The 288,358-nt window shown below is 44.2% G+C and overlaps 1 protein-coding gene, 1 non-coding gene and 1 pseudogene across 2 annotated transcripts; 2 read left to right on the forward strand and 1 right to left on the reverse strand.

Annotated features, from left to right (window-relative positions):
- The first annotated feature begins 4,842 nt into the window (after positions 1 to 4,842).
- Positions 4,843 to 132,744, forward strand: aacs (acetoacetyl-CoA synthetase). The gene is made up of 18 exons (XM_033043183.1): positions 4,843 to 5,455; positions 7,404 to 7,507; positions 14,997 to 15,117; positions 17,304 to 17,417; positions 45,894 to 45,991; positions 52,317 to 52,431; positions 60,269 to 60,350; positions 63,950 to 64,100; positions 73,493 to 73,573; positions 74,317 to 74,441; positions 83,114 to 83,178; positions 88,998 to 89,120; positions 108,347 to 108,460; positions 110,573 to 110,698; positions 118,853 to 118,922; positions 127,026 to 127,084; positions 129,213 to 129,415; positions 129,928 to 132,744. The coding sequence occupies exons 1-18, from the start codon at positions 5,326 to 5,328 to the stop codon at positions 130,063 to 130,065; spliced, it is 2,019 nt and encodes a 672-aa protein (XP_032899074.1). The 5' UTR covers positions 4,843 to 5,325; the 3' UTR covers positions 130,066 to 132,744.
- Positions 132,745 to 257,743: 124,999 nt separating this feature from the next.
- On the reverse strand, positions 257,744 to 257,854 carry LOC116987691 (annotated as a pseudogene).
- Positions 257,855 to 273,699: 15,845 nt separating this feature from the next.
- trnaa-ugc lies at positions 273,700 to 273,771 on the forward strand. Its single transcript has one exon. It is a non-coding gene; the product is annotated as a tRNA-Ala (tRNA).
- Positions 273,772 to 288,358: the final 14,587 nt, after the last annotated feature.

Consider the following 288,358-nt stretch of genomic DNA (forward strand, 5'->3'; position numbering starts at 1 on the left):
GCTTAAGGATAAGGGGGAAATCCTTTAAAACCGAGATGAGAAGAACTTTTTTCACACAGAGAGTGGTGAATCTCTGGAACTCTCTGCCACAGAGGGTAGTCGAGGCCAGTTAATTGGCTATATTTAAGAGGGAGTTAGATGTGGCCCTTGTGGCTAAGGGGATCGGAGGGTATGGAGAGAAGGCAGGTACGGGATACTGAGTTGGATGATCAGCCATGATCATATTGAATGGCAGTGCAGGCTCGAAGGGCCGAATGGCCTACTCCTGCACCTAATTTCTATGTTTCTATGTTTCTATGTGCCAAGATAAACTATTTTCCTCCACATAATCCATATCCTTTCATTATCTGCATATCCATGCGCCTATCTAAAAGCCACTTAAATCCCACTATCGTATATGTGCCTCCACTACCACCCCTGGCAGCGCTAACTGAGACACTCACCAACCTCTGTGTAAAACACTTGCCTTGCACATCTCTTCAAATGTGCTCCTCTCATCTGAAAGTGAGAGGGGCAAATCCCCGTTAGTCTTTGATATTTCTCAATCCCCTTTCTTAATCTTTATTAATCTCAATCCCCTTTAGTCTTTGATATTTCACTCTGGGACAAAGATTCTTCCAACTGTTTCTCTTCAAATAAACAGTTATTTAAAATGATATGATTTATTTCTTCTGATGTTTTTCCCTCATGGATATTACAAGATTCTTAAAAATGATTCAGGCTTTACAAGAGGCAATAATTTTAAAGAACCAACAGTGTATCTAAAATATGAAAATTCGAATTATGCAAGATACAAATATCTGATAAAAAAGATTAGCACCAATCTGTTTCTTATTGAAGGTGGTCACGTGTTAAGATTCTGTGTGTAAATATTTGGTCTACTCACTTTATTTAAACCTGTTCAACTAAGGTGCTCTATCTTGTTTAGGGTTTGAAATGCATACTTACTCAAGGACAAGTCCCTCTCTCTCTCTCTCTCTTTGTATTCTACTTTTTTTAAATTGAGTTTATTTCAAAGACAATTATAAATTACGAATAAAGTGATGCAGCTGGTCGAGTCACAGTCTCATAGCACCAGAGTCCCGGGTTCAATCCTACCCTTGAGTGCTGCCTGTGTGGAGTTTGCAAGTTCTTTCCGTGACCACATGGCTTTCCTTCGGGTGCTCTGGTTTCCTCCCACATTCCAATGACGTGCGGGTTTGTAGGTTATAGATAATAGACAATAGGTGCAGGAGTAGGCCATTCGGCCCTTCGAGCCAGCACCGCCATTCACTGTGACCATAGCTGATAATCCACAATCAGAGAATTCCACAGGTTCACAACTCTCTGGGTGAAAAACGTTTTCCTCATCTCCGTTCTAAATGGCCTACACCTTATTCTTAAACTGTGGTCCCTGGTTCTGGACTCCCACAACATCGGGAACATGTTTCCTGTCTCTAGTGTGTCCAATCCCTTAATAATCTTTTTTGTTTCAATAACATTCCCTCTCATCCTAAATTCCAAATTGGGTTGATTGGCCTCTGTAAATTGCCCCTGATGTGTAGGGTGTTGATGAAAAAATGGGATAACGTAGAACTAGTGTGAACAGGTAATCGATGGGTGGGCCGAAAAGCCTGTTTCCATGCTGTATCTCTGAACAAAACTAAACTGAACTGAGGTACGATCCTGAAGGTATTTAAGAATAAGTTTCTTAAGTTCAAGCTCAATGAAGATGGGTGGATGGGAATTGGTAGAGGATAAGGCCAATCAATAGTTTTGGATGAGCATAATCCATGAACAAGGAGGTTCAGGATCTACTAAGGGCACGCAACAACGCCTTTAAATCCAGGGACACTACTGCTTACAGTGCGGCCAGGGCGAACCTGAACAGAGGCATAAAAAAGGCCAAAGTCATCCACAGGCAAAGGGTAGAAGACCACTTCAATACCGTGGACACCAGAAGCATGTGGCAGGGTGTCAGGGACATCACTGACTACAAGAGCAGCCCCGCCTGCCCCCATGGTGATATCACACTGGCCAACGAACTAAACACCTTCTTTGCCCGGTTCGATACTGGCAACACCACCAGGGGTGGAATAACCCCGGCCATAGCGGAGGGACAGGCCTTAACACTGAGCACTCAGGAGGTACAGTGCGCTCTGCGTAGGATCAATCCACGCAAGGCTGCAGGCCCGGATGGTGTACAGGGAAGAGTATTAAAGGACTGTGCTGGACAGCTGGCGGAGGTATTCACGAGAATCTTCAATCTCTCTCTATCTCTGGCAACGGTCCCCAAGTGCCTGAAAACAGCCACCATAGTGCCGGTGCCGAAAAAGTCCAAAATCACCAACCTCAACGACTACCGGCCGGTTGCCCTGACTCCAATCCCCATGAAGTGCTTCGAAAGGCTGGTCCTCTCCCATATTAAATCCAGCATCCCTGCCTCACTGGACTCCCATCAATTTGCATACAGGGCAAATAGATCGACAGAGGATGCCATCTCTCTGGCCCTTCACACTGTCCTGACTCACCTGGACAGACAGGGCACATATGTGAGGATGCTCTTCATTGACTATAGCTCTGCATTCAATACGGTCATCCCCACCAAGCTCACCACCAAACTCCACCAGCTAGGCCTCAGCTCACCGATATGCGCTTGGATCCTGAACTTTCTCACGGAGCGACCGCAGGCAGTGAGACTGGGCCCGCACCTGTCCTCCACCATCACCCTGAGCACCGGCACACCACAGGGTTGTGTACTAAGCCCCATGCTCTACTCCCTCTTCACTCACGACTGTGTCCCTGCATTCGACACCAACACCATCGTGAAGTTTGCAGACGACACAACAGTGATTGGGCTGATCACCAACGGTGATGAAACAAAATACAGAGCGGAGGTGCAGAACCTGGCGGACTGGTGCGCCAATAACAACTTGGCACTAAACACCTCCAAGACCAAGGAGCTGATTATTGACTTCAGGAGGTCCCATTCTGGAGAATACGCCCCAATCTCCATTTATGGGGAAAGTGTGGAGAGAGTGTCCAGCTTTAAGTTTCTGGGCACTCACATTTCAGAAGACCTCACATGGTCCACAAACACCGCCGCGCTGGTCAAGAAGGCACAGCAACGACTGTTCTTCCTGAGGACATTAAAAAGACTGGTCTGCCCCAACAGCTGCTGACAACGTTCTACCGCTGCACCACAGAGAGCATACTAACGTATGGCATCTCTGTGTGGTATCTCAGCTGCACGGAGGCGGAGAGGAGAGCTCTTCAGCGCGTCGTCAACAGAGCGCAGAGGATCATCGGGACAGAGCTACCAGCCTTGGAGGGCATCTACCACACGCGGTGCCTCAAGAAGGCCCTCAGCATCCATAAGGACTCATCACACCCCTGCCACGGTCTGTTTCAACTACTTCCCTCCGGCAGACGTTACAAGGCCTTCTACGCCCGAACCTCCAGACTCAGGAACAGTTTCATCCCAAGAGCTATAGTGGCTCTGAACCGGCCCTAATGAGTGCCCCCACACCCACCCCCTTTGGACAGTCTCCCTCAGATGGTCACGTCAATCAATTCAGCTTGTTTATTTATGTATTGTATTTATTTACCTTTCTTGTACATCAGTAGAGATGCACACTAAATCTCGTTGCACTGACGTGCAATGACAATAAAAGATATATTATTATTATTATTATTATATTAAGATGAGAGTCCAACCAAAGCAGCATTGGATTCAAGTGCAGACTTAACAAATGGATAATGATTTCACAAGCAGATAATTGAGAGAGGGCAAGTGACAGATGAGATTTATGGAGGTCGACGTGAAAGGTTGTGATGATGGAATGGAGACACAAAGTGCTGGAGTAACTCAGCAAGTCAGGCAGCATCTCTGGAGAACATGGATGGCTGATGTTTCAGGTTGGGTCCCAAACTGAAACGTCATCTATTCATGTTCTCCAGAGATGCTGCCTGACCTGCTGAGTTACTCTAGCACTTGGTGTCTGTTTTTTTTTTAACCCAGCATCTGCAGTTCCTTGTGTCTATCTAATGGAATGGAAATGCTTTGGAATATTAATTTAAATAGATGAGAATGGTTCATAAATAGTGAAATAGAGACTGGATGGAGTGGATGTGAAGAGGACGTTTCTACTAGTGGGAGAGTCTAGGACCAGAGGCCATAGACTCAAAATAAAAGGACCTACCTTTAGAAAGGGGATGGAGGAATTTCTTTAGTCAGAGGATGGTGAATCTGTGGATTTTCTTGCCACAGACGGCTGTAGAGGCCAAGTCAATGGATATTTTAAAGGTGGGGATTAACAGATTTTTGATTAGTACGGGCATCAGGGGTTATGGGGAGATGTCAGGAGAATGGGATTGAGAAGGGAGAGATATAGATCAGTCATGATTGAATTGCAGAGTTGACGATGGGCCGAATGGCCTAATTCTGCTGCTAGAAATTATGGAATTGCAAATTTACAATGGGTAAAGCTGCTAATGATTGCAGCAGAGGGAATATAATCTAGATTGTCCAGGTTTTCTTTGCACTGGGGGAGTTTAGCTGCAATGAAGCAGTGGCAGGTTTGGTGGCAGGAGCAGCTGAGTGAGTGAGGAGCGGTGGGAGGGGCCCAATGGCCAGGAGGGCGGGGCGGGGGTTTGTCCCAGCGCCGGGCCCCGATTGGCCAGCCCCGCCTGACCTGCTGACTCGTCCTATTGGCCGGCACGACGACAGGCCAGAGGCGGCGCGTTCTGATTGGTCGGATGCGCTCGTCACAGCTCGGCCCATCCAATGACGCCAGGGCGGGGCGGCCAGCGGCGGCTAATGGGAGGAGGGGGGGGGGGGCGGGGCACGTAGAGCGGCGTGTGTGTGTGTGGAGAGAGTGAGTGTGAGAGAGAGGAAAGGAGAGCAGAGAGAGAGAGAGAGGAGAGGAAAGGAAAGGGGGGACGAAAAAGGGAGGGAAGGAGGAAAGGAGAGGAAAGGGGGGGGGGGGGGGACGGGGACAGAGAGAGAAAGAAAGAGAGAAGGAGGGAGAGAAGGAGGGAGAGAAAAAGAAAGGAGAAAGATAGAAAGGGAAGGAAAGACGGGGAAGCAGAGAAAGAGAGAAGGAGCTGGGGAAGGAGAGAAGGAGTGGAGCTAGAACAAGGGGGGCGGGGGTTGCGTCTCTCACGGCCGCTGCCCGGTCTCCAGCCCGGCTCTGCACCGCTGGCATTTGCCGGGGAGGGTTGGGTTGGTGTTGGTGTTGGCTGCTCGCCGCTCGCCCAGTGTAAGCGCCGATCCACAAAGCGGCAGCGGCAGCGACAGCAACAGCCCCACCGGCTACGGGGCACAGTCACACAGTAGCGGCCGAGATGTCGAAGGAGGACGTGGTGTGCGAGGAGATCGTGGAGTCCAAAGTGATGTGGTACCCCGACTCCAAGAGGAACACACGCATGGACCAGTTCAGGAAGCTGACCAGTGACAAGTTTGGCCTGCCCCTCGGTAAGTGCCACGGTTGCCTGGCGCAAGGTGTCGGTACTGTCGCTCTTGGCTTTATTATTGTCACGTGTATCGAGATAGCCTTCCAGTCAATTCACACACGAGTTCAAAACCAAGCCATTCATGTAGTGCAAAGAGAAAAATACAATCATTGAACACTGCTCACTCACCACGACTGTGTGTGAGCACCAGCACTATGTACTCTTATTATCATCCCACACCATCCTCGCCCTCTTGATCCAAATATGATCTGATCACCATTTTGTTCCATCTCCCTGCTTTCTCGGGCCTTTTCGCTTGTCTGCCTGATCTTCAGTGACTGACTGGCTGTAGCTACGCCCAGTTAATCGGATTGCTGTCTTTAAATATTAGTGATTATTTGAATTCCTGAATACTTAAGATTTCGGATAGCTCTCTTTAAATATTCATGATCATTTTTGTAATCCTGAACGCTTAAAATTTCGGATAGCTCTCTTCATTCATCATTATTTGAAGTCCTGAACATTTAAGATCTCGGTGTTTAAAAAAAAAAAAAATTGAGGATGAGACGGCTGTTTATAATTGCTAGACCAAAATAGCTGCCCCTCTAATATTTGTCAAGATAGAACTGTGTTTCTTCATGCAACTACTGTCGGTTAAAACCCCCAACCTCGCCCACAGGTTGTTTGGCCTATTGACACTGTTTGCTTTTCACCCCAGCTGCAAAATTGGTGTCACAGGTTTCAACCCATTTTTGATTTGTACCTTGACATGTGTCATTTTTCGATACCAGCTTTCTGACCAATTAATTGAACATTTCTCCGATCAGCCTGTGACCACCTGTGCTGAAATAACATTAAAGCCACCATCATTGTGCATAATTGCTATCCCTCCCTGTCATATTTTCCCCTCTGGCATTTGTCAGTATGGATTGTGCATTTTGACCAAATAATGAAGTCTTTAACTTCTCTAACGTCAAGTTACCCTTGCTTTCCATCTCTCTCCATCTCTCCCCCTTCCCAGTTCTCCGACCAGTCTGATTGTCCCCGGTTACATTTTACCTCTGTTTGCTTAGTTGTCAGCTTCTCCTAGCTAACAATGATCTATTCTAATGATCAATGATATAAACAATGGCCTGTTTCCATTATCATAGTTACTTTTTGCATATCTTTCATTCATTGTTCTATATCTCTCTACATCATCATCTATATCTCTTGTTTTCCTTTCCCATGACTTTCAGTCTGAGAAGGGTCTCGACCTGAAACGTCACCCATTCCTTCTCTCCAGAGATGCTGCCTGTCCCACTGAGTTACTCCAGTATTTTGTGTCTATCTTCGGTGTACACCAGCATCTGCAGTTCCTTCTTACACAAATTAAGTCACTATCCTGTTACTGTAGACAACATGGTTTGGATGTTGCTTATTTGCACACATTGAACTCCGACAGACATAGTTTAAAATGTATTATATAACTAATTCTTGCTTTTGTCTTGCATATTGTAAAGTAAATCCATTCTGTGATTGGGGATTGAATGTGCCGAGAGAATGCAAGGAGTCACATTTTTACGACCCTTGAATTTCCAGTGCTTCCTCTTGTAAGATTGATATTTTATAGTTGAGTGCTACATTGGCTTTCTGAAGAAATATACTGTACTTTTAAAACACCTCTGATCATTTACCAAAAGTTGGAATACGATTGGATGATTGTAAGGCTTGTGGCTGTAGTGATTACAAATTAAAAGTCACTATATTTTTAGATAAATTATGGTTTTAAAAATCATCAGATTGATAGCTGCTATTTCAAACTAAACATTGAATGGTTGAAAGTGTTGGAGCCTTTTGGTATAATGATAATAAGATATGTTAACATGTTCTTCCTAACCCACTTGTAATTCCCACCCATTAATACTGCAGGAATGGTCTTATAAAATTAACGTTCAGTCATAAAACACTTTTTAAAAATTTGTTCACAGCTAATTATAATGAACTATATCAGTGGTCGGTGGACAATTACCCTGAGTTTTGGGCAGAATTTTGGAAATTTAGTGGATTGGTTTATTCCCACCATTACAGCGAGGTAAGATGATTTATTAATTTTAAGCCAGTGGGCGTAGTTTTGATTTTCCCTATTGCTAAAGTGTATTGAGGAAAGTGTGCCAAAATAAAGAAATGTGCCTCAAGCGGGTAGGAAAGTGAATGCAAAGCAGAATATATATATTATGTAAAATAGTCAAAGCTGGTGGTAGGTTTTGAAGTATTGAGCAAAATGTGTCTTCTGTGATGCTAGCTCACTACAGCCCTGGGAGTGGGGAAATGCAGTAATATAATTATGTGACTGGATTGCGAGTTGACATTCATATCTGAAGCTTGGTTCAATTAAAGTCAATATTTTTACTCTATCCTATATTATTGCATACAACTTTCCATCTTTGTGTGTTCCTAAATCAAAGTAGCCCATGTCTAAGTCACTCAGGTAATGCCTGGCCACTACATTGCAAAGTTGGGGTCTTTTTGCTACCTCCAGTGTGTGGAGGCTTTCTGTCTTATGTTGGATCATCTTAATAATTAAGAGATTTATGCAAACTATTAGTTAGAGCGAGGACATTCACTGAGATAAATCCATTTGCCAAATAGTCAAGTGAAAACATTTAGATGGACACAAAGTGCTGGAGTAACTCAGAGAAACAGGCAGCATCTCTGGAGAAAAAAGATGGGTGACGATTCGGGTTGGAGTCCTTCTTCAGATGGGCTATAAAAATGTGTCTGAAAAAGGGTCCCGACTGAAATGTCACCCATCCGATTTCTCCAGAAATTGCTGCCTGACCCGCTGAGTTACTCCAGGACTTTGTGTTTATTTTTGGTGTACACTGGCATCTGCAGTTCTTTGTTTCTACTAAGTGAATACATTTGTTGCTTTAGAGATATTAAAGACCTCAAGAAGTTGGGATCAGTGGGCCGGCAAGCAAGGCGTTGGAACAGGAAAAGTATCACTAGAAACTTGGTTAATAGTGGTTTAGCACAAGTAGTGACCTTTATTACCAAATGACTATTCAGAAATGACTCTTGAGCACTGATTGCAACTTCTGTTGTATTGGCCTAGATTTTCTGGTCAGCAGTGGAGGAATAGGATTTGATGTTGCACATGAATATATGAAAGGGAAACAAGAAAGGTGTATCTGTTGACTTGCACCTTCTCTGCAGTTCAATAAGATAATGGCTGTTCTTTTAGAAACGAGGAACTATAGATGGTGGTTTACGAAAAAGACACAACATGCTGTAGTAACTCAGTGAGTCAGGCAGCATCTCTGGTGAACGTGGATATGTGACCTTTCGAGAGAAGATCCTTACCCGAAAGATCACCTATCCATGTTCTCCAGAGATGTTGCCTGACTCACTGAGTTATTCCAGCACCTTGTGTCTTTGGCTGACCGTTTACTTCAGTGCTACTGCCCCGCACTAATCCCGTAACCTTCTATTCCATTCATATCCAGACATGTTTTTGATCTGTGCTTTGAAGGTGCTTAGCAACGGAATCTCCAAAGCCTTCAAGGAAGGAAAATTCACTGCCTTTGGAATGAAGTAATTTCTTCTCCTGTTTCTTTTGAACCCTAATATTGAGACTGGCCTCTGGTTTGTGACAATCCAGCCAGTGAAGGCAAGGTCTCTGCATCATTCCTGCCAATACCCACAGGAGTTGTGTGTGTTTCACTGAGGCCACCAATCAGTCATATAAACTCTCGCAAGCATGGGTCCACCACGCTCAATCTTATAGGACAGGCAACCCATTTCAAGAAACAATCTGGTAAAGTTAATTCCATTCTCTTTATCGTAATACCCTTCATTGGGTAATGAGTCCAAACCTGTATGCAACATCCCGATGGGGCCCTGTAAAAATTTAGTTCGATAACCTTTCTCTAGTATTCAAATGTATCTTTGCCTTTTTACTTGCTTGATCTACCTGCGTTAACTTTCAATAATTTGGATATGAGGATACCCAAGCAAATCTGAACACCAATATCTTTCAGTCTCTCCCCATTTATAGAGTACACTTTTTAAACTTTTCCTGTCAAAGTGGATGACATTGCGTTTTTCCGTATTATGCTCCATTTGCCAGGCTCTCGCCCATCATCTTAGCCTTTCAATATCTCCTTGAGGCCTCTCTGAACCCTCCTTCCAATTCACATTGACATCCAGCTTTGTGTCATCAGTAAACCTGGATACATTCCACTAGGTTTCCACTACCCGAATCATCAGTAACAAGAGTAAATATTTTGAGCATCAGTGGTGATCCCTGAGGCCCCATAGTACTCTCTGTTTCCCAAACTGAAAATTATGCTTTTATTTTGATTTTTTGTCGGTCTTTTTTTTCTTTAGTTTCTTGTCACATGTACTGAGGTACAGTGAAAAGCTTTTTGTTGCATGCTATCCAGTCAGTGGAAAGACGATAGATGATTATGATCGAGCCGTCTACAGTGTACATATACATGATGATGATGATGTTTTATTGTCATTTGTACCCAGCTAGGTATCCCAATATGTTTTTGCATTCACAGTATACAAGAGAGTCGCCACAAAGTTACAGAAAGTACTAATCCCTTCTTCATCTCCCCCCCATGCCACATCCCCCTTTGTTCTCTGTGATGTGGGTCATCCACCCTGGTTCAACCCCATCCTCAGCCAGTCTTGACTCCAAAGCTCTGTCCTCGACCCAAATTGACCTCATCCTCAGCCCAAATTGACCTCGGGGCCTTTGGGCTCTGACCCAACCACCTGCCTCCCTCTACGCCGACTTTTCTGTAGCCCGCGGTGGGCCAGGAGTGCGTGGGCCCGCTGCTCGCCGGGTGATAAAGGGAATAATGTTTAGTGCAAAATAAAGTTCAGTACAGTCCGATTAAAGATAGTACAAGGATCTTCAATGAGGTAGATAGTAGTTCAGGACCTCTCTCTAGTTGTTGATAGAATTATTCAGTTGCCTGATAACTGCTGGGAAGAAACTGTCCCTGAATCTGGAGGTGTACGTTTTCACATTTCTATACCTCTTGCCTGATGAGAGGGGAGAAGAAGGAGTCTCTGGGGTGAGATCCATCCTTGATTATGTTGCTGGCCTTGCCGAGGCAGTGTGAGTTTTAGATAGAGTCAATGGAAGGGAGGTTGGTTTGTGTGATGGCCTGGGCCGCTTCCACAATTCTCTGCAATTTCTCGCGGCCTTGGATGAAGCTGTTCCCAAACCATGCTGTGATGCATCCCAATACAATGCTCTGTGGAACTTGGTGAGATTTGTTGGGAACGTGTTGCATTTTCTAATCCGCCCCAATTAACCATTCTTCAATCCATCTGACAATGTTATTCCCAATAATGTTCACTGGGGCTCCCTTATTGATTCTGCTAACTTCAACTTTTAACAGATTTGTTCAACATGACTTTCCTTTGATGGATTACTGTTGTCTCTGCCCAATCCGGTTATTGTTTTTTTTTGTGCCCTTTAGTTTAGAGATACAGCGTGGAAACAGGCCCACCGGGTCCGCGCAGACTAGCGATTCCCGCACATTAACACTACCCTACACTCACTAGGGACAATTTTTGTACATTTACTAAGCCATTTAACCTGCAAACCTGTACGTCTTTGGAGTATGGGAGGAAACCGAAGATCTCGGAGAAAACCCAACGCGGGTCACGGGTAGAACGTACAAACTCCGTACAGACAGCACCTGTAGTGGGGATTGACTAGGAGTTGACTAGGACTCCGGCGCTGCATTCGCTGTAAGGCAGCAACTCTATCGCTGCGCCACCATGACCGCCCTGATACTAATTTCTTCATAACAGGTTGCTGCACTTTCCCTACGGCTAATGCCAGGGTGCATTCCTTTGCACTCCCATCACTTTAAAATAGGCTGGTATATCAAAAGGGATGGGTGAAGCAAGATGGGAAAGCATTAAATGCTAACACAAAGCATGCAAACCTGTTTCTGTGTTCTAATTTCACATTGTGTAAATGGTAATTAACCTTTGCTTTGTTACACGTTATGTTAATTTTGGCGAGGAGTTTTAATATTCACGGCTGGAAATTTGATAAGTGGGTTGGGTTGATGGGGGAAGGGATTCAGGGATTTTGTATTAACTATTGATCTTTTTATGCCTGTGACTGGCTTTGTTATTCAGCAAATTGCACGGAGTAGAACGGTGGTGCAGCCGTACATTGCCTGAGACCTGCGCTCTATCCTGACTACAGGCGCTGTGCGTACGGAGTTAGTACATTCTCCCTATGACCACGTAGCCTTTTCCCCATTTCCTCTGGTTTCCTCCCACATTCTTAAGACAGTTAATTGGCTTTGGTAAAGATTGTAAATTGTTCCTAGTGTGTAGGATAGTGCTAGCGTACGGGGAATCGCTAGTCGGTGTGGACTCGGTGAGCCGAAGGGCCTGCTTCCATGCTGTGTCTCTTTAAAAAAAAGAATTAGATATCACAAAATTAGATTATCTTGAAAATCCCTTTTTAAGTCTTCACTTCCTTTCTCCCTCCATTTTTCTCCTTCCTCATTTTTTGGGGATCTGGAGGAAAGCTGATCAATAAATGTGTTCTTCACTTTGTGAGGAATAAGAATTTCAATTGAGTAGGCTGGGTTTAACAGGCCTTCTGACATCCTGATGGCGTGGTTACATTTTTTTTCTTTTGTAACACGGCCAAATTCTTACGGCATCAAGCAACTTGGCCCGCAATTTTTTTTTCTGAATGTCTACAGTAACTCTTTGTCACTGTTGGTCTGCAATTTATACTTGGCTTTATAATTTCTCCTGAGATAAATTACAAGGAAGGGGGGAAAAAACAGCAAGATGGTGATGGCTGAGTCAAAGGATAGAGTCGTGTTCTACTTTAAGTTTAGTTTTTTCAGTTTTAGAGATACAGCACGGAAACTGGCCCTTTGGCCCATCGAGTCCGCACTGACCAGTGATCCCCGCACACTAACACCATCCTACACATACCAAGTACCAATTAGCCTACAAACCTGTATGTCTTTTGAGTGCCTGTCCCTCTATTTATATTTATATTTGCAATTGATCAGAACTTGAGTATTTGTTTGCGGAATACTATACCAGCTGTAGGGACAGTTATATTTCTAGAGCTTTTAGGAGCAGAGTTGATATTCACAATTTAATATTTTGCAACAGATTACTGGTTCAAGGGAGGGCCAAAATAAAGATGGCTGCCCTCATGCAGAGTGAAGGAGGGGCACAGACAAGTCAGTGTGAGCTCCTCAGCAATATTTGTTTTGCAGCTTATGAAAGGCCGCTATGTTTAATGTCAGTCATTGCAACCCCTCTGTGAATTGCAAAGATTTCTGAAGGTGTTTTATAAGTGTTGAACTGGGCTGCTGATTTGTATCTAATATGGCAATCTGTTTCTCCTCATGTGGATTGGTTAAGAAAGATAAACTCCATATAGATTGATTGAAAGATACAGCATGGAAACTTCCCACCAAGTCTAAGCCGACCATGAGTCACTTTAGCCACAAAATGCTGGAGTAACTCAGCGGGACAGTCAGCATCTCTGGAGTGAAGGAATGTGTGACGTTTCGGGTCGAGACCCTTCAGATTCTGAAGACTTCTGAAGAAGGGTCTCGACACGAAACGTCATCCATTTCTTCTCTCCAGAGATGCTGCCTGTCCAGCTGAGTTACTCCAGCATTTTGTGTCTATCTTCGATTTAAACCAACAACTGCAGTTCTTTCCTACACATGAATCACTTTATTTTAGTTTAGGGATACAGCGTGAAAACAGGCCCTTCGGCCCACTGAGTCCATGCTGTCCAACGATCACCTGTACACTTGTTCTATCTTACACACTAGGGACAATTTACATGCCAATTAACCAACAAACATGCACGTCTTTGGAATGTGGGGAAAAAGACAGAACCTCCTACAAAAGCCACAAGATCACAGGGAGAACGTAAAACTCTGTACAGACAACACCTGCAGTCAGGATTGAACCCAGGTCTTTGGCAGCTCTACCACTGAGCCATTGTGCTAGTTCACGCTAGTTCTATGTTATCCCACTTTCTCATCCATTCCCTATACATTAGGGGCAATTTATAGAGGCCCATTAACCTGCAAACTTTCACGTCTTTGGGATATAGGAGGAACCCGGAGCATCCGGAGGAAACCCATGCTATCACAGGAAGAACGTGCAAACTCCACACGGACAGCAACCGAGGTCAGGATCGAGCCCGGGTCTCTGATGCTGTGAGGCAACGGCTCTACCAGTTGCGTCCCTGTGCCACCCGTAAAAATTGTTTGATCAGTTTGGTTTAGTGATGAGGTTGAAATTATTTACAATATATGAAAGTAAATGGTGACAAGGTGTGAAGATGGGGGAAATGATATTCTGCTGCAGCTTCATGGTTTATTAATTTTCACTACGGGTACTGTCTATATGCAGTTTGTATGTTCTGTCTGTGGCCTTCGGTTTTCTCCAAGGGCTCTGGTTTTATGTTATATAAATAAATGGTGTGTACCACCAGGGGCGTTGCACGATTGGCAGCCCCGCCAACAGTTAAAAAATTTTTTTAGTGTGTGTTAAAAGTCTGTGTAAATGTGGGGGGAGGGGAAACTTTTTTTTCAGTTTCTTACCTTACCGGAGATGCGATTAATTTTTGGATCGCATTCTCCGGTAGCTCTGCGGCCTACCATCGATGGAGCTGGAGGCCTCCTCGGACATATTGGGTGGCCAACTTTTTTTTGTTCTTACTTTCATCTTGCAGATTAGTTCTGAATAATTGTGGTTACCCTAATAAAGTGGCTTGGAAATTAAGGGGCCCTCTGCATCTGAGTTAGAAGGTTGTGAAATTAAGTCTCAAGTCCCATCTGAAGGGCTATTCTGGCACAAACATGCATCTGGGTGGGAAAGATGACCCATCAGCAAGTGTATAATCCAGAATAAATTAGGAAAAACCCATGTCATTTTGATTAATGATTTTGCAGATACTGAAGTGATACTGCACATGGACATAGGAGACACCAGCTTGGCCCTCTAAAAGCAGATGCCTTTAAATCACGTGAATTTTAGAACGTAGTTCATGTTGTAAATTCATTAAAGATGGGTTACTGTTTCAATAATGTCTTTTATTGTTGCATTTGTTTGAACTTTATTGTTTTTAAGATGTTGATAACAGATTTACTATGACTTTAAGGTCCACGTGTGACTGAATTCTTAGTAACAGCAAAGTCAAGTTTAAGCTGGTGGTTTTCCAGAAATTGTGTCTATATTTTAAAATATTTTTTAATGTTTGCAATTAAGTTGCTCACTTGTAAATCGTCAACATGCTTGAATGTTAATCGAGTGAAAAGCACAAAGTTTACGTAAATTCTTAAAAGGACAAAGGCGATAATGCTAAGGCCTTGATCAAATAATGTGCTTTTGGTGATTTTGTATTTAAATCTTCATCTGTTTCACATTCATTTGTTGAAATGTTAGTTAAAACTGCAATTTACGATATAGTATAAAGAAGTTATGTAACTGGGTCTATTTTAGAAATATGCAACAAACATTCCTGTTGTTGGTGTTGCCCACAGGTAATAGACAGGACAAAAGAAATTGCAGATGCTCCTGAATGGTTCAAAGGGAGTAGATTAAACTATGCAGAGAATCTACTGAAGCATAAAGATGACGACAAAGTGGCCCTTTATGCAGCATGTAAGTGTTTTGTCATTTTGTTGGCATGTGGGGTGAAACTGCTTTAGAAAACTCCTTTAAATGAACAAACCTTGTCTTTTTTACTTATCAGAACACAATCAAAAATGCCTCCTGGCTTTGCTTTAGAAATATGGAACTTGCAAACAATTCTTCTCGCCTTATCATTTTTCAAATCTCAATTTAACTCCACACACCCAACCAGTTGCTTGAGAAGTAATCTCTGAGTTAAAGGGCCTGTCACACTTGGCGATTTTTTTTCAGTGACTGCCGGCATAATTGACTGATGTATCATGTCACCGAAAAATACGCGGCGTGATGGCGTATGACGCGCAGTGTTTTTTCAAGTGTCGCAACCACTTTTATGTCGCCGCTGGATTTTGAAATGCTCAAAATCTTTTGGCGACACTGATATGACACCGGCAAAATCGCCAAGTGGGACAGGCCCTTAAAGCTCTTCAATTCTCTGATAGTAGAGTCATACAGTGTGGGAACAAGCCCTTCAGCTCAACCTACCCACACTGACCAACATGTCTCATCTGCACTAGTCCCACTTGCCTGCATTTGGCCCATATCCATCTAAATCTGTCTTATCCACATACCTGTTTAATTGCTTCTAAAAACATTGCAATAATCCCTGCCTCAACTTCCTCCTCCGGCAGCTTGTTCCATACACCCACCAACCTTTGTGTGAAAGTTATCCCTCAGATTCCTATAGAATCTTTCCCCGTTCATTCTTAACCTATGTCTTCTGGTTCTCGATTCCCCTACTCTGGGCAAGAAACTCTGACGTTCTACCCAATCTATTCCTCTCTTGATCCAGCCATCCGGTAAATTTCTGGAACAGAAAACCTATAATTTTCCAGACCTGCTAGAAATCGTAATAACTTTACTGTTACATTTTAGTAGTTTGGTAGCTCAAACTACAGCTGTCGTGGAATTCCTGTTTCCATTGAAGGGTTTAGCAAAAAGCTTCTGGATGGCACAGTGTTGAAGCAGAGGAGCTGCTGCCTCACATTGTTAGTTAGAGGCCTGGGTTTGATCCTGACTGCACGTGCTGTCCGTGTTGAGTTTGCATGTTCTCCCAGTGACCGCGTGGGTTTTCGCCGGGTGCGCTGTTTCTGCGCTGTAGCTCTAAACTAAACAAAATAATTATTCAAAAACATCTTTCAAAATTAGATGGTCCACCTGAATAAATTCATGATCTGGAAATAAATGCTCACATCCTTCACTGAAAGTAATGGTCAATAATATAGTAACAAAAAAGCTTAGTTGCCACACTTTGAGCACACTTGTAGAAGTATGCATTATGTTGAGAAGTTTCTAATAGGCCAACATTAGAGTATTACATCACTGTGTTTGGTCATTTTTGTTGTTATTTAGGTTTAGTTTTACAGTGTGGAAACGAGCCGACCTGTACACTAATTCAATCCTACGCACTAGGGACAATTTATAGAAGCCAATTAACGTACAAACCTGCACGTCTTTGGAGTGTGGGAGGAAACTGGAGCACCGGGAAAAAACCCAGACAGTCACAGGGAGAATGTACAAACTCCGTACAGACAGCATCCTTAGTCAGGATCTAACCCAGGTCTCTTGCGCTGTAAGGCAGCAACTCTTCTGTTGTGCATCTGTGAATGTGCACTGGTACAGTGTGTTATTCTGTTCAGATATGTGGAAGTTAAATTATCTGGCTAATTTATCATTTTGGTTGTCCAACATGTTGATGTGATCGTAATATGAAGTTGACTTCTGGGAGAAATCTTATTTCCTTGCATTTTGCCAAACACTATATTAAACAGCTACACTTCCACTTATTGTTTGGGATCCATTATAGTATTTAATTATTTATACATACAACTAACTACTTATCTCACTAACTCTGCAGAGGATCTTTGTCTCACCTCATTTGATTTTTATCTTTCTGATGAAAAGGGCTGTAGTAGGCGATCCTGCAAATGGTTCCGATGCCAAGATAATTAATATTTTCGATCAAACTTTAACTTGGCGTCTTATCATTTTTATTGAAGTTTCAAAAGTAATGAAAATTGCCTTTTGTGATGTTGGATTGTTCAATTGCAAAAGTGTGCCTTCATTCTGCTTGTCTAATGCACCTGAGATGATAGAGTCATCAGGTGTGACGTGCCATGGTCCTGTTGTCCATTTTTTATCTGTGTTTTGCCTTACAGCGGAGGGCAAGGAGGAGATCGAGAAGGTGACATTTGGAGAACTAAAGAGAGATGTAGCTTTGTACGCTGCAGCACTCCGAAAGATGGGGCTGAAGATAGGTGATAGAGTTGTTGGTAGGTATCCTTTCAATTTCCAAACCAAAAAAAAAGATTTTTAATGTTAGGTTTTTTATTCAAAAAACAAATGGCTTGAAACAACTTATTTTTCCAATATCAAACATTTTTCAATGTGTTTAAATGGAAAGTGAATATTGGTGTATTGAGGAGAGATTGTGCTGGTGGCCTACCTACAAAAAAATTGTCCATCAATTGATGCATTGTTTTGATTGATCGATTGAAAGAAACAGCGTGGAAACAGGTCCTTTGGTCTACCGAGACCACGCCGACCAGCTCACACTAGTCTTACATTATCCCACTTTCACATCCACTCCCTCCCTGCACACGAGCGGCAATTTACAGAGACCAATTATCCTACAAACCTGCACATCTTTGCGATGTGGGAGGAAACCGGAGCACCCGGAGGAAACTCACAGGGACAACATGCAAACTTCCCACAGACAGCACCCGAAGTCGGGATCAAATCTGAGGCAGCACCTCTACCAGCCGCACCACTCTAAATTGTATTGTATTTGAATATTGTTCCAATGAAGGATAACCTATTCTATTTCCCTTTCAATGCCTGACTGCAGTGTACTGGTCTGTATGTTGTGTGTATCTCTGCTGTAAACTTCACACACATCCTTCACACACATTTAGCCCTACTTGTTTTAGTTTTGTTTCGAGATACAGAGTGGAAACCGGCTCTTTGGCCCTGCGAGTCCACGCCAACAAACGATCAACTGTACGCTGTGTAGTTCTATCCTACACTCTGGGGAGAGTTTGTACGCTCTCCCTGTGACTGTGTGATTTTTCTCCAGGCGCTCTGGTTTCCTTCCACGTTCCAAAGATGTACAGGTTTGTAGGTTAATCAGCTTCTGCAAAATCCTCCCCTAGGACAGAACTAGTGTACAGGCGACTGCTGGTCAGTTTGGTTTCCCCAAAGGCCCTGTTTCCACGCTGTGCGTCTAAACTAAACTATAAACTAACCTATAAACTAAACTAAGATGGGGAAGGAACCTGAAGAAGGGTCTCGACCCAAAATGTCACCTATTCCTTCTATCAAGAGATGCTGCCTGTTCGGCTGAGTTACTCCAGCATTTTGTGTCTATCTTCAATGTAAGCCAGCATCTGCAGTTCCTGCCTAAGCTAAGATGGTGGTGGAAACAGTGCTACTGTTGACCCATAGTGCCTCATGAATGCTCAATTAGACTTACTCTGAATCTATCCCATTTAGCTTTGTAGGTTAATTATCCTTTATTATCCTTGGTAAAGAATTGTCCCTGGTGTGTAGGATAGTGCTAGTGTGCGGGATCGCTGGTTGGCACATAGTTGGTGGGCTGAAGGGCCTGTTTCCAGGCTGTATCTCTAAACTAAACTAATTTAGCATCATACAGCACAGAGACAGGTCCTTTGGCCCAACTCGTCCATGCTGACCAATATGCCCCATCCAAGGTAGTCTCATTTGCCTATGTACGGCCCTTGTACCTATCCTAGGTACTATTAAATGCTGTTGCTGTATCTACCACCTGTGGCTGTTGTAAATTTAATCTCTTAAAAAAATCTGTCTGAAGGTTTTGGGACATCTTTTAAGGTAGTAAGCAAAAATAAAGCTGGTTTTAATATGGTTCGGTAAACTGATGCATCAATTTACTGAACAATCATAAATGATCTAAAATACTGAATAACTTTCTTTTAGATAGCTGAATTATTGAGTAGAAATCTATGTTTTTTCCTCTTCAATCAATACCTAGCGATGTCCATTTGATATTACAGATCAGAAGGAAACATTTTGAACAGTTGTATCACAGTATTATTCTCTGTAGGAATATTTTTTTTGCATTTCCAGCCAGAATTGCCAATGTGAAATTTGATACTGTATCACATTTGTATCAAAGGAACATGCAACAGCCTTTACAAGGACTTCAAACACAAGCAATTCAGTGGAAATCTAGTTTTATTTGTGTGTAGGAAGGAACTTCAGATGCTGGTTTAAACCGATGATAGACACAAAAAGCTGGAGTAGCTCAGAGAGACAGGCAGCATCTCTGGAGATAAGGAATGGGTGACTTTTCGGGTTGAGATCCTTCTTCAGACTGGAGTCTGCAGAAGGGTCTCGACCCGAAACGTCGCCCATTCCTTCTCTCCAGAGAGGCTGCCTGTCTCGCTGAGTTACTCCAGCTTATTTTGTCTGTCTTCTAGTTTTAATTCATCGCTGATTATGTGAAGTGAAATCTTAAACATTCCTTTTGCAAGTTTGCCTTGTTTTGTTTGGGTAGTCAAGGGGCGGAACAGTGTCGCAGCTGGCAGAGCTGCTGCCTCACAGCGCCAGAGGCCCAAGTTCAATCCTGACCTCGGGCGCTGTCCTCGTGGAGGTTGCATATTCTCCCTGTGAACGCTGGCTTTCCTCCAGGTGTTCCAGTTTAACAAAGTTTAGCTTTTGCTGCAGAGGATTTTTGATTAATTTAAGGGAATTAGCTAATAAATCCTAACGATGATTCTGGACTGGGATACCTCCACAAAATAAGGAAGGTACAAAAAGGGTTAACAGGAATGTACAACACAAAATTATCGACCAATATCTCAACAACTAACCTTAAACAGATTGTATGTCCTCGCAATGTGTGTGAAGATTGTATTGCTCTCTATTTGACTATCATTAGGCACCTGTTAGCTGCGTTTGTCTTGTGGGAAGAAGAGACTGTATCTTTCAAATCTTTCACTTAATTTCTATTTCCTCATCTAGGCCTATAATCAACAAAGAAATAGCCAGTCTTTAGGGAGGCTTAAGAAGCTTAACCAAGCCAATGTGCTGTGAAATTTAAATACTGTTTATCAACTTTGCAGAGTTGGGAGGTGGGGGACCTGTCGTGTGTGTGGATTTTTAGAAAACATTTGTCAAGGTGATACTTAAAAGGCTGGTATAGAAAATAAGAGCATATGTTATTTGAGGGGGTGGATTAACATGGATTGAAGATTGGTTATTATATAGAAGGCTGTCAGGACAATATAGAGGACAGGGTAACAATTAACTGGTCTTATTCAGCCGTAAGGAAACAGCGCATTGAAAAGTCCCCAAGGATCAGGTCTTTGTTAGTCTGTTATTTACATTAACAATCTGGAGGAGAGGGAAGAGTGTGTGGTGTCTAAATTTGCTAATGACACAAATAGGTGGGAGATAGACCCAAAATGCTGGAGTAAGCGGCCTGCCCCACTTAGACTATTTTTTAGGCGACTACAGGTGACTAGGCTGTCGCCACGTGGTTGCCGGGGTGTCGCCTGTATGGTCGTGAGTAGTCACCTCAGTCGCCCAAAGAGTCGTAGCGTCTTTCTGGTTGCCGCTGGATTTTCAACATGTTCAAACATTTTCGGTGTCAGTCGGCGACAGTGGTGTCGTAGGTTGTCACCAGGTGACGTTGGTTGTCGCCGGTGGTGACTTCGATGAATTCCATTGGCGACTACCTACGTCAACCGGCGACGGGTACTGGCGACTGAATTGTCTTCAGTTGTGGCCAACAATATCGTAGCTTGTCACGGTGGACGTAGGTTAACTTCGGTTGTCGTAGGTTATAGCAAGTGTGTTCGTAGGTTGTCGTAGGTGGACGTCCTAATGGGTCCCCGGTTGTCGGTAGCTTGCCATAGCTTGACGTCAACTAGGTGGTAGGTTGTTGTAGCTTGTCGTAGACATTGTCGTGGGGTAGTCGCCTAAAAAATCGCCTAAGTGGGACAGGCTCTTAACTCAGCGGGACTGGCAGCATCTCTGGAGCAAGGAATTGGTGACGTTTTGGGTCAAGACCCTTCTTCAGTCTGAAGCAGGGTCTCGACCCGAAACGTCACCCATTATTCTCTCCATAGATGCTGCCTGTCCCACTGAGTTACTCCAGCGTTTTGTGTCACCAGCATCTGCAGTTCCTTCCTACGCAACATGAGGGGAGGGTATGTTGGGATCTGGATATTAGGACTGCAACTCTAGGTTGAGTGAGTGGGGGAAGAACTTGATTATTGCAGTGTAATGTGGGGAAAGTGTAACGTGATTCCCATCAGTAAGGGGATTCCAAAGCCAGACTCTTAGCCAAGTGGAGAAAGGTACAGAGGATCCTCTGTGTTCTTGTGCATGAATCAAAAAAAGGTTAGCAGGCAGGTGCACGTGGTTAGGAAGGCTCACAACGCACTTGACGTTATTGCAAGTGGGTTGGATACGGGGAGATATTGGTACAATTGCACAGGCTATTGGTGAGTCCTGTGCATATTTTTAGTCCCCTTATTTTAGAAGGTATATTCTGACATTGGAGGCAGTACAAATGTGTTTACTTGGCCAATGGCAGGGAGGAGGGAGTTGTCCTTACAGAGAAATGTAATTGATATTACATTATATCACGGACACAATAGATTTGGTCGAGTTTAGAGATACAACGTGGGAACAGGCCCTTTGGCCCACCGAGTCCGCGCCGACTAGTGATCACCCTGTACTCCAACACTACCCTATACAGACTAAGTTACAATTTTACCAAGCCAATTAGCCTACAAACCTGTTCATCTTTGGAATGTGGGAGGAAACTGGAGCACCTGGAGAAGACCCACGCAGGTCACGGGGGAGAACTTACAAACTCCACACAGCTCGCACCCCTAGTTAGGATCGAACCTGGGTCTCTGGCGCGGTAAGGCAGCAACTCTACCGCTGCGCCACTGTGCTGCCCAAAGATAGATATTGAGATGTTTCCAGGATTGAGAGAATCTTAACAGGAGGATGTAGTTACTAAATTGGAGATATCATTTGAAAGTGACATACATGGGAGCTACTTCACGCAGAAGGGGGATGTTGTGGGAGCTTGATCAATTGTAGGCATTTAAAGTAGAAGATCGGGGAGTGGTGGGCGATGGGAACTGGCACAGAAGAGGAGATGAGTTCCTTCAGCAGATCAGCCATAACCACATTGAATGGCAGGGCAGGCTTGAAGTGCTGCTGATGTCTACCATGTCCTAGTTAATGTTCGTGAAGTGCAGTAGATACTCAAAAACAAAAATAACCAGGCAAATGTCATGGCTATGAGAGAGAGTGAGAAATTGGATCAACAGAGAAACAAGAAACTGCATATGTTGGCAAACAAATGAACACAGAGGTTCTGGAGTGGGTCAGGCAGCGTCTCTAGAGGGCATGGATAGGTGACATTTCGGGTCAGGGCCCTTCTTCGGATTGATTTTTATAGGGGTGGGAGACGGCTGGAAGAGAAGTGGGGGCAGGACAAAGCCTGGCAAGTGATAGGTGGATACAGGTGAGGGGGGGAGGTGAATGGTAGATGAGTCGACAAAAGTTAAAGATGCAAAGGAGGCAAAAGGGTGTCAGTTGAAGAGAGAAGAAGAGAGAAATGTAAAGCAAAAGGAAAGGAAGCTGGTGGAGAGAGAGGAAGGGGGCTGGGATAGTGGGAGAAATGGGTGCACTCCCAGGTGGGACATAGAAGAGAGAGGGGAAAAGATGGGTGGTGGGAAGGAGGTGTTTGTTGATTAGTTACTTAATATTGGAGAATTTAGTGTTCATACCATTGGGTTGTAAGCTACCCAAGCGGAATATGAGGTGCTATTCCTCCAGTTAGTGTGTGGTCTCATTCTGGCAGTGGAGGAGGCCCAGGACAGAAAGGTTGTATGGGAAGGAGAGTCGATTTGATATTCTCCAGTGAGATGTTCTCTGTCTGAGACTTTAAAATGTTTCCATCACCTGCAGCGCGTGGTGTGTGCAGTGTGGTGGAATACTTTCCACTTGTTTGGATGGAGCAGCTCCTCTAGTACAGTACACTATTCAGGAGCAAGCATTGCTGCTATGCATTCTATTCACCACATTAAACAATATTTCCTTCCACCATCTGCTCCCCAGGATGGTCGTCAGCGCGAGCAAATCTCTTAAAGCTTTTTTTGCTGGTGTCCCTGCATTGTCATGTTCATTCAGCATCTAGAATGACCAATCGTGCAGTATTGTAGGATTGCCTTCACCGTGCTGTCTGCAGTGGTTGAAGACGTCCACTGCCACTTGCTCAGTACAGCCAGGTGTGGACATTAACTGCAAAGCTTTCCTCTACACAGTTCTCCCCGCAAAAAAATATTTTTGTAAAGCAATCTCCTTTTGAGCAAACCTTGATTACGTTCAACATGCTCTGTTGCATATAGACTTCTCATAGCACCTTGGACTTAATGAAAATCAAAAGCATTCGAATGTTCTTTGTGATTAAAACCAGGAATCCTATTAACTTTGTTTATGGCCAAAACTATTTTGGTGCCCTGACAGAATCCCTTTAGCCGTCCACCTTACACAAAGCAATGGGCTACTCAGTACTCATTGACTATTTTGTGTTTCACTAAAATTCATTGACTGGATTGAGGGAGCAAACCTGGGAGAACAGGGTCGTTTGTTCTGGTGGCAAAGTGGTCCACGTGATGGCATGTCACAAGGCAGTTCTGGTTGCCATTTATTCATGGAATGCTTCATTACAGGTTTGAACACTGATTTTTAAGACTGACACACATTATTTTCTTCCCTCCTCATCCCACAGTGAACTAGTTCTGGTTGACAGTACCCTGCTATACTCCTGCCTTTTTATTCTTTTTATTCTTTTATCTATCCATAACTAAACCTCATCTACAGCGCATGAGTACAATTTCAATAAAAGATGATCCAACCAGCGAGTAAGAGTTACAGAATCAGGCCCTTCAGCCCACAACCCTGAACATCCACCTCCCAATTTTGTACTGATTCTATCATAACCTATTTTATTCTCCCAATGTTCCCATCATCTCTCCTTGCCTCACACACGTCTACCACTTTCCTAAACACTAGGGGCAATTTTACAGTGGCCAACTAACCTAGCAATCCCCACATTTCTGCAGGAAACCAGAGCCCCTGGGGAAACGCCAATGCCGTCATAGAGAGAACGTGCAAACTCCACCTAGAAAGCAACCTGAGTGGTTCTGGACTGTACAGCCGTGCATCTGTGCCATCCTAAGATTAGGTCGCGATATTGTTTTGTATCGCTGGGGAATGGTTTAGCATGGGCTGGACTCTTGTTAGATTGTATTTCACATTCCCAGGTCTGTTGCGTTGGAGTTATTCCAGCAGTATCCGAGAAAACTAGAACTTATTACAGATTAAGCCGTGCACAGAATGAAAAGTGTAAGAACACGCATGTACATTAAAGCAAAGTTAAAGGCAATGAAATATGCAAACTGCTAGACAAGCAGCGATACAATGTACAGCAGTGTTTGGTCATAGAAACACAGCAACATTTAAATGTATGCTGAAGCATGTGCAAATGTAAATACAGGTGCACAACCTTTTATCCGAAAGCCTTGGGACCAGACACTTTTCGTAATTCAGAATTTGTCGGTCTTCGGAATGGAAATTTTTTAGCGTAGATTTTAATGGCTGGCTCAGTGGTAGAGTGCTCTGCTCATATCCGCAAGGTCGCGAGTTTGCGCCTTGATCCTGGCAGTTACTCGATCGCGAGTTTGAGTCTTCAATGTCGTTTTTTCTTGCAGAATAAATGTTTGTATGAAATGCAGTGTAGGAGAGGTGTACTGACTGTGTGGGCAGAACTTTGGAAGTGATTGCCCACCAGTCTAAGAAGCCGCTGTGTCTCCCTGTCCCTGGGATAGCAGGGGGCGATCAAACAGCACAATACCCCCTCCCCCTCCAACTCCAGAGGAATCCGCTCCCCGATGGGCCGCTACCAAAGATCATAGAGGAGCTCCTCTATGATCTTTGGCCGCTACAGTGACAAGTGGCAGTTCGCCCACAGCCCGAGCTGCGCCCCCTCATCCGCCACTCCAAGAACAAGACGTACCTTGCACACCATCAGCTTCTGCCCCTACGTGTTCCTCTGGAGTTGGAGCGGGGCTGGGCTGGAGTTGCTGCTGGCTGTGGGTCTCTGGGATCTCCGTGCTTGCAGTGGGCCTGGGGGTCGGTGGGCGGCGGTGGGAGCTGTGGACCTACGGACCTACCTCCGTGGAGCTAGCCAGCTTCGGAGCGTGGAGAGCTGCGGGGGCGAGCTGCTGCGACCCGACTCCGGTGGATGGTGACACCGGGAGCTCGCGGGTCCCCGGTGGGAGACTGCTTTGCGGGGCACCGGCAGCGGCGACTTCGCCCGCCCGAATTACGGGGTTGAGAGTGACCTGGAGGGGGGCCTTACAACGCCCGGCGCGGCTGTAAATTGCCGCGGACTTGCTAGCGCCCGCCGGGGGCTCCAACATCAAGACCGGGGCAGGGCCCTACATCGCCCGGCGTGGCTTTGAGTGGCCGCTCATCGATGGGCCCCTACGAAGCCCCGAGCTGCGCCCCATCATCCGCAACCCAGGTTCCTCTGTAGTTGGAGTGGGTATCTGGGATCTCCGTGCTTGCGGTGGGCCTGGTGGTCGGTGTCCAATTGGTCCTGACGTCGCCGGTGACTGGCATGGTCCTGCTGCAATCGCCGCCGTGAAGACAGTGCAAAGCCCCCGCGCCGGTGCAATGGGCGGGGAGCTGGAGAGGGGAGGGAAGGGGTCACACACATGGCCAGGAAGCAGAGGGGCGTAGGTGGGGTGAAACTGAAGGGAGCGACAATCTGCACTGTGTATCGTGAGTCTACCGTGGGAACTTTTTAACTCAGCGGGCAGGCAGCAGCATATTGTCAATTATTAACCCTCCCGCGCAATATACCCTCATCTTCTCTTTTATGAATGGGGATTTAGTTCCCCTTTCTTCGAGGACCGACCGGAGGTTCCGCTGTCACCTCTGCGGGCCGCCCTCGGTGAACGTTTTCAAGGACCTTTCTTCAAGGACCGAAAAAATGGCCGCTATTCGGAGGTTTTCGTTATTTGGATCTTCGGATAAAAGGTTGTGCACCTGTATTAGCACATTAAATACACACACTACAACAATGTAGCGACCTATGTAACGCATAGCAATGTGTGGAGATTGCAAATTACAAATGTTTTCTGAATTTACATTATTCAGGCGCACACACACACACATGCACACACATATATAATATACATACACACACACATATACAATACACACACACACACACACACACACACACACACATATATAATATACACACACACACTCACACATGCACACACATATAATACATACACACACACATATATAATATACACACACACACACACGCACACACATATATAATATACACACACACATGCACACACACATATATAATATACATACACACATGCACACACATATAAAATATACATACACACACACACATATAATATACATACACACACACATATATAATATACATACACACACACACACACATGCACACACATATATAATATACACACACACACATGCACACACACATATATAATATACATACACACATGCACACACATATAAAATATACATACACACACACACATATAATATACATACACACACACACATATATAATATACATACACACACACACACATGCACACACATATATAATATACACACACACACACATCTGTAGCAAATTTATAAACAGATGAGTACGGAACAGGCTCTTTGGAGTGCCATGTCTATGTCGACCACGATGTCAGTCTAAACTAACCCTATCTGCGTGCACATGGCCTGCATCCCTCTCTAATCCCTGCCTGTTCGGGTGTCTGTTTAACTGCCACATTGCTATGGTATTGGTTTTTACCACCTCCCCTGGCAGTGTAATCCAGGCACCTATCACTTTTTGTGCGCAAAGAAATACTTGCCTCACTCATCAGCTTTAAACGTGTGCCCTTAAATGTGCATCTTCTAGAATTTGATATTTCCACCCTGAGATAATAATTCTATGTACCCTATCCATGTGCCTCATAATTTGATATACTTCTGTCAGATTGTCCCTCAGCCTACGACACTCCAGAGAGAACAATCCACGTTTGCCCCAACTTTGCTTTATAACTAATACTCTTTGTTTTTGGCGGAGGCGTCGGCAGGTGTAGCGAGGAAGGCGTTGGCAATCTGGCCTGCCGGTGAAGTTCGGTAGATCTGTCCACTATATCCGAAATCCATTGTAAAGAGGTCCGTAAAAGCGAGGGTTTACTGTATTTTCCTTTTGTATTTGACCTAGCAAAATGCATCATCTCACACTTAAACTCCATCTGAACTAAACTCATTTGCCATTTCTGTGCCTAAATTTCCAGCTGATTTATATTCTGTCGTATCTTTTGACAACTGTCCTTTCTACGTACGACTCCACCAATATTCATCAGCCTGTCATCTGCAGACTTACTAACGAGACTACCTGCATTTACATCTAAGTTATTAATATATATTACAACTGACAGGGCCGGCCTTAGGAGGTGCGGGGCCCAATTGGGAACAATTTTGCTGAGCCCCAGGTTCCCAGCCAAGGTCTGTCAGCCCTGTTATTTTGTATATATTATGAAATTGTACACATAAGGTGCTATGGATTATACACTGTCTTAATCTCTCCTGCTCTCGTCTGACTGTGAGTACCTCCGCTGGCTTCCAACCTTTACTGTAGTTACTAATTACCATTAAACTGCATTATGTGATTGGACACAATGCCCTTGGAGACAGTGGCTGATTGGACGGGAGGTTTGTTGATTGGGCGGGAATTTTAAGGGAAGCTGGTCGGTGATTGGACGCAACCCTCTTCGAGACAGCGGTTGATTGGCCGCCAAATAATCAGGCACAAAAAATTGACAAATAGGAAAACAAAAAAATCGGAATTCCGATTTAAATCTGATATAAGGTGTATATCGATTAATTCCAGACAACAGATTTAAAAAAAAAATCTAACCCCATTAATTCACTCAAGGTGCATTATGATGTGTTCTACAGTATGAAGTGTACAGAAAAACTTGCACTTTCAGAGTGGTCTATCGTGTTGTTTCTTCAACGGACCATGGATTTATTTTAAGAGCAAAACATAAATTGCTGGAGAACTCAGCAGGTCAAAATGTCACCTGTTCCTTCTCTCCAGAGATGCTGCCTGACCCACTGAGTTACTCCAGCATTTTGTGTCTATCTATGAAAGAAATGGCTAGGCGACGTTTAGGGTCGGGCCCCTTCAGGCATTTTTTAAGGGGTTGGGAAAGATCGAGAAATTCACGTATTTAAATATGTTGTTACGAATATAACTAGTAGTGTGGCAGAAAATTCCATGAGCCATAATTGCCACATACATACCCAAAAGTAGAAATGTAGAAAGTTACATTGTGTAAAAAAATAGATATTATGAGCTTTGTAGTCTCCTTGTACCAATCAAATGCCAAATTCAAAATTCTATATTTTGAAAATGGGCAAAGCAAAAAGTAGCATGTTCTCTAGAAATATCCTAAAAAAATTGATTGGAAGGGTGTGATTTTCAGTCAGGACGTCTGTATCATTCAGTCAGTGAGTTCGTGGTCCGAAGCCCTTCTCTATTACCCCTCTACATAAAAACAAAGTGTCAATGCCTCTTCAAGGTCTACTAATCCACCCGTAGCTTCAGTTGCAGGTACAGCTGAAGGGATTTGGCGCTTGGGCAACGCTATGAATTTATATGAATTTAAAAATTCCGATACGTTTAAATCGTTCAAAAGCTACAACCACAACGTGATAAATAACACTAAATAAAATGGAAGCAAATAAAGGAAAACCTTGAAGGAGAGAAAAAAACATGCATAAACTTATTTAAAAAAAATTCATATAACATCCTAAATGATGGGTACAAATTACTAAATAACGTGGATGAACAAAAATGCTTGAGAAACTCAGCGGGTGAGATGCTGCCTCACCCGCTGAGTTTCTCCAGCATTTTTGTCTACCTTTGATTGTTCCAGCATTTGCAGTTCCTACTTAAAATAACGTGGGTGAATGACTGTACCTGCACCGAAGAAGCCCGTGCTCATGGTCTGGAGCCCTTAATGACAGTAAGTTTTAATAAATTCTGGCGTGAATTTTATTCAAAGGAACGCGGCATCATTAATACTTGGTCAAAACACAATTATATTGACTGAGGAATGCAGATCGATGTATTGGTGATACGTTGTATAACTACGTGTTAACTACTGGCTGTTAACAAGTGATAACAGTGGCAGTTAACAAACCGTTTTGGTCTCAATTGAATCAAGTAATAAACGACTCCAATCTTTCTGCACTACTCATTAAACCCGAGCTGGACACTGAAAAGTAGGGGAACGCCGTCCCCCTGCGTACCCCCCCATTTCCATCACTGGTGCCGGTGACAGTATTGAGAGTTAACCGCAGGGCTGTGTTGTTGTCGGTGAGAAATTTCACCTCCTGGAGTCGCTGCTGAGGGGATAGAGTGTGTTGCCCACCAGCCTGGCGCGGGGCCCCCTTTGGCGCGGGGCCCAATAGATCCTCACAGAATAACACTTATTACAGATATCCAGTCAGAAAACATCTACCAGTACCCTCTATCCTCTATGGCCAACACATTTTTGGATCCAATTCACCATCTCATTGTGGATTCCGTGTGACTTAATCTACTAGACCAGCTTATTATAAGAGACCTTGTGAAAGGCTTTACTAAAGTTCATGTAGACAACATTCACTGCCCTACTCTCATCAATCATCTCCATCACTTCCTCCAAATCTCAGTCAAGTTTGTGTAACAATGGACAACCTGACTTTCCCTCATTGTTCAAAGGTACACAAAAATGCTGGAGAAACTCAGCGGGTGAGGCAGCATCGATGGAGAGAAGGAATAGGTGACGTTTCGGGAAGGGTCCAGAATGGTCTCAACCCGAAACGTCGCCTAGTCCTCTTCATAGATGCTGCCTCGCCCACTGAGTTTCTCCAGAATTTGTTGTCCACCTTTGATTTTTCCAGCATCTGCAGTTCTTTCTTAAACATTCTCTAATAGTTCCATGCTTTTCCAAATTCGGATCCGGGACTCTTCCTGAGAGAAATAATTACCATTTAAGTGCAGGGACCCTTGGATGACGTTGCTTGCATGCGATTTACTTCAGAGCAGCTTTTGTTAATCTCTAATGAGCGTGCTTTTGGAAATGTAAGCTGCCGCCACTGTGGTTGTGGTGATGCTTAAGTTTACCGGGATCTTGCACATTAAGCTTCTAATCAGGCCACAGTAGCGTAATGCAGATTTACTTCTGTGATGATGGTAATTGAGTGCAAGATACATTCCCTTTGATTGTTGGCCAGAAATGCGCTACGACAGAGCTTGTCCTGAGAAAACAAATTTAAAGCCATTTACTTCTACCCACCTCATTCCGCGCGCAGAGGAATTTAAATTTAATCACTGAACAAATATTGGTTATGCATTCTGACTAGCCCATTTATAAATCTACTTGAAATATGCCATTCCGATAAGCAATAGTAGTAGCAAAAATGTATTTGAAATGGATGCTTGTATTCCAAACTACCAAAAGCCGTTCAAACAATTTTTTGGAAAAATGGTAGGTTATATCTTCTGGTTAGATTAATAATTGGTTAAATAAATAATTGGTTAAATAAATGCAATTACATTAGTCACCAATGCATCATACCAGATCTGCCATTTATGTGTTTAAAGTAACTGGAATACTTGCCAGCAATACACAATGGTAATCTCTCTCAAAGAGGCTTAGAAGCCAATTTTAAATCCGTATGTCATGGAGTTAAATGGAGCACAAAATTGTTTGGATGCCAGTGCATTTTAACACAAAAACAAAGGCACTGCGTCTTATTGTTTGATCAGCGTTTGATGATTCAAGGTCCACTGCAGATGGATAAGCTGTTTGTCTTTGAATACATTGGCACCGTCCCAAACAGGACCATTTGAACAGGATATGATATGTGCATTCTGTTCTATTGAACCGGGTGTCTTTTGCAAATGTGTTTTATGTTGCAGCAAAACTTTCTTTACATTTTAACCTGTTTGGGGAAGGAAAGAGTCTGGGAACAGCAAGACGTATCTTGCTTCTTGAAAAGTTTGCATCATTTGGGTAACAGGTCTCAATTTTGTCAGGAATTTTGAACTTTCAAACTTTTTAATGAAACACTGTCTCTTACACAATGTGTTGGCCCATCACCAGTGATATTCTAATAGTTAAAGGAAAATCTCATTAAAATCAGCATCGGTTGCGAAATTGTGTTGGGAAGCGTGATAAGAATGTAATTAATGCAAACCAATAGCATAAGATTAACCTCACTTTTCCACAAATTGTGAATCGTACTCAAGTTGTCTTTTGGTTATTGGCCTCAGATTAGTGAAAGCATTGTTAGCACTGGGTAAAAATTGTTGTCTTAAGTACAACGACAAAAGTTTGAGTATTATTGCGGACTGGAGACGCAAGGAACTGCAGATGCTGGAATCTTATGTGTAGTACAAAGCGCTGGAGTAACTCGGTGGGCCAGGCGGCATCTCTGGAGGACATGGATAAGTGATGTTTTGTGTTGGGATCCTTCTTCAGTTGCAGAAGAGGTAAACAGATGCCCTTTCTGCTCTTTCGAGTGACCGTGAAGAAAAAGCCAAGCAATATCATCTCAACCCTAAAATAGATGATCGAGTTATCACCATATTGTTGAAGTGACACTTGACTGTGGATGCATTATAAATAAACTGCCAAAGTAACAAATTGACTAAGTGTTTTGGACATTCTGAAGTTGAGAAAGGTACCTGGATCTTTATGATGCTTGATTGATGCTTTATTCTGCTTAGAAATAGTTCATATGTGTATGAAGGAACTGCAGATGTTGGTTTAAACCAAAGAAAGGCACAAAATGCTGGAGTGACTCAGCGGGACAGGCAGCATCTCTGGAAAGAAGCATCTCCAGAGATGCTGCCTATCCCGCTGAGTTACTCCAGCATTTTGTGTCTATCTTTATAAATAGTCCATTGTTGAATCGCGCTGCTGCAAGAAACAATAATCAGAATACAATTTGTTGGGCTAGTGTCAACCAAGATGTTGGATTTGCCAAAGGTGCATAATGGCACGTTGAATTCACCAAATCCTCCTTGCTTACATTTGGGATAAAATTGATTAATAATTGAAACACATTGGTGGAATCAAAACTTTTAACCAACACCCCAGGCACTTCTACTTCCCCTGGTTGGTACCAATTAGAAGGCAGAGCAATGGTATAGATGAATGCATTAGAGAAAAGGGTCTTGGATCCCTTGAAGTCACATAGCATCAAATCAAACATAAGCAAGGTACTCTTCTGCTGATTAGCACCATTATTCTATTTAGAGATCCTCTATTTAGAGGATCAATCCTGATAATGGGTGCGGTTGGTGTGGAGTTTGTATGTTCTCCCTGTGACTGTGTGGGTTTTCTCCCACACCCCAAAGATGTACAGGTCTGTAGGTTAATGGCTTTGGTAAAAATTGTAAAGTCTTGAAATTGTGGGATAGTGCTGGTGTATGGGGTGATCACTGGTTGACATGGCAAAGAGCCTATTTCCGTGCTGAATCTCTAAATTAAATGTCATCTGATGAATTAATGCCCTTGGATGTTGAATGGCATTTGGAAGAAGCACTGAGATAATACTGATGGAATGCTCTTGGGGTTGGAGACTTTTCAGCCATTTTCCATGATGGATATAGGAGTTTCATTACTGACCAAATTTTGGCTTGCTATCAGTGCGTGTTTCCAGTAACCATTCGGTGAATCAAAGTGAGAAAAAATCACATAAGATTGGCCCTCAATAATCTGACAGGAATGACCAGTAGACAAGAAGAACACAAGGAGAGAGAAACAGTCTTCACATTTTGGAGTATTAGAATTGTTGAAAAAGAAGAATGAACAAATTTCAAATTGCTGACAAGGCAGGAAGGGACACGGTGGGAAAAGAGAACGTATGTAATGAAAATAGAAGATGCTGGGAATAATTAGCCCATGAGGCAGCTGTGACAGGCGAGTGGAGGCTTGTGGCAATGGTTGTTGATGAAAGATGTTCTACAAAGTGGTTAGTTAATCTGTGTTTCAGTTCCTCAATGGAGAGGCCGCATCCTGAGCAATCTGGTAAATTAGATAATATATAGGTAGGTACAGGTCCACCACCAAAATTCTACCTCCATTGGGTTCCAGAGCCTTGCCGTATTATCCCTTTTGCGGGACCAACAGAGGTCACGGCCTCGCGGGGCTGAGACACCGACCTGCAAAGTCGGCCACGGACGTCGGCTATGGGAACGAACCTGCCAGCTCTGGCTGAGCCCCACCTGACCTCAACCTTAAGTACCGATGAGGTTGAGATCGGCCGCCTCACCCGGCCTAGGTGCCATGTTTTCGGTGGGACTTCCATGGGGGATTGCAAGTGCCCTCTTGTAATTTTGCCTGGATTAAAGGAAGTGCCGGACCACCAGTTGCCGGAAAATTGGTGGTGGACCTGTAATTGTTTCCAGTTGAAGCACCAAGTGAGAATTGTCATCATAAATTTTCACTCCTTCCACTACGTGCACAGTGCAATCAATGTGTACCATGTACAAAATGCACAGCATTAACAGCCTACAACCATACTCAGTTGCCTCACGGAAACATTGGCATTACTACGTTCTGCTCCAAAATACACAGAATCTTCATCTGGGTACATCCGTGTTCCTTAATCATTGCATTGGAAATAGAACCTGGAACAAAGAAAAGTACAGCTTTTAAATATTGTGTTGCAATGAACTTACACCTTTGAATAAGCAAACAAAATGATTAGACCACTAGAAATTAAAACTTGACAAGCAATTACTTAGAATAGTACAGGGCAGGAACAACCCCTTTGGCTCACAGTGTCTATGCTGAACGTGATGCTAAAATAAACTAATCTCATCTGCCTGCATATGATCCATATCTTTACATCCCCTGCATATCCATGGGCCTATCTAAAAGTCTCATCACCACTATCGTATTTGCCTCTACTACCTACCCAGGACAGCGTGTTCCAGGTACACCTCGCCCTCTGTGTTGCACAAAAACTTGCCCCACACAGCTTTAAAGTTTGCCTCTATTACCTCAAAGCTATGCTCACTAGTCTTTGTCATTTCCATCATGGGGGGGAGGGGGGGGGGGGAGATTCTGACTGTCTCTTCAATCTGTGCCTCTCATAATTTCATATACTTCTCCCAGTCCTCCTCAATGCCCCATCATCATCTTGTCTACGCCATTTGTGCAGAGATGGGGAATAAATGCTCCCTCTTCTGCCCTTTTTAATCTGCTGATCGGACAGGATGCACCCAGAGATTGTACTTGTGGAATGCAGACACTGTAGCTGAATGTTCATGTAGGTAGTTCCCTGAGCAGTCAATGGAGCATCTCTGGAACCTTGAACACCAGTCAACATAAATTGAGCCAAAGATTTCAAAATTGATTCATCTTGTGTGGACCAACCACAATACTTGGGCCTACCACAATAGTTTCATCTGCATTTTGCAGAGGTGATTTTACATTTTTAGTGATCTTTAGTAAGAGCAAATCCCATTTTGAAAGTTTCCCTTTTGTGAAAGTCACTCTCTTGTGTTCAGAAATAACCAGATTTATTGAAATTAATATAATTTTCTATGATGATTTCTGATTAAAAACCTTGTGGGTTGTTGGTCTCGTAGCATAACCGTGGCCGCTAGTTGATTACCCACCACTGTGATGTCTTATCGTCATATAGTATTTTTAGGTTAATGTAAAAATAAAAAATATTTTCCTTTTGCATTGTGACTTTTCAATGTAAACTAATATTAAAATGGCTGCTTGAGCATATGGTCTTCTTCACACACTGGCTTGATGTTATCAGTAATTATTTATTTGCAAAAGGCTGAGTCCCACTTGCATTAACAGCTTACCTCCACTTTAGATATGTTACTGGCGTGATGTGTTTACAGTGGCATACAGATGTTGTTGGAAGATATAGTGCAGGAGGAGGTTATTCTGATTATCACACCATTGTCAGCACTTATGTAGAAATATCCCATTGCCCCCTTTCCAACAGCCCTGAAAATAATTTCCTTCCAAATTATTTTTTTTAACCATTTTTTAAACAAATAACAATGGAATAAAAAACATTACTCCTGACTTCCTTCATCCCACTGGGTATAGCGTTCCATATCGCAAAGACTTGCTGCAGCAAAGAGCTTGTGGTAGGTTGGCCAACCATTGATATGGTGTTTCAACTAACGTACCTTTCTCCTGATGGAAAAGGTTCCTCGTTATTTATTCTGTGAAGTCATTCATGCTTTTGAACAGTATTGGATGCTTCAAGGGTGTGTTGAAAAGTTACAACTGCAAGATCAGCTGCATACTTGTGCCACAGTAAATCATGGAAAACTATGCAGACTTGGTCAATTATGCGCTTCTGGGGTCTTCCCAGTGTTACACCTTGTGTATGGAGATGAGCCCAGAATGAAAACTTTGGCTTTGCTATCCGTGCAGTTAGTCTTCGTGCTTTCTGCTTTCATTATCATTTTTAGATGGATTGGGCAGTTTTAGTTTAGATTAGATAGCCTTTATTGTCATTCAGACCGAAGTCTGAACGAAATTGCAGCAGTCAAACATACAATACAATACAATAAAAACCAACAATAAACACATATTAACATCCACCACAGTGAGTCCACCCAGCATCTCCTCACTGTGATGGAGGCAAAAGTCTTACGGCTGCAGTCTCTTCCCTCCTCTTCTCCCTCTGCGCTGAGGCGATACCCCACCGGGCGATGTTAAAAACTGTCCCGCGGCTCAATCACCGCGCCCCGGGGTGGTCGAAGCTGCCGCCCACCAGTTCTGCTAACGCAGCCGCTGGCCCGCGGCCGAACCCCGGACTCAGGCCACCACCGCCAGAACACCGTCCCAGCCACCGGAGCACCGTTCCAGCCCCGAGCCGGGGCAGTGCACAGAGACAAAGTGCACTGGGACATTAGACAATGCCATCTAATATCCAGCCATTTATCTGGCAAACATTCCTTGGTGTCAGTACTATAATGACTCAATACCACATAAACTTTGTCTTAAAGGTAATTTCCCCCTGAGAGGATAGACTTAGAGATGTGCGTATTACCTCACTTTCTGAAGTCTCAAACTCTATTGTGACCTGAATCTAAATTTGGGTGGTTTGTTTCATCATCATGAATTAAAGTTTGTCCACCTTTTGCCATTTCCACATTTTTGTACATTTGTGCATCACCCATCGGTAAAAATAGACGGGGTGAAAAAGTGAGGTTATTATCTGCCAATAATGAAAGTAGAATATTTAAAGCACATAGTGCAGACAAATCATTGTTTTGACATCTATTACATGAACCTGTAAAGATTTTAATCACTCGGTGTGCCCAAGATAAACATTTTTTAGTGATTCCAAATGATGCTGGCTGCTAACCAAAAAATGTCAGGAATTTATTTGAATTACGGAGAAAACCTTGTGTGTTTGTGGAATGATTTAACCCTTTGAAGCAAGACATACTGGAGAAGAGCAATTGCTTGTCATAGAACAGAGAGATCCAGGAATGTACATAGTTTCCTGAAAATGACTTCACCGGTAGATGGGGTGGTCAAGAAGGCTTTTGGTTGATTAGCCTTCCTCAGTCAGGGTATTGAGTACAGAAATTGGGATGTTATGTTACATTTGTACAAGACATTGGTGAGGCTGCACTTAAGAGTATTGTGTTCAGTTTTAATCACCCTGCTACAGGAAGGATGATGTTAAGATGGAAAGAGCGCAGAGAAGATTTACGAGGGTGTTACCAGGACTTGAGGGCCATGGACCTAACGGGAGAAAGTGGGACTAGCGTAGATGGGTATCTTGATTGGCATGGGCAAGTTGGGCCGAATAGCCTTGTTTCCTTACTGTATGACCCTACAACTACTTTTCAACTTGAATTCAGCTTTTGGAAGGTATATACATTTCTGATATTTCCTAAGGCATGGAAAGGCGAGGTTCTTCCGAAGAAGGGTCCCGACCCGAAATGGCATCTATCCATGTTCTCCAGAGATGCTGCCTGACCCGCCGAGTTACTTTGTGTCCTTTTTTTTTAACACGGCATCTGCAGTTTACTTTCGACTTTAGAGATACAGCACGAAAACAGGCCCTTGGGTTCACCGAGTCCGTGCCGGCGAGCAAGGTGAACAAAGGAAGAAAAAAAATAGATGACTGTGTGGCTAGAAGGATCTCACGTGACCACAAGGAAAATGTCAGTAGCAGAGGTCAGGATCACTACAATGGTTCAATGGTACTTTATTGTCACATGTACAGAGGTACGGTGCAATTCATTTTTGTACACAGCTGAGTGCAAGTATCACTATACATAAGCACTTTCTTAGATAAGCATCCCCGATACAGTACATGTTATAATAGTAGTATACTGAGACACTGTACAGAGTTGCCAAATTGGCACCATTTTGTGGTAAGTGCAGTGTTCTTGACCTGACCATGAAGGCCCGTTGTCCTGGCGACACTGAAGCGTCAACCTGGCCAAGTTACGGTGGTCACCACAGTTGTGTGAGACTGCACCACCAGGTTTTGTTATAATATCAATTAATAACATTACAAGCACTGCTGCGTCTTTAATATCTGTTTTGAGATGTTTCTACCGAAAAATGAATTCAGCAAAAATTTATTTGAGTACCAATTGTAAATGTGGTGGTTCAGCTATTTGAAAATAAGTCCTTTAAGGTGCTTTAAGTAGCGCCTTGTTCTCATTTTAAACTGAGTGGATTATCTGTGGGGAAATCAACCAGATAGTATTGCTAACAGTTCTGTACAGGTGTTTGAATATGACTTGACATGGATGAATAATTCAGGAGGAGTGGTATTGCATTTCAATACTGTGACTCTACCAGTTTAAGGCCTAGCATCTGCATGACATCTATTAATCAGGTTCCTCATTCAATAGATATCAAATCTTTTGTAAAAGGCAAAGTAGAGTGATCACCCTCCAACCTTGAAATGGTGTTCAGGTAATGAAACTTCTCAGGCAGAGGCGATAACAATGATCCCTTTACATTCAGTTCCCTGTAAGGAGAGGTCAAGATTTTCATGTTGTGGAAGTGATTATAATTAGCGGGGACATTTAATCCTCTGGGTAGGAAAGAACTGAAGATGCTGGTTTAAATCGTAGGTAGACACAAAATGCTGGAGTAACTCTGCGGGACAGGCAGCATCTCTGGAGAGAAGGAATGGGTGACGTTTCGGGTCGTGATTCTTCTTCAGTCTCTGTAGTGTACAGTCCTTTAGAACACTGAACAATCCAGCACAGGAACAGGCCCTTCAACCCACAATGTCGAACATGTGAAACTAACTTTCCTTGATCATTGGAGCTGGCTTTGATTTATTATTTTCATACCTTTCATTCATTTGTACTTTGTACCTTTTCATACCTCTAGTTTCCCTCTCTCCTGACTCCCAGCCTGAAGAAGGGTCTCAACCCAAAATGTCACCTATTCCCTTGCTGCCTGACCCGCTGAGTTGCTCCAGCATTTTGTGTCTATCTTCCGTGTAAACCAGCATCTGCATACACTTCCTACAGGTTAAACTAACATCATCTGGCTGCATGTGATCCATATCCCTCCATTCCCTGCATATCCAAGGGGTCACAGCTTAAGGATAAGGGGGAAATCCTTTAAAACCGAGATGAGAAGAACTTTTTTCACACAGAGAGTGGTGAATCTCTGGAACTCTCTGCCACAGAGGGTAGTCGAGGCCAGTTCATTGGCTATATTTAAGAGGGAGTTAGATGTGGCCCTTGTGGCTAAGGGGATCAGAGGGTATGGAGAGAAGGCAGGTACGGGATACTGAGTTGGATGATCAGCCATGATCATATTGAATGGCGGTGCAGGCTCGAAGGGCCGAATGGCCTACTCCTGCACCTAATTTCTATGTTTCTATGTTTCTATCCATGTGCCTAGCTAAAAGCTCCTGAAGTACATTTCAGACACCCGCCTCATCTTGTGTTTAAAAAAAATTGGCACGCACATCTCCCTCTAGTCCTTAGGCCTCTGACCCTAAAGCTATGCCCACTAGTCAGAACCTTTTCCCTGTGGTGGAAATGCCAAAGACTAGAGGGCTTGACTTTGCGGTGAGGGGGGGCAAAGCTTAAAGGAGATGTTTGGGGCAAGTTTTTTCTTCCAGTGCCTGGAATGTGCAGTCAGGGGTGGTGCTGAAGGCAGATACAATAGTGGCATTTAAGCGGCTTTTGGATTGGCACATGCTTAGGCAGTGAATGGGCTAGCAGAGATTAATTTAACTTGGCATCATGTTCGGCACGGACATTATGGGCCGAATGACCAGTTCATCTGCTGTGCTGTCCTATGTAATTCCTTGATGAGTTTTAATTTCCCTTGATCTCATAATTTTGTATTCTTATTAAAATGTGAGTGCATGGCAACACAATATCTTAAAATCTACATAAATCTGTCAATTATAACCCATTTTATCAACCTGTTTGCATGTTTAGAATAACCCCAGACAATTGTCTGTAAGATTTGCCCTTTCCCACTGATATTGAATATTAAGATAGGCAGGGCTGCCAACATTGGGTGAGAGTTGAGAGTGAGAAATTGCGAGGGAGCGTAGCGACCGAGGGGGGGGGGAGGGTGTGTTCCTCCTCCCATAGTAGGCTCCGGAGGCGGCACCAACCTCCCCCACTCACCCGGTCCGCTCCTGGCTCCGGGCCGGGGTTAAAACTCCATGGGGTGCGGACAGAGCGGTCGACGGACATAGAGCCGCCGGAGGTGAGGGTGGGAGGTGTGTGCCTTGCCTCAGGGAGGATGGGGGAGGGAGATTGGTGCTGGTAGTTTGATAGCCCTGCTTTAAACCAATCCCCTCTAGTGCTTGAATCACATATCCTGGGAAAACGACGATGCATTCACCTGATATTCCCCTCATGGTTTTTACTCACCTCCAAAACAATTTTTGGTTTATTTTGAACTTTCAGCACCCGCAGATATTTGAGCGTGAGAAATTTTGTGATCAACGTGAGAGCATGAGAATTTTGTGAAATGCGTGAGTCTCACGCTCAATGCAGTCCTGCTAATAATGAAAACATTTTATGCAAGTTCCAATTGTTTGGACAAAAGTCACTTATGACTGCTTTATAACAGTTAAGTTACTTTAAGACGTTTTCAGAAATGATGACACTCAACAAACAATCAACTAACAAATTAAAGCAAACTAAAAAGAAATAACATGTTCCCTTTCCTGACTCGACCTCATAAGTACTTTAACGCTGTTAACAGAGCAAAGGGATATTAATCTCAAGAATCAAAATGGGGAAAGTGGGGACAATTTTGCTTAAATGGTCATTCTAAGCCCATTCAGATCTTCATAGAGTCAGAGTTCTGCAACATGTACATGGCTGGCCCAATTTGTCCATAATGATCAAGTTGGCATTCTGCGTGCCCAGGGACTGGCTGCCGTTCCCAGATCAGCTCGCGTCCCAGGGACTGGCTGCAGTTCTCAGGTCGGCTCGCCTGCCCCGACCCTGCGAAAACGAATTGAAAAAAAATGTGGTTTTTCGGATTACGGGCCGGATACAGCCCGTGTGCCGTAGGTTGCTGAACCCTGTCCTAGATGTTTGGCCTCTTTGTGGTCCTCCCCATGTTTTACAACCGATTCACCTGGTTAGTTTTATCTCCGGCTGCTTCATGTTGTCGGCGGCTGCACATCCAACCAAGAAAGAAGAGAAGAGAAGAGATGCGACGTCACTCACAGCCGCCAACTGATGCACTTCCCCAGACTGCACAGATCGTTGTGATATGGCGCAAAAAGACAAACTGTGCAGGGACTGAAGACAGCATGAGAATTCTGTCATCAGTGTGAGAATTGGCTGAAATGCGTGACTCTCACGCTCAAAGCGTGAGAGTTGGCAGCCCTGTCTAAGGCCAGGATGTGACAACAGACACACAGGGAGACAGACACACACACCCACACACAGGGAGACAGACACACACACACACGCACAGGGAGACAGACACACACACACACACACACGCACAGGGAGACAGACAGACACACACACACAGGGAGACAGACACACACACCCACACACAGGGAGACAGACACACACACACACACACGCACAGGGTGACAGACAGACACACACACACAGGGAGACAGACAGACACACACACGGGGAGACACACACACGGGGAGACACGCACACACACACACACAGGGATACATACACACACACGCACACACACACACACACAGGGAGACACAGACAGACACACACAGACACACACACACACACACACACACACACACACACAGACACACACAGACACACACAGACACACAAACACACAGGGAGACACACACACACACACAAGGAGACACACACAGGGAAACAGACACACACACACCTTCCCCCCCCCCATCCTCCCCCTCCCTCCCCTTCCTCCCTCTTTCCTCCCCCCCATCCATCCCTCTTCCCTCCCCTCCCTCTCTTTCCTCCCCTCCCTCTCTTTCTTCACCCTCCCTCTTTTTCCTCACGCTTCCTCTTTCTCCCCTTTCTCCTTCCCTTCCTTCCCTTACTACATTCCCTCCCCCAGTCTCTCTTTGCCTCCATCCCTCCCTTTTTTTCCTCTCTCTCTCTCTCTCTCTTTCTCCCCTCCCTCTCTTTCCCCGGCATCCCAATGGGGAGTCTGGCGGGCACGGTGTATCGTGGATTGGCGGCGTTGGTGCTGCCGTGTGAGTTGAAGGGCGGGAGGGAGGGAGGGAGTGAGGTTGCCGCGGCAGCCCAAAGCGCAGTGCTCGCAGACGGCGCACAAAAGTGCTGACACCCGCTGCCTGGGACCGAAGCGCTTCCCCAATCCGTGCAGATCGCTGTCATGTGGCGCAAAGAGACAAACTATGCAGCAAAGATCCTATAGCTCCGCTATAGGATTTTTGCTGTGTAGGGACTGAAGACAGCGTGATAATTCTGTCTTCAGCGTGAGGGCCTGAGAATTGGCTGAAATGCGTGAGTGTCACGCTCAAAGCGTGAGAGTTGGCAGCCCTGAGATAGGTGACATTATACATACTCAAATGTGTAATCTGTTTACAGTTAATTCCATCTCACAGCATTTGCAAATGTATACACTTCAATATGTTGGCACTTGGCTTTGACATGATAATCTTTAAAAAGGAAGCCTTTTAAAAAATGTCAACATGGCCTATTCATTTTTCAACTTTGTTGGCCTTGATCGCTGTTTTTTTTCATCTTGCTATTAATAAACTTTCACCCCTTATGTAGAGAGAAGCTGGCTGTAAGAGGCTTTTTGTTCATTTAATGCAACATCTTACGAAGTCTTTGCCAATGTATTAATCTGTGCAAAATGGTATTTGAATAACAATTGGTTGATGGGGGAAAAAAATTGCTTATTAACAAATTGACTTTTCTAATCTTTATGGAGAGAAACTGATATGATTTTCCATATAAAGCCAACTCCGGAAAAATATATCGGGCATAATTGTTAAGTAGGATTTACCTTGGATCTTTACTGCAGCAAGAAATACATCTATCCCTAGTTTCCCTCAATTATGCAAATGTTAAGTTTAAATAGACAAATTTAATCTTCATACAACGAGAGTAGCATTGATTACAAGACCTGTGAAATGAGATGGTAGTCATTCAAATTCATATTTCTTGTACAGGGAAAAATGATACTACTTAGAATTTTTAAGTCAGAAATTGATAGTTTCTTGATTAGTGCGGGTGTCAGAGGTTATGGGGAGAAGGCAGGAGAATGGGGTTAAGAGGGAAAGATAGATCTGCCATGATTGAATGGCGGAGTAGGTTTGATGCGCCGAATGGCCTAATTATGCTCCTATCACTTATGAACATGACCAATTATAGAAATTTAACATTAACTTCCTTATCTCCAAAGACATCTCTTATTGCCAACCCTTTCCAACTTCTGAAGTACATGTGCTAAAAATTACCACTACTGTTCTAGTGTGGTCGGGAAGAAGGGTCCCGACCAGAAAACTCACCAATCCATGTTTCTCCAGAGATGTTTCCTGAGTTACTCCAGCATTTTGTGCTACTCGTGCTTCATACATACTGATTAATACATTATCACGTACATATTGAAATCTGCATCTGCTGTGGCTTGAAGACGGCTATTATCCATGTTGATGATGGGCTAATTGAAGCCCAATTTCTTTAGTGTGTGTTAAGCATGCAATGCTTAGAAACTACCCTGCATATTTGCTCTTTCACCTTGTTCTCACTTTGTGGAGACCTATTACAAACTCCAACAATGTGAATGTCCTCCACTCACCTGCCCATAATCTAACTGTAATGTTTTTGGCATAATTTCCCAATACAAAAGTTGCAGCTGCTGATTTGAGTATAAGAGCAGGGAGGTTCTACTGCAGTTGTACAGGGTCTTGGTGAGACCACACCTGGAGTATTCGTACAGTTTTGGTATCCTAATCTGAGGAAAGACATTCTTGCCATAGAGGGAGTACAGAGAAGGTTCACCAGACTGATTCCTGGGATGTCAGGACTTTCATATGAAGAAAGACTGGATAGACTCGGCTTGTACTCGGTAGAATTTAGAAGATTGAGGGGGGATCTTATAGAAACTTACAAAATTCTTAAGGGGTTGGACAGGCAAGATGCAGGAAGATTATTCCCGATGTTGGGGAAGTCCAGAACAAGGGGTCACAGTTTAAGGATAAGGGGGAAGTCTTTTAGGACCGAGATGAGAAAAACATTTTTTACACAGAGAGTGGTGAATCTGTGGATATCTCTGCCACAGAAGGGAGTTGAGGCCAGTTCATTGGCTATATTTAAGAGGCAGTTAGATGTGCCCTTGTGGCCAAAGGGATGTATGGAGAGAAGGCAGGTACATGATACTGAGTTGGATGATCAGCCATGATCATATTGAATGGCGGTGCAGGCTCGAAGGGCCGAATGGCCTACTCCTGCACCTATTTTCTATGTTTCTATGTTTTTTTAGTTAAACCAATTTTACTAACCTCCTTCCTTTCTAGGGTTATTATTATGTGTGCAGTGAACAGCTTTTGTTTCTATGCTGTATCTCTAAACTCAAGTCAGCTAGATAAGGCTGACATTAAAATGTACAATCCTGAAGAAATACTGCTTTTCTGAAGTGATTGATGCTTGGACAGAGTGTAAACCAGTCGGTTCCTGCAGCACTGCAGTAGCTGGTTGAGAGACACAAAATATCGGAGTAACTCAGCGGGACAGGCAGCATCTCTGGAGAGAAGGAATCAGTGACGTCCCGGGTCGAGACCCTTCTTCTGTCACATTTGACATTTTCATTACACATTTAGTCTGGGTTCTTGTGTGGATTTGGCAAGGTTTGAAGAAGAGCAGGAACAGCAGTCCACGAGACAAATCCCAAGAGGAAATATAAGTGACAGCAGATGCTGGAAACTGGAGCAAAAAAAACAAACCGCTGGAAGAACTCGGCGATCCGAGCAGGATCTGCAGCAAAGGGGTGTTGGGGGCGGGGGGGGAGGAAGTAATATCATAAAAATGTAATAAAAGGGAATGGCAGATACTAGTTTATACCAAGGATAGACACAAAATACTGGAGTAACCCAGCGGGTCAGGCAGCATCTCTGGAGAAAATGGGGAGGTGACACTTCGGATAGGGAAATAAGTAATTGTCAACGTTTTGGGTTGAGACCCTGCATCAGGGCCACTCCAGCTATTAATTTTTTGATACAGATCTCAATCGAAGCAATTTATCTGCCGTTGTATAATAATAATAATAATAATAAATTTTATTTATTGGGCGCCTTTCAGACATCTCAAGGACACCTTACATAGGTTAACAGGAAATATAAACATATAATCAGAATAAAATAAATAATAAAGACATCACAGAAACACAAATTAAAAACAGAATTCAGTCCAAAAACAAAAATCAAAAACACAATGTGAAGAGAGAGCAGCGGCAGCGGCAGCTAAAGCGCGCCAGCGTCCACTCTCTCTTCACGGCAGCCATCTTGGACAAAGACTAACAGGATTACGTACAGACAAAAAATCATCCCCCCATAATGGACACCACTGTGGGGGAAGGCACAATGTCCAGTCCCTATCCCAAGTTCACCCCAAAGTCAGGCCTATTGAGGCCACCGCAATTGCCTCTACGGAGGCCCGATGTTCCTGGCCGTTCTCACCGGGTGGTCTTGCCCCGGCGTCGGGAGAGTCCTCTCAGCGGCTGAGCCACCTGGAACGGCCGCTATCTAGCTGGAGACCGCGGCTTCCGAAGCCGACAAGGCCGCGCCGGTTTGGAGCTCCCAGGCTCCCGATGTTGAAATCGGCGCCGCCCACTCCGCTCCGCAGACCCGCAGCCCGGAGGTGTTGAACACGGCGGTCTCAGCTCACCAGATGTATGTCGATGATTCCTTTCTTTGCAGGAACTGATGGCAGTGTTTGCTTAACTAATCCTGATAATATTTCAGAAGAAATGCATTGATTGCAAAACACAATGGAATACCTAAAGCTGTGAAAGCAACTAAACAGTTTTTAAAATGGGATTAATAGTTTAATAATTAATATTAATATTAATTAATAGTTAAAAGCCATTTGTCTCAATATTTTTGCTTCATTGCAGGTTATCTTCCAAACTGTATTCAAGCAGTCGAAGCCATGTTAGCGACCGCGAGCATTGGTGCCATTTGGAGTTCAACGGCGCCGGACTTTGGTGTAAATGTAAGTACTTTAAATATTGTGAAATATTAATAATTGGCTGCAGATATTTGATTATTGACTTCAACATATTAATATTTTGCTCTTGTGAATTGTGTTATGTGATAATGCATGCTCTGAATCTATTGGTGAAGGGGACTAACGGACTGAATTTCCTTTCACACCATTCTATATGACTCTGTTAGACATTTTAGAGATACAGTGCAGAAACAGGTCCTTCGGCTCACCGTTCACTTCGACCAGCAATCAACCTGTACACTAGCACTATCATACACACTAGGAACAATTTACAATTTTTCTGAAACCAATTAACCTACATATTTGTACGTCTTTGGAGTGCGTGAGGAAACCGGAGCATCGGGAGAGAACCCATGCGGTCACGGGGAGAATGTACAAACTCCGTATAGACAGCACACGTGGTCAGGATTGAACCCGGGTCATTGACACTGCATGGCAGCCACTCTACTGCTGTGCTACTGCGCCAGCTTATTGCAAGATCATAAATGTCAAGGTACCTCCTTCAAGCCACCAGTTAATGAGCTGAATATGAAGATGCACAGAATGTAAAAAAAACACAAAGTGCTGTAGTAAATCTCGTTGCACTGATGTGCAATGACAATAAAATATATTATTATTATTATTATTATTATTATTATTATTATTATTATTATTATTATTATTATTATTATTAACAGAAGGGATTTGACCCAAAAGGCCATCTATCCATGTCCTTCAGCGATGCTGCCTGATCTGCTTGACCGTTTTGTCAAACACTTACTCGCACTCCTCCAAGGCCTACTGGTTCTCCCGGTTGCTAACCATTTTAACTCCCCTTCCCATTTCCATGCTGACTTTTCTGCCTTCATCCTAGTAATAGCTGAGCCTGCAGTCAAGCTGTTCCAGTACAGATACAACATCCACTCAGCAGTGTAGAAAATTGCACAGAGTATGTTCTGGTCAAAGAAAGTTGGACAAACCCAATCCAGCAAGTAACCAATAAGTTCGTTCTCAATCATCAGCAAAGCAAAGATAGACACAAAAAGCAGGAGTAACTCAGTGGGTCGGATGGCATTGCTGGAGAAAATACGTGACATTTCGCGTAGAGACCCTTCTTGACACATCACCTATTCCTCTCCTCAGAGTTGCAGTCTGACCCGCTGAGTTACTCCAGCTTTTTGTGTCTATCTTCGGTTTAAACCAGCATCTGCAGTTCCTTCCAACACATCCTGCCGTGCCTTCTTCGACACATTACAAATAAATACTGGGGTACTTCAGCAAAGCAATGTGGGATAATGTAAATCTGTCCATTTTGGCACGGAGATTACCTACTTGTTATGAGCAAATGCAGACCGCTGGTAGATAGAAGGACCAGGGTAGTGACAGAAAAAAAAAAGCTGAAATGGGCATAAACAGTTGGAAAAAAAATATTACATGTAATATCCCTGCAGCAATCAGACACCATAGTCTCTAAGAACACAGCTTCTAGTTTTATCACGAGAGGCCATTGAAATGGACTATTATTGACTTAGATGCTGCCTGACCTGTTGGATACTTTCAGCATTTTCTGTTTTTGATTATGACAATTGTGTAGAAGTTCATAGTTGAGGTTACAAAGGAATCATCCAGGATTTTATTATGCACTAGTAAAGGCCTGAGGGGCTGAATGGCCCAATCCTGCTCCCGATTGGCATGTTCTTATCACCGTAGCCTTGATACTTCCCAGTTTACAACCCTGCCTTATCTCACTCTAATTTATTTCCCGACATGATATCCTGGTTATAGTTTTGAGCATTTTCAATCAATGGTTTGGTGCTGTTTGACTTCCATTGGTTGATTCTGAAATATCTTTGTGTCTCATGATTTGACAGTAGTTTAGCAAAGCCACAGAATATCAATGAGGATTGAGATCCAGAATTGCCTGTGTACGAAGGAACTGTAGTGGCTGGTTTACAAAAAAAGCTGGAGTAACTCAGCGGGCCAGGCAGCATCTCTGGAGAAAAGGAATAGGTGACCTTTCTGGTGGAGATCCTTCATCAGACCTCTAATCAGGGTCTGATGAATGGTCTTGACCCGAAACATCACCTATTCCTATTCTCCAGAGATACTACCTGACCTGCTGAGTTACTCCAGCATTTTGTGTCTATCTCCAGAATTGCATAATAGCTTCTAGTCCTTTTCCCTGCCAACGTCATTAACTGACTGTCCATATGCAGTTTTATTTTAAATTCTGAGACATCAGTTGATCATTCATTTTCATCACAGAGATCAAAGGTTCACCACAGTTCCTGGTGACTGATGAAAATTAGTGCAACTTGGCCATTCTTTGGGATTTGCATCATGAGCTTTTAATTAAATGTCCAGATTGGAGACATTAATCCCCAACTTCAGTCATGTTCTTGATGATGATAGCGGTGAAATAATCTTACATTAACTGAACAGACAATTGAAAATACCCAGGTTTTCACGTTGGATCTGCCCCTTTATAGCATTAATAAATGGTTATGGTTGCCGCTAGTCTTTATGTTTCCCGAGCCAATCAATAGTTTCTCTCTCCTTTGATCACCTCGTAATTATCTGTCTTTGAATCTCTGAATGTTTTTGTGACCTTCTTTGTTGTAGCTCATTTTTCAAATGATTTGATTGAATTTTAGCGGTTTGTCTACGCTAACTGCACCAACCTGCCAGTACTTTCTTTGCTGTGTGTAGATTTAATTGAAATCGGAATCAATTTATAATGTTGCCCTGATGTTTTTCTGTGAACCAGCAGATGTATTTGTGTGTGCTTTGATTATTTAATTGTGAATGTCAGTGTATTTTGGATAATTTTACTCTGCTGTTAAACAACGACATTTAAACTATCAATCTGTACGAAGATGCTGTTAGGAATTAAAACAAATCAGAATGATCACCGCTCTTGTGTGAACCACAAAGCGCTGGAGTAACTCGGCAGATCAGGCAGTATTCGTGGAGCGAGTGGACAGGTGATGTTTCGGATCAGGACCCTTCTTCAGACTCATTGTAATCGGAGAGGGGGGAGGGGGAGAAAGCTGCTTAAGAGGTTGGGGGCTGGACAAAGCCTGGCAAGACCGCACCTGGAGTATTTTGTGCAATTTTGGTCTCCTAATTTGAGGAAGGACATTATTGCTATTGAGGGAGTGCAGCATAGGCTAACCAGGTTAATTCCCGGGATGGCGGGACTGACATATGATGAAAGAATGGGTCGATTGGGCTAGTATTCACTGGAATTTAGGACGAGAGGGGATCTTATAGAAACATATAAAATTCTTAAAAGGATTGGACAGGCTAGATGCAGGAAAAATATTTCCGATGTTGGGGGAGTCCAGAACCAGGGGTCACAGTATAAGAATAAGGGGTAGGCCATCTAAGACTGAGATAAGGAAAATCTTTTTCACCCAGAGAGTTGTGAATCTGTGGAATGCTCTGCCACAGAAGGCAGTGGAGGCCAATTCACTGGACGTTTTCAAGAGAGAGTTAGATTTAGCTCTTAGGGCTAATGGAATCGAGGGATATGGGGAAAAAGCAGGAATGGGGTACTGATTTTGGATGATCAATCATGATCATATTGAATGGCGGTGCTGGCTCGAAGCACAGAATGGCCTAATCCTGCACCTATTTTATCTATGTTTTCTAAGTGATAGGCAGATGGGTAGACAAAGGCTCGAGATGACAAGGAGACAAAAGGGTGTCAGATGAGCAGAGGTGTGAAACGTAAACCCAGAGGTAGGCGTATAGCTGGAAGGGGGAGGGTGGCGGGATGAGATAGTGGGATAAATGGATGTATACCGGGGTGGGGGGGCACAATAAATAGAGGGGAGATAAAAGGAGAGTATTACTTAAAATTGTAGAATTCAGTCATCATATTCAGTTGCATGTTAGCCAAGTGGATTATGAGGTACTGTTACGATGCATTTAAATATGATAGTTCTTAATGCCAGGGTGGTAAAAGGATTTATTTATTCTTTCCCTTTTATAGTTGTTTGTTATTATGCTGCTGAAGTCAGTGTAGGAATGCGGGTGGAAACTGGTATATCTGCAAATTGAACAAGGCTTTTCTCCAGTGTTGGAATCAATCCAATCTAATTTCCATGTCCATAGGTTGTAGGAGCAGAATTAGGCCATTTGGCCCATCAATTGTATCTGCCATTCAATTATGATTGATCTATCATTCCCTCTCAACCCTATTTTCTTGCCTTCGCCCCATAACCCCTGATACCAGTACTAATCAAGAATCTGTCAAACTCCGCCTTATAAATATCCATTGACTTGGCCTCCACAGCCTTCTGTGGCAATGAATTCCACAGATTCATCCTCTGAATTTATGAATTCCTTCATATCTCCTTTCTAAGTGTACGTCCTTTTATTCTGCTATGGCCTCTGGTCCTAGACGTCCCCACTAGTGGAAACACCATCTCCATATTCACTCTATCCAGGCCTTTCACTTTTTGGTAAGGTTCACACCCCCCCCCCCCCCCCCATCCTTCTAAACTCCAGCAAGTACAGGCCCCATGCCCTCAAACGTTCATCATTTGATCAAAAATTGATTCCTTTGGATTGGAACAATGACTTGGTATGCTGCATGCATTTGTCCATTAAGTCTTGATTTAAACACATAGCCAAGTGCCATCACCTTCGCTGCCTTGTGCTGAGGGAGCAGGGCGAAGGCAGCAGACGCCAATAGTATTAACAAACTCATCAGGAAGGCTGGTTCCGTCCTGGGGACAGTTGGATTCATGGGAGGTGGTCTTGGAGGGGAGGATGCTCCTCAAACTGCAGAGCATCCTGGACAATGCAGCTCACCCCCTCCATGACACACCGAGCGACCTGAGCAGCACCTTCAGCACCAGACTGGTTCCACCAGGATGTAGGACAGAACGCCACAGGAGATCCTTCTTCCCTGTGGCTATCAAACTGTACAACCCCTCTCCCTTCTGTCCTGGGCTAGACTGAGACTGACTCCCTGCCCCCTCCATCCCCCCCTCTCCAATCTTTGCACATCCCCAATCCTTTCCACTCGTCACTTTAATTTCATGTTTCATCTATATTGTGATTTTAAGATTGTTGGCAGATCAATTTCCCTCCTGGGATAAATAAAGTTGTATCGTATCGTGTAATTTTACATCTGCTGCTGGCTTTCCCATCAAACACAAGCATCAAGTTACACTTGCATTAAGTGTGATGTCTATGTTGCACATCACGTAGACACATTGACCTCTTTGGCCAATTTACTGGGATATTCTATCTTTTCTGCCAATTCAATGATGAGGGGAAGATATTTTCCTAAAAATCTGAACATATTCTTGGGTTGATAAGTAAAAAATAAATTGCTTCATCGTAATCTGGGAGGCAATGAAAGTGCGAATCTTTGTGCATGAAGGCCATGCAAGTTTTGTGTACTTGTTGTTTATGTGTGTGCTAAAGGTGGAGCAGTGGTAGAGCTACAGCCTTACAGCGCCAGAGACCCGGGTTCGATCCTGACTACAGGTGCTATATGTAAGGAGTCTACAGTCTCCCTGTGACTGCGTGGGTTTTCTCCAGGAGCTCCTGTTTCTTCCCACATTCCAAAGACATTTAGGTTTGTAGGGTTAATTGGCATCCGTAAATTGTTCCTAGTGCGTGTAGGATAGTGTTAGTGTACAGGGTTTTCGTTTTTTTTTTAGTCTTAGATATACAGCGCGGAAACAGGCCCGTCAGCCCACTGAGTCCACACCGACCAGCGATCCCCACTAGGGATACACACTAGGGACAAGTTTACATTCACATCAAGCCAATTAACCCTACAAATTTGTACGTCTTCACAGTGTGGGAGGAAACCGAAGATCTTTGCCTTCCATCACAGTGGGTTCACTGTGATGGATGTTTCTGTAAATTGAATTGTGTGTATGTCTGTAGGAAATTGTCTTTGTTTGTATGGCTGTGGAAACGGAGTTTCGTTTGAGCCTCACTGAGGTTCAAATGACATGTAATAAATATTGAATATTGAATATTGAATTGAATATTGAATTAAAACCCACGCAGGTCACGGGGAGAATGTTTAAACTCCACAAGCACCAGTAGTCAGGATTGAACCTGGGACTCTGGCGCTGTAAGGCAGTAGCCCTACTGCTGCGCCATCGTGCAGCCCTGGTTAATCGCTGGTTGGCGTGGACTCTGTGGGCCGAAGGGCCTGTTTCGGCTCTGTATCTCTAAAGTTAAACTAAACTAAACTTGTAAATGATGCCTTAATTTCATCCTACATACAGGTTAGTTTTGTTATTGATTAACATAACAACATGCTCTGTATGATTTACCATTATCAATTTTTCCACAGGGCGTATTAGACAGGATTTCTCAAATCCAACCAAAGTTACTAATTTCAGTAGAAGCAGTTATTTACAATGGCAAAGAACATGATCACATGGAGAAGCTGCAGAATGTAGTCAAAGGTAATTAGATTTCATTATGTGTTTCTCATTTATTTAAAGTGCCTTTGTGAACTGCCAATGTACACTGGAATTCACATGAATAGTGAAAGGCTTGGATAGAGTGGATACGGAGAGGATGTTTCCACTAGTGGGAGAGTCTAGCACCAAAGGTCATAGCCTTAGAATTAAAGGGTGTTCTTTTCAGAAGATGAGAAGGAATTTCTTTAGTTAGAGGATGGTGAATCTGTGGAATTCTTTGCCAGAGAAGGCTGTGGAGTCCAAATCAATGGATATTTTTAAGGCAGAGATTAATAGATTCTTGATTAGTATTGGTGTCAAAGGAGAAGGCAGGAGAATGGGGTTGAGTGGGAAAGATAGATCAGCCATGATTGAATGGCATAATTCGGCTCCTCTCTCATGACCTTATGAGAATTGCATAACATACAGTATGGAAATGGAGGTGCTGGTCTGTGTTTATTTAGGCTGTGTCAGACTGTCGTTAGTTTAGTTTATTATTATTGTCACGTACCAAGACAGTGAAAACCATTTGTGTTGCCTGCTCTCCAGCCAGCAGAAAGATTATACATGATTACAATCAAGCCGTGCACAATGTACAGATACTGGGTAATGGGATTAACGCTTAGTGCAAGATAAACTCCAGTGAGGTCTGATTAAAGATAGTCCAAAGGTCTCTAATGAGGTAGATGATAGATTAGGGGCGCTCTCTAGTTGGTGATAGGTTGGTTCATTTGCTTGATGACATCTGGGAAGAAACTGTCCCTGAACCTGGAGGTGTCCATTTTCACACTTTGTTACCTGTCTCAGCTCATTTCACCTAACCCTGGCAACGCCCTTCTTTTCTTTGTGCCAGGCACTGATCAAACTTCCCCTTCAATCCACCACAAGGCACTGCAGATGCTGCAATCTTATTTAGAACACAAAGTGGTGGAGTAACTCAACAGGTTGCTGAGGGGTCTCAACCCGAAACGTCACCTATCCATGTCCTCCAGAGATGCTGCCTGATCTACTGAGTTACTCCAGCACGTTGTGTTCTTTTCCATTAAAACAATGCTGTTCTCTTCAGCTTCTCCTTCTAGTTACCATTTCCAGATTCTAACCACAAAGTTTCTCCTGAATTAGCTTTGAATTTATGAGTGACCATCTTGCATTAATCCTCTCCCTAGATATGTCAGTATGCTCTTCAATGCGACCCTCTTCAAACCCATCGTAATATTCATGGTCATTCAGAGTCTTCTCTTTCAAGAGGAATAAATGGTCTAAAAAAAACTATTGGCATAATTGATTTTTTTTGAAGAGTGCAGAAAAATACAGTTTTACTTCCTTGTACAAGAACTACTTCTCGACTTGAGTGCCAACCTACATATATTGGCTATGATTAGATAAAACAATACCTACCGTTGCTTTACTGATTGCTTTAACTTATTTCTACTCACAAGCGTTTCTTGATGTCCTCTGAGGGAGCGCTGTATGTGTGTATTTATGTATGCATTGTTAGATCTGTGTACCACTGTTTGTAGCACGTTAGTACCTGCACTGATGTAAAGCACTTTGGTCAACGAGCACTTCAACTCCCCCTCCCATTCCCAATCCGACCTCTCTGTCCTGGGTCTCCTCCATTGCCAGAGTGAGCAACACCGGAAATTGGAGGAACAGCACCTCATATTCCGCCTGGGTAACTTGCGTCCGGATGGCATGAACATTGAATTCTCCCAATTTTGCTAGCCCTTGCTGTCTCCTCCCCTTCCTTAACCCTCGAGCTGTCTCCTCCCATCCCCCCGCCCTCGGGCTCCTCCTCCTCCCTTTTTCCTTCCTTCTCCCCCCCACCCCCCATCAGTCTGAAGAAGGGTTTCGGCCCGAAACGTCACCTATTTCCTTCGCTCCATAGATGCTGCTGCACCCGCTGAGTTTCTTCAGCATTTTTGTGTATCTTTGGTCAACGAGAGTTGTTTTAAATGTGCTATAGAAATAGAATTGACTTGACTTGAATTGACTAATACATCACCTTATCAGATCAAACCCTCCAAGAGTAAATAATGTTTGTTTTCCATTTGGCACTCGAGCTACATCGTTCAAATATGGGCCCAGTGAGTTCAATATAAGCAAATATAATAACGTGAACAACTTAAACTGAAGTATTCAGTGGTCAATTTCTTTCCCAAAGGTATTGGCTTTGGGGAGAGTGGGCAAGACTTGCTAGGTACTAGACTGTGACCTCTGGAGCGTGGATGCATTCCATCTTTGGCCTCATGCACTGCTCCAACAAAGCCCAAACAAAGCTCTTTTTGTTTTCAATCGGTGGGTTTGCAGCACTTGGAACAGAACATTGAATTCTACACTTTTAGATAACCAGCCATTCCTCTTTTTTCTTCTGTTTTTCTTTCCTCTCCCTTTTACATTTCCTCCAGATAAATCAGCAGCGATGTAGAAGCCTTCACCACCCTCTCTTAGTCAGTACTATTGCCAATTGTGTCAATCCTTCTACCTATTTATAGACCATTCTCCCAAGCTCACCTCCCACTTTCCCCTGGGAAGTCACAAAATGTTGGGGTGACCCAGCGGGTCAGGCAGCATCCCTGGAGAACATGGATGTTTCGGGTCAGAACCCCTTGAAGGGTACAAACTCGAAACGTCACCCATCCGTGTTCTCCAGAGATGCTGCCAGACCCGCTAAGTTACTCCAGCACTCTGTGTCTTTCCTTGGTCAACCAGCATCTGCAGTTCCTTGTTTGTCCACCTTCCCCCCCCCCCCCCTTACCCTGCAATCTAAAAACATCATCTGTTGTTAACTTTTCCTAGTTTTGTTGAAAAGTCATTGATGTGAAATATTAACTTTGTTTCTTGCTTGACCTGATTGCTTCCAGTAACATGTGTTTTAAAATTTTTTAGATTTCTAGTATGTGTAGATTTTGCTTCTCATTTTGAATATTTATGGTAGAGAACTTAAGCATTGAAAGTGTTTACTATTTGCAGGATCACCATACAAGATATTGAGCGCAACTCCTCAAGAGTGGCTCTGTAGAGTGATTTATATCCAAGGATTAAATCTTAGCTTGAAAAGCGGATAAAATCTCTCTTGCAGCAGGAGTGTATGACAATTTAAATTGCAACATTTCATATCTGACGTTTAATCTGTGGGTGTAAGTCACATGTTACACGTTGTTCTGCAATTGAGGAAATAGTTGGACCAATGTTGAAGCAACATTTTGAACTTAGGCACTGGAACTAATGGCATCTGAAATAAATTATCTTGCCAACTTTTTATTGGAGACGCATTTCCGAGTTAGTTGAGTCGTTGACACAGCACTTGCAGGTGAAATAATTCCAAAAACATGTTTTAATATTCATTTGATATTATATTAAAAAAACATAATTTAAAATCATCGCCACAAACATCTAATACTCTCAGCTGCTGCACCGTGCAAATATTAAAGTAATTCCAATTTAACTTGGCTGGGAGAAAATGATCCATTTGCATTGCGAAATATTGGAATGCCAAACATCAAACAAAACAAAACTTTATTACTTTTGTGGGCATGAAAACCCACATTTAATTTAATTTTATATTATTCTCCAAATAATATGTATGACATGAGGCGAAATGTTCACATCTACACCTGGATATTAAAACATTTACATTTAATTGCATGGGAATATTACCAGTTACAGTTGATTTGATATTGCTTGGGTTAAATTATTTTAAAAACATTTCTACATGACTTGTATTACTTGCATTGCTGAACTTAAATCATTGTTAATCATTGGAAATTTGTAGGTTAATTGGCTTTGGTACATAAACTAGGTTCCATAATGACAAACCCCACTCACCCACTCCATGCCCTGAAGGTGATCAAGAGCAGCATCTTCAGCCAGAGGCTGATTGCACCAATGTGCAAAACGGAGAGATACAGGAAGTCCTGTTTACCAGCTGCTATGACTTTACAATGAGCATAAATAACTGCACTTTTTTTAAATTAATTGTATTTTAACCTGTATTTTAACGTATTTTAACTTGTTATGTATGAAAGCGTGGTGTTATGTTTGTCTTGAAGCTGTCGTGGCACTGTAATTTCCTGAAAAGGATTATTAAAGGAATAATCAATCAATCAATGTAAATTGTTCCTAGTGTGTGGGATAACGCTACTGTATGGGGATCGCTGGTCAGCACGGACTCAGTGGGCTGAAGGGTCTGTTTCCACATTGTATCTTTAAACGAAACAAAACTAAACTATACATTGTGCGTATCAAATATGTTTGGTCAAAAAGGTGATTGGACTTTTCCAGTCTAGGATGACTTGGATGAAAATTCCTTGTCTTAACAAAAGACAATGACGGTCTTCAAGAGACTTGAATTAGATATGCCAGACGTACATAACTTAACAATGATCTTGGAGGAATTAGAAGTATTATAATGTTTACTATCCTTTTGCCTAATAAATTAGGAAACCCAAAATGAAAACAGACGAGGAAACATCTTAGCTTTAGTTTCAGAGATACAACGTGGAAACAGACCCTTTGGCACCGACCAGCAATCACCCAGTCCACTAACATAATCTTACACAATTTTTAGCGTAGCCAATTAAACTACAAACCTGTATATCTGTGGAAGAAGTGATAACGAAGGGATCTATGGATGCGAACAGTGGAACTGGCAGGATGACTTGGGTCGGGGAGGGGCAGAGAGAGGGAATGCAAAGGTTACTTGAAATTAGAGATATCAATATTCATACTGCTGGGGTGTAAGCTGCCCAAGTGAAATATGAGGTGCTGTTTCTGCAATTTGTTTGTGGCCTCACTCTGGCAATGGAGGAGTCCCAGGACAGAAAAGTCTGTATGGGAATGGGAAAGGAAGTTAAAATCAAGACTGGGATCACAAACCATTTTCGGCACACTGGGCGGCACACTGGTGCAGCAGTAGAGTTGCTCCAGAGACCTGGGTTTGATCATGACTACGGATGCTGTGCGTACTGAGTTTGTATGTTCTCCCTGGGACAGTGTGGGTTTTCTCCGGGTGCTCCGGTTTCCTCCCATGTTCCAAGGACATGCAGGTTTATAGGTTAATTGGCTTGTAATTAAATGTAAATTGTCCCTGGTGTGTGTAGGATCGTGTTAATGTGCGAGGATCGCTGGTCGGTGCGGATGCGGTGGGCCGTAGGGCCTGTTTCCGCGCCATATCACTGACACTAAAAATCTAATAACTAAAATTACAGGTGGCACAATTGTGCAGCTGCCTCGGGTCCAACAAATTTGGCTTCAATCCAGATGCCTGGTTGTGTCTATGTGGAGTTTGCATGTTCACTCCTGCATCCATGTGGGATTCCACGGGGTGCTCCAGTTTCTTCCCAACGTTGCTGGGAATGGGGAGGGAGAATACAGTGGGATTAGTGTAAATGAGTGTTTGATGGTCAACCTGCACTTGGTGGGCTGAAGTGCCTGTTTCTGCTCCTGATCAAATCTATAGATAGACAAAAAAAGCTGGAGTAACTCAGCGGGACAGGCAGCGGGGCAGGCAGCATCTCTGGAGAGAAGGAATGGGTGATGTTTCGGGTCGAGACCCTTCTGAAGCTTTTTGTGTCTATGGTTTAAACCAGAATCCTGACAAAACTTCTTCAGCGTGTGTGTGTGAACGGAAAGAGCTCCAATTGGCATCCAGTGTTGAGTGGTACACCTCAGGGCACAGTACTTGGCCCACACCTATTTTTGCTTTACATAAATGACATCCATGAAAAAGTTGCAAGTACGACCAGACTTTTCGCTGATGATTGTTTGCTGTACCGTCCAATTAAGTCAGCTGATGATGAAGATGCTCTCCAAAAGGATCTCGATACTATGGTTGAGTGGTCACAACAATGGGGCATGCAGTTCAACCCTTCCAAATGTGAAACTATGCGTGTCATCAGAAAGGAATCCAGGCAAAACATCTTACAATATACTTGGTGCCACCCTTGAAGAATCCAAACAAACCAAGTATCTTGGCATCAAATTGCAGAATGATCTGCGTTGGAATGGTCAGACTCATCATGCAACGGTGAAAGCAACAGGTGTCCTAAACTTTCTGAGGCGCAACTTTCATCATTGTTCAACTTCTGTCAGGGAGAAGCTATACTTCACCCTCGTTAGACCTCATTTGGACTACGCAGTTGCAGCATGGGACCCATACACAAATAAAAAAATTTCTTCCATCGAACGTGTCCAAAGACAGGCAGCTCGATTTGTTACTAACACCTATGAGAGAGAAGCGAGTGTCACCAAACTTCTTAATTCTCTGGGGTGGAACCCTCTCCAAGATAGACGTGAAGCTCACCGTTTGACCTGTTTTTACAAAATGTTAAATGGTCAGCTCGACATAGACTACAAGACCTACACCAAACCCAAACCAATTAGGAGCAGACGAGGGCATTCGATCCAATTTGTGATCCCAGCTACAAAGACAGATGTATACAGCAATTCGTTCTTCCCCCGCACAATTAAAGCATGGAATAATCTCCACCCAACTATGGTTACCCAACCAGATGCAACTAAATTTAAAGTAGCTCTTTCTCCCCAATAACCCTTTCTGGCTTAAGCCCTCACTTCACCACCTCCAGTTTAAATTCCATTTGGAATATTTTGGAGGACCAAGAAACCAAGAAACCAAGAAACCAAGAACCAAGAATCTGCAGTTCCTTCCTACACACTGATCAATGCTATGACATAACAAGACCTTTTATTGAAGTAGAGGAGAACAAAATAATCATGCTCCTCATTAAAATACTGATAAAAATATTAATAAATATTAAATAAATAAAATAAACAAATAATTATAATAAATAAAATAAATAATGAATGATGATAAATGGATAACTAAATAAATAATGTCAGACGAATAATAATAAATAAAATAAATAATGAACATTCCAATGATAAATAATAAATCACGGTCCTGAATAATAAATAATCATGCTGTTAAATAATAAATCATCATGCTTCTAAATAAAATAATAATATTAAAAAATAATAATAAATAATCCCATTCTATAATAATCATGCAAATAAATAATTATGCTCCTATGCATCTCTTGCACGGTATGAATAAGATTCACGTTTATAGTCGGTTCAGTTTAGTTTATTGCCACATGTACCGAGGTATAGTGTGAAGTGCATCGATCATAGAAAATTCACATTCTAGAAGTACTGCTGCCAGCACCATTGAAGGAGAAATTTCTCCATTTTTTGTTTTTGTTTTTGGAAATAAAGTCAAGTCAGCGCCGACCAGCGACCACCCCATACACTGACACTGTCCTACACACACTGGGGACAATTTTACAATTACCGATTTGCCGAAGCCGATTTAACTTAGAAACCTGCACATCTTTGGAGTGTGGGAGGAAACCGGAGCAGCCAGAGAAAACCCAAGCAATCACAGGAAGAATGTACAAACTCTACAGACAGTACCCGAGGACAGGATCGAACCTGGGTCTCTGGCGCTGTAAGGCAGCAACTCACTGCGCCACTGTGCTGCCCTGTGGCCAAAATGTGATATCATTGTACTTGGTCATGCTTGGTGTGATTGGCCTCTCGTGTTGATCCCTCTGCTGCAACCTTGGTGACAATGGACACCTCGCTGTCGTGGCTGCTGTACAGAGCAGAAAAGTCTGCAAGTGGCTGTTTGACAGCTTGCATTTGGCCTCCAGCTCTTGTCTGACTTGCGTTCTGAGCACGGATGTCAGAATGCATTGACTTGCACCTTGCAGGTAGTCGATGACTTTCCATGGAAGCATTGGTGGATGACTTGAATTTTGTGCTATCTCAATTGTACTGTTCAAATAGATCAGAGTGACTTTCTTATTTGCTCCTGCAGGTTTGCCCGACTTGGAGAAGGTGGTAATAATGCCGTATGTCAAAGCACAAGAGGCCGTGGACTTGTCCAGGATACCAAACAGGTGAAAACCTCTGAATAATGCACTTGACTATACATGATTATGATCAAGCCGTCCACAGTGTACAGATGCTGTATCAGCCTCAACCACTTCATTCCACATGCCCACCGTTCTCTGCATGGAAATAGTTTCCCTCAGGTTCTTAATAAATCTTTTTCCTTCCACCTTAAACCTCGGCCTCTAGTTCTTGATTCCCCTACGCCAGGAAAAAGACCATGTATATTCACCCTGTGTCTATTAAGCACCTCATAATTTAAACTACCTCTAAGATCACCCCACAGCTTCCTGTGCCGCAAGGAATAGTCCCATACTGCCTAATCTCACCATAGCTCAGTCCCTCAAGTCCTGGCAACAATACTCTTACATATTTTATGCACAGTTTCCAACTTAATGGCATCATTCCTATATCCATTATGCCAATGTGAAGGTGCCACAGACATCTTTCTTGACAGCAGTTCCCCCTTTCCTTTCCTGAGAAAGTCCTAACCACAATTGCTGCACGAGGGGAATAATGCCCTTCCTATTCAACCATGCCTGCGCCATTCCAGGTTCTCAACCCAAGTGACACATTGGCAATTGCTGTCTTAAGGTGACAGGAGGTGGAGGAGACAGGTGCACACTTTGATCATCTTTTGGCCTTAAACTGCCTAGTTTTAGTTTATTATTATTTTATTACTGTCACGTGTATCGAGGTTCAGTGAAACACTTTTTTAACACTCACTATCCAGTTAGCGAAAAGACTATGCATGTTTACAATTAAGCCATCCACAGTGTACTGCTACACGATAAAGAGTACAACGTTTAGTGCAAGATAAAGTCCAGTAAAATATGATTAAAGATAGTTTGAAGGTCTCCAGTGAAATAAATGGGAAGTCAGTACCGCTCTCTAGTTGGCGGGAAGATGGTTCAGTTGCCTGATAACAGCTGTGACGAAACTGTCCCTGAATATGGAGGTGTGCGTTTTCACGCTTCTGTACCTCTTGCCTGATGGGAGAGGGGAGAAGAGGGAGTGACCCATCCTTGACTATGCTGCTGGCTTTGCCGAGGCAGCGTGACGTGTAGATGGACTCAATGGAAGGGAGGTTGGTTTGTGTGATGGTCAGGGCTGTGTCCACAACTCTCTCCAATTTCTTGTGGTCTTGGGTGGAGCTGTTCCCAAACCATGCTGCCTGCGAGGCATCCTGATGCCTATTTTATGTGCCACAGCTCCAACAAGGCCCTGTTGTAATGGGCACACTGGTGCTTAGTAGTGCAGACCAAACTTAGAACAAACTTGTGCAGGTGCCCACACAGCATCAACTCAATAGGCTGACGAATGTCAAGTCTTCCTAACACCTCCATGGATCATAGATCATTTGTTTGCTACTGCTTTCAAAGTTTTCCAGTTAATGTTTTGCCAGAACATTGATAGCTCATTAGAAATGAGTTCACCTGTATAGCCAAACTGGAGATGACTAGATTCCTACTGCAATGCCTGAACTACTTTGGTTGCCGGAAGCTGCAAGGGTTTCAGCAGAAGGGACAAATGTTAATTTATTGCAAATGTTTGTTTAATGTAATTCAAAAAATATTTGCAGAATGCTTGTACTGGCTTGTATCACAATTAAAATTCAGTAATACATCTTGTAATTTTATATTGTATTATTTTACCTGTATAAAAAAAAGTTATAACATCTTGGATGAGAGAGAAACCCTTGATTAAACATACACATAGACATTGCTTATAAATTATTAAATTGAACATTTAAATTCCCAATTCTGCCATAAAAAATGACCTGGTTTCTAGGTCCAAGTATTAACATTTTTTTTATTAGTGTGGCTGTCCATATTGCAAACCAAAATTGTAAGTGCACACATTTTAAAGATCTATTATTCTGCACACTCAGCAATTTAGTTGATATGTTATTTGAAAATTAATAAAAACACTGTAGGATGTATGAGGTGGAATTTGTACTGGTTTAATCAAATCTTTCTCAGTATTTTTTCCTTTCCCCAAATTCATTTGTTTACTACCCAAGAATAGCGATTTAAAAAAACTAAAAAGCTTTCTCCCCATCCCAACACTATCAGTCTAAAGAAGGGTCCCGATCCAAAATATCACTAATTCATGTTCTCCAGAGATGCTGCCTGACTCACTGAGTTACTCCAGCACTCTAGGTCTTGTTCATTATTGAGGCATAATTCCATGGTGACAAAAGCACCCTACATGTTGCTATTGTATGAAGAAGGCACATAACTAATATGGATCATGATGCAGGACACAAAGGAAACCTGAACGGAAACCTCTGGAGACTTTGCGCCCCACCCAAGGTTTCCGTGCGATTCCCGGAGGTTGCAGGTGGTTGCAGAGGGTTGCAGGTAGTGGAAGCAGGTAGGGAGACTGACAAAAACCTCCAGAAACCGCACGGAAACCTTGGGTGGGGCACAAAGTCTCCAGAGGTTTCTGTTCAGGTTTCCTAAGTGGGGCAGGGGCATAACTCAGCAGGTCAGGCTGCATCCCTGGAGAACATGGATAGGGTCTGGACCATAATGTATCTAGTTTTAATAACAGGTTAGAGGAAGGGTTAGATTCTAGGTTAGATTAGAAGGGTTAAACTTTTTTTTTAAAGCAAGGTCTAAGTGTTACTCGAGACTCTGTTCGAAAAGCTGTTATTCTGGGTCATCTTTCCTCTGGCTTGCTGTGCATTATCCTCGTACTCTGACCGAGGACCAGCAGGTCACAGCAACTCCCTGGGATAACTTTGGTGAGGTGACAAGAGCAGCCTTCCCAGCCGATGTCTTGATTCTGCTGTGTCCAGGATATACTTATTAATGCACCACCCAGTGCTGCCACCCAGTGGATGTGCCACGTCCTTTCCTGAAGTGATTTCACTCGTGTGCCGACATAGCACTATTCATCTATCACTCACCCTCCTCTCCCCCCTCCCATCACAATCAGTCTGATAATGGGTTCAAACCCCAAACCACACTAATATATCTTCTCCAAAGATGCTGCCTGACCTTCGTTGAGTTTACTTTTTGTAAACAGCATTTGTAGTTCCTCGTGTCTCCATTTTATTGCACAGCCTTGCCTCAGCACTAATCTACTATGGACTTTGAATTAGTTACACTAGCTCATACTATTATGGTCTGATAACTTTTTTATAGATTATTGTCTATTTGTTGTGTAGTGTGTAATGTGGCTTTATACCTACAGCACGTAAGAATTTCTTTGTGTAGCAGGTAACTGCAGATGTTGGTTTACACCATAGGTAGACACAAAATGCTGGAGTAACTCAGCTGGTTAGGCAGCATCTCTGGAGAAAAGGAATAAATGACGTTTTGGGTCAAGTCCTCAGACATAACTGAGAGAAAAAGGGTCACGACTTGAAACAGCAAGGAAGGGGACCCATCCTTGTCCCCTTCCTGGTACATATGACAATTAAACACTCTTGACTTGAAATCTCCATGAGTAAAATATTCATAGTAACATCGACAATCTTGCCCATGTAAATGTTTTGATCATTCGATCATTTATTTTGATCAGGTTTTTATTTGAGACTTTTTGATGCATTGGCTTTCTCACTTTGTGCCTGTGTGTGTGTGTGTGTGTGTTTTTACAGCATGTTTCTGGATGAGTTCCTTGCCACAGGGAAGGAGGGAGACCACGGGCCACAGCTTGAGTTTGAGCAGCTGCCGTTTAATCATCCGCTTTTCATTATGTACTCCTCTGGCACAACTGGGGCCCCAAAATGCATGGTGCATTCAGCTGGGGTAGGTACCCACTGTGACAAATGCTTTGAGAACGGTTTAATTTTATTAATCTAAAGTGTTTAGTTTAGTTTTTGTTTAGATTAGGGATACAACGTGGCAACACGGAGTCCACGCTGACCAGCGATCGCCCATACACCAGTTCTATTCTACACACTAGGGACAATTTACAGAAGCCAATTAACCTAGAAAACCACGCTTCTTTGGGATGTGGGAGGAAAGCAGAGCACCTGCACGGTCACAGGGCGAACATGCAAACTCCAAACAGACAGCAACCGGAGTCAGGATCGAACCCGGATCTCTGGCGCTGTAAGGCATCAACTCTACCATTGCGCCACCGTGCTGCCCTGAAGTGGTTAAGACGGGAACACGGTATGCCTGCATTTATTGATCGGAGCATTGAGGATAAGAGTCATATTGCAGCTTTATGAGACTTTGGTTAGAACGCATTTGGAGTATTGCAAGCAGTTCTGGTTACTCCATTACAGGAAGGATATGAATACTCTGGAGAGGGTGAAGAAGAGGTTTACCAGATGCTACCTGGAATAGAGGGAAGGCACAAAACGCTGGAGTAACTCAGCGGGTCAGGCATCATCTCTGGAGAACATGGATAGGTGAAGCTTTGGGTCGGGACCTTTCTTCGGACTCTTGATGAGAGGGTATTAGCTACAGGGAGAGGTTGGACAGACTTGGATTGTTTTCTCAGGCATGCCAGAGGTTGCGGGGAGACCTGCTAGAAGTATACAGAATTATGAGGCATGCATAGGGTAGACGGTTAGAATCTTTTTCCTGGGATGGATCTGTGAAAGAAAAGAAGATAGCTTCAAGGTAATTGGGGCAAAGTTTAAAGGGGATATGTGGAGCAAGCTTTTGTTTCACGCTGATGGTGGAGGATGCATGGAACACACTGCCAGCGGTGGTGGTGAAGGCTGGTACGATAGTGGTGTTTAAGAAACTTTTAGATAGGCTCATGAATATGCAGGAAATGGAGAGATATGTTTCACTTGCAGGCAGAGGAGATTAGTTTGGCATCATGTTCTGCATAGACATTGTAGATCAAATGTAGGATGTAGATCAAATGTAGGATTCGGTCAGTGGGGGCGCTGTGATGCGGCTGCCCTGCCAGCAGCGTATTCGTCATTTTTACTTTTTTTGTTTTTTTTAGTATGTCCAAATGTGTGTTTTAATGTCTCTTGGTGTGTCTTGTGTGTGGGGTGGTGGGTGGGGGGGGGGAGGAAGGGGGGGACAGCTTTCGGTCGCCTCCTCCACGTAGAGGCGACCTTTTCCATGTCGCCTCCCTCGCGGCCTAACACCATGGATTGGCGTGGCCTTTCCTGGAGTAGGACCCGGAGCTTCAGCAGCGGGCGCAGAGTGGACTTTTTTCATCGCGGAGCGGGGCGAATCCATGCCGGGGTCACCAGAAGGTAGTGTTCCGATCGCTGTCCCGTGGACTAGTACAGCCTGAAGCTGCGGTCTGCGGAGCGTCTAGCCGCGGGCGCGGCGTCTGGAGCCTGGGATCCCTCGTTGGGGATCCCGGGGGAGAAGAGCTCCGACCGCTGGCCCACGGCCTTCAACATCTTGAAGACGCAGTCTCCAAAGCTTCTAGCCACGGGCGCTGCGTCCGGAGCCTGGGATCCCTTGTTGGGGATCCCCGGGGGAGAAGAGCTCCGACCGCTGGCCCGCGGCCTACAACATCTTGAAGCAGCGGTCTGCGGAGCTTCTAGCAACGGGCGCGCCGTGGACTTACCATCCGGAGCGGGATCCCTGGAGAAGAGCTTCAACCGCCGGCCTGTGGCCTACAACATCCTGAAGCCTCGGTCTCCAGTAGGGAAGTACCGATTCCGGACTTACCTTTCAGACGAGAGGGCCTGTACATCTGGCCGCCCGCAGCGGCGACTGCGGAGGTTTATGGCTCCGACCACGCAGGAACAATGGAGGAGGACTGACGGTACTTTGTACCTTCCACCACAGTGAAGAATGCTGAGGTGGATGTTTATGTTAAATTTTTATTGTTTATTGTGTGTTCTTTTTGATTGTACCGCTGCTGGCAAGTTTATTTCTCTGCACTATAAATCTGATTGATTGATTGAAATGGGCCTGTTCCTGTACTGTACTGTCTTGATGCTGCCTTTCGAGTTACTCCAGCATTTTGAGTCTATCTTTGGTTTAAACCAGCATCTGCAGTTCCTTCTACACTACTGTTGCATTTTTTTTGTGGTTATTATGTTGCCTTGAGCTTGCATTCAGTAAGGTTTTAAAAACTGGATTTATTTTTTATTTCCCTGCTGATTCTATACTGGGCATTATAATTCCTCCTTCCACTCAATAGGTTTTAAATCACCTTTTATTGCCTATTTAAAGGTGTGTTCTCAAACATTGGTTAACAACTGAACATCACAGCTGCTCCCAACCTGAAGTTACCCACAGGAAGTGCCGTGGGACATCTGTTAGTAACAACTAACGCAACTGTTTTTAAAACATAAGCAAGCTCATTAAAAATGCCCAGCTAATGAAGCTCATCATAAAAAAAGGTGCAAAAGAATAATTAAAACTCTATAATGAAATTGCCCTTTTCCTGCAAGAATTCCTGTCAAAAGTTAATTGATGTTTCAATTATTTAATTTTAGATGCAAAATCTTAAATGCTTTCATTGGGAATGCAAAATATAAAATAAACAGTGATTACAGGATTGATAATCCAGCCACATTCTATTCATTTGTGATGCATAGTTCAATCAAATCAACATTATTCAAAAGGATTTTTGCATACTATGTTTATTGGAGCTACTAATTCAGTTATCAATTTTTTTGAACTAAAAAACATAATTGTTTACCATTAGATATGTTCATAAATTCATGTGACAGGAGCAGAATTAGGCCATTTGGCCCATCAAGTCTGCACCGCCATTCAATCATGGTTGATCCATCTTTCCCTATCTTAACCCCATTCTCCTGCCTTCACTCCTGACACCTGTACTAAAATATCACGCTATAGACTTTTACTATTGCTAGTTTTAAAAGATTGTTTGAAATATACATGATGGAAACAGGTCCTTTGGCCCACCAAGTCCATGCCAACCATCGCATACCCATTCACAAGTTCTATGTTATCTCACTTTCGCATCCACTCCCTACACACTAGGGGCAATTTACAGAGGCCAATAAACCTACAAACCTACACGTCTTTGAGATATGGGGGGGAAACTGGAGGAAACCCATGCGGTCACAGGGAGAACGTGCAAACCCCACATATACAGCACCTGAGGTCAGGATGGGACCCGGGTCTTTGGCTCTGTGAGGCAGTTCTACCTGCAGCTTTTAAATATAATGGAGCACATTTGTTTTTAGGTCTACCTGATTCATGGTGCCACTATGATTGTAAAAAGCAGTTCAGAAATTTAACTTTGACTTTAAAGTATTGTTGTTTTAAATTATAATTTATTTGCATTTATAATTTCTTAGTCTTTTGAGCAATAAACGGAGAAACAGATTTGACAAACTTCATCATAATTCCATATGCTCTGAGTAATGTGCAGTAAATGTTCTGATTAGATAATTATCTTAAAATATCGGGATGTAATTAGAACTAATTCTTCATACTGCAAGGAAAAGCTAGATAATTAAATTATTATGTTATGCCAAACATCAGCACTTAAATCTTTACCAGCAGAAATGTTATTCACTAGAAACAGAAGATTTATTTTGTATTGACTGATAATGGTAGTGATAATGTGTATTGAAGTCCCCCAAAAATCTGTGTTTTTTGAGAAATATTTTTATTATTTACAAACCTTATTATTTATAATTTTTACTTGACTTGAGAAACAATATTGGGAGAAATGAATTGTCTGGACCTGATTATCATGGTCGATTGCATGGATTCAGAGTTGTTGGGGGAGTCTTTGTGTTTAGTTTAGAGATACAGCGGTGGACACAGGCTCTTCAGCCCATTGAGTCCGTGACGACCTATGATCACCCAAACTAGGGACAATTTACAGAAGCCAATTAACCTGCAAATCCACACGTGTTTGGAATGTGGGAGGAAACCGGAGCGCCCGAAGAAAACCCACACGGTCAGCTGGTCCCTTCACACTTAAGGGGCTGTCCCACTTGGGCAACCTAATTGGCGAGTTTAGAAGAGTTTGAAAAAATGACATGTTGAAGACGTCCTTCGACTATGTTGAAAACCTGCTTTGACTAGCTACGACTAACTTCGGGGAAAATTGGACACCGAATAGTGGAGAGTGAAGATGACCTCCTTCGACCTCCCTTCGACTATGATGAAGACTATCTACGACTACCTTCGACTACGTTTGACTACCCTCGATTACCTGCGACTAACATGCTGACCTACTACGACCTACTATAACTAAACCTACGAGTAAAAAAGTATCTATTTTTTCCATGGCGACCTCTTTTTACTCGCGGGCATTTTTTAACATATTGAAAAAAATGCAGCGACCTAGCTGAGGCCTCGAGTACGCTGAGCCCACTCTCGAGGTCGCCCAAGTGGGACAAGCCCTTAACATCTGATATACTTCACACGATCTTCACCACTTCAATCACTCCCAATTCCGTGGCCCCCACCACTCACCTTTGCCATGGATGTCCAGTCCCGTTCCCATGCACCCACTGCCATGGTGAGGCCACGCACATACTTCAAGATCTGCACCTCGTATTCCAATTGTGTAGCCTGCAACCAAATGGCACGAACATTTAATTCTCCATTTGTAGTTAAACAACCCTACCCCCCTCTTCTCATTTACCCAGCTTTCCCCCAACCCACTTCCCACTCACACACATCTTTCTCCCCTTGTCCCTGCCACTCTGCCCTTTACCTTCTCCATTTGCTCATGTCTAAATCTTCTCCACTCTGGGTCTTCCATTTCCCCCAACCCCCTCCCCCCACCTTCACCATCCACTACCTCTCTCTGGTTCACCTTCCTTTCTTATCAAATTCCATCATTTGCACCATTTTGTTTTCTCCACTTATCACCTGCAGTCTTGGCCACTATCTCCACCCCCCACCCCCCCCCCCTTTCCTGCCCCCACCTTTTAATCAGTTAGTTCAGTTTAGTTTATTGTCACGTGTACCAAGGTACGGTGAAAAGTGTTTGTTGCATGCTAACCAGTCAGCTGATAAGACAATACATGATTACAATCGAGCCATCCACAGTGTACAGATAAATGGAATAACGTTTAAAGTAATAAATATTGCTGTTGGAGCAGAGGTTTAAAAGAGTGGGGCGATTGCAATGCGTGATTGCAGATCCGCCTCTGGGATCAGCACGCAGAGGGTCACCTGGCCGGGCGCCATCTTGCAGGATATCCCCGACTTGTCTGTTAATCAACCAGCCGTACCTGGATCCACCTATCACTCGGCAGCTCTTTGACACAACCCTCACCTCTTACCACACTTCCAACAATCTGAAGAAGGGTCTCAACCCACAAAATGTTTAAGAAAGAACTGCAGATGTAGGAAAAATCGAAGGTGGACAAAAATGCTGGAGAAACTCAGCGGGTGAGGCAGCATAGATGCCTGGCAAGTGATAGGTGGCCACTTACACAGATGCTGCCTGACCCCGCTTAGTTCCTCCGGCACTTTGTTTTTTGTTCAAGTTTCCAGCATCTGCAGTCTCCATTGTCTCCTTTTAGTTCTCCTCAGTAAGCTTGCTGGCTCAAAGTGGGGGGCAGCAGCCCCCACACTGCGCATCTCAGCACTAGCCCTTGCATTTTCTTCAGCCGAATATTGTGCCCCTGTTTGGTCCAGGTCATCCCACACACACCATGTGGACACCCAATTGAACTCAACAATGAGGATCATCACAGGAACAATCTGCTCAACACCACTCCCCTGGCTCCCTGTCCTATCCAACATAGCCCCTCCACACATCCGGCGAGTAGTCCTCACTCAAAGGATGCTCCAAAAGACCAAAAATTCCCCTCACCTGCCAATTCACATGGACATCTTCAACCCACCCACTGCTCGACTTCCATCTAGACGACCAATTTGGAAGAACCCACCACCAGCTGATTTCACCATCCAATCAGCTTGGAAAAGGGAATGGGAGTCCAAGGACGTCCCAAATAAACATCTGGTGTCAGACCCCACCCTACCGGTCCCTGGCACCAATCTCCCAAGGAAGCAGTGGACGACGCTGAATAGATTCAGGACTGGACATGGCCCCTGCTTGGCCAGCCTTCACAAATGGGGCAGCAGCCCAACCCCACGGTGTGCTTGTGGAGAGCAGCAAACAATGCAACACATCATTGAAGCATGCCCTCAACAAAGACTCAAAGGAGGACTTGTCACCCTTCATACAGCAGATCAAGAGGCAACTGCTTGGCTAAAGGACTTTGCATTCGCTAAATAAATAAAGTTCAGTGTCGTGTTACAGCGGGGAAACAGGCCCTTCCGCCAACCGAGTCCACGCCGACCAGTGATCGCCGCACATTAACACTATCCTACGTACGCAAGGGAGAATTTACGATTTTATCAAGCCAATTAATCTACAAACTTGTACATCTTTAGTGTGTGGGAGGAAACCTGAGCTCCCGGAGAAAACCCACGCGGTCACGGGGAGAATGTACAAACTCGTAGAGACAGCACTCGTAGTCAGGATTGAACCCGTGTCTCTGGCGCCGTAAGGCAGCAACTCTACTGCTGTGCCACTGTGCCGCCCAAACATATCTACGGCAATGTAATGTTTCTGTATCTTACTGTTTTAACTGAGTTTCTATATCACTAATGGATTATCAGCAGAAAGCTTGTCTCCATTCGTTGTAAGTACATTTTCTTTGAGTAGCAATTTTGAGATTTACTTTTCATAAGCAGCCTCAAAATGTCTATTCGAGCAACTCAAGGTCTATCTAATAATAATTGAACTGTGTGGTTTTTTTAATTCTGTTTTCCTCAGTCTTTTGAGCTGAGGATTCCTAGAAATCTGGTGATCAATGCATGGTGGAAAGTACAAGGGCATTCAATGTAGAGTTAATATTCTGCTGCCATATGTTTGCTTTGTTAAATTAATCTCATTTAATCATCATCATTGAAGCAGCAGCGGAATTGGGAACAAGAATATGGAAGGAAGGAGTGAGTGGTTTGATGACAGGCTGGTGGAGTCCTTGAGATGCTGGCCACTGCGGTTTTTCATTTAAATTTATTAGACGACTGATCTTATTTTGGAAAGTGCTTCTGTTTTCATCCATAAATTCCATGTCCTGAAAGGCAGCCTGCGATTATTCCTCTGTTTAGTTTACATTACCTTTAGCAGCACATCTCTGTTGTTGTCGCCAGTTAGTTAAATCATTGATTACATTTGGGCAAAGAGACTGGGTCAACGTCGGAATTAGTCATTAGCTGCAACCTTGCTGAGGAGGTGTGCCGTTTATCATTATTACCAGTTCTCAGAATGCGGGCTGCTGCTTTAAAGGATGTCGGGACTTGTAGTAAAGACCTAGGCCACTAGGTGGCACACGTGTGTTGCATTTCCATCCCATCCCAATTGCACATGAACACAAACAATCACGACAGATTGTCACTGTCTAATCTGGAAACATTCATAAATGAAGCTGCCTTTGGTTTGCAACAGTAGACTTTTCTCATATTCCATTCAATCTGTTCAAACACTGATATACCCAGAGTAACTTAATTGGAGACAAGCAGAATAAAACCATATACATCAGTAGAAACAAAGAACTGCAGATGCTGGTTTATACCAAAGATAAACACAAAGTGCTGAAGTAACTCGGCAGGTCTTTGGAGAAAAAGGGATTGATGATGTTTTGGGTCAATTTGAAGAAGGGCCCGACGCGAAACATCACTTATCCTTTTTCTCCAGAGATGCTGCCTGACTCACTGAGTTACTCCAGCACTTTGTGTCTATCGCTTGGAACACCTGTTTCCACCTATCACTTGCCAGGTTTTGTTCTTCTTTCCTGCAAGCCTCTTCCAGCTTTCAACCGCCAACTGCAATCAGTCTGAAGAAGGGTCCTGACATGAAATGAGGTTTATCCATATTATCGAGATGCTGCCTGACACGCTGAGTTACTCCAGCACTTTGTGCCTTTTTTGTAAACCTGCAAATGCAGTTCCTTGTATGTACATAGGTTGTTTAGCTTAGTTTGGATATACAGCAAGGAAACAAGCCCTTCAGTCCACTGAGTCCACGCCGACCATTGATCACCCATTCACACCAGTTGTGATATTCCACTTTCTCACCTTTCCCTCCACATTAAGCGCAATTTTACAATGAACCTACAAGCCTTCACGTCCTTGGGATGTGGGAGGAAACTGCAACACCCGGAGAAATCCCACGCTGTCACAGGGATGACGTGCAAACTCCAACTAGGCAGCACCCGAGGTCAGGATCGATCCTGGGTCGCTGGAGCAGCGAGGCACCCTCTGTACCACTACTTCACTGTGACACCCCATGACCTCCTGACTCTTGAGGGAATCTGTTGCTCTGACATGGTCTGGCCAACGTGACTCCAGTCTAACGCAATGGTTTGACTCTTGACCCCTGCGCACGGGGATGCTTTCCCTCATTTGGACCGAGACAAGGATTCAGAACGGCTCTGATCTGATTGTCGCATTGGGTGGGGTAAGATGTGGGGGACTTGTGGCACTTGAGTGAGACGACGGGGTTGGACCCTCAGTCTACCCATCTTTTTTTTAACATTAATTTAGCGATACAGCGTGCAAACAGGCACTTCCGCCCACCGAGTCCACGCCGAGCAGCGATCCACACACACTAACACTATCCTACACACTTGGGACAATTTCCAATTATACCAAGCCAATTAGCCTACAAACCTGTACGTCTTTGGAGTGTGGGAGCACCCGGAGAAAACCTACACAGGTCATGGGGAGAATGAGCAAAGTCTGTATAGGCAGCACCAGTAGTCAGGATCAAACCCAGGTCTCTGGCACTAAGGCAGCAACTGTACCGCTGCGTCACTGTGCTGCCTTGTCTGCGGACCATTCAAATTCTGGCCCAATTAAAAGATGACATCGGTTTCTGCACATTAAATTTTAATTACTTGATATTTGATGCAGCATTGTTTAATCTTGGAAGGGCCCAAGCAGTTATTGGCTGCTATTTTGCTGTGTTCGGGATTGCAATGAAATAACATGTGAAATTTGAGATAAGTGCTGGAGTAACTCAGCAGGTCAGACAACATCTCTGGAGAACATGGATAGGAGACCTTTCGGGTCGGGACCTTTCTTCAGACTGGCGTAACTATCTGGATGTTGCATCCGATAATTGTAGAGTGGATTAGAGTTTTCTTTTAGCAGGAGAGTAGAGTGACTAATCTGTGCACACTGTAAAGCAGTGGCAATCCAGCAGCAAGTCCCGGTTAAACGAAGGTTCACAAAGTATTATCTCTTCACAGGGCACACTCATCCAGCACCTGAAGGAGCACATTCTCCATGGCAACATGAGCAGCAGTGATGTCATTATCTACTACTCTTCAGTAAGTGCAGATTGTTGCGCACATGAATAATGTACAGAACAGGAAGATTTATCATCTTCCCATTGTTGAAAAACAAATATATCCCTGCGGTTGTCAACGTGAGTTATTTAATTTGCATAACCCAGAGCAGCTCAGTCCTTCCTGTAAAACAGGAATGATTGTACTTAAATTTGTTTTCATGTCATGGGGGAATAAATCAAACTGACCATGAAATTGAAAGGGTGGGGTGTCTTGAGTGTGATGGAGCTGGTTTGGTGATATTATAACTTGGTCACAGTGAGCGTTCTCTCACATCAACGCTGTAGGAATTGTGGTGCTGTAATTTATTTTCAAAATTTGTTTAGTTTACAGATACAGCGAGGAAATAGGCCCTTCGGCCCACCTAGTCTTGTGTGCTATCCAGAAAGACAATACATGATTACAATCGAGCCATTTACAGTGTATAGATACATGATAAGGGAATAACGTTTAGTGCAAGGTAAAGCCAGCAAAGTCTGATCAAGGATAGTCCGAGGGTCACCAAAGCAGTAGAGTAGTTCAGAACTGCTCACTGGTTGTGGTAGGATGGTTCAGTTGCCTGATAACAGCTGGGAAGAAACTGTCCCTGAATCTGGAGGTGTGCGTTTTCACACTTCTATACCTATTGCCTGATTGGAGAGTGGAGAGGAGTTGTGCTTTTTAATACTGCTTACTAATATTTGAGTAAAAGTTGCACATCATCTCTTGCTTCTTTTGTTCTCCAGACCGGCTGGATGATGTGGAACTGGCTCGTCTCAGCTCTTGCCACAGGAGCCTCGGTTGTCTTGTACGATGGGTCTCCTCTGATCCCCTCCCCAAATGTGCTGTGGGACTTGGTGGACAAGCTGGGGTAAGACATTGCCCATGAAGTTCTTGGACCGCATGAACATGGATGAAATAGATTATGTAGGACGGATCTGCAGATGATGACTTGCACTGAATGCAGACACAAAATGCTGGAGTAGCTCAGCAGATGCAGACTGCATCTCTGGATAGAACGAATGGGTGATGTTTCTGGTCGAGACCCTTCTTCAGACTGAAAGTTAGGGGAGATTAATTCAGTTTCTAAAGCAAGAGGGAAAAATTATTTTAAAAAAGTGAAATAGAAGAAATAAAGGCGAACTAGGGTGGGGGTGGGGGTGGGTTGTGAAGAGGGTGAAGGGAGGTAATGCAGGAGTTACTTGAAATTAGTGAAAATTCACACCGCTGGGTTGTAAGCTGTCCAAGCGAAATATGAAATAGACCAATTACATTCTTACTTGTAAGCACCGTACTCAATAGATAACATCATAAACATACAAAAAAAGTTTTGTTAATAAAAAAAAACTTTTTAGTGTAATTACACATAGATTCGTCAGCATTAGTAAATGGTGAAAATAATGATGGTTGAACTGAAAACTACAAAGGGCATAGTTTGAATTATACCCCGATTCTAAATATTGGCATGTAAATGTTGTCCACAGTATCTGCAGATTTGCAAAGCACTTTGTTGCTTTGGGGGCGAGACATAACACGTGTTTGGTGCTGGCTTCTGACATCTCACCATTGCTTTTGCATTTACAAAAGCATTCTCTGTAAAAGTAAAATGAAGCATATTACCTTAAGGCAGATTGATTTTTAACCTTCTTGGGTTGAGAAACATTTTTCAAAGTTACAGATCTAACTGGAGCTTGATACTTCAAGGCAAACATGATCAAGTGGTGGCAAAGATGTGGCAAAGATTTCCACTTGTCTCTTTCTGCTGACGTTTTTCTTTCTTCAGTGGCAAAAAGTAAAGTATAAAGGAATGAAGATTGGCTTTGCATACGATAAAATATGCTTAAGAAGCGTTTAAAAGCTGTCTTTGGATAAAATGACAATAACACTGCGTTAAAATGTCTACTTTGTGTACAGATCTGTATTTTCTTCATGCTTCAAGTTACTGCACAAATTTGATCAGTGGAAGAGATGCACGAGGGGGCAGTTGCTGGAATGTGGAGTTGAAGGCACAGTGCAAGAGGAAGGCAAACCCTTGCATCAGGACAGGACTGATGCGGGGACATTGCCCGCAAATATCCCTTTGCCTTCCCAGATGCTGCTTGACCTGCTAAGTCCCTCCAGCAGATAGACATAAAATGCTCGTGTAACAAGGACCAGAGGTTTAAGGTGAAGGGGAAAAGATTTAATTGGAATCTGATGGGTGGTGGGTAACTTTTTCACACAAAGGGTGGTGGGTGTACGGAACAAGCTGCCAGAGGAGGCAGTTGAGGCTGGGACTATCCCAACATTTAAGAAACAGTAAGACAGGTACATGGATATGACGGGTTTGGAGGGATATGGGCCAAACGCGGGCAGGTGGGACTAGTGTAGCTGGGACATGTTGGCTGGTGTGGGCAAGTTGGACCGAAGGGTCTGTTTCCACACTGTATCACTCTATGAACTCAGCGGGACAAGTAGAATCCCTGGATAGAAGGAGTGAGTGACGTTTCAGGTCCAGACCCTTCCTCAGTTCCCCCAGCAGTTTGTCTCTTTGATCAGTAGATGGCAAGATAATTCCATTTACCAGCTGAACATTTCAGTCCTGTTAAAAATATCAGGACTTCGAGGCATCTTGACACTTTAAAAGGGTTCTAATCTAAAAAACCATTCCACCCACATTTACTGGAGTCGGAAATTACTGAGAGAGGGCGGGGGTGGCGGAGAGTTTCTGTGAGCTTTAATCATCTAACCCTTGACCATACGCTGGGGGAAATGAGAATGAAAAGTTAGTCAATTTAACCTGAACCCTGCTGAGAAATTCTGGATTTTATTGCGCAGCTTGTAGTAAAAGTACCAGCAATGTTTGAAACTGGAACTAAATGCAGGAAAGAAATGGTGCAACAGGGAGGGAGCAGGCTGCCATGGGCACACATTGTTTTTCATGTTTTGGTAAGATAGAAAATATTTTGTTCCAACAAGCCAGTACAGTTTGAGAAACTTGAAGTGATTTTGCGTGGAATATCACTTTTAATCTGACAAATAATGAATGAATGAATGCTTTATTATCACATGTGACAAGTCACAATTAAATTCTTTGCTTTCATACCCAAGGAATGCAAATAGTCGCCCCATGAAGGGCGGTGACAAAGTTACAAAAGTATCCCGCCCAGCTTCCCCTCCCCCTCCCCCTCCCCCTCTCACAGTGGTCCCCCCACGCCGGGTCCTCCATTGTTCCTGCCCCCGGCAGCGGCGTCCTCACTTCCCCTGGTCCATCCTCGTCCGTTGATTGTCGCCCTCATCGACCGTCGCACCGGCCTATCAACTATCGCGCCGGGCCCCTTCCTGACGCCTCTGTGGCACCAATCCGGGTCCCAGCCGCGGGCTCCGTCTGATGAAGTTTTAAATAATACCGTTTAGGACTTTCCAATTATTTGGTTTTGGGTGTAGCCTGAGTGAGGCAGTAGTCTCAATAATGATTGTAAGTACTTTATGAATGAATGAACCTTCATGTGACAGGTCGCAGTAATATTCTTTATTTTGCAAACCATGCACAAAGTGTGCAGAGTCACCACTTGTCGGGCACTTACAAAGTGTTCAATATAGTTTCAATGGCCCCTCTTTGGTCCCCCCCCCCCCCCTCTCCCGACCTCCTCGTCCGACCTCCGGCACCCACCGTGAGCCATAACTGTCGTGACTGGAAACAGATCTTAAAGCTGGGTATCCGATTCATCCAATTTACAGAAGCCAATTAACCTACAAACCTGTACGTTTTAGGATTGTGGGAGGTAACCGAAGCACCGGGAGATAATCTACGCGGTCACGGGGAGAACATACAAATTCCATCCAGACAGTACCCGTAGTCAGAATCAAACCCGGGTCTCGGGCGCTGTCAGGCAGCAACTCTTACCGCTACTCCACTGTGCCACCTGATGTGCTCGGGTACGACGATTGTATATATGTATAGTATTATCTGATCTGATTATACTGCATGTATAACACAGTTTTCCACTGTACCTCAGCGCACGTGATCATAATAAACCTCAGCCTAATAAGCATACAAAATTATTGGACCAATGGAAATTTAAACTTGATGAGCAATTACAGAGAACCGTACACAGTATGAAGGTAGACAAAAATGCTGGAGAAACTCAGCGGGTGCAGCAGCATCTATGGAGCGAAGGAAATAGGCAACGTTTCGGGCCGAAACCCTTCTTCAGACGTACAGAGTGTGAAAGTGATTATCATGCAAAACAAAGCTTTTCACTGTACCTCAGTACACATGACAATAATAAACCTAAATCTTATCAGAAAAGCAAACACAAAGTGCTGGAGTAACTCAGCAGGTCAGGCAGATCTATGAAGGACAGATTTCAGGTCGAGGCCCTTCTTCAGACTGAAGAAAAGTCCCAACCAGAAATGTGGCCTATCCGTGTCCTTCAGAGATGCTGCCTGACCCACTGAGTTACTCCAGCACTTTCTGATTTTTACTTACTATTCCAGCATCTACAGTTCCTTGTGTCTACATTTGAAAACTGAAGTGGTTGGAATTGATCCCAGAAACACTCATTGAGAGAAGTCTGGATGTGTGAATGAATTCATTAAATTGCATATTCTAACACTTCAACATCCCAAAGTGGGTTGAAGTCAATGAAGGACCGTGGATGTGTAGACCATGTCATAGGATGTCAACATACAAACATACACACCGTTTGTTCCTATAAATCACACATAATCATATAAGACAAATCAGTCGATTTGGATAAAAAGTAGAAAATGCTGGAAACACTTAATGAGACATTATCTGTGGAATGAGAAAAAACATTAACATTTTGAGTCGGAGACCTTTCTTTGAAACTGAGAAATATTTAAAAAAGTAGCCAGTTTTGATGAAGTGTTCAGAAACGGTAACTTTTTATTGCCCACAGATGTTGCTCGATCTGTGGTGACCAGCATTTTGTGTTTTTATTTCAGATATCCAGCATTTGCTGTTTTTTGATTATCACTTTTTTTTTGCGGCTGGCTGACCTGAGATGCCTCGGGAAATGTTCAAACCGTAGTCGTCATTCATCAAAAAGTTAACAATTAATTTCCCACGGGTTTAGCTTTCCTGACAGAGTTGACTCCCAAGTTAAAGCCACTCTTTCTGGTTTTAACTGCGACTGACTTTAACGCCACTAATGAGGCATGTCTCACGGAAACAACAGGGCAGTTGGAACTAGAAAAGGTCACATCAGTTAATCATTCATTTTCCATTCCTGTCAGAGTGAAGTGACGGTATTCTCTGTTACTCGAGGAACGTTGTTATCTTAGAGCATGGTCTTGTTTGTGGCCTGGTATTGGGATGTGGTCATTTTTGTGTCATTAGCAAATATGACTAGCAGGTGACAATTTGTGGGATCCAGGTTGTCAATGTAGAGTAATCCTCAAATCCCTCGGGTTTCAAATCATTCTGAATCTCTGTTTAACATTTATCCTTCAATATATTTCACAAATGTTCAGTCTCTGGCTGTACCCTACAGCTTTAAATTAATTGGACAAACTTTTTCCGAAAGTATTTCTAAGCCCCAAGTCAGTGAATGAAGTGCCGCAGTATTTACTTGTAATGTGTCGAAGAATTGATTTTGAATTAGATTTGAATTTGATTCCTTTATTGTCATTCAGACCTTTCGGTCTGAACGAAATTACGTTGCCTGCAGTCATACACTGTAACAATAAATAACAAAACATACAATAAACACAAATTAACATCCACCACAGTGAGTTCACCAAGCACCTCCTCACTGTGATGGAGGCAAAAGTCTTAGTCTCTGTCTCTTCCCTCCTTGTTCGAGAAGTCGAGATAGACTGCATAGGAAGGAAGTGCAGGTGCTGGCGGACTGAGCGTAGGTGTCAGCTAAACGATCGCTCAGTCTGCTCTTGGTCTCGCTAATATAGAGGAGCCCATACCGAGAGCTACTGATACAGTTGGATGATGAAGATGGGTGAGGGACGGAGAGAGCGGGAATGCAAGAGTTTGTTGAAATTAGAGAAATCCCAGCAAACAACCCTTCTAGAGTTGATTGCTGGAATTTGATTGATTGATTTACTAAATGGTAGAGCATGAAAACGGCCCACCCAACCCACGTCAACCATCGGTCGCCCTTTCAAACTCGTTAGATGCTATCTCAATTTCTCATCTAATCCTTACAGAGCTGGGGCAATTTACAGAGGCTAGTTAATGTGCAAAGCCGCACGTCATTGGGATGTGGGAGGAAACCAGAGCACCTGGAGGAAACCCACACGGTCTCAAGGAGAACATGCAAACTCCACATAGACAGCATCAGAGGATAGAATTGAACCAGGGTCTCTGGCACTGTGATGCAGCACTTTACTATTTAGAGGAGAGGCATTGCTCTCGCCTGCCCTGACAAATAGAATCCACTAAATAGTGACACAAGAGACTGCAGATGCTGGAATCTTGAGTAAAAACCAAACTGCTGGAGGAACTCAGCGGGTCAGGCAGCATCTTCGGAGTGAGATGGTCTGATGATGTTTTGGGTTGAGACCCTGCATCATAGGTCTGTACAACTTCTCTGAAGAAGAGTCCCAACCCGAAACATCACTGCCATCTCCTTCTGCACTTGCTGCCTGACCTGCTGAGATCCTCCAGTAGTTTGTTATTTTACTCTACTATTTTATTCGATGAACCACTCATTTTTTGTTGTTGCCATTTTTGTAAAAGTAAGCACTAGGGTTTGTTCTCAGTCCTCTAGATCACCTAGTGGCCAAGGATACAATATTTTGGGCAGCATATCCCAGATTCCCTCCTGCTCTCTTTCTTCAGATCCCAACAGAAGATATGTAGAAGATAGTAGTGTTGAAGAGGCTTTTAGATAACCAGGTAGATGTGATGGTATATGGATTATGTACCGGCAGATGAGAGTTGGTCTTGGCCTCATGCTCGGCACAGATATTGTGGGCCGAAGGGCCTGTTCATGTGCTGTACTGCTCAATAACCTATCTCTCTGCAGTGGCTAACACGTATTGACATTTTGGAGAACCATGTCCAAACTTGAGGTAATAGGAAAAAGTATGTGGCTGCTCCATTTGAACTTACGATGCCCTTTCCAATGCTGACAATTGTCAGACGTTATCCAGCACTCTGTTAATCTTGCTGCACACTTAGCTTTGAAAGTGGAAAAGCACAAAAACTAAATACAGCCCTCATCTATCTCTGGACTCGAGGCTAAGCCTAGATTACTTACTTAAATTTCTTAACGGTGTCTGGGTCTTGCATCCAAAACCTTCTGATTCTAAGGCAAGTGGGGCATCAGTCAAGTCGACAGGTGAAATGAACTCCAATTGTACCTCTTTCTGTTTTAAATTAAGCAAGTTACTTTGGTTTGCTATATTCTATTACAAATAAATGCTTTTCACTTTGCATATTTTCTGGCAGTCCAGTTAAATGTTCACGCTGTTTTGTAATCTGCAAATCGCACAGCTAGAACATAGGTCAGTACAGCACATGAACAGGCCCTTCGGCCCACAATATCTGTGCCGAGCATGAGGCCAAGACCAACTCTCATCTGCCGGTACATAATTCATATACCATCACATCTACCAGGCTATCTAAAAGCCTCTTCAACACGACTATCTTCTACATATCTTCTGTTGGGATTTAACTTTCGTGGAGTTAAAGTTGGTTAAGAACTATAGATGTCTCTTTTCAGAGTACCCAGACTAAATCAGGTCATTGATTCTCATTTTAATTTATTTTGGCCTTGTTGCACAGAGGCGACCTACATAACAACTCACTTGAATTGTTTGTTTGTCAGAATTCAGCAATGGTGTACAAAATGTAGAACAATATCAGATAGCTGAAGATGTGCTGCTTGGCCACACGGTTTGAATATCCTCTTCCCTGTGAGTACATTTGCATTCCCCGTGTGCTTTGGGACAGGGAACCGAAAGCTCTTGGTTATACACAGCAGTATGATCGCCAGTTTGAAATGATTGATGCATTGCGTCTTCAGCCAATATAAAGGAATAGCTTGACTGAGCAATCAGTTCATGTTGCAATATCCAAGGCATCAGTTTAAAAGAGAAGCCGCATTACCAATTCATATTTTAAATAATTTATTCACAGTGTAATTTCTTGGGTTATAAATTTTAAACTGCATCCTGGTGAAGTTCAGGGAAAAGATTGTGAGAAAGATTAATCTGTGCTTCAGCTCAGTTTCTGACTGTGACATCCCGTACCCTCCAAAAAAGATATCTGCCGCCTTAGATGAAAATGTGGCCACTTTGATTAAAGGATTGAATTTATCACTTAATTCACTCGTATAGTTTCCTTGAACTTATAATGCAATTGAGTAAATGTTTTCAGACTTGAAAGGTAATTATATGCAAAGTTGGAGCAATAATAACCTGTTTTTCCATATTAATAAAGTTCTCATCCCAGTCATTGAAAAGAGTCCTTACTTTTCCACTGTGAGTTTCATGGTTTCGCCTGTTTGCTTTTTAATTTAATATTAGATTTGTCTCCTTGGTCGATGCGGTGCCTGGAGATGATTATGAATACTGTTATTTTTTTCTTGATTTTCCACATCATTGGGTTAGCTAGGGTGCCAAATGTCACCAGTTGAATTTGTAAGGGGAATCTTAACTATCCTATACTCTGAGGGATTCTGTAGAAAATAAGTTATTTCACCTCATTCTCTTGAGGAAAGAGTCTACCACACGGCATTTGATGAATTCGCAATCCATATAGTTAGAACATAGCACAGTACAGCACAGGAAAAGGCTCTTTGGCCCACAATGTCCATGCTGATCATGATGTCAAGATAAACTAATCTTCTCTGCCTGCACTTGATCCATATCCCTCCATTCCCTGCATATCCATGTCCCAATCTATAAAATGCCACTATCGTATCTGCACCCACCAGGTAGTGCATTCCAGGCACCCACTAGTATCTGTGTACAAAATAAAATCACGTTCAGCAGACAGCATAAAGAACTTGTGGTGCAGCATATGTTCTATGGATCCTAGAATTAAGATCCTTTCTGCTAAAGTGGGAAACCTTAATAACAAGGGCGGCATGGTGGCATAGCGGTAGAGTTGCTGCCTCACAGCGCCAGAGACCCGGGATCATTCCTGACAACGGGTGCTGTCTGTATGGAGTTTGTATGTTCTACCAGTGACCTGCGTGGGTTTTCTCCGAGATCTTTGGTTTCCTCTCAGACTCTAAAGATGTACAGGTTTGTAGGTTAATTGGCTTGGTATCGTTGTAATTTGTCCCTATTGTGTGTAGGATGGTGTTAATGTGCGGGGATCGCTGGTCGGTGCGGACTCGATGGGTCAAAGGGGTTGTTTCAGCGCTGTATCTCTAAACTGATCTAAACTAAAAACATCCGATCTTTATTTGGTATCTGAAGCAGTTGGTGATATTCTACAGCAGCAACTCAGAATGTACTTTGAGCTTTAGTAAAAATGCCAAAGTAAGTACCGCAGTCCAGTAGCCAGAATCCATGAGGGCCATTCGTAAGTTGATATTCATTATTTTTCTTTTATCTCATCTTCTTCAGAATTACCATACTTGGAACTGGCGCAAAATGGCTGGCTGTTCTGGAAGAAAAGAATCTGAAACCAGGTAATACTTATTAATGTTTTTATCCAAGAAATAAAATATTCAACCTTTTTTAAACAACGTTGATTATGCATTCTTCATAGAGCTTGCTTTATTTTTAACAAGCATTCACAATTTAGAGTCATAGAGCCATACAGCATGGAAATAAGGCCTTTGGCCCAAATCGTCCAATCCGACTAACTTAGTCCTATTTGTTCGCATTTGGACCATATTTCTCTAAACCTTTTCCATCCATGTACCTGTCCAGCTGTCTTTAAAATGCTGTTAAAGTACCTGCCTTCACTACCTCCTCTGGCACCTTGTTTCACCCTTTGAGTGAAGAACTTGGTGTCCTAATTTTTGAATTTGAGTTTTGTTATCGAATTATAACGTACAAAGATGTGGCCCCAGCATGCTGTGGACCATTTAGGGATGTGTCATCCCTGCATGTAGGTCACCAATGATTTCTTAACAAAGAGTCCATGTGTAGTGAAGAGAATTGCAGTGAATTATGTAGTATTATGTTGCCAGGAAAGTGAAAGGCATTTGATCCACTGTACCAACATCAACCCTTCAGCAGAATTATCTGGTACTCCCACTCTTCTCCTTTCTCACAACCTTAGACATTTCCTAATAGTTCTCCTTTGAAAGTGATTGTTCAAACTTTTTCAACTACACTTTCAGACTGCGTTTCAAATTTGCCTGGATTTAATTTGACATGAAGTGTCACAATAATCGTAACATTATTTTTAATAAATTTGCTGTCAGCTATCAAACTAATGAATAGCAACTATTTGAAAGTTTTCTTGGAATGGATTGTTATCCCAATATACAGCGCTGTTTTTCACACAGAGAGTGGTGAATCTCTGGAACTCCCTGCCACAGAGGGTAGTCGAGGCCAGTTCATTGGCTATATTTAAGAGGGAGTTAGATGTGGCCCTTGTGGCTAAGGGGATCAGAGGGTATGGAGAGAAGGCAGGTACGGGATACTGAGTTGGATGATCAGCCATGATCATATTGAATGGCGGTGCAGGCTCGAAGGGCCGAATGGCCTACTCCTGCACCTAATTTCTATGTTTCTATGTCCACAGCTGTTGTATGGATCATTCCAAAAATCTTTCCCCATGCAATCACTGCGATTCTATCTTACGTCTTCTGCACATTATTGCACAGAAATTGTATGTTTTTAGTTTAATTTAGTTACAGTAGATCACACTAGTACATATATTATCCCACTTTCCCTACACATTGGCGACCATTTACAGAGGTCAATTAACCTACAAAACTGCATGTTTAGTTTAGAGATACTGCGTTGAAACTGGCCCTTCGGCCCACTGAGTCCGCACCGACCAGTGATCAGACAATTAACAGTTTTACCATGCCAATTAACCTACAAACTTGTATGTCTTTGGAGTGTAGAAGGTCATAGGGAGAACGTGCAAACTCCATAGAGACAGCACCCATAGTCAGGATTGAACCCGGGTCACTGGTGCTGTAAGGCAGCAACTCAACCGCCGCGCCACCGGGTCGCCTAGTCTTACCAGTGTAGGTCAATTAACCTACAAACCGGCATGCTTACTTTAGTTTAAAGAAACAGTGCGTAAACAGGCCCTTTGGCTCACCAAGTCTGCACTGAACAGCGATATCCGCTTACTAACACTATCCTACATACTAGGGACTTTTTGTAATAAAAAAAAAATCTACAAACCTGTGCGTGCGAGGAAACTGGAGCAGCTGGAGAAAACCAACTCAGTCACAAGGAGAACATACAAATTTCACACAGACGGTCCCCATGGTCAGGATCGAAGCAGAGTCCCTGGAGCTATGAGGCAGCAGCTGCGTTAATGTGCCGCCCCAATTCCCTTCCCTCAACACAGACTTTTTGTGTATCTCTTTATGTGCAATTTGTGCATAAAAGCTGTTTTATGCATTTTAGATTGCACAGACTGATAATTTCCCAGTCGGGTAGCAACCATTAGGAGATTGTCCAGTTGGCATTCACCTTGACACTGTGTATTGCATGTAACTACAATTTTATTCAAGACCCGTATGAAATCAGGAGTTGGCACAACACAGTTGAAATAGGAGCTTTTGATGGAACCCTATTAATCGAAGAAAATGAGTCCATTACATGTTATTGTTACATGTACCAATTGGTACATTGTTTGTACTCGATTGGTAAGTGCGTCAAGGGTTATGGGGAGACGGCAGAAGAATGGGGTTAAAAAAAGGGAGGATGGATCAGTCATGATTGAATGGCGGAGTAGACTCGATTTCATGTTCATAAGCCGTAGAAGCAGAAATAGGCCATTCGGCCCAAAAGTCTACTCTGCCATTCAATCAATGCTGATCAATCTTTCCCTCTCAATCTTTCCCTCACAATCCCATTCTCCTGCCTTCTCCCCATAACACCTGACATCCGTACTAATCAAGAATCTATCAAACTCCACCTTAAAAGTATCTATTGACTTGACCTCCACAGCCTACTGTGGCAATGGATTCCACAGAATGGCCTACTTCTGCTCCCATGACTTATGAACCTAAGAACATGTGGTGAAGGAATGAGACAGCAGTTCAAGGATCTGTCACTGCCACATCAAAATCTTGCACACAGCAACTCCGAGCTTCACTTTTCAATATGTGTAGGAAGGAATGGCCTCCTCCTGCACCTATTTTCTATGTTTCTATGTAACTGTAGATGCTAGTTTAAACTGCAGTTCGCTGGAATGCTCTTCACTGGTCATGAATGTTTTTGTTTAAGAAATTGCTTGTGGCTTGCATGCAGGGATCACGGTTTAGCCCACACCTTGGAGTTGCCAGGGGTCACTTGTAGCGCAGAGGGAAGTCGGGCTGAAGCTTCACATGCACGTGGCATGTTGAGGACAGTACCACCACCTCCAGCCCCGTCCCCACACTTCCAAGGCAGCTCCGTAAATCGTGGCGCCGCAGCTGGGTTGCTTCCCAGCGCGTAGCACGGCAAGGACAAGGCACTCGCAAGTCCGCAGGCATCTGTTGTTGGGAAACGTGCAGATACAATCTCTGTCACCCACTTGGACATCAGTACTACATGCGGCGTGCCATAAAAGGGTGAACTTCACTCTCACAGCAGATAGCTTCACTCGCCTTTTAGCAAACACTTCACCACAGATCTCGAAGCTACTTCTGTTGAAAATCAAAAAGCATGAGAGCTTTTATTCCGCCAGCTCTTGGAACATTTGAGAGTCCTTTTAAATAGTTTGCTTTCAAAGATCAGTGGTTAGCCTATCAATTTTTTTGACTGTAAAGAATTGGGAGTGCAGGAAAGCCTATTTCAAAGCAGGAGAAATATTGCAAACAAAAAAGGCCTTGATGTTCAAACAAGACTAATTTTTTTTAAAGATAGAACTATTTTGTTTGATTAATAATAAAAGACCCACGTGTTAATCATGAAACATGACACTTTCAATATTGCCCCCAAGCAATTAGTGTTAATTTGGAAAGAAAATTGGCCAAGATTGCCATGGCCAAAATATGAGAGCGAGGGCAGAGAGAGAAGGGGCAGAGACACAGAGAGAGGGGCAAGAGGGATAGGGGGGTGGAGAGGAGAATAAGAGGGAGGGTGGGTGAGGGGGGAAAGGTGGGGGAGGAGAGAGGGAGGGTGAGAGTGAGGGGGAGAGAGAGGGGGGGTGCTGAGAGGGGGGTGAGGGGGAGAGGTGGGGGAGCAGGGAGGGGGAGGGAGGGTGGAGGGAAGAGGGTAGGGGGTGTGGAGGTGAGGGGGAGGGAGGGGAGGGGATGGAGGGGAGGAGGGGAGAGAGAGAGGGGGAGGGAGGGAAGAGGGTAGAGGTGTGTGGAGGGGAGGGGGGTTTAGGGGAGGGACGGTGGGGGAGGGGATGGAGGGCAGGAGGGGGAGAAAAAGAGGTGAGAGAGAGAGGGGGGGAGGAGGAAGAGGAGAGGGGGGGAGGAGAGGGGGGAAGAGGAGAGGAGAGGGGGAGAGGAGAGGAGGGGGAGAGGAGAGGGGGAGATAGGAGGGGGGGAGAGAGGAGGGGGGGGGGGAAGAGAGGAAAGGGGGGGAGGAGAGGGGGGAGAAAGAGAGAGAGAGAGAGAGAGAGAGTGCCTTTTTACTTCAACCCAAACAACCATTTGCAGGCAGTGCTTTTTTACTTCATCAAACTAACTATATTTTCATTTTCAAACCAAATTAAGGGTACTCACAGTGCTGTAGACATTTGTTCAGTGTCATTCAGAGCTCAGAGTGACAGAGACTAATTGACAGAGCTCCAGCTTGCAGAGATTAATTGAGGCACACCACTTCCTGGTTTTATGGTCCCTTCCCCTGCCTCCAGCGGGGGCAGCAGAGAGAATGGGGAATTTTGTAAAAACATTAATATCTCTGTCATTTTTCATCGACGGGAAAAGTCCTCGGCACACATACGGCGGAAGGGGGCTCTGAGCTAGGTGGCCAAAAATGACGGCCGTAGGTGGCGGCGTTCTCTCGGAAATCGCAGCACAGATGGCCAAAACCGGTCAAGAACAGACTTTTAGTAATACAGATAGATAGATGAGATGTTATAATGTTCAATAGATGTCGGTATAGCTGCATGCATCTTGCTTAGAATTCATTAATTACCACAATTCTTCTCTCTAAAGTGTGATTAAATACTTTGTGAACCTTTTATTTCCAGATGGCTTCATTGTAAATGGATCTCAACTCTGAGGCTGCAGGCCATTGATGCGTCACTTAAGATTGTTATGTTAAGGATGCAAAATGACCAGCAGCATAGTGGTAGAGCGGCTGCCTCACAGTGCCAGAGACCCAGGTTCGATCCTGCTTTCGGGTGCTCTGCCTGTGTGGAGTTTGCACGTTCTTCCTGTGACCACGTTGGTTTCTTCCGGGTGCTCCGGTTTCCTCCCACTTCCCAAAGACGAGTGGATTTGTAGGTTAATTGAACTCTGTAAATTGTCCCTGGTGTGTCGGGAGTGGATGGGAAAAGTGGTATAGCGTAGAACATAAAGCAGTGGTCAGCATGGTCTCGGCGAGTCGAAGTGCTCTATCTCCAAACTAAACAAACCTGAATGACTTATGTTATAGGAAATTGGTGAAATTATCCCACCAACCTACCAATCCTACCAACAACTAGAGAGCAGAACTGAACTACTATTTACCTCACTGGAGACCGTCGGACTATCTTTGATCGGACTTTACTGACTTTACCTTGCACTAAACGTTATTCACATTATTTCCTTTATCATGTATCTGTACACTGTGGATGGCTCGATTGTAATCAGTCTTTCTGCTGACTGGTTAGCACACAACAAAAGCTTTTCACTGTACCTCAGTGAACTTGACATTAAATTAAACTCAATAAATTAAACTCAAATTATGTTATCAGTAAGAGAAAAGAAATTGCTTATTTAGTTTTAGTTTAGTTTAGAGATACAGTGTGGAAACAGGCCCTTCAGTCCACCAAGTTCGCACCAACCAGTCATCCCCTGTGCATTAACACTCGGGACAATAATATCAAGCCAATTAACCAACAAACTTGTATGTCTTTGGGGATGCGGGAGGAAACCGGAGCATCCTGAGAAAACCCAAGCAGTCACAGGAAGATCGTACAAACTACATACAGACAGCACCCGCAGCCAGGATCGAACCAGGGTCTCTGGCGCTGTAAGGCAGCAACTCTACCACTTTGTCACGTGCCGCCCCTCATGAAATTGAAACATTTCAGCAAAAATGATAAAATCTTACACTTGTACATTAACTAATGTCATGTAAGTATATAACATTTGTAAGTGTAACTTTTGTGTGAATGTTAATAGTCCTATCCAAAATTAACATTGACGTCTAAATTTCCTTCTTTGAGGTGAGACTCACAGTCTGCAGACACTACACACGATACTGTCTACGGGATCTCCACTCAAACCGCGGACGTATGATTATGTATACAAGCACATCAAAAGCAACATCCTGTTGGGCTCAATCACAGGTGAGATTTTATGTCATATTTACATGAGTCCATTTGCAACCATGCTCTTTTATCTGATACAGCTCAATGTAGGATGTGTTCATAAGTTTTAGGAGCAGAATTAGGTCATTTGGCCCATCAAGTCTACTCCACCATTCAATCATGGCTGATCTATCCATCCCTCTCAACCCCATTCACCTGCCTTCTCCTCATAACCCCATGACACCCGTAGTAATCACGAATCTATCAATTTCCACCTTAAAAATATCCATTGATTTGGACTCCACAGCCGTCTGCGGCAATGAATTCCACAGATTCACCACCCTCTGACTAAAGAAATTCCTCCTCATCTCAAAATATATTTCATCTTTGAAAAAACATCCTTGTCAAGCCAACAACACCGATAAAGAAGTTAATGTGTAGAATACTAATATTACGTGGCATTCTATCACGTGTAGCAGTGTTTAACAAGGCAGAGACACACATTGCTGTCCTAGCCCCACCTCTGAATAAGGTTGTAAAATAAGCCACACAGTCGAAGAGGCACATTAACTGGAAATCAAGGGACATCTTAGCATCAAGACTTTTTCCATAAAAACTAGAAAGATTTGTGTTTCTTTTGGAGAAAGGAGGAAACAAAATCTGTAAAAGCAAATTACATTAACATATTCCCTACTTAGTCCGACAGCATGGAAACAGGCCCTTCGGCCCAACTTGCCCATTCTGACCTAGGAGCTCCATCTACGCTAGTCCCACCTACCTACGTTTGGCCCATATCTCTCCAAACTTGGTGGGTTTTTCTGTAGAGTTAGAATATTTATTGTAGGACATCACCTTTCTTTTAGTTGGTTAATACTTTCGAAATAGACACTTCAGTTAAAATGTTGTAATATTAAAATTTGTAATCATATTGGTAGTTTTTATCATAAATCTCATGACCATCCACATTTGGGCTTCCCTTGATTAAGATGACTTGTTTGAAAGCGGAAAAGTGAACTGCCTTTTGAAAGGAAACCTTTTATATGGTTTTAGAAAATACTATACGATACGATAGAACTTTATTTATCCCAGGATCTGCCAACAGTCATAAAACACAAAATACATGAAACATGAAATAATACATGAAACATGAAATTGAAAATAGGTTCCTCTTGATTAGATGGTGGATGATTTAATCATATACATTTGCTTCAATACTTGATTTGAGGAAATTACTTTCTGGATATGGGTAGGGAGAGGGGGGGGAAAGTGAAATATTGCATGTTGTGATTTTGTTTGCGTGAATGATCAATGCATGGATTTATGGGAGGTGGTCTTGGAGGGGAGGATGCTCCTCAAACTGTGGGGCATCCTGGACAATACAGCTCACCCTCTCCATGACACTGGTCAATCTGAGGAGCACCTTCACCAACAGACTGGTTCTACCAAGATGCTGGACAGAACGCCGGCAGGACAGGAGATCCTTCTTCCCTGTGGCTATCAAACTGTACAACTCCTACCCCTTCTGTCGTGGAGTAGACTGACTCCCCTCTCCCCCCCCCCCCCACATCCCCAATCCTACTGCTCGTCAATTTAATTTCATGTTTCATGTATGTTGTGTTTTATGACTGTTGGCAGACCAATTTCCCTACTGGGATGAATAAAGTTCTATAGTATTGTAGGATGTACTGAATCCCACGACAGAAAGCAAAGAACAAACGACACTTAGCTGAGCCAGACAACTTGTCTCACGTTTATTCCAGAAGCCCCTTTTACCTACATTCTCACCAACCATAACCCGTGTGCAGATGAGGGCTATTAGTGCGTCTGACCTTGGAGATATTATTGGGCTCTTGCGGCTGGACCTCCTCGTGAGGCTGCTGGTGAGTCGCCAACGGTGACAGGCTGTATGCAAAACCAACGTGGGCTTGAAGGCGCCACAGTATCATTCGAAGAAGAAAAAATTGAAAATTAACGCACTAAATAGTTCCAAACCAAATCGTCACCTGTCCATTCCCTCCCCAGATGCTGCTTGGCGCGCTGCGTTCCTCCTGCACTGTATGTTTTACTCATTTCCAACAACTGCAATCTTTTGTGTCTGCACTATTGACCTGGCAGGATCACATCTATATGTTGTGATTTTCTTTCGTGCGTTTTACACAGATTATAGTTTAAAAGACATGAGGAGACTTTGTAATTTAACTAATTACTGGGCTTTATCTTGCACTCTACATTATTCCCTTTATGTCTGTACACTGTGGACGGCTCGATTGTAATCGTATATCGTCTTTTCGTGAACTGGACTGCACGCAACAAAAGGCATTTCACTGTACCTCAGTACACATGACAATAAATCAAACTAAACTAAATTATACTAAGCTAAATTATTGCTTTTTAGTTTAGTTTAGAGATACAGCGTGGAAACAGGCCATTCGGCCCACCGAGTCCGCACTGACCAGCAATACTCGCACATTAACACGATCCAACACACACCAGGGACAATTTACACTTGTACCAAGCCAAATAACCTACAAACCTGTACGTTTTTGGAGTGTGTGAGGAAACCGAAGATATCTGAGAAAACCCACGCGGGTCACGGGGAGAACGTACAAACTCTGTACAGACAGCACCTGTAGTCAGGATCGAACCCGGGTCTTCGGCGCTGCAAGCTCTGTAAGGCAGCAACTCTACTGCAGAGCCAACATGCCACAAATGTTAAATGTCTATTAGCTTCATTTCACCGTTCTCATTTTTTAACTTCATCCTGAGGTTACTAATTGAAAGATCATGTTAAGATTCCACTACTTTTGCAGGCAAATATATTTGCACAGATTTAAAGGGAAACAAATTGATTCGATGGTTCAATGGCACGTTATTGTCACATGTACCCAAATGCAGTGACATTTTTTTGCTTTGCATACAGTTCAGTAAAATCATATTATACATAAGCACAATCATAAATGAGTACAAATGTACAACAATTGTAGTGTACGAATAGTAGACGTCACCGAGGCAATATACAAAGATTGTCCACATTTCCACTGGGTCGGTGTTGTAGGCATCAGCCTGGCCTGGCGATGCTGTTGGTGTCCTACGCCGCTCTGTGCTGCCACAGGTCACGTCCGGTCTGTCGGCTTGGCTTTGCTTACTGCCCAACAGGCCCTGATATCTACAGTGGAGGAGCAGTCAGGACCCTAAGACTTTGCCAGTTAGGTCCCAGATCCACATGGGAAAGGCAGACAGCAAGGACCAGCTCGTTAGATTCATTCGTCACCTTCTCCATCTTGGACACCATCTCCATATCTTGTCAATATATCGCTGGATTTCTATAAATGGGAACTAAATATTCCTTATGTTATATTTCATATTTAACGTTTTCCCTTTTTAATGAGTCAAACTTTCAGAGAAGATAAACATTATTTGCTTGTGGCTCTAAGCCATTTCTCGTAGTTCTTCATCCTTGTTAGGATGAAGAGAGATATACAAAGTGGGATATCTTAGAACTGGTGTGAACGGGTGATCGATGGTCAGCATGGACTCGGTGCGCCAGGTGGCTTGTTTTCTTGCTGTATCTCTAAACTAAACAACCTATGTATATACAAGGAACTGCAGATGCTGGAATCTTGCGCAGGGGCGGCAGGGTGGCGCAGCAGTAGAATTGCTGTCTTACAGCGACAGAGACCCGGGTTCAATCCTGATTACGGGTGCTGTCTGTACGGAGTTTGTACGTTCTCCCTGTGCCTGCTTGGGTTTTCCTCGAGTGCTCTGGTTTCCTCCCAAACTCCAAAGACATACAGGTTTGTATGTTAATTTGGCTTTGGTAAAAATTGTAAATGGTTCCTAGTCTGTAGGACAGTGACAGTGTATGGGGATCGCTGGTCGGCGTGGACTCGGTGGGCTGAAGGCCCTGCTTCCGCGCTGTATCTTTAAACTAAAACTAAACTAAACACAAAACGCTGGAGCAGCTCAGCAGATCAGGCAGCATCTCTGGAAAACAAGCATAGGTGACGTTTCAGGATGAGACCGTTCTTCCAGAATGTACAATGGCTTGTCCTGAAATGGAAACCTTTAGATGTTCATGTTCAACTGATGCTGTGCTGAAACTCAGTAAGAGTTGGAAAGAAGACCTGACATTGTATCAACGAAAGTACTTTGAAGCGAATGGCATATGTTCTTTTGTATTGAAGTTGCTTCAACTGCATCTGTCAGAAATAAGGTTCATGTCACTGTTTCATGCAAGATTAAAAATGAACGAAGTATCAGATAACATTTCAAGTAATATTGATCGAACTTCAGTAGAATGCCATGCAATCGATGCACCTTTTTTAATTAGGGCCTTAAACTTTTTTGCACTGACTATTAACTGTCTGCTCGCGTTGTGATGTTGCATGTTTGTACCTTGTACCTAAATTAGTTTACAACGATCCCGGCAGAGGAATGAACTCCCACATTGTTCTTACTAAAATAATAATCTGTACAGAAATATCCTCTTAATTGGGAAGCTCCAGCTTTCAATCTGTGGAAGAACTTGAGATGCTCAGATTGCTTTCTGAAGTTCAGGTTCAAACCTCCTTAGTCACAGGGGAAAACTAAGTGGACACAAAGTGCTGGGGAAACATAGCGGCACAATGGCGTGGCAGTAGAGTGGCTGCCTCGCAGCGCCAGAGACCCGGGTTCGATCCTGACCACGGGTACAGCTTGTATGGTTTTGTACGTTCTCCCTGTGACCGCGTGGGTTTTCTCCGGGTGCTCCGGTTTCCTCCCACATTCCAAAGACGTACAGGTTTGTAGGCTAACTAGCTTCTGCAAATTGCCCCTAGTGTGTAGGATGCGTAACTGTGAGGAGATATAACTTGTGTACGGGTGATCGGCAAATGTATATTCAAAGAGGAGGGAGAGAGGGTAAGCAGGGACCTATACACCATTTAGCTGTACATCTGTCATTGGGAAAATGTTAAAGAAGCTATTACTAAAGATGATACCGAAAGCTGCTTCAAAAAATTCAAGGTACCAAGGCAAGGCCAACTTGGTTTGTGAAAGGGAGATCATGTGTGGCCAATGTATTAGAGCACTTTAATGAAGTAACGTAACATGGATTAAGGGATACCTGTGGATGAAGAGCATTTAGATTTCCAAAACATATTTGATAAGATGCTGCATCAAAGCTCATTTCAGAAAATATACCTTCTCGAACTTGAGATTTCTTTGGAAAATTGAAATTGACCATCTCACCCAAGGATAGATTGGACCAGAATCTTCAACCAGAGACCAGAGTGGGTGGCACGGTGGCACAGTGGTGGAGTTGCTGCCTTACAGCCAGAGACCCGGGTTCAATCCCAACTATGGGTGCTCTCTGTACGGAGTTTGTACGTTCTCCCCGTGACCTCCAAGGTTTTCCCTGAGTCCTTCAGTTTAGTGTATGGGGGTCTTTAGTGTGCTCCCACACTCCAAAAGACCTACAGGTTTGTAGGTTAATTGGCATGGTATAAATATAAAATTACCCACAGTGTGTGTAGGATAGCGTTAATGTGCTGGGATTGCTGGTCAGTGTGGACTCGGTGGGCCGAAGGGCCTGCTTCTGTGCTGTATCTGTAAAACTAAAACTAAAAGACATGTTAACTACTGCCCCGCAATTCATCAAGTACCACTCCGCTGGTGATTGTAATTTTACTGAATTTCATGGTGTAGGAGGTATTATATATTGGCAAGATTGGCTCCTAAATTGGAAATGGGGAATAGGCATGGATGAGTCTTAATACCGTTGGCACAGGGACTGATCTAGGACCTCAGCTTTTTGCACTTCATATAGTCGACTTGGATGGCGGCACCAAAATTATGAATGCTAAATTTGATGATGAACAAGGATTGATAGGAAAGTAAGATGTGGAAAAGGAAATTAGGAGTAGACAGAGTAATATTGATACTACAGGTTAAGTGAGTAGGCAAAGCAGTTCATTGAATATATGTGGGAAAGCATGAAATTGTGCATCTTGGCAGGAAAAAAAGAAGTAAATGATCTAAATGGTAAGATATTGCTTAGCTCTGAATTGCAGGGGATCTGTGTGTTCTAATGGTTCATAAACTGTAAATATATGAGCGCAGTGAGTAGGTATGTTGCAAAGCCTACCTGAAGCGTCGTTGAAAATCTGCCGCTGCGGTGTGCGCGATTTTGGCGCCGTTTAGAGGGGGCGGGTTTAAAACGCGATTTTCTCTAAGCTGTTCCAATCGAAAATGTTCAGCCTAGTTAATTATTAACGAGAAATCGCTGGAAGACCCCGTCGCAAAAGCTATTATTAGTTTTAAAGGCCTTGAATAATAGTTATAGTAGTTTAAAAATCAATCTTTAAACCCGCGACAGCCAGCAACCGCAGGGTCCCATAAAGCAAACCACAGAAGTTAGGTTGTATATTTTTACATTAAAAAGGGCTTTTAAAGAACCCTTTATACAAAGTTTAATATTGCGAGTAGCTCAATTTGGCCCCATTATATCCCGCAGTATTTTTCTCGGCATTTGGGGCACAAATCTACCGCAATGTGAACGTTCTAAACCAGCGCGTTCCACAGGGACCCACTGGAAAGCTGATTTAAAATGGACTTTAATTTGCAGCAATTGAACACTAAATTCCTTCCATTTGGCCTATAAATTAATGTAAATGAGATTTAAAAATCATGTTTTATTGTGAATTATTTGTGAATATTATTTGGACATTTAGGCTATTTAAAAATGTTAATCATTTATTAAGAAATGGATAGATGTTTAGATCTAGTAATTGAAGTCTGAAATTAGCTACAATTAGGTAACTAACTAATTATATGCTTTAATTTCAGGTCATCCAAGTAAGATTATTTTATGTTTGTTTCAGAATGCTTCAATCTATGATAACTGAAAATTTCATTCAGTTCTCTTAATTTTTAAGAAAGTTATGGGCTTTTGACTGTTCACGATCACAGCTTTTTTGTTATGTCCATAGAAAATCAATAGGGAACAAGATGCTCATTTCCCAGTATGAAAATGGCCATAACTTTTTAAATACTTGAGATATGAAAGTGAATTAGGTGTCAAATTAAACTTATTTTTATGCTTTATCTGATGGGATAAATTACAGACTTGATTTTTTAAATCTCAAAATTTTGTAACATTGCTACAGTGAGTAATTAGGAGAGCTAATAAAATGTTATTGTAGGAACTGCACACAAAGACAGGGAGGTTTTGTTTCAATAATATACGACATTGGTGAGACCATATTGAGAATACTGTATACAATACTGGTTTCCTTATGTTAAAGTGTTAAAAGCAGTTAAGAGAAGATTTATTAGATTAATACTACTAGTTTAGAGATACGGCATGGATACAGGCCCTTTGGCCCACCAAGTCCGTGCCGACCAGCAACCCCCGTACACTAGCGCCATCCAACACACTAATAATAATAATAATAATAATAAATTTTATTTTCGGGCACCTTTCAAAGTCTCAAGGACACCTTACAAAAGTTAACAGAAGAGAAAAAAAACATATAGTCAGAGAAAAATAAATAATAAGGACATCATCAATAAACAAATTAAAGATAGAAATCGTTCCAAAGACACAAAATCAAAAAAATCAAAAAACACAATGTGAAGAGAGAGCAGCGGCAGCTAAAGCGCGCCAGCGTCCACTCTCCCTTCCGATAGCCATCTTGGACACAGACTAACATGTTAACTTACACACAAAAAATCATCCCCCCACAGTGGATACCACTGTAGGGGAAGGCACAAAGTCCAGTCCCCAACCCCAGTTCATCCAAAGTCAGGCCTATTGAGGCCCGATGTTCCTGGCCGTTCTGGCCGGGTGGTGTTGCCCCGGCGTCGGGAGAGTCCTCACAGCGGCTGGGCCATCTGGAACGGCCGCTTCCTAGCAGGGGGTCGTCGGCTTCCGAAGCCGACAGGGCCGCGCCGGGTTGGAGCTCCCAGGCTCCCGATGTTAAGGTCAGCGCCGCCCGCTCCGCTCCGCAGACCCGCAGCCCGGAGGTGTTGATCTCGGCGGTCACATCTCACCGGAGCTCCAGCGCGTCGATCCAGCGCGGCGACCCAGGCAAGGCATCGCCCGCTCCGCTCCGCGATAGCGCTCCAGCGCTGTGCCGCCACCGAAGCCGAGGTGCTGGGCGGTCCCCGCCAGGAAACGGCGCTCCACGCCCGCTGGTAGGCCACGAGGACGGGTCGACGGGCAGCCCGGAGAAAAAAGCTGCCTCACCGACCAGGTAGGGACCTAGAAGTATAATTGCCCCCTACCCCCCACATTAAGAAGTCCATTTCTCCAACAAGACTCACTAAAAACTTTAAAAAAAAAATAATTAAACGGACGGCTGCTGGATAGCAGCCGTTCCCCAAGATGGCTCCTCCTCCATCCCATCACACTCTAGGGACAATTAACAATCTTCACCAAAGCCAATTAACCTACAAGCCTGTACGTCTTTGGAGTGTAGGAGGAAACTGGAGCACCCGGGGAAAACCCACGAAGTCACGAGAAAAGCATACCAACTCCATACAGACAGCACCTGTGGTCAGTTTCGAACCCGGTTCTCTGGCACTATGAGGCAGTAACTCTGCCACCGTGCTGCTCACTAAGAATGAGTGTCAAATGAAGATAGGTTGAGGACGTCTGACTTGTTTCTGCTGGAGATTAGAAGAGTGCAAGAAGATTTGACTGAGATTTATAAACCCGAGAGGAATCTTGACATGGGTGGATGTGTTTCCCTTTTGGAGAAGCAGGGACCATGTTCACTACTTAACAGTGTGGTTGTCCATTTAAGGCAGATCAAGTGCCAAGTCACGAGTCTAGAGCGTATTATTGTCATATGTACTGGAACGGGACAATTAAAGTCCTGTTGTAGCAGTAACAAACTTTATTTCAGCCATATTAGTGCAATTCTGGTCGTCATACTCAAGGAAGGATGTGGAAGCTTTGGAGAGGGTGCAGAAGAGATTCTCCAACATGTTGCCTGGATTGGAGTGTATTGGCTATAAGGAGAGGTTGGACATAGGTGTATGGTTTTCGCTGGAGTGTCAGACTGAAGGGTGACTTGATAAAATATATACATTTATGAGAGGCATAGATAAGGTAGACAGTCAGAACCTTTTTTCCCCAGGGTGGAAAAGTCAAATACTAGTTGGCATAGCTGTTTGAGGAGAGGATGTGCGAGACAGGTTTTGTACAGAAAATGGTTTATAACTAGAACACAAAGCGCTGGAGTAACTCACCGAGTCAGGCAGCATCGCAGGAGAACATGGATAGGTGACTTTTTGGGTTGGAACCTTTCTTCAGACTGATTCAAGTATAGGTGATGTTTCTGGTCGAGATCTGGGGAAATGGTAGAAGCAGATAGGTGACATTGATTCCATTGGTACTGTGATCAGTACAGACCGAGTGGGCAAAGGGGCTTGTTCTTGTGCAACTGCAATTACTTAATAATACTTTTATAAAGCCTCCTCTCAGTCTCTGATGCTCCAAAGAAAGCCATCCACGTTTGACCAATTACTGTAGCATAGTGTGTGTACAGGATGCGATCCATCAGACCTCTACTGTGCGTTGACCTTTTTGACTGTGCTGTGCTGCTCTTTAAATTGTTCAAAGGTCTTCTGACAACTACTGTCTAGCCTGTCAGGTCGTAATCAAAACCGCAACTGAATTCTTATCACTTTGTGTTAAGTGGGAGTTCTCTGAGGTTGAGTTCCCCAAGGATAACTTGATTAATGGCAACAATTTGGAGCAAAAACCTCCTTTACCATTGGTGCTTTATTGTCACGTGTGCATGGCGCAGTGAAATTATTTTTGTGCTGCTCACACATGCACGAGTCGCCACATCTTGACGCCATTAACAGAAAGTCCATAATCTGGTCCACGTGCGAGATGTACAAGAGCAGCTCCTGATCCAGCTGAGCCCCAGGCTGCTGCAGGGCCTCCTCCATCTCCCTTGATCGGCTCCACCCGCAGCTCAACCAACGTCCCCCTCCTCTCCTCGCCCGACCGCCTTTGTGTCCTGGGGGCAGCTCCTCCAGCCGACCTTGAGGCGCTGGAGGCAATACCCTGGTCCTGCTCCCATCGACCCACTCCTCATGTCCGTCGTCACCAGCGGCTCCTTCCTCCTCGGCTTTGGGGCCGAGCGCGTAGTTGTCGAGCATCTCCCCCTGCAGGCCGCGACCGGTCGGGTCTTTCTATGATGGTCACAACTGGCGGAAATGTTATTGTGGCTCTGAGCTGCTGAATAATGTGCCTCTTCTGTATGTCCCGCAGTCTTAGGTTTGGGAAAACCACTGGCGTTGTGAGTGAGTTCTAATACAACCGTATGAAAATCATTATGCTTCATTTGTCGTTAATATGAGGATTGCAAATACTTAATCAAACCATCCCAAAACTTTGCCAGATAATCAGTGTTCATTGAACCTTGCAAAATCACAACTGAAGGCTGATTTACTCTCTTCTATTTACTGTTTAACAGCATAGATACCAGCTTCCATTTTGTATTAGTAGAAAATTATCCGTAACCCAGTTATGGCGTATTATTTGTGTAATTTGTATGCGTATTTTATGTTTTATTGGAATTTTCCGATGAATAGTCCTTTTCGAAAGTATACATTTCTTTTTAACCCCTTTGAAAGTAAAAATAGGCATCCTAAGGAGCTTGAGACATGCTCAGTCTAAATATAGACACTGTGAAGATTAATATAGGAAGGAACTGCAGATGCTGGTTTAAATCGAAGATAGACACAAAATGCTGGAGTAACGCAGCGGGACAGGCAGCATCTCTATAGAGAAGGACTGTGTGATGTTTTGTGTCTGATGTTTCAGTCTGAAGAAGGGTCTCGACCCGAAACACCACCCATTCCTTCTTTTCAGAGGTGCTGCCTGCCCTGCTGAATTACTCCAGCATTCTGTGTATACAGTATCTTCTCTGTTGAAGATTATTGCTCTCCACATCTTCTAACTCCTCTCTAATGTTCCTCTTTTTATTCCCTCTTTTTCTGGTCTTGCTCCCTTCTCCCTGATAATAAAATGCTGTTACTTTTATCCTCACTATCGCTCTTCTTGCACGTTTTGAAGATGACCCTCTCCCTGCCTCTCTTTGGTGTTTTCTCTGTCTTCATTTCTCCTCTGATATAAGTTATATGTGTCCTGCAGACTTTCCCCTTTTAAAGTATCCCTGATGCTTTTCTGTAGCATAATGTTTCTAGTTGGTTAATCCTGGAGTCATTCAATAGTCATAGAGTCATACAGTGTGGAAACTTGCCAACACCAACCAACATGCTCCGTCTACACTGGTCCCTCCTGCCTGCGCTTGGCTCATATCCCTCTAAACCTGTCCTGTCCATGTACCTGTCTCAATGTTTCTTAAACATTATTGTAGTACCCCCCCCCCCCCCATTACAAGCTTTGTAAGGTATTGTGTCCTGTCCTATATTATGTTGTTCAGCATGATGTCCAGTGTTTTTAAAATCTGTGGTACAGACCTGCACTAGTTGATTCATTCTAACAGTAACGGCCCCGTAGTAGAAGCATCCATGTCGCGGAGCTGGAAACGGGAAGAATCCTGAGCTAATTACCGTCCACAGGGCCCACGGCTGAAGCCTCCGAAGCCTCGCATGTGTGTGTGTGTGTGTGTGTGTGTGAGTGTGTGCATGCGCGCGCGGCCACTAAGAAATTGTGTTCCTCTATCCAAAGATGCTGCCTGTCCCGCTGAGTTACTCCAGCATTTTGTGTCGATTTTAAGAAGTCTTTGTCAGTGCACAAGAGAGCACACTTCTATCAGATTAGGATCATAGTGGTTTAAATTCCACTCTTGAGTTGACTAAGCAATGCAAGTGATGGCAGTGGGATGGCTGCACAGGTGCGAGCACTGTTTTTCAGGTGAAAGCCAAAGCCGATCTGCCGTGGGTAACTGTAGAAGAATCCATGACACTACTGCAACCGCAGCCCAGTATTTTTGTTTCTGTCTCCTGAAGCAAGCTTATATCTCAGCCAATGTCAGCTTGTCCTGGCCATTCACTCACTACATTTGAGATAGCTTGCTGTGTTCATATTACTGGCCAATGTTGCATATAATGAGACAGTGAATACACTTCAGAAGTGTTTGAGTGAAGGCAAATGCAGACCTTGAGGCTGTGAAAGAAGAGGTTATTGCAATTCCTTGACATGTAAAGAACCCTTCGAATGACAACGGACACAGTCTTAGAATGGTTTTGATCTTGCTGGATTTAACTAAATAATGTTGTTTTTGTGCAGTTGGCAAAGGAAGAGTTTGTGTGAAACTCTTCATCTTCCTGGCAATACATAACCAAAATCGAAGATCATTGCTATGTGATTTAATTTACAGAACACTCAGGCTGAATGTGGCCAGAGGAAGCAGCCAAGATTGGGACCCACGGTTGTTCTTGGATTAATCAATAACAAACAATGTTCAATACAGACAAACATAAAACTGTGTCCACTGCTGCCTGCTTTAAAAGGAACTGCAGATGCTGGTTTACAAAAAAAGAAGCAAAGTGCTGGAGTAATGCAGCACATCAGACAGCATGGATAAATATTAATCTTCAACAGCGAAGATGACACAGAATGCTGGAGTAACTCAGCGGTTCAGGCAGCATTTCTGGAGAGCATAGATGGGTGATGTTTCGGGATGGGAACCCTTCTTCAGACTGATTGCGGGGGGGGGGTGGGGACAGAAAGCTGGAAGAGAAGAGGGGCAGTACAAAGCCTGGCTGGCGATAGATTGATACCGGTTTAGTTCAGAGATACAGTGTGGAAACAGGCCCTTTGGCCCACCGAGCACACCTACCAGCGATCACCCTGTACACCAACACTACCCTACGCACAATTTAAATTTTTACTGAAGCCAATTAACTTACAAATCTGCACATCTTTGGAGTGTGGGAAGAAACCGGAGCACCCGGATAAATCCAATGGAGGTCACAGGGAGAACGTACAAACCCCATACAGACAGCACTAATGATCAGGATCGACCCGGGTCTCTGGTGCTATAAGGCAGGGAACTCTATCGCTGCACCACCGTGCTGTGGTGAGGGGAGGTTTGTGTTAGGCAGATGCTGCATGCTTTTGACCGACTTGGTGGGAAGGAAAGGTAGGAATTTAATAGTGGTGTGTGCTGTCATCGTGAGTGTTGCAGAAATCATTCCCTCAATGTAAGTGGGCTTTCGTGTTGCAGAAAAGAGCAATGACAATACAGGGGGGGAAAAAACCTGTGAGCATTTCAACAAAGTCGACGCATCAATTTCCGAAAGAACGAGGGAGGCACAAGAGATTGTCGATGCTTAACTTTAGTATCTCTGCAAATCTTTAGTTCAAGCTGCAACTGCATCGCTTGGGAGGCATGTTACAGGAGTGGTCATTTCCCTCCACATTGTGAAACCGTTTATTTTGAAGGCTTATTAAAATTCACAAAGTCCAACCCATATCTTTGGATTTTTTTTGCTCCATAACAGAGCAGCTTAATATAAATATTAATGTTAAGGGTAGCAAAACCAAGCCAGAAGCAGTACTTTTGAACTGAGAAACAAGGTTCCAAGCTTCAGACTGTAGAGATACAGCGTGGAAACAGGCCCTTTGCCCCACCGAGTCCACGCCGACCAGTGATCACCCCGTACACTAGCACTATCCTACACACAATTTACAATTTTACCAAAATCAATTAACCTACCAACCTGTATGTTTTTGGTGTGTGGGAGGAAAGCGGAGCACCCATCATAGGGTCACAGGAAGAAGGTACAAACTCCGTTCAGGCAGCACCCGCAGTCAGTATCGAACCCGTGTCTCTGCGGCTGTAAGGCAGCAACACTACCGCTGCGCTATTGTGCAGCCCCTAGTTTTATACCTTGGTGATTAACTTTATATGGCGGTGCAGAGAAAATAATTTAAAATCAAATTTAGCTCGTGCTTTGTTGCAAGAACTGAGAGCGTTCATTTAACATTCCAGCTGAGACATTAGGTCAACTGCAATGGTAGAACCCGAGACTTGATTTTTGTCAATGAAAGGAGTGAAAGATTTTTGTGTCATTGAAGCTGGGGTGGAAGGTTAATTCCCTCTGCGGCAGGCAATCCAATCTGCTAGGATATATGGGACGGGCTTTGTGAATGTTAACAAGGCTGCAAAATGGACTGCTGCGCTGTGGAGAAAATCTCCGCTCCTGTAACATGTTTGCCCTGTCATGGAGTTGAGCCCTGAACTGAAGATCTGCCGAGACACTAAAGTCCACTTAATCTTGTCGTCAAAAATAGGGATATGTTGAAGAATGGGAAAACGGAGGGGTGAAGGATTTGAATTGAACAAAATAGGATCTTTTATCGGTTACAAGGGGCTTACTTAACAGCTCAGACAGCTACGTTTCTCAAAGCCACAAGATGAATCAACTGGTACATGGCGAAATCTCCTAAAAAACTCATTTCATTTTCTGCTGTTAGCTTTAATCACCTTCTGTCATGGCTGATCTCCACCTCTTGGTAATAGGTTGGTCCCTATAAATTCAGAGCAGTAAATTACATTGCTAAATCTTTTTTCAGGCCTAAATGATTTATGATATTACGTGACAATGTTCTATAATTAAATGAATGCAAAGCAGCTAGTAGTACTGGGGGATTGCTTTATGTGATTTTTTTTGAGGCAAATTAAATTAATCATATAGGCCATTTGGACAGTGTTACTTGAATTGCTGTTCAGAGGCAAGACCCTTCTAGAAAAAGTTAGATAGTGAAGTCCTTTCTGGAGTAATTAATGGCATTTTCAATACACGGATAAATAATGGGTTTCATGGCGTTTTTCCATTCCTTTTTATAATTTGTATTAATCATTGTTGCAATGATTTAGTTCCTGCGGAGCAATAATTGTTTCCGCGGGGGCCACGAGATCATTACATAAACCATCACTGCAGGACTCTTTCTCCATATTAGGAAATGGATGTAGAATCAATATTGGAAATTGAATGGAAGGCGGGGACGGGGAGCGGGGAAGAGGATGGAAATTTATTTCCCTTCCTTATTCAGGTTTGTGAAACGTAATTCACCTGATGGTGTATTTTGAAGGCCAGAGGCACTTTGGTCGTGTTTCAATCATTTTCATGTGCTTTGAAATTATACCGATTTTTACATAAGCCATTTGGCTTGTGCTGTCCAGGATGCTACTGGGGAACCAACAAGGTTAATTAAGTCAATTTTGCCGAGGGGAAATAATAGGTCTGCTTCTGAAAAGTGCTAGTCGGACTTCTTGAGGCGCGACATTGACCATAAAAAGAGTGTCGTTAAGCTGGAAAGAGTGCGGAGATGATTCACAAGGATGTTGCCAGAACTCGAGGGCTTGAGCTATAGGGAGAGGTTTACTATTGTCATATGTACTGAGGTGCAGGAAAAAAGCTTTGTTTTGTATGCTATCCAAAGGTTTAAATGGACCATACATAAATGCAATCAAGTCAAACTCAAGTATGGGGTGGGAGATTGCAACCTTCACGTGGTCCGCCCTGTTTCAACTAATGCAGTCAACCCGGCGTGCACAATCAAATAAGATCAAATAGAACATGTTGTCCTACAACTTTAGGCTGTGTACACCATACGCAAGAAGAGGAAACTCAAGTACAATGGATAGAGCAAAGGGGGAAGATACAAAGTCAGAACATCGTTCTCAGAATTGAAGCGCATCAATTTGATGGGGAGAGATTGGACAAACTAGGACTTTATTCCTTGGCGTGCAAGAAACAGAGGGATGATTTTATAGAGGTGCAAAAAAGCATGATGGGAATGAATAGGGTGAATGCACAGAGTTTATTACCCAAGGCAGGCGAATCAAGAATCAGAAGACATGGGTTTAAGATGAGAGGGGAAAGATTTAATTGGAATCTGAGGGGCAACATTTTCACTCGGAGGGTGTTGGGTATATGGAGCGAGCTGCCAGGGAAGGTAGTTGAGGCAGTTACTATAACAACGTTAAAGAAACATTAAAGAAAGGTACGTGGATAGGAGAGGTTTTCAAGGGTTATGGGCCCAATGCTGGCAAATGGGACCAGCATAGATGGGCACAATGGTCAGCTTGGAGGAGTTGGTCTAATAGGCCTGTTTCAGTTCTGCATGACTGCGATTGTCTCAACCTGGGGTAACAATGCGCAGACAAAATGATACTCCATGGAACTAAGCTGATGAAAAGCCCCTCAGTCCCATTTCTAACACAATGTAAATTGTATTCTATTAAAATTGATGCACTTTCTGTCAATGCAAATGTTTGAATGGCTGCGTCGCTTTGAAAAAGAATAGGTTGGCGAAACCAAACCGTATCTTATTTATTTGCTTAAGTTTTTCTCGTGATGGGTAGCAGAGCATTTGATGTTTTTCTTGCTGGTGATGGATAGTCCAGTGGATCCTTTGATTATAACATCCTTCCATCTTCCTCCCTTCAATGAGAAGATTTAAAAGGATGAAGGATGTACAGGCTAAATTGTAATGTGCTCTTATATTTACGTCTTCAGCTGAATATAGTGGGAGTGAACAGATTTTGATTGTTAATAAATATAAAGCCTAGTTCTCAAAAGGTACACAAATATACAAAACCCAAACGGCTGATCATTGGTGCTGCGGTAGAGTTGCTGCCTTACAGCTCCAGACACCCAGGGTCCAATCCTGACTACAGGTGCTGTCTGTATGGAGTTTGTACGTTCTCCCTGTGACCATGTGGCCTTTCTCCAGGTGCTCCAGTTTCCTCGCACATTCTGAAGGCCTGCAGGTTTGTAGGTAAATTGGCTTCTATAAATTCTCCCAAGTGTGTATGATAGAACTGGTGTAAGGTGATTGTTGCTGGCGCGGACTCGGTGGGCCGAAGGGCCTGTTTCCACACTGTATCTCTATAGTAATTATGCACAGCCCACATGTTTGGGCAAGTCAATTCCGCAAATCATTGGTGGCATCCAGCTGTCATATCTTCTCTTCTTAATTTTGAGTTTGGAGATATATTGCAGTTTGCATTGAGGGTGATGACTATAGTTTAGCTGTTTTCAATAAAGTGCAAATTCTATTGCGCTCACACTGAGTCTCGAGATGGATTTTTTCTTGTAACCTTCCCACAGAGTCTATCAGTAACTCTTGTGAAGTGTGTGGAAGGGAATGAAGATGCTTGTGGCACAGAGGCTGCAGTTGGGGGCCGCTGTGTGGTGCCATTGCACTCGATGTTCTCTTTGTTCATCGACAGTCCCGCAAATGCTCGCAGTTGTACGGGTGATTTAATGAAACGCTCAAGGGCAGTGGTATTGATTACCAAGATAAAATTAAATTTTCTTTTTATAGCCCTGCACATACCTAATATTGTCAGAGACATTTTGGGGAAGGCACGTTGATTTCTATCTGTACCACATCCATACCTTGTTTTGTTTTTGCTACTTCCTGAATTTCTCCCTTCATTTGTTCTTTTCCTGGAGTTATACAGCAGGGAAACAGGCCCTTCAGCCCAACTTGTCCATGCCGACCAAGATGCCCCATCTACACGATTCTCACCTGCCTGCGTTAGGCCTGTATGCTTCTAAACCTTTCCTATCCATGTACCTGTCCAAATGTTGTGATGGTACCTGCCTCAACTACATCCTCTGGCAGCTCATTCCATATATGCTTCTCAGGTTCCCATTAAGACTTTCCCTTCTCATCTTAAAACTATGTCTTGTGGTTCTTTATTTCCCTATTCCGGGTAAACAAATTCTGTGATTTTATCCTATCTATTTCCCTCATGATTATATACATCGCCATAGCATCACCCTCATCTTCCTGCGCTCCAAGGAATAACATCCTAGCCTGCTCAATCTCCCTATAGCTCAGGCCCTTGAGTCCTGGCAAACCTTCCCTGCCTCTTTTCCAGCTGAACACCATCTTTCCTATAACATGGTGACCAAAACTGAACACAATTTTCCAAATGTGGCCTCACCAGTGTCTTGTACAACTGTAACATGACCTCTCAACTTCTATACTCACTACTCTGGCTGAAAAGGGCCAATGTGCCCAAAGCCTTCTTGACCACCCTATCTACCTGTGATGCCACTTTCAAGGAACTATGTGCGTGCACTCCTAGATCCCTCTGCTCCATGACAGGACCTTGCCATTCACTGCCTTGGTTTGACTTCCCAAAAAGCAACAACTCACACATATCTGTGTTGGAACTCAATCAACCGTTCTTTAGTCCACCTGCCCAACTGATCAAGATATGATTCTTTAGATCAGTGGATCAGGGGTCAGATATAATATTGGAGCACATCCTTAACCTTTATATGTAATCCTTGTATATATTAGAATTTGTGGGAAAGTTACCCTTGGACGAGCCAAGCACTGCTGTTTGTTCATAAACACTAAACACATTTCTAATCAGGGGCTCCATTCTTAATTTGTTTTCATTTTTCCCTCATCAGACTTTTTAAATTGGCAATGCTGTGATCCGTTAGACTAATGCCAAGTCAATGCAACTAACTATGAGAGAGACCTTTATAGCAATTAGTGATTCTTAGCAGTAAGTATGTTTAGAAGTGGTTGAAATAAAATCTATTCCGAAAAGATTCTTTCAAAATTTCAGTTCAGTTGTTTGCATTTCATCTGAACAGTTTTTATGAGTTGAGTAGCCGGATGCAATATGCATGCTATGACTAGCTAGAGTCTTGCATCTCATGTGCATCAAGTACATCTGTGTATAGGTGGTCCAGTGGAAAATTGATTACCTTTCTTTGTAGATCTCACATGCAGCATTTTTATAATGAACAATATTTATGGCCACATCCCAAAAAGATATTAAGATTTGATATATTTTCAATACTTGATTCCAAATACATATGCATGCAGAATGGACAAGAAGATGCAATTGAGATGTATTACTTAGTTGCTATCTTAAGGAAAGTAGTATGAATGTTTACATCTGTTTAGAGTTTATTTTAGACTTTAGAGATACAGTGCAGAAACAGGCCCTATTTTGGCACACCGAGTTCACGCTGACCAGTGATCACCCTGGACACTGGCACTACCCTACACACTGGGGACAATTTATAATTTTATTGAAGCCAATTCACCTACAAACCTGTACGTCTTTGGAGTGTGGAAGGAAACTGGAGCACCCGGAGGTCACAGGGAGAATGTACAAACTCCGTACAGACAGCACCAGTAGTCAGGATTGAAACTGAGTGGCTGACACTGTAAGGCAGCAACTCTACCGCTGTGCAGCCCATCAGGGAGTCCATGTTGAAAATGGTAAATGTTTTTGTTCTATTTCCTGCAGGTGGCACAGACATCATTTCATGTTTCATGGGCCAGAACTTCACCATTCCTGTCTACAGAGGAGAGATACAAGCAAGGAACCTGGGAATGGCTGTGGAAATCTGGAATGAAAAAAGTCAGCACAATTTCACATCTCTTCTTAATAATCTGTTTGGATTTTATAAAGGATGATTTTAAACTTATGATCTGCTCGTTCATCACGTTTATCCATATGTTCATACACATAATGAAATTGTTCTTCCATTTATGTTTCTGTACCAGAGATGTTCATCTCTTCACTCTCATTCCATATCTCCACTTTGTTTTCCAAATGATCAAGCACTTTCCACCTATCCGCCATTCTCATGAATTCCACCCCCCACACCCTGTGTCCAGCACCTCCATTGATTGGATTGTAAATCCCCAACCTGATCTATAAAATCCTCATGACATTATCCCTTTCCCCGTTTATCTTGTGTTCCTCACAGTCTTGCATTCCTCCCTTTTCCTCACCAGCCTCCAGCGCACCATCTCTTCTTCTGGTCATCCTTGGTCGTGAAGCAATCACCACCCCTAACTTCCCTTCTCCGTGGAGTTCCTCCTCCAGAACCTAATGCCTTTTGTCCTTCCTGCTTCTTCCCCAAATCATATCTCCCATCAGTCACGAACCAGGCCAATCCAGAAATGGTAGGAAGATGATAAACATACCTTTAGGGCCAAGTTTTGCTTTGCAAAACAAACCTTGTGTTGAACATTGCTTCCTAACTTGATACTTGAACCATCAATGCAACAACAATGCCACTCCAAACTCCAGTATATTTAACACACACCCTGCACAGAAGCACTTCATGATTATGCCAAATCTGTACCTTCCGCCTCACAAACCACTCCATCCAACTTCTTGGGGTGAGTTTGCAGATTCTACATTGAATGGAATTCCACCCAATGCGACTGTTTCCCATTGTTAAAACCCTTCTCTTCCACTCCCAGTTCAAGCTGTTACTTCTCTCTCTCTTTGAATCAGTGTTAGCAACCCTTGCTTCCTCTGGGCCATTTCTTGTTGGTGTTCTCCTCATCTCCTCGTCTCCACTCCCCTCTGAGTCACCTCGTTGTTGTTCTTTCAGCCTCTCAAATTTATGGAGAAACCTGAACTTGGGAGGGAATTCATTGTCTTCCTGCCATTTCTGGAATATCGAGCATGATGATCCTATTTAGTGCCTAATTGGAGAACCTTCAAAACTGTTGCCCATCATAATTTTACTGATAATTGTTGGGCAAATATTGAATATCTTTTCTTCTTTTGAAACTCCAATCTTCTGTTCTGTTCAGATAAGAAAAAACTAGGGCTGGAGCAGCACAGTGGCGCAGCTGGTAGAGCTGCTGCCTCACCTCGTCAGAGATCTGGGTTCAATTCTGGCCCCGGATGCTAGTTCTGTGGAGTTTGCAAGTTCTGGAGGAAAACCACGTGTGGTTTTCCTCCAGGTGCTCTGGTTTCTGCCCACAGCCCAAAGATGTGTCGGACTGTAGGTTAATTGGCCTCTATAAATTGCCCCAAGCATATATGGAGTGGTTGAAAAAGTGCGACAGAAGCAGTGTGAACGGGTGATTGATGGTTGGTGTGGACTCGGTGGGCTGAAGGGCCTGTTTCCATGCTGTGTCTTTCAATCAATCAATCAATCAATTCAATCAGAACTTTAATGCTTTTGTTCTATCTTTTATACTTCAAATTAACTTAATTGTATTTATGTATGGTATTAATCGACCTGTTTGGGTGCAAAAGAAAGCTTTTAGCTGTACCTTAGTACACGTGACAATAATAAACCTAAACCGTGACAAAAAATTAAATTAATTATAATGCAATGTAGCTTTTAAGTAATAAGGTGTACATGATTGCCACAATGCTAATTAATTGTTCTTGTGGAGAAGTTAATGATCATTTGCAAACAGTATGAAACAATCCATAAAGAAGATAGACTACAAAATGCTGGAGTAACTCAGCGGGACAGGCAGCGTCTGTGGAGAGAAGGAATGGATGACATTTCAGGTCGAGACCCTTCTTCAGACACGACACATCACCCATTCCTTCTCTCTAGAGCTGCTGCCTGTACCGCTGAGTTACTCCAGCAATTTGTGCCTATCTTCGGTTTAAACCAACATCTGCAGCTCCTGTCTACACAACCTATAAAGGAGGTTTCATCAAAGCAATAACATTTGTGGGAACATTGATATTGTTTTGTTTCTACTCTAGGACAAGTTCTGTGGGGTGAAAGTGGAGAGCTGGTGTGCACCAAACCACTTCCTTGTCAACCAACATGCTTCTGGAACGATGAGCGTGGCAGCAAATATCACAAGGCGTACTTTGCTAAATTTGCAGGTATGAGCTGAACGGTTTAACACTGCTTATCTTTCACTGTGAACAACTGTGATCCCAGGAATGAGGAGGTTAACATATGATGAGCGTTTGACGGCACTGGGCCTCTACTCGCTGGAGTTTAGAAGAATGAGGGGGGACCTCAGAATAGTGTAGACGTACAGAATAGTGAAAGGCTTGGATAGAGTGGATGTGGAGTGGATGTTTCCACTAGTGGGAGAGTCTAGGACTAGAGGTCATAGCCTCAGAATTAAAGGATGCTCTTTTCAATACAATACAATACAATACTGTTTATTTGACATGAGGTTCAAACGAAATTTGGTTTCTGCAGTCATACAAGAAAAGAACCAAGACACACACCAACACAATTTACACAAACATCCATCACAGTGAATTTCCTCCTCACTGTGATGGAAGGCAAAGTCTTGTCTCTCCCCTGCTTTCCATTCCTCTCCCGAAGTCAAAGTCAAAGCCCCCGGCGGGCGCTAGCAAGTCCCACGGCGACTTAAAGCCACGGCGGGCGATGTAAGGCCCTGCCCCGGGTCTTGATGTTGGAGCCCCTGGCGGGCGCTAGCACGTCCGCGGACATTTAAAGCCGCGCCGGGCGATGTAAGGCCCCGCTCCAGGTCACTTTCAACTCCGCAATTCGAGCGGGAGAAGTCGCCGTTGCCGGTGCCCCGCAAAGCGGTCTCACACCGGGGACCCGCGAGCTCCCGGTGTCACCATCCACTGGAGTCGGGTCGCAACAGCGTGCCACCACAGCTCTCCACGCTCCGAAGCTGGCCAGCTCTACGATGGTAGGTCCGCAGCTCCGCAGGCTCCGTGACTTGAGCTGTCGTTCCTGTTAGAGGCCGCTCCACGGTGCTAGGCCCCAACGGCAACGGAGACCCGACAGGGAAAGGTCGGGTCCCCGTACAGGGAAGAGATCTAAAAGTTTCCCCCACCCACCCCCCCGCCCCCCACACATACACAGTTAAAAACCCACCACAAACTATACACTCTACAGGACAATAAAATAAAAAAAGACAGACGGACTGCAGAGGCCGCTGCAACGTCGGTCGCGCCGCCAACCCTTTTTGGAAGGGAGGAGGAATTTCTTTGGTCAGAGGGTGGTGAATCTGTGGAATTCTTTGCCACAGAACGCTGTGGAGGCCAAGTCAGTGGATATATTTAAGGCAGAGATAGATAGATTCTTGATTAGTACGGATATCAGAAGTTTTGGGGAGAAGGCAGGAGAATGGGGTGAGGAAGGAGGGAGAGATAGATCAGCCATGGTTGAATGGTGGAGTGGACTTCATGGGCCGAATGACCCAATTCTGCTCCTATCACTTATCTTCATCTTCTTGCCTATGGCATGCACAGCCTAAAGTTGTAGGACAACTTGTTCTATTTGATCTTATTTGATTGTGCACGCCGGGTTGATTGCATTCGTCGAAACAGGGCGGACCACGTGAAGGTCGCAATCTGCCACCCCCATATCACATGATCTTATGCTGGTGTGCTCTGAGCTTTTGCAACTCATGGCTGGAGGTTCACTGGGCTTCTTGGTGCCTTAAAATCAATGTGGGATTATGGTTTGGAGGCTCCTTGACATTTGAACAATTGTTCACGATGTTGCAAATGTACTAAATGGAAATATATCCACCTGCCCCATGCCAACTTCTGATGTGTAGCAGGACTGAGATGGAACAACAATTTAAAACAAGATCTCGTTTGTTTGTGCCGAGAGCATGTTGTGCTCTGTGAGAGTGCTTATATTCTAACTGGAGAACTGAGGCATTTCAGCAGACAAGATCAATTTACTCAGCACTGAATAAACATGAACATCAGCAGGTTCTCCGAAAAATGCTGGGCAAATGATCCGGAAACTGTGCAGGGAGTGAAGGATAGTTATATATAAGTTCTGTGCATAAAGTCAATTCCAGTCACTTGTGGCAGAATGATCGCCTACATATTAGATGGGTAGACCATCCAATCATCTTCTGGTCATTCTGCTATAATATCAGCCGGATACTGTAATTTGGCTGATTATAGTATTGTCACAATAAGTAGCCTTGCCTTGCAGAGGAAGATAAAATGCCCAAATATTTTTCCTCAGCTTCTTGTGATTTTTTTTTTCTGGGGCCACTGCCTTGTTCTTATTCAAAGGCAGTCTCTCAGGGTTGAAAATAATTTGCTTCCATGACATTCCCTGCGTTGTGGAGTGATTGATTGAAAGATGCAGCATAGAAACAGGACCTTCAGCCCACCCCAGTCCACGCCAACCATCCATCACCAGTTCACATCAGTTCTGGGTTACTCCACTTTCGTATCCACTCCTCGCACAGTAGGGTCATATTCCAGAGGCTAGTTAACCCACATGTCTTTGGGATAGAGGAGGAGACCATGGGTCACAGAGAGAACGTGCAAACTCCACACAAGTAGCACCCAAGGTGAGGATCGAACCCTGGTCGCTGGCGCAGCAGTCACTGCTGCTTTGTAGTTCTACCAGCTGTGCCACTGTGTCACCTAAAGAGCCTCACATGCCACCGCAGGTAGATGTTAGCAGGATTATGGCATTATGCTTCCACTGTATTTGGCCTACTTGTGCTCCTCGAATAAAGACTCAAAGAGCTTAGACTTTCCAGGTGCATGAAACAGGAATTCCACGCAGTTGCTGAGGATGTTGCACTAATTTGAAGGATGATTTGAGGCTGCCCTTAAAGCATTTTTCTCTGTTCTTCCGGAAATTGCTTGCTGTAAGTTTGTGACCTTGCCTCTGCCATCTGGAGTGTGGAAAGCGTTGCAAGGAACTTTAGAGACATTTTATTCGTCACTTGACTCCTTCCTATATGTCATAGGAAGATTTACCATCATTCACCCTCTCATGGAGTTGCTATGCCATTCTGCCTTAACAAGAGGTATATCGGGCATCCATTTCAATGTGCCACTGTTACAAATAAAGTGCGTGGAGCATCACTGACCATTGAACGCAGGCTTCTTTTATCTTGGGATTCGGTCAAATGAGAGGGGAAGATATTTCTCAATGTTGCCCATCCCAATCCATTGCCCATAGTGTTATGGATTCATACAGCAAGGACACAAGCCCTTCAGCCCAACTCGTCCATGCTCCACCTACACGTCCCAATTGCCCCTTGTTTGGCCCATGTCTCTCAAAAACTTTCCTATCCATATACCTGTCTGAATAGCTCTTGAATGTTGTTATTGCATCTGCTTCAACTACCTCCTCTGACAGCTCAATAATCCTCACCATCATTCTATGTTCTAAATGACAATATAATTGCTTGATCAATCACAGATCTCCAGAGGAGACTGGGATGGTGTATAGCTGTGTCATTGCACTAACCCTTCTTTGGGTTTTTTTTGTATATTTATTTATTTAGGGATCAGGTTGTCCATTTTTGTGTATCGTAATTGCCCCTGCAGTGAGGGGGTGGGGGAGCAGGGAGAACAATTAAGAGTCAACACTATTGGTGGGTCAGGCATCATACTTGGGCCAGGCCAGATAAGAATGGTAGCTGTGCTTCTCTCTCCTCAATCGTCCTCATTTTAATACTTCCGCTTATTTCTTTAAATGCTCTTCACTAGAGTGTTAATCTAGAGGGCGTGAATAACCTTCTCCAGATCCGGGCGGCACGGTGACGCAGCAGAAAAGTTGCTGCCTGACAGCGCCTGAGACCCGGGTTCGATCCTGACTATGGATTTTGTCTGTATGGAGTTTGTACGTTCTCTCCATGACCTGCATGCATTTTCTTAGGGTGCTCCGATTTCCTCCCACACTTCAAAGACATACAGATTTGTAGGTTAATTGGCTTTGGTAAAATTGTAAATTGAGCCTAGTGTGTAGGATTGTGCTAATGTGCAAGGATTGCTGGTCAGTGCAGTTTCTGCGCTGTATCTCTAAAGTAGGCCAACCCACAATTGGGAAGTACCACCAGTGCAAAATCATCCCAAATTCACTCTTAGGATTTGTGAATTGGTAGATCACTGGGATCTCCAAGGGTAACATCCCGAGCATTAGATTTTAATCACACTAGGCCCAATATTGATAGGTGGCCATCTTGTCTACAGCTACAGCTGCCAACATTATACATAGGGCCCAGTCTTTTGATATCTCTAAATGGCTCTAATTTGGTTTTGATCATCCCTTGCAAGATATTTTTTTTCTTGTAGCTGATCCCAGAATCATCTGTAATATCAAAGCCATTGCTTTATCATGTCCTTGCACCAAATCTGTTTTGGCGCAATCTCTGGTGATCCTATTGACTGCAGTCTCCCTGCTGAGTTGCTGAGTTTTGCCCATGATGACAATACTTTATTTGCAAAATGAGTGCAATCCTGCTTGGTCCAATTCTACCAGAATGAAACAGCCACTTATTACCATGCCTGTAATGGTGCAATCAATTAGAAGAGTTATTAGAATTACAAGTGCTTAGGATTTATTGAGCATGTCTGATGGTACTTTGGTTAAACAAGAATTCAGTCCACACTGTTGATTATAAAGCATATCAAATGCCAGATGAATAATTATAAATTTAATACACACTCACTCCAAAATTGCTCACACGGCCGCACACACGCGCACGTGCTCTCACGCACACACACACACACTAATATTAATATATATATAATATTTAGAATGCATGTGTCGTGCTATATCTGTATTGCAAATATAATATTGTAATATAATATTGTAATATAATTGATGTTGTTATGTGCTAGTCTTTAAAAAAAACCCTCAATTACAATAAGCCTCTCCATTTTCATTAACAAATAAGTTAAGCCACGTAAGCCTCAACCAATGGAAAGACCGCCTATTGAGTGCAAGTGTTATTTGTCATGTACGTAATTGCTGCTCTGCACCAGTACAATATGGGCACCATTTTCACGTGAAACATCATATTGAGTACATGATCCAAATCATGAACTAAATAATGAAACCGCGATGAAAAAATTAGCAACTGCCAATTCTTGAGCATTAACGTCTTGGATAGCCTTTCCTGGGCCCTGCACATAGATACAATGATAATGAAGGCATGCCAGTGCATCTGATTCCTTAGACATTTAAAGAGGTTATGTCTCGGAATAATCTTAACAAGCCTTTACAGGTGTTCTGTTTTTTTTCCCCAATATTTTTATTAGAAGCAATGTACAATCGTATTAATCATGGCATATAACGTAATACATTTCGTGTACAACTTCTTGTTTTAAATTTAACAATAGAAAAATAATAGACGCAAGAAAAGAAGAAAAAAGAAGAGATTAAGGAAAGTAGTGATGTGTAGGCCCCAGAAGTTAACAATTAGTAGTTTGTGGATAGATGGAGAGAAAGAGCCCATAGAGATGTAGCAAAAAAGAGAAGACCAGAAAGGAACAGCAAAAAAAAAGGGGGAGGAGAAAAAAAAAAACAGAACAGAAAAGAAAAGGAATATACCTACTTCATATCTTTCCACACCCCTCACCCAGTTCTGAAACGGTTAATTTCCAGAGTTATGTTGCACCACAGGTATACTGTTAAAAGTATCCTGACTGGTAGCATCATGGTCTGATATGGCAACTCCAACACACAGGAATGCAAGAGGATGCAGGGAGTGTGGACTCAGCCTGGTCTATCACGGGTTCATCCCTCCCCTCCATTACCCAGGGGTTACGGGGAGAAGGCAGGAGAATGGGGTGGAGAGGGAAAGATAGACCAGCCATGATTGAGCAGCGGAGTAGACTTGATGGGCCGAATTCCGCTCCTATCGCTTATGAAAAGCATCTGCATGACGTGCTACCTCAAGGTGCCATCTAGAATCCCCACCATCGGAGCCATGCTCTCTTCTCTCTTTCCTTCAACCCAACACCACCAGGCTCAGGAACACCTACTTTTCACCAACTATCGACTAAACAACATAACTCTAATCCTACCTCAACAATAGAACGCCATGGGCCATCTCTTCCCCTGTTATGGACCTGATATTGAAGTTGTAGCAAAAGATTGGATAAAATTATAGAATTTGCCAGAGGAGGTAGTTGAGGAAAGTACTATCACAACATTTAAATCGCATTTAGACAGGTACATGGATAGGACAGGTTGAGAGGGACATGGGCGAAATGCTGGCAGGTGGGACTAGCGTGGGCATTCTATGTCATTCTATGATCTACTTCCTAGATGTTAAGTTTTCACTGATTCACGGATTCCAACAAATTATGCATATTAATATTGAAAAGAATTGGGGAATTACGAACAGCAACCTCCTGTTTCCACATTTCACTTTGCAATTACACACTCCCAAAGTTACTGTCTGATTTCCTCTCTATTGCAGTGATCATTGACAGTCTCGCTGTCGTTACTCATTGCAACTTCCAAACACATAAATAAAGCTTGAGAATGGCTTATTTTGTCATTTGCAACAATCTATCTTCACTAAATAATGTTTAAACATCCCTGATAGGAAACAGACAACACAGAATAAATCTTAGACATTTTTGGCAAATATAAATCTTAAATCGCATGTGAATATTTTACTGGTGATATAATCCAATATCCTTTAAAATTAAATATTATATGATTGCCCTTTAAAAAAAAAAGAAACCAGATGCAGACTGTTAGTTTTCTTTCTTTAATTGGTTTGAAGAGGAACAGTGACGTTGTGTAACTTCTTCTTCGAGTCCGAGTAACTGAATGCACAATATATTCTTTTGCAATCAAAATGAATATGAGGATAATGTTCTGATGTAATTAATTTGCAAAGAACATTGAACGGTACAGCACAGGAACAGGCCCTTTGGCCCACAATGTCTGTGCCAACCAAGTGTCAATGTAATCTAATCTCACCTGTCTGTTAATGGTCTATATCCCTCTATTCCATGCCCGTTTACATGTCTGTCTAAATGCCTCTTTGCTATCGTATCTGCTTCTAGCTTGTGAGGCAGGTCCTCCCCTGCACAGAACCATGCTGGCTGTCCTTAATAAGGGTATGCTTTTGTAAATGTGTTAGTAACTCAGTGGGACAGGCAACATCTCTGGAAAGAAGGAATAAGTGGCATTTTGGGCCGAGACCCTTCTTCCGACTCTCCTCTTATCACTGATGTAAGACTCGCCAGCCTATCCCTTCCCAGATTATCCCTGTTGGGCTTCTTAAACTATTCTTCAGCCTTCTGGTTCCTCGCCCATGGTAAAAGAAGACACAGAGATTTCGGTCAATCTCCTCCCTTGCTTCCTTCAGTATCCTGGGATAGATCCCAGCTCCTGGGAACTTTTTCACCTCATGTTTTTCCAAGACATGCAACACTTTTTCCTTCTTAATATCGACATGCCCTAGAATGTAAATATACCTTTCTCTAATCTCACCATCTTCTATGTCCTCCCTGATGAGTACCAAATCTAAGGACTTATCAAGGACCTTGCCCAGACATATATTTCCTCTTTTGTCCTCGAACAGACATTACCCTCTCAAGCTGCCCTCTTGCTTCTAATAAATGTATGAAATGTCTTCAAATTCGCCTGAATCCGACTTACCTAGGTCATTTCAAGGCTCTTTTTGGTCCCTTAATTCCTTGTCTAAGTTTTTTCCTGCTTTCGTACACTCCTGAAGGGCCTTGCCTGACTTCAGCTTCCTAAACCTGCTTCCTCATTCTTTTTGACTAAGCTTACAATATCTCTTGTCATACAAGGTGTCTGAATCTGGCCACCCTTGTCTTTCTTCCTCGTGGGAACTTGCTGATTCTGAATTCTGAACAACTTGCCTTTAAAAGCTTCCTATGTGTCAGATGCAGATTTGCCATCCTAATCTCCTTGCTCCAGATCTTGTCTAATACAGTTGTGGTTAGCCTTTCTCCAATTTAGTGCTTTCATCCGAGGACTAGTCTAATCTTTATCTGTAAAGATATTACAACTTAAGCAATTATGATCATGGCTCCCAAAATGTCCCCTCCCACCCCTTGAAATGGTGATCACTTCACCACCCATATACCCTGGTTTAATATCGCCCCCTTCCCCAGTTGAGTCATCGACTTGTTTCAAGAAATGCTTCTGGATGCACCTAACACATCCTGCCCCATCCAAGGTACTAAGGAAGTCCCAGTCAATATTCAACAATCGCAATAAATGTTTGTACGAGAAGTGCATCGACTGCTTTAGCTGTGTTAACTATTATTCATGTTCAAACCTAGGTGTGTGGGCTCAAGGTGACTACGCGAAAATAAACCCCAAAACTGGAGGGATCGTGATGCTGGGCAGAAGGTAGGTTTGGGAAATTAAAACTGTTCTTCCTCTCTGAGCGTGTATTTACCGTGGTGCCACACATTTAAACACATGATATCAAGGTGTGTCTACATTGGGGAAAGCTTCAATAACATTTTCATCAAGCTTTCACCAGGTGATTGGTGTTAACGGAACAGGCAGCAACTGCGGGATCATTGGTAACCGAGGGGTGAGGCGTAGAGGTGGCAGGTGGAAGGTTGTCTATGGCTGCAGAAGACAGATCAAATAGATAGTTGGGCAGTGTTGACAGATAGTGGTGCACCGGTCGAGTTGCTGCCTTACAGCACTTGCAGCGCCAGAGACACGGGTTCGAATCCCACTACGGGTGCTGTCTGTGCGGAGTTTGTATGTTCTCCCCGTGACTGCGTGGGTTTTCTCCGAGATCTTCGGTTTTCTCCCACAATTCAATAGACATACAGGTTTGTAGGTTAATTGACTTGGTAGAAGTGTAAATTGCCCCTAGTGTGTGTAGGATAGCGTTAATGTGCGGGGATCGCTGGTCGGTGAGGACTCGGTGGACCAAAGGGTCTGTTTCCGCGCAGTACCTCTCAACTAAACTAAACTAAACTATACAATGTAATCCCAACAAATGCAAGTGGGAAGTCAAATTTGGGTAGGTCATATACATTAAAAGGTAAGGCTCTGAGGAATGTGGATGAACACAGGGATCTTATAGTTCAAGTCCATTGTTCTCTGAATGTGGCAACATGTGTAGATAGGGTCGTGAACACTATTTGTGGCATGCTACCATCATAGAGCAGGGTGGTATGCACAGTTGGAATGCTATTTTACAACTTTACAAAATACTAGTTAGACTGCCCTTAGAATATTGTGCACAGTTCTGAGCGCCACGCCATAGGAAGGGTGTGATTGTACTGGAGACAATGTAGAGGAGATTTGCCAAGGTGTTTCCAGGATTGGAAGAGTTTAGATATTAATTTAGTTTAGAGATAAAGCATGGAAAAAGGCCCTTCGGCCCATCAAGTCCAAACCGACCATTCATCACCCGTTCACATTAGTTATCCCAATAGGCCACTCGGGACAATTTACGGAGGGCCATTTATCCTACAAATCTGCACATCTTTGGGATGTGGGTGGAAACTGGAGCACCTGGAGAAAACCCACACAGTCACAGGGAGAACGTACAAACTCCGTACAGACAGGACCCGTAGTCAGAAACCGAGTCTCGAGCGCTGTGAGGCAGCAGCTCTACCATTGCGCCACTGGGGAGAGATTTGATAGAATGTGCTTGGTTTCGCTGGGCGGAAGGGGATGGAGGGGCCACCCAATACATTATGAGAAGTAGATAAGGTAGAAGTCAAAATCTTATTTGTATAATGGCATCAAAAGCAAGATGGCACGAGTTTAAGGTGAGAACAAGAGTTTTAAAGGGGATTTGAGGAGAAAGAATTTGCCAAAGGGATTGGTTGATATCTGACAAGTAGATACCTGCCTGAAGCGATTTAGTGTAGTTTAGAGATACAGCGCGGAAACAGGCCCTTCGGCCCTCCGAGTCCTCGCCGACCAGCGATCCCCGCACATTAACACTATCCTACGCACACTAGGGACAATTTACACTTTAACCAAGCCAATTCACCTACAAACCTGTACGTCTTTGGAGTATGGGAGGAAACCGAAGATCTCGGAGAAAACCCACACGGTCACGGGGGAAGGATGTACAAATTCCGTACAGACAGCACCCGCAGTCAGGATCAAACACGGGTCTCTGGCGCTGTAAGCGCCGTAACGCAGCAACTCTACCGCTGCGCCACTGTCCCATGGTGTTGGAATCAGATACAATTAAGATATTTAGGAGACATTTAGACAGGTGTTTGAACAGGCAAGGCATTGAAGGATATGGACATAATGTGGGCAAAGGATTCCTGTCAATGGGCAAAGCTATCAGCATGGACAGAGTGGGTCAAAGCCCATGTGTCTGTACTGTATGTGCTATATGGCTCGAACAATTATCAAGAGCTACATTTGGAATTTGAGCATGGGCACAGATGGTTTGGTTTATCACTTTCTTTATTAATAATAAATTTTTATGGTTGTCTGTACCAAAATTATAAAACTTCTTGGAAAGTTGATTTATTTTTGTTCTGATTTATGTTATAAAACGTTCTGCACTGTGGAAAATATTCCTTCAAAAAATAAGACTTATTAAACAATGCAAAATAGTGCTGTTGTCAGCTGAATGGCAAGCATTCCCTTTCAAAAATGCGCAGATGAGGCAGAATACCTGAAACGTGGGAGACATGGACACAATTAAATTAGGACAAGTTTTTAAGGTCTTATTTAATCCAATCTGCAATCAGGATATCCTTAATCTAACTTTGTAAAAGGATAAAAAGAGAAAGAAAAGGAGAACTGCCAAAACCAGTCATCACTATCGATTTGGTCTCTGACATTGTATCAATTTGGCTGGGTCTATGCAGGTTTCAATTTAGTTTAGAGATACGGCGCAGAAACAGGCCTTTCGGCCCACCGAGTCTGCACCGGCCAGCGATCCCCGTACATTATCACAAGCCTACACACACTAGGGACAATTTACACATATACCAAGTATACAAACCCAAGGCGATTACGCTACATACCTGTCCGTCTTTGGAGTGTGGGGGGAATCTGGAGATCTCGGAGAAAACCCACGCAGATCATGGTACAAACTCCGTTCAGGCAGCGCCCGTAGTCGGGATCGAACCCATGTCACAGGCACCGTGCCACAGGAAATTTTCCTTTCCTCTCTCCTGTATTTAGTTTCAATACACAGTGGTGCAGTGGTAGATCTGCTGCCTCACAGCACCAGGGACCGGGTTCGATCCTAACTAGGGATGCTGTCTGTGTGGAGTTTACACGTTCTCCCTGTGACCACGTGAGTTTTTCCTCGGGATTCTCTTGTTTCCTCCCACATCCTAAAGACGTGTGGATCTGTAGGTTAATCAGCTTCTGTAAATTGCCCCTAGTGTGTAGGATGCAAAACAGGGATATCATAGAACTAGTGTACGGGTGATCGTTGGTTGTCGTGGACTCGGCGGGAAGAAGGGCCTGTTTTCCAAGCAGTATCTCTTAACTGAACTAAACTAAACAATTTGTAGGTTCATTGGCAAATATTTTGATTGAAACATCACAGAAGCATGCCCAGATTTTGACCATGTTAGATTTTAAAAAACGGCATCTCACCAGCTTTCTGATGTTCGGTCCTGCCCGTAAGTGTACTAGCGTCTCAGGACTGTTCATGCAGATATATATCATGTTATCAGGAAATGCTGTCAGGAACAAAATCAATGCTTCAAAACATAACCTCTCATCAGAAATGGAAATGGTTGGAGATTAAAACAAGCTTTAAGGTACAGAGAATGTAAGGGGGTGGGGGGCAAAGATTGGAACAAAAGCAAAGATTGGATGGACAGCATTGGAAATTAAATAGTAAAAAGGATGATGAACGATATAATCCTTATTTGGACATCATAAGGATACAGTGCTTGTTAAACATGGTGGGTTAAACATGATTTTCATGTCTATTTCTTTGGTTATACATTGCCAGCACAATGGGGCAGCTTGTGGAGCACCAGAGACCTGGGTTTGATCCTAACCTCGGGTGCTAGCTGTGTGGAGTTTGCATGTTCTCCCTGTGATCGCATGGGTTCCCTCCCAGTGCTCTGGTTTCTTCTCCACATCCCAAAGATATGCGGGTTTGTCAGTAAATTGGTCTCTGTAAATCACCCTAGTGTGTTGGGAGTGGATATGAAAATTGGATAACAGAACTAGTGAGAACAGGTGATTGATGGTCGGTGTGGACTCGATAGGCAGAAGGGCCTGTATTCAAACTTAAAATAGAATTGCATTACGTGTGCTCAGTTCATTTCCCAGTTCTTATTCTCTTCAGTACAATATGATTGATGCATTGTCAAATTCTATGATTATGTGTATTTTAAACCCAGAATTGTAGCTTTAGAATTGTAGCGATACATTGTACTTGAGCATCTGACCCCAGTCATTGTAGACAATTCTGGGATGTTTAACATGGGAGTTTAACTCTTGACCCACCAGCTTACAAAATGCAGGTTTGGCAGCAACTGCAGTGAGATAGGAGGCTTTGGAAGGCCTTCTTTCATCCTTCAATTGTATATCTTATGGGGCTGTCCCACTGTACGAGCTCATTCAAGAGCTCTCCCGAGTTTAAAAAAAAATCAAACTTGTGGAAGCACGTAGAATGAACGTAGCGGGTACGTCGGAGCTCGGGACGTCTCTTAGCGGCTCGTAACGCTAACGGCAGGTACACGGGAAACGCAATAATCTTGGGAAGACTCGTGAAGATTTTTCAACATGTTGAAAAATGTCCACGAGAGCCCAGAGTACCTACGAGCGGCCATTACCGTAAATCTCCGAGTTCGAATCAGGGCAAACTCGGGAGAACTCTTGAACGAGCTCGTACAGTGGGACAGCAGTGCTCTTGCTTGACTTTTTTACCCTGTTGCCAGCCGGGCAACCTTGGCAGCTTTTTAGGTTGCCAAATGACAGTTTAGGTGGTCATTTAAATGACTTGCATGACGCGTGCGATAATATGCTCGGACGAAGTGCGTAGTTACCAGTCGGAATTATACTAAATGAAGCATTCACATATTATTTCTGCTTCAAATAAAGTCACAATCAAAACATTCACCAATCAAGACATGATATATCCCACAATGACATGCAGCAAAATTATAAGACAGTATCTCAACTCTTTTTACACATTGCAATTTGAATGCAATTTATATTAGTTCTTTCCACTTCCAAACAAAAATGTGGTTGGATTATTCAGCGTATGATCAACCTGTGTCAATAAATCCTGGATCATGGTAACATATATGCGTACGTATAGTTGTGAATGTTGCTCATTAAATAACTACAGTACTGATACTCCATATTAAGAGCATTGATTTGCCGATAAAATGAATTCTGTAATAACGTGTCAACGGTAGCAGTAACAATCGAACACTGCGGTTTTAATGTTTCACGTATTCACAATATAATTAATCCATCTTTATGGATTAAAACAAATAATAACATTGGGAATTAAAACACACTTGATTGCATTCCGTTATCAAACATAGTCAATGTTCGCTCTGAAGACATTTCCAAGACAATAGGGTCAGGGAGGGGGGGTGTGTGTGAATCAGTGCGGGATGGATAGATAGCGGGGGGGGGGGGGGGGGGGGGGTTAGAAGGCAGTCGGTGCAGAATGGATGGATTGAGGCAGGTGAATTAGTACGTGTTGGTTGGAGTAGGTAAAATTGTGAGGGGAGAGCACGGGGGATGTCAGTGATGTTGAATAGGGGGGGGGGGGTTCAGTACGGGATGGATGGGGTAGACAAAAGTGCTGGAGAAACATAGCGGGTGAGGCAGCATCTATGGAGCGAAGGAAATAGGCAACGTTTCGGGTCGAGACCCTTCTTCAAACTGTTCCCCCCATTCTTCTTGAATGGGAGAATCAGTACAAGATGGATGGGGGGGGAGATCAGCGCAGGATGAATGGTGGGGGGGGGGGTCAGTACAGTGTGGATCGGAGGGTCTGTGCAGGATGAATGGGTGATCACTACAGGATGAATGAGAGGAAGGTGCAGGGTAAATGGAGGGTGGGTCAGTACGGGATGAATGCGTGGATTAGTACAGGATGGATGGGGGATCAGTACAGGATTGATGGAGGAGAAGTGCAGGATGGATGGGAAAGGGGTAAGTACAGGGTGAATTGGGGAACCAGTGATGGATGGATGGGGGGGGGGGGAGAGGTGGCAAGAGAATCAATGCGAGGTGGATAGGGTGATTAGCGCAGGATGAATAGATTGGGGGGGGTGAGATGGGGAGGGGAGTACAGGGGATGTCAGTGAGGACTGAATAGAGGCGGGAATGGGGATCAGTGCGGGATGTAGAGGGGGTCCCAGGATAAGGGGGGGGGGGTAGTGGAGGGTGCGTGCAAGAGAGAGAGAGAGAGAGAGAGAGGGCGAGGTGGGGAGGAAGGAGGGTCAGCGCTCCTCGAACAACATCGCCCGCTGCCTTGGCCGTTGGGAACTCCTCGCCACCGCCTCCCTCCTCCGCCAGCCAACAGCAAGGTGCGGGGCCAAGCGGTGCACCTCAAAGATCCTATAGCTATAGGATCTTTGGTACAGCTGCTTCAGAAGGGTCAGAGCGAATGACGGGCCCCGAACAGTGGCAGCAACGGCCGCGACAGCGGCTCCATCTCCACCTCCTTCCTGATAGTGGCCGCTGCTTGCAAATCCACTAACGGCGTTAAAAAAAAAAAACCCTCCCGCATGCTGAGGACTCCCCCCCTCCCTCCTCCCAGCCTCGGCGTGTGGGAGGGTTTTTTTTAAAGCGCCGTTAACGGGTTTGCAAGCAGCGGCCCATATCAGGGCGGGCGGGGTGCAGGAGGAGGAGGTGATGGAGCCGCTATCGCGGCCGCTGCTGCCGCTGTGTGGGGCCCGTCATTCGCTCCGACCCTTCGTCACCACGCACCTAGTATATTTCCCATGCAATACAGCCGTCACCGCCGACACAAAACATTGCGTTCCTTTTCTCCAGAGATGCTGCCTGACCCGCGGAGTTACTTCAGTATTTTGTGTCTATCTTCGGTACAAACCAGTATCTGGTTGCCAAGCCGGGCAAAATGACTCGGTGTTTAGGTTGCCTGGCGGCGCTTTGAGTGGTCAGTGGCACCCGGGCAACCGCTAATTTCGAGCCCTGGACAGGCCCATTATGATCTTAACATGACAAATGCCTTAAAGTGAATCATGGATTAATTTAAGGATTAAAGAATTGTTCCATTGGCAGCATCTCACTGATGCACTGGTTACCTTAGAAACGCAGCATTTTTTTACCTTATTCATTTTTTGGGGGATATTTGATCATTTCAGAGGACATTTAAGAGTGACATACCTGTCGACGTCTGGTGTCACTTATCAGAAAACAAGGTGCAAATGGCAATTTTACGACATAAACAATTTCATGGACACTGAAGCTATTTAAAAAAATCCATGTTAACATAAAGAGTAGAATTAGGCTATTTCGCCCCTCAAGTCTACTCTGCCATTGGATCGTGGCTGATCTATTTTTCCCTCTCAACCCCATTCTCCTGCCTTTTCCCCTTAATCTTTGATACTAATCAAGAACCCATCAAACTCCTCATAAAAAATACTCAACGACTTGGGCTCCACAGCCGTCTGTGGCTATGAATTCCACAGATTCACCGTCCTCTGGCTAAAGAAATTCCTCCTCTTGACGATCTGAATTTAAACTCCATCTTCCATGGTGGGGCCTCTGGATTGCTGTGGATTCACCAGCTCGGTAGTTGAACCACAGTCCCATCACAAGCACCATGCCTCCTTTTACTGCTTTTACTCCTTCTTATTAATTGACAATAAACGAAACTGTTGTTCTTTGAGGCTATTGAAAACAGAACAGACTCCTCAGTGGAAATGAAACAGTTCATGTTTCAGGTGTTGGACATGATGTCAGAATTCTTGCCTTTTTTTTGTGATTTTCGTCTTTTGTGTATAAAGGATTTCCATGGATTAACTTCTTATGTGTAATAGATTGGAGGTTTTTGAATCCGTCATTCGTTCTAAAATAATGAATAACAGTGGTGCAGCGGTAGAGTTGCTGCCATACAGCATCAGAGGCCCGGGTTCGATCCTAACTATGGGTGCTGTCAGCACAGAGTTTGCATGTTCTCCCTGTGACCCTGTGGGTTTTCTTCGGGTGCTCCAGTTTCCTCCCACATTCCAAAGACGTGCAGGTTTGTAGGTTAATTTTCTTCAGCATAAATTGTAAATTGTCCCTGGTTATTAGGAAATCCTGTACGGGGATTGCTGGTCGGTGCAGACTCGGTGGGCCGAAGGGCCTGTTTCGGTGCTGTAGCTCTAAACTAAACTAAACTAAATTAAACCATTTGTTCTTTTTGTGCTTCCTTCACTTACATATGTTTTGAACTGTAGAAGGCAGTCATGATGTGCGTTTCATAATTTAACCCCATTCTATAAGGTGCTCAGTGGAATGTTTATTTTTTGAAGTTGTATTACTCAAATATGTTTCTCCTTTCTGCAGTGATGGCACCTTGAATCCAAATGGAGTGAGATTTGGAAGCTCTGAAATCTATCACATCGGTAAGCTTTAAAGTGTGGAGCTCCAATGAGGTGCTTAGCAGTAACTGCACAGTGGCACAGCTGGTAGAGCTGCTGCCTCTCAGCGCTATAGACACAGGTCGAACCTGATATCAGCTGCTGTCTACGTGGGGTTTGCACATTCTCCCTGTGACCCTATGGGTTTCCTCCGGGTGCTCCGGTTTCTTCCTGACTCTATGATAGAGAAGGTGAGGGCAGTATAAAACTGGACCATCATTGCTTGTGGCAGAGTGTGTTTTCTCAGCTGCCACTGGAAGTACATCCTCTGTTGGGCCTATTTTTACTGTGGAGTCGATGGTGGCCTCCCATTTTAGGTCCTTGGAGATGATGGTTCCCAGGAACTTGAAAGACTCCGCAGATATGACTGTGGTGTTGTTGATGGTGAGTGGGGGGAGGGGAGGGGTAGCGCTCCTAAAGTCTACAATCAATTCCACTGTCTTAAGAGCATTGAGCTCCAGGTTGTTGCGATGGAACCAGGACGCCAGCTGTGTCACTTCCTGTCTGTAGGCAGATTCCTCCCCATCCTAGATCAGTCCAATCAGGGTTGTGTCATCCGCAAACTTGAGAAGCTTGACAGAGGAGTCAGTGGAGGTGCAGTCATTGGTGTAGAGAGAGGAGAGGAGAGCGGAGAGTACGCAGCCTTGTGGTGCTCCTATGCTGAGGGTCAGCGGGTCCGAGATGTACTTTCCCAGCCTCACATGCTGCTTCCTGTCAGTCAGGAAGCTGGTGATCCACTGACAGAGGGGTTCAGGCACAGTCAACTGGGACAGTTTGGAGTGTAGTAGCTCTGGCACAATGGTGTTGAATGCAGAGCTAAAATCCACAAACAAAATTCTCGCATAGGTCCCCTGGCGGTCTAGATGCTGGAAGATGAAGTGCAGGCCCAGGTTGACTGCGTCATCCACTGATCTATTGGCCCGGTATGCAAAGTGCAGGGGGTGCAGCATGGGGTTTGTGATATTTTTCAGGTGGGCCAGCACAAGTCTTTCAAGGGTTTTCATGATTACGGAGGTCAGTGCGACTGGCCTGTAGTCATTAAGACCAGTAATCCTTGGCTTTTTGGGTACAGGAACAATAGTGGAGACTTTGAAGCAGGTAGGGAGCAGGTAGGAAGCAGGTTTGCAAGGACTGGTTGAAAATGTCTGTGTAGACTGATGCCAGTTGTTCGGCACAGAGCTTGAGAGTAGAGGGGGAAACATTGTCCAGTCCTGGAGATTTCTGGCTGCTATTTCTACATAAGTTTATGGCACATTAGATTCCAAGCCCTTGGGTCCAAATGACTGCTTTGTTTTACATATCTAGAAGCAATGACGTTGAAAAATGATGCTTTTTTAATCATGTGTAATGAAATTCTATGTCAGAATACAGAGCCAACAACTTAAAAGTGCGCCTAGGTTGTTATTTTATGTGAACCTTGATTACTAATCAGTCGTGAAGATATTTGGCGGGTTTGTTTGGATAGATTGCCATTGGCATAAAGCTCAAAAGATTGGCGCAACAAAAGTTCCATTCGTTTTAATGATAATCAGAAGTGATAAAGATAAAGAATATTGTTATCTTTTTGTTAGTATCCTTAGGTCAACAACAAACTCTTGCAAAAACCAAAGCGCTGGAGGAAGTCAGCGAGCCAGGCAGTATCTGTGGAGGGAAGATGGACACAAAAGGCTGGAGAAACTCAGTGGTTCAGGCAGCATCTCTGGAGAAAAGGATTAGGTGACATTTCAGGTCAAGACCCTTCTTCAGACATGAGTATGAAGAAGGGTCTCGACCTGAAACGTCGCTTTTTCCTTTTCTCCAGAGATGCAGTCTGACCTGCTGGGTTACTCCAGCATTTTGTGTCTATCTTCGGTGTAAACCAGCATCTGCAGTTCTTTCCCACACCCAGCATCTGTAGAGGGAATAGACCAGACAACGTTTTGGGATGAGATCTAGTCTTAAAAATATTCACAGTTATTTTTGCATCGCAATAACATAAAAAATTAAGTTAGGCAAAACTACAGCAGATTTGTCCATTGAAATGTTAGTGGGATGTATTGGGAGGTCCATGTGAGAGCAAGCAGATTGTTTTTGCTCTCTTTCTGAAAGCAGTTTGTGATATTTTGTCGTGCAGTTGAAGCTTTTGAGGAGGTTGCGGACAGTCTATGTGTTCCACAGTACAACAAGGACGGTGAGGAAAGAGTCATCCTGTTCTTGAAAATGGCCTCCAATCAGGTTTTCACAGTAGACCTGGTGATGAGGGTGAGAAGTGCCATCCGAAAGGCTTTGTCTGCGAGACATATTCCTGCCTTAATACTGGAGACTAAAGACATTCCTGTAAGTTGCCGCACTTTTGTTATATCTGTTCACATTCTCAAGCAAACTATCTTTTTTTTGTCTTTTGCGGAGTCACAATTTTTTCATATATCGACGTGAACTGTCATGTGGAATGATTGGAAGTAGAGTTTCCATCCCATCTGCTTTATGCACTTAATTAATTCCATTGAAGATCCATGTGTTTTCTATAAATACAACAATAAATACAGTGATGAGTGCAAAACATTCTTCCTCATCTTTCTCAAGGTGCATCCTTTTTTTCCGAGGCTATGTCCTCTGTCCTAGACTCTCCCACTTGTGGAAACATCCTGTCCGCATCCCCTCGATCCAGGCCCTTCACTATTCTAAGTTTCAATGAGTTTCAATAAACTCCAGTGAGTACAGTCCCAGTGTCGTCAAACGCTCATCATACATTAACCCAATCATCCCCGGGATAATTCTCGTAAACCTAAACAGAGGTGACTTGTAAAGCAAATGAAACAGTGTTGACATTGACGTTGTTTTTTTAATAGTACACCGTCAGTGGGAAGAAGGTGGAAGTGGCAGTGAAGCAAGTTATCGCTGGCAAGGACGTGACACATCACAGCGCCTTCTCCAACCCAAAGTCTCTTGAGCTCTACAAGAACATCCCAGAACTCCAGAATTTCTGAAAGTCTTATTTATATATGTGCAAAGTAAATTTTATTTAATAGAGTAATTGTCTCACTTGGAAGAGACTTGGTGCAGTTCACTGTTTTGTTGTTCATCTCTGCTTCTGCAAAATCGAATGTGCTTATGGACCTACACCAATAGTTGCACAAGTAAAATGGAGGCATCTTTAAGATTGGAAGATTGGCTCGATTGGGTGTAATGGTGGTTTTACATTCCATTAGTTAATAGAATATAAGCAAAACACTGCTGAGGAACTCAGTGAGTCATAGCATTTGATGCTGCCTGACCCGTTGAATTCCTGTAGCAATTTACTTTTTTTGTTCTGGACGCCAGTCCCCTGTGTCTCCATTCATGAAATATATCTTTGGCAAAGATACAAAAATACTGTCTCAACTAATTCTGAAGTGTCCCTGTCCTCGAGTTAGGTTCAATGCTTTCCCCAGTCAAACAAAATACGGTTTTTGGTACTGTCTGATTGAAATGTGAACATTTTTTTTATAGATAGGAAATAAAATAATAGCTTATTAAATCAAGATAGTCTCATTTTTACTTTGATGTTGAAATTAATTTGATTTAATGGAATAAGAAGTCTGGGGCAAATATAGTAAACGGAATGTTGTAAATACTTGGGTCAGGCAGCATCCATGGGGAAATGACTGACATCTGTAGTCAACACCAGTCGACCAAAGTTTATCTGGCCCATAAAGATCCTGCAACACCAATTTACATCCCTGAACCCATCTTTTCCTTCTTTACTTGTTCAACTTCTTCTGCTTCTTTTCTGTCTTCCATCCTAATACAAACCTTTGTAATTATTTTTTCTTTCTTTCCCTGCCTCTCTGCACCTTTTGGAAAATCTCTCGCCTCTCTATAACAGTTTTAACAAACTGAAACAATGGCTTAGTTCCTTCTTCCACAGATGTTTAACCGCCAAATCTTCCTGTTTTTATCTCGGCGTTCTAGGAACTGCAATATTTTACTTTTGTGTTGTCTGGCCCCATTGTCAATTCTTCCTTAGCTGTCTCAGTTCTGCATGACAACATAATAATGAGATAATTGATCCTCTAATGCACAACAAACCTGCACTACACAACTGTGTTTTAAACTCTTTTATTGCATTTGATATCCCTTATTTGAAAATTCAGTTTATGTCAGAAAAACTGAGATTGCACAAGTCTTAAGTTGTCACAGATTTTGACCAGTGGGGTAGAATTTATGGTATAAATTAAACGGTGGTTTTAATGGAAAAATAATGTTGAGTACCACAGCAGATTCTTTGTCATTGCCTTTTTCCCTCAGTTGTAAAAGCACAGAAAATGTTTAAAACATTATGTATGTGTCTGACTCAAAGGAACGGTTAATAAAGCAAAACAGATTGTGATTGTTTGCTCAATATGCGGGTTACTAAATTCTGTAGTGATCTTGTTACAGTTACACAGCATGGAAACAGGCCATTCGTGCCAACTTGTCCATGTCAGTCAAGATGCTTATCTGAGCTAGTCCCACATGGCCCATATCGCTGTAAAATCTTTACTATTCGTGTACCTGATTATATGTCTGTTGAATATTGTAACTGCATCTGCCTCTACAGCCTCCTCTGGCCACTTGCTTCATACACAAACCACCTCCATATGGCAACGATCCCCCTTGGGTCTCTTTTATAATATTTCATCTCTTAAACTTAAAACTATGCCCTCCTGTACCATGGGGGAAATACTGTAACAATCCACCTACATCCCTCATAATATTACATTCCTCTATGCAGTCACCCCTCAACCTCCTGAGCTCCAGATTCACAGCCTATCCAATCTCTCCTTATAACTCAAGCCCCCAGTCCCAGTCACTAGGAATCTTTCCTGCACTTTTCCAGCTTAATGGCATCCTTCCTATAGCTGGGCAACCAGGACTGCAGAAAATACAGAAAGTGTGGCCTCATCAATGTCTTGTACAACTGTAACATTACATGTGTAGGAAGGCACTGCAGATGCTGGTTAATACTGAAGTGTAATTCCTGTACTCTATGCTCTGACCGATGAAGGCAAGTGTGCCAAATGTCTTCTTCACCCTGCCCACCCATGTCACCACTTTCAAGGAACTATGTATCTGTCCCCCTCTTTGTTCTACAACACCCTCCTGGGCCTTACCATTTACTGTACAAGTCCTGTTCTTACCAAAACATCACACCTCGCGCTGGTCTGAGTGAAATTCCATCTGCCATGCCTTGGCCCACGTCTCCAGCCTATTTAGACCCCTTTGTAATCGTAGACAACCTTTTCACTGTCCACTATAACGCCAGGTTTTGTGCTGTCTGCATTCAAACTATTCATATAGATGACACACAACATTGGACCCAACACCGATACTTGCAAAAAATGCTGGTTACAGGCCTCCAATCTGGAAAACAACCCTTCACTGCCACCCTCTGACTTACCCTACCACCATCTGAACACTGTATATAATGAGCTTGGCTTTCAATCTGCTGCAGGTCATGAAGCATGTACGTTCTTTGGGATCCTGCATGACCTATCTAATATCAATGAGACCATCCATTTCCTGGGCTGACACTTCATTGATCAGTTAAAGATAAGGCATTGTCTTTTAACTGCACATGTTTCCGGTATAAATCCCTTTAAATTGTAAGTTGTTTGAAAATAAAATTTCTTGCTGTAAACCTGGGATATTTTCTCAAACGATTCAAACTTATTTCAGTAGTGATTTTAAGATATCCATAAATTTGATGAGTAGTGTTTGCCTAATTTATCAATAGAAAGAAAAATGACCAAAGATAAAATTGCATGGATTCTTCTCTTGCTAACATTATTGATCCATTTTGTTTTATTTGGAAAACACTCGTTAAGCAGTCTTTTTTCAATACAGATAATCTGCCATTTATGCAGCACGGTGGCGCAGCGGTGGATTTGCTGCCTTACAGCGTCAGAAACCTGGGTTCAATCCCGACTACGGCTGCTGTCTGAATGGAGCTTGTACGATCTCCCTGTGGGTTTTCTCCGAGATTTTCGGTTTCCTCCCACACTCCAAAGACGTACAGGTGTGTAGGTTAATTGGCTTGGTATAAATGTAATTTATCCCTAGTGTGTGTAGGATAGTGTTAATGTGCGGGGATCACTGGTCGGTGCGGACTTGGTGCGTCGAAGGGCCTGTTTCCACGCTGTATCTCTAAATGTTACTGATCAAAGTGGCATCAGAATATGGCGACTCTTTGCATGCTGGATCTAGCAGATCCAATGATACTAATACAATCATTCTACTCTTTTAAATCTCAATTCTTATAAAACAAACCAAATCATAAATCATTAAAAAAAAAAAAGAGGTTAGATCAAGAAACCTTAACTTTCCTATAATTTATTCTCCAGTGAAACATAGAGTTTGACTTGTGAAATTGCTTTATCACTTACTGTCTTCAGACTTCAGAGATACAGCATGGAAACAGGCCCAGCCCAACAAGACAGTGCCGATCAGAGATCACCCCTTACACAAGCTCTATCCTGCATACTAGGGACAATTTACCGAAGCCAATTAACCTACAAACCTTCGTGTTCAAGAAGGAACTGCAGATGCTGGAAGATCGAAGGTACACAAAATGCTGGAGAAACTCAGCGGGTGCAGCAGCATCTATGGAGCGAAGGAAATAGGCGACGTTTCGGGCCGAAACCCTGCACCCGCTGAGTTTCTCCAGCATTTTGTGAACCTACAAACCTTTATGACTTTGGAGTGTGGGAGGAAACCGGAGCACCCAGGGAAAACCCAAGCGGGCCACGGGGAGAACGTACAAACTCCATACAGACAGCACCCGTGGTCGGGTTTCATCCCGGGTCTCTGGGGCTATAAGGCAGCAACTCTACTGCTGCCCCACCTTGCTGTCTCTTTGTTAGCTCAGCAGGATTTTAGTCCTATTCTTTTGGATATAATTTGAGTATATACATTGGGTATGGGCAATAGTCAAAACTGGGTAACTACTGACTGTACTGTCATAGGCACAGGATTTAGTTTGGTATTCATTAATTATGTGCCAATTTCAGGGTAGGAAAGAGGACACTTTTATATTTCAATTCATTTGTATCAGGCAAGAGTCCAAAATAAATAGGGAGCCATATAATCTAAATGAGCCATTAGTAAACTTACAGGAGGTGGAGATAATGCTGGCTTTACACCACTGGAGCTTGCACTCAGTCAAGAGATACAATGGTAATGTCAGACCGATAGGCAGGACTAGTTAGTCACCTGAATGTCAGTTGTACAGTTTGATCAATTTGCAACAATTTTGTGGTGGTGATGTTATTGTTGGTAAATTTGAAATATGACTGGGGTTTAATCTTAACCAGTTTTAAGCCCTCACCAGCCAGCCCCTCCACACCAAACCATGACAAATGGGTGGCACAGCGGTGCAGCAGTAGAGTTGCTGCCTTGCAGCGCCAGAGACCTGGGTTCAACCTTGACCCCGGGTGCTGTCTGTATGGAGTTTGTACGTTATCACTGTGACCACGTGGATTTCCTCCCGAGTGCTCTCGTTTCCTTCCACACTCCAAAGACAAACAGCTTTGTAGCTCAATTGGCTTTGGTTAAAAATCAAAATTGTAAATTGTCCCCAGTGTGTAGGATAGCGCTCGTGTACGAGGATTGCTGGTCGGTGCGGACGGGGTTGGCTGAAGGGCCTGTTTCCGTGCTGTATCTCTCAACTAAACAAAAAGCATGGAGTGGACATGAAGGGAGTGGGAAGGGTATCTGGAGAAAGAAAATCTGTTCAAGAGCGGGCTGGGGAGAAGTGGTGGCATGAAATGCAATTGAATAAGTGGTTGCTAAAACCAATTGATTTCACTCTTCACCTCAATAACAACTAATAATCACATTATATCTTGAGTTACCCCTAAGTTGAGGGGTAACTCAGTGGGATAGGCAGCATCACTGGAGAAAAGGAATGGGTGATGCTTCGGGTCAAGACCCTTCTGATGAAGCCAGCAGAGGTAGTTGAGGCAGGTACTATCGCAACTTTTAAGAAATAGTTAGACAGGTACATGGATAGGACAGATTTAGAGGGATGTGGGCCAAACGCAGGCAGGTGGGACTGGGCAAGTTGGGCTGAAGGGCCTGTTTCCACGGTATGATTTTATGACTACGGGGAACTTTGTCAGATTTGCTTTTGCGGTTCAGGCCAAACAAAAGTGATCTAGTTCTTCATTGGGGAAAAAAAAATGAAATGAGAGGGTGGATTAAACGAGGCTTCTCTCACATTGCTCTGAGCAGCTGGTTAAAAGCAGCATGAGCAGTGACTACTGACGGCTCACCTGCCTGTGCTTCCTGCTGGACACCAGTGCCTTGCACAAAACTAATTGAAAGTAGAACTCTTGAGCGTGGAGGAACTTGATGTAATTGTCAAAGCAGATGGTTAACTCTGTGGTTGTTGTAAGGAAGAGTGGCAGCTTAGGGCGTATATTGACCCGAAAGCTGTTTTCAGATATAGCAGAAGAGGCTCACATCACATGGAAGCTGACTGTGTCAGTCTTCCAGTTCACCGAATACAATTTGTGCTTATCGACAGATTCAGCTGGTTGAAGAGTTGTCTTATTTAGTCACATTTAACACGTTGGCAGGTATCGTTTGAAACTTCCTTGTGGAACAATCAGCGACAGGAAATATCTCGTATGTCTACAGAACAACAGTTTTATTTTTACATTCACTGATAAAAGATTTTATTCGTAGCGTTTATCAGTGTTGATTTTCATGCTTAAATGCACATACTCCCACCCCGTTCCATCTAACACATCTGCATATCCTTTGTATATGGTAGGATGAGGCAATACTAATGAGTCCCTGATTAGCTTTCTATTCTTGATTTCTTAAACTAGCTGCCGTTTGAAGCTAGCCACGAACAAAAACATAGGAAATGTGTCTTCAAACTTAACAGAGCTGTTAATCAAACCTACGGCTTCAAAGAGCTTTGTTATGGGCTGGTTAAAAATGACGATTGTTTGAAGCCCTTTGAATTATCTATGATTGCCGAAAATTAAGAACGCATCCATTAAACTATTACCCAAACTATATCAGCATATTAAACTTCCTTAGGAATCCAATGCATTTAAATAGATATTAATGCACATGGTAAAAAGATATCAAAATGTTTATTTGTGTCCTCTGTGACTGAAGTGACTGAAGATGACAATACATCGTCATTTAATTTTTGACTGGTTTGTACAACAAAAGTGCTTTGAACATAGGATGAAAACCATGAATTGATCCACAGTTAAAGTGCCTCACTTTTTCCGCAGTAAATTTGAGGTGCATTCTAAAAAGATGAAAGGCAAACCAAAATTAAGGAATGAAAAACTAAGTACTTGGCATAATTTTCTTGTCCTGGAATAAAACTGCATCAACAGGGAGCAATTCAATAACTGGGTTAATTAACAGCAATCTGAGAATAAGAAGCCTATCTCCACCACAATCCTTGTGGAAATGAGTCCTGAAAACTTGACGTGTAGGAAGGAACTGCAGGTGCTGGTTTGCACAGAAGATGGACACAAAATGCTGGAGTAACTCAGCGGGACAGGCAGCATCTCCTGGAGAGAAGGAATGGGTGGTGTTTCAGGTCTGAAGAAGGGTCTCGACCCAAAACGTCACCCATTCCTTCTGTCCAGAGATTCTGCCCAGGCTGCTGAGCTGTTCCAGCATTTTGTGTCTATCCTCCCTGAAAACGTAAGATTCCCTCTAAAACGTGCATTGCAAGTGGAATTTACTAGTTTTCGACAGGTTTACTGAATATAGGAATATAATCACAAAACAGTGGGAGACTACTAAGGGTGATGGTGCTCGAAGAACAAATTAGGATTAGCCATCGGTTCTCTCTGTTGTATGAAGACATAAGGCGATGGTGGCAGATGAGCTCAGCAGATGAGGTTTTAATGAAAAGCCACCAAAGCCAATGAATGAATGATACTTTATTATGACACGTGACATGTCACAGTGAAACACTTTGTTTTGCAAACCATGCACAAAGTATGCAAAGAGTCGCCACATATAGGGCGCAGATACAGTTATAAAGTGTTCAATGTAGTCCCAATGGTTCATCTTCATTCACGGCACCCTCCTGCCCTCCCCTCCCCCTCCGGGTCCCTTCATTTTCTTGGCAGCCCCCACGCTGGGTCCCTCTTAGTTCTCAGCACCACCCCCCCCCCCCCCCCCCCACGCCGTGAGTATGCGTCAAGCTCATCATTAAGCAGTGGAGTTAGTAACTATATCCCTCAAACGGGACGTGATACCGTTCAAATCAGAAGGCTTTCGACAAGGTCCCACATAAGAGATTAGTATACAAACTTAAAGCACACGGTATTGCAGGTTCAGTATTGATGTGGATAGAGAACTGGCTGGCAGACAGGAAGCAAAGAGTAGGAATAACCGGGTCCTTTTCACAATGGCAGGCAGTGACTAGTGGGGTACCGCAAGGCTCAGTTCTGGGACCCCAACTATTTACGATATATATTAATGATTTGGACGAGGGAATTGAAGGCAACATCTCCAAGTTTGCGGATGACACGAAGCTGGGGGGCAGTGTTAGCTGTGAGGAGGATGCTAGGAGGCTGCAAGGTGACTTGGATAGGCTGGGTGAGTGGGCAAATGCATGGCAGATGCAGTATAATGTGGATAAATGTGAGGTTATCCACTTTAGTGGCAAAAACAGGAAAGTAGACTATTATCTGAATGGTGGCATATTAGGAAAGGGGGAGATGCAACGAAACCTGGGTGTCATGGTACACCAGTCATTAAAAGTAGGCATGCAGGTGCAGCAGGCAGTGAAGAAGGCGAATGGTATGTTAGCATTCATAGCAAAAGGATTTGAGTATAGGAGCAGGGAGATTCTACTGCAGTTGTACAGGGTCTTGGTGAGACCACACCTGGAGTATTGCATACAGTTTTGGTCTCCTAATCTGAGGAAAGACATTCTTGCCATAGAGGGAGTACAGAGAAGGTTCACCAGACTGATTCCTGGGATGTCAGGACTTTCATATGAAGAAAGACTGGATAGACTCGGTTTGTACTCGCTAGAATTTAGAAGATTGAGGGGGGATCTTATAGAAACTTACAAAATTCTTAAGGGGTTGGATAGGCTAGATGCAGGAAGATTGTTCCCCATGTTGGGGAAGTCCAGAACAAGGGGTCACAGTTTAAGGATAAGGGGGAAATCTTTTAGGACCGAGATGAGGAAAACATTTTTCACACAGAGAGTGGTGAATCTGTGGAATTCTCTGCCGCAGAAGGTAGTTGAGGCCAGTTCATTGGCTATATTTAAGAGGGAGTTAGATGTGGCCCTTGTGGCTAAAGGGATCAGGGGGTATGGAGAGAAGGCAGGTACAGGATACTGAGTTGGATGATCAGCCATGATCATATTGAATGGTGGTGCAGGCTCGAAGGGCCGAATGGCCTACTCCTGCACCTATTTTCTATGTTTCTATGTTTCTATTATACTGCTAAATAGAGCATGTGGTTTTTAAATTACATGGCTTTGATCACTATTGGGAATTGTGGGATGATAATCACACTCATTCCTGATTCAGATCAGATATCCATGAGGATTCAGTGTTATTTTAGCACATGAAGGCATGTGGACAAATTTAATTCCTCTGGAGATTTTAATTTTGTAACGATTCCTCCAGGCAGCCAAGTCCAAACAAATAGAAGAAGGAGCAGTCATTCAGCACCTTGAGCTTGTCCAACAATTTAGGGCAGCGCGATGGCGCAGCTGGTAGAGCTGCTGCCTCACAGGGCCAAAGACCCAGGTTCAATCCTGACCTCGGGTGCTGTGCTGTCTGCCTGGAGTTTGCTCGATCCCCCTGTGAAGGGCGTGGATTTTCTCTGGGTGCTCCCGGGTGCTCTGCACCTAAAGATCTGTAAAGTCTATTTCTAGTTATCTAACTCCGTTGGTGTAACGATTCAGTGCAAATTGATTTCAGAGTTAAGCCATGCCAGCTACATTCAGCAGGAAAGTGGTTCCCCTGTTGAATAAATGCTGCCAACACTGCCAATGCCGATAGAGAATCATTGATAGTAAGATTAAACGAGAATTTACCAGTTTGAAGTTTGATCTGTATTTTATGAGGAGTTACGATGAGGGATTACGTGAAGAACCCTGCCACGACGCATGTGTGTCATTCTTCAAAGCAGCGGTGTGAAATCACAGATAACTGTAATGACTAAACATAGTAAGATTAGAGAAGAGATACCAGTTAAGTATGTGATCAAGGGTGGGAGCGGAGGGCACGTAATCCCTCATCGTAACACCTCATAAAATACAGATCAAACTTCAAACTGGTAAATTCTCGTTTAATCTTACTATTTTACTTCGGAGTCACGTGAGTGACGACGTGAAGATTTTAAAGCTCTGTGATTTCATGCCGTGGAAACGAGTCCATGCATCACGTCCGCCTTGATAACTGTAGGAGGAATTGTGTTAACATAATTTGGACATGAATTCGACATTGAAATCATAAAATTTATTAACACAAATTTATAACCCCTTTTTATGGGTTTAAATTAATTTACAGAACTTAAAATAGTTTCTGCAAACGTTCCAGGTTTCATTACTGGTTTATTGTAAAATAATTGGAATGTTTTTTCTCCCCCCAGACCATCCTGCTGCCTTGAGGATTTGGTCCATTGGTACATCCAACTGTATTGCTGCCGATGTAGCTGCAGCCCTGGTGGAATGAGATTTAAAATATTAGTATCCACCCCAGCCTGTGTTAGCACCTGTTTCTTGAGATGGTCTGGACCGTCACTCTTTTGTGTGGTTGCTGGTGGCTGACCAAAAAGTGCCTTCTCATTGCCATTAGGATTTTCGTTTTCTCCATGTATAACGACAGATGTCTTACTATACACAGACGCTCATCTGTTGGGTATGACCTAAATTGTATATTGAGGCCTGCTGATCCCTGTCTGTTCTGCTTTACTAACTCATAGATATGAAACGTAATATTTTCTGTTGAGGAAGTCATGTTGTCCAGTCTTAGTTTATGCAGTGACTGTACCCTCTGTGCCGTGACCAATGCCATTAGCATGACTGTTTTTAATGTCAGTCTGTGTAGGGACAGAGCTGTTGCTGGAGACCAATTCCTGAGCATCTTCAGGATAATACTTACATCCCATATTTGGGAGTACCTGGTCCTTGGGGATTAGTATTAAAAATTCCCCTCATAAGTTTTGTTACCAGTGGGTGAGTCCCAACAGAGTAACGCTCTGTCCCCTGCCATAGGTAAGTCGATAGGGCACTTCTGGTGCAGTTGATGGCACTGTAACTGAGCCCCTCATCATAGTGGAGGCCTGCCAGATATTCCAGAACAGACGGGATGTTCATGTCTCTGTAGGTGATGTTGTTTTTATGGCAGTGCATCGCCCACTTCCTGATATAGACCAGATACTGTTTTTTGGTTGACTGTCTTTGGGCCGCCGAGATCATGTTCACTGTTCGGTCCGTCAGTCCCAGTTGTAGTAGAGGTGTTTTTATAACTCTACAAATCAATAAGTTCAATGTTTATGGCATGGGTGGCTATCCCTTGTTACGGGATGTAGCAATAAATCTGGTCTGTGTGGGATGGTGATACATGGTTCTAATACCATGTTTAATACCACTGGGAACCATGGTTGAGTAGGCCAATCGGGTACTACCAATACCAGACGCAGAGTCTTGTTGTATTTTCCTTAATACCCGACTGATGAGGCAGAAAAGGAGGGAATGCGTAAATAAACAATTCCCCCCCCCCCCCCCCCCAAATGCAGCGAAAATGCATCTGTCGCCGCTGCCCCAGGGTCTGGTTCCCATGAAACATAATTTGATAACTGGTGGTTAAGTCTGGATGCGAATAGATCGATATCTGGTGTTCCATATTTTGCTGTAATATCAGCAAATACTTTTTTATTCAACATCCATTCGGTGTTTTCATTAAATTTGCGTGACCTGGTGTCTGCCACAGAATTTAGTCTTCCTGGTAGGTAAGTGGCTGATATCCAAATATCTCTCTGGATACACCATTGCCAAATTGTATTAGCCAGATTGTCACATGATGTCGATTTGTTTCCACCCTGTGGTTAATGTATGCTACCATGGTGGTATTGTCTATCTGTGTCTAACATGCTGGTGATATGACCCAGTACAATATGACTTTAGGCCATGTAATGCACCCAACATTTCCAGGTAGTTTATGCCCAGTGTGAGTAATAATGATGCCTCCTGAGCAGTCCATCTACCTCCACAGCTGGTGATGGTATTGGTGGCTCACCACCCAAGTGCACTGGCATCAGTTTGTAGTACCATGGAAGGGTTACTGACAATGATTGGATTGGAACAAAGCCAGATGTTATCTATCCACCATTTTAATTCCATTTTAGCTTGATTGGTAGTTTCATAGGTCTGTCAAAGTGACCTGCATTAATTTAGAGTGCTTGTATTTTTGCTCTCTGTACGTTTTGGTAATGTAGAGGTCCAAATTGTGCGGCTGGAAAGGCAGCCACCATTTTGCCAATTACTTTTGCTACCAATCTGATGGATGGTTTGCTGATGTCAATGAGGTTATTGCAAGCCTCTATTAAATCTCTAGCCTTTCACTTAGGCAGAGTCACCGACATGTGAACTGAGTCAATGGTGAAACCCCAAATAGTCCATAGTAGTGGAAGGCGTTAGTTTAGATTTAACTGGATGGATAATAAATCCCAGTTTTTCAAATAACTGTTTTGTGGCTGTTACAGTTTGTTTGGCCAATTCCAAAGTTTTGCCCACAATGAGTATGTCATCTAAATATGCCATGACCATGTGTTTACGTTTCCGTAGAAACGCTAGGGCTGGTTTCAAAATTTTGTGAACAGCCTGGGGCTGATGATAATCCATTTGGCAGTGCTTTATACTGTCAGAGTTGTCCCATCCAGTTGAATTTTAAGTAACATCTGTGGTCACCTCGTATAGGCACTGAATAGTAAGCATCTTTTAAATCGATGCTGGCCATGAAGTAACCTTTGGAAATTAATTGTTTAGCAGTAACAAAGGTATCTATTTTGTCAGATCTATGATGATGCGACAACCACCATCTTTTTTGTTTTTGATAAATATATTGGACACGAATTCTAATGGTTCGTGTTGAGTTTTCTCAATTACACCTTTTATGTAAAGCCGCTCCAGTTCAGCTTGCGCTTTTGATTTTTCTTTATCAGAAGGCACGAACATTCGGTTCAGTATATGTTGAACTGGAGGGCTGTACTTGTGTATAAACTCTATTGTATATCCATGGATACTGCTTAAGATGTAAGTATCGGTTGTTAACATGCTCCATGCATTCAGAAAAGAGTGTAATCTCCACCCAACCTCCATGCTCCCTGTATTTTGTAGGGAACCAGACCCACCTACCTCCATAGTTACCAGTGGCAGGTTTACTTCTTTTTGTAGGTTCTTCGCTGCTGTTGTTGTGCTGGTGTCTGGATTTTCGGTTTGGTTGGCGTTGGAGGTCGCCGCATCTTCCAAGAAGGCCGGCCTGGGCCATGGCCTAAAAAGACATGTTTTGAGTACCGGGCCTTCGAGCTTTCACCAGTTCTGCTGGTGGGTGCGTGGGGGTGCTGTCTTTGGCTGTAGTGGGTTCCAGTAGGTTCCCTTATTCCTGCACCCCTTGCACACTTGTCTTTCCTGCTGCGGACCCCTCTTCCAGGTCAGCCCAGAACTGACCCGCAGTGCTCCCATCTGATGAGGTAGAAGCACTGTGCAGCCCTTCAAGAGGTACTGCTGTGGGTTTATCATAGGGCCCACAGTGACCCGACTCCATCTCCCGGAGTCTCTCACGTTGGAGCAAATGCTCCACACACCGCTCCATCCGGCTCCAGCGCTCTCGGGCGCTGGCCGCCCGCGGTTGTTCAAAGTCGGACTCCTCTGAGTCCACGACCTTGTTTGTTTTGTGTCTAGCCTTTCTGCCCGGCCGCGTGGATCTGGCCGGTGCGGAGGCGACATCGGGCACAGCTGATCCCATTATCGGTGATCCGAGTGCCGCTGGCTGCTGCTGGCTGCCCGCTGCTCCGCGGTTCTCCCTCTCCAGCTTTGTCCTTACTGCCCTTCCGTGGAGTGGATCTGGCCGGTGTGGAGGCGACATCGGGCACAGCTGATCCCATCTAACCCACCAGCTTTGTCGCAGCCCGTTGGTTTCTCCACCTGTAATTAGCATGGTAAAAACACAAAAAGACCGCAGCTCTTACCTGCAGGTCCAGGTTAAAATTGTCGCTACGGGGGAACGTCGTTCCACCCCGTCTCCTGCCGTTTTTGACTTGTCCAAAAAGTCGACGGCCCCATTCTGAATAGTCTCCCGCCCGGCCGGGTGTTCTGGCCGGCGCGGGACCAAAAGTCGGCACAGCTGATCCCTTACGGGGCTTGTGCCTTCAGCTGCTGCTGGCTCCCGCAACTTCGCGGTCCTCCCCAGCCAGCTTCACTCGCAGCACTTGTGGACACTATTTTGTCCAGCTTCCCCCCCTGTGTAAAAACAGCGCGGGGACAAAACTACCGCAGAGTAAATTTCTTATCTGCAGGTCGCGGTTTCAAACTTACCGCTGCGGGGGAACGCTCCACCCCGCCTGTCGTTTCGCAACGTGAAAGCGATATGACACGCATGCGTCGTGGCGGGGGTCTTCACGTAGTCACTCACGTGACTCCGAAGTAAAATCTAAAACACTGATTCAGTTTTTCTAGTCACAGATGCTGCCCGACTTGCTGAGTTATCTTGGCATGTTCTGTTTTTGCCTCTATTAAATCCATCTATTCAGGGTGGCACAGTGGCGCAGAGTTGCTGTCAGAAACCCGGGTTCAATCCTGACCTCGGGTGCCGTCTGTGTGGAGTTTGCACGTTCTCCCTGTGACCATGTGGGTTTTTGCCGGGTGCTCCGGTTTCATCCCACATCCCAAAGATGTGCAGGTTTGTATGTTAATTAGCCTCTGTGAATTCTCCCCTACTGTGTAGGGAATGGATGAGAATAGGCAATAGACAATAGGTGCAGGAGTAGACCATTCGGCCCTTCAAGCCAGCAGCGCCAAGTGGGATAACATAGAACTAGTGTGCACGAGTGATCAATGCATGGCATGGACTTAGTGGGCCGAAGGGCCTGTTTCCATGCTGTATCTCTGAACTGAACAATGCAGTGCAAAATGCAAAATGGCTAATCTATCTTAGCAACTTACCTGCGCTAATACTCCATGATCTCCTTACTAATTATAAAGCTATCAATATCTCTCTTAGTGATGAACCAAAAATAAAATTCCAGATCAAATACTTTTAACACTGAGGGTAACTTAATTTTTAATTTAAAAATATATTATTATAAATGCAATGGGTAGTGGGGGTATGGAACGAGCTGCCCGAGTTGGTAGTTGAGGCAGGTGCTATCATAACATTGAAGACAGGTACATGGATAGGGAAGGTTTAGAGGTTTATGGACCAACTGCAGGCAGGTGGGACCTGTGTAGATGGGGCATGTTAGTCGGTGTGGGCAAGTTGAGCCTGCATCTATGCTGTATGACTCTGACTCGAACACGCCTCAAATCTACTGAACAAAGTGTGAGGCACTTATAACAAAAAAGATTGCAGAATCATCAGCTATCTGCAATGCAATTTCCTTTTTGACATCAGTGTTTAAACACCCAACCCTTGTTATTGTCTCACTAATTTAAACTCATTTGAAATAATAACTTGTGATTATTAACCTCTGTGTAGCCCAAAGACATTAAATACTTGATGTACTTCGATCTTAACCACCTATGCATGAGCAAGGCAGTTTAACCTTCATAAATGCTCCTCCCCTTCTCACCCCTATTGTTCGTCTCAGCGTTTTGTCCGATCCTGGTGCAGGATATTTTCCATTGTTGGCTGCTGCCTATGATTGACATAACGTTCAATTGAAACATGATGAAATCATGTTATTTCCACATCCAATTTAATCTGAATGGCTTCCCAATCCGGTGATGGGAGTGATTGTAATGAGTTGTCAGTGTTTGCAGTGCCATGGGCCTGTCTGTGTGTGGCCTGTCTCAGCACAAGTGACACAAGTGCCCTCTGGTCCCACACTCTCCCACTAGTGGAAACATCCTCTCCACATCCACTCTATCCAGGCCTTTCACTATTCGATAAGTTTCAATGAGGTCTCCCCACCCCCACATCCTGCTAAACTCCAGCGAGTACAGGACCAGTGCCATCAAACGCTCATCATATGTTAACACAGTCATCCTTGGACTCAAGGGTGGACCTTTCCAACGCCAGCACATCATTCCTCAGATCTGGGGCCCAAAACTGCTCACAATACTAAAAAATGTGGTCTGACCAGTGCCTTATAAAGCCTCAACATTACATCCCTTTTGTTATATTCTAGTTCTCTCAAAATAAATGGTAACATTGCATTACCTTTCCTTACTGCCAAATCAACTATCTCTGGCAACGGTCCCCAAGTGCCTGAAAACAGCCACCATAGTGCCGGTGCCGAAAAAGTCTAAAGTCACCAACCTGAACGACTACCGCCCGGTTGCCCTAACTCCAATCCCAATGAAGTGCTTCGAAAGGCTGGTCCTCTCCCACATCAAATCCAGCATCCCTGCCTCACTGGACTCTCATCAATTTGCATACAGGACAAATAGATCAACAGAGGATGCCATCTCTCTGGCTCTTCACACTGTCCTGACTCACCTGGACAGACAGGGTACGTACGTGAGGATGCTCTTCATTGACTATAGCTCTGCATTCAATATGGTCATCCCCACCAAGCTCACCACCAAACTCCACCAACTAGGCCTCAGCTCGCCGATATGCGATTGGATCCTAAACTTTCTGACGGAGCGACCGCAGGCAGTGAGACTGGGCCCGCACCTGTCCTCCACTATCACCCTGAGCACCGGCACACCACAGGGCTGTGTACTAAGCCCCATGCTCTACTCCCTCTTTACTCACGACTGTGTTCCTGCATTCGACACCAACACCATTGTGAAGTTTGCAGACGACACAACAGTGATTGGGCTGATCACCAACGGTGATTAAACAAAATACAGAGCGGAGGTGCAGAACCTGGCGGACTGGTGCGCACGTAACAACTTGTCACTAAACACCTCCAAGACCAAGGAGCTGATTATTGACTTCAGGAAGTCCCATAATGGAGAATACGCCCCAATCTCCATTTACGGGGAAAGTGTGGAGAGAGTGTCCAGCTTTAAGTTTCTGGGCACTCACATTTCTGAGGACCTCACATGGTCCACCAACACCGCTGCGCTGGTCAAGAAGGCACAGCAATGACTGTTCTTCCTGAGGACATTAAAAAAGACTGGTCTGCCCCAACAGCTGCTGACAACGTTCTAACGCTGCACCACAGAAAGCATATTAACGTATGGCATCTCTGTGTGGTATCTCAGCTGCACAGAGGCGGAGAGGAGAGCTCTTCAGCGCGTCGTCCACAGAGCGCAGAGGATTATTGGGACACAGCTACCAGCCTTGGAGGACATTTACCACACACGGTGCCTCAGGAAGGCCGTCAGCATCCATAAAGACTCCTCACACCCTTGTAACGGACTGTTCGAACTACTTCCCTCCGGCAGACGTTACAAGGCCTTCTACGCCCGAACCTCCAGACCCAGAAACAGCTTTATTCCCAGAGCTATAGCGGCTCTGAACCGGCCCTGCTGAGTGCCCCCCACCCCCCCAGGACTGTCTCCCTCGGATGGTCACGTCACACAGCTTATTTATTTATTTTACTTTTCTTTTACATCGGTTGGAAGCTGCATACTAAATCTCGTTGCACTGATGTGCAATGACAATAAAATATATTATTATTATTATTATTATTAACTGGCAAATTAATCCTGCACCAGTACTCCCATGTCCCTTTGCACCTCCGATGTCTGAATCCGAGTTGAGAATAGTAATTTCTTCAGTGAAATCAAGGACTTTGCCAAACCCTTTGTTTAATTTAGAGATACAGCATGGAAACAGGCCCTTCAGCCCACCGAGTCCGTGCCGACCTGTGATCACCCATGCACTAGTTCTATCCTACAATCTGGGGACAATTTACAGAATCCAATCAACCTACAAACCTGCACATCTTTGGAATATGGGAGGAAACTGAAGCACACGGAGAAAATCCACACGGTCACAGGGAGAACATGCAAACTCCTTCCAGACAGCACCTGTAGTCAGGATCCAACCTGGGTCCGTGGTGTTGTAAGGCAGCAACTCTACCACTGTGCCACTTGGAATCCATGTTATTTCAGATTGTATATTAAGATTGTTATTTTAAATGATATATTCAAATGTCTCTAAACAGCGCAAGATGTACTTGCGGACTATTGCAAGGCTATTATGACGTGGGCTTTAACAGCATGAATCTTAGGTACAGTTTACTGAGATGCAACATGACAATTTAATTGTTATGATGAGCCAAATATATCAATTTTTATCATTTTTATTGGGTTCAAATATGCAAAAGATTTAATACACTTTGAGCGATAGTTTGAATAGTTTGGCTGTCAGAATGACGAAATATCATTAATGGAGACAAGGTTAAAAAGGAGACATTTTTCAAGATCTGTTTTGTTTATTAAGATTATTAATGTTGTCAGTGGGTGATCAAGAATGAGAAAACGTCAAGCTACCAATCAAACTACTTGGGAATATTTGAGAAGGAGAAGTCCTTGTCAAATGTGTAGGAAGGAACTGCAGATGCTGGTTTAAACTGAAGATGGACACAAAATGCGGGAGTAACTCAGCGGGTCAGACAGCATCTCTGGAGAAAAGTAATAGTCTGAAGAAGGGTCTCAACCCGAAACGCCACCTATTCCTTTTCTGCAGAGATGCTGTCCGACCCACTGAGTTACTCCAGCTTTTTGTGTCTGTCAAATGAAAGATTCAGACCAAACTTATCTGCAGAACTTCAATTTGTGTAATTTCTCACCTCTTGTTGGTTTCAGGTTCTCTTTGTTAATATCTGATATTTTTCTACGATATTTCGTCCAAGAATTATGCTGTATCAGCAAGGCCTGAAGAATTCTATTATTCGTATTGCTGTAAAAAATATTGTAAGCTGACTTTCATAATTTCTAGTTTAATATACTTTTGCAAAGTTCCATAATTTAATTTTGCGGAAGTATTCAGCAGGGATACTTCTTCCTGCATTGGTATAAAGAAACAGACAATTTTGATAATATTCATTGAAAAAAAAGACAATCAGCATTTTTCAAATGGAATATCATTGTTGGAGATCTCGACTAATAGTGGAATGTTCTGTTATTCATATAACAGCTACATTCATAAAGGGGTATTGCTTATAAATCTGTTTTTTCTGTAGGCAGGCATGGTGGCGCAGCGGTAGAGTTGCTGCCTAACAGCGCTTGCAGCGCCGGACACCCAGGTTCGATCCTGACTACAGGTGCTGTCTGTATGGAGGTTGCACCTTCTCCCCGTGACCTGCATGGGTTTTTTCCGAGATCTTCGGTTTCCTTCCACACTCCAAAGATGTACATAAATTGTAGGTAAATTGGCCTGGTATAAATGTAAATTGTCCCTAGTGTGTGTAGGATAGTGTTAATGTGCGGGGATCGCTGGTCGGCGCGGACCAAGTGGGCCAAAGGGCCTGTTTCCGTGCTGTATCTAAACTAAACTAAAAAGCAGTTACGAATAGATAAAGCAGAATTTCCAGCCTACTTTTGAGTAGGTGGTGTAACTGAACGTTTCACCAGGGATGCTGCCTGGCCCACTGAGTTACTCCAGCATTTTGTGTATTTCCTTGGTAAACCAGCATCTGCAATCCCGCCTCTCTACTTTTGAGTTGCGTAGGTGTGGATCTATCTCAAGGTGTCTGGTTGCAGTAGGATTACACAGTACCTACATAATACATGCAAGCGACGCATTAATGGGCCTGTCCCACTTAGGCAATTTTTTTGGTGATTGCCGGCGACTGCCATAGTCGTAGCCGAAAAACCGGCGACTGGACCCCCCTACGACAATGTCTGCAACAACCTACCACCTAGTCGACGTCAAGCTACGGCAAGCTACCTACAACCAGCGACTTATTAGGACGTCCACCTACGACAACCTACGTCCACCCGCGACAAGCTATAACAAGATACGACCCTGTCGGCGGCAACGGAAGACAACTGAAGACAATTCAGTCGCCGGTACCTGTCGCCGGTTGACGTAGGTTGATGTAGTCGCCACGGGAATTCACCGAGGTCAGCACCCGGCAACAACCTACATCATCCCAACGACAATCTACGACAAGTCAACTGTCGCCGACTGTCGCTGAAAAGTTTTGAACATTTCAAAATCCAGTGGCGACCAGAAAAACGCTACGATTCTTTGGGCGGCTGAGGAGACAACTCACGACCATACAGGCGACACCCTGGCAACCATGTGGCGACAGCCTCGTTGCCTGTTGGCGCCTAAAAAAATCGCCTCAGTGGGACAGAGGAATTGAGCATTCAAGCCAGCGAAGGGAAGTGTCTGCAGGGAAAATGTGGAAACTCATAGCAAAGGTGATGAAATATTCAAGCTCTGAACAAGAGCAAGAAGTGACACCATCAATTGGGTTTTGGGTGGGGACCTGAACGAGGAATTTGTCACAGTCTCTGAGCCCAGTCACAGAGAGAACATCAAACTCCATACAGACATCGTCAGCATTGAACCTGGGTCTGTGGTGCTGTGTACCAGCTGCTTTACTCTGCTGATATTATATTATATTATATTATATTATGTTATTATATTATATTACGTTATATGTTATATTATATTGTTATATTATTTTATATGATGTTACAGTTTGTTATGTTATGTTATATTATAATATATATTATATTATGTTATGTATTATTATATTATATTATAATACATTACAAACAAGCCCTTCGGCCTGCTAGGTCTGTGCAGGATATGATGCCAAAATGAACTGATCTCATCTGCTTGCACATGGTCCCCCTGGCCACCAAATACTAAGGACTGCCGTACATCTCCGGTCTAATGTGCTCGGCAACACTTGCTGCAGCAGAAGGCAGTTGCTTAGACACAAGTGGCTTTGAAAATTGCCAGTCTCATCCTCATGACTGCAGTACAGATGCTTTAACATGTGATGCGCAGTAACATGTGGTGCCCATAGGGGCAGTAACCTACACAATCAATGGTTCAATGGTGCTTTATCATCACGTGTGCGCTACACAGTGAAATTCTTTTTGCATAGATCACACATGCACCAGTCGCCATATTCTGCCACCATTTACAAAATGTCCTAAGACAAAGATAAAGTCCACGTGCTCGATGTAGTGGAACGGCTCCCGACCCAGGTAATTGAACGCACTGGGAAGGAGAGAACTGAGAAAATAATTTATTTATTTACTTGACTGGTTTCAACTGCACGTCCATTTACTGCATGGCTGAATCATTGCTAACAAACTGCACTGACTTGTAGATTGAGGTATAGATCGAACGCCCATCGACTGTACTCATCCATTTCTCTGTGTAGGAAGGAAATCTTGCTTTCCCTCTCTCTCTCTCCGTCCCTCCCACAACCAGTTCTCCGACTGGTTTCACAGTCCTCCTGATTAGTTTTACTGATTGTATGCCTCGGTGTCACCTTCCCTTCATCTAACAGTGAGCCTTTCTACATTTCCTTGATCATCGTCTGTTTAGATCTGTCGTTTTCACACCTTATCCTTCCGTATCTCTAGTCTCCCTCTCCCCTAACTCTCAGTCTGAAGAAGGGTCTCGAGCCAGAACGTCACCCATTCCTTCTCTCATGAGTTACGCCAGCATTTTGTGTCTCACAACTTTTTATCTGCTCTGCACAGTCAGAAATACTAGACACTAGATATAAACCAGGACCTGATTTATTTCCCTTCAAGTTAGCAGCATTTGTGGCATTACTGGTTTTCACCTGAAATGTGGCACTACTGTTTCACCAGAGTGCAGTGTATGCTTTCTGAAATCTCTTCACCTCCTTTTAGAAGGTTGCCCAATGAATTCTGAGTAAGAGGGGGTCCTCTTGGGATGAAACAGATACATCAGCCCTTCCTCACTGCAAGTGTTGTTGAAGTATTCGCTTGCCTGGACATTTCTTTCCTTTAGAGTCATAGTCATACAGTATGTCATACAGGCCCTTCGGCCCAACTAGCTCATGTTGACCAAGATGCCAAACCTTGTCCAACCTACCCGCGTTTGGTCCATATCCCTCTAAACCTTTCCTATCCATGTACCTATCCAAATGTTTTTAAATGCTGTTATAGTATCTGCCTCAACTACTTCCTTTTGGCAGCTCGTTCTGTATACCCTCCACCCTCTGTGTGAAAAAGTTGCCCCTCAGGTTCCTATTAAATCAGTCCCCTCTCACCTTAAACCACAGTCCTCTGATTATTGATTCCCCTTCTCTTGGTAAAAGATTCCGTGCATTCACCCTATCTATTCCCCTCATGATTTTAGACACCTCAATAAGATCTGCCCTCAGCCTCCTGCGCTCCAAGGAATAAAGTCCTGTCTTGCCCAAAATCTCAGGCCCTCCAGTCTTGGCAACATCCTTGTTTTATGAACCGATTTCTAACTGTCCCAAAGTGGCTGCTCGCAATAACAAAAGTGGTTTCTCTTTGAGTTACACAAGCCCTGTAGCAGCTGCCTTGGTGCAGTAAGTTCTTATCCATGAAATTACAAGCTCTTGGCCAAGGCCCAGGTCACAATTATGTGCATTCAGCTTCAGAGAACGTTGTGCACCTTCAAAATGTCAGAAGATAGTGCTATCAACTCATCCAGAAAATGTGCTAATCTGATGCACTTCAGAACTCCCAAGGTGTATTCTCTCACTTAGCCTTTTCCTTATGGTCCTTGAAGCACGTGCTCCATTCCCCTTCCCAATCTCATTTATTACTATGGAGCGCAAGGAACTGCGGATGCTGGAGTCTGGAGAAAAGCTCAAAGTGCTGGAGTAACTCAACATTTCTGGAGGACTGGGGTAGGCGATGTTTCCACCTATCACTTGCCTGGCTTTGTCCTGCCACCACTTCTTTTCCAACTATCTTCCCCCCTATGACAGTCAGTCTTAAAAGGGTCCCAACCCGAAACATCGCCTGTCCGTGTTCTTCACAGACGCTGCCTAACTCACTGAATTTACTCCAGTACTCCAGTACTCCAGTACTTTGTATTCAAAGAAAGGTCCAGAACTGAAATGGGATGCTGCCTGACCCACTATGCTACTTGAGTAAAGATAGATACATCATTCTGGAGTAACTCAGCAGGTCAGGCAGCATCTCTGGAGAAAAGGAATAGGTGACACTTTGGGTCGAGAGCCTTCTCGGCCCAAAAACGTCACCTATTCCTTATCTCCAGAGACGCTGCCTGACCCGCTGAGTTGCTCCAGCATATTGTGTCTATCTTCGGTGTAAACCACAAACTGCAGTTCCTTCCTACACATGTTACTTCAGCACTTTGTGTTTTATCCTTGATTACCATGCTATGCCTTAGGAAGCTCTAGTTAGATTTTATTACATTATACTTAAGTATTTATGAATTTCTACACTAGATTGTTCTTGCATGGAGTTATTAATCATTTCTTCTGACCTCTTGAGTTTGTTTTACTTTCCTTTAAATGTATCTCTTGGGGTTTTTCTGTTCTCATCAAGTCTTTTTGTCAAACACATTCAGGTTGTTTAACTGACATGATATATGTTAAATATAAATTGAGTCTATTCAAAATCAACACTATGATTCTCATTTAACATTACGGCACACTTGATTTATTTATTATCATTATTTCCACTCTCTGTGGACTCTTCTGAAGCAGCTAGGAGCTTGTATTTATTAAGTGGAATTACTTATTTGTATTGCAGAGATTTTAATCAGACTAAGGATACATTGAATTTTAACAGCATTGTAAGAGGTGTTGATAGCTTGATTGTGCATTGTAAAAATTATCATCTATCATGGGCAAACTGCAAAGCGTTATCCCTGGATCCAATGAAAAAAATCCTTTTGTTGTCAAAACATGAATTGGAGTAAAATTAAGGTCGAGGTGCTATTCTGGAGGCTCAAGGGAACAAGAAATAGGGCGGAATAGCGGTGCAGTGGTAGAGCAGTAGTCAGTTCTGGGCGGCAAAATGGTGCAACTGGTAGAGTTGCTGCCTCATGTGCCTTTCATTCTCCTTGTGACTACGTGGGTTTCCTCACAGTGCTCTGGGTTCCTCTCTCATTCCAAAGACGTGCAGGTTTGAAGGTTAATTAGCTTCTGTAAATTGCACCCCCCCCCCTCCCCCAGTATGTAGGGAGTAGATGCGAAAGCAGGATAACGTGGAACTAGTGTGCTGGTGATCAGAGTGGACATGGTGGGTTGAAGGGCCTGTTTCCATGCTGTATCTCTAAAACCAAAAAAGAAAGAACCAAAAGTAAGACATTTGACCCCTTGGAGACACAAAGAACAGCAGAAGCTGATTCACACAAAAATAAAACAAAGTGCTGGAATTAACTCAGCAGGACAGGCAGCATCTCTGGAGAAGGTGATGTTTTGGGTTGGGACATTTCTTCAGACTGACCCCTTGGTCCTGTTCCTCCAGTCAATAACATGGTGACTGATCTTTAAACAACTACCTCCTCTGGCAGCTTGTTCCGCACACCCACCACCTTTTGTGTGAAAAAGTTACCCCTCAGATTCCTATTAAATCTTTTCCCCTTCACCTTAAACCTATGTCCTCTGGTTCTCGATTCACCTACTCTGGGCAAGATACTCTGTGCATCTACCCGATCTATTTCTCTCATGATTTTATACACCTCGAGTTGATGATCTTTTGAAGTTGGAGCAGAAACATATAGTGCAGGATTTTCCTATTGGGTTGCAAATATAAAGTGCCATTTCTGTATTCACTGAAGCAATGTAATTTTCACTTTGTACTGCATGAGACTGTTATTAATGCTGTGGGAGAACTCTTTGCTGAAATTCGAACACTTCCAGTATCAACATCCCTCTATTTGATTATTGACCCGAAATGATTTAAAAAGGAAGAATAACTGAATCAAAATGGAAAATTTTGGAAATGCATAACAGATCTTGCAACATATGAAAACACTAGCTAGAGTTTTAAAACCAGTGTTATGGAGAGTGGTCAATAGATGAACACACATTCCAAATCTTAATTGAAGCCACTATCACTGAGGAACATTACACCGATGGGTTCTGGCCAAAAGTAGTCGTGGAAAAGCAAATCTTGGTGCTTAGTGTACACACCGATGCTTCGAATGACCTCTTACAAGATTAATTTGTTTATTTTGTAGAGCCGTACTAGATCGTAAGGGTATACGATCAAGAGGGGATTAGATAGGGTAAATGTAGTCTTTTACCCAGAGTAGGGGAATCAAGAAGCATAGGTTTATGTTGAAAGGGGAAAGATTTAATAGGAACTCGATGGGGCAACATTTTTACACAAAGGGTGGTAGGTGTGTGGAACGAGCTGTGAGAGGGGGTAGTTGATCCAGGTACCATCACAGCATTAAAAAAAACATTTGGACGGGCACATGGAAAGGATAGGTTTAGAGGGATATGGGCCAAACACAGGCAGGTGGAACTAGTGTAGATGGGACATGTTGGTCAGTGTGGGAAAGTTGGACAGAAGGGCCTGTTTCCACGCTGTATGAGTCTATGACTAGTCCAGATTGATATCTCTAATTGTGAGATACCTGGTCATTTTAATGATGACGAGTTGTACTCATTAAATTAAGTGCACATCAAGCTTTAAAAAATCCCGACTTTAAGCAGCTGCTGTCCATGTGGGAGTACAGCTGACGGACTGATTGTCTGAGAGTTCCCTCACGCAGTCGACCAGTGGGATGCTATCTCGCTGGGATTAGCAAGGAGTCCACTGCAGACGTTTTTTGATGTGTATAAATATCGAACTTTTCCACACACATCAGACGTTTAGTGAATCCTGAGAAAGGGGCCTGGTCAGGAATCTCATGGGAAAAGGAATGCAAGTGTCAGAGAGAGAGGAGGAATGACCTTGAAGGAAATATCAACAAGAGTTGATGGGCGTGCTAACGTGTGTAGAGAGTGTTTTGATATCTTTGTCCAGATCAAGGACAAGTCTTAAGTTTCTTTCTGGTAATTTCGAGAAGTAGCAAAATAAATGAGCCTAAAATTAGACAAATAAATCAGTAGCCAAATTTGGAGCCGCACGGTGGCGCAGCGGTAGAGTTGCTGCCTTACAGCGCCAGAGACCTGGGTTCAATCCTGACTACAGGTGCTGTCTGTAAAACTATGGAGTTTGTACGTTCTCCCCGAGACAGCGTGGGTTTTCCCCGGGTGCTCTGGTTTCCTCCCACATTCCAAAGACGTGCAGGTTTAGAAGTTAATTTGGATAATTTGGCTTCGCTAAAAATTGTAAATTATTCCTAGTGTGTGTGTAGGATAGTGCTGGTGTGTGGGGTGATCGCTGGTCAGCGAGGATTCGGTGGGGCGACGGGCCTGTTTCTGCACAAACTCAAATATAGCCTCGGTATTGTAAATTGTAAATCCTGTTCACATGTTGATTCCACAATGCTTCTACATCATTGAAGCAGGACTCCTCGATGTCTCCATGTTTGGTTCAGAGGTCTAAGGTTTTTTAAATGATCAGTAGAAAGATTAGCGCTGGTTAGGAAGGAAGGAATGGAAAATATTTGCATAACTGGTGCTGAGGATGTGGAACTCACAGTCTGAGAGGCCGTGAGCCTTATCATCGTTAAAAGTCTTAGTATATGCACAAAATGGTTTTATTGAGGTCCCCCCTCAGCCTTCTAAACACCAGCGAGTACAGGCCCAGTGCTGTCAAACACTCATCATACATTGACTCAACGGAATGGCGAGGAGAAGAGCCATCAAGAACACCACAGAGGCAGAGGCGAAGGCCTCGAGATGGCCCTGGATCAGGAGAGGAGGTTCATGGGGAGGAGCGAATGCCACCTGAACACAAGTCGTGGTCTGATCAACCACGGCTGGGTCGCCTGGGTGAGGGTGTCTGATGTTGAAAGACCCGAAACACCCAATGACCCCGGGTTACATCACTGATGATGTGTTCAGGAGCATCTATCGATGTATTTTTTAATCAATTTATCAATCCCTGGGATCATTCTCACAAACCTCTCCTGGATCCTCTCCAATGCCTGTACATCCGTCCTCAGATAAGGGGCCCGAAACTTATCACAATACTCCAATTTATTTTCTCTTTTGTGAGGCCCAAGTTGCCATAGAAACCGGCCAATTTGTCTAAGTCTAATGGCAGGAAAGTAGGATCCATTTGCATAGCCCCTTCTAGGACATGTTGGGCCGAATGTTCTCATCCTCATAGAATTGTTCAGCATGGAAACAGGCCCCTCGGCCCAACTTGCACATACCTACCAACATGCCCCATCTACTGTAGTCCCACTTGCCTGTGTTTGGCCCTCCAAACCTGCCCTATCCATATACCAGACAAAATATTCCTTAAGTGTTGCATTAGTACCTGCCTCAACCGCCTCCTCTGTCAGCTCGTTCCATACGCCCACCGCCCTTTTGTAAAGGAAGTAATCCCTCAGGTCCCTAGTAAATCTTTCCCCCATCACATTAAACCTATGTCCTCCGGCTCACGATTCCTGTACTCTGGGAAAAAGACTGTGCATTTGATGATTCTGTACAGATTTTGTACAGATTTTTTCTTAAAGATCACCCCTCAACCTCCTGCACGTCTGTGCCAGAAATCTATAAGTCTGTATCTTCCACATCTAAAGGCATCAGGAACACAGGAGGTTAATTGGAGGGGAAGAGCTAGTGAACATTAAAATGACACTCCATGTTGATGATGTTGTGGCTCTTGCATTAATTTTTACATTGACAGGGCTTTCAATAAAATGTACTGTATACTTCATTGAACAAAATAAATTAGCTCTAGCAGAAGAGGTTACAATGTATGTCAGTTCTTTGGAATATCCATTAGAGGAAAAAAATGCACCGTGCCAGCTAGAAATGATGGAAGTGAGATTAATTATTACAAAAATATTACCATTCATCACTTGTCTGGTAAACAGCTCCCTGACACACACACTGTTATCTCACTGTGTTGCATTCAAAGCTCTCCCCGCTACCTCTTCCACTCCCATTATGAAGCAGGGCACCTCCTTATTACCTTATGCACTCTTTTGTAATCCGTAGTACAGGAAGGAACTGCAGATGCTGGTTTAACTTAAAGATAGACACAAAATGCTGGAGTAACTCAGCGGGACAGGCAGCAGCTCTGGAGAGAAAGAATGGGTGACGTTTTGGGTTGAGACGAGTCCGAAGAAAGGTCTTGACCCGAAACGTCACCCATTCCTTCCCTCTAGAAATGCTGCCCGCTGAGTTACTCCAGCATTTTGTGTCCACCTTTGTGATCCTTGTTGTCTCATCATTTGTATCTTGCCTTCTCACAAAGTTGAAACCACGAGGAAGATAAGAATAAGCTTCAGAAGGTACATAGGCAGGAGGGCACAAGAGTCTCCTGCCTATGAATTGAATTGAATTGAATTGAATTTCCTTTATTGTCATTCAGACCTTTCAGTCTGAACGAAATTTCGTGCCTGCAGTCATACATACAATAATACAATAATAGACAACAGAACAGACAGTAAACACAAATTAACATCCACCACAGTGAGTCCACCAAGCACCTCCTCACTGTGATGGAAACAAAAATCTTAGGGCTGCAGTCTCTTCCCTCCTCTTCTCCCTCTGCGCTGAGGCGATACCCCACCGGGCGATGGTAAGTCAGTCCCGCCGCTCACCGAGCTCCGCGAACGGGCCGGTTCAAACACCGCGGCCCGGGGTGGTCGAAGCTGCCGCCCTCCAGTCCAGCGGACGCAGCTGTTGACGACGTCGTCCACTGGCCCGCGGCCGAACCCCGGACTCAGGCCGCCGCCGCCAGAACGCCGTCTCAGCCACCGGAGCACCGTTCCAGCCCCGAGCCGGGTTGCCCTCACGTGAGCGTCTCAGCCCCGCGCCAGGCCGCCCTCACGGGAGCGCCGTTACCCTCGAGCTGGGCCGCCACGACGGGAGCGCCGTTCCACCCTCGGGCTGGGCCGCCCCGACAGGAGCGCCGTTCCACCCTCGAGTTGGGCCGCCCCGACAGGAGCGCCGTTCCACCCTCGAGCTGGGCTGCCCACACGGGAGCGAGCACAGGGCGAGTCCTGACAGGCTGCCTCTGGAGCCTCGAGGTCGCCAGCTCCGCCATTAGGCCTCAGCGCAGACGGAGGCAGAGAAGGGGGATACGACAAAAAAGTCGCATTCCCCCGAAGGGAGAGACAGCAAGCCCCGTTTCAACCCCCCACACATAAACACAACCTAAAAAAACAAAAACTTAGCTAGACAAAACGAAAAAAACAACACAAAACAGTAAAAACAAACGGACTGCAGGCGAGCCGCAGACGGTCACCAGCGCCGCCACTTCCGGAGTGGCCAGTCCACTCATGCCCACATTCTCCATCAGTCTTGATACCAGATCAACAATGAACTCTGGACCACACAATGAGGTGAACTCATCCAATGGGCCTATTTCCAACACTCACACTCTCCTCTGGGGCTCCAGAGTTTATAAGGGATAGGTCTGTAGGATCGGGTTGATTGGTCTAATAACCAATTTACCATACCCAATAATCAATCACCATGGTTACGCCTTTGCCTTGTAACAGGTGTGTGGCACGGTGGTGCAGCTTCTCTATCAGGACTTTTAAAACGGTCCTGATAGAGAAGGGAGGTGTGGGAAGACTGGATCTTCATGGTGAAGATGAGGCAGTTGGGGCCAGGGAACTGGAAGTTGGAATTGGAAGTTGCCAAAATGGTGGAGGGCATGAGAGGTGTCTTGGATGTGGATTAGCGGAGACCAGGTAGCTTCAAGGTAGGAAGAGATAGGTCCATTGGGGGCAAGAGCAGGTAGAAACAATGGGTCTACCAGGAAGATCTTGGGGAAGAGATAGAAGCAGGTAGTGCAGAGACAGTGATGATGCAGGGTCTTAACCTGAAGTCCATGCAATGCCACAGATGCTGTTTGATCTGCTGGGTTCCTCCAGCAGGTGGTTTTATGCACAAAAAGGTTCAATGGTTCAAAGGTGTTTTATTTGTCTCATATGCAACTGCACAGTGAATACCCATTGCACATGCTGGCACCACCATTCATGGCGCCATTATTCAAAGTCCAAAGTCCGGTCAGCCCGCGCACTCGATGTACTAGAGCAGGTCCCGCAAATTGATGTCCCTCTCCTCTCCTCTCCTCTCGCCTCGCCCGGCCATCTTTGCGTCCCGGGCCTGGAGGCATTACCCCAGTTCTCCCTCCCACCTTGCTCCTCGCATATGACTTCTTCAGCTCCCTCCAGTTACGCCGTCTGACGAGCCTACAGACAGAGAATCAGTGCATGCAGCAGATGAAATTTAGTGTAGCAAAATGCAAGATACTACATTTTGGTCGGAAGAATAAGATGTGGCTTTATAAACTAACGGACACATTCAGCTGGTCGAGCCATTGCCTCACAGGGCTAGAGACCCAGGTGCAATGCTGACTTTGGATACTGTCTGTGTGGAGTTTGCATGTTGTCCCTGGGTTCCCTCCATGTGCTCTAGTTTTCTCCCACATCCGATGCGCCAATGGGTTAATAGTTTAATTTGCCATTGTAAATGGCGGCACGGTGGCCCAGCGGTTGAGTTGCTGCCTTGCAGTGCCAGAGAACTGGGTTCGATCCTAACCACGGGTGCTGTGTGTACGGAGTTCGTACGTTCTCCCCTGTGACCGCGTGGGTTTTCTCCAGCTGCTCTGGTTGATTCCCACATCCCAAAGATGTACAGGTTTGTAGGTCAATTGTCTTCCGTAAATTGTCCCTAGTGTGTCCGATAGAACTAGTGTACTTGTGATGGCTGGTCGGCATGGAGTCGGTGGGCTGAATGGCCTGTTTCCCCGCTGTATCTCTAAATCGCCCTGGTCTGTAGGTGAGTGGCAGAATCTGGGAAGAGTTGATGAGAATGTGGGGAGAATGTTTAAAAAAAGGGATTAATGTGGGATTAGGGTCAATTGGTAGTTGATGGCTGTTATGGACTCACTGAGCCTGTTATTGGACTATCTGTCTACAACTCGATAATTGAAAAGGAGTGCAAAGAGAGAGATCTGGGGGTATAAGTGCGTACTTTACTGAAAGCGGCAAAGGAAATTGAGAACGTGGATTTAAAAGCATAAGGATTCAGGGCTTTATAAATAAAAGAACACAGAGAAATACCAAGGAAGCCCAACTGAAGCTTGAACTCAGAATTAGATGAAAAGTTATACTTTATAATCTACGAACCTATCTCCAATGACGTATTATTAGTAATTTATTCCACTATTTTTTTTATTTTTTGACATTTGTAATTCTTTTTTTCTCTTTCTCTCTCTTTCTATCTATCTATAAAAAAAACTAGAAGCAGAATCAATCCACAATTGAAAATTTTAATAATGTATGATTGATGTACATGAAAAGTTTTTTACTATAATATGTAACTATACTTTACCATAATATGTTTGCTTCTAATAAAAATAAAAAAATAAATAAAAAAGAAATACCAAGGAAGAAATGGTGAATGTTTACAAAGTTCTGGTTTGTCCATAACTGAAGAATAGCGTTCAGTTCACATTCTTGCCTTTTAGGAAAGATGAGAAAGGTTCATGAATGATGCAGAAGGGATCTAGAAAGATCCCAGAGATGAAGAACTTCGTCTTTATGGACAGACTACAAAGGGTGGCACTGACTGCTCTCCCTGGAACTGAGAGATGGTTTAAATGATTTACAAACAGGAAGAATCCGGTGCGAGTTGAAATAGAAAATCTATTCCCACTGGCAGAAGAGTTCAGAACCAAAAGGACATAGAATTAATGGGGGTTATAAAATAAAACAGAAGTGATGAGTAAAAATGTGTGCGTGCACTGAAAGCTTAATGTCAGGAAACGCTGTCACTGGGAGTCGTGTTTCTAAAGTGAGGTGTCCCCCCACCTTTACAATCGGTCCGAAGAAGGGTCCTGACCCGAAACGTCACCTATCCATGCCCTCTAGAGATGCTGCCTGACCTGCTGAGTTACTACAGCACTTTGTGTCTATCTTACGAGGTGACCTTTCTGCTATACGATGTTATGACATTAAAAGTCACATTTTCCAGGGAATGGTCTGTGAGTTGGGAGACCGCCCCTCCACACGATACATTTGAAGCTGGCAAACCCGCTCCACACTGACAGAGTTGCTGGATGGGAAGTGGAAGGTGTTCTGGAACAACATTTTGAAATTGTGTGGCCAATTAACCAAGGACGTCACGGCACGGTGGCACAGCGGTAGAATTGCTGCCTTACAGCACTTACAGTGACCCAGGTTCGATCCTGGCTAAGGGGGCTTGTCCGTACGGAGCTTGTACGTTCTTTCCGTGACCGCGTGGGTTTTCTCCGAGATCTTTGGCTTCCTCCCACACTTCAAAGCCGCATAGGTTTGTAGGTTAATTGGCTTGGCATAAATGTAAAAAATTGTCCCTAGTTTGGGATAGTATTAATGTGCAGGGATTGCTGGTTGGTTCGGACTAGGTGGGCCGAAGGGCCTGTTCCAGCACTAGAAACTGAACTAAACCAAACTAAACTAGACTTTGTATTTGCAGAGAAACAGAGCCATATTAATGGAAGTTCTGTCAGGCAATCGCTTAATCTGCGTTTTGTTTCAGCATGGAATGAATATGAATCCAGCTCCCTTCATTACATGCTGCAGGGAATACAAAGGCAAACTTTGTAATGGAAAGATGCGGCATCATCTGGAGAGGGCTGTGGTAGGGGACCAAATCATTTGACATGTTGCAGCCCCTAATATGAAATTAACCCACTCCCCCCGCTCCCCTTCTCCCCCCCCTCCCCCGCTCCCCCCGTCACCATCTGGCAACAACTGCTCAAGAATCAAACTGGGAACCAACGTGTCAACTGGCACAATCCTTACATTTTAGGGGAAAGTAAACAAATATCTGGAGGTACCGAGCAGGCTAGGTGGCATCTGTGGAGGGAAATTTGTCTTTTTGTATAGAGATACAACGTGGAAACAGGCCCTTCAGCCCATCCAGTCCACGTTGACCATCGATCACCTGTACACTAGTTCTTTTCTACATAATTGGGACCAATTTATAGAAGCCACTTAACCTACAAACCTGCCCGTCTTTGGCATGTGGGAGGAAACCGGAGAAAACCCACATGGGCTCAGTGAGGACGTACAAACCCTGTACAGACAGAACCCATAGTCAGGATCAAACCTGGGTCTCTGACGCTGCGAGGCAACAACTCTATCGCCACTGTGCCGCCCCTATTTTTGCCTATTGCAATGTGTTTGCCAGTCTTATTATTGAACTAAATTCACCCATATTATGAAACAACTTTTTTCTATTATTTGTAATCAACAAAAGGTTGCTGAACAAACTGGTAAATTCAAAGTGAAAGCTGATGAGGCTTGTGTGTTCGATTGCCAGCGGATGTCAGACTGAGAATAGCAGATGGCTAGGTGACGATCATTCAAACATCCTTAGAGTTTGTAACTTGTTTCTGCATCTTGTTACAAGTGCTTTGTTTTTCTTGTCTACACCTGATGACATATCTGTTTCTTTGTTTAAATCAGATAGCGGAGTTGCAAAAGCTGCGACTGTGCTCAGAAATTATGGGCTGCACAGTGGCGAAGCGTTAGGGCTGCTGCCTCACAACTCCAGAGACCCGGGTTCAATCCTGACCTCGGGTGCTGTCTATGTGGAGTTTGCACGTTCTCCCTGCGACCACATAGGTTTTCTTCGGGTGCTCCGGTTTCCTCCCACATCCCAAAGATGTGCGGGTTTGGAGGCAAATTGGCCTCTGTAAAAATTGCCCCTAGTGTTCAAGGAGATGAGAAAGTGGGATAACATAGTTCCCATTGTGAACAGGTGGTCGATGTGGACTCAATAGGCTGCAGGGGAGACAGCAAATACTGGAGTAACTCAGCAGGACAGGCAGCATCACTGGAGAGAAAGAACTGGTGACTTTCTGGGTCGAGCCCCTTCTTCCTTAAGTCTGAGTCTGAAGAAGGGTCTCGACACTAAACCACCCATTCCTTCTCTCCAGAGATGCTGCCTGACCCGCTGAGTTACTCCAGAATTTTGTGTCTATCCAACATCTGCAGTTGCTTCCTACACAATGGACTGCAGGGCCTGTTTCTGTGCTGTATCTCTAAACTAAGCTGAGCTAAGCTAAAATAAGCTAAACTAAACAGAGAAGAACTCAGCGGTTACCATTAGTCTCCGCAGATGCTTCTTGACTTGCTCAGTTCTTCCATCATTTTTTAATTCCATATTTTCCTCTATCATCTGCAGTCTCTTTTGTCTAGAGTCTACGTTCCATTGCTTTAATGGAATCTAGTTTCAATATAAATGGTAACCGTTTGAACTGATCTGCTGTTAAAGATACTCTCGGGACTTTGAACCAAGTATCTGCTTAATTGTTACACTTCCTAATGGATGCCAAGGTTGGATTATAATTCACTATCTCTCAATGATATACTTTAGCAAAGTGAGGCCTTTCAACTTTTTCTCTCAGAGTAACAGCATCTCTGGTTGTGAAATATTCAAACCTCTCCCATTCTCCATACTTCATCACGACTTAAAATATGTAAAAAATGTTCCACATTTAATCATGTTCTAGTCTTCTCTTATATATTTTTCACTAAACTAAACTAAACTAAACAAAATGGTGGCTGACCTCAGCAGGCACCTTTAGCCTCCACAGATGCTTTGATGTTTATTTTTGTTGTTCTTTTTGTTGTCTTTAGTTTCTTGCCATATTATTTCTAAGCACTTCCTCTAGAAGCAGGCTGCTTCAAGGCAAGAGAGACACAGACACACAAGGAACTGCAGATGCTGCTCTAATCTAGAGTAAAACACACAGTGCTGGAGTTACTCAGCAGGTCAGGCAGCATCCGTGGAGGGAATGGTCTGGTGATGTTTTGTGTCAGAATGCTTCGCACTGATTATGGTAAGGGGATGGGGGGGGGGGGGGTAGTATGAAAGCTTGAGAAGGCATGGGGGTGAGAGAAACCTGGCAAGTGATAGATGGATAGACACAAAATGCCTGAATAACTCCGAGGGCCAGGCAGCATCTCTGGAGAAAAGGAATGGGTGACGTTTTTTGTTGGAACCCTTCTTCAGACTGAAAGTAGAGATCTACCTCTTGGAGTTTCACCACCGTGGAGCTCCATCCTTCCTGTGGTCATCTGTAGCTGACCCCGATTTGTTCTGGCCGTTTCTCATCCCTAGTTTCTTCCCTGTTCCCCCACCTCTACATTCGGTCTGAAGAAGGGTTCCGACCTGAGACTTCACCTATTCTTTCTCTCCAGAGATGCTGCCTGGCCCTCGGAGTTATTCAGGCATTTTGTGTCCATCTTCGGCATATACCAGCATCTGCAGTCCCTTCCTACGCAAGTGATGGGTGGATACAGATGAGGACGGGCTATGACTGGTAGATGAATGGAGAAAGTGACAAAGGCAAAAGGTGAAAAGGAGACAAAAGCGTGTCAGATGAGGAGTGAAGTGGTAAAGCCAGAGGGAAGGATGTAGGTGGAAGGGGATGGTGCAGGGAGATAGAGGGGAGGTGAGGGGTATGTGTGTGGAGGGGAGAGGGAGAAATGGGAGACACAGAGGCCATTTTGAAATGTTCTCATTTGTTATGCAAAATAAGAGCAACACACTCTTGATATTCCATCGATGTTGAGGACAAGGGAGACCATTATTCAGTGAGTCTTCATTTTTCATTTGTCCCGTTGATCAATAATGTCCACACCCGCTGAATGATTTAGTAACTTCTTCAAGCAGCGGGTTCCAGGGAAAGTTTTATAGTCATTATAAAGGTTACAAACTCATCGGTTGAGAGTTGACCAAACTCTACCGAGCCCACGGTGACCATTGATCAACCATTCACACCCTGTACGCCCAGGGGCAATTTTTAGGGGGCCAACTAACCTACAAACCCGCACGTCTTCGGGATGTCGAGGGAAGACCAGAGCACCAGCAGGAATCCCACGCAGACACAGGGAGAACGCGCAAACTCCACACAGACAGCACCCGAGGTCAGGATCGAACCCGGGTCTCTGGCGCTGTGAGGCGGCAGATCTACCAGCCACAACACTGTGTCGCCGTCTATATAGGTTATGTATAAATAAGTGAGGACACAGCCCACCTTTTTATAGAGTTCAATCTGGGATAAAGATACACATTATTTGAAGGAGAGGTTTGGAAGATTTATGGGGAAAGCCAGTTTCAAGCACCAGTCCATCTAATTTGATTGACTTTCTATGAGGTCTCCTATTCACTTTTCGATTTCCTAACCTTGAAGACTGACTTGAGCATTGAATATCGACGACTTGGAGGTTGACTGGGATTAGCACATGTGGCGTGATCTCTATTTTTTCCTGAAGGTTACCAGGTATAATGTGTAACCGATATGAAAATCAGAATGAAATAGAACTGCCATTAAAATACCCCTGGGACTTTGAACTATGTATGGGTTTAATTGCCTGACTTCCTAATGGATGTTATGCAGAATCTGAAATTCACTTTCTCTCAATTATGTACTTTGGCAAAGTGAGACCTTTAAACTTTGCTTCTAATAATAGCTATATTTCTGGTTGAGAAATATTGATCTTTCTTTTATCATTTCCCATCTCTTACGATGTCATGTAAAAATAATTTAAAATGCTGATTCCAATGTTGTGTAGTGAGGTTTCTAACAGTGCTGACTTGAAGATTTCAAAGGAGCTATTCGATGGAGTACATCTATTCAGCGGCTTCAGATTTTGTATGGCAGTCTCAATATCTTTTAATTTCTTTGAAATGTCTGTAAGTGTCAAAGAACTGCTCTCCTGATTTGATCTTTAAACATTTTAGACCATAAACAGAGACTAATCTATTAGCACATATTAGGAAGAGTCTGAAGAAGGGCCCCGACCCAATACATCACAAATCCATGTTCTCCAGAGATGTTGCCTGACCTGCTGAGTTACCCCAGCACTTTAGACATTAGTCCTTGGACTTCAAAGATGCAGCGCGGAAATAGGCCCTTCGGCACACCAACTCCGCGCCTACCAGCGATCACCCCGTACGCTAACACTATCCTATACACACCAGGGACAAGTTACAACTTTTGCTGAACCCAATTAACCTATAAACCTATATGTCTTTGGAGTGTGGGAGGAAACCAGAGCACCCGGAGAAAACCCACGTGGTCACAGGGAAAGCGTACAACATCTGTACACCACAGCCATGGTCAGGATCGAACCCGGGTCTCTGGTGCTGTAAGGCAGCAACTCTACCGCTGCGCCACTGTGCCGCCCCCAATGACTTTGTGCCATGTTTCCAGCACAGATTTCTTGATTAGTACAGGTGTCAGAGGTCATGGGGAGAAGGCAGGAGAATGGGGTGAGGCAGAGGAGACTTGATGGGCTGAATGGCCCAATTCTACTCCTATTCCTTATGACCACATATTAGGAAATAGTTGATACTGCCATGGTTATAACAATGGATTGGAAGGGCTTCTGTGGAGATTCCAAGTGGGCATATGGTTTCAATTGCCTAATAATGTAGGTAGGCAGAGTATTCCTTCACTGTGTAAGGTTTAAATCCAGCCCAGAGTAAAGAATGGCATTATTTCTTCCCTGCTGTCTACATTCAGCTTAAATAAGACACACTTAATTCCTCAAGGATAGGGATTCACAAAAGAAAGGTGTCTGGACAAATTGGTACTGACAACATTACTTAGAAAGAGTACGTGCAAGGCAATCGTTGTAACTGGAACTGTCAGACAGTACAATATAGCACATATCACCAAGCTGTATTTTAAGGTACGTTGGTGAGGAAGAGTAAGTTTAAAAAAGAATGTTTTTATTTTGGAGGTACAGCCTGGAAACAGGCCCTTCGGCCCAACAAGTCCATGCCGACCATCAATCAACCATTCATACCAGTTCTCTGCCATCCCGCATTCCCATCCAAACATTACACTTGAGGAGAAAATTTACAGAGGCCAATTAACCTGCAAAACAGGTTAGTTGACAGAACAGGACGTGGCATTAAGGCAAGATGGTATGAATGTTGGGAATGTGGAACAGAAACAGGAAAGATGCCAACACTCGACGAGTCAGGCAGCATCTGTGGTGAGAAAAGCAGATTAACTTTTTAAGAAAACATCCTTTCATTGAGTATTTAGTTAGAGAAGTCAATGTTCATACCGCTGGGGTGTCAACTACCCAAGCGAAATATCAGGTGCTGTTCCACCAAGTAATTCATTTGCACCTCCTCCAACCTCATCTACTGTATCCGCTGTTCCAGGTGTTAACTTCTCTACATCGGCGAGACCAAGCGCAGGCTTGGCGAACGTTTCGCTGAACACCTCCGCTCAGTCCGTCTTAACCTACCTGATCTCCCAGTGGCTCAGCACTTTAACTCCCTCTCCCATTCCCAATCTGGCCTTTCTGTCCTGGGCCTCCTCCATTGTCGGAGTGAGGCCCAGCGCAAATTGGAGGAACAGCACCTCATATTTCACTTGGGTAGTTTACACCCCAACGGTATGAACATTGACTTCCCTAACTTGATACCCCTTGCTTTCCTTCCCTCTCCATCCCCTTCCCCTTCCCTGTTCTCCCATTAGTCTTATTGTCTCCGCCTACTTTCTATCTTTGTCCCATATACTCCCCTGACATCGGTCTGAAGAAGGGTCTCGACCCGAAGCGTCACCCATTCCTTCCCTCCAGAGATGCTGCCTGTCCCGCTGAGTTACTCCAGCTTTTTGTGTCTACCTGATTTGCTTCATCTTGCTTTCTGAAGGGGGCATTGACACTGATGCCTGGTAGGCTCCTTCCTTTCACCAATTATGTTCCAATTTGCTAAATTGACCTTCTGTTTTGCTGTTCAAAGCTTTCCCTGAGATTTCAACATGTTGGGATGGGGAGGATTTTCATCAGTGCATTGTGTTTAACAAAGTTGTATGTCTGTTCATTAAGAACGGCTTCCCAGTTTAATTGAACATGGAAATCTCTCCCTGGAGAGCATGTTGGATAATAAATTGGCATTTGAAATTTACTGATGTTCTAGCTCAAAATGCTTGTGGAAGAGGAGTCTAGTTGACCACAATTTCCCCCAGTGTTTGCTGTAAAATACTCCCGTCGGTATGCGTAGAAAGGAATTGCAGATGCTGGTTTATATCCAAGATGGACACAAAGTGCTGGAGTAACTCAGCGGGCCAGGCAACATCTCTGGAGAAAAAGGATGCATGATGTTTCAGGGCGGGACCCTTTTTCAGTCTCAACCCGAAACGTCACCTATCCCATAAGTTCATAAGGTATAGGAGCAGAAATAGGCCATTTTGCCCATCAAGTCCACTCTGCCATTCAATCATGGCTGATCTGTCTATCTTTCCCTCTCAATCCCACTCCCCTGCCTCTCTCCATAACCCCTGACACCCTTATTAATCAAGAATCTATCGATCTCTGCCTTAAAAATATCCAGTGACTTGGCCTCCACGGCATTCTGTGGCAATGAATTCCACAGATTCGCCACCCTCTGACTAAAGAAACTCTTCCTCAACTCCTTCTTAAAGGTACATCCTTTAATTCTGAGGTTATGGCCTCTAGTCCTAGACTCTCCCACTAGTGGAAACATCCTCTCCACATCCACTCCATCCAGGCCTATTCATGTTCTCCAGTGATGTTGCCTGACCCGCTGAGTTACTCCAGCACTTTGTGTCTATCTTTGACATATTATATGCCTTGGTGTTTCTTTACTGGATGCTAATCATGCACTACTGGAATGGTTGTCCTAGCCATTTATTTATTGAGTATCTACTCGATAGTACAGGTCCACCTCTGATTTTCCAGCAACTGGTGGTTTGGCACCTCCTTTAATCCAGACAATATTACAAGAGCACACTTGAACTCTCAATCTCGACCTCGTCGTGACTTCTGCGGCCGATCAGCAGGTTAGATTTTCCCCCTGCGGCCGGGGCTCTGGAACTGTGGCCTGGCTGGAGCCGGCAGATCCGTTCCCATAGCCGACTTCCACGGCCGACTTTGCCATGTCCCCTGTATTCCCGGCATAACGGATAATACGGCAAGGCTCTGGAACCAAGGGTGCCGGAAAATCAGTGGCGGACCTGTACATTGCCTTTCATCACTGGGTGGTCAAAACGGCATTTGGCACATTGGCCTTCATCGGCGTATTGAATGGAGAAGCTGGGAGATCATGTTGCAGTTATATAAGACATTTGTGAAGTCTTGTTTAGAATATTGTGTTCAGTTCTGGGCACCGTGTTATAGGAAAAATGTTATCAAGTTGGAAAGGGTACAGAGAAGATTTACGAGGATGTTGCCACGACTTGAGGCTCTGAGCTGTAGGGAGAGGCCGAATAGGCTGGGACTCTATTCCTTGGAGTGCAGGAGGATGGGGGGTGACCTTATAGAGGCGTACAAAATCATGAGAGGAATAGATCGGGTAGACGCACAGAGTCTCTTGCCCAGAGTAGGGGAATCTGGAACTGAAAGACATATGCAAAAGTGGAATTACATAAAACTTGTGTGAATGGGTAATCGATGATCAGCATGGACTAGGTGGGCCATAGGGCCTGTTTCCATGCTGTATCTCTAAACTAAAATAAACAACTGCATGATTGCACAGTGTTTCTCCCTCCACAAGCTTGACCGACTATTCTTGGCCAAGACCCCTGCATATGCAGATTTTATGTGTTCCTTGGTTTGTTTTTTTTTCCTCTTTCTCAAGCTTCCCTCATTAATCTCTCTAGCAGATAACTTCATCAACAGCTTCTGCCTGGCAACAACCCTGACCTCAGCAAATTAAAACCACTTGCTTTCTCCTGAATGCAGAGACAAAGAACTGCAGATGCGGGTTTCTACCAAAGGTAGGTACAAAGTGCTGGAGTAACTCAGCATCTCCGGACAACATGGAGAAGTGGCATTTTGGGTTGGGACCCTTCTTCAGCTATCCATGTTCTCCAGAGGATGAAGATGGGTGAGATATTGCCTGACCCGCTGAGTTACTCGAACGTTTTGTGTCTGTCTTTGCTTTCTGCTGAAACTGATCCTGACAAAGAGTTTTCAAGCTGAAACATTAATTAATTTCTTTCCATAAATTCCACCTCTCCTGATGCTGTGTGTTTCCAGCATTTATCTTGCTTTTTAATCAAATTTTTCCACACCATATGTTTCTTAATGCACCCTTTTTAAAGCTGGTGTGGTAAATTTTTTATTCATTTGCAGAACATGGGTGTCATTTGCAAGACGATTATTCAATGCCATCTCTAATTGCCCTTGAAAAAGTGTGGCTCGGCTGTCCATTTGAATCACTACAGTGCTTGTGAATCGGGCGATATACAGTACATGAACACAGGCAAAGACTAACCTCAGCAATAATCTTTGGAGAAGCTGCTAGCCTCACTCTTCTTGTATCTTCATGCCAGATATCCATACAGAAAGCAGGGCCTGAGGGAGAAGACTAGACACATGGTCACGTTAGGCCTCACAATGCTGCTGCCTTACAGCGTCAGAGTCCTGGGTTCGATCGTGATTACTGATGCTGTCTGTACAGAGTTTGCACGTTCTCCCTGTAACCGTGTGGGTTTCTCTCCGCATGCTCCAGTTTTCTCCCACATTCCATAGACATACAGTTTTGTGGGTTAATTAGCTTCTGTAAATTGCCCCTGGTGCGTCGGATGCTAAACTGGGATAATATAGAACTGGTGTACAGATAACTGTTGGTCAGCATGGACTCAGTGGTCCAAAGGGCCTGTTTCCATGCTGTATCTCCAAACTAAACTAAGGTAGACGTTAGCCCTCTTCTCCGGGAAGCAGTGTCGGCCACGTCTTAACCACGTGACACACTTGCCTCGGAGTCAAATGAATGCAGCTTCGCAAGTCAAGCCATGGACACTGGCAGAGAAATCTAGGTTAGCAGGTCAGTGCTGCGCTGTAGTGTTTGAGGGCTGTCATAGGGATGAGATGCTAAACTGAAGGTCAGCCTACTCCCCATGTTGGATCCCAAGGCATCAATTCAAAGAACAGCAGGGAAGTTATCTCTGGTCAACATTTGTCTCCCACTTTACAGCACAGGATACAGTTTTACACTGGGATTCCATTCCTGAAAAACAGAACGCAATTCAAAAGAGTGTAAATTAAACATAAAATCTGACCATTTAAACAAGCATAAAATTGAGTATGTTATGCTAAAAATACATTGCGTAAATTAGGTTTTGTTATTCACTAAACAAGCGTATAATTTCATAAACGCATGCATCAAACACGGATTAAACGCTAGGTGCCTGTAATTAAATTGCAATACATGGCCTGATCATGTTCCAGTCACTGTGGGCCTCTATACAAATTAGGCAGCTTATGGTTACACTATAATGGAGGCCATATCTCAAACATATTCAACTGCTGGTAAAACACTAAACTGGTCCAAAGGAATGTTTAATAATAAAAATGAACTGCAGATGCAGTTTGGTTTATACCAAAGATAGACACACAATGAAGGAGTAACTCAGTGGGTCAGACAGCATCCATGGAGAAAATAAATAAGTGACGTTTTGGGCCAAGAGAAGGTTTAAGTTTATTATTGCCATGTGTACCGAGATAGACAATAGGTGCAGGAGTAGGCCATTCGGCCCTTCAAGCCAGCACCGCCATTCAATGTGATCATGGCTGATCACATATATCTGATGGCAGATATGGTGAAAAGCGTTGATTTGTATCCTATCCAAACAGATCAGATAATACTACACATAAATATAATCAAGACAAACTCAAGTACATCAGGTTGAGCGAAGATAGACACAAAATGCTGGAGTAACTCAGCGGAACAGGCAGCATCTCTGGAGAGAAGGAATGGGTGACGCTTCGGGTCTCGGGACTCGAAACGTCACCCATTCCTTCTCTCCAGAGATGCTGCCTGTCCTGCTGAGTTGCTCCAGCATTTTGTGTCTATCTTCGGATTAAACCAGCATCTGCAGCTTCTTCCCACACAGGTGGAGCGAAGGGAAAGATACGGAATTCAGCTTGATTTACAGGTGGGGCCGAGACTTAAAAGAGCAGGGTGGTTGTTATAGATGATAGTCCGGGACCAACACACAACGTGTCACCACACTCCGCTTAATAAATGTAAGTTACATCTTCTTTCAGATGGAAAAATGACAAGTTAAGATGAGAAAGATTATAGAAGGGAAATATTAAAGGGTTGACAGAATGCTGGATGTTTATTGCCATCCATTTTCCATGGTTTAAATAAATCAATCGCACAAACATCAATATATATATACAACAGCAGAGATCTCGTTCTACAATTGGAAAGTACATGAGCACAAGGTATAAAACAAGTCCATACTCTCCCTTCTCATTGTGACTCAAAGTTAAACTGAATGCAGACTAAGATGTCTTGTATGTCAACATAAAATGATACTATATGCAGGCACTGGTTACTATGGGAGCTCTTCAGATGCCTCGACCCGAAACGTCACATATTCCTTCGCTCCATAGATGCTGCCTCACCCGCTGAGTTTCACCAGCATTTTTGTCCATCTTTGATTTCTCCAGCATCTGCGTATCTTCCCTTACTGTCCCGATTCGATACATTGTTGAGGCAATGTTGAATATCTGCCCTTGCTATTCCATCAAGGCCAACTTTCAGCCCCCAACATGCAACATGCAACATGCAAAACCTCTTCTAGATATAATTCCACAGTGTTTTCAAATGGAGACATTCTGCTTTATCTAATTTCCATCACTTATTCTCTCTCTTTAACATTTTCATCACTTTTCATCAGCATTTTATGGAGGTTTCGCCACTGGATACCACAGCTTTTGACTCAACCGGACTGTGGTTGGCACAGTGGCACAGCTGGTAGAGCTGCTGCCTCACAGCACCAGAGACCTGGGTCCCATCCTGAACTCAGCTGCTGTCCATGTGGCGTTTGCGCGTTTTCCCTGTGACCGCATGGGCTTGCACCGGGTGCACCGGTTTCTTCCCACATCCGAAAGATGTGCAGGTTTGCAGGTTAATTGGGCCTCTGGAAATTGACCCTAATGTGTAGGGAGTGGATGCGAAAGTGGGATAACGTGGAACTCGTGTGAACAGGTGATTCAAGGGCCTATTTCCTTGCTGTATCTCTAAACGAAACTAAACTAAACAGATTGGTGTAGCAGGGAAATGTCTGACTTTGCTTTGAAGTGATTGAACAGCTGGTGGTCCCATATGCCAAGTACCTCTCTTTCCTGTCCGATAAACCAGAACAACTAGATCTAAATTTCACTTGAGCCCCATAGAAAAAGTTTCCAGTCTATGTTTCTTTGAGCTGTTTTCCAAAGCAGCATTTGTACTACATTCTACAAGTGTCAAAAGTTAATATGTTCTTGAATTAAGTTACCTCAGTACATAACAGATTCATTGTGTCTAAACAAAAAACAAATGCGAAGATTAATTGTTGTGAAAAATTGTAAGTTCCAACTTGCTCTATTCAAATCAATTGTCTTTGTACAGCTGCTAATTATGTTCCACTCCTTAATGCCACCTAGAACAAAGAGGTGACAGAACCTGCTGTGTTGAAGGGTTGGATTCTTCTTTCATTGAATATCAATCTTAACAAAGGACCATTTCAATAGGGAATGGAGTGTGTCTGTGTTATTGTCGGGATAATGGAAGCAGTGCATTGAAATGCTAGACAATGGCGTGTGCCACTTACAATACTTTGGTATGCAGTTTCTAACTCGTGTGGACCCAGTCCCAGAGTCAACTATTCCCAGAAGCTGGAAAATTAAATCTCTTTTATGGTCAAGGAAAACACACCTGGTTCAGAATCATTTTAGTGCAGATTAAGTTACTCTGTGTCTGGAACATGTTTGTCTGCAGAAATCTAGATTGGTAAATAAATCCTGGAGCCTTGAGGTGTATTCATGCCAAGGTTCGATGTTGCATCTCCCAATTAGATTCAAAAAGCCACAGAGTCATATAGTGTGGAAATAAGCCCTTCGGCACAACTTGCCCACACCGCTCAACATGTCCCATCTACACTAGTCCTACCTGCCTGTGTTTGGCCCATAGCCCTCTAAACTTGTCCTATTCATGTCCCTCTCTCATTGTTTCTTAAACGTCGCAATTGTCCCTGCCTCAACTACCTACTCTGGCAGATCGTTCCTTACACCTGCCACCATTTGTGTGAAAAAGTTACCCCTCAGGCTCCTATTAAATCTTTCCCCTCTCTACACACTAGAGGCCAACGGTTGTCGGCCAAGTTTGCAAACTCATCAATTTAGAGTTTATTTAACTCTACCCAAGTCCATACTGACCATTGATCAACGATTCACACCCATTATACGCTGGGGGCAATTTACAGAGGCCAATTAACCTACAACATGCTCGTCTTTGGAACGTGGGAGGAAACCAGGGCACCCGGGGGAAACCCACGCAGTTACTGGGAGAACGTGCAAACACCACATAGACAGCATCTGAGGTCAGGATCAAGTCCGCGTCTGTGGCGCTGTGAGGCAGGTAATTGGTATTCGCTTTGGCTCTTCATGAATTTGCTTGATAGAAGCACCAGGCACAGTTGGGGACCCTAGTTGGCTGTGATGGCTGTGCCATTACATAGTAGCTTAGTATGGTGGTGAGATCCAGATTCCAGAGATACACCTGTGTTTACCCAAGAGAGTTCCTCTAACCAGCCACCCAGTCACCCTACCGTCAAACTCTAATGACTTAGTGATAGTGGATGTGATCATGATCCAACAAAGGAACTTCGAGGAGCTGAAGAATTCAAGCAAAAAGATTCACATATGACGTTGGATAGATGGAGATTGCAACTGGGATGCACGGGAATAATTTAAACAGTTCAGGGTTGAGCAACCTGCATCTCTTTGAAAACATGATTTGTTTGACGTGACTAATTTCTCTAAGGGCCAACCACAGTGATGGCAATTGGCTCGGATAAGATATGAAACAGACAAGAAAGAAAGCCGGTGAAAATATTTTTTAAGGAAATGAAAGGACCAGAAAATGCTTGTTGAATAATTCGCTTCTTTTATATTAAGAGGAGGATCGTCCTCGATCATTCTTAAAGAAATCTATAATCATTTGGTGGGGAGAGAGGGGGGGGGGGGGGGGGGGGGGGGGAGCAGTGGAATTAATTAAATAAATCAGAGATTGCAGAGTTAAAAACAGAGAGAGAAAATCCAGTAAAAAAAAGGTCATTTTGCTGATTAATGATTCACGCTGTTGTTCTTCTAAAAGAGCCAATGATGAGATATAGATGACATCATTTTTTACCAATGAAGCCTAAAGATAATCAATGTCATCAGGGAAACCATTCACCCGATATGCTGACATTGTACTAGCTGAACATTCATTATCCATTGGCCCACATCCAATAACCTGTGTTCTCGTATCCTCAGGAGTACACCTTTCAATCTGCACAGCACGGTGAATAAATAACCGGGCAACAGTTTGTGGCATTTATTGAGACCACACTTCAGCACAGGAGAACAGATTAATCTTCCCCATTTAGAATAATATGCATTATATCGGACGGCATTGTTTTGGCGGGCAAAAATATGAATCTCGAATGGCTAGGTTACAGAAGCTTAGTTCCGCAGTTGGTCATTCTAATTTTTATTTTGAATAAAAATACCCCAGAGTGCTATCCTCTGATGGCTTCCCCATTGTTGACTGTGAGAAAAATACTGCTCAAAGAGGTGGTTCTGCTAAAGCATGTGAGTGGAGCTTTTTCATACAAGTCTCCCAAGCTGCCTGCAGATGAATGTAGAATCAATCTGTCTCCCTTGACTTCTCTGCTCACATGATGTTAAGCCTCACCAACAGAGAGCCTGGGAATTAAAAGTCAGTTAAACATATACATCAGGAACAAGGACCAACCAAATGATTAAAGCATTTAATTAAATCTGACAAAATTTTGGCATTGTAATTACCCGCTGACAGAAGGTTCCTTTCCACCATTCACGTTGTGTTAGAAGCTTAACGAGAGGAGGTACCGTTTTTTTTTTAACACAATTGATTTTATTTAAATGTTGTTCCGCTCCAGAAAGCAATGTTATATTTTAAAATATAATTTTTCATGTAATATGAAAATCATGCCCTGACCTGCAGGAGGGACATTCGAACTGTAGCAAATTCAGATGCAGGGAAATTATTTATATTTTCATGTTTCGTTTAGATTAGATTTTAGTTTAGACATACAGTGTGGAAACTGGTCCTTCAGGCCACCGGGTCCGCGCCGACCAGTGATCACCCATACACCAGTTCTATCCTACATACTAACAACAACTTACAGAAACCTGCACGTCTTTGGAATGTGGGAGGTAACCGGAACACCCGGAGGAAACCTATGCAGGCCACAGGGAGAACGCGCAAAGTCCGTACAGACAGCGTCCGTAGTCAGGATCGAACCTGGGTCTCTGGCGCTATAAGGCAGCAACTCAACTGCTGCGTCCTTGATATTTTGTACAGAAAAAATGGCATTACAATGAGAGTCCTTATCCCCTCCTTCTTCGATACTCTATACAATTCACTGGCATCTAAACAAGAGGGCAAGCAATTTGCTCCAGATCTTTGTAATGTGCTGTTCCCTAATCAGCGACTTGGAAGTTAACGCAAACACCCAGCTGGATTATTAATGAACTACAGACTTCATTAAAGAGAATAAAGTGTTCCATTTGGTTAGTTCATTGTTATCATACAGACAAAAAAATGGTATTTAGTGCTGCAATGGCTATTTTAACTTTTACCTTTCCACTCCCTTAGCACAGAAACAGGCCCTTCGGCCCTACTTGCCCGTGTTGACCATCAAGTACCATACTAAACCTCCACGTCCCTTTGAAATTGAATTGCTCTAACGTGCCATGCATTGGGACATGTGAATAGGAGATTTGCTGGCCATTCAACCGCTTGAGCCGACTAAAAAAGACACAAAGTACTGGAGTAACTCAGCAAGTTGACTCGCTACGTTACTCCAGCACTTTGTGTCTTCTTGAGGCCTTTGGATTTGATAGTTTTCAAGCTCATAGGTTAATTTTTTTCACTAATACTGATTTCTTTGGTTTCCTCATTTTCATTGGACACTTGGCTTTCCAGTATACCCCAGGAGCTTCCTTGTGTTTACTTCCTTGAAGTTGGATGCACCAAAGATCAATACAAATTATTTGTTTAATTCAATGCAATATAAATCTCATTTGGTTGGAATCTCATTTCCAGTTGTGTTTTTGTCTTAAAGACATAATTAATGCAGCTCATGTATTAAAAGGGTCACCATTATCCATTCACTATCTTTCCCTTTAGTGTAGTTTCCCAATCTACCATGACCAACCTATCCTTAACAGTCTCATTATTTCCTTTGTTTAAATTGAATTCCCTCATTTCAGATGGAAGGATACCATTTACAAGCTATATGTAACATTCTACCGTATCATGACCGCTCTTGCCCGGGTACCTGTTTACAACCATGTTATTAATTACCTCTTTCTCGATGCACTGTACTAGGTCATTGTGCTTCACAGCCGTTGATAGATTGTAATCTGGGGAATGGCTTGTCCCAAGTGAACTGGATTGAGGCTGCTGGTAGTTCAGGGAGTTAGTATCATTCTGAAAGGTATCTCTGTGTCCTTGCTGTTCATAAATTCCCCTTTGCCCTTGTCTATAGGGCAAGGATGACTGTTGTGTATATTCCACAATGTGGTATCGGATGAACATTAAATCTTTATTTATATGTACACTCACAAGTAATAATTAATATTGGCATTTATGAGCCCTTGTACTTAATGGCATACCAGGCCACTGCAGAGGGCATTTGAAAGTCGTCCACATTGCTGTTAGGTCAGGTGAAGTAAGGGTGACAAACCTCCTTCCTTGAAGGACATTGGAGAACCAGATGGGATTTCACACTAATTCTTCTGCAATGGTTTCTTTATGGTCAATTGTTTATTTTTTTATCACGAGTACCAAGGTGCAGTGAAATACAATTGTTGCGTATAGATCGGCAAGACTATCACCATACATAAGCACAATCCCCCCAGTTACTACAGAATGTACAGAACCGTCCACTGAGTCCATATGGAAGAGGCGCCACTTTAGCGCCATGTTATGGTCCCAGTTACAGATGTCTACAAAGGCCCGTTGCAGCCCTCGCCTCCATTCCGGTCGTCCTGTGAGCCATCATCCCTCTCCTTGCACGGCTCTCTGCAGCCCTTGTCCCACGAGGGGCACCTCCTGCAGCCGAGGCTGGGGGCACAGAAGATAAGATCCTTCCCCCCTCCTGGTTCTTTTTACCGGGCCTTAAGTCCAGCGTCAGCTGCCTCCACCTCCTCTCCGCTTCCTGGTGAGGTTCATCTCCGGCTGTAGTTGAGGATCAAGTCTAAAGGGCCTGTCCCACTTTCACAACCTAATTCATGACCTTTTTTACTCGTGGACATTTTTCATCATGCTAGATAAAGCGCCCCGACCTACTTGATGCCACGAGTACCTACGACTAGCATCACGGCCTGCTACGACCTACCTACGACCTCCTACGACCATGCTGCGAGTATGAGTCAAGGGCAAACTCGGCAGAGGTCGTGAATTAGGTCGTGAAAGTGGGACAGGCCCTTAACTTGTTTCCATTCTGATGTTATGGGTTTTGAGGCGACTGATGAGGTCAATGTGGGAACGGCAGACACAGATGGAAGAGAAGTTTCCTCGGTGAATGTGGAGAAGTGACGTTTCAGATCGGGACCTTTCTTCAGATCTGAACCAAAACATCACCAATCCATATTCTCCAGAAATGCCAATGAGAAATGAGTTATTCCAGCACATTGTGCTTTTTAATTGCAAACCAGCATCTGTAATTCCTCATGTCTACTGACACCAGCCTTTTATTCCAGAATTGATTTAATTAATGTGTGGGTGAGGGGTGGAATTTACACGATCCAGCTTCTGAAATGAAGTTTAAAAACAAGTGAATTGAGGAAAGAAGTCTGGCTTCCTTACTTCGTCAGATGTGACTGCGATGTGGATGACTCTCAATCCCCTCTGACATGGTCCAGTAAGAATCTGTCAATCTCCGCCTTAAAAATATCCATTGACTTGGCCTCCACAACCTTCTGTGATAATGAATTCTACAGATTCACCACCCTCTGACTAAAGAAATTCCTCCTCATTTCCTTTCAAATTCTACGTCCTTTTATTCTGATGCTATGGCCTCTGGTTCTAGACTCTCCCACTAGTGAAAACATCCTCTCCATATCCACTCTATCCAGGCATTTCACTATTCGGTAAGTTTCAATGAGGTCCCCCCTCATCTTTCTAAACTCCAGCGAGTACAGGCCCAGTGCCTTCAAAACATTCATCATATGTTAACCCACTTATTCCTGGGATCATTCTTGTAAACCTCCTCTGGACCCTCTCCAGCACCAGTACATCATTCCTCAGATATGGGATCCAAAATTGCTCACAATATTTCAAATGCGGCCTGACCAGTGCCTTATAAAACCTCAGGATTACATCCCTGTTTTTGTATTCTAGCCCTCTCGAAATAAATACTATTTATTTCTTCACTCATGGCCAATAAGTATGATAATTAGCTATCTCTTGTGAATGAATTACTATATGTATAAATTAAGATTTAATGTCTATTTTTAAGTTTAGTTAAGTTTAGAGGTACCACATGGAAACAGGCTCTTCGGCCTACTGAGTCCGCACCGACCTACAATCACACGTACATTAGTTCTACATACGAGGGGCAATTTACAGAAGCTAATTAATCTACAAACCGGCACGTCTTTGGAATGTGGGAGGAAACTGGAACATAGAACATAGAACATAGAAATTAGGTGCAGGAGTAGGCCATTCGGCCCTTAACACTCGGAGAAATCCAACGTGATCACAGGGAGAACGTACTAACTCCGTACAGACAGCACCCAAGGTCAAGATCGAACTTGGGTCTCCGACGCTGTAAGGTAACAACTCTACCGCTACACCACTGATACCACTTTGTGGAATGTATATAACGATTTACTAGTTTAGTAAGTTAACCTTTACAAGAACATAAGAAAATAGGCGCAGAACACATCCATTAGGCCCTTCAAGCCTGCCCTGCCATTTAATCTGATCGTGGCTGATCTATGCTGGCGTCAACTGCTCTTCTGTGCCATTTCTCCATAATAATAATAATAATAATAATAATAATAATAATATTAATAATAATAATAATAATAATAATAATAATAATAATAATAATAATATTAATAAACTTTATTACGGACTCAAGGTCCAGACAAGGGGCAACATTACATTAAAAATGCATTGCATATTAAATATCATAAAATACATATAAAATCTTGGTATATCACTTATAAAAACATCATAATTTATATATATTTTTTAAACACAATACATAAGTTAAAAATCCAGATTAAAAGAATGATCAATGTCCTACAACTAGACAACGATACCAGTGTCTCCACAGCTGGGATTCGTAGCGTGTAGTGCTAACCCTTATGTTTGTCAAGGCCACAATAAGCACATTTTTAGAGTCATTTATCCTGCAAATGAATTTATACATGTGATGTCTTAGGATAGCTTCTAAAGTACTGACTCCTGCAGCCACAAACATATTACTGGCACTACACCATCTAGGTTGCCTTAGCAGTGTTCTCATGGCATCGTTATATGCCACCTTTAGTCTCTGCATACTTGTCTTTCCATAGTACGACCACAGGTGCGCAGTGTAGAGTGATGTGCAGTATGCTCTAAATAGCGACATCTTCACCACATCTGCACATGCACCAAATTTACGCAAGAGTATATTCGCCTGTACATACAGCATGCGTCGTTGCCTATAAATATCCTCATCATCTGTCATTTGTTATGTAATAATATGCCCTAGATATTTTACCTTATTACAGACACTAAGATTATTGTCAGATAATTTAAAATCAGGATATTTTAGACATTTATCCTCTGGTTCTACAGATCATAATAGCACTCTTACTAGCATTATATTTAATGTCATGTTCCACACCATACACAGAATATATAGTAAGGAGCTGCTGGAGACCAGCGCTAGATGGACTAAAGACCACAAGATCCATAATATCCCGTTTATTCACATATCAAATATTTGACCCAAGATAGACACAAAAGGCTGGAGTTACTCAGCGGGTCAGGCAACATCCCTGGATAGAAGGAATAAGTGATGTTTCAGGGCGAGTGTCAGGGGAGAGAGAAAGGAGAGATATAGACAGTGATGTAGAGAAATATGGAACAAATGAATTTATAAGGATACAAATAAACATTTATTTGTTCTATATCTCTCTATACCACTGTCCATATCTCTCGCTTCCCTCTCCCCTGACAGTCTGAAGAAGGGTTGTACACGCTTCAGCTTGTACACGCTAGAATTTAGAAGATTGAGGGGGGATCTTATAGAAACTTACAAAATTCTTAAGGGGTTGGACAGGCTAGATGCAGGAAGATTATTCCCGATGTTGGGGAAGTCCAGAACTAGGGGTCACAGTTTAAGGATAAGAGGGAAGTCTTTTAGGACCGAGATGAGAAAATCATTTTTTACACAGAGAGTGGTGAATCTGTGGAATTCTCTGCCACAGAAGGTAGTTGAGGCCAGTTCATTGGCTATATTTAAGAGGGAGTTAGATGTGGCCCTTGTGGCTAAAGGGATCATGGGGTATGGAGAGAAGGCAGGTACGGGATTCTGAGTTGGATGATCAGCCATGATCATATTGAATGGCGGTGCAGGCTCGAAGGGCCGAATGGCCTACTCCTGCACCTATTTTCTATGTTGCTATTTATCTAAGGGTCTTGACCCGAAATGTCACCTGTTCCTTTTCTGCAGAAATGCTGCCTGACCTGCTGAGTTACTCCAGCTTTTTGTGTCTATCTTTGGTTTAAACCAGAATCTGCAGTTCCTTACTGCAAATATTTGACCCATCAACCTTCACTTTAAATACTACTTCCACCACTGAACTGGGCAGAGAATCCCAGAGATTCACCACCATCAGATTCGAGTTAAGTTTATTATTGTCACAGGTATAGTGAAAAGCTTCAGTTGCGTGCTAACCAGTCAGTTGAAAGACAATACATGATTACAATCGGGACGACAGATGGCACAATGGGCTAAGTGTTCGGCTGGCAACCGGAAGGTAGCCGGTTCGAATCCCGCTTGGAGTGCATACTGTCGTTGTGTCCTTGGGCAAGACACTTCACCCACCTTTGCCTGTGTGTGAATGTGTGTGAATGTGTGTGAGTGATTGGTGGTGGTCGGAGGGGCCGTAGGCGCAGATTGGCAGCCACGCTTCCGTCAGTCTGCCCCAGGGCAGCTGTGGCTACAGAAGTAGCTTACCACCACCGAGTGTGACTGAGGAGTGAATGAATAATGCAATGTAAAGCGCCTTGAGTATTAGAAAGGCGCTATATAAATCCCATCCATTATTATTATTATTATAATCGAGCCGTCCACAGTGTACAGATATATGATAAAGGGAATAACGTTTAGTGCAAGAAAAAGTCTAGTAAAGTCTAATCAAAGATAGTCCGAGGGTTTCCAAGTCTGAGGGTAGCTGATGGTAGGATGGTTCAGTTGCCTGATGAATCTTCTCTGGGTGAAGATTCCATGTGAATTATTGATGCTGTTTAAAAGATCCAAATGGCCTGTGGGAAAAATTGATCAGCATGTTCAAAGTATCTGAAACTGCCGCTGTGCTTTTATTAGGATATGTACATGTATATCACCCATTGGAATAAATCATTTCAAACATTCACAATCTTTCCCGTTGACCCACTATAGTTGCAGTAGTGACAGATAATTGTCAATACTGGATAAGTCCTTCACACTGGCTCTCCTAAAGTATTGTCAGAAATGGTGCCAAAGTTGACACCATTGATTTATGGAACCTAGTCTGTGTCGGCAGAACTTCTTGTCTGAGTAAGTACACATCTTTTTCCGCACCAACACCAATAGATCCAGTTCTATTTCCTCTGTCGTCTCGGGAATGTATTCCACTGACTAGCTGTCAAGGCTATTCTGCTCTGAATTGCCATTGTCGATGCTGTTGCCAGATACCAGCCACGATTAAGTCTCCTCGCTGATGTAATGCAAACTGAACTCGTTCACCAGTCAAGGAAAAAAAACAGACTCTGCCAAGAATGCGTGGTTCCGAATTCAGGAAGAAACTAACATTGATGCCAGAATGGAATTGGAAATGATAGCGTTGATAAGGTTTATGCTCACCAATATTTCATGAAGTGGACAATATGATAGAATTAATGAAAACAGAATAATCCAATGTGGAACTATGAAACGTGGCTACTTTTAATGTCCTATTAAAATGTTGCTAGTAGCAGAGGCAATTAGTACATGCAAAGTTTTGTTTCTTATTTGGGAAATCCTTCTCCTGGTGCACGGTTTGGAGTCCTTCATAAACAGAGCGCGTGTCCATGCACACAGCCAATCGCTGCATTATTCTGCGCTACGAGGTTGCCAGGCGCCCATGTGACTGCATCAACCTCGGCCCCATTCATCACCACATTGGTGGGGTGGGAAGTGCGTGAGGAGTCACTTGACCGGCCCAGGTGCAAGTTCCAATGAGGCCGATCACTCACTCCCTCCCCCATCAACTACACAACTTTCCACCCTCACTCGCGTGCCTGCCACCTGAATCTCCTTTCTAAAGGTACGTTGGAATAAAAAACCTGCTTGGGGTAATCTGGAGACTTGAATCTCTCTGACGAGGTGTCCCTACCCGAAAAGTCACCTGTCCATATTTTCCAGAGATGCTACCTGGCCTGCTGAGTTACTCCAGCACTTTGTGACTTATTTAAATCAAATGTTTGTTTGACTTGAATTGTTGCCTGGAAACTGAACATAAGAACAACATGAAATAACTAAAAACAGCTGACAAATAAAATACATACCCTAAGAGTTATCAGTGAAAAAAAATCGTTGGCTTCTTGCACTTATGTATGATGTCCTTATGTACGATGAAGATGGTACTTTATTATCATGTGCCTAGGTACAGTGAAATTTGTTGCATTGCATAGCATACACAAACTATGCAGAGTCGCCACGGATAGAGCACCGATTGTATGCTGTATCTTGGTACATATGACAATAACACATTATTGAACGTTTAATTATGTTTTTTCAAACAGTTCATCCCCATTTTATCATCTGATTGTTTCACTTTCCATGGATGTATCTGATCATTATGTGACGTTCTGACACATTCTCAGATCCAGGAACAATCTGGAATTGTTAGACTGAAGTGAAAATTCAGTGTCAATGTAATAATTGGAAAGATCTCCTGGTAATTGCACTTTAAAACTAGCTAGGCGCCTCACTAAACTTAAATTCCTGTTTGTGTTTTTTCATAGTAATTGAGTTACAACAAACCATATTAAATTAACTGCTTCACTGCTTTCCAATCTGGTAGCTTGCAATTGTCCTCTGTGTTAATGCCTGCAGTTCCCATTGACCAAAGTTCATATTACATTGTAAGATCAGGGGTTGAAGTGGCAAGATACTGTGCAGTGGAGGCACTAAGGGAAGAGAGGCATATCCCTCTCACAGAGGAGAAGGAAGTCAAATAAGGCAATTGTTTTAGGCCATTTCTGTCACATTAAGCATTCGATGTTCTACTTCTGAAGTTCGACTTTTTAAAGTTCAGCTTCTTCAGGTGCACCAGAGAAAGCATTTTATCAGGATGCATCACAGCTTGGTTTGGGAACAGCTCCATCCAAGACCCTAAGAAATTGCAGCAAATTGTGGATGCAGCCCAGACCATCACACACAAACCAACCTTCCTTCTGTTGACTCCATTTATATCTCACGCTGCCTCGACAAGGCCAGCAGCATAATCAAGGACGAGTCGCACCCTGTCCACTCCCTCTTCTCCCCTGTCCCATCAGGCAAAAGGTATAGAAGTGTGAAAACGCACACCTCCAGATTCAGGAACAGTTTCTTCCCAGCTGTTCTCAGGCAACTGAATCGTCCTACCACAACCAGTGAGCAGTGCTATCTACCTCTTTGGTGACCCTTGGACTATCCTTGAACGGACTTTACTGGCTTTACCTTGCACTAAATGTTATTCCGTTATCATGTATCTATACACTGTAAATGGTTTGATTGTATTCATGTATTGTCTTTCTGCTGACTGGATAGCACGCAACAAAAGGTTTTCGCTGTACCTCGATACACGTGACAATAAACTAAACTGACTTTGATGGCAAATTTTTACTAAATTGCACGTTCTTCAATTTAGAAGGGTGATATTGCATTCCGAAGGGCAAATAATCACAATACACAGTACTCAACAGAAATGCAATATTATTGAAATGATTTACAATTGCATGAATATAATTGAAAAACTCAGCCAAGAAATAATGGATGGGTTATGGAATGAATACAATATTGCAGAAAATATTTTTTTCAATCAGTGTTTGCTGCTCAATTTAGCAGCTCGATGATTTTCTTCCATAAATATGATGTTCTAGCAACTAAAATATAGTTATCATTCATATTTCCTCTCCGTGCTTTTGCGGTTGCAGCACCTAGACTGTGGAACAGCATCCCTCTACTCACCAGAACTGCCCCCTCCATTGACTCCTTTAAGTCTAAACTTAAAACCTATTTCTACTCACAAGCGTTTCTTGAGGTCCTCTGAGGGAGTGCTGTCTGTATGTATTTATGTATGCATTGTTAGATCTGTGTACCATTGTGTGTCGCATGTTAGTACCTGCACTGATGTAAAGCACTTTGGTCAACGAGAGTTGTTTTTAAATGTGCTATAGAAATAAAATTGACTTAAATAATTCCCTAATATTTGTCAGAGCTGTCCAAATTAAAGCCAACAAGAGAGGGATATGTTTCTCTAAACTAGAGTTTATATTGGCATCTTGTCTGGCATTGACATTGTGGGATGAAGGGCCTGTTCCTATGCTGTACTGTTCTATTCTATTAGAGTCTTGAGATAGAATGCTATCTGTATCTTCTTTAGACTTTAAATTTTAGAGCTTAGTGATACAGCGTGGAAACAGGCCCTACGGCTCGCCGAGTCCACGCCGACCAGCGATCACCCCGTATACTAGCACAATCCAGGGGCCGCGGAGCGTTTTTGAAAGTGGAGGGGCTGAGCGATCACTGATCACTGGCCTTGGGGTACCCGGCAAGGGAGGGGAGTGACCGAGTGGGGGGGAAGGTGTGGGAGGGGGGTGACCCCCCTCCCACTGTAGGGACTTTTTGAAATTTGATGTATTAAAATTATTTTTTAGTGCATTGTAGAAGTTTGATTTCAATGTTTTTAATTTGAAGTATTTTTAAAATAATGTAGGACCTACATGAGAGGTTGTAGCAGGTGATTATTATTGCTCAACCTCCAAAAACTGGGGGATAATAATACAGGCCATCCCCCACCTCAAAAAGTGTGGGGATACATCATACCAGTGCCAAAAAAATCCGCAATAACATGTCTCAACGATTACCGCCCTGTAGCACTCCCTCCCATAATGATGAAGTGCTTCGAGAGGCTGGTCAGAGACCATAATACCTCCAGACTCCCCTCCACACTTGACCCATTCCAGTTTGCTTACAGGCCAAACCGCTCCACAGAGGACGCCATATCCTTCGTACTCCACCTGAGCCTGGCACATCTAGAGGAGAAGAACACACATGTGCGAATGCTGTACGTGGACTTCAGTTCAGCGTTCAATACAATCATCCCTCAGCACTTGGTAAGCAAATTGGGTTCATTGGGCCTCAGCACCCCCTTGTGTAACTGGCTACTGGACTTCCTCACTGACAGACCCCAGTCAGTGTGGGTTGGAAACAACACCTCCAACATCATCTCTCTGAGCACCGGCTCCCCTCAGGGCTACGTCCTGAGTCCACTGCTGTTTACCCTGATGACCCAGGACTGTTGTGCCAGGTTTAGTACAAACCACATCATGAAGTACGCAGATGACACAACAGTGGTGGGCCTTATCCGGGACGACAATGAACTGGCTTACAGGGAGGAGATGAAACAACTGGTGGACTGGTGCAACACGAACAATCTGATCCTGAATGTTGACAAAACAAAGGAGGTCATCGTTGACTTCAGAAGAAACCGGCACATTCACACACCACTACACATTAATGACATTGATGTGGGGTTGGTCAGTAGCACTAAGTTCCTGGGGGTGCAGATCACAAACAGTCTGACCTGGTCACAAAACATCGCATCACTAGTTAAGAGAGCGCAGCAGCATTTGCACTTTCTGCGCCGGATGAGAAGAGCTCACCTCCCCCATCCCGTCCTCACCGCTTTCTACAGGGGCACCATATAGAGCATTTTGACCAGCTGCATCTCTGTCTGGTTTGGGGACTGCAAAGCCTCCGACTGGAAGGCTGTGCAGAGAGTGGTGAGGATGGCTGAAAAAACCCATCAGGACTTCTCTTCCTTCAATCCGGGACATTGCGTGCAAACGTTGCTCGTCCAAGGCCAACAGCATTATAAAAGACCCCACACATCTCCATCATGGACTGTTCACTCTGCTGCCCTTGGGAAAAGGTATCGCAGTATAAGGAGCAGAACGGCCTGGTTTTGCAACAGCTTCTTCCCCCGACCCATCAGACTCTTGAATTCCATATAATGTGCTGCCACTATTATCTATTTTATCTTTTTTAATCTATTTTATCCTTTTGTTATTTTATGTTGCACGGTTGGCCAGATGCAATGAAATTTCGTTCAGATTTGCATTTGTTGGTGTATTTTTGAATGACAATAAAGTCTTTGATTGATTGATTGAATATCTTTCCTGTATTTCCCCCATTTCCCCTGATTTTGTTAGCCCCAAAAGTTAAATATAACTCTAACTTGAAAACATCCAATGAATTGGCCTCCACTGCCTTCTGTGGCAGAGAATTCCACAGATTCATAACACTCTGGATGAAGAAAGTTTGTCCTCATCTCAGTCCTAAATGGCCTACCCCTTATTCTTAAACTGTGACCCTGGTTCTGAACTCCCCCAACATCGGGAACATTTTTCCTGCAGTTACAGTAAGTGAAAGCCTAGCTGGCAAGCAGGATGCTTTCTCCAACCACCCCCAATTGAAGTCCACTATCTTCCACCGCTTCTACCCTGTGCTTGGTACCTACTTCCAGCAGCCACTGGTTGTCCTCCAGGATGCACCTAGCCGCAGCCTGGCCCATGCCGGTTACCTGGGCAAATTCAGCTCAGAGACCCTCATGGCCGCGGCGCAAAGCTTCAGATGCCTCCAACGGCCCGCAGCGAGCGACTCGCCAGCCCCGCAAACACTCGCCAGCCCCGGCTCCCCGTCTACACCTGCCCCCGCCGCTGCCTCTGCTTCTATCCCTCCCTCTGCGCTGGCTCTCCAACACCCACGGCCTGGTTGCTCAGAGCCGGAGACATTGAAGCATGTCTAGCCAAAAACGTGGGGGGGGGCTGCAACCCCCCCCCACCGTGCCGCGGACCATGCTATCCTTCTCACTTGGGACAATTAAAACATTTACTGAAGCCAATCAACCTGCAAACCTGTACGTCTTTGGAACGTGGGAGGAAACCAGAGCACCCGGAGAAAACCCACGCAGTATCGCAGGGAGAACGTACAAACTCTATACAGGCAGCACCCATAGTCAGGATTGAACCCGGGTCTCTGGTGCTGTAAGGCAGCAACTCTACCGCTGCGCCACCGAGCCGCCTAGAAGTTGCCCATTCAGGCAATATTTGGAGAAACAGCATCAAAGCAGATTTGTCAAACCAATTTTTAGAAGTTAGCAGAAATTCATTAGTGAATTCATTCATTCATTCATTCATTCATTCATTCATTCATTCATTCACTCATTCACTCATTCAAAGAAAATAATTAATAGTTCGTCTTTTGGCAAATTCTCAGCCAAAATAAAATAAGAAGAATGTCAAAATGTGACAATATCTAACATTTTGGTGAAAAGACTTAACCCCCATCCAGATTTACTCCACATATCCTCTTCACCACCAATCTGTTCCCCACGACTGCAGTCTTGGACTCAGCTGGATGCACTTGTTGTGAGGATACAACATGCTGGAATTAATAGTTCGTCTTTTGGCAAATTCTCAGCCAAAATAAAATAAGAAGAATGTCAAAATGTGACAATATCTAACATTTTGGTGAAAAGACTTAACCCCCATCCAGATTTACTCCACATATCCTCTTCACCACCAATCTGTTCCCCACGACTGCAGTCTTGGACTCAGCTGGATGCACTTGTTGTGAGGATACAACATGCTGGAATAACACAGCGGGTGAGGCAATATCTCCGGAGAACATGGATTGGTAACGTTTTGAGTTGGGACCCTTCTTCAGAACCGAAGTGTCACCCACTTATTCTCTCCAGAGATGCTGCCTGAGCCGCTGAGTTGCATACTCCAGCACTTTGTGTCCTTCTGTGTAAACCAGCATCTGCAGTTCCTTGTTTCTACGTCCTCGGCAGTCCATGTGTGTGGTGTTCTCAGTGGAGCCTTTATTGCTGAAAGAAAAAGCCACCTGCCAAATGTAAGGGCTGGAGGATTCAGAGAAACATGGAAAATAGGTGCAGGAGGAAACCATTTGGCCCTTCGAGCCTGCATTGCCATTCATTGTGATCATGGCTGAACATCCACGATCAGTAACCCGTGCCTGCCTTCTCCCCATATCCCTTGATTCTGCTAGCCCCTAATCACTCTGTTAAATTCATCCAGTGAATTGGCCTCTACCTTGGCAGTTCGTTGAGGAAAGACACTTGTCAGTGTGCGTGTGGTTAGCAGGTCGATGATTTGGTGAGTGCTGACGGATTCCATCAACCCACCCAGCTTCTGATTAGAAACAAACCTCGTTCGGTGAACATGTTTCACTGCCTGTACACGTGCTGGATGATCTGGCCCATTAACTCTCTCACTCTCTCTCCTGTATGAATTACCAGCTCTTTGTTTCTGGAAATACAAGGAACTGCAGGAGCTAGAATCCTGAGGAAAGCACAAAGTGCTGGATTAACTCAGCGGGTCAGGCATCATCTGTGGAGGGGATGGTCAGGTAATGTTTCAGGTCTTCAGACTGCAGCGTTTAGTGTTTAGCTCTTTGGTTATATGTGTCATGCCCTGAGGCTGAAAATGATCATCAGTGCCTCAGGATATGGAACCGAGCAGTGTAGCCACATGTGGAGAGGGGAGAGCGATACTGTTGCTTGCTGTAGGCTCAGAGATGTGTGAAACATTGGTAAATGTCCTACAGACACGGGCTCTTAAAAAGACATGGTAAAAAACTAAACGCAACATTTTAAGGAGGTCTGAAGAAGGGTCCTAACCCAAATTCTCATCTATCCATATTCTCCTGAGATGCTGCCTCACCTGCTGAATGACTCCAGCACTTTGTGTCTTTTTTTTTGTAAACCAGCACCTGCAGCTCCCTGTATCAACAACACTCTAATCTTGTGTTTTCACAGATTTTTAGGCAGTTACGAACATGGAATGTGTGATTAAGAATGAGAGAACTGATATGAGGACAGACAAAAGGCAGCAGTAGAAATGTGCAAGTCAAGTCTTTTTAGATTGTGGTTCTCAAATATTGTGTCGTGTGTGCTGGTAAACGAGAGAATTCCGACGAAATACTGAGGGGATGTATAAACTTGTTACGTGTGTGAAAGTGATACTTAATGTGAAACAGTTGCACTCAAAACATGATATTGTGGGACAAACAAACAAGTGTGCAGGTACACTAGCGGCAGCATAATCGTTGTCATGGTCGTATCACCTGGGCGTTATGAATGGGTCGGGTGGGAAAACAGTGATTGCAAAAGGCAGGTAGACTGCAAATAACAGTGGCACAGCGGTGGAGTTGCTGCCTTGCAGCGCCTGAGATCTGTTGGGCTCCAACTTGGCTACGGGTGCTGTCTGTACAGAGTTTGTACGTTCCCCCTGTGGCCGCGTGGGTTTCCTCCGGGTGCTCCGGTTACCTCCCACATCCCAAAGACGTGCAGGTTTGTCGGTTAATTGGGTTTTTAGTTTAGTTTAGTTTAGTTTAGAGAAACAGCGCAGAAGCGGGCCCTGCGTCCCACCGAGACCATGCCGACCAGCAATCCCCGTACACCAGCATTTTACTGAAGCCTAATAAAATCCACAAACCTGCACGTCTTTGTGGTGTGGGAGGAAACCGGAGCACCTGGGTAAAACCCACGTGGTCACTGGAAGAGCGTACTAACTCCATACAGGCAGCACCTGAAGTCAGGATCGAACCTGAGTGTCCTGGCCTGCTGCTTACTGGGAGTGCCAATGATTGCAAGTATTTCCTGTATGGAGGACGGTGATACTCATCATGAAACCTCGAGTCATTTTCCCCCCACTCTCTTAATTACCATGAAGGCTTACTTGCGCAGCTACTCGTTTTAAAGAGTGAAGAATGGGCTTGTGTAAGTGCCCAAGGGAAAAAATGAGGAATAACCTGCCCAAATAAAATTGTATTTGTGTAATTTATCTGTTGTTGCAGGTCGCTTCCCAATTGTGCAACGTTCAAATCAATGAAGTTAGTTTCTACTCGTTTCTCTGGAGATGTCCAATTAAAGATGCTAATATCTTTATTAGAGAGTGGTGGCTGTGTGGAATGAGCTTCCAGTGAAGGTGGTGGAGGCAGGTTCGTTTTTATCATTTAAAAATAAATTGGATAGTTATATGGACGGGAAAGGAATGGAGGGTTATGGTCTGAGCGCAGGTATATGGGACTAGGGGAGAATACGTGTTCGGCACGGACTAGAAGGGTCGAGATGGCCTGTTTCCGTGCTGTAATTGTTATATGGTTATATGGTTATATCTTTAGACGTTGGCCTGTTTCCGTGCTGTAATTGTTATATGGTTATATGGTTATATCTTTAGAGAGTGGTGGCTGTGTGGAATGAGCTTCCAGTGAAGGTGGTGGAGGCAGGTTCGTTTTTATCATTTAAAAATAAATTGGATAGTTATATGGACGGGAAAGGAATGGAGGGTTATGGTCTGAGCGCAGGTATATGGGACTAGGGGAGAATACGTGTTCGGCACGGACTAGAAGGGTCGAGATGGCCTGTTTCCGTGCTGTAATTGTTATATGGTTATATGGTTATATCTTTAGACGTTACTTGCATTAGACTTTAGCGATACAGCGTGGAAAGAGGCTTTCGCCCCTTTGAGTCCGCGCCGACCAGCGATCACCCTGTACACTAGCACTATCCTACAATGTCCAGAAGCCAATTAACCTACAAACCTGTGCATCTTTGGAGTGTGGGAGGAAACCGGAGCACCCGGAGAAAACCCATGCGGTCACAGAGAGAACGTACAAACCTCGTACAGAATGCACCCATAGTCAGGATCGAACCTGAAACTCTGGCGCTGTAAGGCCGCAACTCCACAGCTGCACCACCGTGCCGCACTCAATGTTATCATTTTCTGCTTCTTTACATTCCATCTGGATTTCATTTGTCTTTTCCTTTTCACTCTTTCTTGAAGACTTTTTCACACATTCTTTTTAACATTTTTATCAATGATTTTCTTTATGATGATATGTGCCTTCTCTCAACAACTCTTGTTGTTGGTGCCATTTTATCCCACGAAAGTTTAAATAATTAAGTGATATTGATGCCAGATATACCAAAAGGACACAAAGTGCTGGAGTCAGGCAGCATCTCTGGAGAACATGGTTAGACGACATTTCGGATCGGGACCCTTCTTCAGACTGATTGTAGGGGGGAAACGCTGGGAATGAGGAGAGGCAGGACAAAGTGTGACAGGGAATAGGAATGACTAATACCTGTTTGAACATGCAAAAGGTTTGGGGTTATTTTATCTACTTTTATAGGCAGTGCTGGTATCTCAAACCGCATTGACATTTTTGGTCTCTTCAATGAACTGCTCAGATTGCTGATGTTTTTATGCATGAGATATTTAAGCAGCACTAATTACTTATCCGCATGTGTCTTACAGCTCGGCAGGTGTTACAGTACACGCTAATAGACATCATCATAACTTAAATAATTCAGCATTAAGGAGAACATGAATCTCTTTTGGCTTCTGAATAAGTTGCTATAATATGACCATGCTGCCAAAAATGGTGAGTTTTACCCTGACTCAATACATTTAAAATTTGTAATGATTATTTGCTGCAGTGGAGCATCCATGTAAATTGAAAATTGTTTGGTGTCTGAAAATAATTGATTCTGAATTGATTATGATGATCTATTAACACCTATCGAGTTCTAAGGTAGTTTCTTATATATAGGCCCACCACCAATTTTCTGGATGGCACCCTTGGTTCCAAAGCTTTTATGGATTTTCTGTTTATCCAGACCAGCAGAGGTCACAGCCTCCAAGGAGTCCAACGGTACCGGAAAGGCCCGCCTAGGCCGCCGGGCACTGGCAGCAGAGTCGGCGATGGAAGTCGGCTTTGGGAAGGGATCTGCCGGCTCCGGCCAGGCTGGAGTTCCAGAGCCCCGGCTGCAGCGTCTACCAGATCTATTCCTCTCATGATTTTGTACACATCTCTTAGATTACCCCTCATCCACCTGCGCTCCTAGGAAAAGCGTCGCAGCCTGCTCAACCTCTCCCTGTGGCTCAGGGGCTCCAGTCCTGGCACCATCCTCATAAATCTTCTCTGTACCCTTTCCACCTTGACAACACCTGTCCTATAACGTGGTGCCCAGAACTGATCACAATACTCTAAATTCGGCCTCACCAACGGTGCCACAGCGGTAGAGAGTTGCTGCCTTACAGCGCTAGAGACCCGGGTTCGATCCTGATTACGGGTGCTGTCTGTACGGAGATTGTGTGTTCCCCGTGACCTGCGCGGGTTTTACCCAGATGCACCGGTTTCCTCCCACACTCCAAAGACATACAGGTTTGTAGGTTAATTGACTTGGTATAATTGTAAATTGTCCCCAGTGTTTGTAAGATAGTGTTAGTGTGCAGGGATTGCTGGTCGGCGCGGACTCGGTGGGCCAAAGGGCCTGTTTCCATGCTGTATCTCTAAACTAAACTAAACTAAAGGTCTTATATAACTGCAACATGACTTTGCCTTTTGTAGATGGTTTATGCATGCAACCTATAATGTAGCTACCTCAATACCACTAACCACGCCCAGCCATATCAGTATAACTGTGATATCTTCCCCTTGCTCCTCCCTTGGTTCCAGTACGCCTGAAGACTAGATGCAGTCAGTACTGGGACGTGTTTGACATGTGCCTTTATTAAAGACTCAGTAAAGTTACAGTGTGTCAGACTTAACTCCTTTACATGGTGTCAGTAAGTTAAACGCGCGCCTCCTGTTTATCGGGTTTTGTTTGCTCCCAGTTTTACTAGTGTTTAATTCCCTATTTACCATGGCATTCTCGTGCCGTAAGCCCTCTCCCCTTGTCTTTGACGCTGACATTGCGGAACGCTGGGCTATTTTCGTGATGGACTACAACCACTTCATCAACATCGTGCACCAAAATGACCCTGATGCGGTCAAAGCCTCGCTCCTGTTGAACCTTGCCGGTCCTGATGCTATGAAACGAGCTCAGGCTTTCACTTACAATCCAGCGGTCCTGGATGACAACGACCAGGTCGTCGAGCCGGCGGAATCTGCCAACGACCCGGTATGTCTCTTATGCAAGTTTGCGGAGATTTGTGACTTGCCCTCCAACCGTATATTGGAGCGGGCTAGATTCTTTACAAGGAAACAGCAGCCTGATGAACCTGTTGAATGTTTTATCGCTGACCTGCGCTACCTTGCTCAGTGGTGCCGTTTCGAGAACATGCGTGATCAGCTCACCAGAGATATTTTGGTCACCGGCATGCTAGATCAGAAGCTACGAGCGGAGCTGCTGCGAAGACCGGATCTCACCCTGACTGAGGCTATGCATGCATGCCGTATTGCTGAGGTGGTTGCCCCGCTACATGGGCAGAGGTGATCTGACAATCGGGCTATTAATCTGACTGGTGTTGCTATGCCCCGTCGCAAGCAAGACAACATTCACCCTGCACCGCGGCTGACTTATGCCGCTCGGGTCCCGCTTGTCAAGAAGTGCCCCAACTGCAATTATGTCCACTCTATGCAGTCGCAGTGCCCAGCATTTGGTAAAGCTTGTAATTTCTGTAAGAAGATGAACCATTTCTCAGCTGCCTGTCGCTCCCGTGGGAATGTTCCTCCAGCTCCCAGACAAGTTTTAAACAACCTTCAACAAGTTGATAACGAATTTGGTTCCCAGTCTTCTGTCGACACTGCCCTCGACTCTGAGCCCAGTATTTCCATGGGAGATGCCAGTGTTTATTCTCTCCTTCATAATCATTCTCGCCTCCCCGATCCTTCTGTGCTTGTCACTGTCAACAATAAATCCTTCACTGCTAAGCTGGACACGGGGGCGAAGGTGAATGTTATGTCAACATCCCTGTTCAGGAAGATAAGGAATAATGAGCTGTTAACTGCTGATCGCTCCATATTGCGTGCTTATGGGGGAGAGGAGCTAAAACCTGTGGGGGGGGCCACCTTCCACTGTGTGCTGAAGAAATCTTCGCGTGACCTGTCGTTTTTCATTCTTGACTGTGCCTGTGTGACTCTGTTGAGCAATCAGGCATGTCAGGATCTCGGGCTGGTGTCCTTTGACCGTACTGTCCACGAAGTGCGGGTGATGCTGAATCCACTCTCCGAGTACCCTGACCTATTCGATGATGAACTGGGTAAACTGCACCTTGTATACAAGATCGCAACTGACCCCTCGGTAGTGCCTGTGATCCGTGCCCCACACAGGGTGTCGTTTGCCATGAAGGGCAAGGTTGAAGCCATGCTGAAAAACATGGTTGACATGGGAGTGCTGGAAGCCGTCAGCGATCCCACCGAGTGGGTCTCCACCATGGTCGCCACCATGAAGAAGGGTAAGAACGAGATACGGGTGTGCATCAACCCCAAAGACTTAAATCTGGCAATAAAACATCCCCACTACCCTATGAGGACTGTAGAAGATGTTGCTGCCCAGGTCGGTCAGGCCACGGTGTCCTCTGTCCTTGATGCCAGGAGCTCATTCTGGCAAATACCTCTAGACAAACACTCCTCAGACTTAACCACTTTTGGCACCCCCTTCGGAAGATTCAAATTTTTGCGGATGCCATTCGGCATCAACTCTGCTAGCGAAGTGTTTCAACGCTCCATGGAGCAATTGTTTGCCGGCCTGCCGTGTGCCATTATCGTGGATGACATCATGGTTTATGGGAAAGATGCTGCTGAGCACGACCACAATCTCCGACGGATTCTAGACCGCGCTCGCCAGATCAACTTAAAACTTAACCCGTCAAAGTGCAGGTTCCGTGTAGCTGAAGTACCCTATGTTGGCCACATCTTCACGGCCCACGGGCTGAAACCTGATCCGCAGAAGACCAACGCTATCTCCGAGCTGCCTGCCCCGACCGACGTGACCAGCCTGCAGCGTTTCCTGGGCATGGTCAACTATTTGGGGAAGTATATCCCCGACCTCAGCGAGTTGAGCGCACCCCTGAGGCAACTGACGAAAAAAGATATTGCCTGGTCCTGGTTTCCCCAACACCAGCAGGCTTTCGACCTTTTCAAAACGAAGCTGATCAGCACGCCGACTCTCAAGTTTTTCGATCTGCAACGTCCAATTGTAGTAACGTGTGATGCTTCCCGTTTCAGACTAGGTGCTGCCTGCCTGCAGCTCTATGATGATGGCTCGCTGCAGCCCATTTCCTATGCCTCGCGTACCATGACGGACACTGAGCAGCGCTATGCACAAATAGAGAAGGAGCTTCTTGCGGTTGTATTCGCCTGCTCCAAGTTCAAGGACTTCCTTTTCGGTACCAGGTTCACCGTCGAGACGGATCATCAACCCTTGGTGACCATCCTCAATAAGCCTATCCACATCGCTCCAGCTAGACTCCAGCGCATGATGTTACAGCTCCAGCGGTTCGACTTTCTGATCGTGTACAAGAGGAGCACTGAGATGCATGTGGCCGACGCGCTGTCCCGGGCCCCCCGTCCTCCTGCGACAGACATCCCTACGAGCAGGAGGATCTGCAGGTACTAAATGTCAACTTTGTTCCCTCTAAGCAGCTGCAGTGCCTAGTTGAGCACACCGCCAACGACCCCGACCTGCAACAGCTCGCAGCTGTCATCCAGCGGGGGTGGCCCAGCAGACGCACCTCACTGCCTGCGGGCGCCCACCCTTTCTTTCTGGTCCGCGACGAGCTTGTGCATCATCATCAAGGGTCACAAGGTGGTCGTCCCTGCCTCCCTGTACGACTTGTACTACAACGCTGCCCACATGGGGCATCCCGGAGCCGATGCCATCATCTCACAAGCCCAAGAACAATACTATTGGCCCGGCATGGCCAAGTACATTAAAGCCCGAGTAGCCTCCTGTCCTGATTGTAACACTCTTGCCCCACATCAGCAGCGCCAGCCACTTCTGCAGCAGCCTGCGCCTGCCATGCCCTGGACCTCGCTGGCTGCTGACATATTCGAATGGCGAGGCAAGCACTACCTGGTGTTGGTTGATTCATACTCCAACTGGTTCGAAGTGGACCTTCTCCCTGCTATCACCTCTGAAATGGTTATCAGTAAGCTGCGCAGACACTTTGCTACCTTTAGGTCCCCGGTCCGCTTGCAGACCGACAACGGCCGTCAGTTCGCCAGTGCAGAATTCCAGGCTTTCGCTGTGAAGTGGAACTTCACTCACTATACCAGCAGCCCCGAATACCCGCAGAGCAACGGCCTGGCCGAGCGAGCTGTCCGCAGTGCCAAGAATTTGCTCGAGCAGTCTCGTCTCTCCAATGGTGACTTCTACCTGGGCCTACTAAACCTTCGCAACATCTCAGGGGACCCTACCATGCGATCCCCTGCCCAGCGTCTGATGTCCCGCATGCTTCGCCCACCGATGCCGATCGCCCAACAATCCCTGGTGCCCAAGGTCCTCCAGCCTGCCGCCGTTCAGCAACGGATTGCTCACAAGCATGAGGTACAGCGCCGCTCTCACGACAAGTCCTGCCGCCCGCTCTCAACACTACTGCCTGGCCAGGTCGTCCGCATGCACACTGCCACCGGATTCTCCCGACTCGCAACCGTTGTTGGTGTGGACACTTCCCCGAGATCTTACCTGGTGGACTTTGATGGAACTGTCTACCGCCGGAGCCGCCAGCACCTGTTGGCCGTTAACGAGCCTCTGCCTCCTCCTGCGGATCCCTACGCTCCTCCATTGCGTTTCGAGGCTGTCATTACTAATTACCCCACAGCTCCCTGCATGCCCCGGTCAGTTCGCTTGCCGCGTTCTCCTCCCTCTGCGCTTCCTGGTTTCGGGTAGATGATCTCCTCCCCTGCTCGTTCTCCTTCTCCTCCTTCTCCCCCGTCTCCTCCTCCTGGATCACCCGTGCCGGCTGGGTCACCTCCCGCATTCCCAGTTGGGTCTCCGCCGACTTTCTCCTTCCCGGCTGCTACTGTTCCACCTCCTCTTCTATCTGGTGGGGAGGGTGATGGTGCTATACGCACACGCTCGGGTCGGGTTGTCAAGCCTCCTGTCCGCTACGGTGATTTTGTTTAAATTTGCATGTGTTGTATAGTCACACTGCCACTGTTATAACTTCAATTTTAGATTTCTAAGGGAAAGGATGTAGATGGTTTATGCATGCAACCTATAATGTAGCTACCTCAATACCACTAACCACGCCCAGTCATCTCAGTATAACTGTGATATCTTCCCCTTGCTGCACCCTTGGTTCCAGTACGCCTGAAGACTAGATGCAGTCAGTACTGGGACGTGTTTGACATGTGCCTTTATTAAAGACTCAGTAAAGTTACAGTGTGTCAGACTTAACTCCTTTACACCTTTGATTTTTATTTTTCTCGGGGATGTAACTACTTTTCCCTGAAGAAGTTACTGGTTGAATAGATTATTATTCTGGATTGGTGGGACTATGGTGGGCTGCTGCCCAATGAATGTCCCAGGGTCAATCCGCTGCTGCCCAATGAATGTCCCAGGGTCAATTTCTTAGATATTGAAGAATGGATCTCATTGCCTGTGACCAAGCTGTTACCCCAGTCCTGCTGTTTTTCAGAGTCAAGTCAAGAGTGTTTTGTTGTTATATGTCCCAGATAGAACAATGACATTCTTATGGGCCTGTCCCACTTAGGCGACTTTTTAGGCGACTGCAGGAGACTCTGTAGTCACCACATGTTCGCGGGTGGTTGCCGGGAAGTCGCCTTCATGGTCGTGAGGAGTTCCCGTATTCTGGGAACTAATCGCGGCCTCATTATGGTTGAAAAATTAGCGGTGACCAGAATGAAGCCGCCATGGAGAGTAGCGAGAATTCTCATGCCGTAGGTGGGTCGCCAGGAGGTCAAAGGTTGTCGTAGGTTCCCGTCGGTTCTAACCGGTGCTGACCAATTTCATTGGCTTATTTGGAAAAGAAACGTAAGCAGTAGTTTTCAGAACCAAGGATAACCAATGTTAATGTCTGCCGAGCTTCACAGCCGTGTATCTCTGGCTTCTTAAAAATTGTCTCCATTCCTTCGCCCTCCTTCTCCCCCCTCTCCACCCCCTCTTTTAAAGGACTTACGTGACCTTTCTCGTACACTGTGCTTTCACCGTCTTAATTACAGCGCCAACCTTCCTGTTCATCGCGGTGAGTGTCTGCATCACATTGGCTTTGCACCGTTTGAATTACACTAAGAAGCGTTTCCCCCCCCCCCCCCCCTTGCCCTGTCCCTTGCCTTCATAACGGGCTGGTGAAAGAAGCGATGTGTGTGTGTATGTGTGTGTGTTCCACTCTGACAGTTGCCGTTCCAGTTGCCAATTTTTCAGGAAATGTTGAAAAATCGCCTAAGTGGGACAGGCCCACTACTTGCAGCAGCACAACAGAATATGTAAACATAGCACTCACTAAACGATTTAATAAAGGGGAAAAAAATTCAGTGTGTGTATATATATATAAATATATTCATATATATGAATACATACACACACACACAGACATATACATATATATATATACACACACAGACATATACATATATATATATACACACACACACACACAGACATATACATACTGTATATATGTATACACACACACACACACACACAGACATATACATATATATATATACACACACAGACATATACATATATATATATACACACACAGACATATACATATATATATATACACACACACAGACATATACATATATATACACACACACACACAGATATATACATATATATATATATATACACACACATATACATATTTATACACACACACACACACAGACATATACATATATATATACACACACACACACACACACACACACACACACACACACACATATACATATATATATATACACACACACACACAGATATATACATATATATACACACACACACACACACACAGACATATACACACACACACACCGATACAGATAAAAGCAAACAAACAATAGTGCAAAAATACTTTTAAAATGCTGCTGAATACCCCTGACATTTAGAAGCACTGGAGGTCAAAGGTTAAGGGAAGAAGGCAGGAGAATGAGGTTGCAAGGGAACAGTCCATCAGTCACGATCGCATGGTGGAGGAGAATCGATTGACCTAATGGCTTCATTCTGCTCCTTTGTCTTTTGGTCTTTGGAAAATTTGAAAGTGAAATAAATAATTAAATGATCTCAATAAATTAAATCACTAAATGCACAGCACTTAAAAAACATATATATTTTTTAATTTAATGTACTATTCTCAGAGTTACCCCTTACAACTGTGGAGGCTGCAGTGGACTTAAGGCTCCCGAATCTGGTCTCACCCAGTGCAACCTCAGTGAGCAGTTCCTTCAGTGCATGTTTGTCGAGCATATTGATACACTGGCCAGAATCTATCAGCCTTTTTTAGGTGTAGGAAGGAACTGCAGATGCTGCTTTAAACTGAAGATAGACACAAAAAGCTGGAGTAACTCAGCGGGTCAGGCAGCATCTCTGGAGAAAAGGAATAGGCGACGTTTCGGGACCCTTCCTCAGACTGAGAGTGTTCCTTCCATTCCACCACTGAGAGACGTCTGAAAGTGGGAAAGAGTTGGCTGCGGTAGATTCTGTGGCTGTGGCAGTTCTGCGGGAGGCAGCTTGGCGGTTAGACATAAGGACATGATTTGCAATGACTTTAATCGCTGTGGAGCCTGTCTTGAAACCAAGCAGATGTGAAGACTGCAGCATGAGTTTTTTTTCAAACTGCCCCCCTCCATTTGCAATTAGTTCTGAAATCCTGACTTCTCCACAGCGGCAATCACAGTGCAGAATTATTGCCGCACAATCAGCCGACGACACAGTTTGACAAAGAGTTAAGTAAGGCCTTTCAATGTCCTTGGAAACGCCAGCCTCCAGCAACTGGTCCACTTGCAAGGTCTGCGAAAGGCAATGATTTCCCACGTGTCGCTATCGTAAGAAAAACAAAAACAAAAACAAAAAATATGAAACAAAAGCCACAAAGCTCAAATCAAAAGAAGCAATTCTGCCAAATACCTTTGGATTTTTAAATCCCTGTATTAATATTGAACATTGGAATGCAGTGAATAAGCAAATATATCAGTCACCGAGGTCATGGAAATGGGGATGGAAGATGAGATAAGCCTCGATTAAATATGCAAGGTTTTCCAATCATCAATTGACATTGTTTCGTTTTGGAATTTCTCCAGCTTTTCTTCACAACAGCTTGACAAAAGTCTCTGGGAGAACCAACACTGTTAAAGTCTGCTCCACTCACACTCTGTAGAAGTTATCGTGGCTAAGATGAGTGGTTGCGATCACAATAAACTGTTTACTCAAATCTGCGTGGCACTTTCCATGTTTTAACGATGAATTCATTCAATAGCGATTTTAATTTCTTGCTTTACATTCCTTTGTTAACAGAGAACAATTGGAGATGCTCACTTTCTGTGGTAATTTGGGTGCTAATGAATATGCGTTGAATAACTTTAATCGGGCGAAGGCTGAACTTGGCAAGGCCACCAGCATAATCAAGGCCGAGTCTCACCCCGGTCACTCCCTCTTCTGCCCTCTAACCCATCAGGCAAGCGGTAGAGAAGTGTGAAAACGCAAACCTGATTCAGGGACCTAGCCCACAGCCAACTATGAACCATTTCCTTGATCATCGTTACTTTTTTGCACTTCTTTCATTCATTCATTTATTCTATACTTCTCTATAATCACCCCCTATATCTTTCGTTCCCATTTCCCCTGACTCTGAACCAGGGTCTCAACCCGAAACATCACCCATTCCTTTTCTCCAGAAATGCTGCCTAACCCGCTGAGTTACTCCAGCATTTTGTGTCCAACTACAGTTTCTTCCCAGCGATTATCAGGCAACTGAACCATCCTATCAACAACTAGAAAGCGGTCCTGAGCGACTATCTCCCTCATTGGAGACCCACTTTAATCGGACTTCGCTAGACTCTATCTTGCACTGTAGATTATTCACTTCATCATGTATCTGTACACTGTGGATGGCTCGGTTGCAATCAATGTATAGTCTTTCCGTTGACTGGTTAGCATGCAACAAAAGCTTTGCACTTTACCTCGGTACTTGTGACAATAAACTAAACTGAACTGAACTGAAATGTCGTTCTGCTCGAGTGGCTCAGGCTTTTGTAATAACCAGGAAGATATTGCTCATGGGGCTTTATAGGAGCCTAAAACCTACATCAGCCATTAGAGATTTGGGAATTTTACGGGTGTGATTTTGTTATTATTGTATTTTCTGTTTATCTGAAGATTATCCAACGAGAAGCAATCTTAAATTAGATATTAGGTCAATTGAGTGGCCATTTGGTCAGAAGGAATCCTGAACACAAAGCGTTGGGATGTATTTCATGGAGCAGCAGCATCACAGGGAATACCTGTTGCAAAGAACATTGCCATTTTACATCACTCCTTATCAATTTTCCAAACGCACTTGTTAACTGTGCAAATAGATTTTGTCACAGAATATTATTTGTTAACCTTCAAATACCATTCAGTGCTGGGAACTCCTTGGAAGTGGTGGGTATATGGAACGAGCTGACAGAGGAGGTTATCGAGGCAGGTACAATAACAACATTTAAAAGACACTTGGAGAAGTAAGTGTATAGAAAAAATTCAGAGGGATGTGGGCCAAATGCAGGCAAATGGGACAAGCTTTTATCTCATGCACTGAATGTTGTACACTTTATCCTCTATCTGTGCACTCAGAATGGCATGATTGCATTCATGCATATTTTTTTTTCTCTGACAGGATAGCTTTCCACTATATCTTGGTATGTGTAACAATAATGACAACAATAATAATAATATTATTATTATTAATCATCATCATCTTCATCATCCTAATAATAATAAACAACTCTATGGGGCAGGTACACACAATTGCTGGGGAAACTCAGCGGGTGCAGCAGCATCTATGGAGCGAAGGAAATAGGCGACGTTTCGGGCCGAAACCCTTCTTCACACAAAACTCTATGGGGCATTTTGGCTGGCATGGAAGAGTTGGGCTGAAGGGCCTGTATGCATGCTGTGTGTCTCTTTGACTCAATTAGATAATCTTTATTGTCATTGTACAAGACAACGAAATTCTGTTGGAGCAGTCCTCCAGCTGCACAGGAATATAAGTATAAAAAATACAATTTAAAAAAAGAACTATTAAAAAATTTAACTATAACCATAAACATACAGGAGTATTGGCGGGTGTGTGAGAGAGAGGGGGGGGATCAATGTGGGAGGGGGATAGAGTTCAGTAGTGTCACAGCTCTATGGTAGAAGCTGTTTTTCAGTCTTGTCGTGCGGGCGCTCAGTGTCCTGTATCGTCTTCCTGAGGGCAGGAGGGTGAAGAGACAGTGTCCAGGGTGTGTGCTGTCTCTAATGATGCCCTTGACCCTCCGGATGCAGCGGGTCCGGTAGATGTCCTCCAGACTGGGGAGCTGGGTGCCAGTGATCCTCTCAGCAGTCTTGATGACGCGTTGGAGAGCTTTCCTGTTCTCTGCGGTACAGCCAGAGTACCATACTGTGATGCAGTATGTGAGAACTGACTCGATGGCTGACCTGTAGAAGCTCACCAGCAGCTGTTGTGGGAGACGTGCCCTCTTCAAGCACCTCAGGAAGTGAAGCCTTTGAAGTCCTTTCTTGGCCGTCGCCGTGGTGTTGACGGTCCAGGTCAGGTCGTGGCTGATGTTGACCCCGAGGTACCTGATGTTCTGCACAGCCTCCACTGTCTCGCCGTTAATGGTGATGGGCTGATGGACGAAGGTCTTCGGTCTCCTCCTGAAGTCCAGGATCATCTCCTTTGTTTTTTTTGCGTTGAGGATCAGGTTGTTCTCACGGCTCCAGCTCACCAGGTTCTCTACCTCTGTCCTGTAGGCGGCCTCGTTGTTACTCGTGATCCTGCCTACCACGATGGTGTCATCTGCAAACTTAAATATGGTGTTGGCCTCGTGGGTGGGTTTGCAGTCGAGAGTGTAGAGGGAGAAAAGGAAGGGGCTCAACACACAGCCCTGTGGTGCACCGATGTTCAAGGTGATGCTGGAGGAGACCTGCCTCCCCATGCGCACAGTCTGTGGTCGGCCGGTGAGAAAGTCCAGGACCCAGCTGCTCAGGTGTGTGTTGAGGCCCAGGTGGTCCAGCTTAGTGACTAGTTTATGGGGGTGGATGGTGTTAAAGGCGGAGCTATAATCTATGAATAGCATCCGCACATAACTGTCCCGCTGGTCAAGGTGTGTCAGGGTGGAGTGGAGGGCCAGTGACACTGCGTCCTCCGTCGACCTGTTTGCCCTATAGGCAAATTGGTGGTGGTCTAAGGAGGGGGGGATGCTGTTCTTCAATTGTCCCAGTACCAGACGTTCGAAGCACTTCATCACCACCGGTGTCAGCGCCACTGGCCGATAGTCATTGAGGGACCTGATGGCTGATTGTTTTGGCACAGGGATGATTGTGGCTGTCTTGAGGCATGTGGGGACGGAGGCCTGCAGCAGGGATGTGTTAAACAGGTCCATGAGCACCGCAGTCAGCTCCCCTGCGCAGTGCTTCAGAACCCGCCCTGGTACTCCGTCAGGACTCTTAACTATGAATAAAGAGCTAGAGGAATTTAGTGGGGTTTTAATATTTAAAATAAACCAACATCAATCTTCAACAAAAAAATAAACTGTTGGAGGAACTCAACGGGTTATGCAGCATCCGCGGAGGGTAATGGACAATTGACGTGTCAGGTCGAGACCCTTCCTTTGATTGTCTTCATTTAGAGAGGAAGGGACGGTTTCTGTTTGTGTTGCATCATTCGAGGCTTCAGGGCAGCATAATGATGCAGAAGATAGTTCCCATAGCCCAGCTACCATCCTGACCTCCGTGGCTGTCCGTGTGGAGTTTGAATGTTCTCCCTTTGACCTGGGTATTCAGTTTCCTCCCGGGGTGGAAGATTGCAACCTTCACATGGTCCGCCCTATTTCGACGAATGCAATCAACCCGATGTGCACAATCAAATAAGATCAAATAGAACAAGTTGTCCTACAACTTTAGGCTGTGCACGCCATACGCAAGAAGAAGAAGATGAAGTTTCCTCCCACATTTCAAAGACGTGCTGGTTGGTGTTAATAAATACCATACTGACATCGGAGGATGGAGTGTCACCAGTTTAAACCATGTTAACATGTGACGTATGCCACAGTACAGGCACTCTGGTTGAATCCAGATATATAAGTTTAACATAACAATCTGTTAATATGTTGCATGAAGTACATAGACTGAAGTAACTACATGTTTTTGAAGATGTTCATGTCTTTCAGATGTGTCTATCCTTATGTATATGAAACTATGCTTTTCTAAGGGGGATTAAAACTAAAACTTTGATGGACCTGCAATTGTAATCTTACCGTTTAGTTCAGTTTAGTTTAGAGATACAGCACAGAACCAGGCCCTTCGGCCAACTGAGTCCATGCCGACCATCGATCCCTGCACACAAACACTATCCCACACACACTACGCGTGGACATTTTACAATTTTACCAATTCACCTACAAACCTGTACGTCTTTGGAGTGTGGGAGGAAACCGGAGCACCCGGAGAAAACCCATGCAGGTCTCGGGGGGAACGAACCCCTAGTCAGGATGGAACCCAGTTTCTCCGGCACTGTAAGGCAACAACTCTTTCGCTGCGCCACAGTGCCACCCCACTGAAGTATCAACATGATGTGTGATTTATATTTAAAAATTGGTTAGTGTTGCAATAGAGGACTACCAGGTAATAAAAGATCAGACACGTTAATGAAACAGATGGAAATGCAGCAAAGGATATGAGATACAAGAGTTGGGGCAACAATTGTACGGATATGATCTGACAGCTGGAAAGGTCTTTGCACTTTTCAAACTGTGAAAGCTGGGCAATGCTTTTGCCCCAAGAATTCTGAATTTTCCCACTCATGGTAGCTGTCATGTTGCTATATGTATATATATATATATATGTGTGTGAATATTGAATAATCCCACAGGAAATGCCGTCAGTTGAGGAAAGCCTTTCTAGTTCAAACATTGACGACTGCTTTGGTGCCACCTCCTGCACATACACACAACTGACTGACTTCATCCACTTCACCACCAACTTCCATCCGGCACTCCAATACACCTGGACGATCTCCGACACTTCTATACCATTCCTTGACCTCACCATCTCCATCGCAGGGGACAGACTCCTGACCGACATACATTACAAACCCACTGACTCCCATGGCTATCTGGACCACACGTCTTCCCACCCTGCCCCCTGTAAAGACTCCATCCCCTACTCCCAATTCCTCCGCCTATGCCGCATCTGTTCCCAGGATGAGACATTTCATACCAGGGCATCGGAAATGTCCTCGTTCTTCAGGGAACGGGGATTCCCCTCCGCCACCATAGATGAGGCTCACACCAGGGTCTCATCCATACCCCGTAACACTGCTCTCTCTCCCCATCCCCACACACGCAACAAGGGCAGAGTCCCTCTGGTCCTCACCTTTCACCCCACCAGCCGGCAAATACAACACATAATCCTCCGCCATTTCCGCCACCTCCAACGTGACCCCACCACTCGCCACATCTTCCCATCTCCCCCCATGTCTGCCTTCCGCAAAGACCGCTCCCTCCGCAACTCCCTCGTCAATTCTTCCCTTCGCTCCCGCACCACCCCCTCCCCTGGCACTTCCCGTTGCAACCGCAAGAAATGCAACACCTGTCCCTTCACCTCCCCCCTCGACTCCATTCAAGGTCCCAAGCAGTCGTTCCAGGTGCGACAAAGGTTCACCTGTATCTCCTCCAACCTCATCTACTGCATCCGCTGCTCTAGATGTCAGCTGATTTACATCGGTGAGACCAAGCGTAGGTTGGGCGATCGTTTCGCCGAACACCTCCGCTCAGTCTGCAATAACCTACCTGAACTCCCGGTGGCTCAGCACTTCAACTTCCCCTCCCATTCCCAATCCGACCTCTCTGTCCTGGGTCTCCTCCATTGCCAGAGTGAGCAACAGCGGAAATTGGAGGAACAGCACCTCATATTCCGTCTGGGGACCTTGTGTCCTTATGGCATTAACATTGAATTCTCCCAATTTTGCTAGCCCTTGCTGTCTCCTCCCCTTCCTTAACCCTCTAGCTGTCTCCTCCCACCCTCCCATCCGCCCGCCCTCGGGCTCCTCCTCCTCCTCCCCTTTTCCTTCTTTCTTCCCCCCCCCCCACCCCCCATCAGTCTGAAGAAGGGTTTCGGCCCGAAACGTCGCCTATTTCCTTCGCTCCATAGATGCTGCTGCACCCGCTGAGTTTCCCCAGCAATTTTGTGAATCATCAGGAAATAACAGCTCTGAAGGTGAAAAATATCAATACAGGAAATGGCAGATTTTGAATTAGAAGTGGGAGCTGACGTAGGCAAATATACTGTAACATGAGCAGAATCTGACCTTTTAATTTGCACAGCATTGCTTTCTCCAAATGAAGGTTTCATGTCTTTTATGTGAGTTATTTCATAATCAAATCTTTTTTTTTTGGCCGGCATGTAGTTTTGAAGATTTAATGAAATTTTTCAATATTCTTCTCCCTGGTGATTCAATGTTCTGTTCTGTTCCTGTATCTTTTAAGCTGTTTGTATAAGAGCAAACTATTGTGTGTTTCTATCCATACATGCGTTTGGCCGTTTAAGTCTTGTGGACTTGTTCACACACAAGATTGTGAAATGCAAATTGGGTTCTAACCAGATGACACTGATCAATATCAACATCTAAATGTGGCCTCGTTCAGTTTATTTGGATTTACTCGAATTGTTAGTTAGCTTACTACTATTACCATGTGTATCGAGGTACAGTGAACAGCTTTTTTGTTACGTGCTATGGAGTCAGCAAAAAGACTTGATTACAATCAAGCTTTGCACAGTATATAGATACCATTGAAAGGGTAAAATGTTTAGTGCACGATAAAGTCCATAATGTCCAATTAAAAATAGTTTGAAGGTCTCCAATAAGGTAGATATGAAGTCAGGACCACCATCTACTTGGTGGGAGGATGGTTCAGTTGCCTGATAAAAGCTGGGAAGAAACTGTCTCTAAATCTGGGGGTAAGCATGATGGGGTGATCTCGTGTTGGCGTGGACTCGATGGGGTGAAGGGTCTTGGTTCCACGCTGATTCCCTAAAATCTAAAGTCTAAAGATTTAGAGGGGTATATATGCCAAATGTAAGTGAAAGGAAATAGTTCAGCTATAAAATCTGAGTCAGCAGGGAAGAGCTGGGCTGAATGGCCTGTTTCCAAGTTGTGTGATATTTTTCTTTTCTGTTTCTGGTTCTTCTTCTTCCATTTGTTCCTCTTCTTTCTCTCTCCTCTTCAACAATGTGATGGCGTATATGTTTCCATTACAAATAACTGAACATTCTGCAAGTCCTTGAAATAAAAGAGGGTGCAATTGGAAAATCATTCTCAGTTGCTTGTCTAACGTGCGTTCTGTTTAATGCTTCCACATTTCCGAAAGAGAGCAATGCCCCTTACTTAGTTTTCCTTACTTAGTCTGATCAGCCATTTGGAAAAAACACGTTGATTCACCCAAATCGCACTGAATTACCTCATATTCCACTTGGCAAGCTTACAACCCTATGGTATGAACATTGAATTCTCCAATTTGAAGCAACTTATACCTTCATTCGCATCCCTCCCCTTCCCTCTCCTCTCCTCCACTCCCCCCCCCCCACCCCACCCCCCCACTCCCACCTCCACCCTTCCTCCACCCGTCTTTTTACCATTTCCACAGTTCACCACATTATGTCCCTCTTGAGATCACGCCATCCCCAGCCAGCAATGGGTCTAACAGGGCACGACCCTGCCTGAGGTCATTTGTGGCCGGCCCTGATTGACCTTAGTCTTTTCATGCTTCCAGCTCCCCATCCCCCCCGCCCCCACCCTCTACTTTCCATATGAAGGAGTCCTGATCCAAAATGTTACCCATCCCTTTTCTCCGAACATGCTACCTGACCTGCTGAGTTACTCCAGCACTTCGTGTCTATCCACCTAGCCAGGCTTTGTTCCTTCATACTGCAATCAGACCTAAAACACTAGCTGACCGTGTCCTCCAGAGATGTTGTCGGACTGACTGAGTTCCTCCAGCACTTTGTGTTTTGCTCAATATTCCAGCATCTGCACTCTTGTGTCTTGTCCTGTAATATTCTGCAACATCAGATCAATCATCAAATGGCATGATGCAAGGATAACAGCAGTAAACTCCTATCAATACATTCACTCTGTAAATACAGTCACCAGCTACTACTGCACGAAGGAATGACCAGCATTGGACCATCACAAAACAACTCGATTTCATTATTAAAATCATACCTTCTTATGACATTAAAAGGAAACACACATCAGCTGGATAGAAAAGGTTTAGAGGTTGAAAGGTATAGAGGTGTATCAGATCATGAGAGGAATAGATCGGGTAGATGCACAGAGTATCTTGCCCGGAGTAGGTGAATCAAGGACTAGAGGACATAGGTTTAAGGTGAGGGGGAAAGATTTAATAGGAATAACTTTTTCACACATAGGGTGGTGGGTGTATGGAACAAGCCACCAGAGGAGGTAGGTGAGGCAGGGACTGTCCCAACATTTAAGAAGCAGTTAGACAGGTACATGGATAGAACAGGTTTGGAGGCATAGGGACCAATTGCGGACAGGTGGGGCTAGTGTAGCTGGCACATGTTGGCCGGTGTGGGCAAGTTGGACTAAAGGGCCTGTTTCCACACTGTATCACTCTATGACTCTAGGGATGTGAGCCAATTGTGGGCAGGTGAATCACCGGTAATATGGCTATCAAACCTACATAAGTTCTGCTGAAATGGCTACTTCCTGCAGAGTTCAGTGTCTAATTTGTATGCGCATGGCAGTGAAGAGGCGGCAGCATTAAATCTTATTAAAATCACACCTGGATGGTAAATGAATTGACAAACCTTCCTTCAAACACATTCAGTGTGGGCTCTTTAGAAATTGCAATGGGCATGATCCAGGTGTTTAATTGGTGATAGTTTTCTGTGAAATTACTGTGTTCACCGAAGCCCCATTCACTTACAAGGCCTGCAGTAGAAATATGTCAGTCAGCCTCAGTATGTTTAAATGATGAGCATGTACCATTTTGTAGAAGACTTTCATCTTGTGCTTCTCAGCTAATTGTGTAATTTGCCCGCTGAGTTTCTTCCTATTAGCAACTCTATTGCCAGCTGTGTTTCAGTCAAACTTCCTGTCATGGCCCTGTAATCTGCATGTGATCCCATTACCCTGACTCACACGCAAATAATGTGGACTAATTAGCCTCTTGGTCCCTGGGCAGCGTTTACATTCCTCGAGCTTTGTTTTACCATTTGTTTTCGGAATCTGCACGGGCTGAGAACAGCATTTGTCAGCAAACTATCTATATGCCCCACTTTGTCCAAAGAAGGGCCTCGACCCAAATCGTCACTCATTTCTTCTCTCCAGAGATGCTGCCTGACCCGCTGAGTTGCTCCAGGGTTTTGTGTCGATCTTCGGTGTAAACCAGCATCTGCAGTTCCTTCCTATACTTTTCTACCTTTCAGGTTCAGCACAGATCTCTGTGCCATGAAACTTAAGTCATAGTCATAGAACGTGGAAACAGGCCCTCGATCTCCCAATTCCCGCTGCTGAAAAACATCCCCACAGCATGATGCTGCCAGCACCATGCTTCACCGTAGGTATGGTATTGGCCAGGTGATGAGCGGTGCCTGGTTTCCTCCAGATGTGACGCTTGGCATTCAGGCCAAAGGGTTCAATCTTGGTTTCATCAGACCAGAGAATCTTGCTCATCATGCCTTTTGGCAAACTCCAAGCGGGCTGTCATGTGCCTTTTACTGAGGAGTGGCTTCCTTCTGAGGAGTGGCTTCCTTCTGGCCACTCTACCATAAAGGCCTGATTGATGAAGTGCTGCAGATATAGTTGTCCTTCTGGAAGGTTCTCCCATCTCCACAGAGGAACTCCGGAGCTCTGAGAGACCATCACCTCCCTGACCAAGGCCCTTCTCCCCCGATTGCTCAGTTTGGCCGGGCGGCCAGCTCTATGAAGAGTCCTGGTGGTTCCAAAGTTCTTTCATTTAAAAATGACGGAGGCCACTGTGCTCTTCGGGACCTGCAATGCTGCAGAAATGTCTAAACACCTGTTTTCGCTTCTTCATTCTGGGGTATTATGTGTAGATTGATGATAAAAAAATGAATTTAATCCATTTTAAAATAAGGCTCTAATGGAACAAAATGTGGAAAAAGTGAAGGGGTCTGAATACTTTCTGAATGCACTGTACTGTCTGCCTTTCCTTTTCAACTATTGCCTTTTAAGGCATTGTGCTGTGTGCTATATCAAATCCATGCTTCTGACTTTATATAGTTGCTTTTACATGGTTTCTTGCACACTCAGACATCTCAATCAACTTAATGCCATTTAAATCTAAAGGTCTTTGTAGGTAATATCCTAAGGTCATAAGTGATAGGAGCAGAATTAGGCCATTCGGCCCATCAAGTCTACTCCACCATTCAACCATGGATGACCTATCTCTCCCTCCTAACCCCATTCTCTTGCCTTCGCTCCATAACCCGGACACCCTGATATCATTGCCAACATGAACACTGTGTAAATCTACAGTGATGTGCTGGTGACTGGATCATCTCATGCCAGGGCACTGAGGAGAAAGCAGCACCACAGTCTTGGATATTTGCCAGGGTTGAGAGGTAGAGTAGGCAGCATCCATGGAGGAGGGAATCAAACACAAACACCCCAAATGCTACTGCCAGTCGTGTGATTGCAACACTTTCTGTTCCTGGTAGACATAGCAACTCAGCGGGTCAGGCATCATCTCAGAAAGGAATAGGTGACATTTCGGGTCGAGACCCTTCTTGAAATCTTCAGTTTAAACCAGCATCTGCAGTTCCTTCCTGCGCATTTCTATTCCAGGATTTGTGATTTTGTTCTTTTAAATTCAACTCTCCACCAGAGTGGAGGCATTTTCTCATTTTGAATCTTTAATTTTTTTTGCTTATTTGAAGAAACTTTTATCAGGTCATTTCTCGCCCATCTCTGTTCAATAATACTGAAACCCAACATATTTATTACTTCCTGACTGATATAACCTCAGATTTCTAAGTTCATTGTTATAAAACATTATTATAAGCAGCTTATAATATTATAATATTATAATATTATAAGCAGCTTCTCCAATGCCTCTAAGTATGGTAAGCAGTTTTGTACATAGCACTCCCAAATCAACTATAATCAAGTTTTGAGATAGTTTTAGCACTATTTCTTTACTTTTCAATTCCACGCCTCCAGAAATGAATTCTGGTGCCCGAGTTTTTGCTTTTCTCGTTCTCCAATTAGCCTTGGGTCTGTATGTCTTTAAAGATGGTGCACTGATTTCTTTAACAAATCCTGCCACTAAGTATCACATGAAAAAAGCCAGAATGAATGCACTAGTGGTGATTCTTAAGAGGACTACAGTCTAGATTCCTTCTGGAATTCCTTGCTGAACATGGGGGGGGGGGGGGTAAGGTTTGGTGGAGACACCCCTCAAACAGGGGATATCACCTCAGGGGGCCACATGAGTGTCAAGAGTGCCTGTTGTAAGGATAGTTTGTGAACACCACTGAATATAACACTGTATGTATGTACACGTGTGCATATGAATATACTGTATACACAAACTGAACTTTTTTCCCTCGTTTATTTTATTATATTGTTTGCAGTGTACTATGTTCACATATTCTGTTATGCTGCTGCAGGTAATAATTTCATTATTTTATCTGGAACATATGACAACAAAACGCTCTTGACTGTAAATGAATAAATGCAGTGAATGTTAGATGAGTTTTCTTGCACTGCTCTTGTTTTGTATATATATTTTAAATTCTGAATGAAGTTTATTTTTGGAAATAACAGATGCTTAACATTGTTGGTGATGTATAAATGTTTTCTCCACGTGCATAGGAAGTTGTGGACATGACCATTTGAGAAAAGATAATAAATCACGGGTAGGTATTTGTGCTTCCTTGTTCAACACAGTGCTTCACTTGCTGGGTGTGCATCTAGACACAAAGGTCAACATCTTCTGCAGATTTAATAGATGCAAGATCTGTTGGGTGCAACAATCTCATTGACCAAATCCCTGTCACACAACCATAATGCAAGAAAATATCTTTAGTGTGATTCTTTGTATAATTCTGCACTGCAACTTAGGGTCAACGAGGCTGAAAAACAGGCCCTTTGGTCCAACTTGCCCGTATCGACCAAGATGCCCCATCTAAGCTAGTCCCATTTGCCTGCCATTACCCATATCCTTCTAAACCATTCCTATCCATGTACCTGCCCAAGCATCTTTTAAATCCTGTTATAGTACCTGTCTCAACTACCTCCTCTGGCAGAAGAAGGATCTGAAGAAGGGTCGTGACCCAAAAGGTCACCCATTTCTTCTCTCCAAAGAAGCTGTCTGTCCCGCTGAGCTACTCTAGCAATTTGTGTCTATCTCCTCTGGCAACTTGTTCCATATATCCGCTGCCCTTTGTGTGAAAAAGTTGCCCCTCAGGTTCCTACTAAATCTTACCCTTTCACCTTAAACCTATGTCCTCTGATTCTTGATTCCCTTACTCTGGGTAAAAGACTCTGATTATTCACCCCATCTATTCCCATGTGATTTAGTGTAACAGATTGTGGTGATTCTCCATAAAGCTTGAACTGATAACTTACAATGTGTCTGGCACATGAAGTATCTTCATTGTTTACTTAGCTGTTTGGTTATAGACAGATCTGAATTGTTACCTTGGTGCGATGTCATCTATCGATCAGCTGCGGGTTTACTTTAGTTTAGTTTAGTCTAGTTTAGTTTAGTTTAGTTTAGTTTATTGTCACGTATACCAAGGTACAGTGAAAAGCCTTTGTTGCATGCTGATCGGTCCGTGAAAAGATTATACATGATTACAATCGAGTCATCCACAGTGTACTGTCCCTGAACTGGAGGAGTGCATTTTCACATTTCAGTACCTCTCACCTGATGGGACAGGGGAGAAGAGGGAGTGATCAGGGTGAGACTGTCCTTGACTATGCTGGTGGCCTTGCCGAGGCAGCGTGAAGTGTAGATGGTGTCAATGGTGGGAGGTTGTGATGATCTGGGTTGCGTACACAATTCCCTGTAATTTCCTGTGGTCTTGGAAAGAAAGTGTAGAGACGGAATAATGTTTTTTCTTACAGAAATGAACTCCAAAATTATCTTGAATGTATATAATTTGGCATGTACTGGGAATTAACTACATGGAAGGTGCACTGGGACTTAGTGTCTGCTTTGATTAGGCAGAAGGAGATATTTATTTGCACACTACAGAGGTAAAAAAAGCAGAAATACACTTTTGTGGGTCGGCACAGTGGCGCAGCGGTAGAGTTGCTGCCTTACAGAACTTACAGCGCCAGAGACTCGGGTTCGATCCTAACTACGGGTGCCGTCTGTACGGAGTTTGTACGTTCTCCCCGTGACCGGCGTGGGTTTTCTCCGGTTGCTATGGTTTCCTCCCACACTCCAAAGACGTACAGGTTTGTAGGTTAATTGGCTTGGTATATGTGTAAAAAATTGTCCCTGATGTAGGATAGCGTTAATGTGCGGGGATCGCTGGTCGGCGCGGACTCGGTGGGCCGAAGGGCCTGTTTCCGCGCTGTGTCTCTAAACTAAACTAAATAAACTAAAGAAAGAAACCCTAAAAGGATTGGGAAATGTCTGAATGTTTAAATTGTGACGAGGGGAATATTTTGCATGATCCTCTCCTCAGAACATTATATTTTGGAATATTTTCAATACACTTTAGATTCCACAGAAATTGTAAATTATAAAAGTGAAGGAAAAATGCCTCGGTTTTATGTAAATCAACATTTTTACCATTTGAGTGGTTGTTAAGGAGGACATTTTCCAAACATCAGACAATGACTTGTCCTTAACTTAACATATTTTTGAGCCATTAATTAGTAAGTTACTGCTTGGTTATTTTATTAGCAGCTTATGTGACTAGTTCCTGCCAATTATAGCATTTAATGATATGAATCTTGGAATTTGAATGTATAGGTTCTGTTTTGCTTTATCTAAAGTATAAATGGCAGACATTGCATACCAGGGTGGAAGTTTTAGATTGGGGAAGAAGATTTGTGACTAACATTTGTCCTTAAACATCCTTACAGAGGAAGGACTATAAATGGATTGTTGCTTTAATATGCCCTTTTCTTTCTCTAGTTTTCTTCCTACTGCTTTAGCAGCCTTGTCAATGACGAGTTGTACCCTGGCCACTCCCTCTTCTCCCCACCCCCATCAGGCAAAAGGTATGAAAACGCACACCTCCAGATTGAGGGACAGTTTCTTCTCAACTGTTATCAGGCAACTGAATCATCCTACCACAACTAGAGAGGGCAGTGCTGAACTACTATCTACCTCATTGGTGACCCTCGGACTATCCTTGACCGGACTTTGCTGGCTTTACCCTGCACTAAACGCTATTCCCTTATCATGTATCTATACATTGTAAATGGCTTGATTGTGATCATGTATTGTCTTTCCGCTGACTGGATAGCACATAACTAAAGCTTTTCACTGTACCTCAGTACACGTGACAGTAAACTAAACAGCTATTCACAAAATGTCCCTTCTCTTAGTTAGTTGCAGAGATAGTCATCTGTACGCTTGCCACTAGCCGTTTGCCAAGAAGAAAGTGGCTTGAGTTTTCTTACATCTTCTCAACCTTCAGCCACTTGAAGAAGGGTTCCGACCCGAAACATCGCCTCCCCATTCCACCCCCTGATGTTACCTGACCCACTGAGTTAATGTCCTGTCCCACTCGGGCGTCATTTGCGCGTCATTTACGCGACATCATTTACGCGTCACGACGCACAACGTAGGCAGTGGCGCGCGGTCGCGCATGGCGCCCCAGGATTTTGGGATGTACAAAATCTTTGTGCGTCATCTGCGTGATGCGCAAGTGACGCCCAAGTGGGATAGGCCCTTTAAAAGATACTCTCTCTCTCTCGAGTGTTATATTATCATATGTGCCGAAATGGAACAATGAGATTCTTAATTTCACAGCAGCACAACAGCTTTTAAACATAGGAGAGGCACAAAATGCTGGAGTAACTCAAGGGGTCAGACAGCAGCATTGCAGGTTTGTAAATGTTATTGCCAATAGATAATATAATAAACAAATTAAATGAAAGGTACTCTAGCACTTTGTGTTTTGCTCAATATTCTAGCACCTGCTGTTCTTTATGACACTTTTTAAAATATTTATATCTTCCCCCGCATCCAACTTTCAACTCTTCACGTACCTTTAATTTTCTATCATTTCATTTTCTTTAATTTGCAGTTTGCCACATTCACTGTAGACTTTTTGTATTTGGTCACAGGGATGCCACTTAATCCCTCGTTTAAGTAATTTAAAAAATAATGGTTTAAACTGGTAGCTTTAAAAATCCCCGTGTTTGTGTGTGCCTTTTCCCACTTTTTCATAATTTGTCTTTTAGCATTGTCGTTTGTGCTGTAACTTGTGAATCTTTATCTTCTTTTCGTGTCCATCTTGTTACAAATGTTGACCTTGTTGTCATCATACGTCCTGAAAAGGACGCAAGCTTCCGGCGACAATCGGTGGAAGCCATCACTTGTCGCAATAGATGATGGTGGTAGCAGAGTTAGCTCAGGATACTTCCAGTATCCAGCCCTGCGACGTGGACACTTCTGCTATGGGGCCATTTGTGAATCCATAAGACCATACATTCATAAGACATAAGAGTAGAATTAGGCCATTCAGCCCATCGAGTCTGTTCCACACTCGATCATGGCTGGTCTATTTTTCCCTCTCAACCCCATTTTCCTGCCTTCTCCCCATAACTTTTGACACCTTTACCAGAATCAAAAAATACTCAATGAGTTTACTTGCACAGCTGAATTCCACAGATTCAGCACCCTCTTGCTAAAGACATTTCTCCTCATCTCCATTCTGAAGGTACATCCTTTTATTCTGAGGATGTGCCCACTGGTTCTAGACTCTGCCATTACTGAAAACATCTTCTCCACATCCATTCTATCACATTTTCATTTTAGGTTTCAAAGACATCTCCCCTCATCCTTCGAAACTCCAGCGAGTACAAGCCCAGAGCCTTCAAACGCTCATCATATCACAACTCAATCATCCTTAGGATGATTCTCATAAACCTCCTCTGGACCCTCTGCAAAACCAGCACGCGAGGCAGGCAACAAGATGGCGCCCAAGCCAAGCGAATCTCTTGTCTTGCTGGTCCCCGACAATGATCGGCAATCATTCATTAAAATCGTTCCACTCTTTTGAACCTCTACTCCAACATCAGCATTACTTACATTATTTTATCTTGCACTATATATAATTGTCTTCATCCTGCATCTGTACACTGTGGATGGCTCAATTGCAATCATGTATAGTCTTTCCGCTGGCTGGGTAGCACGCCACAAAAAGCTTTTCGCTGTATCTCGGTGGACGTGACAATAAACTAAACTGAATTAAATCCTTTGTCAGGCATAGGACCAAAAACTGCTCACAATATTCCAAGTGTGGCCTCACCAGTGCCTATTAAAGACTCAGTATTACATCCTTAATCCGTAATTTATAAAGTTGTGATCATAATTTTTTTAAATCCAGAGGCATTAGTGGAACACAAAGAGAGACCGTCGAGATGGGGGAAAGTACTCCAGAAGGACTGACATCCATTCTGACGAAAGCAGATGTAAATCAGGCAGTGGGATGCGTGAAGCTGTCCCTTAGTCGTGTGCCCTGATGCTAAATTTATCTTCCAACTTCTAAATTAAAAAGAACATCATTGAATAATTAAAGCCCCGCAAGGCAATGAGAAAGTTTCGAACCTGCCTGCGATTACGGGAACAAAATAAAGGCAGAAATAATGAAGATAATGCGATAGTTTAACGATGAGTGGATAACAGGATATGAAGGGCTGAGTGTAGCGTTGCACTGATCCATGTGTCCATTAGTCAAGAGGAAAGAGGGCAACATTAACGAGCACCTCCTGCATACGGAATGGTATCTAACAAAGGATAATTGCTTATGGTTCATTATTCTTGCATAGAGTCTTGATAATTTAAGGAAATAAAGCAAGGGTCAGGTGCCATTGAAAGACGCGGAATATCAACGATATCTCAATCCTTGAATGTTTAAACTGGCGTGAAAAAAGACCTGATTGTTTTCTCAATTTCATTATTATTGGGAAATATAGGAATGGATCCACTGAGGGGGAAAAAGGGAGAAATTAAGTTAAGTTCTTTAGGTAGAAAGTTGTTTGAAAATGCAGCAGAGTTTGGCAATAGAAGTCGTAAATGTAATTTTAGTTTAGTTTAGAGACACAGCTCGGAAACAGGTCCTTCAGCCCACCAACTCCGCGGCGACCAGCAATCCCAGCATATTAACACTAAACTACAAACACTAGGGACAATGTTTACATTTATACCAAGCCAATTTACCTGTACTCCTTTGGTGTGTGGGAGGAAACCAAGGATCTCGGAGAAAACCCACACGGTCACTGGGAGAACGTACAAAATCTGTACAGACAGCACCCGTAGTCAGGATTGAACCCGGGACTCCGGCCCTACAAGTGCTGTAAGGCAGCAACTCTACTGCTGCGCCACCGTGCCCCCCTTGTTAGCCGCCCAACATAATGTTGGGGCAGATGTCCCATGGGTCACTCATTAGGCAGACTGGGAATCCAGCCAAATGGGACAGTGTGAGTTTAAACCTGGCATAACACAATGTTTCCCCATTTAGGTCACAGAGTCATAGAGCTGAACAGAATGGGGCCTTTGGCTGAACCTGTCCATGCCAACAACGTTGTCAAGCCAAGCTAGTCCCTGGTGCCTTTCCTTCCAAACTTTCTCTCCATGTACTTGTCCAAATGTTTTACCTACAAGCCACGTATGTATCTAATAGTCTATCTCGCCCTGGACCCCAGATAACTAAACCTCCTAGATCATCCTACCACATGATGCGATCCTACCCACCTGCAATTTTACTTCGGAGTCACGTGAGTGACTACGTGAAGAACCCGCTCAGCACGGATGCGCGGCATTACGCTCAGCAGTGCAACAGCGGCGCATCGGGAGTCAGGCGCTCCCGCTACGGGGTGAAAGAACGGACCGTCCGGTAAACTCTGTGGTCGGGTTTTTCTTTCACAGGGAGCCTTCTGCTTTCAGGCAGAGAAGAAAGGCTCTAGAACAAACCTGTCCCCCGCTCGACTCCACGGAGGAGCGTTCCATCTGGGGGGGGGGGAGCAGCAACAAGGCGGTAGGACCGCTTACCCGGCGCTCCGCTATTCCCCGACACCGCGCTGGAAGTAAAGCCATGGAAGAGGCGTCCGACCGGTGGCTTCGACTTGTCGGACGGGGACGTCTCTCCACCCGCACGGGGGGAAAGACAGCCGCCTGAAAAGACCTGTTCCCTGCTCGACTCCACGGAGGAGCGTTCCATCTGGGGGGGGCAGCAACAAGGCGGTAGGACCGCTTACCGGGCGCTCCGCTATTCCCCGACACCGCGTCCGAGCCCAGCCCGCTAGCGCCTGAGCAGCAGGCTGGAAGTAAAGCCACGAAAGAGGCGTCCGGCCGGTGGCTTCCGACTTGTCGGACGGGGACGTCTCTCCACCCACCCGGGGGAGAGACAGCCGCCTGAGCCGCCTGGAGCGGCTCCTGGAGCAGGAGCTCCAGCGAGACGCGCTTCGTGAGGGGCGCTCTCGCAGGGGGAGTTCAGGCATTCCCTCCACAGTGCCTTGTGCACTGTCCATTGCTTCCTCCTTACCCGAGGGTAGCTTTGGTGACCAGGACTGGGCTGGTCAAGAAGAGGGGACGATGGCTGAAGATCTCGGGAGTATGCAAGGGGTGCAGGAACAGGAAGAGCTGCTAGGTGTGGTGGACCGCTACGTGGCAACCCCACGTGCAGGAGGCCGTTAAAGGCCAAACCAGCGGCCAGCATTAACCACCTCTCCAACAGGCCCCTACAGGAGAGGTGGTCAATAAGGCTTTCGAAAACTGCAGCGGATCCTCAGGCTCCTGACGTCAGTCATCACATCATTTCCTCGTTCCGTGGACAAATACGGAGATGACCACAACCTTCGTAAACAAATCATAAAACCTGCCATAAAATCCTAAATTTGCGGGGTTGTGCATACCCCAGCCACTGAGCCAGACCCACTGCTCTTTGGCAAAAACCTCACAAAGCATATGAAGGATATGGAAGAGGCTTTAAAAAACTTTCAGTCTCATGAAGGCAGGCCCGGGACGAGCAAACCAAAAACAATAATTCCTAAGCAGCAGCACCCCATCGCGTCCATCAGTCGACGTCTACCATATGGGACTGGTGTAAAGCTCGGGGTCCGCATTCTATCCCCGGAAGTCTTCTTTAGACCAGGGCCCATAGCAGACCCCATGGAAAATGCGCCACCCCCCAACATCACCGCCACGTCAAACGACATGCAAGACTCGTTGGACCGGCAGGAAACAGAACAATACCCATAACCATGGAGGTAGGTGGGTCTGGTTCCTACCAGCATATAGAAAATAGGGGCTTAATACTAACAGGGGGGAGATTACACCTGTTTTAAGAAGCACGGGAGTCTATCACGAGTGATCAGTATATACTCAATGGCATTAGTGGATATAAAATACAATTCATACTAGAAAAATTGCCACCAGTTCAACATTCCCCCAGAGGGTATTTTCCCTCTCCGTTAGAGAAACGAGAGGGACAAGCTGAACTGGTGAGACTAATTACAAAGGGTATCATAGGAAAACATGAACCCTTGGAATTCGTATCAAATATATTCACTAAACCCAAAAAAGATGGTGTATGTCGCATCATCATTGACTTAACTTCACTAAATATGTTTGTTAAGTATATACATTTGAAAATGGAAACGGTTGTTACTGCCAAACAACTAATTTCCAAAGGATACTTCATGGCAAGCATTGATCTTAAAGATGTTTACTATTTAGTACCATTCACAAGGATCATCGCAGATGCCTGAAATTTACCTGGATGGGGCAGCTATGGCAGTTTAAAGCGTTACCCAATGGGTTCACATCAGCCATAGATTATTCACCAAGATACCAAAACCAGCTCTGACAATATTCAGAAGACAAAAACATATTGTCATGGCATATCTTGATGATATCTTAAATAATAGGCAAGGCCATGGAATTGACTATGTTAGCTGTATCAGCTACCAAACAGTTATTCAAAACCCTGGGATTGTCTTACATCCAGATAAATCTAAGTTGAAGCCATCCACAATCATGGACTACTTGGGCTTCACAATTAATTCAGTCTACGTGACTGTAACATTGCCAAGAGACAAAACAGTTGAATTGGCACAATCATGCAACAATTTAATGATTCGGACCTTTGCACTGTCAAAACTTACAAAGAGCAAAGGTACAGGCACCAAAACAACACACAGGTCATTATGATCGTGTCATAAAGTTACCCACTGAAGCAATATCAGAACTATAGTGGTGGGCAAAAAACGTTTGGCATAGTTTCAGCCCTATTATCATCACTAACCCTACGTTAGTTATCCAAATGGGTTAGTTATCCAATAGATGCCAGTGCTCAAGGCTGGGGAGCAACTAACTCTATATCCAGCACAAGTAGTAGATGGACTAACCCAGAGTCATCGTTACCACTTACACTGGGCATTAATTATCTAGAGATGTTGGGTGACTTTTATGGTTTAAAAGCATATGCACAAATATGCATCACTTGCATGTACGGTTACAAATAGATAATACTTCGGTGGTGGCCTACATTAACCATATAGGCGGCATAAAATCGGTATCATGCAACAAGTTGGTCAACACAATTTGGCAATGGTGTGTCGAAAGACATATTTGGCTATCAGCAACTTACCTGCCAGGTAAGCTAAATACAGTGGCAGACACCAGGTCACGTAAATTTAATGACAACATCGAATGGATGTTAAACCCCAACAAATTTGCAAAAGTTATCAAGCAATATGGCACGCCAGATATCGATTTATTTGCATCAAGGCTAAATCACCAGGTACCTACGTATGTCGCTTGGGAACCAGACCCTGAGGCAGCAGCGGTAGATGCGTTCGCGCTGGATTGGGGAAATTCTTCTTCTATGCATTTCCTCCCTTCTGCCTCATCAGTTGGGGACTACGTACAATACAAATGGACTCTGCTTCAGGTATTTTGATAGTACCCGACTGGCCTACGCAGCCATGGTTCCCAATACTCCATGACATGGTTGTTGAAGCTCCGATGGTATTCCCCAGTGACCCAGAGTTATTAACACCCAGTGTCGGGCACAAGCCACCCGTGCCATGAACAAATCAAACTCCTGGGTTGCAGATTCTGCACAAACCACTTCTGGGACTGGGATTATCAGAACAAACCTGTCGACACCATGTCAGCATCCCTCCGAACATCCACTAAAAACAGCACTTGTCCAGCATCAAGAAATGGGAGAAGTACTGCTTGGATACAGGGACCACCTACTCAACCGCTACAGTTACCAACGTACTGGAATTCCTGGCGAACCTTCACCACGATGAAGGACTCAGCTACAGAGCCATCAACACAGCTAGAAGTGCCCTGCCTGTCTATTTAAAACCAGCTCCAGGACAACAGGCCATAGGGTCCCACCCGCTGGTGGTCAAACTAATGAAGGGTATTTACAACTCTAACCCCCTAGACCAAGGTACACCCATATATGGGATGTCAGTGTGGTCCTGACATACCTCAGGGGATAGCCACCAGACAGATCCCTCAACCTGGAACAATCTATGCTCAAAACACTCATGTTGATGGCACTTGTATCTGCACAGAAGGTCCAGTCACTACACCTATTGCGACTGGACAGCATGCTCACAGCTCCAGACCAGATCTCTGTCATTATCCAGGGACTGATCACACAGAGCAGACCAGGAACACCTAATCCAGTCGTGGAATTCCGGGCTTACCCGCCAGAACCACGGTTATGTGCCATGACCCACCTACTATCCTACATAGACACAACCAAAATATTCGAGGGAGATGAAAAGCCTTGTGGGTCAGTCATAAAAAACCTTATGGTCGGGTGACGAGCCAAACCATTTCGAAATGGCTCAAGCTGGTGCTAAAAGCTGCTGGGATAAACACTAACATGTACAAATTTTATTCCACCAGGACAGCATCCACATCGACGGCTAAAAGAATGGACGTGCCTATAGACCACATCCTGGCTACAGCAGGATGGTCGGGGAAAGACCGTTCAGAAATGTTATAATAAACCGTTGGCAAAACCTGTTTTATTTGCAGAAAAGATTTTACAGACTGCAAATATTTAATTTAAGCCCAGGGAAGCAATTTAATTTCTTTGTTGTTATTGTTAAAAAATACCATTGTGTTTTTCTACAAACAGATTCATTGGTTGATTACGATAACACACTTCCTCCCTCAAAGACTTCGGCAGTGCGTGAAATAATACCTGTTACACGGTTTGAAATCACAGAGCTTTGAAGTCTTCACGTAGTCACTCACATGACTCCGAAGTAAAATAGTAAGATTAAACGAGAATTTACCAGTTTGAAGTTTGATCTGTATTTTATGAGGAGTTACGATGAGGGATTACGTGCCCTCCGCTCCCACCCTCATTAATATGGGTCAAACTGATAAACTGATGTCTTCTTTTCTTTACTATGTTTACTTCAATAACTGTGTCTATCTGTGATTCCACACCGCTGCTTTGAAGTATGCCGCGCATGCGTGCTGAGCGGGGTTCTTCACGTAATCCCTCATCGTAACTCCTCATAAAATACAGATCAAACTTCAAACTGGTAAGTTCTCGTTTAATCTTACTATTACATTTCACGAAGTAGTTAATTTGGCCTACTCCAGTTAAGAGGAAATTCAGGGTGGGAAATAAGGGGACATGAGATCATTTTGACAGATAAGGTAAAGGAGAATCCAGGGGGATCCTACAAGTATATCAAGGGCGAAAGGGTAACCAGGGCCTCTTAAAGTGGTTGTCAATGTGTGGAACCAAAGGAGATAGGTAAGTGTCCAAATCTTCCTTCGTTATAGGTGGGGTTTAGGGTCGAGCCCCTTCATCAGACTGAGGGTCAGGGTGGGGGAAACTAGAGATATGAAAAGGAACAGAACAAAGTAGACCCCGCACCGATGACCGAGGAAAGATGGAGCCTACAATGATCCATTGTTGGCTGGGGATGAAGTGATAACGAAAGGATACAAACAATGGAATTAGCAAGAGGATGGGGGAGGGACGGGGAGAGAGGGAAAGCAAGGGTTACTTGAAGTTAGAGAAATCACTAATCATACCGCTGGGTCGTAAGCTGCACAAGCGAAATGTGAGATGCTGTTCCTCACATTTGTGTGTGGCTCCACTCTGACAATGGAGGAGGCCGAGGACAGAAAGATCGGTGTGGGAATGGGAGGAGGAGTTAAAGTGTTTGGTAACTGGGAGGCTGCGTTGGCCAAGGTGGACTTATTTTAGTTTAGTTTAGTTTATTATTGTCATGTGTACTGAGGTACAGTTAATTTGATCATCTTAATTTGTTCCCCGCATCATTGCTGCTGTAATTGTCAGCATAAGGATATTGAATATCACAGTACAAAAAGCAACACACACCCCCCCCCCCCCCCCCCCCCCCCCCCCCGCCCTCTCGCCCCAGCTTTGTGACTGTGATGCAGAATGTACAAGAATGGTGAATAGATTGAAAGTGAAGGCCATATTTCTTGTTCAATTCTTTTGGAAATCAGTTGGGCAAGAAATTGGATAAGAGATTTTTTTATTGGCATTTAAAGGCTTGAAGATGGGACGTTAGTCTTTTGACATCTATTCATTAAAGGATAGAAGCAGTCACTTTAAAATGCCACATCTGGTTTATAAATATCCTGCAATCTGCCAACGGGAGATCCTAACTGTCCAAAAAGTAAAGTTTTGTAGTTACCGTGAAGATAGAATAGCATAAAAGGACATAATGTTCTTCAAGACCGATCAACTCAAACAATAGTGCCAAGAAAACCTACAATTGGTTCCGACATTTTATCCCTGCGTTGAGGTGAATATGGTCCAGGTCAGTGGAGTTAGATTAGGTCGTTGATAGAAAACACCTCAAATTGTGAATATTGTAACAATCTTCTGCAAACCCACTTATTTGCATTGAGATAGACAATTTACTGAAGTGTTTTCCACAGTCACCAGATCCTGCTGCCATTCACCTTGGTGTTGAATGTGCAAAGTGAATGCGGTGAGGAATTACACAGCAGCAGTCCCGTACAGCCGAGCTTCTGCCTTTTGAAACTGTAGGTCTCAAACCAGAGAAATGACTGCGTTTTGTTGCTTGTTGCAGCCGAAAAGAGAACTGATGCAAAAGAAAATCAGCAGAAGCTGTTTAGTTTGCTTTTAACAACACTAATTAACACTGCTCGTAATATTTTAAATGAATTAATGAATGAATACGTTTATTGGCCCAGTATGTACACATATAAGGAATTTGCCTTGGTGCTCCGCTTGCAAGTAACAACACGACATACAGTAACAATTAACAATGACACATAAAACATTAAACATTAATAATAAAACAATACAGTTTAAACATGTGAATTAAATAAAATACCAGAGCAAAAGGAGGCTACAGATTTTTGGTTATTGAGTAGAGCTATTACTCATTGAAAAAAAGCTGTTTTTATGTCTGGCTGTGGAGGCTTTGACAGTCCGGAGTCGCCTTCCAGGGGGAAGTGATTCAAAGAGTTTGTGGCCAGGGTGAGAGGGGGTCAGAGATGATCTTACCCGCTCGCTTCCTGGCCCTTGCAGTGTACAGTTCGTCAATGGAGGGAAGGTTGCAGCAAATAACCTTCTCAGCTGATTGGACGATTCGCTGCAGCCTCCAGGTGTCGAGCTTGGTGGCTGAGCCAAACCAGACCATGATGGAGAAGGTGAGGACAGACTATACGATGGCCGTATAGAATTGGACCATCATTGCTTGTGGCAGATTGTGCTTCCTCAGCTACCGCAGGAAGTACATTCTCTGTGGGGCCTTTTTGACTGTGGAGTCGATGGTGGCCCCCCATTTCAGGTCCTTGGAGATGATGGTTCCGGTCCTTGGAGATGATGGTTTTAAAATCTCCTTGTGGTGCTTTTAAAATCTCCTAGGCAAATATGGCTTATTTGAGGTATTTAACCACAAATTGTGAATTATGTTCTCGCCTGACAACACATTCAGTGTTTGAGGTATGACTTTAGACTTTACTTTAGAGATACAGCATGGAAACAGGCCCTTCGTCCCACCGAGTCCGCACCGACCAAAGATCACCCCGTACACTAGCACCGTCCTACACACACTAGGGGCAATTCGCAATTTTACTGAAGACCTGTACATCTTCGGAGTGTGGGAGGAATCCAAAGATCTCGGAGAAAACCCACACTAATTCAATGATTAGCCAGTGTTAAAATGTCCGCAGTTTGTCACCAACAAACCTGATTTGCTTCACGGAATCTCTTTGATTGGATTATTCACTATAATGTTTTTAAGTCCTTAAGTTTCATTTGGTTAAATTCCAATACTAAAAAGGAGCTTCATCAGCCGTGAGTGTTTGCAGATAGAAGAAACAAGGAACTGAAGATGCTGGTTTACAAAAAAAGTGCCGGAGTAACTCAGTGGGTCAGGAGGCATCTCTGGAGAATCAATGTGTCAGGTCGGGACCCTTCTTCAGACTGATTGTTGTTGGGGGTGGGGAGTTGGAAGCTGGAAGAGAGGAAGGGCATTATTATTTATTTCTAAGTTTATTGAACAACTTTTTTATCTTACACATAATTTATCATTAAGATACACTGGACCAGAGGTCAGGAGTTCTGTCCACGCTCTCCTCCCCACCACAATCAGTCTGAAGAAGATAGGCACAAAAAACTCAGTAGGCCAGACAGCATCTCTGGAGAAAAGGAATAGATGACGTTTTGGGTCGAGACCCTTCTTCAGAGTCGACCCGAAACATCACCTGTTCCTTTTCTCCAGGGATGCTGTCTGACCCGCTGAGTTACTCCAGTTTTTTTGTTCATCTTTGGTTTAAACCAGCATCTGCAGTCCCTTCCTACACAGTCTGAAGAAGAGTTACGGCCCGCAACGTCAGCTATCCATGTTCTCCACAGATGTTACCTGACCTGCTGAGTTACTAATATTTTGCAGATAGACTGGCATTAAATATCTCATATAGACACAGTGCTGGAGTAACTTAGTGGATCAGGCTAGAGCTCAGGCGATCTGTCTCTGTCCTGTTAAGGGAATACTGAATTCCCTCTTTTTCTGCCATCTGAATCCTCAAACCTGCACAACGCCATTTCTCCACTAGACTCCACTAAACTTCACTTTAGTTTAGTCTAGAGATACAACGTGGACAACAGGCCCATCGAGTCCACGCCGACCAATGATCACCCGTACACTAGTTCCATCCAACACTAAGAACAACTTATAGAAGCCAATTAAACGACATCTTTGGAAAATGGGAGGAAATCGGAGCACCCGGAGAAAACCCATGCGGTCACAGGGAGAATGTACAAACTCCGTACAGACAGCAGCATGGTTGGGATCGAACCCAGGTCTCTGAAGCTGTAAGGTAGCGACTCTACCGCTGCGCCACTGTGCTGCCTCTGTGTGTTTGGGATTCCCAGCACATCTAACCATATTCACTCAATATAATCTTCACCTCAGTATTTTAAGCAGGATATTACCAGAAAACAAATCTTCTTTAAGTTTTGCATTGGCACTAATTCAGTTTTGCCAGTTACAGTATCTAACTTGTATTAGACAATTGATAATTTAAATATCTTAATGTGAAAAACCTAATTAACTCTCCCATATATAATTTAATTAAATGTCATAATTTATTACTTTAATCTTTCACTGACGGAAAATGAGTAAATAATGATTTCCAATTTTTTTTCATTTATTATGGATTATAGAAAGAATCTTTCATTATTGCGAGCATTTTGTAATGAAGTACATTGGTGTACTCAAGACTGCAAGACAGCAAGGGATTATTGCAGAGAGCAGCATGTTGGTGAAGGGAACACAATGGTCCAGATGGCAACAGCACCATGGTATGTCAGGTACCAAGCATGTACTGAGCATTCCTGATTACTTTGGGTAATGCCAGGGTTGGTGTGCTTGCAACAACATCTGTTTCAAAGCAGCTCTCCTCCACAAAAACAGCTGATAATTCCTAAAGTGTGTAGGAAGGAACTGCAGATGCCGCTTGACACCGAAAATAGACACAAAATGCTGGAGCGACTCATCGGGTCAGGCAGCATCTCTCTGGAGAGAACGAATGGGTGACGTTTCGGGTCGAGACCCTTCTTCCGACTGATTCAGATAATGTCTCGTCGATGTACAGAAAAAAGATAGACTCGGCGGTCCTTTCACTGAATTCGTCCGCCTAGGCCTCTGGGATCTCCTGGTTTCCAGCCATTTCAACTCCCCTTCCCATTCCCATTCAGACCTCTCTGTCCTGAGCCTCCTCCACTGCCAGGGTGAGGCCACACGCAAATTGTTGGAACAGCACCTCATATTTTGCATGGGTATTTTATAACCCAGAGGTATGAACTGTTAATTCTCTCATTTGAAATAATTTAATCTTATACAGCCTTCACCTCCCTCCTCCTTTCTTGCTCCCTCCCTCCTCCCTAGTTTCCACATTTCTCCAGACTGTTTCTCTTGAAACATAGAAAACATAGAAAATAGGTGCAGGAGTAGGCCATTCGGCCCTTCGAGCCTGCATCGCCATTCAATATGATCATGGCTGATCATCCAACTCAGTATCCTGTACCTGCCTTCTCTCCATACCCCCTGATCCCTTTAGCCACAAGGGCCACATCTAACTCCCTCTTAAATATAGCCAATGAACTGGCCTCAACTACCTTCTGTGGCAGAGAGTTCCAGAGATTCACCACTCTCTGTGTGAAAAATGTTTTTCTCATCTTGGTCCTAAAAGAATTCCCTCTTATCCTTAAACTGTGACCCCTTGTTCTGGATCACACCATCCCTAGCCATCAATGGACCTACCAGGCACTGCCCTGCGTGAGGTGATTTGTTGCTGGCCCTGATTAGTCCTGGTCTTGTCTTGCCTCCACTTCTTCACCTCCCCACCTCCTACCACCTACTTTCAATCTGAAGGTCCCGACCTGAAATTTCACCCATCCCTTTTCTCCAGAAATGCCGCCTGACCCACTGAGTTACTCCAGCACTTTGTATGTATCTTTTGCAGCTTTGTTTCTACACACTAGCTGACGATTCCTTATAGATAAGGTTGATTGAGACAGGAATATTGGCCGAGAGAGTGGGATATGCTGCCTGAGAGGACAGTGGAGGCAGATTAATTTGAAAAGGGAAAGATTTATATTGTCCTAAAAAAAAATGGGTCTGAGCACAAAGAGCTCGTGATGGGGCTAATTGGGTCGGTTCTCCAAAGAATTGCCCAGCCCTGTGGAGTCAAGTGGAAAGGGGGCAGCAACTGCAATGGATTTTGTAGATGACAGCTACAGTGTACTAATGATGGACTTAGTGAATGTTTAGGGCAGTGAATGGGCGTTACTAATGGGTAGAGGAATCAAAAGCAATAGGACATGTTTAAAGTGAGCAGGACTGGAATTAAAATGAACCCGAGAGGCAATCTTTCACTCAGTAGATGGAATGAGCTGTCAGAGGAGATAATTGAGGCAGATACTGTAGCAGCAATTAAAAGGCATTTGGATGGGTACATGGGTTCAGAGGGATATGGGCCAAACATGGGCAAATGGGATTAGGTTAGATGGGGTCAGCATGGACTAGATGGGCTGAAGGGCCTGCTCCCGTGCTGTATGATTCTATAATGCTACTTTGTCCTGAGTATTAAGCATCTTGATCATTCTTGAAGCTATGCTTCAGGTCTGCTCGTGTTTCTACTTACGCAAGAGGAAAGGGAAGTGAGATACAAGGGGGAGTGAGCTGGTGAGGACATAACCAGTGACAGTGAAAGAGCAGAGTATTTTACATCCAATGCTGTCTTCATATCTTTTTTTTAGAAAGCTCCTTACTCATCCTGTCTGTTTTAATGGAATATGGCATAAATTATTTGCAGGATTATAATTCCTGCGTTGCAATTTTAAGGAAAGATGTGAAGTGCAATTCAGTGTTACAGTGTTGCTGCATTTGTTATGCAGCAACGGATTAAAATTGCACAACTCCTTGCATTGAGTCCAAGCTACCACTGTGAATGCAAACCATTTGCGGGCTGATTAACTATCAGATATGTAACGCCATTTTGTATCGAAAAGCATGTAAAGGCCAGCCTTATATTCAATCATAAATTATGGATATTCTTCAGATGTTTCTGAATTCTGCAGGTACTATCACAACGACCATTTAGACAGGTACATGGATAGGACAGGTGTAGAGGGATATGGGTCAAACGCAGGCAGATGGGACTAGTGTAGATGGGACATGTTGGTCGGTGTAGGCAAGTTGGGGTGAAGGGCCTGTTTCCACTCTGTATCACTCTATGACACTCTAAGTGCAAATATCTGTTAAGGACTGTTTTGAATAAGAGTTGTTAGGACATTTGAAAACATTTAGTTATTTGCAATCTGTCATCATTCCCCATGATTTGTAATGTTCTTGATTTAAATATTTGGTTTAGTTTAGAGATACAGCATGGAAACTGGCCCTTTGGCCCATTGAATCTACGCCGACCAGCAAACACCTGTACTTTAGTTCTATCCTACACACTAGGGATATTGTTTGATAGCCAATGTGCACATCTTTGGAGTGTGGCAGGAAACCGAAGCACCTGGGGAAAACCCACGCAGTCACAGGGAAAATGCTCAAACTCCTTCCAGACAGCACCCATAGTCAGGATCGAACCTGCTTCTCTGGTGCTGTACTCAACACTGCTATGCCACCGTGCTATCCTTGAGAAACAAGGAACTGCAAATGCTGGTTTACCAAGTAAAGACACAAAGTAACTCAGTAGGTCAGGCAGCATCCCCGAAAATGTGGACAGGTGACCTTTCGGGTGAGGACCCTTCTTCAGACTGATGATCAGACTGATGGATGGTCCCGACCTGAAACGTCACCTGTTCACATTCTCCAGGGATGCTGCCTGACGCGTTGAGTTACTCCAACATTTGACATCTTTCCATGTCATAGATTATGTTTACTTACTTTGAAAAGTAGTCACAAGTCTCTTTGTTGGTCTTATGATCACTCTGTTTATTAGTTGTAAGTCCCAATGTCCCAGTAGCATGCAGTGGCTCACATCAAGATACTGACAGTGCAGGAAGTCTGCAGAAACAAGTCCAGTGGACAAGGCAGTTTCAAATACAGTTGCAATTCATGAAGATCTGTTTCAGAAATGTGTTTTCATTTGATTGTATTTCTAGTTTAAAATATTAATGGCTGCAAATGCTTTTCACGTGTTTAACTCAGTTGGATTGAAGCTTTGCAGCATGTAAAGCAGCTGTTGCCCTGAAGCAAAAACAGAACATGCTGGAAAAACTCAGCAAGCCAGGTAGCATCTGTGGAAAGAGAAGTCAACCAGTCAAAATGGTTCTGACAAAGAATTGCGACCCCAAAATGTAGACTAATTCTCTTTCCGCAGATGCTGCCTGACCTGCTTAGTTTTTCCAGTGTTTTAGTCACAGCTGTTATCCTGTTGTGCAGTTCATTGGCTATATTTAAGAGGGAGTTAGATGTGGCCCTTGTGGCTAAGGGGATCAGAGGGTAAGGAGAGAAGGCAGGTACGGGATACTGAGTTGGATGATCAGCCATGATCATATTGAATGGCGGTGCAGGCTCGAAGGGCCGAATGGCCTACTCCTGCACCTAATTTCTATGTTTCTATGTTTCTATGTTTATCCGCCGTCACATAAATTAATTTCTACCTCATCAAATCAACATCGAGGGATATCATTCAGTTCATTGACTTTGTGTACTTTTGACTTTCGAGTTTAGACTTGAGAGACAGAGCACGGAAACAGGCCCTTCGGCCCACCGAGCCCGCACTGACCAGCGATCACCCCCGTACACTAACATTATCCTACACACTAGGGACAATTTTGAATTTTACCAAAGCCAATTAACCTACAAACCTGTACGTCCTTGGAGTGTTAGAGGTAACCGGAGATCCTGGAGAAAACCCACGTGGTCACGGGGAGAATGTACAAACTCCGTATAGATAGCACCCATAGTCAGGATCGAACCCGGGTCTCCGGCGTTGTAAGGCAGAAACTGTATCGCTGCGCCACCGTGCCACCCAAACTGTGCTGAATCTTTATGAACAGCAAAGTTTGTCAAGCTGCTGAATTTCACTGTAAACACTTTCAGCAACTTTAAAAAACCATGTGCTTTTGGTGTTTAAAAAGCATTTCCTTTTGGTATTCAAACTTGGTGAGTAGAGTAACCACCCACCGAGTGTTTGAAAATATCCTCTTTGTGACTTCACTTTGAAACAGTGAATTTTATTTTTGTGTCCATCTTCCATGTTTCAAATGTTGGTCTCGCTGTCATCGTCCGTCCTGAAAAGGACGCGAGCTTCCGGCGACAATCAGTGTGAGCCATCACTTGTTGCAATAGATAATGGTGGTAGCAGAATTAGCTCAGGATACTTGCAGTTTCCAGCCCCGCGATGTGGATGCTTCCGCTATGGGGCCTGAAACAATGAATTAACAAGATGGACTGAATCAAGTTTCCATCTGTACATCTGGGAATGTTTAGTCCTCCTTGTGATGTTTTCAATGGCCTGCCAGTCTCTCTGAAGTTCAGTGCAACTGAGTAACAAGTTTTAAATTATGTATTTTCTATCCCCCCAACATCCAGGTCTCCAAACTACGGACTTAAGAGAGTGCAAAGTCGAGATAAAGTGTGTCGGAAGGAACTGCTAAACCGAAGATAGACACAAAAAGCTGGAATAACTCAGCGGGACAGGCAGCATCTCCGGAGAGAAGGACAAGGTGATGTTTCAGGTCAAGTCTGAAGAAGGATCTCATCCCGAAACGTCACCTATTCCGTTTCGGCAGAGATGCTGCCTGACCCGCTGAGTTACTCCAGCTTTTTGTCTTCTTCAGACTGATTGTGGTGGGGAGGAGAAAGATGGAAGTGAGGAGCAGCACAGACAGAACTCCTGACCTCTGGGCCAGAGTATCTTAATGATAATTGATGTGTAAGATAAAAAAGTTGTTAAATAATTTAGAAATAAAATATAATGCCCCTCCTCTCTTCCAGCTTCCAACTCCTCACCCCCAACAACAATCAGTCTGGAGAAGGGTCTCGACCTGACACATTGATTCTCCAGAGATGCCTCCTGACCCACTGAGTTACTCCAGCACTATGTGTCTTTTTTTTGTAAACCAGCATCTTCAGTTCCTTGTACCTTCTATCTGTAAACACTCACGGCTGATGAAGCTCCTTTTTAGCATTGGAATTATTGGAATGAAACTTAAAGACCTGTTCACGTTACAGTGAATAATCCAATCAAAGAAACTCCTTGAGGCAAATCAGGTTTGCTGGTGACAAACTGCAGACATTTTAACACTGGATAATCATAGAACGAGTTATCTCTTTTTATATTGAAACATGGCGTCACAGTGGCACAGCCGTAGAGCTGCTGCCTCATAGCGCCAGAGACCCGGGTTCGATCCTGACTACTGGTGCTGTCTGTACGGAGTTTGTACGTGGGTTTTCTCCGGGTGCTCCGGTTTCCTCCCACACTCCAAAGATGTGCAGGTTTGTAGGTTCGGTAACATTGTAAATTGTCCCTAGCGTGTGTAGTGTCGGGGGTGATCGCTGTTCGGCATGGATTCGGAAGGGCCGAAGGACCTGTTTCCACGCTGTATCTCTAAAATAAAGTCTAAAGTCATACAACTCGGACACTGAATGTATTGTCAGGCGGGGGATATAATACACGATTTGTGGCTAAATACCTCAAATAAGCCATAGATGCCCAGGGAATTTTAAAAGCACCACAAAATATGAATAGTATTAATTTGTGCTGTCTTTGGGTGTTGTTCAAAGTAAACTACACAGCTTCTGCCGATTTTCTTTTGCATCAGTTATCTTTACTGACCCGTTACTCAGCAGGTCAGACAGCATCTCTGGAGAAAAGGAATAGATGACGTTTCCGGTCGAGACCCTTCTTTAGACTTCAGTGTGTCTTTCTCTTAGGAGTAGTCGGTGCCTTCTTCCTCTCAGGGCGTTCAGTAGGGTCTAGAATAAATGCCTCTCCTCCAGTTCTCGGCTGACTGAGACTATGACGGGATAAACAGGTTCTGGCACAGTTGGGCACAGTGGGTGTTTATCGAGGGTGTTCAGACGAAGTGCTAAACCTGCCTTGGCAGATGGGTGTGAAGAAGGCAATATTGTATGCGGCTTACAATTAAGGACAGCACAGTGGAGCCGCCTGTGTAGCTGCTGCCTCACAGCGAGAGACCCAGTTTCGACCCAAACCTCGAATGCTGTCTCTCCGGAGTTTGCACGTTCTCCCTGTGACCGCTTGAGTTTCCTCCCATGACCAAAAGACGTGCGGGTTTGTAGCTTACTTGGCCTCTGTAAGTTTCCCCGAATGTGCAGGGAGTGGATGTGAAAGTGGGACTAGTGTGATGGGGTGATCGATGGTCAGTGAAGGGACACCATCAGCCCACCGAGTCCATGTTTCCATGCTGTATCCGTTAACCAATCATTCGACCAATTTTGTATACTTTTTTTAAGTTCCTCTTCACCTGCTTTGCTCCAAGGAAAACCATCCCAGCTTATCCATTTTCTCCTCGTAACTCAAAAATTCTATCCAAGGCAACAGGGTGGCACAGTGGGACAGTGGTAGAGTTGCTGCATTACAGCGCCAGAGACCTGGGTTTGATCCCGGCCGGATGCTGTCTATATGGAGTTTGTGCATTCTCCCCATAACCGCGTGGGTTTTCTCAGGAAGCTCCAGTTTCCTCCCATACTCCACAGACGGGCAGGTTTGTAGGTTATTTTTGCTGAAGGGATAGATGGAGGGGAACCTATTAATGGTTGAACAGAAAACAAAGTGCTGGAGGAAGTCAACAGAACTGGCAGCATCGGTGGAGGGAATAAACAGGCGATGTTTCGGGTTGGGATCCTTCTTCAGTCTGAAAAAAGGTCCCGATTTAAAGCATTGCCTGTCCATTCCCTCCACAGATGCTGCCTGTCCTGCTAATTTTCCCGCAGTTTGTGTTTGCTCAGTTTTCCAGCATCTGCAGTTCCTTGTGCCCTTTGATATTTGTGTATCTAGTTGCTTGTTACTCTTGTTCTTCTCGGAGATAGTGGATGTGGTGTGGGAGGGTGTTATTATTGAAGTAGTTGAGCATAAAACCATAAACACAGAGAGCCTGCTGGTTTAGGGATGAGAATGGGAAGCATTGCTCAGATTGGATAGACCAAAGGAGATGGGAGGATGTGAAATTGAAACTGTGTGGGAGAAGTTGTGTAAGATGCATCAAAGCAATGTTCTCCTGATGCTGTCATTAAGGCATTGGAGATATTTTTTTCTATTAACACACTACATCTTGCAGGTGTATTATATTAAAAAAAGACGCCAATACTTCCCTGCCGCATGAGGATGGCTTATTTCCAGCGGTTCACCACTGTTTTTGATGAACATCTGAACACACTCATGAACTGTTTAAGAAAGAACTGCAGATGCTGGAAAAATCGAAGGTAGACAAAAATGCTGGAGAAACTCAGCAGGTGAGGCAGCATCTATGGAGAGAAGGTGATGTTTCGGGTCGAGAACCTTCTTCAGACTGATGTCGGGGAGGCGGGAAACTGATGTCGGGTAGGGTGGGGGGGAACCCTTTTTCCCGCACCCCCCCCCCCCCTCCTCCGACATCAGTCTGAAGAAGGGTCTCGAGCCGAAATGTCGCCTATTCCTTCTCTCCATAGATGCTGCCTCACCCGCTGAGTTTCTCCAGCATTTTGGCCTACACTCATGAACTGTGTGCAGGAAGGAACTGCGGATGCTGGTTTATACCAAAGGCAGACACAAAATGTTGGAGTAACTCAGCAGGACAGGCAGCATCTCTGGAGAAAAGCAATGGATGATGTTTCAGGTTGGAATCGGAACCCTTCTTCAGACTCTCTCACTCTGTCTCTCTCATGAGATGATGGACCGCTCCAAATTGTTATTGAAATTATTGGATTTGTACTTTTCTTCCCCCTCTCCAACAAATATAACCAGACAGACTTGCATTTATATGACACTTTTTATGCCTCTTTTCAAGACTTCACAAAACTTTATGGCCAATAAAGTGTTTTTGAGGTGTGGTCATTGTGGTAATGTAGGATACATGTAGTAAGTTTGCCCAGAGTGTGATCCTGACTATGGCTGCTGTATGCACGGAGTTGTACGTTCTCCCTGGGACCGCGTGGGTTTTCTTCGGGAGCTCAGGTTTCCTCCCAATGATGTATAGATTTGTAGGTTAATTAGTTTTGGTAAAATTGTCCCTAGTGTGTAGGATGGTGTTAGTGTACGGGGTGATCGCAGGTCACTGTGGATGAAGGGCCTATTTCCACACTGTATCTCTAAAGTCTAAAGTAAAAGAGAGAAAGTGGGAGAGAGGGAGAGATAGAGAGAGTAGGAGAAAGAGAGAAAAGAAAAGGGGAGGGATAGAAAGAGATAGAGAGAGAGTGTGTGTGTGTGTGAGAGAGGGGGAGAGAGAGACAGAGTGAGAGAGAGAAAGGGGGAGAGAGAGTGTGAGAGAGAGAGAGAGAAAGGGGAGAGGGAGAGGTAGAGAGAGTGAGAGAAAGAAAAAAGGGGAGAGGGGGAGAGAGAATGAGAGAGAGAGAGAGAGAAAGAGGAGATGGAGTGAGAGAGAGGGAGGGAGATGGAGAGAGAGAGAGGGGGTGAGGGAGATGGAGAGAGAGAATGAGAGAGAGAGAGAGAGAGAGAGAGAGAGAAAGAGAGAAAGGGAGGACAGAGTGTTACTTTAAAGTCTTGTCCAAAAAGGAAAGAACTCTGATAGTGCAGCAGTCCTCCAAGTTTTACGATGGAACTGTTCGAGATTCAGCAGGAATAAATATTGGGCCAAACCTCATATACTGCCTGGTTTCCAGGATCCTGCATCTCAGAAGAAAGTGCAAGCATGATACCGAGACCACGTATGCTCCTTCTCCCTGCGTATTTTATATTATTTCTCACTAGTTTGGTCTCTGCTCTGTAATGGCAATTTAATTTAATTGTTGCCATGTTTAATATTGCTCTGAATTCTCTCATTTCTGTTACTTCTTCAGGCAAAAGTCCCTTGAGAACGTTTTTGCAAAAACTGTTTTCATTGCAGAAATGCTTTTGTTTCATGTTTTGGACCTAACATTGAGATGTGTCAAATATACAGCCTTTTAAAGATTATTAACATGTCCTTATGTGTTTTTGATGTTCAGACTCAGGGGGATGTAAGTATGTGTAATAATTAACAGAAAACTACCCCCCCCCCTTTCCTCCCACAATTTTATTTTGTCATTTTGTTCGGCTTTACACTCATTTAATCTGTATTTATGTACGTTGGCCCATTACATTTTTTTGTTCTCTCGCTGTTTTGGTTGCCACGGCAACTGTAGTAGGCCGCAATTTGTGTTTTCCTTCACAAAAGCTTGACCGTTAATGAGGGGACTCCTGATGAGGTGGTGGTTTTCTGTCGTGACCAAATAGCTCCCGGGCGACAGCAAAACCCTTTGCATTCCCCGAGCTGGTGCGAGTGTGGTAGTAGGATGCTTCCTTGCAGAAGGAACGATGGGGGGGGGGGGGGGGTGACGGGGATGTGTCCCCGTGCCTCTGCGTGTTTCGCGTGAATAAACGGCGAGCGCACAAAAGTTTATTCAAAAACCAAACCTGCAGCTCATTTGTTGGCTGGGATCTACCTTGAAGCCTTCCCCACAGTTGTCCGAAGCCGATCGGAGATTAATTAAAACTTTGTGCTTTATTTATGACCCCGGTCCAGTTTTGATCCAGCGACCAGGTGATGTGCCTGCTCCCCACAGTTAAACTGCACGTAGACAAACAAAACCTGCCTGCTTGGAGGCGAGTTGCGAACTTGCTGTTGCTTTTGATCTTCTTTCATGTATACGCAGCCATTGAGGTCTGAATGCGTCTTCTGTCCCTGCAAAATGTCCTCCACCTCACCCAGCCGCCTCACACTACTCTGCAAGCCAGTTCCAGGCATCCATTCTCATCTCAGCGCCAAGCAGAAGCAGCGTAATGTCCTACACTGCAACCTTCCCCCCACCCTTGAAAGTTTAGTTTAGTTTAGCGATACAGTGTAGAAACAGGCCCTTCGGCCCACCGAGCCCGGGCCGACCCATGATCACCTGTTATCCCAGTTTCCCATCCTACGCACGAGGGGCAATTTACAGAAGCCAATTAACCAATTAACCCGAAGTGGGAGGAAACCCATGCGGTCACAGGGAGCACATGAAAACTCCGTACAGACAGCGCCCGTAGCCAGGATCGAACAAGCGACTGACGTTATGTCAGCATCTCTACCGCTGCACCACTATGCCAACTATTGGGGGATGCCTTGATCCAGCCAGTCTGAGGACACTGTCTGGTAGCTACATTTTTACAATGAGCGCATCTTCAAATGGTACCATCTTTGCTGGGAATCAATGAAGGAAAACCACCTTTAACCAATCTTTAGACTTTAGACTTTGGATTTTGGAGATACCACATGAAAACGGGCCTTCGGCCCGCCAAGTCCGTGCCGACCAGTTACCCAGTTTTGGCACAATGTCAACCACCAAATGCTGCATTTCAAAAGCTGGTCACCCAAAGTGACAATATTTTGCAAAGAACGCAAACTGCTGGAGTAACTCGGAGGGTCAGGCAGCATACTTAGACTTTACTTTGGAGATGCAGCACAGAATCAGGCCCTTCGGCCCACTGAGTCTGCACCGGCCAGTGACTCCCGTACACTAGCACTGTCCTACACACTAGGGACAATTTACAATTTTTACTGAAGCCAACTAACCTACAAACTTGTACGTTTTTGGAGTACAGGAGGTTTGTTTACACATTCACCCTGTGACCGCGTGATGGGTTTTCTCCAGGTCTCCGATTTCCACCCACATCCCAAAGATGCGCGGATTTGTAGGTTAATTGACCTTGGTATATTACTCCTAGTGTGTACGGAGCGGATCAGGAACTGGGGTAAGATAGAACTAGATTGAACGGGTGATCAATGGTCGACGTGGACCCAGTGGGCCTGTTTCAATGCTGTATCTCTAAACATAAGACTACATGGGTAGGTAGGAACTGCAGATGCTGGTTTGGACAGAAGACACCCACAAAATGCCGGAGAAACTCAGCAGGTCAGGCAGCATCTCTGGAGAAAAGGAATAGGTGACGTTTTGGGTCGAGACCCTTTTTCAGACTGTTGTAGCGTCTCAGGAAGGGTCTCGATCCAAAACGTCACCTATTATTTTTCTCCAGAGTGCTGCCTGACCCACTGAGTCACTCCAGCATTTTGTGTCTATCTTCCATATGACTACATGGAATCTTATTAGCTCCTGCATTCTAACCATATTGCACACCGTGGCTCCTAGAACTCTTTCTCAATTACACTTTCGACACTTGGATTTGTGACTTGCATTGTGTTTGTTTGAAGTCTGCAATCCATGTGGTACTCAGGCAGACAACGTGTGCTTTCTAGTGTGTGTTGTTGTATAGTAAGCGGAAACAATACACTTACACCTATTCCCTATTTATTCTTGCAATAATGTAACAGGCTGTAATGTCTTCTTCCCTTGACACAGGAAGGCTTATTTCCTTCATCAGATTATTGCATATGTCTCTGAAGGTATTATTGGATATCAGGATCATTTATTGGTATTACATGAACCAAATTTATGAAATACTGTCTGCAGAAGGGACCCAGAACTGAAATGTTAACCATTTTCCTTTTTGTAGATGCTGCCTGATCTGTTGAGTGTATCCAGCATTTTCCGTTTTTATTTATGAAATACTATGTCAGGCAACCTACGTTGCAAAAGAAAAATACCAACCCTGTACAGAACTTAAATAAAAGTCACTCCAGAAACTATATGTTACTTATATTCAAGGATCCTGGAACTGCACGCTGTTATATTGCAATTTCTTATTGATTTTCAAAATCGTTCCTGACAATAAATGTGGAAGCTAAAGTAATCTGCCTTGGTGGAACAAAATCCTACAGCAATTAATTTGCGAGGAACCCAAAGACCTGGGTTCGATCCTGACCTCGGGTGCTGTCTGTGTGGAGTTTGCACATTCTCCCTTTGACCATGTGAGTTTCCTCCGGGTGCTCCGATTTCCTCCCACATCCCAAAGACGTGCGGGTTTGTGGATTCATTGGCCCTCTGTAAATTGCCCCCCCCCCCCAGCGTGTAAGGTGGGATAACATAGAACTAGTGTGAACGGGTGATCAATGGTTGGCGTGATCACAGTGGGCCTGTTTCCATGCTGTATTTCTTAATGAAACTAAACTAAACTAAACGAAACTAAACTAAACACGATTGAAGAGTGTTTTATTGTCATATGTTCCAAAATGGAACTGAATTCTTACTGTTCAAGGACAAAAGTCCTTTTTGTTTAGCCTACCAGGCCTATTTTAATTTTGAAAAGTCTAAAGAAGGGTTCTGACCCAAAACATCACCCATTCCTTTACTTCAGAGATGCTGCCTAATCTGCTGAGTTACTCAAGCATTTTGTCTCTATCTTTGGTGTAAACCAGCATCTGTACGTCTTTCCTACACACTTACAATTTTGTTCACCCTCAGTCATCATTATTCCATAGAAAACTATCACAACCTGGACAATCTCTTAGCTCTAATTCTATAGATCCTGAGAAACTTGCTCTGCATTCCCACTTGTTGTACCATAACCTTCCAGTAGTCTGCTGACCAGCGGGCAGTGAAGGCTGTTTTTTTTCAAGAGAGAGCTAGATAGGGCTCTTAAAGATAATGGAGTCAGGGGATATGGGGAGAAGGCAGGAACAGGGTATTGAGTATGGATGATCAGTCATGATCACATTGAATGGTGGTGCTGGCTCGAAGGGCCGAATGGCCTGCTCCTGCACCTATTGTCTATTGTCCAGTTGTGCTTCATACTCCACCGATGACCTATCTAATATTTAATGCAATTCCAGCCTGACATTAAATCATATTCTGTGCCTTAGCTAATAATAGAATTCAGAACATAGAACAGCACAGCACAGGAACAAGCCCTTCGGCCCACAATGTTTGTGCTGACCATGATGCCAATCTAATCTAAACTGATCTCAGCTGCCTGTATGTGATCCATGTCCCTCAATTCCCTGCACGTCCACGTGTCCATCTAAAAGCCTCTTTAACACCACTATTGTATCTGCCTCCACCACCACCTCTGGCAATGCCTTCCAGACTCCCATCATCCTGAGTTTTTTTTTAAATCACCCCGCACATCGCCTTTAAACTTTTTTGTTGGGAGGCACTGCAGGTACTGATTTAAACTGAAGACAGGCACAAAAAGCTGGAGTAACTCAACGGGTCAGGCAGCATCTCTGGAGAGAAGGAATGGGTGAATTTTCGGGTCGAGACCCTTCTTCAGACTGACATAAACACCGACATTGCCAGTGATGTCCACAACATGAGAATGAAAAACAAATTAGAAATATATTAAAAAACTTGAGAAAGAGCTTGCTGCGTTCTGGTGTTGGAAGTCCCCATAGCAGGATGGATGTGACCTGTAGGGAATATGCATTCTCTTTCATTGTACAGTTGTAGAGCTTACAGAGGATGTTCAAAAGAATAACACTTTAATTTGCAATTGTATTAATCAAGCGTGTTAACAGCTTTCAAATGGCATTCTAGAAAGGCACAATTTTTTTAACTTTTTAAAAAATATAGTGTAAATATTTTTAATCAAAATGAATAAAATGAGCAGTATTTTAGTATTCTGCGTGATGATTCAAATAAATACTTAAAAATGTTCATAAACATATATTTTTATTTAACAGCTCAGTTAAAACTGCAATTAGATCAATGATGATTTTTATGTAGCATGATTAATTTATTTAATTGCATGACAGCCATGTGTTTAATTATTATATCTGCAGCTCCAGCTACAAGGAAGTTGAAATCCCATGTGCTGCCCTTCAGTGTTGGGTTTTCCTGATTATCGTGGTTCCTCGCGCTTGTTCTCCGAGCAGTAGACAGCCTGTTCCTGCTCCGTGGGTTAGTTGAATGGCAATAATATGTTCCGTGACATTTGCAGCCAGCTTCTCCTTCCCTCCCCTGCCTTCTTCATTTCTAAATATCCCTCTCATCCTTGAGCACTTCAGCATCTCCGCTCAGTGGGGTGGCTGCATCAGAGAGACTTTGAAGTTACACCACCTATCAGCCTTTTGTTTGCATTTGAAATTCTGAAGAGCTGTGTTCCTCTCATGTCTCAGCCTCTCAGTGAATCCCTTCTCTGAGTCATTAAAATGAGACGTGTGTCTCTTTGTCCTTTCACTCCCAGGGTTGCTTGAATCCAGCATTTCATATTGAAATGCTTTGAGGATCCCGTTCTTTTGGGTAATTTGGTCTTCTGTACATCGTCAGTGTTAAAACAAAGTGAAATCTGTGGCAGGGCGCGATCTGCATCCCAGATTTTTTTTCGTTTTGAGATACAGTGCAGAAACAGGCCCTTCGGCCCACCGAGTCCATGCCGATCCCCATTACACTAGCACACACTACACGGAAGGATCAATTTACATTTTTTTATGGAAGCCAATTAACCTTTTGGAGTGTGGGAGGAAACTGGAGCACCCGGAGAAAATGCAAATGGTCACAGGGAGAACGTACAAACTCCGTACAGAGAGCGCCCGCAGTCAGGATTGAACCTGGGTCTCCGGCGCTGTCAGGCAGTGGCGTAGGGTGGGTTTTGCGCGCCCGGTAGGTTTAAAATATTGCGCCTCCTCATTAGCGGTTTTTGGTCTCTTCCTTCGGGGGATGCGACTTCTTTTGTCGTATCCCCCGTCTCCGCCTGCGCCGAGGCCTAATGGCGGCTTCGGAGCTGGGGCAGCGGTAGCGGCAGCCGGAACAGCGGCAGCGGCGACCAGAACTCGGAGCTGGGCAGCGGCAGCGGCGGCTTTGACAGCGGCGGCCTGGCCTCGGAGCCGGGACAGCGGCAGCGGCCGCCCGGCATCGGAGCTGGGATGGCGGCGGCAGCGGCTGGGACGGAGGCAGCGGCAGCGGCGGCCTGGCCTCGGAGCTGGGGCGGCAGCAGCGGCGGCCTGGCCTCGGAGCTGGGACAGCGGCGACCAGAACTCGGAGCTGGGGCACGTTCCGGCGGCAGCGGCCACTCGACCCGACCACGGGCCCAGTGGACGACAGCGGCGGCTGGGACAGCTGCAGTGGCCTCGGAGCAGAGATCGCTGGTTGGTTAAAATTGTTGGATACATTTTTAGGGGCGCAAAAAAAATTGTTAGATAAAAAAAATTATAAAATGGCAAAAAAAATTACATTTTATTACAATAATTCAGGGGAAGGCTGCTAAAGAGGTGCAGCGTGCCTTTAGAACAATTTTTTTAGCCGTTTTATAAAAAATATTCTTGCACCCGGCACCCGGGGCACCCCCCCCCCCCCCCCCCCCCCCCGGGTGCCGGGTGCAAGAATATTTCTGTGAACACTAACAAATGCCACGCTAGTCAATGTATGTATAGCCTCTGGAAATGTCTGAAGAATTTTTGCTACAGTTTTGTATGTATATTTTATTCTGAATAAACAAGAGATTCGAGTGGGCTGTGACTGCTACCTGCTTGGCAACTCAATGCCTGGAATGCTCTGAGCCTTGTTTGTGCTTTCTTCCACATACAGAGATGATGCAGGATGAAACCTCACACTGCTTCTGTTGTCTATCAATTGACTTGCGCCTTGCTTGATCACCATGGGTATTTCCCCCTAGGCTGCAACCATTTCTTTCCAATAATAAATTGACTGAGCAACAATGGAGTCTGTATCTGCCGCACTCTACGGGCTTACACTCTTTAAGAAATTCACTCCTGCACTTGCAAGCATAATTAGAAACTATCACAAGGAACTGAACAACGATTCAAGGATTTGTTTGTTGTGTTTATTGGAGATTGCAATAGAGACTTTGTTTTTCACACCAAGGGTGGTGGGTGTATGGAACAAGCTGCCGGAGGAGATAGTTAAAGCAGGGACTATCGCAATGTTTAAGAAACGTTTTGGCAGGTACATGGAAAGGACAGATTTAGAGGGATACTAGACTATGTGGTGCCCAGTGGGGGGCTTTCTGGAGTGCTGGTATGGGTTCTTGGGGTGGCAGCTCAGTCCCTCAAGTCTGATCTGCTGGCAGCTCACTCACGGCTGGTGGGCTGGCAGTTGACTCATGACTATTCCTTGAAATTCCATTTCAAGCAGGATGCAAGGCCACCAAATTCAAATCCATGTTCCTACCATTTCAAGCAGGGTGCAAGGCCACCAAATTCAAGTGCAGTTTCCTACCACTTCAAGCAGGATCCAAGGCCACCAAATTCAAGTGCAGTTTCATACCACTTTCAGCAGGGTGCAAGGCCACCAAATTCAGTGCAGTTTTATACCACTTCAAGCAGGGTGCAAGGCCGCCAAATTCAAGTGCAGTTTCATTCCACTTCAAGCAGGATGCAAGGCCAACAAATTCAAATGCAGCCTCAAACCATTTCATGCAGGGTGAAACCACCATAAAACCACACAAAACACCAAACTCACAGTTCAGTAGACATTCAGTGTGTTCAGTTGATTCACAGCTCAGACAGAGTCGTGACCTCTCCCTCCCCCATCATGTTGTTGCATCTGTTGCTCTTGGGGAAACTAATTTATAGAATTCTGAGCCACACCCACACTTCCGTGTTTTATAACCCCTCCCCCTCCCACCGGAAAAGGTGTGGCTTCCATGGAGAGATTCTCAACATTTTTTAAACACTAATAACACTTTTATTTTTCATTGATGGGAAGAATTCTCTGCACCTGCTCAGCGGAGGGGGGACAGCATAAGATGGCCAAAAATCACAGCCGTAAGTGGTAGCGTTTTATCTAAAATCAATATACAGTGCAAACAGGAAGTAAGTGCATTTGCAGTAGTGCCTTTCAACTTCAAGCCAAAGCACCCAAGCCATCATTTGCAGTAAGTAGTGACTTTCAGCTTCAAGCCAAAGCACCCAAGCCACCATTTGCAGTAAGTAGTGCCTTTCAACTTCAAGCCAAAGCACCCAAGCCACCATTTGCAGTAAGTAGTGCCTTTCAACTTCAAGCCAAAGCACCCAAGCCACCATTTGCAGTAAGTAGTGCCTTTCAACTTCAAGCCAAAGCACCCAAGCCACCATTTGCAGTAAGTAGTGCCTTTCAACTTCAAGCCAAAGCACCCAAGCCACTATTTGCAGTAAATAGTGCCTTTCAACTTCATGCAACCATTTGCAGTGCCTTTCAACTTCAAGCCAATACACCCACGCCACCATTTGCAGTAAGTAGTGCCTTTCAACTTCAAGCCAAAGCTCCCAAGCCACCATCTGCAGTAAGTAGTGCCTTTCAACTTCAAGCCAAAGCTCCCGCCACCATTTGCAGTAAGTAGTGCCTTTCAACTTTAAACCAAAGCTCCCAAGGCACCATTTGCAGTAAGTAGTGCCTTTCAACTTCAAGCCAAAGCACCCAAGCCACCATTTGCAGTAAGTAGTGCCTTTCAACTTCAAGCCAAAGCACCCAAACAACCATTTGCAGGCAGTGCCTTTTTACTTCAAACAAACCATATTTTCATTTTCAAACCACATTAAGGGCACTCACAGTTGTGTAGATATTTGTTCAGTGTTATTCAGAGCTCAGAGAGACGTGACCCTTTGCTTCATCCATCTTGCAGGGACTGAGTGAGGCACACCACTTCCTGGTTTTATAGTCCCTCCCCCTCCCTCCAGCAGCGGCAGCAGAGAGAATGGTGATTTAAAAAAAAACCATTAATATCTCTCTGATTTGTAATCGATGGGAAAAATCCTCCGCACCCGTAAAGTGGAGAGGGGCGCTGAGCGAGGTGGCCAAAAATGATGGCCGTAGGTGGCGGCGTTCTGTCGGAAATCGCAGCACAGTGGGCCAAAAGCGGTCAAGATCAGAGTTTTAATAATATAGATGGGCAAAATGCAGGCAGGTAGGGCTAGTGTAAATGGGACATGTTGGCCTGTGTGGGCAAGTTGGGCCGAAGGGCCTGTTTCCACGCTGTATCACTCAAGTCTTGTCATTAAAAAGGCAATGTTGAACTACACTCCACAACTCTTCCTGATGACCTGGATAGAGTGGATGTGGAAAGGATGTTTCGACTCGTGGGAGAGTCTAGGACCAGAGGGCACAGCATCAGAATAAGAGGGTTTAGCCAAAGGGTGGTGAATCTGTGGAATTCATCGTCACAGACAACTGTTGCCAAGTAATTAGGTGTTATTTAAGGTGGCGATTGACAGAAGGCAGATGAATGGTGTTGAGAGGGAAAAATAGACTCGCCATGATTGAATGGCGGAGTAGACTCAACTGTAGAGGTAGTTTAGCTTTCTCTGTCTTTCCTTGGTAAACCAGCATCCGCGGGTCCTTGTTTCTACACTTTGAAAATGGCAAGAGCTTAAGCAGTGAGTAACCCCGGAGATGTCGTGTGACAAATAAAAACAGCTGCTTTAATTCTCTCGGCAATTTACATCACGTTGAATAAATAGCTGAAGAATATACAAGTGTTTGCTTACAGGTGTTTATTCTGTTGAAAATTACAGGTCTAATTAGATTATTTATCAAGGAGCTGGATTTGAATTTGAAAAGCACTTGCAAGGTAAGACATTGAGTGATGAGTCACTGATCCACTGATTGATGGAACACAACTGTTTACTGCTTCTAAGATGATGTATTATAATGATTAATGTTTGGCATTTTACAATATTCCCGGTGAATGATATCTGTAAGCAAGTCGGTTTGTAAATATGCCTGATGCGGCACTGTGAATTTCAAGGACTCTTGTGATTTTATTCCTGCATCGATATTTTTATTGACACAAAGTGCTGGAGTAACCTAATGGGTCAGGCAGCATCTCTGGAGAAAAAAGATGGCCGATGTTTTGGGTCCCAACCGTGAACGTCACCCATCCTATTCGACTTGAGTTGAATTAAGTTTATTGTGGCGTGTACCGAGGTCGAGACCCTTTTTCAGACGGAGAGTCAGGGGAGGGGGAGACACAGAGATATGGAAGGGTAAGGTGTGAAAACAAGACATCAAAGGGAACAGAGATCAAGGAAAATGTAGACTAGATCATCCTTAGCTAGGGGAAGGTGAAAACAAGGCATACAAAGATAGTTTAGTTTAGTTTATTGTCACATAGAAACATAGAAACATAGGAAATAAATGCAGGAGTAGGCCATTCGGCCCTTCGAGCCTGCACCGCCATTCAATATGATCATGGCTGATCATCCAACTTAGCACCCTGTACCTGCCTTCTCTCCATACCCCCTGATCCCTTTAGCCACAAGGGCCACATCTAACTCCCTCTTAAATATAGCCAATGAACTGGCCTCAACTACCTTCTGTGGCAGAGAGTTCCAGAGATTCACCACTCTCTGTGTGAAAAATGTTTTTCTCATCTCGGTCCTAAAGGATTTCCCCTTTATCCTTAAACTGTGACCCCTTGTCCTGGACTTACCCAACATCGGGAACAATCTTCCTGCATCTAGCCTGTCCAACCCCTTAAGAATTTTGTAAGTTTCTATAAGATCCCCCCTCAATCTTCTAAATTCTATTGAGTACAAACCGAGTCTATCTAGTCTTTCTTCATATGAAAGTCCTGACATCCCAGAAATCAGTCTGGTGAACCTCCTCTGTACTCCCTCTATGGCAAGAATGTCTTTCCTCAGATTAGGAGACCAAAACTGTACGCAATACTCCAGGTGTGGTCTCACCAATACCCTGTACAACTGCAGTAGAACCTCCCTGCTCCTATACTCAAATCCACAAATCCTTTTGCTATGAACCGTACCGAGGAACTGTGCAAAGCTTTTGTTCCATGCTAACCAGTCAGCGGAAAGACAACACATGATTACAATCGAGCCGTCCACAGCACACATCTGTCGGAGTAGAGATTTAAAAGAGTGGAGCTATTGTAAAGCGTGATTGCAGATCCACTTCAGTGACCAGCGCAAAGAGTCGCCTGGGTTGGTCGCCACGTTGGAGTGGAATTTATGGCGGGGAATTTTCTCCAGGGATGCCGACTGACCAGCTGAGTTACTCCAGCATTTTGTGTCTGTCTGCATCTGCAGTTCTTTGTTTCTACAAAAGGATTTAAACAAATATATATTTGCTGCAAAATGCAATTTTCGAGAGTATAAATTGAAAATACCAAAATTTAGTAAAATAAAGGAAAATAGGAGTTTTCTGCATTGAATTCTACAATCAATGCTCGTGATTGCATTGAAACATGGCCAGGTTACATACACCACAATGGCACCACACCACGACCAGCAGAGAGCAGAGTGACTGGATACAAAGTGCTTCTCAGCTCCGTACATTCATGCATCACCTGTGGACACTGCAGAGCATGGATATAGGACCTAGACACAAAATGCTGGAGTAACTCAGTGGCTCAGGCAGCATCTCTGGAGAAAAGGAATAGGTGACGTTTTGGGTTGAGCCTTCTTCGCACCCGAAACACCATCTATTCCTTCTCTCTAGAGATGCTGCCTGGTGTTAGTTACTCTAGCATTTTGTGTCTCTCTTCGATGTAAACCAGCATCTGCAGTTCCTTCCTACACAAGAGCATGGGACATGTTGGCCTCCTGCACATCTCTAACATCCACTCTACAAATTGGAGGCTTAGATGTTCGTGCAAGGCTGCCCCCAAAGAACCCCTTACCAATGAATTACTACAGAACTGCTGATAAAAGTTAAGTCATCCTTGAGCCTACGATTTTCAACTTAAGTGTTTGTAGAAATGCATTGACCAGACTTAGCACGCAGAATGACGTTGAGGAATTTGGTTGATAGTTTAACTGGCAAATGTACATTGCCCCTAGTTTATGTATTGGGCTCAAGAATTGTGGGTGTTAATGTGCATAAACCTGGTACATTGACTTACAAAGTCCAAATGACTGTTTTAGTTTGTATTTAGTTTTGTTTTTAGTTTAGAAATACAGCGCGGATACAGGCCCTTCGGCCAACCGAGTCCGCGCTGATCAGCGATTCCCACACACTAACACTATCCTGCACACACTAGAAACTATTTACATTTAAACCAAGCCAATTATCCTACAAACCTGCACGTCTTTGGAGTGTGGGAGAAAACCGGAGCACCTGGAAAAAACCCACGCAGGTCACGGGGAGAACGTACAAACTCTGTACATACAAGCACCTGTGGTCAGGATCAAACCCAAGTCTCTGGTGCAGTAAGGCAGTAGCACCACCGCTACGAAACTGCTAGGAAACATTGCATGTTCTCAAGCTGCAGTTGAAATATTGTGAGCGCTCTACAAGGTGACAGCATAGATTCACTAGGATCAGACCAGGCATTTTCTTCTGTGATAAAGATGAGCGGTATTGAAATTCTATTGAATGGAAATGAGATTTGCCAGTGGCTTTCAATATTAAGCAGTGATTTTACAAGATAAATGGCACAAATATTATTTCTATCGATCAGTGATTCAGTATATTATTATTAGATCATCGGTAGAAGAACAGAAGGCAAAGCTGAAAGGATTCTACATCTGATGAGTTATTATGGCGTGCAGTGGTTTACCAGAACCATGGTGGAAGTAGACTTTGAGAGCAAAGGAAATAGTTAATTGTTGAGGTAAAATATTATGTTGGAGACAGAGGAGTCGGTGTTCAGCTGAGAACAGTGCATGTGTTTGTAATCTGCTTTACTTTGAGACTATTGACAGCTAAGAAGATATAGGCAGACTCAGAAGACACCTTCTGACCAGCAATCGAAGATAGTGTAGAGAGTCCAAACGTTGTGTACAAATGTTGTTTTTATTAAAACATTACAGGCTTGGCGTACTTGCGAGTTTGGTACACTCTAACATAAAGTCATTGGTACACATAAAAGTCTGAAGAAGGGCTTCGGCCTGAAACGTTGCCTATTTCCTTCGCTCCATAGATGCTGCTGCACCCGCTGAGTTTCTCCAGCTTTTTTGTCTACCTTCGATTTTCCAGCATCTGCAGTTCCTTCTTGAACATAAAGTCATTGTTGCCGCTGTTGTGCGAGGTGACCGTTCCAGTTCTGGTGACGAGGGTTCGATCAGTAATTGGCTTGACCACCAGGTGGCGCCACAAGAGACACAAAACGCTGGAGTGACTCAGCGGGTCAGGCAGCATCTCTGGAAAAAAGGTATGGGTGACGTTTCGGGGCGAGTCCCATCTTCATCCCAGCAATCGTCAGGATCTGCAACCACCCTGCACAACCCTGGCCACAACCCTGCCCCAGCAGCCATCTTCTTTATTGTATTCTTTGTATTGTATTGTATTCAAATTTATTGCCATTGTCTCAATTAGAGACAACGAAATGAATTTTCCTTACAGGCAGTATCATAAAAATAAATAAATAATAAATAATAAAACATATTAAAAATAAAATTGAATTAAAAAAAATAAAAGCACAAACACAGAAAGTCCACGACACAACATAACACAGTGGCACCAAGGTGAGGAAGGCACCATAGTCCAGCCAGCCTCCCCTCCGATCTTCCCAGATGTTCATCCGTGGTCTGGGCCTTCCGAGTAAGTCCTGGACTAAGTTCATGGATGCACTGCCCACTTTGGTTTTGCACTGTTATGGTCTGGTTACCTAACATTATTGATGATCAATTTGTTGCATTACTGATTATTGTATATTTATTTGTTGTGTTATTATTTTAACAGACGCAATTGCAGCATGTGAGAACTTCATGGCTCCATCACCCATACAAACTAAAGTTAAACACTCTTGACTCTCCTGACCCGTAATCCTCCAGTTATCAATGGTCCAATGGTGTTGATTTGTCACATACACTGTATGCAACTGCGCAGTGAAATTCTTTTTGCATATATAACACGTGCTGGCGTCGCCATTTCTGGCGCCATTGTTCAAAGTCCAAAGTCCGGTCGGCCCGCGCTCGATGTACCGGAGCAGTTTCCACGAACCAACGTCCCTCTCCTCTCCTCGCCGGCCATCTTTGTGTCCCGGGGGCGCCTCCTGCAGCCCCCCTTGAAGGCGCTGGAGGCATTAGCCCGGTTCACCCTCCTACCGGCCCTTGCTCCTCGCGTCCCACGTCTCCCCCTCCCTTCCGGTTACGCCGACCGGCAAGTCTTAGGGCGCATCCTGACGGGTCTTCTGGCGGGTTCCCGGTATGACCGATCGACGTGCCTTTGGGCACGTTATCATAAGGTCATAAGGTCATAATGAATAGGAGTAGAATTAGGTATTCGGCCCATCAAGTCTGCACTGCCTTGATTCACCACCATCTGACTACAGAAATTAGTCTCCTCCTAAAGAAATTTCATCTCAACTCCTTTCTAAAGGTACGTAATTGTATTTTGAGGCTATGACCTCTCGTCCTAGACTCTCCACTAATGGAAACATCCTCTCCACATCCGCTCTATCCAGGTCTTTCACTATTCGGTGAGTTTCAATGAGGTCCCCCCTAATCTTTCTAAACTCCAGTGAGTACAGGTCCAGCGCCATCAAACGCTCATCATATGTGAACCCGAGCATTCCTGGGATCATTCTCGTAAACCTCCTCTGGATCCTTTCCCACGCCAGCACATCCTTCCTGAGATATGGGGCCCACAACTGCTCACAGTATTCCAAATGCGGCCTGACCAGTGTCTTCTAATGCCTCAGCATCACGTCTTTGTTTTTATATTCTAGTCCTCTCTAAATAAATGCTATTATTAATGATGGCAGTCCTGGTAGTTAACATTCTCATGTAATGGTCCCGGGTGGAAGGTTTGTCAGGAATTTGACACTTGGGTAGTGTGTGACTGGAGGTGGGGGGATTGCAAGAGGTATTATTCTCACATAGCTACTGTCGTGATGTTTTTGGGTAGTAGATTGTACGCCAAGCTTTGGTGATTTGCTGCATCCAACTCTTAATTCAGCAGTGCCACAATTTTAGTTTGGTTTATTAATGTCACGTGTACCGAGGTACAGTCTCCAGTGAAAAGCTTTTGTTTGAGTGCTATCCAGTCAAGAAAGAGACTATACATGAATACCATCAAGCTGTCCACAGTGTACAGAGGGTACAACATTTAGTTTAATTAGATGAGGTCTGATAATTCAAGAGTCTCCAATAAGGTCGACGGGAGGTCAGGACGCACTCTGGATGATGAGAGGACTGTTCAGTTGTCTGATATCAGCTGGGAAGAAATTATCCCTGAACCTGGAGGTATGCATTTTCAAACCTCCGTGCCTCTTGCCTGATGGGAGAGGGGAAAAGAGGGAATGAACAGTGTGGGACTGGTCCTTGATTCTGCTGGTGGCCAGGCCGAGGAAGTGTGTAGTATATGGAGTCAATGGAAGGAAGGTTGGTTTGTGTGATGGTCTGGGCTACACAAAAAACTCTGGAATTTCTTGCGGTCTTGGATGGAGCTGTTCCCAAACCATGCAGCGATGCATCCTGATATAATGCTTTCTTCAGCGCATCTGTAGAAGTTGGTGCGGGTTGTTGTGGACAATGTAAGGTGTCTAACATTACCCCCCATTGTATATTTAATTAGTGTTTTTTTAGATGAGATGGCATCTACAGTATGATGACATAGCTGCACCTCTAAGAGGTTTAAAACTAGATTGGTGTACAGTAACCAATCGAGTTGCCTGAGCTGTTATATACATATCAGCACCTTTTTATCTACACTGTGTTTAATTATTTAGGGACTGAACTAAAAACTGCAAACTTTTCCCTCAAGAATACTGTGGGCAGCTGGTAGAGCTGCTACCTCACAGCGCCAGAGACTCGGTCTCAATTCCGATCTTGGGTGCTGCCTGTATGGAGTTTGCACGTTCTCCCTGTGACCGTGTGGGTTTTTCTCCGGGTGCTCCGGTTTCCTTCCACATCCCAAAGGCGTGCAGGTATGTACAGTAGGTTAATTGGCTTCTGTAAATTGGCCCTGGGGAGCAGATGGGTAAATAGTATAACATAGAACTAGTATAACATAGAACAAGTATAAATGGTACAACATAGTACTAGTGCGAAGTGGTGCTTGGTGGTCGGCGTGGACTGGGTGGGCCGCAGGGCCTGTCTTCATGGTGTGCCTCTAAACTAAACTAATACCTGCAAGATTTGGCTGGAAATTTGAAGAAAAATCAAGACTTCCCCGAATTCAAAATAGACCTGTGCTATAATGCTATTTCAACTACTCAATGAAGGTTTCTTTACCACCTAATTATGTCGAGTTAACAAATTAGTAAGATTAAACGAGAACTTACCAGTTTGAAGTTTGATCTGTATTTTATGAGGAGTTACGATGAGGGATTACGTGAAGAACCCGTCCAGCACGCATGCGCGACATACTTCAAAGCAGCGGTGTGGAATCACAGAAAGACGCAGTAATTGAAATAAATATAGTAAAGAAAAGGAGAGCTTAGATACCAGTTTGATCTCTATTATTGAGGGTGGGAGCGGAGGGCAAGTAATCCCTCATCGTGACTCCTCATAAAATACAGATCAAACTTCAAACTGGTAAGTTCTCGTTTAATCTTACTATTTTACTTCGGAGTCACGTGAGTGACTACGTGAAGATTTTAAAGCTCTGTGATTTCAAACCGTGTAACAGTTCATACTTCATCACTGCCGAAGTCATTCGAGGGAGGAAGTATGTTATCGTAATCAACCATGAATCTGTTTGTAAAACAATAATGGTGTTATTAACAATAACAAGACTAAAATGCTCCCCCGGGCTTAAATTATATATTTTTTGCAGATTCTAATACTTTTTCTGCAAACGATACAGGTTCTGCCAGCGGCTTGTTATAAAAGTTTGGAACGTATACTCCCTAGACCACCCCGCTGTAGCCAGGATGTGGTCCATAGGCACGTCCATCCTCTTAGTCACTGATGTGGATGCTGCCCTGGTGGAGTAAGATTTATACACGTTAGTATGTACTCCAGCAACTCCCAGTACCTGCTTGAGCCACTTGAGATAGTTTGGCTCGTCACCCGACCATAACGTTTCTTGTGGCTGACCCATAAGGCTTTTTCTCTCCCTCGAGGATTACTTATTGTGTCGATGTAGTTCAATAAGTGGGTCATGACACATAACCGTGGTTCAGGTGGGTATGCCCAGAATTCCATGACTAGACCTGATGTTCCTGGTCTGCTCTGTTTGACCAGCCCCTAATGGTAAATGTAACACGGTCTAGTAAACCATATTGTCCAATCGTAGTAGATGGAGGAACTGGACTCTTTGTGCTGAGACAAGGCCATCAGCATGACCGTCTTCAGGGAGGGCTGTTCCAGGGTGAGGGACCTGGCTGGTGACCATCCCCTAAGGTACGTCAGGCCCACACTGACATCCCAGATTTGGGTGTACCTAGGTCTGGGGGATTAGAGTTGAATATGTAGGTATGTTGCAAAGCCTACCTGAAGCGTCGCTGAAAATCTGTCGCTGAGATTTAAAAATCATGTTTTATTGTGAATTATTTGTGAATATTATTTGGACATTTAGGCTATTTAAAAATGTTAATCATTTATTAAGAAATGGATAGATGTTTAGATCTAGTAATTGAAGTCTGAAATTAGCTACAATTAGGTAACTAACTAATTATATGCTTTAATTTCAGGTCATCCAAGTAAGATTATTTTATATTTGTTTCAGAATGCTTCAATCTATGATAACTGAAAATTTCATTCAGTTCTCTTAATTTTTAAGAAAGTTATGGGCTTTTGACTGTTCACGATCACAGCTTTTTTGTTATGTCCATAGAAAATCAATAGGGAACAAGATGCTCATTTCCGAGTATGAAAATGGCCATAACTTTTTAAATACTTGAGATATGAAAGTGAATTAGGTGTCAAATTAAACTTATTTTTATGCTTTATCTGATGGGATAAATTGCAGACTTGATTTTTAAAATCTCAAAATTTTGTAACATTGCTAGAATATGCCTCTCCTGAATTAGATCACCAGCGGGTGGTACCCTATGGCCTGTTGTCCTGGTGCCTGAGTTAAGTAGGCTGACAGAGCACTTCTGGCTGTGTTGATGGCGCAGTAGCTGAGTCCTTCATTGTGGTGAAGACCTGCCAGGAACTCCAGTACAGGTTTTGTTGTAGTTGAATATGTAGTTCCTGTATTTGAATAGTATCTTCCCACTTCTTGATGTTCGCCAAGTATGTTCCCTAGTGGATATGCGATGGGATGCTATCATCGTGTCGGTAGTGCTGTTTGACAATCCAGGCCCAGCAGTGGTCTTCCCAATTCTGCAACCCAGGCCCAGTAATGGTCTTTTCAAATCTGCAACCCAGTAGTTTAATTTATCGTGGCATGAGTGGCTTATGCCTGAAACTGGGTGAGTTGATAAGTCTGGGCTATTGGGAAATCATTAGGGTTTTGATGACCATGTCGAGGACCACTGGGAACCATGACTGTGGGTTTGCGTAGTACCCGACTGATGAGGCCGTAGTACCTGACTGATGAGGTAGGAAAAAAGGGGGGAGAACATAGAGATTAGTTCCCCCCCCCCAGTTCAGTGGGAATGTATTCATTGCCGCTGCCTCAAAGTTTGGTTTCATGCGACATACATCGGTACGTGGTGATTCAATTGAAATACAGGGAAATCGATATCTGGTGTTCCATATTGCTTTGTAATTTCAGCAAATACTTTGGTTTAATATGTCTGCTTACAGTATTTAGCTCACCTGGTAGGTAAGTTTGCTGATGGTCGAATATGTTTGACGACATACGGTTACCAATTGTTAAATAAATTGTTACATGATATCGATTTTATTCCGCCCAAGTGGTTGGTGTATGCCACCACTGTGATGTTGTTAATTTATAAACGAACATGCAAAATGGTGCACTACTGAATAATATGCTTTTACCAATAGAACGTACTCAATATTTCCAACTAGGTTTTACGCCCAGTGTCTATAGTGATGACGACTCCAGATTAGTCCATTTGCCACCATGTTCTGGGTATGGGTATTTAGTTTAAACATTAGCACCTTAGCTCTAATGGAAAGGTTCAAGTTAAGTAGCTGGTAATGCTGCTACTAACTCCCAATTACTCTAGCCACTGTTGAATGGTTGGTTGATTGTTACCATTAATTGTTACAGGTTGTGCCATACGCTGACTCTCCTTATGACAATGTTATAGATGAGTGGATAGAGTTAATTGAATACCAGATAGTCAATAGTTGTGGATGGTGTCAACGTAGATTTATCTGGATTGTATGACAGGCTCAGGCTAAATAAGTTTTAGTAGCTAATCCTGCTGATTAGCTATTCCCATGGATTTGTCTGTCGTTAGTATCATAGAGACATGCCATGACGATATGTTCCTTAATAGTGTCAGGGCTGGTTTAAATATCTGGGAACAGTTTTGGCTGATTTTAGCCATAGTCGATGATTTATACTGCCATAGTTACCCCATCCAGGTAAATTGGTATCTCCGAAATTTTATGAATGGGCACTGAATAGTATGCATCTTTTAAGTTGATGTCTACCATAAAGTATCCTAGGAAATCCATGGTTAGCAGTTACAATTTTCCATAAGTGTGTAACCTGGTGAAAATACTCAAGTGGTAAAGTCAATGATGGTGCGACATTCACCATCTTTGGGTTTTTTGGTACCAAAGGTTCATATTAGGCTTCTTATGACCCCTTGTATATCAATGATGGTGCTACATTCACCATCTTGGGTTTGTTGGTACCAAAGGTTCATATTAGGCTTCTTTATGACCCCTAGTATATCTTCTCCAGTTAGCTAGTCCCTCATGTTCTTTTTTAGTGGGAGGGTAGACCCCTTTGGGGTGCATGCTGAACTGGTAATATATGGTCCCTAGATAAGGGACGTATCAGATATTAAACTGAGAACAGATACTACACATGATCTTAGCCAAAAGGCCGAGAAGTGATGGGTTTCTTAATTCAATTTTTATCCTTGAATACTTTTGGTATATAACTACCAAGTGTGATAGTTCTTCATGTTCCCAACCCAGGTGTGATTCCCCCCCCCCCCCCCTGTTAGTACAAACCCTTCACCTTTTATGTGATGGTAGGAACCATACTTATCTGTCTTCACTGTTGTTTAGTGGTGTGTTCATTTCTTCGGTTTCTGGTTCCTTGTCTGTAGGGATGGTGTTGTTGGGGGGTGGCACATTTTCCATGGGGCCTGCTCTGGACCCTGGCCTGAAAGGGCTTACGGGCGTTGGCATGCGGGCCCCGAGCTTTCACCAGTACTATTAAGTAGACGCCTACTGGTGGACGCGTGGAGGTACTGCTGTCTGGTTTTGTGTGGTGCTCATTCCAGGCCCTGCCCTCTTGATGCCGAATATTTTGGATACTTCGTCCAGTTTCTTAGGCTTGGTTTGGTAACTTAGCCAGATAGCAAGATCTGTGGTTGTGAGGTCGGCGTTCTCACAGTCCTGTGAATTTTTTAGGTTGAGGGGAGGTTCTATGACTTCCTTCGAGAGGTTGCGGATCACATACTGTGTTGAACAGTAGGGTCAGGTGTTTTGCCATACTACCCTGCCCCTCTGGAATGAGCATGCGAAAATGATAGCCGACGTCAGGGGTATCAAATGCAATTTAAGATATTTGGGTTTTAAAAAGCTATGCTCAATGTACCCCCCAATAATGGTGGGCACTTTGAGTAAATGCAATTTAGGGAAGGCATGATGAAATCCAACGCCTCATGACTACCTGTCTTGGAGATGTTTTTTGAAAAGAACAGGTAGTAAGCTGGCCGTCAGTTGAGACTGAAAAGCCATCTCGCTAGTGGTGGAGCCACATAGCGGCCACACCCAGCAGCTCTTCCTGATCCTGTACCTCAAGCATACTCCCGATGTTGTTCAGCCAGTGACCCCTCTACTTGACCAGCCCAGCCCTGGTCGCCATCGATCCCTCGATAAGGGAGATGGCCAGTGCTGTAGTGCACTGGAGTGGGAGTGTTATGCTCCCTTGGCGAACTTGCCCCTGCTCCCGAGGCAAGTCTCGCTGGAGTTTTTGGCTCCATTACCTTACTCTAGGCTTGGAGAACAGACACTTACTCGCTCTCGGGCGGTAGTTTGAAGTGCCGATTCCATCTTCCGTGTCTGTCTCCAGCCCGAGGTTTGGTTGCTGGCTTTGCTGCTAGAGGCTGTCAGCCGTTTTCGGGCGGCATTTCTGCGGTTCTCGGGCGGCGAGTCTCCTTGTCGGGAGTATGCAGGGGTTACCGGCCGATTTTTTAGTTTCCCTCCAGTTCGCTGCTGTTGGTCAGGCAGCTGTTAGCGGACTGGGCATCGGCTCAGTACCCTGACTGTAGACCGCAGCGTGTGCGGTCCCGGTGCCGCCTCTCCCCCCTCCACTGACGGAACGCTCCTTCCCTGGAGTCGAACGGGGGCCGCTTCCCTCTGTTCTGCTTTGCTGTCTCCAGTTCCCCTGGAGCAACAAAGAGGAGCAAAGTAGTGAATTCGAACCTGTGGGTAAATACTTACCTAACGGTCCGTTCCGTCAGGCTTGTAGCGGGAGCGCCTGTACTCCCGTTCGTCGCTGTTGCATCTGCGTGAACGCTATATGTCGCGCATGCGTGCTGGACGGGTTCTTCACGTAGTCACTCACGTGACTCTGAAGTAAAATCAACAATTTTGCGGCACTGTTCATTTTCATTTGAATGTAATTGAATTGTAGATGGATGTTTAGGTTTGATTAGCATCAGGCAGCACTGCTACACTGCTGTAAAACAATCACGGAGACAGGTCATTGCACCAGGCTGTCAGACACGGGCTCTACCACCCACACACTTTGTTTCCTATGTAGGTGTGATTACAGTTTGATGTTTTCTTTTCTTATACTGTTTAATATTACGAACTGTTTATTCTCTATTAAGTGCTGCAAAATGCCAAACTGCATCCTAATCATTTCGTTTAGATTCATTTCGTTTAGAGATACAGCGTGGTCAAAGGCCCTTCGGCCCATCGAGTCTGCACCGACCAGCTATCCCCGACCACTAGCACTATCCTACACATACTAGGGACAATGAACAAATTTATCAGCCAACAGATCTGTACGTCTTTGGAGTGTGGCAGGAAACCAGAGCTCCTGGAGAAAACCCACGCAGGTCACGGGGAGAACGTACAACTGTAAAAACTCCGTACAGACGGCATCCCGTAGTCAGGACCGAACCCGGGTCTCTGGCGCTGTAGGTTAGCAACTCTACCGCTGCACCACCGTGCTGCCCTTGATTTAAACCAATTTGATTTGGGAAGTTAATTTGCTTCAGTAAAAATTGTAAATTGTCCCTAGTGTGTAGGATAGTGCTGGTGTACAGTGATCGCTGGTTGGAGCTGACTCGGTGGGCTGAAGGACATGTTTCTGCGTTGTATCTCTAATCTTCTCTCGATAGGCATATCAACTTCAGGCTTACTTCTATTTTACCCAAACTAACTTGGTTGCTATGTAGAAACAAGGAACTGCATAAGCTGGTTCACAAAAAAATCCACAAAGTGCTGGAGTAACTCAGCGGGTCAGGCAGCATCTCTGGGGTACATGGATAGGTGACGTTTCGGGCCAGGACCCTTCTTCAGACTCCATAAGTAACGTCACCTATCCATGTTTTCCAGAGATGCTGCCTGACGCACAGAGCTACTCCAGCACTTTGTGACTTTTAGGCCATTTGGCCCATCAAGTTTATTCAATTCAACTTTATTGTCATTGCACAGATACAAGTATAGGTACAACGAAGTCTACTCTACTATTCAATCATGGCTGATGTATCTTTCCATCTCAACCCCATTTTCCTGCCGTCTCCTGTAGCCCCTGCCACCCTTGCTAATCAAGAATATATCAATCCTTACCTTAAAAAATATCCATTGAATTGGCCTCCACAGCCATCGGTGGCAATGAAATCCACTTTGTTGCTGTTAGGTATTTGCTGGAGAACTGAATGTTCCCACTTTGATGTAACTGGATGTAACTTTCCTCTGTTTGGGCGGTGCCACTGACAATTACTGCATTCTGCACGCATTCAAACAACACTCAGTGATATTTAAAAAAAGAATTGTTGCACGGTGGGAGGGGAAGGCATGTCAGCTGTGGAGTGAATCATGAATTTCTTTCACTGCTATTTAGAACCCACAGGTTGCGATCATTACCGATTTGTTCTGGCAGACCTAATAATTGCTAAAATTGCCAAGTGTTGGCTATTATTAGTGGGACTGTGTTCAAAAATGTATTTCTCCTTGTTCATTTGTAGGCCATTACTGGTAAACGGGTTTCTGTGTATGCTGCCATTGAAACTGCCAGATAGTATAAAAATCAACGCAACACGTAACTAGATCCTTACAGAGCGACCCCAGCCCACCGCATCCAAGCTGGAATAATGCCTTTGGTTGGATGCACGAGGACACTCCAAAGACGTACAGGTTTGTAGGTAAATTGGCTTGGTATAAGTGTAAATTGTCCCCAGCGTGCGTGGAATAGTGTTAATGAGTGGGGATTGCTGATCGGTGCGGACTCGGTGGGTCGAAGGGCCTGTTTCGCGCTGAATCTCTAAAACAAAAACAATTTTTTTTCATTTCTCCCCTATCAGCTGCTGCTGAGTATAGAAGGGAAGAACCTGCCCTAAGGGCGGCATGGTGGCGCAGCGGTAGAGTTGCTGCCTTACAGTGTCAAAGACCCAGGTTTGATCCTGACAACGGGTGCTGTCTGTGCAGTTTGTCACACAGGTGACGTTTCGGGTCGGAATCCTTCTTCAGACATGTTCTCCAGAGAAGCTGCCTGACCATTTGAGTTACTCTAGTACTTTGTGTCCTTTTGAGCTATACTAACTCAATAACTCAAATTTTAAGTTGTTACCTTTGCATATAGATTTCTTCACAGTCTTGATTGTTCCTACCTTTATGGTCTGTAGCCTCACCAACACCCAGTATCTCTGCTCAATTGGTTGATACACTTTCTGCCTTTATTACAGTCAGTGGCATTGTCAGCTCAGATCCCTCTTTCTATTCATTTCCTTAGACTTTAGATTTAGGAAACAGGCCCTTCGGCCCACCGAGTCGGTGTCGGCCAGCGATCGCCCTGTACACCAGCACCATCCTACACACTAGGGACAATTTTACATTTTTGTAACCAAAGCCAATTGCTGTAGCTTACAAACCTGTACGTCTTTGGAGTGTGGGAGGGAACCGGAGCACCTGGAGAAAACAGACCCAGTCATCAGGGATAACGTACAAACTCCATACAGACAGCACCCGTAGTCAGGATCGTACCTGGGTCTCTGGCGCTGTAAAGGGCCTGTCCCACGAGCATGCGACTCCATGCGGCAAGCGCGACCTAATGTGGTCGCTTGAGCCGTACGGCCTTGCGGGGCCGGTCCCACTTCGATCGCCGGAGCCGTATGGAGTTGTGCGGAGCTGGTCCCGACATCGCGCGGGGCTCCGAAAAACTGACCGTGTTTAAAAATTCCGCGGCCCACAGCCGCCTCGACGCCGTGTCACTCACTCGACCTCCAAGGGGCTCCCGCTTCTGGTTTGGTCGTGCTTGCTGCATGCAGGTCACATGCTGGTGGGACCGGCCCTTTAGGTCGCGCTTGCCGCATGGAGTCGCATGCTCGTGGGACAGGCCCTGCAGGCAGCAACACTACTGCCGCACCTCCTGTAGTAGCGAGAGGAACGATTCCTTGAACGATATAATAATCTGTCACTGCACCCCCTAGTTCTCTCGAGTTTTAAAACATTTCTTAAAACCCATCTATTTGATAAAAGATTCTTTACACTGCCATTAAAATCATGTGAAAGCATTTCCGACAAAATCTTAACGAGATTTTAATATTGATTTTCCAATATTTACCGCTGTTGTTCTGCAGTGGGCTGCACACATCCCACACCTAACCCCCACACCTAAATAAACTAAGAGATTGCCAACATTAAAAAAAAAACTTTAATTTAATTGTCTGTACACCCACACAAATGGCCTAAGGACCTACATGAGCTGTGGGCAAGTACATAAATACACACATTAATTATAGAGCATTGACAAAATGAAAAATGACTCATAGGTTAGGCTGCTAAGAGGGGTTAATAACACACAAATGACTAAGCGATGTTAGATCTGGCCATACTGTTTATCTAAATGTCTGATGGAAAGTTGACAAAAGAATGCTTCAACGTGGATAGGTTGGACAGTAGAATAAAGCATTCATGTTACGATGCCAAAGGGCAATTGTGCAATTGGGAAACTTAATCGATTTCTAAAAATATTTCACCTTCACTCAGTCCCTTTCTTCTTTTCTAGTCCTAACATCACCTGTGGCTGCAGGCAATCATTTACCTCCAGATATTGGTGCTTGCCTCACTGAAGGTCCAACTTCTGAGCAATGGGAGGGAGAATGGTGTGCGTGGTGGAAAACCATCCATTGACTCCATCTACACTTCATGCTGCCTCGGCAAGGCTGTCAGCATCATCGAGGATGAGTCTCACCCCGGCTGCTCCCTCTTCTCCCCTCTTCCTTCAAGCACGAGGCACAGATGTGTGAAAACACACACCTCCAGATTCAGGGACAGTTTCTTCCCAGCTGTCATCAAGCAACTGAACCACCTTATCACCGACCAGAGAGGGGTCCTGACCTCCCATCTACCTCAGTGGAGACCATCGGACTATCTTTAATTAAACTTTACTGGACTTTATCGGACTTTATCTTGCAATAAACATTATTCCCTTTATCCTGTATCTGTACACTGTGAACGACTCGATTGTAATCATGTGTATAGACACAACATGCTTAGGTAACTCAGCGGGACAGGCAGCATCTCTGGAGAGAAGGAATGGGTGACGTTTTGGGTCGAGACCCTTCATCACGTGTGGTCTTTTCGCTGACTTGATAGCATGCAACAAAAAAGCTTTCCACTAAACTAATCCATTAAGAAATCTAGTCATGACATCTTTTCTGATTCTCACGCCCTGAGCTGTGGAGAATTGTTGGCTCTCCCTCTGTAATCATCCTTGATGGTGTGATTGAGATGGGGCACTTACTGTAAAGTTGTTATCATTGTTTCACCTTTATAGTTCAGCTTGAGAATTCTTTGTATTTCGATGACACAGACGCCTCATGGTGGAGGTTAGAGGTGACGTATGTAGAGGGGGAGCCACAAGACTCAGTGATGAAAGCGAATGGTATGTTAGCATTCATAGCAAAAGGATTTGAGTATAGGACCAGGGAGGTTCTACTGCAGTTGTACAGGGTCTTGGTGAGACCACACCTGGAGTATTGCGTACAGTTTTGGTCTCCTAATCTGAGGAAAGACATTCTTGCCATAGAGGGAGTACAGAGAAGGTTCACCAGACTGATTCCTGGGATGTCAGGACTTTCATATGAAGAAAGACTGGATAGACTCGGCTTGTCCTCGCTAGAATTTAGAAGATTGAGGGGGGATCTTATAGAAACTCACAAAATTCTTAAGGGGTTGGGCAGGCTAGATGCAGGAAGATTGTTCCCGATGTTGGGGAAGTCCAGAACAAGGGGTCACAGTTTAAGGATAAGGGGGAAATCTTTTAAGACCAAGATGAGAAAAAAAATGTTCACACAGAGAGTGGTGAATCTGTGGAATTCTCTGCCACAGAAGGTAGTTGAGGCCAGTTCATTGGCTATATTTAAGAGGGAGTTAGATATGGCCCTTGTGGCTAAAGGGATCAGGGGGTATGGAGAGAAGGCAGGTACAGGATACTGAGTTGGATGATCAGCCATGATCATATTGAATGGCGGTGCAGGCTCAAAGGGCCGAATGGCCTACTCCTGCACCTATTTTCTATGTTTCTATGTTTCTAAGACAGCTGACACAGATATCTTGTGGTTGTAGGGAGGAATGGGGAATAATGTGTTAGGGGGCATTGGTTGTTCACTGGCTGTCTTCATTTAGTGCAACACTACTCTTGATGTCACAGACATGTTTAATTCAACTGTGAATCCGTTCAGTTTAGTTTAGTGTCATGTGCACCAAGGTACAGTGAAAATATTTTGTCGCCTGCTATCCTGCCATCAGAAAGACAATACATGATCAATTTAATCTACTATTCATAAAGGCAGACGCAAAATGCTGGAGTAACTCAGCGGGACTGGCAGCATCTCTGGAGAGAAGGGATGGGTGACGTTTTGGGTCAAGACTTTTCTATTCATAGCTGCATTCAAAAGTCTTGAACTCATTGTTCCCCAGGGAGGTGTAAGCGCAGGGGCGGCATGGTGGCGCAGCGGTAGTGTTGCTGCCTTAAAGCGCCAGAGTCCTGGGTTCGATCCTGACCAGCGGCATGTAATAATAAAGTACCATTGAGTAATGTTTAAAAGACGTTTGTTTAGTTTAGAGATACAGCACAGAAACAGGCCCTGCGGCCCACTGAGCCTGCACCGACCAGCGATCCCCGCACACTAGCACTATCCTACAAACTGGGGACAATTTACAATCTTTTTTTACCAAAATCAATTAATCCTCAAACCTGCACATCTTTGCAGAGCACCCGGAGAAAACCCACGTGGTCACGGGGAGAACTTACAACATCCGTACAGACAGCACGCATAATCAGAATCGAACTCGGGTCTCTGGCGCTGTGAGGCAGCAACTCTACCGCTGCGCCACCGTGCCGCCCTGGTTGGTAGGAGAGGTTTAGGGGAGAAGGATGAGAGGGAATCTCATTGAGACATATAAGATTGTGAAGGGTTTGGTCACGCTAGAGGCAGGAAACATGTTCCCGATGTTGGGAGAGTCAGGGGCCAGGGGCCACAGTTTAAGAATAAGGAGTAAGCCATTTAGAACGGAGACGAGGAAACACTTTTTCTCACAGAGAGTGGTGAGTCTGTGGAATTCTCTTCCTCAGAGGGCGGTGGAGGCAGGTTCTCTGGATGCTTTCAAGAGAGAGCTAGATAGGACTCTTAAAAATAGCAGAGTCAGGGGATATGGGGAGAAGGCAGGAACGGGGTACTGATTGGGGATGATCAGCCATGATCACATTGAATGGCGGTGCTGGCTCGAAGGGGCCGAATGGCCTACTCCTGCACCTATTGTCTATTGTCTAGATGGATATGGGCCAAACAAGGGCAGATGGGGCTAGTGTAGATTAAGCATCTTGGTTGGCATAGGCAAGTTGGGCTAAAGAACCTGTCTCCGTGCTGGATGCCTCTATGACTCTCCATAACTCTACATAAATCCGAGCTGTGATTCCATTCTGCTTACATCTAAACAGAATTTTGCTTTATTTTCAGTTCCTAATCTATTTTGCACATGTTCCTTCAGTTCTGTCCAGATAGGTTTAAGGGATCATATTGTTCTAATTGTGTCTATGTTCACTTGTTTTAATTCATCATTAGAGCTAATTGCTGTCTTGCCAAAAGGCCAAATGAAAGTGGTCATTGGAGCCAGCTCATGTCCACTCCATCCTTCACGTTCCACACAAGCTTCACTGATACCATTGTTTTCAGAGGTCAGAGAACCCTTCCCTGTGTGCGATGTAAGACAGAAGTGCCTGCAAACTGATGGAGCCAGAATGAATCAGTGCAGAGATAAGGCCTGGTTTATCTTTAACACTGAGTGTCCAAGCCAATAATCACACTGACAGATTAACCTCAGCATTCTGCGTCTCCCACTGCTCTCTCCATCACTATAAATCTTCTTTCAGAACATTGATTCATTAATCTGAAAACTTGTTAAAAAAATGAGTGGTAATCCACTTCCCACCCTAATTAATTCTTCCCACCCGCACTCTATCCTACTATTCCCTTGTCCCTCACATACCATCATGTTTCGTTAAATAATCAATGCTCCTTTCAACTTTGCAGCAGCAACTTTAACACTTTCAATATTATCTCTCTCAAGAAGTCCCTCTGAAGTATTTCATTTCATCTATCGGTAACTCCATTATATTTATCCCTCTGCCGTCACCCTGAAGTGTTCACATATCCTCCTCGTCAACTCTCTCAGACCTCTCCGTCACCATCAAAGACACCAAACAATCAGGCCTCACCATGCTCAGTTCCGTTAGCAAGAGTCTCAGCTTAATCTGTAGGAAGGAATTGCGGATGCTGGCTTTAACCGAAGATGGACTCGAAATGCTGGTTTATCTTTTCCATTTCCTGAAACTTCCCCATTCTCCCAGCATCTTTTGGAACAAATGTGTAGCAGTGACTCAGCGGGCCAGGCAGCATCTGTGGAGAACATGGATAGGGAGTGGAAACAAAGAACTGCAGATGCTGGTTTATAGCAAAGATAGACACAAAGTGCTGGTAGCTCGGTGGGTCAGGCAGCATCTTTGGAGAAAAAAGATGGGTGATGTTTCGGGTCAGGCCCCTTCTTCAGATTGAAGGAAGTGGGTGGGGGAGGGGGGGAGGTGACGAGCTGGAGTCAAGTAAAGACCAAGATCAATCAGGGCCGGTCACAATCACTTCAGGCAGGGCATTGTGCTCATATTGGTCGGCCCCAATTAGTCCTGGTCTTTTCTAGCCCCCATCTCTTAACTTCCCCACCCCCCCTCCCCACCTCCTACTTTCAGTCTGAAGAAGGGTCCCGACATCGAAACGTCGCCCATCCTTTTTCTCCCGCGATGAACCCTGACCCGTGCGTTACTCCCGCACTTTGTGTCTATCTATAGAGAGGGAGTGGGTCTGGATGTGCTTTCAAGGCTCTCATGTGGAGGACTCGACTTACTGAAGTGACATGTCAGTGGAATGGGAGCATATTTTGGTTTAGTTTAGAGATACATATGTAGGCTAACAAGAGGGATTTGTTTAATGGCGTGATTATGAGGATACAAATGGACATGAATGTAATAAACATTCAGATTCCTGTGCTGATGTTGTTATGAAGTGAGGATCTTCCCGATGGGAGCAGTGCGGTTCAGTAACAGAGATTCGATAGTCGTAACAGTTTGAAATCTTAGGGTTTTTATTTGACTATCTACAGGGGTCAGAAATAGATTTAAGAGACTTTTCTTTCACGATGTTTAATATAATAATATACTATTCATTTTAGGACGACAGATGGCACAATGGGCTAAGTGCTCGGCTGGCAACCGGAAGGTAGCCGGTTCGAATCCCGCTTGGAGTGCATACTGTCGTTGTGTCCTTGGGCAAGACACTTCACCCACTTTTGCCTGTGCGTGAATGTGTGTGAGTGATTGGTGGTGGTCGGAGGGGCCGTAGGCGCAGATTGGCAGCCACGCTTCCATCAGTCTGCCCCAGGGCAGCTGTGGCTACAGAAGTAGCTTACCACCACCGAGTGTGATTGAGGAGTGAATGAATAATGCGATGTAAAGCGCCTTGAGTATTAGAAAGGCGCTATATAAATCCCATCCATTATTATTATTATTATTATTCATTGTGAGCTCAGTATTGGCTGACTCCACAATAGTGTAGATTGTACATGGCCATTTGGAAGGGACAGCCTAGTGAGCTAAAAGGGGCTTTTCTCATTTTATCCTTGCTTTGTCTCTGTAAGAAAGGACTGGTTGCATTAATGTCAGTTAGTCACTGTACTCTTTATGCTTTTTAGTTTAGTTTAGTTTAGAATAGAATAGAATAGAATGCCTTTTATTGTCATTCAAACAGCTTGGTTTGAACGAAATTGCATTTCTACAGCCTTAACATTACAAAAAAAAAACAAGACCCACACTTAACACAGTTTACACAAACATCCATCACAGTGAGTCTCCAACACCTCCTCACTGTGATGGAAGGCAAAAGTCTTGTCTCTTCCCTTTGTTCTTCTTCCGCGGTCCAGCAGTCCAACTGCAGCATCGAGGCGAAAAAAATAAAAATAAAATGTTAGGCCCGGTTTTGAGTCCTTTAATTCCAGCGGGAGAAGTTGCCGTTGCGGGAGCTCCGAAAAGCGGTCTCCCACCAGGGACCTGCGAGCTCCCGATGTTCCTGTCCATGTTAGTTTAGAGATACAGTGGGTGATCAGCCATGATCATATTGAATGGCGGTGCTGGTTTGAAGGGCCGAATGGCCTACTCCTGCACATATTTTCTATGTTTCTAACAGGCCCTTCCGCTCACCGATTCCCCGCCGCTCAGCAATCCCCACACACCAACACTATCCTAGACACACTAGAGACAATTTTACAATTATACCAAGCCAATTAGACTACAAACCTTTATGTCTTTATATGCAGTCATTGTTCAATTTTTCATGCCTATCACACATCTTATTACTGAATATACCTTTGTAGAAATTATTCAAATGTGCAATTCAAAGCCAACTTATTTCAAAGCCTATCCCTCTGTTCTTTTTCCTGGCATCTGCCAAATCTCTTGCAACCTACATTTGAATGTCGGTTCTCTCAGTTAAATAATGTGCTAATCAGCTGGAGACTATCGAATGTTCTTGTTGTTAGCAGAATCTCTTTAAATCTGAGGAAATGTGGCCATATGCCATTTCATTTTAATTGCTATATCTGCAAAATCAGACCTGCATTCATTTTTATCAATGTAAACAAAACTCACCCCGATAATAAATGATGAATTAAAGTAATCATGAGAATTAATTTTGTGACATCAACTCACAAGCAATATTCCAGAAGATTTAGTTTTAGTTTTTAGTTTTAGAGTTGCACCGTTGAAACAGGCCCTTCGGCTCCGACCAGCGATCACCCCTGAAGTACTTCTATCCTACGCACTAGGGACAATTTACCAAAGCCAATTAACCTACAAACCTGCACGTCCTTGGAATGTCGGAGGAAACCGGAGCACCCGGAGACATCCCATGCGGTCACAGGGGGAACGTACAATCGCTGTGCAGACAGCACCCATAGTCAGCATTGAACCTAGGTCTATAGTGCTCTAAGGCTTCTCTCAAAAAATGCATTGTTTTCTCCATGTTGAAGATTGCATAAACAGTGACGAAGGGAACAGATGAAGGGTCAACGATTTTGGAATGCGCCTTACAAATAATGTTGAGCTCAAAAGTAAAATACTTCAATTTTTTCCGGTTTGGAAATCTTGAGAATTTTCCTTGCTCTGAATCGTGGCTTTGTAAAGAACAGACATGCAAATGGGTGCAAGTGATTTTTATACAGATTCTATCATTGCTTTCTCTTTTACTGAAGAAAAATTACATTTTACGAATTTGCATTTTTGCCACAATCCTTTTGTGGACGGAAGGTGTCGTGCTGACAACGTGGATGATTGTCCAGACATGTCCTATCTTCAAAAAAACATAACAGCTCTAGCCCCGCAAAGTAATGATCAGTCACCTCCCAAGCACCAGGGATGTTAAATAAGGAATCATCAGAGGTGTCACCGAGCCACATTTAACCCACAGATCTGCAGCTCTGGATCCGCTCCAGCCTATCTACAGTAGCTACTCCGTATAACTCAAGCCCTCCAGACCTGGCACCGTCCATGTGAAACTTTTCCGCACCTTTTCTAGGTCATTTACATCTTTGGAGAAACAAAGGAACCACAGGTGCTGGTCATAAAGCCATCCAGTCAGACGATGCGTAAACAGGCCCTTCGGCCCGACTTGTCCATACCGGCCAACATGACCCATCTACACTAGTCCCACCAGCCTGCGTTTGGTCCATATCTCTCCAAACCTTTCCTGTCCATTGGCTGGCTTGTAAATTGTCCCTAATGTGTAGGATAATGCTAGTGTATGAGGTGATCGCTGGGTGTTCCACACACCTACCACTCTTTTACTCCACAAGTTCCTATTAAATCTATTCCTCCTCATCTTAAACCTATGTCCTCTGGTTCTTGGTTCCCGTACTCTGGGTAAAAGACTGTGCATTTACCCTATCTAACTAATCCTTTCATGATATGCATTTATAAGATCAGTCTTCATCTGCTTGGGGGACTAGCCCGCTCAATCTCTCCCTATAACTTAGTGGGTCAGGCAGCTTCTCTGGAGATCATGGATAGATGATGGTTCGGGTTGGAATCCTTCTTCAGACTAATCAATGTCTAATCAATGCTTATATTGTAACAGCTGTAACATGACATCCCAACACTTGTACTCAATGCCCCATCTGATGAAGGCAAGCATGTCATAGACCTATGTCACCCTATCTGCCTATGTTGCCACTTTTAAGAAGCTATGTACTTTAGGGCCTGTCCCACTTGGCGATTTTTTCGGCGACTGTCGGCATCATTGACTGACCGAAAAAGTTGTGTTGTGATGTGGCGTGACGCGGCGTGATGACATATGGACGCGCGGCGTTTCCTCAAGTGTCGCAACATTTTGTTTGTCGCCGCTGAATTTCGAAATGTTCAAAATCATTCGGCGACCCTGATACATCAGTCAGTGACGCCGGCGCAGTCGCCGAAAAAATTGCCAAGTGGGACAGGAACTTTATTCCTCTATGTTTCTCAATTCGACAACACTCTCCAGGAAGCTATCATTAACTATGAAAACCTCCCCTGGTTTAACCTCCCAATATACATCACTTTGCACTTGGTAACGTTAAATTCCATCTGCCATCCCTTTGCCCACTTTCCCAGTTGATTTACATTTTGTTGTAACCTTAGACAACTTCTGGACTACCCACCATACCACCAGTTTTGGTGCTATCTATGAACATGGTAATCATGCCATGTAGATTCTCATCCAACTGTCCACCCAACATCATCTCTGAGGCAAATCACTGGTCAAAACCTCCGGAATGAAAAACAACCCCCGACTACCACCCAATGACTTCTTGCTTGTGTCACCTATTTTTTTTTACCATTGTTTAGCTTAGTTTAGTTCTGTTTATTATTGTCACATGTACCAAGGTACAATGACAAGCATTTTTGATGCATGCTATCCAGACAGTGGAAGGACTATTCATGATTGCAATCAAGCCGTCCACAGAGTACAGATACAGGATAAAGGGTGACAATGTTTCGTGCAAGATAAAGTTGAGTAAAGTCCAATTTAAGATGGTCTGTCTGTCTCCCACGAGGTAGATGTAGATTGTAGGTTAGGAAGATGGTAAGATTAGACAGTGGTTACAGAAATGAGGAGGAGCAAGTTTGTGGAGTTATTTAGGTTTGAAGACAAAAAATTACATACACTTGGGCTGTAAATGGTCCAAGACTCAATATTGATCAACATTGGCAAGATAATGAGCATGCTGTGTGATGAATTTGGCTGAATGGGTAAAGATAACATTGAAGCCACTAAAACAGTCCAATAAAATTATTGATCGTTTCATGGCAGAACTCCATGTTCATGGACAATCACGTACACGTCTCCTGGACAATGAGCCATGTGAGGAGAATGACTGACCTGGGAGGTGCAGCTCAGAACAGAAGAGAACTGTAGACTATTGTGGGGCAAAGATGGCCTAATGTTGAGCAGTTGGCAACTCTTCTAGATTTGGAGTTTGCGATGAATCGCTCATAAGCGAGCTGTATACGCATACGAGTACAGAAAGATCTTGTCACTCCCGCGTCAATAGCTCAATCAACGGTTGAATGGTTGAATTGCGTTTTTAGTGTCACGTGTGAAGTGCAAATGCACGGTGAAATTCTTTACTTGCAAAGAGTCCAGTAGGGTATTGCCATACCTCAGCACATCCCCGATTAGCCACTGTACAGAAATAGTCTACTGATCCCGCATGCGAGAGGCGCCATGTTTTGGTGGCACTTTCAAAGTCTAGTCCACACTCCAAGTATTAAGAGCGGTGCCCGCCCGGTCTCTGGTGCTGTAAGGCAGCAACTCTACAAATGGGGTACGCATTCTTGTATAGACAACACATCCGCTATCCTTAACTTGAATGTGCTGGAGTTTGACAGACTACAAAGACACAGAAATAGGATGCATATTGTAACAATGCATAATTTTTGCTATAATCATAGTTAACTGTGCAATCTGTGGAGCTGCAGCTAAAAATATTTAAATGAGCGGAATGAATACAATTGCCGTGGGCAGAAAATTGAATTGTTTTTCAGTCGCGATGTAGTTCATAGAACTGCACAATGACCAGACGCTCACTTAAGTGAAATTAGCTCTGTTCAATTCTAAGCAGCAGGAAATATAATTAACACTATCTTAAAACCTCTGCTTTCAATCGCTGAAGCACCCTAATGTGCACTTTAAGGTTCTACAGCAGAAACAAGTAATGTTTGGTGGTTTGAACAGATATTGAGGAAAAAGAAAAAAGAACTGAGCAACTTCTTTAAGTAGTTATCCAGGCCTGCAAGATTGAATTAAATGTAATGCTTTGGAGATCGAATTTTTAAGTGGTCTGGGGAAAAATATCTCCAGATGAACGTTGGGGATGCAATTGCACCGTAGTAGTAATTCTAGGTATTTAGTTCTAAGTGTGCAATTGACTGAGACGTGTTACAAGCGAATGCATTTTTCTGTAATCCATAAAGGTTTACAGCAGGTAGTTTGCTGAAAGAAATACTTCAACCACTGTTCATTTCCATCTTTGTGAAATTTCATGTTTTAAATGAAATCGCCTATTATCTCCCACCTATTCTGCTGACAAATATTTGCATAAATCTACCTCTATATGTGACAGATAAATAATAAGGTGCCACACGCAATGATGCATGTTGTCCTGTTTGCAAGTCTGCTATAGCAATTTGGTCATCAAAAAATGCACCATGAACATTCAATTGCTTTGATAATTGGCACTAAATGATAGTGAGCTGACAAATGAAATGAACTGCACCCAAATTCCCCGTAAATATTAATCCAGATGAGTTGGTCTTGGAAGAAAATTTATTACCAAGTCCAGATTATAAGATCTTGATATGCCATTCAATTACTTATTTAGTAAGGAACAAGGAACTGCAGGCGCCAGTTTAGGGCAGGGGATGTAGCTCAGTGGTAGAGCGCATGCTTTGCATGTATGAGGCCCACGGTTCAATCCCCAGCATCTCCACTCGTTTGGGATGGCAGGACTGTCATATGAGGAAAAATTGAAAAGACTAGGCTTGTATTCACTAGAGTTTAGAAGGATGAGGGGGAATCTTATAGAGACATATAAAATTATAAATGGACTGGACAAGCTAGATGCAGGAAAAATGTTCCCAATGTTGGGCGAGTCCAGAACCAGGGGAGGCCATTTAAGACTGAGGTGAGAAAAAACTTTTTCACCCAGAGGGTTGTGAATTTGTGGAATTCCCTGTCACAGAGGGCAGTGGAGGCCAAATCACTGGATGGATTTAAGAGTTAGATAGAGCTCTAGGGGCTAGTGGAATCAAGGGATATGGGGAGAAGGCAGGCACGGGTTATTGATTGGGGATGATAAGCCATGATCATAATGAATGGCGGTGCTGGCTCGAAGGGCCGAATGGCCTCCTCCTGCACCTATTTTCTATGTTTCTATGTTTCTATGTTTCTATGTTTACAAAGGAAGACACGGAATGCTGAAGTAACTCACAGGGTTCAGGCAGCATCCCTGGAGAACATGGATGGGTGCTGTTTCGGGACGGGACCCTTCTTCAAGCTGATTGTAGGGGAAGGGGATGAGAGAAAGCTGGAAGAGAGGAGGGGCAGGACAAAGCCTGGCATGTAATAAGATGAAGTCTGAAGAAGGGTCTCCCATTCCTCCTCTCCAGAGATGATGCCTCACCTGTTTAGTTACTCGAGCACTTTGTGTCTACCATGTAATGAGCTGAGACAAGCGAGGGAGATTTTTGATAGCCAGAGATGTAAAGACAGATGGTGTGAGACATAAGGATTGAAGAGCTGTGTGTTCATATGTTCATAAGTCACAGGAGCAGAATTAGGCCGTTCGGCTCATCGAGTCTACTCTGCCATTCAATCATGGATGATCAATGTTTCCCTCTGAACCCCACTCTCCTGCCTTTTCATTCAGGCCTTTGTCCAACTATCTGCCTATCCCAAAACTCCCCTCACCTGTGTTAGCCTATTATCTGCCTGATCCTGCCCCTCATCTCTTTCAGTTTTCTTTCCCTCTCCCCACCTACAATCAGTCTAAAGAAAAGTCCCGACCCGAAACGTCACCTATCAAATTTTTCGTGAGATGCTGCCTGACCCGCTGGGTTACTCCAACACTCTGTTCATTTGACACAATGACCTCTTCATTTATCTAGTTTAAGCAAGGCGACAACCACATTATTTTGGAATAATATACTTTGGTAACGTTAAAAGTTGCTACTTTGTTTACTACACTGGTCTTTCAAACATCTGAGCTCACTGGACCTTACTTTTCCATGTCTACATTTCCGATTTTCATAAGATCATAAGAGATTGGAGCAGTATTAGGCCATTCGCCCCATTAAGTCAACTGCCATTCAATCATGGCTGAATAATCTCTCCCTCCTAACCCCATTCTCCTGCTTTCTCCCCAGAACCTCTGACACCCGTACCGATCAAGTATCTATCTCTGCCGTAAAAATATCCACTGACTTGACATTCACAGTCTTCTGTGGCAAAGAATTCAACAGAATCACCACCCTCTGACTAAAGAAATTCCTCCTCAACTCCTTCCTAAAAGAATATCCTTCAATTCTGAGGCTTTGACCTCTAATCTTAGATTTTAACTACTTCACTTTGACCATTTGTGATTTCAGCCACCTGGGCCCAGTGACAATAATTCTTCTGTAACTAAATGTAAGGCCAATTATATAATATCCCTCTTATGAAAATTAAAAGCGTCATATTGTCAAGTCAAGTCAAGTTTATTAGTCACATACACATACGAGATGTGCAGTGAAATGAAAAGTGGCAATGCTCGCGGACTTGTGCAAAAAGACAAACAAACAAACAACCAAACAGAATCACGTCGGTATACGTTGTTGTAAAGAGGGCAGGATGTCTAACACAACTTGTGTTGAATCAGTGGAAATCTGGCAGTACATATTCTATTCCTATAGATTTCTACTGGGAATTGTAATGGTTCTAACATTGGTGGCCATAGTATATCAAGCTCCCCAGATCTAATCATTCTGGGGCGGTGGTGTTTGCTGCTGTGGTCTGTCTTATTACAAAGCTTTGCGATTTTGCTCTGTCTGTTATATGGGAAACAACTACCCTGTGGCATTGTCTGAAATACCTCTGGTGACAGGAGTGGCTGAAGCAAATAAAATATTACTGGGCAGGATGATGAAAGATTTGGTCAGAAACGTGTTCATTAAAAAGTGTTTCAAAGTAGGACGCTCAGTTGTAGAGGGGTTTAGTAAAGAGTTACTCAGTGTGGAGACAGCAATAGGAACTGGAATTCCAGCGGAGTTTGGGTTTGGTTGTCCATTTAAAATGAAGGGGGAGTGGAGTATCAAAGATGAAGTGGGAGGCATTTTCCATGGAAGTGGTGTTACAAGTAGATAGGGTGGTCAAAAAGGCTTTCCCTCTACACCTGTCCTATCCATGTACCTGTCTAAATGTTTCTTAAACGTTGCGATAGTGTCTGCCTCAACTACCTCCTCCAGCAGCTCGTTCCATACGCCCACCACCCCTTGTGTGAAGAAGTTACTGCTCAGGTTCCTATAAATCTTTCCCCCCTCACCTTTAGCCTATGTCCTCTGGTTCTTGTGCCTTCAAGTGTAGCATTTCTATCCAATCCATCATGGTGGGCCAGCTTCTTGCATTGCTCCCATCGTGCAATTGGACAGGGAACTCCTTGATTAAGACCCAGTGGTGACTAAGGATTGGAAATATCGTTCTCTGAGCTAAAGGGGAACTTGTATGTGCTCTTACCATGAGCTTGGTGGTCTTGCCCTTCCTGGTGATTTGAGCTTGTAGATACATGTGGTGTCGAAATATCGCACACGAGACCCGAGTGACTGAAGCACAAATGCTGGAGTAACTCAGTAGGTCAGACAGCTGTGACCAGAGATGCTGCCTGATCCGCTGAGTTACTCCAGCACTTTGTGTCTTGTTTTGTAAACCAGCATCCGCAGTTCCTTGTATCCACGGATATAAATGCTAGCTGCGCCAGTAAGAATAATAGACAATAGACAATAGGTGCAGGAGTAAGCCATTCGGCCCTTCGATCCAGCACCGCCATTCAATGTGATCATGGCTGATCATCCACAATCAGTACCCCATTCCTGCCTTCTCTCCATGTCCCTTAACTCCGCTATCCCTAAGAGCTCTGTCTAATGTCATATTAATGTTACATTTGTAAATCTCTCCTGCCTGCATTAACTTATTTATTCACAATAACTTGTCAGACAAGGAGACCAGTCAAACACGAGACTGTTCTACAGACTCAAAACATGCAGCATTTTAATGTTATTTTTGATAGTGTGAATATAAGGTCAGTCACATACACTTGTTTACAAAGTGAACTATGGTGATCCAGCATTCTGTCACTTTCCCCCTTGAAAACATATCCCTGTTGCCAAAATACAAGTCACGCAGACGTTAAAAGATGTTGAATGTGGGCCACTTGAACCACACATACTGTATATTATCCTAGCACAGAATGGGAGCTTCACTGGAGGGAAGTTTGATTCCCACAGAATGAGGTGCTGCCAATGTTCATGGCAAAATAGAAGGGTCTCAACCTGAAACGTCACCCATTCCTTCTCTCCAGAGATGCTGCCTGACCCGCTGAGTTACACCAGCATATTGTGTCTATCTTCGGTGTAAACCAGCATCTGCAGCTCCTTCCTACAATATTTGTGGCCAGTCAGGCATTAGCGATGCTCACCAGAATGAATTTGGCTGGGGGAAGTACAGACTGTTACTGTGCAATCAATATGAACGCTGCCACATAAATACAAGTTACTGCTTATTGTTGCTTATCTGCATTGAACAGTAAAGGCACATCGACAAAGGCAAATGCCCATGCTGAACATAAAACCTAGTTCAATCAATCTCCTCCATCTGCTCGTGACTATCTAAAAGCCTCATCAATGCCACTATCATATGGGTGTCAGGGGTTATGGGGAGAAGGCCGAAGAATGGGGTTAGGAGATAGATCAGCCATGATTGATTGGCGGAGCAGACCTGATAGGCCGAATGCCATAATTCTGCTCCTATCACTTATAACCTTATGCTATCTACCTCCACCACTGCCCCAGGCAGCACGTTCCAGGCACTCACCACCCTCTGTGTAAAAAAAAAAACTTGCCCCGCACATCACCATTAAACTTTCCTCCTCTCAAATTAAAGTTATGCCCTCTAATCCTTGAAATTTCCACATTGGAGAAAAAGGTTCTGACTGTCTACTCTCTCTATGCCCATAAGTTTATATACTTCTATCAGGTCTCCCCTCAGCTTCCAATGGTCCAGAGAACACAATCCCGTTTGTGCAATTTCTCCTTGTAGCTAATACCCTCTTTGTGTAGTTAGTCCTTTGGAATCATGATATCAATGGAAATAAAAGTTAGCCAAATTATCCATTTGGGAATTTACCTGGGGTTTCATGACCAGCTAGTTAGTATTTTAGAGTCATTACAGAAGGACATGTGTCAGCGTGACATCAATGTTTTAATGTACTTTTATTCCACCTGAAACTACCGTTGAAGGATGATTATTGCGTTTGTTAAAAGCCTTCAATAATTTATTCAAACTCAAACATTTCTTCCAAGTGTTTTGAACCATCTGTTGTGGACATGTTCGGCACATACCACTGCATAAGATTAGCACACGAGGAATGGATGTCTTTGCCCTGTACTTTATACTGTGTGATTAGGAAACATCGTATTGCTAAAGCCGGCTTATGTTCGGAAACCATGCTATATATATTTTATTTTTTTACTTTCCACAGAATTCTGGCATTCGGTAATAAGTTTTGTTTACGAGACTGAATTCACCGGGTATGATGTAATCCATTCAGCAGGCGACATACATCCAGCAACAACAATCTCTGCCAACTGGTTTTGTGAAACATTTTGAATCTCGCAGTTTTGTTCTTCAGCATAATTTTGGGCACACAGTCGAGGCAGAGATTGCGTTGCCATTGTAGGAGCGATGGCCCTGGGAGATTTTCCGTTGCAGCGTGTGACGGCAAAACGCTCAAAAACTAGGTGCGATTCATGTCCAGTGTAGCGAGGCTGCCAATTAAGTTTGTGGACGACCGGAGCGAGCAGAATGGAAGGTAATCAATGTTTTTGATTGCTGTCCAATTTCTGTTCTGAATGTGTCAAGGAAGTACATTACCCGGGTCTGCCAGTGTGAATTGGATTACAAGTGCTGTTGAAGCAGAAATGGTGCTTCGCAATTCTTGGCAGCGACCGTCGAGAGATATTTTTTTTTTAAATTTCATGCAGGAACAAGTCACTTGGAAAGCAATGAAAACTTTGAATAATATGATTAATCTTCAGGCGCGATGCACCAGATGAAAAATATTTGGACTCTCCGAAAGTTTGTTGGAGACACGTAACTTTTGATTCAATTCCCCGCTCTCCAGTTGAATGAGTGAACAGTGGCAGGTTTTTATATTTATTGATGTGTTCGGTGCATCGACAGTGGAAGGGTGTCAATTTGTCTTTACAACTTCATGATCTCTGTTGCAGATCTTTGTAAATCACCTAATCTTACAAGCCTCTTTTTCTGTAAACAAATCAATAACATAAATGGGAAGAGAGGTTAAATTATGTTTCAGTTTACGATGCCTTGGGGTAAGGTATGTAAGGTGGTGGGTTAACTGATCAGCAGTCGAAGACAGATCCTTCCAGTTAAAGGACATAAAGTGCTGGAGTAACTTAGCGGATCAGGCAGCATCTCTGGGGAACATGGATAGGTGTCGTTCTGAGTCAGGTTCCATCTTCAGATTCTGGAGAACATTATTCGGTGTCATTTCAGAATCAGGACCTTTCTTCAGCCACATGAACAGGTGACACTTCGGGCCAGGACCCTTCCTCAGCTGAAGAAGGGTCCCAACCTGAAACACCGCCAATCCATGTTCTCCTGAATTCTGCCCGACCTGCTGAGTTTCTCCAGCACTTAGTGCTTAGTTCAGTTTAGAGATACGGCACGGAAACAGGCCCTTCGGCCCACCGAGACGTGCTGACCAGTGATCCCCATACACTAGCACTATCCCAACACTACACTACACCCTCTCCCGATATCTCAGGTCCTCGAGTCCAGGCAACATCCTCGTAAAACGTTGTTTAAAGAGACATCAGGACGTGGAGTAGCAAGAAAGTTGGGTGGAGCAGTGATAGAGCAAATTAATCTAGTCAAGTGCATGAAGGTGCGATCTGGGAGATCAAACTGTGAAAACAAAGGCAAAATCCTTAAAGCCCTGTCCCACTGTACGAGTTCATTCCAAGAGCTCTCCCGAGTTTGCCCTGATTCAAACTCGGAGATTTATGGTAATGGCCACTCGTCAGTACTCGGGGCTCTCGTGGACAATTTCAATGTTGAAAAATCTTCACGAGTCTTCCCGTGCTTACCTGCCATTAGCGAGTCTTCCAGAGTACCTGCCGTTCGCGTTACGAGCCGCTAAGAGATGTCCCCGAGCTCCGACGTACCCACTACGTTCATTCTCCGTGCTTACCACGAGCTTGATTTTTTTTTAAACTCGGGAGAGCTCTTGGAATGAACTCGCATCGTGGGACAGGGCTTTCACTCAGGACCATTGATGTACAAATCGACAGCTCCCTGAAAGTGGCCACACAGGTGGATAACGTACTGCATTTGGCTTTCATCAGCCAAGCATTAACTGTACAGGATGTGAAGCAATCTTGCAGTTGTACAAAACATCAGTTAGACAGGGCCTGGAGTGTGTGATACAGTCTGGTCTCCACTCTCCAGGAAGGATATGGTAGCAATTGAGAGAGTGCCGAAGAGATTCACCAGGGTGTTACATAGAATGAAGAGCTGTTATAAGGAGAGATTGAATGGGCCATGTTTGTTATTAATGGAACATAGGAGGCTAAAGGGAGATCTTTTAGAGGTTTACAAAATTATGAGGGGTGTAGATAGGATAGATAGTCTGAATCTTTTCTCCAGGGACAGGGGAGTCTAGAATCAGAGAGCATAAGTTTAAGGTGAGAGAAGACCGATTCAAATGAGTTTGGAATGACGACCAACAGGAGATAGTGGTGGCAGATACTACTGCAACATTTAGAAGGCATTTGGACAGGTACTTGGATAGGGAAGTAATCCCGGCTCTTGGGATGTGCCGTGGATCCGGAACCCACCCAGGAGCCCGCTGGCCGGACGAAGGAGTGGGCCGGTGGGAGAGGGACCGGGGTATTGCCTCAAGCGCTGACAAGGTCGGCTGCAGCAGGTGCCCCTGGGACACAGAGGTGGTCGGTCGGGCGAGGAGAGGGACGTCGGTTCGCGGGCCGAGCCGGTCGAGGGCGATGGAGACTTACCTGGATCAGGAGCTGCTCCAGTACATCACGCACCTGGACCGGACTGTGGACTTTTTGAAAATGGCGCCACAGTATGGCGACTCGTGCAAGTGTGAGTTATGCTAAAAGAATTTCACCTTGCTGTGCACACATGACAATAAAGCATTGTTGAATCATTAGAGGGATGTGGTCTTAATGCGGGTAAATAGGATGAGCATAGATAGGAATCACACATGGCATGGATGTGGTGGGCTGTGACAGCCCCTCTCTGTGCTGCATGTTGACGTGATTCTCGGAATCAATGAAGTCTGGAGCCAAGTAGGCCTGACCCTGACTAAATCCAAACTGGTCATGTTATTGGTGATTAAATGCGGCTTGATTACACTGTCAATTACACCTTTGATCACTTCATTGATGATTGAAGTCGACTGACTGGGTAGTAATTAGGATTGGATTTGTTCTGCCTTTTGTGAACAGGACATACTTGGGTAATTTTCCACACCGTCGGAAAGGTTCCAGTCCTGTAACTGTATCGGAAGAGCTTGGCTGGAAGTTCAGCTGGTTTTAGAGTGCATGTCTTCAGCACTACGGCTGGGGTATGGCCTCAAATGTCTTTTCTATATCCAGTCCTGCCAGCCCTTTCTTGAACTCGGATGGAGTAAACATATTAATGGACCCAACAGTGTAGGAAAACGCTGGGAAGGTTAGAACTTCAGAGGTAACATGAAACCATGAACAACGCAGAGTGATTTGATGGGCCAAATGGCCTAATTTTCCTCCTATTACTTTTGAACTTATGAACCACAGGTATAGGGATGCATCACAGCCTGGTTTAGGAACAGCTCCATCCAGAACCATGAGAAAATGCAGAGTTGTGACGCAGCTCAGACCATCATGCAAACCAACCTCCCTTCCATTGACTCCATCTACATTGAATGCTGCCTCGGCAAGGCCACCAGCATTATCAAGGCCAAGTCTCACCCTGGTCACTCCCTATTCTCCTCTCTCCCATCAGGCAAGAGGTACAGATGTTTGAAAACACATACCTCCAGATTCAGGGACAGTTTCTTCCCAACTGTTATCAGGCAACTGAACCATCCTACCAACAACTAGCGTGCGTTCTGATCTCCCATCCACCTCACTTGAAACGTTCAAACTATATTTAATTGTACTTCATCGGACATCAATGTTATATCTTGCACTAGATGGTGTACCTTTATCCTTCATCTGTGCACTGTGAATGTGTATTCATATATAGCCTATTCTTTGACTGGAGTAGCTCACAAACAAAAGCTTTTCATTGTACCTCAGTACACATGACAATACTAAACTAAACTAAACCTAAACAGGTGGGAGGTGTGGGCCATGTGAAATATCAGAAAATATGTGAGAGAGTGGAAGATATCACAGAGGGGAAGAAGTGAAGGATCAATGAGAAAGGGGCAAGTCATGTTGAATTAAGGTGAGGCTGGTGTTTAGCAGCAGTAGAGTTGCGGCCTTACAGCACCAGAGATCCGGGTTCGATCCTGACTACAGGTGCCTTCTGCATTGAGTTTGTACATTCTCCCACATTCCAAAGACGTGCAAGTTTGTAGGTCAGTTGGCTTCTGTAAGTCATCTCTAGGGTGTAGGATAGAACCGGTGTACGAGTGATCGCTGGTCGGCATGGTACGGCCTGTTTCCACACTGCATCTCTAAACTAAAGTAAACCAAACAAAAAAAGTTAGTAATCCCAAAAGAGGCAGAAGGGGCCAGAGCAGCAATGTGTTCAAGGAACAACAATTATCCAAGCAAAGAGATGGAAAGGGAGACTCTCCTCCTTGCTTTCCAACACTGGTATTAATCCTTGACTGGTTTCCAAAGAGATCACAATCTGGCAACACACCACGATGATTGAAGTATTATGTGGAAGTATTTCTGCAGTTTCTCCCTTTGATCGTTGAGGGAAAGCAGACAAAAATATTATATTTCCATTTTGCACAGTTGATTATGCGAATTACAAGATTCTAGCATCTGAAGTGTTTTGCGTCCTGCCTTGCTTTTTCTCCGTTAGAAATAGACACAAAGTTCTGGAGTAACTCAGCAGGTTCAGGCAGCATCGCTGGGGCACATGGGCAGTGGTGTTTCAGGTCTGGACCCTCTCCACACCTGTCCATGTCCTCTGTCCTCTCTCACCCAACACCTCAACTTGTGTTGTTCCGTCTCCCTTGGTCTCCACCCTATCCCAAAGCCGGCAGAGATGCTGCCTCACAGCGCCAGAGACCCAGGTTCGATCCTGACTTCAGGTGCTGTCGGTGTGGAGTTTGCATGTTCTCCCTTTGTTCAGGTCCGTTTCCTCCGGGTGCCCTGGTTTTCTCCCACATCCCAACGATATGAGGGTTTGTGGGTCAGTTAGCCTCTGTAAAAAAAAAAAAAAAAATTCCCCTGAGGGTGCAGGGAATGGATGAGAAAGTGGGATAGCAGAACTATTGTGAAAGGATGATCGATGGTCAGCATGGACGTGGTGGGCCGAAGGGCCTGTTTCCGTGCTGTATCTCTAAACATAAACATTCCTGTAACTCTATTCTTTCTCTATAATTTCAAATACATCTGTTTTTTAACTTTTCCTGGTTGTAATGGAAGATCATCAGCTTGAAACAGTAACTATTTTCTCTATCTCTCTCTACTTGTACTGCCCAGCTTCTTGTGAACTTCTAGCATTTTCAGGTTTCGCCCATTTGCCGAACAATCTCCCCTCACCTGTATCCACCTGTATCCACCTATCTCTCGGCAGGCTTTGTACCCACCCCCACTTATTTAAGGGGCTGTCCCACTTGGGCGACCTAATTGGCGAGTTTAGACGAGTTTGAAAAAATGACACGTTGAAGACCTCCTTCGACTATGTAGAAGACCTCCTTCGACCTCCTTCGACTGTGTTGAAGACCAGCTTCGACTAGTTACGACTAGCTGCGACTAACTTCGGGAAAATTGGACCCCGAATAGTGGAGAGTGAAGACGACCTCCTTCAATTTCCTTGGACCTCCCTTCGACTATGATGAAGACTATCTACGACTTGAAGGCTATCTACGACTACCTTCGACTACCCTCGATTACCTACGACTAACATGCCGACCTACTACGACTAAACCTATGAGTAAAAAAAGAATCTATTTTTTCCATGGCGACATTTTCTTACTCGCGGGCATTTTTTTTAACATATTGAAAAAAACGCCGCGACCTAGCTGAGGCCTCGAGTATGCGGAGACCACTCTCGAGCACGAAGGAGAGTTACAAAGACCTCCCACGACCTCGTGTCGACCATGCTGCGAGTATGAGTCGAGGGCAAACTCGCCAGAACTCGCGGATTAGGTCGCCCAGGTGGGACAGGCCCTTTACCAGCTTTCTCCCCCCTCCTACAATCAGCCCGACCCCAAACATCGCCTGTCCATGTCCTCCAGAGATCCTACCTGACATGCTGCCTTCGCTCTGTAAAACTCCAATTGATTTAGTTATCTTCCAGGTTAAAATATTAGGAATCAATAAATCAACATAGTGGTGTTCAATAACCATATAACAAACAACCATATAAGAATTACAGCACGGAAACAGGCCATCTCGGCCCTACAAGTCCGTGCCAAACAACTTTTTACCCTTAGTCCCACCTGCCTGCACTCATACCATAACCCTCCATTCCCTTCTCATCCATATGCCTATCCAATTTATTTTTAAATGATACCAACGAACCTGCCTCCACCACTTCCACTGGAAGCTCATTCCACACCGCTACCACTCTCTGAGTAAAGAAGTTCCCCCTCATGTTACCCCTAAACTTCTGTCCCTTAATTCTGAAGTCATGTCCTCTTGTTTGAATCTTCCATATTCTCAAAGGGAAAAGCTTGTCCACATCAACTCTGTCTATCCCTCTCATCATTTTAAAGACCTCTATCAAGTCCCCCCTTAACCTTCTGCGCTCCAGAATTATAGAAGATTGTGTGACGTAGAGCTTTAAAATGATTACCAAAATGATTCAAGAGCACCGACACTATGAAAGTCCAAGGGAACAATCACTGAAATGTTTTATAAACTGAACATAAATAATGGCTTCTGAGTAAAATGAAGCTTTCTTCATGGAGCTGCCGGGAGTGGCTCAGAGACCCGTCTCAGTTCTGTGCCTTGCAGTCAATATGAAATACATCTGTGTCAAACTTAATCTATTTACCCTGCGGCCAAAATCAACCAATATGTTTTTTCTTCTATAGTCTTGCACACATGTTGCTAATAATTGATTACAATGTTAGGTTCAAACAAACCATTAAATTATATATGAGGTTGGTTGGGGGACCTTTTATTCTGTGCTCTTTTCTTTCCCACGATTTTTCATCCGTGTTTTTGGGAACCATCTATCCTTGTATATTGTTCAGAGATGCTGCGTGGAAACAGGCCCACCCACCCACTGAGTCCACGCCGACCAGTGATCCCTGCACACTAACACTATCCTACACACAAGGGACAATTTACAATTATATCAAACCAATTAACCTACAAACCTGTACGTCTTTGTAGTGTGGGAGGGAACCGGAGCACCCGGAGAAAACCCACACGGTCACAGGAAGAACGTACAAACTTCGTACAGACAGCACTGGCACTTTAAGGCAGCACTCTACTGCTGCACCGCCCGATTTGTGTAGTAAAAATGTTGTTCTTCGATTGAATAACATTCTGCACTCTTCTCTTTGACACCGATCTGAAAACTTGGCATTTCCCTGGAGGTTTTGGTCTATTGTTTGAAGCGCAAACCTTCGGCCATGCTGAAGATTCATTTACAGGCTCATGGTGTGGGATGCTGAGATACTATCGCATGGATATCATGGTGTACGGGAAGAGATTTATATATATGATGTCCAGTCAATTTAATTGTAACGATTCAATGACACTTTATTGTCACGTGTAACTAGGTACTAGGTGCTTTGTTTTGCATGCAACCCGGTCAAATCATACAGCTGACCAGCATAATCAAGGACAAGTCGCACCCCAGCCATTCTCTCTTCTCCGCTCTCCCATCGGGCAAAAGGTCTAGAAGTGCAAAAACGCACACCTCCAGATTTGGGGACAGTTTCTTCCCAGCTGTTATCAGGCAACAGAACCACCACAACTAGAGAGCAGTCCTGAGCTACTATCTACCTCCTTGGAGACCCGGACTATCTTTGATCGGACTTTACTGGACTTTATCTTACACTAAAAGGTACATTATTACATGGCTCGATTGTAATCATGTATTGTCTTCCCACTGACTGGTTAGCACACAACAAAAGCTTTTCACAATACCTCGGTACACGTGGCAATAAACTAAACTCAAACCTTGTCGTTACATTTCTGGCGCTGACAATGTTACAAAAAGTCCATCGAACAGTTTTGCTTGGAGACTCAGATTAATATACTTAATAAAATATCATTGTACGAGGAAAATGGATCATGTCATGTGATTCAGTCAGAACTAAAGTCACTTGGCACGGACCCAAACCCATGATACTTATGTAAAAATCATTTAATCTTTGGTTCATGAAGCCAATTACTTTACAGCTGGTTTTTTTGCTGCCACCTTTTATACTGAAGAGGGCAGCCAAATGGTTCATATTTTTAGACTTTACCTTAGACTTTAGAGATACAGCTGGAAACAGGCCCTTCGGCCCACTGAGGCCGTACTGACCAGCGATCACCCCGTACACTAGCACCATCCTACATAATGAAGAAAATCAACCTCCAAACCTGCACGTTCAATTTAGTTTAGTTTAGAGATACAGCGCGGAAACAGGCCCTTCGGCCCACCGAGTTCGTGCCGACCAGCGACCCACATACACGAGCACTATCCTACACACTAGGGACAATATACAATAATCCACAAATCTGTATGTCTTTCGAATACCTGAAGTACCTGGGGAAAACCCACGCGGTCACAGGGAGGACGTACAAACTCCGTACAGGCAGCAGCCGTAGTCAGGATCGAACCCGGTTCCCTGGTGCTGTAAGACAGCATCTCTACCGCTGTGCCACCGTGCCACCCCACTACTTTTGTAAATAGATAGTTGGATTACCTGATGAAGGTGATTCAATCTTACAAACAATTATCGGATTCTGTCTTCCCTACACGAGGTAAACCTTCATCAGTGTTAAAGCTCAGCAAGTAAGTCCTCTTTTTTCAAGACAGCCACAGTGAGAACTGCCAATTTGTATCACATTTCAATCTTATTCACCCTCTAGTAATTAAAAGAACTGCAAAGAGGGAATTCATTGATGTTGACAATATTTCAAAGGCACAGGGAAGATTTGTTTGGATTAGTGTTTGTCTAAATGGCAAAGCTGGTTTTCATTGGCATGCAGCGATCAGCCTAGTTTCATGGATGTTGTGAGCTGGGACTGGTGTGTGCGGTTTATGGCAGGAGGGAGACAGAGTTACCGACCAAACTGAAGACAGTGATTGCCCGATGAATCCTGTCTCATTGGAACGAAGGCTGTGTTCTGCCATTTTCCTGGATTCTATGGGAGGTATTGTCAGAGTCCCCTTAATTCATCCAGCTGATAGAGGGTTTCAGAGGCTTCTCTTAAAAACAAGCACAGACTCAGTGGGCCGAAGGGTCTGTTTCCACGCTGCATGGCTGCAGTCATAGAGTCATACAGTGTGGAAACAGGCACTTTGGCCCGACTTGCCCACAACAAACAACATGCCGCATCTAGTCCCACCTGCCTACTTTTGGCCCCTATCCCCATAAACCTTTAATGAGAAATTTGATTTGAAGAGTAAACTGCACTCTGAAGGCTGAATGTTTTGTATTCCTGAAGGATGCAAACACCAAAGTCTGTACACTACTAAGATAGACACAAAACGCTGGAGTAACTCAGTGGGACAGGCAGCATTTCTGGATAGAAGGAATGGGTGATGTTTTGGGTCGAGACTTTTCTTCTTCCTAGTTTGTACACTCCAGCTTTGACAAGCTACTGCATGGGAGGCTGGTCTGGAAGGTTAGCATATTGGATCCAGGGCGAGTTAGCCAAAGGGAGACAAAATTGGCTTGAAGTGGGAGACAGAGGATGGTGGCAGAGGGCTGCTTTTCAGACAGAAAGGTTTAAATGGAGGTGAGCCAGACAAAGCAAGCTGGGTTAAGCAATAGGTCGGCATGTATGAGTTGGGCCGAAGGGCCTGTTTCCATGCTGTATCTTTCAACCAATGGTGCCATAGATCATGCAGAATGGAAACAGGCCATTCGGCCCAACTAA

This window comes from Amblyraja radiata, chromosome 25, assembly GCF_010909765.2.
Source record: "Amblyraja radiata isolate CabotCenter1 chromosome 25, sAmbRad1.1.pri, whole genome shotgun sequence".
Lineage (NCBI taxonomy): Eukaryota > Metazoa > Chordata > Chondrichthyes > Rajiformes > Rajidae > Amblyraja > Amblyraja radiata.

Excerpts from the sequence above, each read along its gene's own strand:
- aacs (XM_033043183.1), top strand. The coding sequence starts at position 5,326 with ATGTCGAAGGAGGACGTGGTGTGCGAGGAGATCGTGGAGTCCAAAGTG. Across the intron at positions 5,456-7,403 it reads CAAGTTTGGCCTGCCCCTCG|CTAATTATAATGAACTATAT; the intron begins GTAAGTGCCACG and ends ATTTGTTCACAG. Across the intron at positions 74,442-83,113 it reads GACTTGGTGGACAAGCTGGG|AATTACCATACTTGGAACTG; the intron begins GTAAGACATTGC and ends CATCTTCTTCAG.